At 40.5% G+C, this 250,588-nt stretch overlaps 3 protein-coding genes, 1 long non-coding RNA gene, 1 other non-coding gene and 3 pseudogenes across 12 annotated transcripts; 7 read left to right on the top strand and 1 right to left on the bottom strand.

Moving 5' to 3' along the window:
• The first annotated feature begins 8,846 nt into the window (after positions 1 to 8,846).
• On the top strand, positions 8,847 to 8,944 carry LOC118154412 (small nucleolar RNA U13; annotated as a pseudogene).
• A 27,181-nt stretch (positions 8,945 to 36,125) lies between these two features.
• KBTBD6 (kelch repeat and BTB domain containing 6) lies at positions 36,126 to 41,337 on the top strand. Its single transcript, XM_035302556.3, has one exon. The coding sequence runs from the start codon at positions 36,436 to 36,438 to the stop codon at positions 38,473 to 38,475; it is 2,040 nt and encodes a 679-aa protein (XP_035158447.1). The 5' UTR covers positions 36,126 to 36,435; the 3' UTR covers positions 38,476 to 41,337.
• Positions 40,927 to 47,020, top strand: LOC100399205 (eukaryotic translation initiation factor 3 subunit E pseudogene; annotated as a pseudogene). Its single transcript, XR_013536227.1, has one exon. The product of XR_013536227.1 is annotated as a eukaryotic translation initiation factor 3 subunit E pseudogene (transcript).
• Positions 47,021 to 78,791: 31,771 nt separating this feature from the next.
• On the bottom strand, positions 78,792 to 99,061 carry WBP4 (WW domain binding protein 4). 2 transcript variants are annotated; one of them, XM_002748999.7, is made up of 10 exons: positions 98,895 to 99,061; positions 97,889 to 97,961; positions 95,576 to 95,638; positions 95,367 to 95,490; positions 91,032 to 91,208; positions 88,255 to 88,301; positions 86,973 to 87,048; positions 84,213 to 84,406; positions 81,614 to 81,777; positions 78,792 to 80,052 (listed from the first exon to the last, which is right to left on the bottom strand). In XM_002748999.7, coding segments are annotated over exons 1-10 (1,131 nt in total). In that variant the 5' UTR covers positions 98,897 to 99,061; the 3' UTR covers positions 78,792 to 79,841. The 2 variants fall into 2 exon arrangements, with proteins under 2 accessions (XP_002749045.4, XP_008996430.3); XM_008998182.5 differs by lacking the exon at positions 98,895 to 99,061 and adding an exon at positions 98,101 to 98,550.
• A 122-nt stretch (positions 99,062 to 99,183) lies between these two features.
• On the top strand, positions 99,184 to 203,632 carry ELF1 (E74 like ETS transcription factor 1). Of its 6 annotated transcripts, none has more exons than XM_054256821.2 (9): positions 99,184 to 99,741; positions 157,692 to 157,988; positions 180,919 to 181,099; positions 187,144 to 187,251; positions 188,646 to 188,741; positions 195,226 to 195,309; positions 196,041 to 196,233; positions 197,808 to 198,257; positions 201,663 to 203,632. In XM_054256821.2, the coding sequence occupies exons 2-9, from the start codon at positions 157,917 to 157,919 to the stop codon at positions 202,264 to 202,266; spliced, it is 1,788 nt and encodes a 595-aa protein (XP_054112796.1). In that variant the 5' UTR covers positions 99,184 to 99,741; positions 157,692 to 157,916; the 3' UTR covers positions 202,267 to 203,632. The 6 variants fall into 6 exon arrangements, with proteins under 6 accessions (XP_054112796.1, XP_054112795.1, XP_078231464.1 ...); XM_054256820.2 differs by having other exon boundaries at positions 188,574 to 188,741; XM_078375338.1 differs by lacking the exon at positions 99,184 to 99,741 and adding an exon at positions 123,530 to 123,624.
• On the top strand, positions 99,772 to 99,843 carry TRNAE-UUC (transfer RNA glutamic acid (anticodon UUC)). The gene has a single exon. It is a non-coding gene; the product is annotated as a tRNA-Glu (tRNA).
• Positions 151,847 to 152,693, top strand: LOC144582785 (regulator of G-protein signaling 17 pseudogene; annotated as a pseudogene).
• Positions 203,633 to 214,887: 11,255 nt separating the features above from the next.
• LOC128932234 (uncharacterized) lies at positions 214,888 to 231,701 on the top strand. Its single transcript, XR_008481822.2, has 3 exons — positions 214,888 to 215,157; positions 221,940 to 222,979; positions 223,067 to 231,701. It is a non-coding gene; the product is annotated as an uncharacterized LOC128932234 (long non-coding RNA).
• The last annotated feature ends 18,887 nt before the right edge of the window (positions 231,702 to 250,588 follow it).

Genomic DNA, 250,588 nt, shown 5'->3' with positions numbered 1-250,588 from the left:
TAGTAAAAAATAGAATCAATTTGTTACCCCCCTGCTCATTAAACCAGGAACCAGTAATTTGCCTGATGTCATTTTTACCATTTGTGCTGAAGTGAAAAACTATGAAACACAACTAATGAGTTGTAAAACAAAAATTATTCTATTAAACTTGTTTTATTGTTCATAAATTGGAAATGTAAACAATTTTCAGCCTTACATCTGTCTGCTAAAAACTAAAAAAAAGTTGACTGGTCTTTGAAATACAAAAATCTGATAGCCAGGATGTAAATATCCTTTCATCAAATTTCTGCTTCCCTATCTATTTGAAACTTCAAAACTGTTTCCTCTTTATAACTAATTTTAAAAGAAAATTTGTTATAGCAGATATAACAAGCAATCCCAAGAGAATGAGTTGATAATGTATTTGAGAACCGTAGAGTGAATTAAGTATATACAAACCAATTTTTAAGTGAAAAACAACAACAAAAAGGTACTGTGGGAGAACTTGCCAGATTTTAGAGGAGTACCTTATAGGCAATAGATTTTAAGCCGTTTTCTTAACTCTGGGCTATTTTGTCACCTAGACCTTTGCCAACGGCCTCTGTTTCTCACTTTACCCTTGTGGACTCAACATGGTCCAAAGGCACAGAGCCAGGTAGGGAACAGATAGTGTTGCATATTTTTCCCTCCATATCTGAGACCTTTTCTCCTACTCTGCGGGGAGTCTCTCCAATGGAGTTCTTTTACACCGTCACTGCCAAAGCAGTTTTGGCTACTTGGACCCACCATACCTTAATCAAGAATATTCTTTTAGGGACAAATTATTTGTTAATTTTGGGGAACCTAGCAAATAGCAATGGTTGTCACTTCAAGGCACAGCCTTATCCAGAGTGTCAGTGTCTTCAACGCTTTCTTAGTACAGAGACTATATCATAAGACGAGGTTCTCTCACTTTATGCATTAGTTAGCACATAAGTTGGTTGTATGTCAGAGAGACCTCATAGATCTTTAAATGGGTTTCTCATGTAGAAGTCCAGTCTTTTATGCGGGTCCTGATCTACAAACTCATCTGAGACCCAGGCTTGTTTTTCTTCCTATTCTACTGCCCTTGGGGTGTTACCCTGTTTCACGTGGTCCAAGGTGGTTTACCCTCATGTCCACATTCCAGCCATCAGGATGGGAGGGATGGCAGGGCACGAGCCTGTCCTATAAGGGGAATTGTTCATGTCACTTCTAGTCACATGACTTGGGCCAGATCTTAACTACATGGCCACACCTAGCTACAAGGAAGAGGTATTCTTTATTCTGTCAACATATATCCAGTTCAAATTCAGTGGTTCCTTCTTGAAGAATGCTGAGAAAGAACATTTGGATATAAACAGGAATCTCTACTACATCATCTGTCAGGCTAGATTTTTATCACCTGACAGCTAAAATGACTGCCAGGAATCCCAAGACCTGAAGTGTACCAACTTAGAAACCCCTCTGGTATGCTTCTCTATATTAATAATTTGAATATTAATTATTTTAAAAACCCAGTGGAAAGTGGCAGTATTTTATGAGATCTCTGGCAGAAAATTCCCTGTGGGTTCTAGGACTCTGAATAGCGAAGTCTGATCACTTGTAATAGATAAAGTTGGAAAATGTTGAGGAAGACCAATAGGTAAGCAAATAACCTCAATAAAGGTTACAGTTCCTATTGTGGCAGATTCTACAGAGGCAGTAGAGCTGCAGAGGTGGGACTGTTGAGAGTACAGCATCTATGTTGATGTAACCTGATCCTACGATGGAAGGGGAAGCTTGACATAAGAGCAAGCTGGAAAAGTTGGTAGGCATCAGCTCTTGAAGGTCTTACGTGACGTTAAAGAGTTTGACTTTTTGATTTTTTTGCATACAATGTGAATTCATTGAGAATTTTAAAATAGGGATTTGACAAAATTGGATTTGTTTTATTGAGACCCTTCTGAATGTATTAACAGTGCGAGACTGTGCCAGGAGGAAGACATTTAAAGGGATGTTGTTGTAGTCCAGACACTGACATACTGTGGTTCTCAACAGGGGCAATTCATGAGGACAAAACAGATAAGTTAGTTAAATTGATCTGAACCTACAGTTGTATGTTTGGAGATACAGGAAGAGCAGAGGGCTTTAAGGAGTATAAGAAAGGAAGGCCTATACGTGGTTTCCCGAGTTTCTCACTTGGATGTTGTGTTAGCGTATAGGCGGAACTTCCATATTCAAAGGGGCCCTGGAATGTAAGGTAGGAACTTTTTTGTATACACAGTCTGCCCCACGGGGTTGTTCACGGGCCCAGATTCTTTTCTCGTTTATTCTCCCACCTCCCATTGAGTTGTCTGTCCTCACAGACAAAGCACATTCACTGGACCTGTATCTGTTTCCAGCCTGTGAAAAAGGGGAAAGAGGAAATGGAAGGCAAAAAATCTTTTCATTTTAAAGGGCTTTTATATCACTTTTGCTATTTTTTTATTGGGAGAACTTTAATCATATCACCATGCTCAGTTGCAATATGAACTGGGAAATACTGTCGCTAAATGGACAGGGAGCTGTATTAATCAACAGGTATTAATAAACTAATAGATTTTAATAGAAACAGGTCCAGTTTTCTGTATTCAAATGCAGGTAGCTCACAACGTCCCGCAGGCGTTATTGTTATCATGGCCATTTCAGATCTCCCTACAATTCTTCCAGATTAAATTCACAGCCAAAAGTTAAATTTCATTTCATGCCAAATAATGATTTTATAATAAACAAATGTGCCCCTGCATAACTTTAACACACCGAGAGACATGAACACTCCTTCTATCTTTGCTATTAAGTTATATTTCAGTCTAGTGTTCCTAGGAGTAGCAGAAATTAAGCCTCCAGGGTGCCCAGGGTTTTCTCCCTTTTTCCAATTTTTTTTCCAATCCCCTTGCCTTCTCCTCTGGTAACCTTCTAGCTTAGCCTTCTCACTTATCCCATGTCCCAGAAGCTCTATTACTAAAACAGAGGAGAATGGATGAGGGTACAATTAGCAATTTCCGTCACAGTTGACTAAACAGGTGGTGCTGCTGTTTAATGGATTTGGGAACACAGGAATCTAGATTTGGAGATATTAGTAGATGTATTTGCTGTCCCATATCACAGGCCTTTGGCCCACCTCTGATTTAAGCTGCAGCTATGACAGAAGGGAAGGGTTGGTATCGACGGAGATGAGTTCCTGGGTACGGCTTTGGATTTCAGGTAGCTTATACCTCTAATGTTTTCTTTCTTTGAATTAGAATGCAAGATTTTCTGCTGAAAGGGGATCCCCATGGGCAAGGGTGCTTGAGGAGAGGGTGAACCTACTAATTGGTAAGCTTCCTGAGATCAGGAAATAGGGTCTACTTCATCTTAATAGCTCTCATAACACCAATCAAAGAACCCTGAACAGAGCTGAAAAACGATTTAGACTAGAAGTGTTACTATAAAATAGAACTGCTCATATTTTAGATCTTAACAATATAAGATACATATAATATAAATTTATGTTTTTACATAATCCTTAAGTGGCTTGGATTTCTGTATATTGCACTTCATCATAAGTTGATCTTGATTTTTTGTCAGTTAGAATCACAGCGTATTAGAGCCCAGCTTTCTTTCTTTCTTTTTTTCTTTTTTAATTGAGACGGGGTCTCGCTCTTGCCCAGGCTGGTGTCTAGTGGTGTGATCACAGCTTACTGCAGCCTCAACCTCCCTGGTAGAGCCCAGTTTTCTTATATAAACCCAAAGAACTTTAATTTACCAAGACTTATACTGCTAGTTGATAAAACTGGAATTAGAATTGTGTTTCCTATCTCTTAAATGAAGGCACTTTCTAGTACACACTCTTGCCTGCTGAGTAGCACTACCTTCAACTTAGGACTCAGAAAGTAAAAATCACTTTTGTGTGTGTGTGTGTATTTTTTGTAGAGACAGGATTTCACCATGTTGCCCAGTCTGGTCTCAAACTCCTAAGCTCAAGGGATCAGCCTGCCTCAGCCTCCCAGAGTGCTGGAATTACAGGCATGAGCCTCCAAGCATTGCCTATTGTTCTGCTTGAGGTTTATTTGGTCTTCTAATCTAGTCTTGATGCAATTTACGGCACGTGGTCTGGAATTTCTGGACTCCTCATTGAGAACTCTGAATCAAGAGAGGGCCCAACTAAAAGTCATCTTAAAACAATGGAGAAAAAGTATTAAAAATTGGCTTTAATTGAACATAAAACCCAACCAAACCCTTCAGTGGTACGTTTTTAAATATTAAAACACAGTATTAATTTTAGTATAATATTATGCTTGTATTTTAGTATTCTATTTTCACCATGTCGGTTCAGATACAGTGATCTCAATGAGAGCATTTAGCTAATTTACTAAATATTGAATTATTTTTATATTTAAATTCACAGTTATGATATAAACGTGTCAAGGTGTACTTTCCCAAATACTACCTATGTTCTGCGTATTCACTGAATAAGAACTGAATAAATGCTTAAGGAGCGATAAAATCATTTCTAAATCTGAACAATTTGTACAGGACTACAGTAAAAATGTAAAGATATCAAGTCATATTTATTTCAAAATGCAATCTAAATTTTTCAAAAGCCTTAGTACGTTTACTATCATAAGATATTTAATTACAGCTGGAATCAACCTTAAAGTCACCATGCTGGTAATAATGCTTGAGATCTGTGAAATATCAAAGACTTAATATCTGTGTAGCCAGTTTATAATTTTCTAAGAACTCAGGTCCTTTCTTTTTCCCATGTCAGCTCTGTTTGCCAATGTTAAAGAAGGGAGAAATGTTGGGAGGCTGAAATGGTTGGATTGCCTGAGGTCAGGAGTTTCAGACCAGCCTGGGCAACAGGTGAAACCCTATCTCTACTAAAATACAAAAAGTTAGCTGGGTGTGGCAGCATGGCTACACAAGAGGCTGAGGCAGGAGAACTGTTTGAACCCTGCCTCAACAGGAGGCGGAGGTTGCAGTGAGTTGAGATCATGCCACTGCACTCCAGCCTGGGTGACAGAGAGACTCCGTCTCAAAAAAAAAAAAGAAGGGAGAAATGACAGAAAACTAGAATCAGCCAAGTGAACAGCTTGTTAGGAAACCCAGAAGATTTGGAGAAAGGGGAGGCATACCTTATATTTAAAATGAGATCTGTGGAAGTCAGGCTTTAATGGATTTCACATCTTTTTGATGAACACATAATGATAATATATCTAAAATAAGAATTCCTCTAAATACACGAAATCCTCAAATCTTACCATAAGATAAAACGTTTTATCAACATAGAAGGTTTTCATTTTGCCTTGAAAGTAAATATGACAAAATTAAGTTGAAGTCTTTGGAATAGCATGCTGGGACACATTTTATGAGCAATGCCTTGAAATTTCTTCAGATGAAATAAGATATTAGAAACCAGAATATGCCATTTGTAGTGTATGGTGGCTTATGCCTGTAATCCCAGCACTTTGGGAGGCCTAGGCAGGATTGCTTGAGGCCAGGCGTTCAAGGTAAGCCTCGGTAACATAGTGAGACCCTACCTCTACAAAATTTTAAAAACAAAAAAAATTTTTTTTTTTTTTTTTTTGAGACGGAGACTCGCTCTATCCCCAGGCTGGAGTGCAGTGGCACGATCCTGGCTCATTCCAACTTCCGTTTTCTGGTTTCAAGGAATTCTCCCGCCTCAGCCTCCCGAGTAGTTGGGACTGCAGGCACGCGCTACCGTGCCCAGCTAATTTTTTTGTATTTTTAGTAGAGACGGGGTTTCACCATGTTGGCCACGATGGTCTCGATCTCTGGACCTCGTGATCTGACCGCCTCGGCCTCCCAAAGTGCTGGGATTACAGGCGTGAGCCACCGCGCCTGGGCAATAAAAAATTTTTTTAAAAATTAGGTGTGGTTGTGTGCGCCTGTTGTCCTAGCTACTTGGGAGGCTGAAGAGAGAAGATCACTTGGGCCCATGAGTTTGAGGCTGCAATGAGCTTTGATCATGCCACTGCACTCCTGCCTGAGCAACAGAGTGAGACCCTGCCTCTAAATTGTACCTATATGATGTTTTATTTTTAGTTATGTGAGAGATGAGAAATACACCATATTCAGTTTTAACTGGGTTCTACCAGGGTCCAAGCATCTTGGTGGAGCTCTGTCTTGTTTCGCTTATTGCAGAGGAATTCACGCCTATGCTTGTTGAAACACCCAGGGTTCTGCAATTCTTAATGAATCACATGTATGAAATTTCATGTTTTAGGAAGGGGTACCTCACAGAACGCTACACAGCGTTTTCTGTGCCTGAATCATTTTTGCAGTGGTATACTAAGTAATCTACTTATCTGCCCCTCTATTGAATCCCAGCTCATTAGCCATAATAATCTATTCAGAACTTAGTTGCTTTCCCAGTTCTTGTGCTGTCTTTATCTTAATCAGAGTATCCTAGTATTAATATATTCAAGATATATTTACCCTATCATTTTGGGCATTTGTAAAAACCTCAAAACAGCTGCCAGAGAATATTTTGAATAATTGCTTCTATCAACTATGTAATATAATTTTCCTTATATAATTTCCATTATGATATTCCTTTTCTGTTTTTTTAAAAAAAAATGAGATTACTTTAAGTTCACATGTAGTTGCAAGAAGTAATAAAGAGAGATTCCCATATATCCATCACTTGTTTTTCCCAAAGGTAACATCTTGCACACCTATAGTAAAATATCTCAACCAAGAAAATGACATTGATACAAATCATTAAAATTCACATTTTACCACTTATACATACATGCATTTGGTGTTTGCATATTTAATTCTATGAAGTTAACGTGTAGATTCATGAGACCATCAACACAGTCAAGATATAGAAATAGTTCTATCACAAATATCCCTTGTGCCATGCTTCTTTTTTCTTAGACAGAGTTTCGCTCTTGTTGCCCAGGCCGGAGTGCAATGGTACAATCTCGGCTCACCGCAACCTCCGCCTCCAGGATTCAAGCAATTTTCCTGTCTCAGCCTCCCGGATAGCTGGGATTACAGGCATGTGCCACCACACCTGGCTAATTGTGTACTTTTAATAGAGACAAGGTTTCTCCATGTTGGTCAGGCTGATCTCAAATTCCTGACCTCAGGTGACCCACCCACCTCAGCCTCCCAAAGTGCTGTAATTACAGGCCTCAGCCACCACACCCAGTCAGTGCCATGCTTTTATTGTCAAGGGCTTTTCTCTCCTCATCTTCCTGGTCAACCGCTAATCTGTAATTCATCTCTATTTTTGTCACTTTAAATTTGTTAAACAGGCTGGCCATAGTGACTCATGCCTGTAATCCCAGTGCTTTGGAAGGTTGAGGTGGGAGGATCATATATTTGGAACCAGGAGTTCCAAATCAGCCTGGACAACATAGCAAGATTCCATCTCTACAAAAAATTTTAAAAATTAGCCAGGTATGGCCAGGTGCAGTGGCTCATTCCTGTAATCCCAGCACTTTGGAAGGCCAAGGCAGGCAGATCACGAGGTCAAGAGTTCAAGACCATCCTGGCCAACATGGTGAAACCCCATCTCTACTAAAAATACAAAAATTAGCTGGGCATGGTGGTACGTGCCTGTAGTTCCAACTACTCGGGAGGCTGAGGCAGGAGAATCACTTGAACCCAGGAGACGGAGGTTGCAGTGAGCTGTGATTACACCACTGCACTCCAGCCTAGTGACAGAGACTCCATCTCAAAAAAAAAAAAAAAAAATAGCCAGGTGTGGTGGCATGTGCCTGTAGGTCTAGCTACTTGGGAGGTTGAGGCAGGAGGACCGCTTGAGCCCAGGAGTTTGAGGTTAAGTGAGCTATGATTGCACTGCTGCACTCCACCCTGGGTGACAGAGCAAGACCCTGTCTCAAAGACAAAAAGTCATATTAATGGAATCATACTGTATGTAACCTTTTGGGGTCATGTTTTCACTCAGCATAATTCTTCTGAGATTTATCCACGTTATCAGTATATCAGTAGACATTCCGAATGGTAGAGTAATGTCCCACCAAAAATCTGCTCCTCCATACAAGCAATGAGGACGTTAGCAAAAACTGTTGACATAAACTCATTAGAATTGTGGAAATTAATTAAAGGCTTGCCACATTCCAAGGAATGTTTATCTAAGACGAACAGCTGAATCTCAGTAAGAACAGAAAGTCTGTGGTGGTTTAACTTGCGCTCATCCTATACACCTCTCCCCAGCTCCAAGGAAGCCTTGAAATTCAACAGCTTCACATCTGTAGCAGCTGTGGAACCCAGAGCCTAGCAGCCACCGAAGAGAAAAGAACAGATTTGAAGCCCAAAAAGGCCCATTCCCAGAGAATTATCACCAGTTGACCTAACAGTTCACTGAAAATTCCCATCATCAGGACGTTTTTTAATCTGAGCTATGTCAGAGTACACACTATGTAAACAGCTTGATGTATAGGGCATTTATTTTTTAAACAACAATCACTAGTACAACAAAAGAAAAAAATAGATAAATTAGACTTAACCAAAATTAAACTTTTGTACTTCAAATGATAACAACAACCTACATAATGTGAGTGAAAAAAAGTAAAAAAGCAATTCACACACTGGGAGGAAATATTTGTAGATCACATAGCTGATAAGCGACATGTCTAGAATATGTAAAGAACTGATACAATTCAACAATAAAAAGACAACCCAACTGAAAAACTGAGAAACGATCTGAACAGACATTCTTTCAAACAGGATAGACAAATGACCAACAAGCACATGAAAAGATACTCCACACATTAGGGAAATGCAAATGAAACCACAGTGAGATAACCACTCTATACCTTCTTGGATGCTACAGTAAAAAACAAAAGCAGATCCTTTTGTAGTTCATAAGCATGATGACTGGGGTTTCACGCAGTAGTGCCTTCCTCAAGCCTTGTTACCACCTCATTGGAACATTACCCCTTTGACATGAAAATTCAAAAAAGGCAAAAGCAAGGATGCCAATGATACAGAAAAACTGAAATTCTCATACCTGCTGGTAGGAGTGTAAAATGGTACAGCTGCGCTGGAATGTTTTTTTTTTCCTTTTTTTAGACAGACTTTCACTCTTGTTGCGCAGGCTGAAGTGCGATGGCATGATCTCCGCTCACCACAGTCTCTGCCTCCAGGGTTCAAGCAATTCTCCTGCCTCAGCCTCCAGAGTAGCTGGGATTACAGGCATGCGCCACCACAACGGAGTAATTTTGTATTTTATTAGAGACGGGGTTTCTCCATGCTGATCAGGCTGATCTTGAACTCCTGACCTCAGGTGATCCACCTGCCGCAGCCTCCCAAAGTGCTGGAATGACAGGCATAAGCCGCCGCACCTGACAAGAAAACAGTTTTGTGTTCCTCAGTAAGTTAACAGAGATACCATATGCCCCAGCAGTTCCACTCTAGGTATATAACCAGGAGAAGTGGAAACATATGTGCAGAAAAACCTGGTATACCAATGTTCACAGAAGCATTATTCATAACCGACAAAAGGGAGAAAAAAACCGAATGCTCATCAACTGACAAATAGAATGAGTCAACGGTCAAAATCAATGCAATGGAATCCTATTTGTCCATAAAAAAAATAGAGTTCTGATGCACGCTATAACACAGATGATTCTTGGGCATATTATGTTAAGTGAAAGAAGCCAGAAACAGAAGGAAACATATTGTATGATTCCCTTTCTATGAAAGACCCAGAATCAGCAAATCCATAGAGACAGAGAATAGATTAGGGATTGCTGAGGTCCGGGGCGCAAACATATGGACGATAAGGTGGAAATGGGGAGTAACTGCTAATAGATATGGAGTTTCTTTTGGGGGTGATGACAGTGTTTTAGAATTACTGGTGATTTTTGCACAACTATCTAAATAGTGTTTGTATTGTCAGTGTTCAAAAACAACTGAACTGTAAACTTTAAAAAGATGAACTTTATGGTATGTGAATTATATCTCAATAAAGCTGTTTTTTTAAGTTCATTTCCTTTTATTGCCAGAGTATTCCATAGTATGTATATAACACAGTTTGTTTAATCATTCATCCACTGAAGGGCATGTAGTTTTATTTGCTTGTTTCCAGTTTTTTACTATTATGAATAAAGTTGAAATAAAACACTACTATTTTTTTTGGGACAGGGTCTTGCTCTGTCACCCAAAGCTGGAGTGCAGTAGTGCAATCTCAGCTACTGCAACTCTGCCTCCCAGGTTCAAGCAATTCTCCTGCCTCAGCCTCCCAAGTAGTTGGGACTACAAGCATGCGCCACCACACTCGACGAATTTTTGTATTTTTAGTAGAGATGGGGTTTTGCCATGTTGGGCAGGCTGGCTCAAACTCCTAACCTCAGGTGATCCATCTGCCTTGGCCTCCCAAAATGCTGGGATTACAGATGTGAACCCACTGCACCCAGCCCAAAACTATTTTTAAAACACACAAACAACTCTTATTTCCCTCCGAATTCAAGAATTCTGGGAATTTACATGTTAAACTCTTCTAGTGAAAAATGATCATGCTTCAGTTAGAAGTTTCTTCCCTTAAATTATTTTTACTAATAAAGACTATAAGACTCCATTCTTTATTTTCTTCACATTACTAGAACTCATATAGCCTTAAAGGCAAGATTTATGATATGACCACATCCCATACTGGGCCAACCCGTCTCTGCTTGTCAAGTATCAGAGACCATTGCTTTCTCCCCCGAAGGGGCTTTCTCACATGCTGAAATTATCTTTTTTTTAACTCCATTAGATCGTTCACTCCATCACATAAGGGACCACATCTGTTTCACCTAGCATAGTCCCAGGCATGGGGATGGTGCTCATGAAAGAAATAAATGAATGTATTTGGTTCTTATTTGAATTCATATGACAAACACTTGCATCTATGGCTCTCATCATTCAGTGAGTTATCCAGCTTTCTGGGAGAGCTGTTATTACACTATTGTTTTTCTGGTTGTTATAGCAACCCGCTGGCCTCCACAACTACAAGTTAATTCTGATGTGTTCATTTTTTCAGACAACAAAACAGTATTTTCAATTATGAAATAATACTGTTATAAATCACATTTCTCACACTTTAGAGGGACATCAAGAGGTTTTCTCCTTATCTTTTATGAAGATGGCAAAGAATTAGTAAAGCAACAAATCTATTTGAACCAATAAATGCTAGGGAACAAAACCAACGCAGAAGGACACACATATTCACTCTCAACTCTGTTTTCTTTTGAATTCTCTAAACTTTCCATAAGCACCTGTAAATTTGACTGGGTTTTTCTGTCCAAGTTCTTAGGGAAGTTTTGAAAGGTGATTGTTGCAACACAAAGAACTCCGAAGAGCTCCGTTACAGTCTAAGTATTTCCTCTATTTTTCCTCACTGTCGGTTGCTTAAATTTCATGTCAAATTAGCAAATGATAATAGTACAAAAATTGAGATTTCTACAGAAAATGTCCAGTACAAGGTACTTTCCCGACTTTTCCCATGTCCTATCGCATCACATTACAGAAACTGAGAATTTTATCCAACTGGATTATTATTCTAAGGGTTACTTGTAGATTACACTGCATTTTCTCTTCCGTAGGTTTTGGTCACAAGCACTATTAAGAGTCCTGTTCCATGTCCTATCTTGGAATATGCCAGCTCCAAGATATACCCTATACTAAGTATTTCACTATACCATCCCCTATGCAGTTCTGAATTCGTTTCTCATAAACAGGGGTGTCATACCTGCCAGTTAACAGTCCCATAACCTAATCTAAAAAAAGGTTATGTGCGATTGGCTTTGACATCATAAAAGCAGTATAGACTTCAGTACATTCAGCCATCTTCACAAATATACAGTGAGGATGCTGTCAAAAGAACATTAAGGAAGGGTAGAGTGTAGTGTCCATATTGCAGATTTTCAGATGGGCATGGTGGTGTACACCTGGTGTAATTCCCGCTACTTGAGAGGCTGAGGTGGGAGGATCACGTAAGCCCAGAAGTTCAAGTCCAGCCTGGGCAACATAGTGAGACCCTGTTTCCAAATATAAGATTGCAGATTTCAGGCCGGGCGCGGTGGCTCAAGCCTGTAATCCCAGCACTTTGGGAGGCCAAGGTGGGTGGATCACAAGGTCAAGAGATCGAGACCATCCAGGTCAACATGGTGAAACCCTGTCTCTTCTAAATATATAAGAAAAATTAGCTGGGCCTGGTGGCCTGTGCCTGTAATCCCAGCTACTCGGGAAGCTGAGGCAGGAGAATTGCCTGAACCCAGGAGGCGGAGGTTGCGGTGAGCCGAGATCGCGCCATTGCACTCCAGCCTGGGTAACAAGAGCGAAACTCCGTCTCAAAAAAAAAAAAAAAAAAGATTGCAGATTTTAGTGTTAAACTCCTGCTGTACTTTAATTTATGCATTTGTAAGAACTTCATTTTACTCTTCTAAAAGTCCCCAGCCTATTTATTTATGTATATATGTATGTATTTTTGCTTATTGTGAACCTGTCTTAGGACGTTTCTTTTAAATAAATGACGCATGCTGTGCAACACTACGTCATATATCAAACCTTTGAGGCAGTTAAAGCTAGGTATCTGCCTATTGTTAGAAATTCAAAATGAAAAAAAAATACACATTGATTATGTCCCAATGAAATGGAAGATTTGCCGGGAGAGAATCAGGTGTCCAGCCACACGGGTCTGGTAACAATTTCTTGGTAGAGTTACCATGGTCCAGGTTTAGTTCTCTGCTTTAGAAGTTTGGATATTCAGTTGTTGCTATACCTTGATGACGTCTGGGAACTGAAGCAGATTAAACGAATCAGTAAGACTCAAATATACAAGGCCAGTCACGGTGGCAAGAGAGAAGCAACTCATCACAGAAAAGGGATTTTTCAATGCAATTAACAGCCAATTTGTCATTAAAAACCATACAGGCCAGAAGGCAGTAGAGTACGTTAAGACTGAAAGAAAAAAATCCTGTCACCCAAAAATTTTACTTCTCAAAAACTTTCCTTCAAAAGTAGGGAGAAATTAAGACATTCCCAGACAAAAATGGAAGGGGTGTGTTGCTAGTAGACTTGCCCTATAAGAAGTGTTAGCCAGAAGCAGTGGCTCACGCCTGTAATCGCAGAACTTTGGAAGACCACGGCGGGTGGATCACAAGGTTAAGAGATCGAGACCATCCTGGCCAACAGCGGGAAACCCTGTCTCTACTAAAAATACAAAAATTAGCTGGGCACGGTGGTGCGTGCCTGTAATCCCAGCTACTCAGGAGGCTGAGGCAGGAAAATTGCCTGAACCCAGGAGGCAGAGGTTGCGGTGAGCCAAGATTGCGCCAATTCATTCTAGTCTGGCAACAGAACAAGACTCCATCTCAAAAAATAAAAATAAGAATCAGATATACAAAAAATATGATACTAATACATTAACTTACAATTATAAAATATAACCTTGGTATCAATTAGCTAGATACTGGTGATCCCTGATTAGCACGTTTTGTGATCTAATTTTCATGACAGAGATGAATTACTGTCAGAAGCTTGCTTGGTGGACATGGACTCAGAGTTCACAGAGCAAGTTGGATGATCTTAATGACCACTGTCAAGGTGGTGTGAGAGGCAGGTTCATTTGGCTTCACTAAGGGGGAGACCCAAATGGACAGTTTTTCTGAACAGAGCCAGATCTAAATGTCCATAATTGCACGGTCAAGTCTTTCCTAGGCTTCAATGCTGGAGCTCTTCCTGCTCTCCTCTGGTTGCTACACGCTTTCTTTTACCTTTTTTTTTTCTTTGCATTATTTCTGTGGTTACATAATTTCTTCAATTAGATTTATATAAAGTTATAAAGTAGAGCCCATTTTGCCTTTTCAAGATTACATATCCCAGGTAGGCACAGTGGCTCTTGAATCCCAGTATTTTAGGAGGCCAAGGCAGGATTATTACATGAGGCCAGGAGTACAAGACCAGCCTGGGCAACACAGCAGACCCCATGTCTACAACAAAACTTAAAATTAGCTGGACGTGTTGATGCATGCCTATAGCCCCAATTACTCTGGAGGTTCGGGTGGAAGGATCTCTTGATCCCAGGAGGTAGAAGTGACAGTGAGCTATGACTGTACTACTGTACTCCAGTCTGGGCAACAGAGCAAGACTCTGTCTCTAGAAGAAAAAAAAAAAGATTACATATCTGCTCTGACTTGTATTTATTTTCTTCTTAAATTAATTATTTAAGGGTTGTCATATATATTCCAATATTTAGTTTTGTGTGTGTATGTGGTGGGGATCTGCATGTGCCTCTGGCCTCCATGTACTACTGTATCTTTAAACTGTCAGCATATCATGATATAATTATGTATCACGATGTGTACTGTTCATTTTTAATGAAATGACAATGTACAGAGAGCACAGGAAAAGATATTTATGACGTGTTATGGTGAATGTCATAAATTTGAGGATGATCAGCTGTTATTTTTGTTATAAATGCAATGAAATATTGAACATAATCTCTACCATAATATCATATATTACTTTGCAGATTTCATCTTGTTCTGTATTTCTCAAAGGCTCTTAAGTTTCAGATGAGGATATTTTATTTAGAAAAAGAACTCAAGGAAAACAGGTATGTGAGGCATTGTACAAACTTGAACAATTCAGTAATGGATTCTGTCCTGTGCCTCCCATAATTGAAACATGTAATTATTGAATGATTAACTAATATACTCAGCTCTGTATTAAATGGAAATCCTAAAACACACTGTTGGTAGAAAAGTATAAACCAAAATTACTATTTGTGTAGAAATGCAGTAATTGTGCAAATTTCAGCAAAATATATTTTCAGAGATCTTAGTTTCATTAAAATAATGTAAGATAGCACATAATACAATGTTTAGCATAAACTAAATGATCAAAAATATTAGTGTCTCTTAATATTACAAAAAATGTCCAACATATAATAAAAAGTATCAGTCATACCAAGCACCAACAAAGTCACAACTTGAATGAGAAAAGATAATCAACCGATACCAGTACAGATGAGTCAGGTACTGGAATTATTTGACAGGCACTTCAAAACAGCCTTCACAAAAATGCTTCAATAGCCTATTAAAAATTTTCTGGAAATGATGGGAAAAAAGTGAAAAATCCTAGCAAATAAATTGAAGTAATAAAAAAGAACTAAGTGGAAACTACAAAGCTGAAAAATAGAGCTGGGTGTGGTGGCATGCACCTGTAGTCCTGGCTACTTAGGAGGCTGATGCAGGAGGATCATTTTAACCCAGGAGTTTGAAGCTATAATGCACTATAATCATGCCTGTGAGTAGCCACTGCACTCCAGCCTGGACAACATAGTGAGACCTCAACTCTAAAACCAAAACAGAACTAAAAAACAGAAATAAAATAGCAATAGTAGAATGGACAAAACAGAGGATAGCATCAAGTCCTTCAGGACAGATCAGTGGAATTCACTCAAATTGAACAACAGAGAGAAAAACAGACCGAGGAAAAAATGAACAGAGGCTCAGGGACTTGCAGGATAATAACAAAATAGCCAACGTTTACATCACCTAAGTTCCATGAGAGTTGTCGTGGCAGAGAGTGAAACTAAAAGAGTACTTGAAAAATCACTGCTGAAAGGCTGGGCGCGGTGGCTCACGCCTGTAATCCCAGCACTTTGGGAGGCTGAGGTGGGTGGATCACCTGAGGTCAGGAGTTCAAGACCAGCCTGGCCATCATGGAGAAACCCCATCTTTAAAAAAAAAGAAAAATCATTGCTGAAACTTCCTAAATTTATTGAAAAACACAAAACTGCAGATTCAAGAATCTGAGCAAATCCCAACAGGTTAAATCTAAAGAAATCCATTCCAAGACACACCAAAATTAACTTCTTAAAAACTAAGTGCAAATTTAATCAGTTAAACTTCTTAAAGCAAAGAAAAAAAACTTTAAAAGCAGCCAGAGAAAAATGACAGATTATTTGTAAGATAACACCTATTTGAATGACAGTCAATTTCTCATCTGTAACCATAGAGAACAAAAGGAAGTGGCACAGCATCTTTTTTTTTTTTAGGAAGGGAGGAAGGGAGGAAGGCAGGAAGGGAGGAAAGGAGGAAGGGAGGGAGGGAGGAAGGGAGGGAGGGAGGGAGGGAGGGAGGGAGAGAAGGGAAGGAAGGAAATCAAGCAATGAGAGAGACATTGCCGAACTGGATCTAGAGGTCTACAAGTTGATTTCTTTTTTTTCTTTTTTTGAGAGAAGGAAAAAAAAAAAAGGAGTGAAGGAGAGGAAGAAAGAGGAAAAAAAAGGGAGAGAGAACAGAAATGTTGCTTTATTCTAAAAATAAAATGGGTATTAATAATGGCCAATCAATGTTTCATTTAAACCTATGAGTAGGTGTGATGTGGTATTGAAAAGAATGCATATTTTGTGTATTTGAAGTGGAGAGCTCTATAAATATTTATTGTTTACTTGTTCCGGATCTGAGTTCAAGTCCTGGATATCCTTATTAATTTTCTGTCTCATTGAGTCTAAGTTTCTATGTATCTGGGTGTTAGGATCGTTAGCTCTTGTTGTTGCATTGATCCTTTTACCACTATATCTTTGTTGCTTTAAAATCTATTTTATCAGATATGAGAATTGCAACTCCTGCTTTTTATTTATTTATCTATTTTTGCTCTCCATTTGGTTGGTAAATCTTTCTCCATTCCTTTGTTTTGAGTCTTTGTGTATCCTTGCATGTGAAATGTGTCTGGATGTAACATGCCGTTGGGTTTTGGCTGTATCTTTTGATTGGGGGATTTAGTCAATTTAAATTTAGGATTACTGCCATTTGATGTTAACTGGCTGTTTTATTCATTCGTTGATGTAAATTCTTCTTTATGTTGATGCTCTTTACTTTTTGGTGTATTTTTAGAAAGGCTAATACTGGTTGTTTCTTTCTGTGTGTAATGCTTCTTTCAGAAGCTCTTGTAAAGCAGGCCTGGTGGTAATAAAATCTCTGAGTACTTGCTTGTTCATAAAAGATTTTATTTTTCCTTCAATTGTGAAGCTTAGTTTGGCAGGATATGAAATTCTGGGCTGAAGGTTCTGTTCTTTAAGGATGTTGAATATCGGCCCCCACTCTCTTCTGGCTTGTAGAGTTTCTGCTGAGAGATCTGCTGTAAGTCTGATAGGCTTGCCTTTGTGGGTAACATGACCTTTCTCTCTGGCTGCCCTTAGTATTTTCTCCTTCGTTTCAACCCTGGTGAATCTAACGATTATGTGCCTTGGGGTTGCTCTTCTTGAGGAATATCTTTGTGGTGTTCTCTGTATTACCTGGGGTTGAATATTGTGCTGCTTTGCTAGATTCAGAAAGTTTTCCTGAATAATATCCTGAAGAGTATTTTCCAGCTTGGATTCATTCTCTTTGTCGTATTCAGGTACACCTATCAAACGTAAATTAGGTCTTTTCACATAGTCCCATATTTCTTGGAGACTTTGCTCATTCCTTTTTATCCTTTTTTCTCTATTCTTGTCTTCTCATTTTATTTGATTAAGTAGGTCTTCGACCTCTGATATCCTTTCTTCTGCTTGAACAATTCGAGTGTTTAAACCTGTGCATATTTCTTGGCGTTCCCATATTGTATTCTTCTGTTCCATTAATTCACTTATATTCCTCTCTAAATTGTCTATTCTCATTAGGATTTCGTCAAACCTTTTTTCAAAGTTCTTAGTTTCTTTACATTGGGCTACAACATGTTCTTTTAACTCACAGAAGTTTCTTATTATCCATGTTCTGAAGCCTGATTCTGTTAATGGGATGTGCTCGTTCTCCATCAAGCCTTGTTCCCTTGTTGATGAGGAACTGTGATCATCTTTAGAGGAAGAGGCATTCTGACTTTGAGTATTCTCAGCCTTTTTACGCTGTTTTCTTCCCATCATTGTAAATTTATCCACCCGTCGTCTTTGTAATTACCAACTTTCAAATTAGGTCTCTGAGTGGACGTCCAAGTTGCTAATTCCCAGGGCTGAAATCTGAGCAACCCACTGCGCCGGCCAAAACAGAGGCGTTAAGACTGATAGTGCTTTTCTGCCCAGGAATCTCCAGTCTGGCTTCCTTCTTGAGTCCGTGGTAGGCGACGCTGCCTTCCCAGAGCTCCAAACGTCGGTCAGAAGGGGAACCAGTCCCGTTTACTCTGCACCAAGAGCTGCCACGCCGAGGTGCCGGCAAAACCACTGTGCCGGCCACAAGAGTCCCGCTGGCAACCCGTGCGGCTCCTCCACTGGGAATCTTCTGGTCCGTGAGTGACAAAAATTTGTCTGAAAGTGTGGCGTCCTCTCATTCTCTGCGCTTTCACTAGGAGCTGCAATCCCGAGATGTTAGCGATCAGCCCGAGAACCCTTTTTAAAAAATATTGTTCATTAGAGGATTCATCAAGAAAGACCATGTCCTGAACCATATAACAATCTCAACAAATGTAAAGTAAATGAAAGTATATGTAGCATATTTTCTGACAATATTGGAATCAAACTGGTAATCAATAACAAAGACAATAGGAAACTCTCTAAACACAGAAATTGAACAACACACATTTTAAATCATTACTGGGACAGAGAGAAAAATCTCAAGTTAAAAACAGAACTGAAGGAATATGAAAATACCACACACCAAAATATGTTGGATACAGCTAAAGGATTTTTGAGAGCAAAACTGTAGCACTAACTGTTTATATTAAACACGAAAGAAGGACTTAAGTCAATCTAAGCTCCTACCATCGGGCGCTAGAGAAAGCAGAGGAAAATGAACCCAAAGCAATCAAAAAGAGGAAGTCAGGCATGGCGGCTCGTAACTGTGATCCCAGCACTTTGGAAAGCCCAGGCAAGGAGGATCACTTGAGCCAGGATTTCAAGACCAGCGTGGGCAACATAGTGAGACCTCATCCTACAAAACATTTCAAAATTAGTCAGGCATGGTGGCAGGTCCTGTAGTCCCAGCTACTCTGAGGCAGGAGAATTGCTTGAGCCCAGGAGTTTGAGACAACAGTGAGCTGTGACCGCACCACTGCACTCCAGCCTGGGTGACAGAGTGAGCGTCTCTCGTTCTCAAAAAAAAAAAAAAAAAAGAAAAAAGAAAAAGAAAAAGAAGGAAATAATATAGAGATCAGAACAATAATTAATGAAATTAGAAATAAGAAATAGCAGAGGAGAAAAACTTAATAAGACTTTCTTTTTCAAATTAATAAAATTTATAAACTTCTTTCAAGAATCACAAAAATTAACAGAAAATAGATATCACCAATATGAGGAATAAAACAGGGGATGTCACTTCATATTCTGTAGCCACTAAGATAATAAGAAAATGTTACACAAACTTTTACAGTTTTTTACTGAAAACTTAGAAGTAATGAATGCTTTAGAGGAACCATAAACACAACCAAGATGAAACAGAAAAGGTGGATGGCCCTATATTAACCAGTAAATAACAATTTGTTTTTAAACAGCTCCTAAAAAAGAAATCTCAGGCCCAGATGGTTTCACTGGAGAATTCTACCAAACATTTAAAGAGATAACAACACATTTTCAACATCTTTTTCCAGAAGAAGAGAGAATACTCCCCAATTCATTTTGTGAGACTAGTATCACCCAAATATCAAAACTAGTACAAAAAAATAAAAACAACAACAAAGAAACAAAAAAACTACATGCCAATAGCTTTCATGAACATAGATGCAAAAGTCCTCCACAACATATTAGCAAACTGAATACAATAATAAATAATTATGCACTTTGACTATTTTAATTCAGGCTGCTATAAAGGAGTATCAAATGCTAGGTGACATAAAGAACAAACAAACATTTATTTCCATTAGTTCTGGAGGTTGGGAAGTTCAAGGACAAAGTGTTACAAGTTCGTGTCTGGGGAAGGCACTCTTCCAGGTTTACAGGTCACCCTCTTCACATTGTATCCTCACATGGAAGAAACATGAGAGAGATATAATCTCTCTTTTAAGGGCCCTATAATCTCTCTTATAAGGGCTTTGTTCCCATTGATGAGGGCCCCACTCTCGTGACCTCCCAAAGGTCCTGCCTCCTAACACTGGGGAGTTAGAATTTCAGCATATGAATTTTGAGGGGACACAAACATGCACTTCATAGCGTTGCCCAGTAGGGATTTATGCCAGGTATCCAAGGCTAGTTCATTTAAAAAATCAATGTAATCCATCCAATCAACAGCTAAAAAAAGTCATATGATCCTATCAATTGACACAGATAAAGCATGTGACAAATTCCAACACAGATTCATGTTTGTTTTTTTTTTTAGATGGAGTCTCACTCTGTCGCCCAGGCTGGAGTGCAGTGGTGCAATCTTGGCTCACTGCAACCTCCACCTCCCCGGTTCAAGCGATTCTCCTGCCTCAGCCTCCAGAGTAGCTGGGATCACAGGTGCCTGCCACCACACCCAGATAATTTTCGTATTTTAAGTAGAGAAGGGGTTTCAACATATTGGTCAGGCTAATCTTGAACTCCTGACCTCATGATCCACCTGCCTCAGCCTCCCACAGTGCTGGTATTACAGGCATGAGCCACCGTGACCGGGCCCATTCATGTTTTTTTTTTAAGGGTGAGGTGCTGGCCAGGTACAGTAGCTCACACCTGTAATCCCAGCACTTTGGGAGGCCAAAACGGGTGGATCACTTGAGGTCAGGAGTTTGAGACCAGCCTGCCAAACATGATGAAAAACCAACTTTACTAAAAATACAAAAATTAGCCAGGTGTGGTGGCATGCCTGTAGTTCCAGCTACTCAGGAGGCTGAGGTAGGTAATTGCTTGAACCCGGGAGGCAGATGTTACAGTGAGCCAAGATCACACCACTGCACGCCAACCTGAGAAACAGAGTGAGACTCTGTCAAAAAAAAAATTTTTTTAAAAGGTGGGAAGGGGGGTGGGCCTGGTGGCTCATGTCTGCAATCCCAATAATTTGAGAGGCCAAGACAGGAGGATCACTTGAGGCCAGTAGTTTATGACAAGCCTGAACAATATAGTGAGGCTCTGTCTCAATATTTAAACAAATTTTTTCAATCTCTAAGAGTTACATTATTAAAAATAGTAGAGTAGGAAGATCTAAGAATCAGTCCCTCCACGGAAGCAACCGTTAAGCTGAGGAAGAAAATGACAGAACAAACTTTAGAACTCTGTAATCTCATCACAATCTTATCACATTGAGGGGAGTGCTTAATAAAGAATGAGCCTGCTAAATTTTGTTAAGAAAATGTTGTTTGGGTTCTTGTTTACCCACCTACCATTTCCATTCCCAGCTTGGCAGTGGCTAGGGGTGGCAGTCTGAAATCCTGGTGCACGTTGCTGATGTTACAGAGCCAATACAAACCTCGTTCTTAAAAAAATTGCGCTATGCAATTTGACATGCCTGGAAGCTCCTTGAGCCATCGGTATAAAGGCTGACCTTTGTTTTCCCCCTATTAGGCCGTAGCACCTTTCCGGGAGGAATGTGAAAAAAGCCTTTCACTGTTTATGTCTCCTATGTCCTCCTGTGACAAGAGAGGGCAAATAGGGCAAAGCCTGGGAAGAGCCAAAGGCTGGTAATGATGAAAGATTCTTGAGGTAATAAGAGCTTTGAAACACTACCGCGTGTACCAGCAAAAACAGAATTTAACGCACATGCCTAGGACCAGCTGCTTGTTCAGAAAAGACCAGAGACAACTCTGGGCTTGCACTGTTGGCTGATATTTAGGCTCCATGCAAGCAGGAGGTGAAGGCTAAGGCATAGTTAGGGGACAACTTTGCCTAGTGTTGAAGGAGTACTCACACTTACAGACGACCTGCAAGAGACTATTTTTTTTTCTTTTTCTTTGGTTCCAGGCAATTAGGGAAATCTCTCAGGACGCTTGGTTAACAACTGAAATGACAAAATACAGACTTCAATGAGCACACATTATAAAGAATACGGTCTTTGTTAAAACAGTTTGGAAAAGTCACTAAACAAGAAGATGACTGCAGGCTTCAACAATTAACAATGACAAACTACGGGGAAGGTGAAAATTCTGATTTCCAGAGTTAACACATTATACTATTCAAAATGTCCCATTTTCAACAAAAAAATTATAAGACATACAAGAAACAAGAAAGTATGGTCCACTCACATGTGGACTACTGACATAAACCATTTCTGAGGACTTTAAATCAGTTGTCTTAATTATGCTCAGAGTTAAAGGAAGCCATAGGCAAAGATTTAAAGGAGACTGGGAAAACAACATATTAACAAAACAAGAATATTAATAAAGATAGAGAAAATTTTAAAATGGAACCAAATAAAAATTCTGAAGCTGAAAAGTACAATAACTGAGGCTGGGCATGGAGGCTCATGTCTGTAATCTCAGCACTTTGGGAGGCTGAGGCAGGCAGATCAACCTGAGGTCAGGAGTTCAAGACCAGCCTGGCCAACATGGCAAGACCCCATCTCTACTAAAAATACAAAAAAAAGTATCTGGGTATGGTGGCATGTGCTTGTGATCCCAGTTACTCAGGAGGCTGAGGCAGGAGAATCGTTTGAACCAGGAGGCAGAGGTTGCAGTGAGCCAAGATGGTGCCACAGCACTCCAAAGCACTCCAACCTGGGTGTCAGAGTGAGACTCTGTCTCAAAAAAAAAGGGGGTAATAGCCAAAATTAAACTATCACTAGAGACTTTCAGTGGCAGATTTGAGAAAAAAACTCAGCAAACCAAAGATAGCACTATTGAAATGACCTATTCTGAGGATCAGAAAGCAAAAGAATGAATAAAAAATTAACTGAGTCAAAGAGATCTCATGGAATACCAACATCCTCTTTATGGGCGTTTCAGAAGGAGAAGACAGAGAGAGAAAAGGAGAGAAAGAATAATTGATGAAATAATGACCAGAAACTCCCCAATGTTGATGAAATACACAAATGTATGCATCCAAGAAGTTTAACACACTTCAAGTAGGACAAACTCAAAAAGTCTCACACTGAGACACTCTCAAACTATTGAAAATAAAAAACGAAGTGAATCTTTTGTTGTTGTTGTTGAAATCAAGTCTTGCTCTATTGACCAGGCTGAAGTACAGTGGAGCAATCTCAGCTCCCTGCAACCTCTGCCTCCCGGGTTCAAGCGATTCTCCTGACTCAGCCTCTCAAGTAGCTGGGACTACAGGCATCTGCCACCACACTCAGTTAATTTTTGTGTTTTTAGTAGAGATAGGATTTCACTATGTTGGCCAGGCTGGTCTCGAATTCCTGACCTTGTGATCCGTCCACCTCGGCCTCCTAAAGTGCTGGGATTACAGGCACGAGCCACCACGCCCGGTCGACAAAGTGAATCTTGAAAGTAGCAAGAGAGAAGCAACTCATCACATACAAGGGATTTTTCAATACAATTAACAGCCAATTTGTCATTAAAAACCATATAGGCCAGAAGGCAGTAGAATAAGTACTGAAAGAAAAAAATCCTGTGACCCAAAAATTTTATTTCTCAAAAACTTTCCTTCAAAAAGTAAGGAGAAGTTAAGACATTCCCAGACAAAAAATGGAAGGAGTTTGTTGCTAGTAGAATTGACCTGTAAGAAATGTTAAAGGGAGTCCTATAGGCTGAAATGAAAGAATGCTAAGCAGTAACATGAAAACATATGACAAAATCAAGAATGCCAATGTCAGTAGCTACATAGGTCAGTATTATTGTATTTTTGGTATACAGTCTTCATTCTGTTTTCTATATATGTATATTTTTTAATTTCTTTCTTTCTTTTTCTTTTTTGAGACAGGTTCTCAATCTGTCAGCCAGGCTGGAGTGCAGTGGCATGATGACAGCTCGCTGCAGCCTCGAACACCTGATCTCAAGTGATCCTCTGACCTCAGCCTCCCAAGGAGCTAGGACTACAGGTACACATCACCACATCCTGCTAATTTTTAAAATTTTTTGTAGAAATGGGGATCTTGCTATATTGCCCAGGCTGGACTTGAACTCCTGGCCTCAAGTGATTCGCCTGCTTTGGCCTCCCAAATTACTGAGATTGCAGGTGTGAGCCTCTGAACTCAGGCCTATTGTTTCCTATGTTATTTAAGAGACAAATGTAGAAAACAATAATTATAAAGTAAGCTAAAGGGCACACAAAGTGTAAAAGATGCCATGTGTGGTGGGGCACAGCAGCTCATGCCTGTAATTCCAGCACTTTGGGAAGCTGAGGTGGGTGGATCACCTGAGGTTGGGAGTTTGAGACCAGCCTGGCCAACATGGTGAAACCACATCTCTACTAAAAATACAAAAATTAGCTGGGCGTGGTGGCTCACACCTGTAATCTCAGCTACCTGGGAGGCTGAGGCAGAAGAATCACTTAAACCTGGGAGGTGGAGGTTGCAGTGAGCCAAGATCATACCACTGCACTCTAGCCTGGGCAACAAGAGCAAAACTCCATCTCAAAAATAAAAAAAAGTCAAGTGTCAGCATAAACAATATACGGATTATATACATAATTATATATAATAAACATAAAGTATTATATCAATATATTAATACATTGTATATCAGTTTTATATAATTCTATTTATATTATATGTAATACACATAATTATATTCTTATAAATTTATAGTTTATATTTTACATATTATATACTATATAGTTATAATAGTCTATTGCACAATATTATATATTATATATACAAGGTAGTCACATGATAGATTGGTCATGCTGTAATTAAATACATAACACTGAGTGATACACGAAGGATCTGGTATTAAGAGTTGAGAGGTTTACTGTTTAGTCAGGTTTTTTGAGAGCCTCCTGTGTACTATGTATTACAGGAACTATCATTTCTACTTTGAGTTTATAGTCAAGTTGGAATTCTACCAGGTTTGGATAATCACACTACAAAAAAAACTGACTTAAAAAACAGACTGCTAATCAATTTAAGAAAGAGTATGATTGGGTCAGATGCGGTGGCTCACGCCTATAATCCCAGCACTTGGGGAGGCCGAGGAGGGTGGATCACGAGGTCAAGAGACCGAGACCATCCTGGTCAACAAGGTGAAACCCCATCTCTACTAAAAATACAAAAATTAGCTGGGCATGGTGGTGCACGCCTGTAGTCCCAGCTACTCAGGAGGCTGACACAGGAGAATTGCTTGAACCCAGGAGGCGGAGGCTGCGGTGAGCCGAGATGGTGCCATTGCACTCCAGCCAGGGTAACAAGAGCGAAACTCCGTCTCAAAAAAAAAAAAAATGAAAGGATATGATTTCATGTTCTTTTTGACCTTTTTATTTTGTATAAAGAAGCTCTACAAACAGAATCCTTCCCAAATTAACAGTTGTGTTCATTATATTAAAAATCCACATTATTAGTATTCCTTTGTGGCTATTAAGCAGTAATAAACAAATGAAATAAATAACACTTATTTTTATAATAGCTCTTTTACCAGGAATTTTTGTGTGTGTGGTGAGAAGCCACAAGGATCTTCTTTTTCAGAGACCTCTTCAATCAGCAGACAAAAAAAGTCATCGGTGAACTTCTAGATGACAACCTTAAATCCATGAACCAAAGCAAAGGAAATGGGCCTGTACTAAGAAGACTAAAGCGTGGAAATCTTTACGAATTTTGATAAAACGCAGCTAAAAGTAATAGGACTAACAGATATATATTTTTGATGAATTAAATCACATTTCTTGACCTGAACAGTTTGTGTTAGGTTCCCGTAAAGGGCAGTTCAACTCTCGAAACAGAAAATAAGCACATCCCATTGGAAGGAGAAATCCAGTACTGACATTGAATCAGGACTGGTCACTTGATCTTTCTATGAGCCTTTTTAAACAATCATATACAAATTAAGTTAAACACTTTTTTAATCTACTACTCCAGAAAAATTGTAGTAAAATTGAGCGATATAAGACTTATAAGTGGCTTTAATCGCCCTTGTTTAAAGACAAAGTGTTATTAACCATGTGACAGTGAGGACTGCAGGTGCTACTTTTATTTTTAAGCAAATGTGAATATTAAACTTTGTGCAAAACAGCAAAAAATGATGTTAGTCTATTTCTCATAGTATGTCAAGTATAAGAACATATGTCATTTAAACCATTTTACCTTTCAAAAAGAAAGGTAGATCAAAAATCTCAAAAAGCAAGACAGTCTTGTTCTCAACCTTTAGTACACATACGAATCACCTGGATCTTTTTAAAATGCGGATTTTGACTCAGTATTTCTGGGGCCACTTTGATTTAGCTAGCTCCTAGGCAATGTCAGATGCTGCTGATCCAAGAATCTCAGACATCTATTATTCAACTAATTAAGTGAATTAATTTGTTATACTCTTTATTTTGATACAGTAAGATTCAATGAAACTATGTCATTCAGCTAGACCTATTAGTCTCCCAAAGCACGAACATAAATTTGACAGCTTTTTTTTTTTTTTTTGAGACGGAGTTTCGCTCTTGTTACCCAGGCTGGAGTGCAATGGCGCGATCTCGGCTCACCGCAACCTCCGCCTCCTGGGTTCAGGCAATTCTCCTGCCTCAGCCTCCTGAGTAGCTGGGATTACAGGCACGCGCCACCATGCCCAGCTAATTTTTTTGTGTTTTTAGTAGAGACGGGGTTTCACAATGTTGACCAGGATGGTCTCGATCTTTTGACCTCGTGATCCACCTGCCTCGGCCTCCCAAAGTGCTGGGATTACAGGCCTGAGCCACCACGCCCAGCCAGATTTGACAGCTTTTAAATGTTAATGGAAAAATCTTAATAAATGGACATATAAGCTGAAAATATCTCAGGGTTTTTATAAAACTTATGGAAAACCCAAGTTTATTATCTCATATACGCAAAGTCTTTAAAATAACAAAGAAAAAACTTTATTTCAAAAATATAGATTTTAAAAATTAAATTGAAATTTTGTGAGAGCACCATAGGATCAATAAAGTACTAAGTCAGAAACAATTCAAAGGAATCATAAAAACAAATTATTTTCAAAACTATGCCAGGTTTTAAACAGGTGAGCGTCCACTAAATAATATGGAGAAGCTGTCATTCAGCAGGCAGACTCACTCACTAGGCACTCCAGCTGATGGACAGTGCATCTATAAAAACCCTGTGGCAGCCAATAAGTAAGGTAATGTGAAGAATCTTTGGTGGGGACATTCACTTTGGGTATACAGAAAGAGGACTGCCCAGTTTCAAGACTTGATTTAAAAATCAGATTATTTTAATTAATACAGCTTTCATACTTTGAAGGCTTCAGATGCTCATACTCATATGAGGTGTTTAGTACACTTAGTTATATGGTTTGGATGTTTGTCTCCTCCAAATCTCATGTTGAAATGTGATTTCCAATGCTGAAGGTGGGGCCTGGTGGGAGGTGACTGGATCACAGGGGTGGATCCCTCATGAAAGGCTCAGCACCATCTCCTTGGTGATGAGTGAGTTCTTGCTCAGTTAGTTCACAAGAGAGCTGGTTGTTTAAGAGTTGGGATCTTCCCATCATTCTCTTGCTCCCACTGCAGCCATATGACATGCTGGTTACCCTTCACCTTCCACCATACTTTTAAGCTACCTGAGCCCCTCATTGGGAGCCGAGCAGATGTTGGCACAGTGCTTCTCATACAGACTGCAGAAGTGTGCACAAATTAAAACTATTTTCTCTATAAATCACCCGGCCTCCGGTCTTCCTTTATAGTGGTGCAAAAATGGCCTAACACACGTTTTCATGTCTCTAGTTGACATGTTGATTGCTCCAAACCAATGGTCTCATGTATATCCATTATTGTACCACCAATGAATAGTTTTATCATCAATTTAGAATTTTGTAAATTGACATTTTTCATTTTTTCAGATATGTTCCTAACATATAAAATCATATTTTTAGTCATCTATGTTGTCTAAAATAGAATGCTGAAAGGAGAAAAACTTTACTAACCCTCTTTAAAAAGGTATGGTTTCCATTTTAATACCACTAACTGCGGTATAGGATTTAATTTACAGTGTGTGTAGGTCTGGGGAGGTACAAAGGACTCCACATCAGATAATCAGAATATTCCATTTAGATGGGACTCTGTGTACCACCTCTAGATTATATACAGCCCTTGTTCTAAAACATACCAGGACAGAATGACATGCTTATTTCTATTCCTAGACCGGAGTTTCATTTTTAAATGCAGAAAAGAAGAGGGAATTCAGAGTTTAAAAATCTGAGAGGTAGAGGGTAAGATCTAAACCGAAGTTCTCAAATAGCCTAGGCAGCAGATCAGCCAATAAGGCTTCCTGGTTGCATTTGGTTATTTCACAGAAAATCGAACAGGGTAGTATAAATAGCTAATTTCGACTGTATGTGTAATCATAAAGGAAATAACTTACTAAAAACTTATTGTATGCCAGGCACGGCTCTAAATAATTTCAATTGATTATTTCATTTAACCCTTTAATCACTCTGTGCACTAGGAATTGCTGTCATTTGCTATATGAAGAGCAATATTGGCTTTAAATTCCTAATTGCCTGAACAATATATATACTATAAACTATTAAGAAAAATAATGAAATTTACAATAAGAACAATTTTTGTAAATTGATGTTGTATTCTATTGAGGTACAATCTATAGTAAATAAAATGCACAGATATTAAGAATACATTTCAGTGGGTTTGGCAATTACAGTATACACTACGTAACTGCCAGTCCAACTAAGAAACATTCCCATCACTCCTGAAAGTTTCTTCATGTTCCCTTCCCATGGATCCAGCGATCTATCCCCCTACTCGCCACCCCAACAGGGACAGTGAATTATTTTTATTCACCGTACCTCGTTTTCCCTGTTTTGAAATTTCACATATGTACAGTAAGTAGTCTTGTATATCTGGCTTCTTTTGCTCAGCATAAAATGTTTGACACTCATCTACATTTCTGCATAGGTCAAAGGTTTTTTCTTTTTCTTTCTTAATAGTATAGTACTGTGCGAATATACCACAATTTATTCATTCCTCTGTTTATGGGTATTTCAGTTTCCAATTTCTGCTTATCATGAATAAAGCTACTGTAAACATTCTTGTATGAGTCATTTTATGGACATACATTTTTATTTTCTTTGGGCAAATACCTAAGGTTGAAATTGTTGACTAATTAAAAGAACTGCCAGGTCATTTTCTATTGTGAACGTATACCGACTATTAATGGATGAGAATTCCAGTTGCTTCACATAATCACCAACCTGTAGTCCTGTCCATCTTTTAAATGTTGCCCGTTCTAGTGAACACGAAATGGTATTTCATTGTGGTTTGAATTAGCTTTCCCCTGATGACTAACAACATTGAGACCTTTTCAGGTTTTTCTGGCAGTGCAACTATGTCCTTTGAGGAAATGTCTTTTCAAGTCTTTTGCCCATTTTACATGACAAATGGCTATCTGGAATACATATTTCAAAGTGTATTTAAAATATATATTGTATTCTTTGATTGAGGTAAAATATTTCAAAATATATATTCCAGATAGTCACCTGTCATGTGCATATATACAGTAAAAATTTCTCCCTGTCTGTCACTTATGTTTTCCTTTTGTATCAGTGTCTTTTGACGAGAAGATTTTAGTTCTGATGAAATTCAGTTTATCAGTTTTTTTCCTCTTATGATTAATGGTTTATTGGTTTGTCTCCTACAGAATCTTTGCTTACCCTAAAGTCACAGACATCGTTTTCTTGGTATCTTTTAGAAGCTTCATAGTTTTAGCTTTTCTGTTCAGTAGCTGTTTGGGTTTCAAGCCATGTTTTTCCTCTGCTCACATACCACAACAATCATCAACACAGAAGAAAACTTCTGTGACCAAATATGTGGAGATTTTTCCCACACACCAAGCAGCACACACCAGCTAGGTGTCCTCCAATTCAATTCTGACTCTGTTCTACCCGGAGATAGTGTCACATCCCACACATTGAGGCAGTCCTCAAGACTGCCCACTGCTCGTCCCCATCCACCCACCTCTGGTCACAAGTTCAGGCCTCTGAACTTCTTATTTATTATTTTTGAGACAGAGTCTTGCTCTGTTGACAGGCTGGAGTGCAGTGGCATGAACTTGGCTCACTGCAACCTTCGCCTCCCTGGTTCAAGTGATTCTCCTGCCTCAGCCTCCCGAGTAGCTGGAACTATAGGTGTGCACCACTACACACGGCTAATTTTTGTATTTTTTAGTAGAGACGGGTTTCACCGCGTTGGCCAGGATGGTCTTGATCTCTTGACCTCATGACTCACCCTCCTTAGCCTCCCGAAGTGCTGGGATTAAGGTGTGAGCCACCGCGCCCGGCCCTTATTTATTTAGTTATTTATTGGAGACAGAGTCTTACTCTGTCGCCCAGGCTGGAGTACAGTGGTGCGATCTTGGCTCACTGCAACCCCCACCTCCCAGGTTCCAGTGATTCTCATGCCTCAGCCTGGGATTACTCAGGAACTGGGATTACTGGCCTGCATTACCACGCCCAGCTAATTTTTTATATTTGTAGCAGAAACGGGGTTTCGCTCTGTTGGCCAGGCTGGTCTTAAACTCCTGACCTCAAGTGACCTGCCCACCTCAGCCTCCCAAAGTGCTGGGATTACAGGTGTGAGCCACTGTGCCCAGCCTGGAACAGATCAGCTGCAAGCTGAGGTTCCCACGACCCCCACTTTGGGTTTGGCTGATTTGCTGGAGCAGTACACAAAACTAATATAAATACATTTACGGGTTCATTATAAATCGTATCACAAAGGAGACATGTGAAGAGACACACAGAGCAAGGTGTACAAGGGAAGGAGCGTGGAGCTTCCAGGCCCTCTCTAGGTAGGACACCCTCTAGGAACTTCCGGAAGCTCTCTGAACCCAATCCTCTTGGGTGTTTATGGAAGCCTCATGACATCACCATTTCTTCCCCCAGACAACAGGGCAAGATTCTCTCTGGAATGAAGGTCTTACGACCTACAACCAGAAAGGTGATGGAAAATGAGAGTCCTGCCTTGGGGCAGGTGAAAGGAGAGTAAGACAAAGTCAGAGAGATTGTTTCCTGAGGCCTGCCCCTGAGGCCTTACACACCGAAGATTGTAACAAAAACTGTAACAAGGGCTATGGAAGTTATGAACCAGGACCGTGGATGAAAACGTACATATGTATAATAACCCCACAGTACTAGTGTTTACCTTGAATTAATTTTTGCATATGGTATAAGGCAGGTATTATCAATCAAACAAGCAAATAAATTGATTTTATTCAGGCTATTGCAAGAGGGAGAGCACCCCACATTCAAAGATTAGGGTGCTTGGCAAAATGCTTTTACCTTATACTTTATAGGGAGGAGTAGACTTGTTTTAAATGGAATGATTTATAGTTGGGATTGTTTTTGTAAACAGAGGACATCTCAGTCAGCTGCACAAAAAATATATATCTTTCTGTCTAGTTAGTTTGGGGTTAAGGGGGGCATGTGGTGGACTAATAGCTCTAGTTTCAGCTAGTGATTCATGAGATAAAGAACAGGAAGTGGGAGATTCGTGTCTGGTCTTGCCAGCAGGTTCAGGCAAAAATGGAAAGGCTGTGTTTGACCTTTTCACAGGCAAACAAGGTAGGGAGGTCATCAGTGAGTCTTATGGTAGGCATGAGAAAAAAAAGACAGAAAGTCCTCTACATCATATGGGTAGGATGGTTCATTGTATAAGCCATTTCCCAGAGCACAAAAGAGTAGGGAGATTTAGGTAAACACAACTTTGTCTAATTTCTTAACACCATGATCTTGATCTCCATGGGTAAAGTCAGTTCAGATTGAAATTCTGTCTAGGAAGTCAGTTGGAAGCAGAGTTACCCTTTGGTCTACCAGATCATGATACACTGTTGAAAAATGTGTGAAGAAAAATGCCTGTGCAGCAGCTAAGACTGGGCATAATATACTGCCGAACTGCAAGGTGTAAGACTACAAACAGGAAAATAATTCATGTACCTGATGAATTATTTTCCAAATGGCCTGCTTGTTTCATTTTTCCAGAGGACTGGTAAGGAGACTGCCGTTTTTATAAAGGTGGAAGTACTTGTTGAAGATCCTGAATAACCTTACTACTGAAGTGAGTTCCTCTGCTGTAGATAGAGATCCCCAAGAGGGGAATCTACATTATTAGCAATTACTGGGATTAACAACTGGATGGATCTGTCAGAAGAGCAGAGTCTTTGTGTGGAACTGAACACAGTTTCTAAGGCTGGTTAGGGTGGTGGAAGAGAAAATGGTGGTTATTAGGGATAAAAGTGCTCCTACATTTTTTCCTACACTTGATCCTGAGAAAGTGGAGTCATTGAGTTTGGAGATTTCAATGAACTATCTTTCATTGCTATAAAGAAGTACCTGAGAATGGGTAATTTATAAAGAAAAGAGGCTAAATTGGCTCACAGTCTGCAGGCTTTACGGGAAGCACAGCACTAGTATCCACTCAGTTTCTGGGGGGGCCTCAGGAAGCTTACAATCATGATGGAGGGTGAAGTGGGAGCAGGCACGTCACATGGTGAAAGCAAAGGCGATAGAGACGATGGGTGGGGGAGGTACCACATAATTTTAAACAATCAGATCTTGTGGGAACTCAAACTGGGAGCTCACTTATCACCAAGGGGACAGACAGCACAGGTCATTCAAGAGGGATTCGCCCCCACGATCCAAACACCTCACACGAGGCCCCACCTCCAACACTGGGGATCACACTGCAACATGAGATTTAGGTGAGGACAAATAACCAAATTATGTCAATTAGTAATGTTTGTAATACAGCTCAAAACCAGGATCTTCTATTTCTAAATCTTGCGTAGGAGAACATGTCTCAAGCTCTTTGACTCTACCTCAGAAAGCCAACTAGCCTTTTCCTTGAGTTCAGTAACTGAGCATTCACTTATCCTGTTGTGTTTATTTGAGTGCAACAAGAGATTTTGGCTATGGCACAGATATCTCCCTGTCTAGCTAGAAGGAAGTGGAAAGTTGTAGGATCGGGCATAACAACTTGAGCCTGTGCGTTTAAGCTTATTTGCTGTGCTTCCAGGGCCAACGTGGTATAATTTTCTTCTTCTACAAGGTAAAGGAGAGGCTTGAACTATCTTTTTTTTTTTTAACTACCCTTTTTAAATGTCTTAGTGCCACAGTGGGTGTGAAGGGCCCTCATGGTGCACATGAAAAGAGGATCATTGATATCCCTAGAAAGTTTTCCCCAATTCCCTGCAGTTGCCTCAATTTGGAGGTAATTCCAGAAGGACATACCATTGCCAGATGGGATAGTGGTTTTAAATATTTTGAAGTCCCAGACAATCAGTCCAAATGCCCTTGGGGAAGGCATGAAAAGTGGTATAGGGGAACAGGTGGAGTTTGAGGTATAGTAATTATTAGCAATTACTGGGATTAACAACTGGATGGATCTGTCAGAAGAGCAGAGTCTTTGTGTGGAACTGAACACAGTTTCTAAGGCTGGTTAGGGTGGTGGAAGAGAAAATGGTGGTTATTAGGGATAAAAGTGCTCCTACGTTTTTTCCTACACTTGATCCTGAGAAAGTGGAGTCATTGAGTTTGGAGATTTCAAGAAACTCATTAATCGTGTTAGGAATTAAGTTTCATTTAGTACATGCTGAGAAACTGGGGATAATAGAAGAGTTAAGCACCAAGAGGCCTGAGACTCTGGGCAGGCTGAGTTCCCTAGAGAGTCTGGCTAGTTTGAATTTAAGAGTACCAAATGGCCTGCTTGTTTCATTTTTCCAGAGGACTGGTAAGGAGACTGCCGTTTTTATAAAGGTGGAAGTACTTGTTGAAGATCCTGAATAACCTTACTACTGAAGTGAGTTCCTCTGCTGTAGATAGAGATCCCCAAGAGGGGAACATTCTTTCCAGTATCAGCTTAACTTCAGCGGTGACAGTAGCTTGTTTACAGAGAAACGCTTTTAACCACGCTGAAAACATGCCAACTATGGTTGGAACGTATTTGTACCCATGAGACTTTGAGAGCTGAACATGTTTTCCAATGAAAACTAGGGCCACAGAGTTGGCTCTCATCCCTACCCCACTTTACATGTTGACTAGGATTGTGTTTCTGGCAGATGGGGCAAGTTGAAGTTACCTGCTCAATATTAGGGCATCCCTAACAATATTTGTAGAGGAGATCGGTAAGATTTTCTTTGCCATAATGTGTAATCTCATGGAGACTGCAGAATAAATTCTGCATAAAGGACCAAGAGATATCAAACAGTTGTCTGGGTGTCTCCAAGACCCACCTAAGTAGATAAAACAATCAGCTTGTTTCTTTTCGACTTTTTCAGCCCCAGGTGCTGGCAGCTGTTATATCTTGTTTCCTAAGAGTTTTTGTCTTAGAATAGGTTGAGCAAGGGGAAGTATACAAGTGATTCAGGAGGTGTTTTCTTGAGAAGTAGCAACCTTAGCATATTTTCAGCCAGTTAAGTTTCCTTTAGCTTTGTCAGTCCAGCCACTAGTGTGAGATTTGATTTTTGAGAATAGCCAATTCCTTGGATAGCTATAAAGACTTAAATACATTAGTGACTTGGGTTCCGATGGGTACTTATCAGTTGTCATGAAACTTTCTTTCCACAGCATACCAAAATCATGTACAATTCCAAAAGTAAACTGGCTGTCTGTATAAATGTTAGTTCCCTTATCTTGTGCTAACATGCAAGTTTGAGTGAGCGCTTAAGAGTTCAATGATTTGGGCCGAATTAACTTAGGTGGAGATTTCATCTTAATAGGCTGTTGAAAATCTGCAATAGTGTATCCTGCTTAAAATTCCCCATTTGTACTCCTGGGGCAAGAACCATCTACAAAGAAGGTGATATCAAGTTCTGAGAGGAGTTCTGGTGATGTGAGGATGAGGAAATGTGAGAGACTGTGTGACGGTGACACAGTCACAAGGTTGTCCTTCAGAGGGAATGGGAAGAAGAGAGGTTTGTTTTGACTATGGTGGGCAGTGATGTGAGAGGAAGACAGTGGCAGGGTTTCACAGGAAGTGGGTCGGAAGTGGAAACGTGTTTGGTGTTCTCAGTGACTTTTAACATCTGAACTGCATGGGGTGTGTAAAGGTTGAGGGAATGACTCAAAATGAAGCCCGCTCTGATGGAACAGCAACTTCATACAAGCAAGGGGAGAAATGCTTGCACCACTGGGTCTCAAAGGATGCTAAGTTACTCACCAGGCCTCTGGCTTCCATTGTATTTTAGAGTGAGGACTCTCTAAAATATGTCTTTTCTTTTGGGTAAAAAGGGGAAAGGGGAAACTGAATATTGGAGAGTGGGAGAAGACGCTGGAGAGGACTTCAGGTTTTGAAATGCAGATATGGAAGGAAAGTCTCAAAGTCAGGTGATTGGAGGTGATTTCCTTTTAGTCATGGCAAGTAAGGACAGGCAATGGTGGAAAAGCCAGGGATCTAATTCAGCAGCAACAGCCAACCAATCCTACAAACTGAGTTATCTTTTGGTATCAGGGAGAGGCACAGCATGTACAAAAAAAAAAAAAATCACTTCTAACGGATGCATACACTAATACAAAATGTTAATAATAAGGGAATTGCGAAGGGGGAAGAGATATAGGAAGCTCCCGGTCCCTTCTGCTCAATTTTTCTGTAAACGTAAGATTCAAACCTACTAATTAAAACACACACACACACCCCTAAAAGGGATTCTCTGCTGCAAGGTTTTCTGATTTTGGGGGTTGTTTTTTGTTTTCCTACAGGCTCATAATTTCAAATTAGTGGTGCTTCATTTTTTTTTAAATAAATGCTGGAAGAAAAGTTAAAACTTATAGAACCTTTACAACCTAAGAAGCGAATAATTATTCTACAAACCAACAAATATTAAGAGCGTCCTATAACCAACTCATTTAATCTTCACACAATCCTATGAAATACTCCTGTTCACATTTCACAAAAGAAGAAGAAACAGTTCAGAGACAAGTCAAACAATATATACTAGAACGAGGCGACTACTTTGGATACCAAAACCACATTTCCGAACCACAAAATCCAACCTAGGAAAATTGGCGCTCTCGAGTGTCGTCATTAAAATAAGGAACACAGAGAAGGATCGCGATATTACACGAACTACTACTCCCAACATGCAAAGCGGTCTCTTTCAGTCTCGGCCCGGGGGTCCGAGAGCCCCAGTAGCCCTTGGGGCGCAAAAGGCATCGTGGGAGCTGTAGTTCTCCTGGGCGCCTAGTGTTGTCGCCCACGCGGTGGCAGCGGCGTCTGAGGCTCCCAGCCAGCGGGTCCTGTGAACGCGAGCAGAGGCGGAGAAGGGACGCGGGTGTGAGAGCGGGTGAGTCAGCCACTGTCTAAACGATAAAGGGAGGCGGCTCCTTGGGGTTGGGCTGAATTCAGTAAATGGGCTCGTGCTCCGGCTTCTTCGGACACGCTGCTGCCTTAGCGTCAGCGAGGGAAGGGTGAGGAGGAGCCAGAGCCGGGTCCTGCAGCCGTTCTCGCCTTCAGCGCCCGTCGCCATCTCCATCATGCAGTCCCGGGAGGACGCCCCGCGCTCTCGCCGCCTCGCCAGTCCCCGCGGTGGGAAGCGGCCCAAGAAGATTCACATACCCACAGTTTCGGCCTTTTTCACGGGCCCAGAGGAATTAAAGGACACGGCCCATTCTGCAGCCCTCCTGGCCCAGCTCAAGTCCTTCTACGACGCGCGGCTGCTGTGCGATGTGACCATCGAGGTGGTAACGCCCGGCAGCGGGCCCGGCACGGGTCGCCTGTTCCCCTGCAACCGCAACGTGCTGGCAGCTGCGTGTCCCTACTTCAAGAGCATGTTCACAGGTGGCATGTACGAGAGCCAGCAGGCCAGCGTGACCATGCACGACGTGGACGCCGAGTCCTTCGAGGTGCTGGTGGACTATTGCTACACGGGTCGTGTGTCGCTCAGTGAGGCCAACGTGGAGCGCCTGTACGCGGCCTCGGACATGCTGCAGCTGGAGTACGTGCGGGAAGCCTGTGCCTCCTTCTTAGCCCGACGCCTGGAGCTCACCAACTGCACCGCCATCCTCAAGTTTGCAGACGCCTTTGACCATCGCAAGCTGCGATCTCAGGCCCAGTCCTATATAGCTCACAACTTCAAGCAGCTCAGCCACATGGGTTCGATTCGGGAGGAGACTCTAGCAGATCTGACCCTGGCCCAGCTGCTGGCTGTTCTGCGCCTGGATAGTCTGGACGTGGAGAGTGAGCGGACAGTGTGCCACGTAGCAGTGCAGTGGCTGGAGGCTGCTCCCAAAGAGCGGGGTCCCAGTGCTGCAGAAGTCTTCAAGTGCGTGCGCTGGACGCACTTCACTGAGGAAGATCAGGACTACTTAGAAGGGCTGCTGAGCAAGCCCTTAGTGAAGAAGTACTGCCTGGGCGTTGTTGAAGGGGCCCTGCAGATGCGCTATGGCGACCTGCTGTACAAGTCTCTGGTGCCAGTGCCAAACAGCAGCAGCAGCGGCGGCAGCAGCAGCAGCAGCAGCAGCAACTCTGTTGTACCTGCAGCAGAAAATCCACCTCAGAGGCTGGGTATGTGTGCCAAGGAGATGCTGATCTTCTTTGGACACCCCAGAGATCCCTTTCTTTGCTGTGATCCGTACTCTGGGGACCTTTACAAAGTGCCCTCACCTTTGACCTGTCTTGCTCACACTAGGACTGTCACTACCTTAGCTGTCTGTATCTCTCCAGAGCACGACATCTACCTAGCTGCCCAGCCCAGGACAGACCTCTGGGTGTATAAACCAGGTCAGAATAGTTGGCACCAACTTGCAGATCGCATGCTGTGTCGTGAGGGCATGGATGTGGCATACCTCAATGGCTACATTTACATTTTGGGGGGGCGAGACCCTATTACTGGAGTTAAATTGAAGGAAGTAGAATGCTACAATGTTAAGAGAAACCAGTGGGCGTTGGTGGCTCCACTGCCCCATTCTTTTTTATCCTTTGACCTGTTGGTAATTCGGGACTATCTCTATGCTCTCAACAGTAAGCGCATGTTCTGTTATGATCCTAGCCACAACATGTGGCTGAAGTGCGTTTCTCTGAAGCGCAATGACTTTCAGGAAGCGTGTGTCTTCAATGAGGAGATCTATTGTATCTGTGACATCCCAGTCATGAAGGTCTACAACCCAGTTAGGGCAGAATGGAGGCAAATGAATAATATTCCCTTGGTGTCAGAGACCAATAACTACCGGATTATCAAGCATGGCCAAAAATTGTTGCTCGTCACCTCTCGCACCCCACAGTGGAAAAAGAACCGGGTGACTGTGTATGAATATGATATTAGGGGAGACCAATGGATTAATATAGGTACCACATTAGGCCTCTTGCAGTTTGATTCCAACTTTTTTTGCCTCTCTGCTCGTGTTTATCCTTCCTGCCTTGAACCTGGTCAGAGTTTCCTCACTGAAGAAGAAGAAATACCAAGTGAATCTAGCACTGAATGGGACTTAGGTGGATTCAGTGAGCCAGAGTCTGAGTCAGGAAGTTCAAGTTCTATTTCTGATGATGATTTTTGGGTGCGTGTGGCACCTCAGTGAAATGCACAGGATCAGCAGGGTTTGTTGTAACTGAATTCAAACACTAAGTTGTTTTTGCTGTTTTGGAATATATCTTAAATATCCTTTTTGTTCCCAAAGGGGAGGAAAAGTTGATTAACTGGTTTGGTTTAGAAAAAGTAATGTTTGAAATATGAAGGTAATTTAATATTACAAATTTTAACACTCAAAGCAACCTTTTAATAATTTTTTGTGCTAAGAATCCAGTATTTATTTATTTAGTATGTTTATGTTTCATAAAACTAATTTAGTCTTTTGATAAATTTTACATTTTGTTTATTGCCACAAGCACCGTGGCAGTAACTTTTTAATTTTAATTTTTATAACAGAAAAAGGATTAGGAATTGCTAGGCAGTGTTTTGAAAGCATATCTTTTTCTTCAGAACAATGTAGATTTCCAAAATGGTTAACCTAAGGGGTCTTTATAAAATATATTATAAGTTAAACATAGTTTGGGAAGTTTTAGTTTTGTTTTCTTCTATGAAGAAAAAAGTACAGGCTGGGCGCAGTGGCTCATGCCTGCAATCCAAGCACTTTGGGAGGCCGAGGCGGGTGGATCACTTGAGGTCAGGAGTTCAAAACCAGCCTGGTTAATATGTTGAAACCCCGTCTCTACTAAAAATACAAAAAAAAAGAATTAGCCAGGCGTGGTGGCGTGTGCCTGTAATCCTAGCTACTTGGGAGGCTGAGACAGGAGAATTTCTGGAAACTGGGAGGTGAAGGCTGCAGTGAGCCAAGACTGGGCCACTGCACTCCAGCCTGGGTGACAGAGCAAACTCTGTCTCAAAAAAAAAAAAAAGCATATGTGTATTAGGGTGACTAAATGGTGACTTCATTTATAATAATACAGAGAATAACTATAAGCTCACTGACAGTAAAGACAACAAACCAGGATTCCACTGTTTGAAAAGAAGTTTCATTGTAATTTTGGCATTTAGAATGTATATTTGCAAAGTGACCGATTTTCATCTAAAAAATTAGATTCTAGTTGTGTCACCCAATCATCTAAAAACTTGAAAAAAGAAGTAACTTTCTTTGTAGGTTTGTATTGTTGCTCTAAACCTGATACATGCTTCATTGAATCAGAGGAATAATCCTCTTTTCCACTGAACATGTATAAGTTTCACTGGATTGTATAAATTTTTATCTGTTGCCTTAAAAAATTATGTGATTCTCAATATGTTTTAGCTGCACAGCTTTGGTGTTCATCTTAGAGAATTCTACAGCAGAAGTGATATTTCTTTACTGTTTTGTGAAGTAATACTGATTTTGAAACTATATATAAGCTAAAAACAGTACTTTGTTGATATCAGTAGTCATTGTGTTAACTATAAAGTCAAGTGCCAGCAAAGACCTTTAAAACTGTAAAGTTGTATATAGAACTGTTTTGTGTAGCATGGAAATATTCTGTCAGCTTTCTAAAGTCACTAAGTGTTCTTGATTATCAGCTTGAAGGTATTTTTGTATTACAAGTTGACAGTTGCTGGGTATAGTGGCTCATCTCTATAATCCTAGCAGTTCAGGGGGCTGAAGTGGGAGGATTGCTTCAGCCCAGGAGTTTGAGACCAGCCTGGGCAACATAGCAGGACCTCATCTCTACAAAAGCAAAAAACTATACCTGGCCGTGGTGGCCCAAGTCTGTAGTCTCAGCTACTTGGAAGGGTCACTTGAGTCTAGGAATTCGGGGCTGCAGTGAGCTATGATCTGCAGCTATGATCATGCCTCTGCACTCCAGCCTGGGCAGCAGAAGGAGACCACATCTTTTAGAAAAACAAAGTTGATAGTTTTAGAAAAACGTAAGTGGATGATGGCATTTGAGGCCACTAGTGAAAGTATGTTTTCTCTAAAATAGTTCTCTAATAGTGATATAAATGGCTATTTTATTATGATGTTTGTATGTGTTTTGTATTTCTCCGTAAACCATGCTCCAGTGTTTGTTTTTCTGTGACCGTATTGTAAGAGAAAGTCCAGGAACAGAGACTAAATCCCACGAAACTGACATTGTTAAACATACTTAAACAAAAGTACTCAATCTCTTGAAGATTTAATATATAACGGTTGACATGATACATGTACATGATAAATGAGATGCTTGTGGTCTATGTTTTCCCTTATGCTGTTGGTATTACCTTCCTTAGTCTTTGTTCATTAACATGCTAATTCCTCTTCGGTGTTTATTTTCTACTGACAGAATGCTGACATTTCTTACACCCTGGCAGAAGGGAGAGAAATGTGCTTTGGGGTGGGTAACTAAATTTTTGAGTGAAATATCATAAGATGAAAATGGAAAGAGGGAGACACAAAAAAAGTCATAACAAAAAAATTGGTTTTTTTTAGGCATTTTAACTGGCTCTTTAAATAGTCTGCAAGACATTCATGTTTAACATTACTTTTAGTGAAATGAAATGTGCTATACTAGTATATGGTTTAAAGGGGAAATGTGCTTTAGTGGCTTAAGGCTAAATTTTGGTCATTTGACACCAGGGATGTTATAAGTATTGCACTTAATACATACCTATTTCTCATCAGTGTTATTTTTCGGGCCAGCATTTTCTTCACCATTATTTTGTTGATTGCTTTTTGTTCTCTGAGGTTGAAACATGACAGAGCTTATCTCAGCCAGATTACCCACCTGCAGAACTAAGGAAAGCAATTTATGTATGAAAGAAATTCTCCAATTTGTCATTCTCAACCTTTGAATTAAAGCTTAGACTAAATAATAATATATCGTGGGAAGGATTTTGGTTTTGTGATATTTTTGTGAATTAAGGAATAGATGTTAACCATTATTTTATAGAAAAGTGATTTGTATGTGGTTAATTACAAATAAAACTGGTACCAGAACTTATGCTTCCTGATTATTTACTTCAGTGATTCCACTAAATGTATAAAACTTTTGCATGTGCAGTGAATCAGGGGCCCCAGCCCTGAGGCTGTGGACCCGTACCTGTCTGTAAACCTTCGAGGAAATGGGCTCACACAGGGAGCTGCAGGCAAGTGAGCGGTAGCTCTCCCTCGTATTAGATCAGCAGTGGCATTAGATTCTCATAGGATCGTGAATTCTATTGTGAACTGTGTGTGTAGAGGATCTATGTTGCATGTTCCTAATGAGAATCTAATTAATGCCTGATGACCCGAGGTGGACCGGTTTCATCCTGAAACTATCCCCATACCCCTAGTTTGTGGAACCTCGTCCCTGGTGCCAAAAAGGTTGGGGATCACTGCAGTGAATGATACAACTAGCAGTGCTGAAATCCCTTCTTGACAGGAAAACATCCTTGTCTAGTTTTCTGATTAATCCACACATCTTTTAGCAATTCTTAATACAATGTCATTTGTAGGACTACCATCTGTAAGATTTAGAATGACATTAATTCTCTTTTGTATTTATGTCCCTGTAGTCTGAAAAGCTGAGAACCCATATTAGGGTTTTCAAAAGGATAACATAGAAACAAATTTAGCCACTAACTTGTCTAAATATGGATTAAAGATTAAAATTAAGTTATAATTGCTTTTTCATTTTTAATTGAGCAGGGATTTCTTTTTTAATTTTTGTATCTTGCTGAGAATCTGAGGAAAGCTTTTGATCCATTCCCAAGCAAAAGGCACATAATTTATAATTTCAAGGATGTTTCACATTTCTGAAGCTTACCAGACCCAAGGTAAGAGCACTTGTAATAGGATCTCGCTTGCCATACCTGCTTAAAAACTGCAACACCGCTTTCATTATTCTAGATAATCTGGGGTTTTGTTGTTGTTGTTGTTTTTCATAGAGATAGGGTCTTTATTAGTCTGTTCTCACGGTGCTAATAAAAGCATACGCAAGACTGGGTAATTTATAAGGAAAAGCAGGTTTAATGGACTCACAGCTCCAGGTGGCTGGGGAGGCCTCACAATCATGGTGGAAGGCAAAAGAGGAGCAAAGTCACATCTTACAGGCCAGGAAAGGTGACTCACACCTGTAATCCCAGCACTTTGGGCGGCCAAGGTAGGCGGATCACCTGAGATCAGGAGTTTGAGATCAGCCTGGCCAACATGGCAAAACCCTGTTTCTACTTGAAAAATACAAAAATTAGCTAGGCATGGTGACCGGCACCTGTAGTCCCAGCTACTCTGAAGGCTGAGGCAGGAGAATCACTTGAATCCAGGAGGCAGAGGTTGCAGTGAGTTGAGATCATGCACTGCACTCCAGCCTGGGTGACAGTGAGACTCCATCTCAAAAAAAAAAAGGTCACATCTTTCATGGCAGCAGGCAAGAGAAAGCATGTGCAGTGGAACTCCCCTTTATAAAACCATCAGATCTCATGAGACTTATTCACTCATGATTCAGTTACCTCCCACTGAACCCCTCCTGTGACATGTGGGAATTATGGGATCTACAATTCGAGATTTGGGACACAGACAAACCATATTAGAGTCTCATTATGTAGCCTAGGCTAGAGTGCAGTGGCACAATCATAGCTCACTGTAAACACGAACTCCTGGGCTCAAGCCATCCTCCCACCTTAGCCTCCTGAGTAGCTAGGACCACAGGCACATACCACCATGACCAGCTCATTTTTTGTTGTTGTTTAAATAATAAACTCCTGGCCTCAAGTTTTATTCTCCTGCCTCAGCCTCCCAAAGTGCTGGGATTACATGTATAAGTCACCATGTCCAGCCTTAGCCCAACTAAGGCTTTATTATTTAGTTATTTATTTTATTTTTATTGAGACAGAATCTCACTCTCTTTCCCAGGCTGGAATGCGGTGGTGCGATCTCGGCTCACTGTACACTCCAACTCCCAGGTTCAGGTGATTCTCCTGCTTCAGCCTCTTGAGTAGCTGGGATTACAGGTGCCTGCCACTACACCCAGCTAATTTTTGTATTTTTAGTAGAGGTGGGGTTTCACCATGTTGGCCAGGCTGGTCTCTTTTAACCATGTGAGGTCTTCCACAGCTACATCCCAAGACTGCATAAAGATTTCAGAGGCCAGCTTTCCCCAGAGTAAACTTAAAGCATTTCTCAGGCAGAAACAGAACCAACTGTGAAGATGTATGAAGACCCAGCAACTACAAGGCAAATCCAGTCCATCAGGGATGGTAGGATGCTTTTTGACTACCTGGAGGAGCAGCATGGCTTTAGGCAGGGATATTTAGATACGCTGTGCAGATAGGCAAAATTCCAATATGAATGTGAGAATTACTTAGGAGCAGTAGAATATATTTTCTTAGAATGTTGATGAATTATAACTTACAGATTAGCTGTGTTTCGCTTCACTTGCAAGTGCACTGAAGGTTCCAGCAACAGATAGATGATAATTCTGTGAGTTCTCCACTCCCGTCTCTTCAGCAGAGAACATGGCTCATTCACTGGTCTCTGTTTTCTTCAGTCACCCCAAAGGTCACGATAATATTGTTGATCTCTTCCTTTACCAACCACAGTATCTTAATGCAGTTCAGGCAGTGTGTCCACACATTCCTCACTATTCGACTCCAGCAATTATAACAAACAAGGCTGTTCGAAGACTTCAGCAGGCGCGCTGAGAGATCTAGTCGGTATTCAACAGGAGTTTCACACATGTAAAGACCCAGTCACCGAATTTGTGGAATGCTTATGTGTTAACTTTGCCTTCGATGGGGCTCAGAAAAAGCTGAGGGAATGTGAATCGGTGTTTGTGAGTGACGTCTTGGTGGCTTGCCTTGAGGATTTCACTGAAAATACCCATTTCTTCATATTTGAGACTTTCTGTTTCAGCTTCCAGTACATCAGCGTTAACATATTGGCAGATAAACTGAACGTGACTCCAGAAGAAACTGAAAGGTGGGCTGTAAAGTTGATTAGACATGCAAGACTGGATGCCTAGATTGATTCTAAATTAGGTCATGTGGTTATGGGTAATAATGCAGTCTCACCCTACCAGCAAGTGATTGAAAAGACCAAAAACTTTCTTTTAGAAGCCAGATGTTGGCCATGAATATTGAGAAGAAAATCAGAATAGCAGGTCACAGGCTTCTAACTGGGCAACTCAAGAGTCTGCCTTCTCCTGAAGAACTGTAAAGATGAAAACGCTATAGGCCAGGCACAGTGGCTCACGCCTGTAATCCCAGCACTTTGGGAGACCAAGGCAGATGGATCACCTGAGGTCAGGAGTTCAAGACCAGCCTGGCCAACATGGTGAAACCCCGTCTCTACTAAAAATACAAAAATTAGCTGGGCATGGTGGTGGGTGCCTGTAATCTCAGCTGCTCAGGAGGCAGAGGCAGAGGCAGAGGCAGAAGAATTGTTTGAACCCAGGAGGCGGAGGTTGTAGTGAGCTGAAATCATGCCATTGCACTCACTCCAGCCTAGGTGATGAGAGCAAGACTCCATCTTAAAACATAAATAAGTGAAAGAAAAAATCTATAAAACTATTATATAAAGGGTGATATACATTTTAGAAACAAGATACTGAGTATACATTTTGAAGAGCTGGAACAAATTGGCTATGATTGATTTGAAAAAAAAAATTAGCCAGGTGTGGTGACACATGCCTATGGTCCCAGCTTCTTGGAAGGCTGTGGTGGGAGGATTGCTGGAACCCTGGAGGTCAAAGCTACAGTGAGCTGCTATCATGCCACTGCACTCCAGCCCGGGTGACAGCAAGACCCTGTGTCATAAAAAACAACAGAAAAAAACCCTAGTCAGTATGGAGTCATCTCTCTCCAGTGAAGTGAAACTTTTACATTCTTAACTCCAAAGCTAAAATTGCTGCTTGGAACTGCTATGTCTCAATCAGGAATATTCTTTGGGGGCAAACTAATCCTTAATTCTTGGAAAATTAACCAAATCAGATTTGTGTAAGTAGGGCAAAAATGTTCTTCCAAAACAAATATGCCTTAAAGAAAGAGAAGAGCCAGGAATCTCAATTATAAGCAACAGAACCTTAATTTATATAATCTCAAGAAAACAAAATAGGATTTTTTTTGCCTATCATAACAAGAAAATCTAGCAATGGCACTCATTTCAAACAGCCTAATCCAGAGTCTCAATGTTTACAGGGCTTTCTTTATACAGAGAATACGTCATGGGACAATGTTTTCTCTCACTTTATGCATTAGTTAGCACATAGGTTGGTCATATGTAATAGAGATCCTATAATTCTTTTCTTTTCTCTTTTTTTAGAGACAGGGTCTCTTTCTGTCACCCAGGTTGGAGTGCAGTGGCATGATCAATAGCTCACTGCAGCCTCCATCGCTTGGACCCAAGTGATCCTCCCAACTCAGCCTTCCGAGTAGCTGGGCCCATAGGCAACATAGGCATGCACCACCATGCCCAGCTAATTTTTTTTTTTTTTTTGTAAAGACAAGGTCTCACTATGTTTCCCAGGCTGAGACTCCCTAGTTCTTTAAATAAGTTCCTTATGTAAAAGTCCAAGCTGTTATGTGGATCCTAATCCACAAAGTCATCTGAGACCCAGGCATTTCTGTCTTCCTGTTCTGCTCTCCTTACTTAGGGTGTTGCCCTGACCCACATGGTCCAAGGTAGTTCATCCTCATGTCCACATTCCAGCCATCAACAAAGAAAGGGAAGGGGAGGGCACGACTCTCCCTGTGAGGGAAATTGTGCATATTGCTTCTGGTGCATGGAATTGGCCAGATCTTAAGTACATGGCCACATCTAGCTGCAGGGATGCCTGGCAGAGGTAGCCTCTATTCTGGATCAACATGTATCTAGGTAGAATTTAGCCATTCCTTCTTGTAGGATAGGAGAGAAAGGCTATTCCTTTTTTAAACTTTTTATCTTTTATTTTTTATAGAGATAAGGTCTCTGTGTATTGCCTAGGCTCATCTCAAACTCCTGGGCACAAATGATCCTCTCACCTCAGCCTGTCAAAGTGCTGGGACTATAGGTGTGAGCAACCATGCCTGGCCTAAAGGCTATTAGTTTAAATAGCTGTCTGTACTGCACCATCTATCAGGCTACATTTTATCCCATGACAGCCAAAATGATTGCCAGGACTCTCAAGACCCTATCACACCAGCTTAGAAACCCTAGTGGGGAAAGAAACTATTTTGTGTTAGTGAGTTCTCAACCTTGGAAAAGATGGCCAGGCCAAGGACACGCTTTTTCATAAGCAGCTCTGGCCCCTGAGACTGTGGGGGACATCAGCTTGTGTGCAATGAAAAGCACTCATTGGAGATGCAGGTCCTGTGTGGCTGGAGTGGCGAAAGCAGCGCTTGACCTTGGGCCTCCAAAGGCACCCTTGGTTCTAGGAGGGACTGGGTCAGCCAGGGTGCTTGTAGTTGGCTATCCAAGCCTGGAGGTGGGTGTGTGGTGCACCAGAGGAAGCGTTGAGCTCCTCCAGACCGTGGTGGCAAGAGGAGCATGAGAGTGAAGGGTCAGTCAAGGGTGAGGAAACGGAGGCTCTCCACCAGGCCTAAGCTTGAGTGATTGGAGAACACCCATCCCAGGGATTTCTGCAACCCACATAACATGGTTAGCCCTCACACCCCAGAAACACTCAAGGAGCTCCCTGGCTCCTGCTGCTGCTTGGTACAGAAAAGGAAAGGGCATATCATCTTGGTTTCTTTTTCGTGTGTCCTTTCTTTTTCTTTTTTCTTTTTTTTTTAGACACATCTCGCTCTGTCGCCCAGGCTGGGGTGCAGTGACACAATCTTGGCTCGTTGCAACCTCTGCCTCCCAGGCTCAGGCGATCCTCCCACCTCAGCCTCCTGAGTAGCTGGGACTACAGACATGCACCACCATGCCTGGCTAATTTTTGGATTTTTAGTAGAGGCCAAGTTTTGCCATACTGCCCAGGCTGGCCTCAAACTCCTGGGTTCAAGCAATCTACCTGCTTCAGCCTCCCAACATGCTGGGATTATAGGCGTGAGCTACCATGTCCGGCTCCAACTTGTGATTAAATAAAGCTTCATATTCTGAATTCTGGTACCGTAGACCCTGAGCCAAATTCATGTCTTGGCATTGTATCATGGAATGTTCCAACTTCCTGAGTGGAAAGAAAAAAGCACTGAGAAATAACTGTGTAATCAATGGCAGTATTAATTATCTTAGCAAATGTTGCTTCTGTTAAGAAAATAGATATCAGAATTTTAGGTTAATATTGAAAACTGGAAATTTCTTAGCACTTACTAGGCTATCTAGCAACATTCCAGCATTTTCTGTGCCTGAATAATCTTTGTAGTGCTGTATGAATATCTCCCCCTTTGCTGAAGTTCAGACCAGTAGCCACAATAGCTTATTCAAAACTTAGCGTCTTGCTCATTTCTTGTATTAATTTCAGGTTAATTGTGGTTTAGTCAATATATACATACAGTATCATTTTTTGTGTTTGTGAAAACTTCAAAACACCTTTCAGGAAACCTTTGGATAGTTACTTCTGTCAAGTATGTGATTCCATTCTATATTTCATTTTTACTAATCTCTCATAAACTTAAAGATGCTGGGCCCAGTGGCTCATGCCTGTAATCCCAGGACTATGGGAGGCCGAGGTAGGTGAATGGCTTGAGCCCAGGAGTTTGAGACCAACCTGGACAACTTGGTAAAACCCTGTCTCTACAAAAAATAGGAAAATTAACCAGGTATTGTGGCACGTGCCTTTGGTCCCAGCTACTTGGGAGGCTGAGGTGGGAGGATCACTTAAGCCTAGAAGGTCAAGGCTCCAATGAGAACCGTGATTACACCACTGCACTCCAGCCTGGGTGACAGAGTGAGACCCTTTCCCAAAAAAAAAAGAGTAGGGCCAGGCGCTATGGCTCATGCCTGTAATCCCAGCACTTTGGGAGGCTGAAGTGGATGGATCACCTGAGGTCAGGAGGTCAAGACCAGCCTGACCAACATGGTGAAACTCTGTCTTAACTAAAAATACAAAAATTAGCTGGGTGTGGTGTGTACACACCTGTAGTCCCAGTTTCGTTTAGTTTAAACTTAAAATTTTTAATTTAAACTTAAAAGTTTCTAACAAAGTTAAAAACTTAAAGACTTTTTTTTTTTTTTTAATGGAGTTTTGCTGTTGTCATCCAGGCTAGAGTACGGTGTCGTGATCTCAGCTCACTGCAACCTCCGCCTCCCAGGTTCAAGCAGTTCTCCTGCCTCAGCCTTCCAGGTAGCTGAGATTCCAGATTGCCCACCACCACGCCTGGCTAATTTTTATATTTTTAGTACAGACGGGGTTTCACCATCATGGCCAGGCTGGTCTCAGACTCCTGACTTCAGGTGATCACCTTGACCTCTGAAAGTGTTGGGATTACAGGTGTGAGCCACCATGAAGACAGGATTTTTTCTATATGCCGTGAACAGACTCTTCGCCATATTTTACACTAGTTAGTACTTGTTTGGTATCATATCTCATTGCTTGCTCTACAGTAGGTTCTTCTCACACACTGCAAGTATTCAGTTTATTGATCTATTCATTCTTTATTATGTGTCTCCTCCATTGGAATATGTACGAGGCTGGGTGCAGTGGCTCACACCTGTAATCCCAGCACTTTGGGAGGCTGAGACAGTGGATGGCTTGAGTCCAGGAGTTCAAGACCAGCCTGGCCAAGATGGCAAAACCCTGTCTCGACTAGAAATCCAAAAATTAGCCAGGATGTGCATCTGTAGTCCCCAAAAAAAGAAGAATGTATATGCCGTCATAGCAGACACCATTTCTATCTTTTTCAAAGTTCCTAGCAATAGTACCAGGTGTGGCATTGGCACTCAATGAGTATTTGTTGAAGAAATAAATGTGTTTGGTGCTTGTTCACATTTATATGACAAACACCTGCGTTTATAGCTCTCATCTTCTTGTCAGTTTTCCAGCTTTGCAGTAGAGCTATTATTAAACTGCTTTCTCTGGTTGTTATAGCAACCCAGAGGCTTCCAGAACCACAGGTTGTTTCTGATGTGCATATTCTACCAGAAAACCAAAAACACACAGTTTTTAATCACAGAATAATGATGTTATTATAAATCACACTTCTCACACTATCTGTTTTTCTCTTTTATGAACATGGTGGAGAATTAGAATGGAAACACAAATCTGTTTAAAGCAATAAAAGCTGGGGGTGGGGGGGGTGGGCGGAACAAAGCAATATGACACACACCTCCGCTCCCAACAGTTCTTTCCTGCAAGTTTCTCCACCTTTCCACAAGCACTCATAAATTTAGCCAGGTCTTCAGTCCAAGTTGTTAAAGAAATTTTGAAAGGTAATTGCTGCAAAACAAATTCTGAAAAGCTCTGTTACAGCCTAAACATTTCCTCTTTTTCTCTTAGTTGCCCATTGCTTAAATTTCATGTTAAATTCGCAAAATGGTAATAGTTTTCTAAAATTGAGACTTGCTCTGAAAAAGACCCGAAATCAGGTATTTGCCCACCCCTATCCCTCCACTCACATTTTAGGGCAGGAACTAAGAAGAGTTTTTAAGAAATGTTTTTTAAATTAATTTTAAAAATTATTTAGTATCACTCTGTTGCCCAGGCTGGAGTGCAATGGCACAATCATAGCTTACTGAAGGCTTGAACTCCTGGGCTCAGAGGATCTTCTCACCTCAGCCTCCCAAATAGCTGGAACTACAGGTGTAGGCCACCATAGTCAGCTGATTTTTGTTTTTGTTTTGGTAGAGGCGGGGTCTCACTATGTTGCCCAGGCAGATCCCAAACTATTGTCTCAGCTTCCCAGAGTACTGGAATCGCATGTATGAGCTATCAGGCTGAGCCTAATTGTTTTTAATTATTTTTTTTTAAGAGATGGGGTCTCGTGTTGCCTGGGCTGGAGTGCAGTGGCTATTCACAGGTGCAATTCCACTACTCATCAGCATGGGAGGTTTGACTTGCTTCCTTTCCGAGCTGGGCCAGTTCACTCCTCCTTAGGCAACCCGGTAGTCTCCTGCTCTTGAAAGATCACAGTACTGATGCCACACTTAGTGCAGACAACCAATCAGCATAGTGCACTACCTCCTGGACTCAAGGGAGCCTCTTGCCTCAGCCTCCCAAGTAGCTGGGACTTCAGGTACTTGCCACCACACTTGGCTAGAAGGGTTTTATTAAACTGGGTTAGGTCATCATAGAACACTCATCATTATTTCAGTTAACAGGGTTTATCTGAGCCAATCCATCAGCCATGTATATAGTTTTTAAAAGGCAGAGTTTATTTTGTAATGGTAGATACCTAAGGGGAATTTGTGGAGTTTACATGATTTTTTAATGATCGCCATTCTAACTGTCATGAGATGGTATCCCAATGTAGTTTTGATTTGCATTTCTCTAATGACCAGTGATGATGAGCATTTTTTCTTATGTTTGTTGGCCTCATATATGTCTTCTTTTGTAAAGTGTCCGTTCATATCCTTCGCCCACTTTTGAATGGGCTTATTTATTTTTTTCTTGTTAATCTGTTTTAGTTCTTTGTAGATGCTGGATATTAGCCCTTTGTCAGATGGGTAGATTGCAAAATTTTTTCCCATTCTGTTGGTTGCCGATTCACTCTAATGATTGTTTCTTTTGCTGTGCAGAAGCTGTGGAGTTTGATTAGGTCCCATTTGTCTATTTTGGCTTTTGTTGTCAATGTTTTGGTGTTTTGGTCATGAAGTCCTTGCCTATGCCTATGTCCTGAATGGTTTTGCCTAGATTTTCTTCTAGGGTTTTTATGGTGTTAGGTCTTATGTTTAAGTCTTTAATCCATCTGGAGTTAGTTTTAGTGTAAGGTGTCAGGAAGGGGTCCAGTTTCAGCTTTCTGCACATGGCTAGCCAGTTTTCCCAACACCATTTATTAAACAGAATCCTTTCCCCGTTGCTTATTTTTGTCAGGTTTGCATGACAATTAATTAAACAGTTTTTTCATCACTCCCAAAAGAAACCCTGTACCCATTAGCAGTCACTTCCCATTTCTATTCAGCTTCATGCCTCTCCCTCAAACCAAGGCAACCACTAATCTACACTTTGTAGAAGTGAAGCCCTAACCCCCAGTATGTATGTGACTATATTAGGAGATACCTTTAAGGAGGTAATTAAGTTAAAATGAAGCCATAAGGGTGCCACGGTTGCTCAGGATAGTTGTCCTGGCTCTTGAGGAGGTGAGGCTACATGTTCGAGATATCCTGGGCAACAGAGAAAGCTCTCCTCCATTGAAAAAAAAAAAAAAAAAAAGAGGAGGAGGAGGAGGCCGGGTGCAGTGGTTCATGCCTACCTGTAATCCCAGCACTTTGGGAGGCCAAGGCAGGTGGATCACCTGAGGTCAGCAGTTCAAGACCAACCTGGCCAACATGATGAAACCCCATCTCTACTAAAAATACAAAAATTAGCCAGGCATGGTGGCAGGCACCTGTAATCCCAGCTACTCAGAAGGCTGAGGCAGGAGAATTCCTTGAACCCAGCAGGCAGGGGATGCAGTGAGCCAAGATCATGCCACTTCACTCCAGCCTGGGCGAAAGAGCGAGACTCCATTTCAAAACAGAATAAAAGAAGAGATTAGGACACACAAAGAAACACCAGGAATGCACTGGTACAGAGAGAAAGGCCTCAGAAGAAACCACACCTGCTGGTACCTTGATCTTGGGCTTCCAGCCTCCAGAACTCTGAGGAAATAACTTTCTGTTATTTAGGCCATCCAGTAGTGATATTTTATTATGGCAGGCCCAGCAGACTAATACACTGTGCATTTTTACTTTCGTTATTGTGTTCTTTGAGGCACAAACGTTTTTTATTTTGATGAAGTCCAGTATATTTTGCTTTCATTGTTCGTGCTTTTGGTGTTGTGCCTCTCCTTTTTTAACTTTTTTTTTTTTTTTTTTTTTTTTATGAAACAGTATCTTGCTCTGTCACCCAGGCTAGAGTGCAGTGGCACAATCATAGATCACTGTAACTCCAAACTCCTGGGCTAATGTGATCCTGTCTCAGCCTCCTGAGGGTGGGGCCTTACTGGGTACCTCACCCCCTTCTGCCCAGGACTCTGCCTCCTGCTGCCATTCATTATCCTGGGGCTTGGTTCCAACCCTGCTCTGAGATCGGAGCAGGTGTGGGGAGTGGAGAGAGGCCAGGCAGTGGAAGCAGATGCCGCTGAGCCTGCAGGGATGGGCATCGGGGGCTGGGGTGGGGTGGGGGTAGGGGTTGGAAGGTGGGGGTGGGGTGGGGAATGGGGGGTCGGGATAAGGATGTGTGGGATGGGGTGGAGATCCTGCTTATCCTCGGCTCCTGGCTGCTTTCTGAATCCAGAGGCCCAGGTCTGCAGCCACGGCTGCAGCTGCCATGGCTGCAGCTACACCTGGGAGGGCAGATACCCGTTCCCTGTTGCCAGCCACTCCAAGAATAAAGGGAGGTTCCATTCACTGGTGCATTTTGGGCGGCTTTAGCCCCGCCCTAGAGGGTGGGGATCCTGCCTGCTCCATAGAGCAGGAGGCCTGGGTCTGCAACTGTGGTTTAAGCAGCTACAGCTGCACAGGGAGCGCCCACCCCAACTCAGAGTGGATGGGGCTCCCACTTGTTCCAAGGAACAAGTTTAGGTTTACCTTCTGTTACTTGTGGAATTTCAGACTATGCTCTAATCCACCTACCTTTTCGTGATTTGTTTTCCACGAGGGATACTGATCCTGAGGCAGTCAGAATGTAACTTCATCTACGGCCGTGCGTGGTGGCTAACGCCTGTAATCTCAGCATTATAGGAGGCCTAAGGAGGCAGATCACTGGAGGTCAGGAATTCAAGAACGTAACTTTGTTTTATACAAAAGTTACAGGCAAAACCATAAATCAATACATGAAGGTTATACACTAGCCCAAAAATGTGGGATATCTTGAAGTGGGGGCCTACAGGTCATAGTGGGTTCAGAGATTTTTTAAAATTTGCAATTAGTTAAAGGAACAAAGCTTTGTCTAAAAACTTAGCAGAAAGAAACACTGATATTAAGATAAGGATGCTGTGCCAGCATCCGGTGGTGACAGCCAGCCTCAATATACTGGGTCAAAACGACCTGCTTAGCAAGACTGATGGCCTGCAGCTGTGACTAACCCTTGCCTTGCATGGCTTTAGGTCCTGTTTAAAACTTGGTATTTTATTGCCACAGAGTTTGTTCTGTCAGTCTTTTGATCTCTGTTGTAACATTATTGCTAGTCAGTTGTGTCTAAATTCCAAAAGGGAGGAGATGTAATGAGGCCTGTCTGACTTCCTTTTCTGTCATGCCCAGGAACTCATTTTTAAGGTTTCTCTGGTGTCTCCTTGGCCAAGAGGGGGTCCCTTTAGTCAGTTGAGGGCTTATAATTTTATTTGAAATATACATATGTGTAATTTTGTACATATATAAAATACATATATATTTTACATATATAAACTGCTTTAATGCTATATAGCATGTGCCATATCAGTACAAGGACCTGCTCACTTTTTTTTTTTAATCTTCAGAATAGACATTGTACAAATGTACATAATCCAGTCAATTTCCATTGGTGGACATTTAGGTGACTTACAATCTTTTGCCATTACAAACAGTGCTGTTGTGAATATTCTTGTACTTATATTATTTTACATCTATGTCAAAATACATTTCTCAAAAGGTGTGTACATTTGGCATTTGGAACTTTGACAAGGTATACAAAAGTGCTTTCTGGAGCAGTTCTGCCCATTTGTGCTACCACCAGCAATCTATAAGTCACCTGTTCCTCCTAGAAATGAGTTACTGATATTTGCTCCAACTTGAGTTTTGCTTTAGTTCTGGCTGCCGAAGAAATGTTCGTTCTTTCACATTTTCTGAGGTGGTTGTTTGCCCTTCCAATCAATTTTGCATGTGGCTGCCTTTCAACAAATTCATTTTTTTTTTTTTTGAAACAGGGTCTCACACACACAAACACACATGCAAACTAATGTGTCATCTTCCCTTCATTTCTTCCTGAATCTGTCTTATGTTTTTGTTCCCCTTATTGATGATAAAATGATGGAATAATGCTTAAAGATCATGGGTTCTAGAGTCTACAGGCTGAGTTGGAGGTTCATCTGTACCTCTTGCTGTGTGACACTGGGCCAGTGACTTAACTTCTCTATGCCATTATCTGCAAAATGAGGTTAATACAAGTATCTGTCTCATAGGGTTGTTGTAAATTGCTTATTCGTTGCTATATGAATATTCATGGAAAAATTTATAATTGGTTCATATTTCTTTAAAAAAATTTTTGTTTTGCTTTTCCTCATCTGGTAGACGAAGGTAATGGTTCATATTTCTTTCAGGAGACAGTTTTTAACATGGACATATGTTCTCATGGTCCTCATATTATTTATGTACATGTAATGTAGTCTTGTGAATTAAGCAGATGTTTCTCAAGGGATACCATAATACTTAGAGGCTCTATCATTTGAATAAATTTGAGCCCCACCAATGTAAAACATCCAGAAAATCTCGAGTCCTGAAATATATGTTCACTCTCTATTCTGTATCTTGACAGCTTTTTGGCCTCAAGCAAGTCACCTAATATTTCACTCTCAAATTTTTAATCTGTAAAATGAGAATACTTATATTTTTGTAACTTCTAGAACTTTTCAATGCTCAAATAAAATATTACAAAATATGAAGCCAAAAAAAAGAGGGAAACAGGGTCTGTCTCATTCTGTCACTGAGGCTGATCATATCTCACTGCAGTCTCCAACACCTCGGGTCAAGCAGTCCTCCTGCCTCACCCTTCAAGTAGCCAGGACCACAAGCACACGCTGCCACACCTAGCTAATTTTTTTTTTTTTTTTTTGTAGTGACAAACTATAGATATTTTTCCCAGGATGGCCTCAAGCAGTCCTCCTATTAGGGAAGCAGGAGCCTAGGAGAGCCAATGACACCATTTAAAAGTCAACCCCATCTTCAAACTAGCAAGGCACATTCTGTGCCAGTGATGACCCATGGTCTTGAGATGTTTACAGCTAAGAAAGCAGCTTGCTAATGCCTGTAAGGACAAACTCCTACAACAGAAAGTCCAGATGTCCCAAGTCCCAATCCTTAAAACAATATATTCTTTCACAATAATTATAGTTATGCTTTAATGTACTTACACACTAAAAGGTCAAGAATAGTTTTCATTAAATCAATAAAATGAATCTTGCCCTGCCGTCTGCCTGTCTGCACGTAGACACAAGTTAGCTTAGTCTCTACATGGACAAGAACCCTATATAAGAAAAACTTGGCTGGATGACCAGGCACAGTGGCTGATGACTGTAATCCCAGCACTTTGGGTGGACAAAGTGGGTGGATAACCAGAGGTCAGGGGTTCCAGACCACCCTGGCCAACATGGTGAAACCCCTTCTCTACTAAGAAAATACAAAAAAATTAGCTGGGTGTTGTGGTGCATTCCCGTAGTCCCAGCTTATCAGAAGGCTGAGGCAAGAGAATTGCTTGAACCTGGGAGGTGGAGGTTACAGTGAACCAAGATTATGCCACTGCACTCCAGCCTGGGTAACATGGGAAGACTCTGTCTCAAAAATAAAACAAAACAAACAAAAAACTGGGCTAGATGCAATGCAATCGTTCATGCCCGTGATCCCATCACTTTGGTAGGCCTCCGCCCACCTCACAGTTGTTTGGGACACCCAACAGTTCTGGATTCACTTCACTTATCCAATATGCTAATTCTGGCAACGGCATTTCTGGGTACAAAATTGGCCACCCAAAAGACTAAAACACGACCTCACTGGAAAAATTAAAGCTAGGCTAGGTATACTGGGGTAAGCTGAGTTTGTGGCTAATGAAGAGAGGCATTCCTTAGAGAAAAATTCCCTGTAGAAAATAGGCCACATAAAAGGAATGCTATTCCAAGACAAGTGTGGGTAACACCCACCATGGGCACCGAGGAAGGAGAACTGTGCAGACCCCAGGCACAATTAGTGCCTGAAGTATAACTCACTGCTTGCTTATATCTAGCTTATATAATCACACTTAATGCTCACATCTATCACACTTAGTTCTATATAATCTTTCTCTATAATCATAGAGGTATTGCAGTCGGAGCTGTGTCGACACATTTAGTGCTGATTTATATAATCCTTCCATATAACCATATAGTAGTTTGTAGTAGGAGGAATGCCTAGAGCAGTCACAGAACAGAAGCAGTACATGGGAAAACAGCCAGACCAGGACAAGAACCAAAGACCCAGGCAGTGGCGTCCCTGCCTGAAAGGGCATACACTGTATGGCAGGCGTGGAGCAAGAGCCTCTCCTCCTGATAAAGGAGTTGTAGAACCTTGCATCCAGTCCTGTGGAAAGTAGGCCTCAGGCCTGAGATCCTGGAAGTAACCGAGGGAGAAGAACCCTCTGGTGTGACCAGTCACGGTGGGTCAGTCTTTTCGTACTTCAGTGCTAGCTCAAATCATCCTCCCATAAATATTTTAAGAGCACAAGTCTGTCAGCTCCCACTGCATTGGCTTACAGTATCATTCTATTAGAAATCCTTTGAAGTCTCCAGTCCCCAGATAAGAAGTGTTGGGCACGACACCTGTTGCACACAGCCCACCTCCTTGCCTCAGTGACCTAATGGGGGTGGACCCCTTTTCTGTACATGACCCTCTACTACTGCACACGGCCCACCTCTCTGCCCAGGTGACATAATGGGGTGGCCCCCTCGCTTGAGACTCATGTGATTATGTATGCCCTATCACTAAACCTCTAGATGATGACCTCATAACCCTTCCCCCTGCCTGTACCTAATAATACAGACCCTTCTGTGCATTCAGGGCTTCGCCTATCTCCGCTCATAGGTGGTGTGGCCCCCAAGTCCAGATGCTCTTCACCAGTTCTTCAGTGTCCTGTCTCTTTACTTCTCGGATCCTGCACCTCAGCACAGCATAAGGGACACCCCAGACCCTGTGGGGCCCCTACAGACAAGAAAAAAGGATGGGAAGCTGCCTTAAAAGATAATCTAGCACTCATCAAATGGATAGAAGAAACCAGACCAAACATGAAAACATACTCCCAAACGCAAAGGCGGAAACAATCCTGTACTCTAACCCAATAAGGGCGCATGTCTGTTTTTACAAATGGAATCTTAGGTACTACGAAGCGGTGGCCTACAATCCTCAATGCTGAGGCATACTCCAAACACCTATAGAGAGTATGTGGTCCCTCAAATTTATGGAAATTTTTGGATGGTAAATGTGACCTCAAATACTACATTCTCAAAGCACAGGCACCAAAGCTGAATGAGGCTCAAAAGTATTCTGTTGTCAAGTGGCAGGCATTGGGACTCCTGTTGTCAGTTATACAAGAATACTCTCCATGGGAACTAGGTGGACTCTCTTAGCTAATGATAGTGTTGCTCGTTGGTGTCTGAGTTACAGCAGCAAATGCATACACGGCTGCAGCAACCTCAGTCTTGCCTCCTCAGAAGAAATAATTTGACGGAGGGCATAAAGCAGAAAAAGAGACTGAGGCAAGTTTCAGAGCAGCAGTGGAAGTTTATTTTAAAAGGCTTTAGAAGCCGGAAGCAGTCCCCTTGAAAACTGGCACAAGACAAGAATACCCTCTCTCACCACTCCTATCCAACACAGTATTGGAAGTCCTGGCCAAGGCAATAATGCAAGAGGGTATTCAAATAGGAAGAGAGGAAGCCAAATTATCTTTGTTTGCAGATGACATGATCTTATAACTAGAAAACCCCACAGTCCCAGCCAAAAAGCTTTTTAAACTGATAAACAACTTCAGCAAACTCTCAGCATATAAAATTAATGTGCAAAATCGCTAGCATTGCTGGACGTGGTGGCTAACACCTGTAATCCCAGCACTTTGGGAGGCTGAGGTGGGCGGATCATCTGAAGCCAAGAGTTCGAGACCAACCTGACAAACATGGAGAAACCCGGTCTTTACTAAAAATACAAAAAAAAAAAAATAGCCAGGTTTGGTGGCCCACCCCTATAATCCCAGCTACTCGAGAGGCTGAGGCAGGAGAATCTCTTGAACCCAGGAGGCAGAGATTTCAGTGAGCCGAGATCATGCTGTTGCACTGTAGGCCAACAAGAGTAAAACTCTGTCTCAAAGAAAAAAAATAGCTTCCTTGACATGTACAAGTAAAAAGGTGGAAAATATCGCTAGCATTCCTATACACCAACAACATGAGCCAAATCATGAATGAACTCCCATTCGCAATTGCTATAAAAAGAATAAAATACTTAGGAATACAGCTAACAAAGAAGTGAAGAACCTCTTCAAGGACAACTACAAGCCACTGGTCAGATAAATCAGAGGGGATAAAAACAAATGGAGAAACCGTCCATGTTCATGGATAGGAAGAATCAATATGAAAATAGGCATACTGCTCAAAGTAATTTATAGAGTCAATGCTATTCCCATTAAATTACCATTGCCATTCTTCACAGAATTAGAAAAAAAAAACATTTTAAAATTCATATGGAACCAAAAAACAGCTTGAATAACCATGTCAATCCTAAGCAAAATGAACAAAGCTGGAGCATCATGCTACCTGACTTCAAACTATACAGCAAGACTACAGTAACCAAAACAGCATGGTACTGGTACAAGAACAGACAGACCAATGGAACAAAATAGAGAACCTAGAAATAAGACTGCACACCTACAAAAATCTGATCTTCAACAAACCTGACCAAAACAAGCAATGGGAAAGGATTCCTTATTTGATAAATGGTGCTGGAAGAACTGGCTAAGTCATAAGCAGAAAATTGAAACTGAAACCCTTCCTTACACCATATACAAAAACTAACTCAAGATGGATTAAAGACTTAAATCTAAAACCCAAAACTAGAAAAAAAATCTAGGCACTGTCATTCAGGATATAGGCATGGGCAAAGATTTTATTACAAAAATGCCAAAAATAATTGCAACTAAAGCAAAAATTGACAAATGAGATCTAATTAAACTAAAGAGCTTCTGCATAGCAAAAGAAAGGATCACCAGAGTGAACAGGCAATCTACAGAATGGGAGAAATTTGTTGCAATCTATCCATCTAATATCTAATATCCAGAGTCTACAAGGGACTTAAACAAATTTACAAGAAAAAAATACCATTAAAAAGTGGGCAAAAGGTCAGGCATGGTGGCTTATGCCTCTAATCCCAGCACTTTGGGTTGCCAAAGTGGGCAGATCACCTGAGGTCAGGAGTTTGAGACCACCCTGGCCAACATGGTGAAACCCTGTCCCTACTAAAAATACAAAAATTAGTTTGGCATGGTGGAACATGCCTGTAATCCCAGCTACTTGGGAGGCTGAGGCAGGAGAATTGCTTGAATCTAGGAGGTGGAGACTGCAGTGAGCCGAGATTGTGCCACTGCACTCCAGCCTGGTAACAGATTGATATTTCATCTCAAAAAAAAAAAAAAAAAAAAAGGTGGGCAAAGGGCATGAATGGACATTTCTCAAAAGAAGACATCCATGCAGCCAACAAACATGAAAAAAAGCTCAACATCACTGATCATTAGAGAAATGCAAATCAAAACCACAGTGAGATACCACCTCACAGCAGTCAGAATGGTGATTAAAAAGCCAAGAAATGACCAGGCGCAGTGGCTCACACCTGTAATCCCGGCACTTTGGGAAGCCAAGGCAGATGGATCAGGAGGTCAGGAGTTCAAGACGAGCCTGGCCAACATGGTGAAACCCTGTCTCCACTAAAAATACAAAAAAAAAAAAAAAAAATTAGCTGGGCACAGTGGCGGGCACCTGTAATCCCAGCTACTCAAGAGACTGAGGCAGGAGAATTGCTTGAATCCAGTGGTGAAGGTTGCAGTGAGCTAAGATCATGCCACTGCACCCCAGCTTGGGCAACAAAGCAAGACTCCATCTTAGGGAAAAAAAAGTCAAGAAACAACAGATGCTGACAAGGCTGTAGAGAAATAGGAACACTTTGACGCTGTTGGTGGGAATTAAAATTAATTCAACAATGTGGAAGACAGTGTGGTAATTCCTCAAAGACCTAGAGGCAGAAATACCATTTGACCCAGCAATCCCATTACTGGGTATATACCAATGAACATAAATTATTCTATTACAAAGATACATGCACACATATGTTCATTGCAGCACTATTTACAATAGCCAAGTCATGGAATACACCTCAATGCCTATCAATGATGGATGGGCTAAAGAAAATGTGGTACATATACACCATGGAATACTATGCAGCTATAAAAAGGAGTAAGATCATGTTCTTTGCAGGGACATGAATGGAGTTGGAAGCCATTATTCTCATCAAACTAATGAAGGAACAGAAAACCAAACACTGTATATTCTCGCTTATAAGTAAGAGCTGATTGATGAGAACGCATGGACACATGGGGGGAACAACACACTAGGCACCTGTTGGGGAGGATTGTAGGGAGGGAGAACATCAGGAAGAACAGCTAATGGATGTTGGGCTTAATAACCTGTGTTATGTGTTGATCTGTGCAGTAAATCACCATGGCACATATTTACCTATGTAACAAAACTTCACATCCTCCACATATACCCCAAAACTTAAAATAAAAGTTGAAAGAAAAAAGAGAGGAAAAAAAGAGAAAGGCTTTAGAACAGGAAAGAAAGGAAGGAAAGTACACACAGAAGAGACCCAAGCAGGCAGCCTGAAGGTCAAGTGTGGCGTTTAACCATGATCCTAGGATGGTACAGCGTGGCCCATTTCCCATGATTCTTCCCTTAGGGTGGGCGGCACACATGCACAGTGCCCTTCTTAGCCTAGGGCAGTGAGCATGTGCAGTGTATTTAGGAAGTTGTACGCATGTCCATGGGAGCCTGCCTTCCCTTTTCCGGTGGAGGGTCCCTGACGGTCATAACTCCGCCATTTTGTTTCTTAATGTGCATGAATGGGAAGTTGCCTCTGCCTCGTATCTGCATTTAATTGACACTTTACCATGGCAGCTGTGGAACATTAGGAGATTGTCTCTCCCCGGTGCCAGCTGCCAAATTATCATTTTAGAGAGGCAATGGGATAATTTTCCAGCCATCACTGATGATTGCCTGACATTCCTGGGGAATGGGGAAGAGCCCTCTCCTGCCCCACTCATGCCTAACTACCTGTAACAATAACACATGACATCCCACCTCCCTGTCAGTTGTGAGAACTGAAAAGAAGAATGCCTTCAAACCACTTGAAACCCTGATTTTTCCCAAACTTCACTGCTAATATCCATCTCCATGGGACATAACATTTGGTAGATGGAAAGAGCCATTTTTGTTGGGAGGGGCAACAAAATGACACAATAGAGTTACATGACTTCTGTAACAAAACCTCCTTTTGTATCCCAAATGCCAGAGGGACAATACAAAAGCAGTGGGAGAAATCCATTTGTCTATTAACAAGTCTTATGACAATTTAGACATTAATGACCGGATGTTTCTCTAATTGGATTTATACTCTCCTCAGGATGTGATACCAATGGAGACTACTAGTCCATCCTCACACTGCTGTAAAGAAATAACTGGCTGGGCACGGTGGCTCATGTCTGTCACCCCAGCACTTTGGGAGGCCAAGGAGGGTGGATTACTTGAGCTCAGGAGTTTGAGACGAGCCTGACCAATATGGTGAAATCCTGTCTCTACTAAAAATACAAAAATTAGCTGGGTATGGTGGTGGTGCCTGTAATCTCAGCTACTCAGGAGGCTGAGGCAGGAGAATCGCTTGAATCCAGGAGGCAGAGCTTCAGTGAGCTGAGATTGTGCCACTGCACTCCAGTCTGAGCAACAGAGCAAAACTCTGTCTCTAAATACATACATACATACATACATACATACATACATACCTGAGACTGGGTAGTTTATAAAGAAGGAGGTTTAGGCCAGGCTCAGCGGCTCACACCTGTAATCCCAGCACTACGGGAGACTGAGGCAGGTGGATCACCTGAGGTCAGGAGTTCGATATCAGCCTTGCCAACATGGTAAAACCTGTCTCTAGTAAAAAATACAAAAATTATCCAGGCTCGGTGTCACGCACCTGTAGTCTCAGCTGCTCAGGAGGTTGAGGCGGGAGAATCGCTTGAACCCAGAAGGAGGAGGTTGCAGTGAGCTGAGGTTGTGCCATTGCACTCCAGCCTGGTCAACAAGAGTGAAACTCTGTCTCAAAATAAATAAATAACATTTAAAAAATAAAGAAAGGAGGTTTAATTGGCTCACTGTTCCACAGGCTGTACAGAAAGCATGGCCGGGGAAGCCTTGGGAAATTTACAATCATTGTGGAAGGCGAAGGGGAAACAAGCACATCTTACATGGCCAGAGCAGGAGGAAGAGAGAGAAGAGGAGGTGCTACACACTTTAAACAAGCAGATCTTGTGATCACTCACTCACTATCACAAGAATAGCACCAAAGGGGAAATCCGCCCCCATTACCCAATCAACTCCCAGCATGCCCCACCTTCAACAATTTTTTGGGTGGACACAGACCCTACACCATATCAGAGACCAATTGGCCAGAAGAGAAATTAAATCTATTGGATTCTGATTTGATGTCGGTCCTATGATCCTCAAATAAGATTTTTCGTAAGGTTTAAGTGGCCCTTGATAAGGAGGGTAAAAACATTGTCAGTCTGATGAAAAAGTCTGATGATGCCTGCTGGAGACCTTTTGGCTGGTTAAGTTGTTTACAGCACTCTGATTCTATCTGTAACTCTCTTGGATGATTAATCTTCACCATTTTTATGATGATAACTATATTATCATTGTATATCTCTTCTAAATGTTATACCAGTTGCAGGAAAAGAAAACACACACACACACACACACACACACACAATTGAAGACCCGGATCATGATACCTCACAAAATAGATCTGATCTGGAATGTTTATTCAGACTGAACCCTAGGGCCTGACTCTGTCTTGCCTCTTAAACAGTCAGGTATTATTTATATCAGGTCAGACTGTATCCTTCCCCCATGATCCAGATAGCTAATATTGAAACCACTGTCCCCAAGTAGATGACTAGGAATGAGTCTTCTGCCGTGGAACCTCCTGCTGGATGCTGGCCTGTACACGCAGTCCACAAAATGATTTTACCCAAGAGATGGGACTGAGGACTAAACTCTGACCTGATTGTTTTTCTTTCTTCTTCTTTCTTTTTCTTTCTTTTTCTTTCCTTCCTTCCCTCTTTCCTTCCCTTCTTTTTCCTTCATTTCCTTTCCTCCCTCCCTCCCTCCCTCCCTCCCTCCCTCCCTCCCTCCCTCCTTCCTTCCTTCCTTCCTTCCTTCCTTCCTTCCTTCCTTCCTTCCTTCCTTCCTTCTCTTTTTCTTTTTTTGAGACTGAGTCTTGCACTGTCACCCAGGCTGGAGTGCAGTGGCACGATCTTGGCTCACTCACTGCAACCTTTGCCTCCCAGACAGAAGCAATTCTGTCTCAGCCTCCCAAGTAGCTGGGATTACAGGTGCACGCACCACACCTGGTTACTTTTTGTATTTTTAGTAGAGAGGAGGTTTCGCCATGTTGGTCAGGTTGGTCTCAAACTCCTGACCTCAAATAATCTACCCACTGTGGGCTTCCAAAGTGCTGGATGACAGGCATGAGCCACCATGCCTGGCCTGACCTTTTTCTTCTCTTGCCCAAATTCCCAAGAAGTCAGGGAAGTCACGCTACAAACCATAAAGTCTCATCCCAGGGGGTTTAATTAATCCTATACAACATGGCTGACTTTCCAACCTGATTCTGGCATAACATCACATGACAGATGAAGAAGGAAATCAGAATATTTTAACCCCAAATATGTTTCTTTGCCATATCTTGAAATAGCCCTGCAGAGCTGTCTCCTGTAAGGAGAACTACACTTTCTGGAGCACCCCCTTTCCTTTCCAGGCGTTTTTCTTGATCCAGAAAAGAATCAACTAAGAGTCTGGCTGGTTTTTTGTTTTGTTTTGTGTTTTTGAGACAGAGTCTGGCTCTGTCATCAGGCTGGAGTGAAACAGCGCGATCTCCGCTCACTGCAACCTCTAACTCCTGGGCTCAAGCGATTCTTCTGCCTCAGCCTCCTGAGTAGCTGGTACTATAGGCACACACCACCATGCCCGGCTAATTTTTTGTATGTTTTAGTAGAAGTGTTCTTTTTTCACCACATTGTTTTTTTTTTTTGAGATGGAGTCTTGCCCTGTCTCCCAAACTGGAGTGCAATAGCATGATCTCAGCACACTGCAGCCTCTGCCTCCCATGTTCAAATGATTCTCCTGCCTCAGCCTCCTGAGTAGCTGAATTGCAGGTGCCTGCCACCATGCCCAGCTAATTTTTGTATTTTTCATAAAGACAGGGTTTCACCATGTTGGCCAGGCTGGTCTTGAACCCCTGACCTTGTGATCCACCCACCTTGGCCTCCCAAAGTGCTGAGACCTGCATCCGGTCCACACTGATTTTTTAAATTATGGCCATTCTTGCAGAAGTAAGGTGGTATCACATTGTGGTTTTGATTTGCATTTCCCGGATCATTAGTGACTTGAGCACTTTTTGATGTTTATTGACCATGTGTATATCTTCTTTTGAGAATTGTCTATTCATGTCCTTAGCTCACTTTTTGATGGGATTGTTTGTTTATTTCTTGCTGATTTGTTCCTTGTAGATTCTGGATATTAGTCCTTTGTCAGATGCGTAGTTTGTGAAGACTTTCTCCCACCCTGCAGGTTGTTTACTCTGCTGATTATTTCTTCTTCTGTGCAGAGCTTTCTAGTTTAATTAAGTCTACTATTTAGTTTTGTTTTTGTATTTTTAGTAGAGACGAGGTTTCACCATGTTGGTCAGGCTGGACTCAAACTCCTGACCTCAGGTGATCCACTGCCTCAGCCTCCCAAAGTGACAGGATTTCAGGTGTGAGCCACTACACCCACCCCCCTTTAAATATTGAAGCCCTGGAAATCATCTTTGGAGAAAGGCATAGACCACAAACTGTTTCTGTGGTCCCGAGTTTATTTCTTCCGGGGACGTTCTTAACCTTGACAAAATAAACTTCTAAACTAATTGAGACCTGTCTCAGAGACTTTTTGGTTTACAGTATCTTGTAGAATTATCCTTCAAAAGTGAAGAAGAGGCCAGGCACAGTGGCTTAGTCCTATAATCCCAGCACTTGGGGAGGCCGAGGTGGGGGGATTACTTGAACCCTGGAGTTTAAGACCTTGTCTCTACTGAAAATCAAAAAGATCACCTGGGCATGGTGGTATGGACCTGTAGTGCCAACTACTTTGGAAGCTGAGGTGGGAGGATCGTGAGAGCCATGATGGCACCTCTGCATTCCAGCCTTGGTGACAGAGTGACTTAATCTCTAAAATAAATAAAGTGCAGGAGCAGTATTTTCTTAGACAAGCACTGAGGGATTTGTCACAGTAGACCTGACTTGCAAGAAATGTTTAAAAGAAGTTATTCAGAGAGAGGAAAAATGATATAGTTCAGGAACTTGGATGTACATAAAGATAGAAAGAATATCAGAGAGGAATAAATGTAAAATACGTGTTTTAATGATATTTTTTTTCTCACGAGTTTTTTTTTTTGGGAACAGGTGGTGTTTGGTTACATGGACAGTTCTTCGGTGGTGATTTCGGAGATTTTGGTGCACCTATCACCCAAGCAGTGCTGTACCCAATGCGTCGTCTCTTACCCCTCATCCCCCCTACCCTTCCCCACTGAATCCCCAAAGTCCGTTATATCATTGTTATGCCTTTAAGTCCTCATAGCTTAGTTCCCACTGTTCTAAAGCCTTTTAAAATAAACTTCCACTCTTGTTCTGAAACTTGCCTCGGTCTCTTTTTCTGCCTTATACCCACCCCTCAGTCAAATTGTTTCTTCTGAGGAGGCAAAAACTGAGGTTGCTGCAGACCCTTATGGATTCGCCATTGGTTGTAGGAGTTCAGTTAGGGTGGTGGGAGCAATTGTAGGAAAAGGACACAAACCTGAATTAAGATTCAGGACGGCTGATCGCTAACACTTCGGGATTGTAGCTCCCAGTGAAAGCGCAGAGAACGAGAGGACGCCACTCTTTCAGATGAATTTTCGTCACTCACGGACCAGAAGATTCCCAGTGGAGGGGCCCCATGGGTCGCCAGCGTGACTCTTGTGGCCGGCGCTGGCGCCTCGGCGCGGCAGCTCTTCATGCAGAGTAAACGGGAGGAGATTCCCGGGCAGAAGAGCACCATCAGTCTTATCGCTGCTGTTTTGGCCGGTGCAGTGGGTTGCTCAGATTCCAGCGCTGGGAATCAATAAACTGGGCATCCACTCAGAAACCCAACTAAAAAGGTGGTAATCATAAAGACGACAGATGGATAAATTTATAACAGGGAAGAAACCAGCCTAAAAAGGCTGAGAATACCCAGAATCAGAACCCCTCTCGCTCTACAGGGGATTACAGTTCCTCATCAGAAACAGAACAAGCCCTGATGGAAAAGGACTGTGTGCCATTATCAGAAGTAGGCTTCAGAAGGTGGATGATAAGAAACTTCTGTGAGTTAAAAGAACTTATTCTAACCCAATGTAAAGAAACTAAGAACTTTGAAAAAAGGTTTGATGAAATGCTAACAAGAATAGACGATATAGAGAGGAATATAAATGAACTAACAGAGTTGAAAAACACAACACAAAAACTTAGCGAAATATGCACAAGTTTGAATAGCCGAATTGATCAAGAAGAAGAAAGGATATCAGAGGTCGAAGACCTACTTAATGAAATAAAACGAGAAGACAATAGAGAAAAAAGGATAAAAAGAAATGAGGAAAGTCTCCAAGAAATATGGGACTATGTGAAAAAACCTAATTTATGTTTGATAGGTGTACCTGAATACGACAAAGAGAATGAATCCAAGCTGGAAAATACTCTTCAGGATATTATTCAGGAAAACTTTCTGAATCTAGCAAAGCAGCACAATATTCAACCCCAGGTAATACAGAGAACACCACAAAGATATTCCTCAAGAAGAGCAACCCCAAGGCACATAATCGTTAGATTCAACAGGGTTGAAATGAAGGAGAAAATACTATGGGCAGCCAGAGAGAAAGGTCAGGTTACCCACAAAGGGAAGCCTATCGGACTTACAGCAGATCTCTCAGCAGAAACCCTACAAGCCAGAAGAGAGTGGGGGCCGATATTCAACATCCTTAAAGAACAGAACTTTCAGCCCAGAATTTCATATCCTGCCAAACTAAGCTTCACAATTGAAGGAAAAATAAAATCTTTTATGAACAAGCAAGAACTCAGAGATTTTATTACCACCAGGCCTGCTTTACAAGAGCTTCTGAAAGAAGCATTATACATAGAAAGGAACAACCAGTATTAGCCTTTCTAAAAATATACCAAAAAGTAAAGAGCATCAACATAAAGAAGAATTTACATCAACGAATGAATAAAACAGCCAGTTAACATCAAATGGCAGTAATCCTAAATTTAAATTGACTAAATCCCCCAATCAAAAGATACAGCCAAAACCTAACGATATGCTACATCCAGACCCATTTCACATCCAAAGATACACAAAGACTCAAAACAAAGGGATGGAGAAAGATTTACCAACCAAATGGAGAGCAAAAATAAATAAATAAATAAATAAAAAGCAGGAGTTGCAATTCTCGCATCTGATAAAATAGATTTGTTTGTTTGTTTGTTTGTTTGTTTTTTGAGATGGAGTTTCACGCTTGTTACCCAGGCTGGAGTGCAATGGAGTGATCTCGGCTCACGGCAACCTCCACCTCCTGGGTTCAGGCAATTCTCCTGCCTCTGCCTCCTGAGTAGCTGGGATTACAGGCGCCACCATGCCCAGCTAACTTTTTGTATATTTTTTAGTAGAGACGGGGTTTCACCATGTTGACCAGGATGGTCTCAATCTCTTGACCTTGTGATCCACCCACCTTGGCCTCCCAAAGTGCTGGGATTACAGGCTTGAGCCACCATGCCCGGCCAATAAAATAGATTTCAAAGCAACAAAGATATAGTGGTAAAAGGATCAGTGCAACAATAAGAGCTAACGATCCTAACACCCAGATACGTAAGACTCATAAAGAGATTTAGACTCAACGAGACAGAAAATTAATAAGGATATCCAGGACTTGAACTCAGATCTGGAACAAGTAAACTCAATAAATATTTATAGAGCTCTCCATTTTAAATACACAAAATATACATTCTCCACCTTAAATATACAAAGTATTGATCGGCCATTATTAATACCCATTTTTAGAATAAAGTTACATTCCCGTTCTCTCTCCCTCTTTTTCTTCCTCTCCTTCACTCCTTTTTTTCTAAAAAAAAAAAAAAATTCTTCTTCCTCTACATCTCTTTTTCCATTCCTATTGGCATAATCTTATTCTAAAACCGTTTAAAAAAAAAAAAGGACACAAACCTTCTTGGAAGGCTGGGAGGTTTTTGCAAAAGCCTTGGGAGGAGTTTATGACTGAAGGCAGCCTGATCGCCTTACCTTGGGCTAATAGCATAACAGATAACAAGGGAATGTAGGGCCGGGCATGGTAGCCCACGCCTGTAATCCTAGCTTTTTGGGAGGCCAAGGCAGGTGGATCACGAGATCAACAGATCGAGACCCCGTCTCTACTAAAAATACAAAAAATTAGCTGGGCATGGTGGCGCGCACCTGTAATCCTGGCTACTTGGGAGGCTGTGACAGGAGACTCGTTTGAACCCAGGAGGTGGAGGTTGCGGTGAGCCAAGAATGTGCCATTGCACTCCAGCCTGAGCAACAAGAGCGAAACTCCGTCTCAAAAAATAAAAATAAAAAACAAAAAACAAAAAAACAAGGGAATGTAGGAGAATTTATCTAAAGAGCTTGCTTCTCATGTGGTCCTAAGACCAACATTTGAACATCCATGGGAGCAAGACTGCCCTCACTCTGCTGGGGCAGGAGGTCGGCAAAGTTAATTACCCGCAAATAGAGTTTGCTTTTGGCCTTTGTCATTCAATGTGTATTAAATAAAGGCCCGTGGGGCTGGCTGGTGGGGGCCCAGCTGGTGGGGGCCCAGCTGCTGACTCTTTACAGCACCCTCCTTGGTGACTGTGAGTGGCCTGGACCCCCAGCCCATTCTTTCACTGGATATCAGTGTCTGAGTGCATTTGTCTATCCATTGCTGGGCCCAGGTCTATGGGTCGGACCCTACAATTGGTAACTCAACCAGCAACGTAATTGGTGCCATGAGACTCCCATATTTGTCACTGGTAACATATTTGGTTCTGTGAGACTTGGCTATGTGCCACCAGTAACACTTGATTGTAGTTTAGTGCACTGTTTTTTTTTCAAATATTGGTTGTGTTGGCAGTGCAGCTGTCATGTGGCCAGACTTGGGACCTCTGGTTAGCCAGAATGTTACAGGTAATGAAATTAGCTGTTGTTTTCTCCTTTCTTGGGGTAGGGTTGTTCATTTATGAGTTGCTGTAATGATTGAGATAGTTGGCCTCCAGCGAGGGGGTGGTGCTTTCAAGACAGCATCAGCTACAGTAGTATAGGGAGGCTACAAGTTTGTCCTAATATCACCTGGATAAGTTCTCGGGTTTCTCAGGCAATAGGCATAGGCATAGCTCCCAAGAGATTATGTCTTCTGTTTTTGGCTACTAGCATGGGAAGAGAAAAACCATCAGGTGGGGACAGGATTAGGCATGTCTGAGCTCAGACTGTCCTCGGGCAGGGCTTGCTGCAGCCCCGGTAGGGGACTGGAGTGTGGTTATCAGGCCAATGGAGTTATGTTCCCAGGGGGATTATGGCTGCCTCTGCTGTGTCATATAGGTCTCCAGGAAAGGGGGGAAACCCAGCAGTGACAGGCCTCACCCAGCTCCATGCAATCAGAAAAGCCAGTCTCACTTCCATTGTGGCCCACCAACAGCACTGAATGTATATCCAGGGAGCTTGTGAGCAGGGCTAAGATTTTGCCCCAGGCTACAAGCCTCCCTGCTGATAAAGCATCAGGGCTTTTAGGCTTTGCCCCTCCCGAGGCACTTCCCGTTTGCCCCCTTCCCCAGATTCTGCTCAGTCAAAATTATTACAAAGTTCAGGTGGACGTTTCCTTCTCCTTGTGGTCTTTCCACAATTTCACTGGCAGCCCCCTCCAGGGACCCGTATGAGATAAAGTTAGAAATGGCTTCCCTGGGCTTCCTTGGGATTTGAGAGTGCCTACAGGGCTCTTCCTGCTGCTGCTTCTACTTTTGTTGCTGGTGGAAGTTATCTGAGTTACCAGTGGCAAATCCGTACGGGTCTGCAGCAACCTGTATTCTTGCCTCCTCAGAAGAAACAATTTGACAGGGGCATAAGGCAGAAAATGAGACCAAGGCCAGTTTCAGAATAGGAGTGGAAGTTTATCTTAAAAGGCTTTAGAGCAGGAAAGAAAGGAAAGTATGTTTGGAAGAAACCCAAGCAAGCACATGAAGGTCAAGTGCAGACATATGAAGGTCAAGTGCAATGTTTAACCTTGATCCTAGGACTTCATAGGCTGGCCCCTTTCCCATGATTCTTCCTTTGGGGTGGGCTGTCCACGTGCACAGTGCGCTCCTTACCCTTGGGAGGTGAGCATGCACAGTGTGTTTAGAAGTTGTACACATGCCCATCTGAAGTCTTCTTCCCTTTTCTGGTGCTATCCCCCTGGAAGGTCATACTCTGCCATTATGTCTCTTAATGCACATGCCTGGGAAGTTGTGTCTTCCTGGCTTCTGCATTGAATTAACACATTAGTGCAACAAGTGAGGCCCATCAGGAAATGGCCTCTTGCCCTGGCCCTGGCTGCCAATTTATCACTTTTAGAGAGGCAATGTGATAATTGCCAAACCACCACCTGACCTGCCTAGTGGGTGGGGGAAAGCTGTCTCTTGCCCTGCTCATGCTTATCTAACCACCTGTAACACTTTCGTATTTTGCTTGACTCTAAATTTGTGTTAGCTCTGCGTAAGGTTAAATCGTTCTCCTGTCATCAGGATTTTCGGGTTCTCCAGTGAGGATGTGTGTTTGGAGGCGAACATTCCCCCTCTCACACTTTGGGCACTCGCAGCTTTTCAGCTGTCTCACGGAGCGTGCAGTGGTAAGCCGCTTCTTTCAAAGGATCTGTGAATTATTTTGGTTTTCCTGGTATGTTCCTGTGGTAGTTCTTGGAGGAAAAGTTCACAATGTGAGACGCCACACACTGTTCTGTTCATCCAAGTGGGGGCTGCAAGTTAGCCCTGCCTCCTACCTGCCATTTTCTCCTTGGCCCTAAAATATGTGTTTTGTTTTTTTTTTAATTTAAAACTTTTTTTAGATATGGACTTTCACTCTGTTGCCCAGGTTGTTGTTGATCTTTTGGGCTGAAGCAATACTTCTGCCTTAGCCTCCCAAGTAATGGGGACTACAGGTGGGGACCAGTGCACCTGGCAAACTATTTTATTTTTATTATTCTTAATTGATCTAGTAGACAAGTGTTCACAGTAATAATTGCACCAATGTAATGGGTGATTTTAGCATATGGATAAGTAAAATCAATGGCAACAATGTTCAAAGAGATGAGAGGAATTGTGAAGTGGTATAGGTATTTGGAAAAGGATTTAGATTTGCTCTAAGTACATATTGCAAACTCTATGGTAACCACTAAATACCTTTAAAAATGAGGCATAATTTATATGCTAAGAGAGGAGAGAAAATGGAATCATGTAAATGCACTTCATTACCCTATATCAGTAGTTGACAGATCCAGCAGGCAGAAAATCAGTTAAGAACACAGTTAAACCGAATAGCACCATCAGTTAACGGGGTCTAATTGGCACTTTAAAGTACTTCACGTAACAACAGCAGAATACTCATTCTTCTCACGTCAACATTGGACATTCATCAAAATATGCCACATTCCGGGCTACAAAACACCCCTTACAAATTTCAAAGAATAGAAATCAAGTAAACCGTGCCCTCAGATCACAATGGAATTACATTAGAAACCCTTACAGAAAGCTGAAAATTCCCAAATATCTGGGAACCTCTAAATAACACATGGGTAAAAAAAGGAGTCTCAAGAAATATTAAAATGTTCTGGATCAAACAAAAATGAAAATACAACTTAAGACTTGTGTGATGCAGAGAAAGCAGTCCTTAAAGGGAAATTGAAAGGACTGAATGAATGTGCTAGAAAAAAAAAGAAGGAGGGCCGGGTGCGGTGGCTCAAGCCTGTAATCCCAGCACTTTGGGAGGCCGAGGTGGGTGGATCACGAGGTCAAGAGATTGAGACCATCCTGGTCAACATGGTGAAACCCCGTCTCTGCTAAAAATACAAAAAAATTAGCTGGGCATAGTGGCGCGTGCCTGTAATCCCAGCTACTCAGGAGGCTGAGGCAGGAGAATTGCCTGAACCCAGGAGGCGGAGGTTGCGGTGAGCCGAGATCGCACCATTGCACTCCAGCCTGGGTAACAAGAGCGAAACTCCGTCTCAAAAAAAAAAAAAAAGGACCTAAAATCAATCATTTAAACTTCTAACTTAGGAACTAGAGAAACAATAACCTAAAACAAGCAGAAGAACAGAAAAAAATTAGAGCAGAAATCAATGAAATTAAAAATAGAAAATCAACAGCATATCTACAAAACCAAAGCTCGTTCTTTGTAAAGTTCAATCAAATTGATAAATCTCAGGCTAACCATGAAAAAGGAAACAAATTACTAATATTTTATTAGAAATAAAAGAGAGGGCCGGGCGCGGTGGCTCACGCCTATAATCCCAGCACTTTGGGAGACCAAGGCGGGCAGATCATGAGGTCAAGAGATTGAGACCATCCTGGCCAACATGATGAAACCCTGTCTCTACTAAAAAATACAAAAATTAGCTGGGCATGGTGGTGCGGACCTGTAGTCCCAGCTACTCGGGAGGCTGAGGCAGGAGAATTGCTTGAACCTGGGAGGCAGAGGTTGCAGTGAGACGAGATCGTGCCATTGCACTCCAGCCTGGCGCCTGGTGACAGAGCGAGATTCTGAGTAAGTATTTTCTGTTTAAACTATAAAAAACAAAATAAAATAAAAAAGAAATAAAAGTAGAGGTCGTCACTACTATCCATGGACATTAAAAGGACAATAAAGGAGTATTATGAACAACTCTATGCACACAAACTTGATAACTTAGATGAAACGAACCAATTCTTTGAGGCACAATTACCAAAACTTATATGAGAAATAGATCCTCTGAATAGGCCTATATCTATTAAAGAAATTGAATCAATAATTAGTAGTCTTCAAAAAAAAAAAAAAAGTACCAGACCATATGGTCCCCTGATGAATTTTACCAGTTAATGGGGATATATGATTCCCATTTATGTCTTCCTTCTTTAAAAAAATATTTTATTAATTTGCTATAGTTAGAATGTAATGTTTTCAGAGGTCTTTGAGACCAGCCTGGCCAACATGGTGAAACCCTGTTTCTACTAAAATTATAAAAATTAGCCAGGCATGATGGTGCATGCCTGTAGTCTCAGCTATTTGGGAGGCTGGGGCAGGAGAATTGCTCGAACCCGGGAGGCTGAGGTTGCAGTGAGCTGAGATGGTGCCACTGCACTCCAGCCTGGACAACAGAATGAGACTCCCCCCCCGCAAAAAATGTAATGTTTTCAACATAGATAAGTAGACTGTTTTGAGAAATTAGATGGAATTCTTAAATACTAATAGATTTGAGATATTGAGATTTGTGGAGGAGGGAAATTTGCAGAGGTTTGGAGTTTATTCTGTTGGTTCTGTGAAGATGGACTAGAACAGAAAAAGGAGTGCAGTAGTATTCTAGGCTCTAAGTAAAGACAATTTAAACTAGGCTAGTGAGTTTACTATTAAAAAAAAAAAAGTACTAGGCTGGGCATGATGGCTCATGCATATAATCCCAGCATTTTTGGAGGCTGAGGCAGGAGGATTGCTTTAGCTCAGAAGTTCAGGACCAGCCTGGGCAACATAGTGAGACATTCATCTCTACAGAAAAAAAAGAAAGAAACCCAGCCAGGAGTGGTGGCATGCCTGCAGTTCCAGATACTTGGGAGGTGGAGATTAGAAAATCACTTGAGCCCAGTAGGTGCAGGTTGCAGTGAGCCATGATCATGCCACTATACTCAGGCCTGGGTGAGAGTGAGATCTTATCTCAAAAACAAATGAACAAAAAATATTGAATAAATACAGGAGGTCGGCAGAAAGTAGCTTCTACAAGCTCCTCTATGATTTAGTAAGGCAGAAGTGATGTTTACAATTCAATTTGCAAATTGAATGCTGTTTTTCTTTTTTGGTGGTAAAATATATATCAAATTAACTACTTTATATATATGCATGCACATACATGCATACAGATACATATATATATATTTGTTTTGATGTTGCCCAGGCCAGTTGTGAACTCCTAAGCTAAAGCCTTCCCAAAGGCTGAGATTACGGCGTGAGCCACTGTGCCTGGCCTTAACAATTTTTGAGTGCCCTGCCGAGCAACATTAAGTACATTCACACTGTTGTATAAACCATCACATCATCCATCTCTAGTGAATTAATTTTAAGCAATTTTAGCCTGACAGTAAAAAATCAAGAGCTTTGTTTGGTTATAAAAGAAATCACACAGTATATATCGAGCAATTTAGAGAAATCTAAATTGCAATAAGTGGACTTTGGAGTTGTATAGGATGAGAGTATTGGGAAGATAGGAATGAGTCACGGTGCTAATGGCTAGAAATTAGACACTCTTTAGTGTTTTCATTTTACGTTTTGTCTATGTATTTTTTTACATAAATGGCACCAAGATTTTGAGTTGTTGCTAGGTGACAGTTTTCTAGCTAATGGCTAGAAATTAGATGCTCTTTAATGTTTTCATTTTACGTTTTGTCTATGTATTTTTTTTTACATAAATGGCACCAAGATTTTGAGTTGTTGCTAGGTGACCGTGTTCTAGCTAATGGCTAGAAATTAGATGCTCTTTAGAGTTATTTTATGTTTTGTCTATTTTTTTTTTACTTAAATGATACCAAGACTTTGAGCTGTTGCTACGTGACGATGCCTGGGTCACAGCTCAGACAATGCCTCAGCTGCGTGATACTAGCTAAGATTTGAGTTGCTGCTATGTTAGAGGTATTGCCAGTGCTTTAAATACACATTAAGTTTTTCACTGCTTAAAACAAAGCTGGGAGGTAGGTACACTTACTGTTTTACAAATAAGAAAAGGAAGACATACAGAGATGGAAAAACTTGCCCAATCTTACGAGCTGCTAGGCAGCAGAAGAGGGAACGGCAGTGATTGGTACTAGAACTTCTGTTTTAGCCAATGCACTATTTTTCCTTTTCTGGATTTTGCTTTTTTTGACCTAATAATGTATCTTAGAGATCAATCCATGTAAGTACATATAAGTTCCTTTCACACTGTACACCAGTGCACTGACTAGGTGTAGCATAATTAATTTAATCAGTTTTGAATTGACAGACCTTAAGGTTGTTTCCAATTTGATTTAGAAATAACGTCACATTTGTTAGTCTTGCATATCATCTCTTACATGTGTGAGACTGTCTATTGGAAATATTTCTGCAAGTGGTAAGGCAAGGTCAACAGACAGGTGCTTTTAAGTGTTGATCTATTGAAAAATTGCTCTCTAAAGAGGTTATATCAATTTATACAATTCTAAGAATGAACATATTGGATATGGTATGGCAAAGTCAGTTTGGCCACAGAAGGAAATGACATTGAGGCTTGGAGGGATGTTTATTATACTCACAGATTCTAAAGAAGGGGTCATCATGTGTCATGCAGAGCCTCAGAGGAAGCACTGAGTTTTGGTTATGTAAGGTAAGACAGAATAAAGGGGAAAGTCTAGGCCAGAGCCTTCACTGCGGTTTCCACGGGAAAGTCAAAGCAGGGCAAAGTAAACTGTTTAGGGGCCGGGTGCGGTGGCTCACGCCTGTAATCCCAGCACTTTGGGAGGCCGAGGCGGGTGGATCACGAGATCGAGAGATCGAAACCAACCTGGTCAACCTGGTGAAACCCCGTCTCTACTAAAAATACAAAAAATTAGCTGGGCATGGTGGCCCGTGCCTGTAATCACAGCTACTCAGGAGGCTGAGGCGGGAGAATTGCCTGAACCCAGGAGGCGGAGGTTGTGGTGAGCCGAGATCGCGCCATTGCACTCCAGCCTGGGCAACAAGAGCGAAACTCCGTCTCAAAAAAATAAAAAAAGTAAACTGTTTAGGACTGGCTAATATAATCCAGGTAGGCTTTGGGCTGGCTATAGGGGTGGTCTCTAGTTGCCTGGTATCTGGTCCTGGGATGATTCAGGGCAGGGGAAATACTGGCCTGATGTGTGAATTAGATCAAGTGGGTGGGGCTATAGATTAGGGATTAGTTGGTTTGTATATGAAAGAGCACTCTAGGGAGCCCTCAGTTATCTCTCAGGGGCTGGCCCTGGGACGGGCACCCACTTCCTGGCCAACAAGCTTTTTAAGATGTCAAAGTATCGTAAGTATAGGAAATTAAAAAATACATATTAATACTAGCAGTGTATGAGATGACCAATTTTCCCGTATCTTCACCAGTATTATCAAATTATTTGACTTTTGCTGATCTGATAGGTGAATGACATCTGTGTAAGAAATATTAAGTGCTTATGATGTTCCAGGTACTGTTCTATATGCTATGTGCCAAATAGTGAAGAAAAGAAAGCTCTTGCCCTCAGAAGCTTACATGTCTATTTTTTCGCTGCTGTTGTGTTTTTTTTGGAGACAGTCTCACTCTGTTGCCCAGGCTGGAGTCAGTGGTACAATCTCAGCTCACTCCAACCTCCACCTCCCGGGTTCAAGCAATTTTCCTGCCTCAGCCTCCCAAGTAGCTTGGACTGCAGGTGCACACCACCACACCTGGCTGATTTTTTTTTTTAGTAGAGAAGGGGTTTCACCATATTGGCCAGGCTAGTCTCAAACTCCTGACCTTGTGATCTGTCTGCCTCAGCCTCCCAAAGTGCCTGGATTACAGGTATGAGCCACTGTGCCTGGCCCTGGGAGCTTACATTTCAAGAAATGTGCAGTGTCCCTATGGAGGAAACTACGTAACTTCAGAAAGACATAAAAGAACTGACTAAATGAAAAGACACACGTTGACAGATGGGGAGAATGTCAGAAAGACGGCAATTATTATCAACTCAGTAAGTGTAGCATGAAATTACAAGTTCTTTTGAGGGGAGTACGGAAGACAACTTGACAAAAAGTTATCTGATATCATGAGTAGATATTTACTATGAACACCTTGAAAAAGTAGTTCAACTATGAATACAAGGATATGTGCTCCACCAGAAGTTAAAGCAGACTATAAAAACAGTGATTAAATCAGTGTGAAAAGAAATCCAGAAATAAACTCGTTTATATATAATGTGCCTAAACATGAGCAAGTATTTTATCCTTAAAACAGTCTCATTTGCTGCCCAGGCTGGAGTGCAGTGGCATGATTATGACTCACAGGTAGCCTTGACTTCCTGGGACCATGTGATTCTCCCATCTCAGCTTCCTGAGTAGCTGAGACCACAGACGCATGCCACCATGTCAAGCTAATTTTTCGTTTCTTTTCTTTTAGTAAAGATGGGGTTTTGCCATATTGCCCAGGCTGGTCTCAAGCAATCTCACTGCCTTGGCCTCCCAAAGTTCTGGGATTGCAGGCATGAGCCACCATTCCCTGTCTTGATTGTATCTTACAGATTTTTAATACATAAATATCTGGTAGGGTTGATTACCCTAATTCAGTTCTTAGAATGTATAAAAACTGCATTTAAAAACAAACAAACACACAAAAAACTACTTTTGGTTGTCTGGATCATGTTTCTTTGAATATGGTTTCATCCAGAGAGTGGACCTCATAGGTCCAGTTGTCATGAGGGTTACCCATATACCCACAGCGTTAACACGTTGAAAAAAATGGAAAATCCCACAGTGGTCATGAAGGGGGGGATAAGAGATTACTGAGATTTTTAAAAACTTATTTCTCTATTATTTGGATTTTTATATTTATTTTTAAAATTACTTTCATGATCTACATATATATATATATGTAATAGTAGAAATATCAAATACTTATAAAGTTGAAAGCCAGTATGCTCTCTATTCCTCCAATGCAGACAGAATATTACTATTTTTCATGACTTGATTTACTAAAATATAGGTTTGTTATTATCAAGTCTCTTCTGAGCAATCCTTAAAACCAGATTAAGTGTGGGTAAAGTATAGGAGCATTCCATTTACAGTCCATTATTTCTTCCAACTGAGAAGAGTGAAGTCCCAAAATGCACTGCTCAGCTAGATGATGAATGGGCTACCAAGAATTATAAAATATCTCTTCCTAATGAAAGGGAAAGTTTAGCCTTTCACGTTCATAAAATACTCAAAAAATGCGAAGACAAATCTCCAAATGCTATTTCACTAATGCTAAGATGACTCTGACTGGAATCAGAATAAAAACAAAACTTATTCTTTGACAAAGTTTTTAATAAGCTACTATTTTTTACATGTACACTAGTAATCTTAAAAAGACAAGTATTAACTACCAAAAGTTAAATACTATACAGTTTATGACAAATATAATTTTATGAATTTGAAAAGTAAAAGACGTAACTACTAAGTGGATTAAATAAGAAAATTTTACTTTTTAAGAAATTTTAACCAGGCAGAAAGTGAGAAATTACTAATTTAAAACTAAAAACTTTTACTGAAGGCAGAGACCTTACATAAACCTTAAAAAATCTTTTCTAGTACATATAAGGCTGTTAGAAAGAGCGCATGACTGGGGGAAAGAAGGAATATGCTAGAATGTGAACTCCTGAAGAATAGAAATAAATTTCATTCATCTTTATCCCTGGATTCCTAACACAATGCCTGGTTCAAAGCTTTTTGTGAACTTTGCTTAAACGTTTGCTGCTTTGAAGTGAACTGGGGCAAATACACATTTCCATCTCTGGCCCAGTTTTCACTCCATATTAAGCACATCCGAAGTACCTGAGCTCTCCTGGTTGTTGGCCTTTGACCTTAAATTGAGTAAGGTAAGCCAATATGCACACACTTCTTACGTCAGCCTTCTAACATCAGCCTCAGAACCAAATCATCGCTGGGCTGTGACTCTCCTCATGCACTGATACTTATTTGCTGGACAACAGTTAACATCAATGTGCAAAAGTAATGCATTTTTAATGCAGTTGATAAGTATGTTCATATGAATATAAATGCAATAAAGGCCTGTTTCTCCATGTTTTAAATAACAGATACATAGCATCTTAAATTATGACATAATTAGCAGTTTTCAGACACTGAACATAATACACTGTATTACAATGCAATGTGATAGGCTTCCATTTTAGGAACCAAAATGAATTTCACATGAAAAAAGATTTATTTTAATTCACATAAAATACATTTAGAATAAATCTAAATTTTTAGCATCAAAGTACTTACAAACACACACAGATAAACTTTAGAGGTATAAATCTCCATTCTGTCCTAAAGCATATACAAAAAGCTCTCTTGCAACTATTGATCATCACCTCGTTGCCTTAAATTTCTAGATTTTCCATTTTCAGTTCTTCTCTTTTTGAAGACTGGGGCCACTCCATCTGCCACAACTCCAAGAGAAGTGACTGTTTTTTCTTTAAATACCACTTTGGGTTGTCCACCACCATCAGCTTCTGAAGTTGATACATACTCATTTTCAGTGCTTGGAAGTTCCAAATCTACCTCCTCACTGGAACGCAGAATTAATATAAAACCAGTAATTGACAGGGTAAGACAAACGTTCTCATAGAACCAATGCCCCAAGATCACCTTTCTAATGATAATATGTTAGCAGTTGCTCATTTTGAAGTGGGAACTATTTTAAAATACTGACTTTACAATATTATTTAAGACACTGAGCACTTATTCAGGTGGATACATGCCAGAAGTTCTATCTATTAATTTGTTCCTGGTGCATCAAGGATGCATTAGCTAAGAAAATGCTTGGGCTTATATACAAGCAGTACAAGTAAAGGGATAAGAGGGCTGGGTGTGGTGGCCCATGCTTATAATCCCAGCACTTTGGAGGCCGAGGCAGGAGGATCACTTGAGCTCAGGAGTTTGAGATGTGCCTGGGCAACATGGTGAAAACCCATTGCTACAAAAAAAAATTATCTGGGCATGGTGGCATATGCCTATAGTCCCAGCTACTCAAGAGGCTGAGGTGAGAGGATCACCTCAGCCTGGGAGACAGAGGTTGCAGTGAGTCAAGATCTCATTTTCCTTGTGTAGAAGACTGAATGGAGCTGTATGCCTAGTACTCCTTTTCTAAGAACTAGCCCTTCAAGCATCTACATGATTAGTTATACACATAATCAGTTGAGTGGTCCTGAGATCAGCACCTGATTAAAAAGAGCCTATCGCAGCACTGTACTCCCCAGACAGTCAACTGGTCCATCAAAGAGCAAGTTAGTCACATCACACCCATCAGTCCCCTCTGTGACATTTTGGAACATGGACCAGAAAGATGGTTAGGTTTAGGTAGCTGAGAGCATAAAAACTGTTGAAAACCACATGTCATCCTATTTGGAGAATCGTGTTCTGCACAAGGGATCTTCTTTTTCTTTTTAAGACAGGGTCTTGCTGTGTCTCCCAATCCAGAGTGCAGTGGTGCCATCATAGTTCACAGCAGCCTCCAACTCCTGGGCTCAAGTGAACCTCTTGCCTCAGCCTCCTAAGGTACTGGGATTATAGGCGTGGGCCACTGCACTTGCCTGACTAGCATGGACCTTCTTTGCTATTAGTTATCATAGGCTGTTTTAAATTATAAAACTAAATAGCAACACTGAATCCTATAGAAACGTACTTTGCTTAGTAATACTTAAAGAGTTGCTGCAACATTGCTTACCAAGTTTTTACAGAAAAAAAACATTTTTATTTTATTTATTTTTTTTTTGAGACAAGGTCCCACTCTGTTGCCCAGGCTAAAATGTAGTGGTGTGAACATGGCTCACTGCAGTCTCAGCCTCCTGGGCTCAAGTGATCCTCCCTGCTCAGCCTCTCTAGTAGCTGGGACCATGGTGTGTGCCACCATTCCCTGCTAAGTATTTTTTTTTTTTTTAGTAGAGAGGAAGTTTTGCCATTTTGCCCAGGCTGGTCTCGAACTCCTGACTTCAGGTGATCCACCTCACCCAGTCAAGCTATACTTTGAATAAGCACAGCTTCCTTGAAATTACTTACTACAATTTACGGAAGGACTGGGACGCAAAATCACTTGTAATAACAGTGGGATTAAAGTTCCAGGTACTTACTGAGACTCAACCTCTTGTTTAATTTCTTGCCATTCTCCATATGGGTTTGATTTTTTAAGAGTTTTGGGTTTTTCTTCATTTGAACCTAATAAATTCTGTTTCTGAATAGTTTTTCCTTTTTCTGTTTCTGGGTCACTTCCTCCATCATCATTTTTATTTTTTTCCTGAAATGTAAAAGCCAAGAAATAATACAGTTCAACCAAAACTATCAGGAGGAAAATAAAATTTAACTAAGGCTTTTAATGGTATTGCTATAGATTAATTAACAGTAATTCACTAACTCAATTTAAATCTGCACATAACACAATAAATATACATAGAAGAACTTTAATGCTTGATTATGTTTTCCAAGACACCTGAAATGTTGATACACCAGGGAAAGGCTCCCTAAATTATCATGTCAATGTCTTAAGTTCTACAATTAAGGACATATAAACAGGGCTCTCTTAACTTCTTGCTTTCTTATTTTACTTGCATATCCAATAGTGACTCTCTTTATAATTGTGCCTCTCTTCAATTTTTCTGGGAGGTGGCAAGATTATAGGTAGTTTGTCCTTGTTTATTTTGTAAAATAATTTTGTAATTTTTTTAATGAACACATTAATTTTTTTCCCTTTCCTACTTTATCATTTAAAAAATAATTTAGGGGGTACAAGTGCAGATTTCTTACATGTATACACTATGTCATGGTGAAGTCTGGGCTTTTAGTGTACCTATCACCCGAATAGTGAACAAACCAAACAGATAATTTTTCAACTCACCTCCCTCCCACCCTCCCACCTTTTATGACCTCCACCATCTATTAGTCCATTCTGTATGTCCATATGTGCTCACTGTTTAGCTCCCACTTGTGAGAACATGTAGTTTTTGACTTTCTATTTCAATTAGGTTAATGGCCTCCAGTTCCATTTACTTAGCTGCAAAAGATATGATTTCATTTTTTATGGCTGAGCAGTTTTCCATGGTGTGTACATATACTGCATTTTCTGTATCAAATCCTCCACTGATGGACACTTAGGTTGATTTCAAGTTTTTGCAATTGTGAACACTGCAATAAATGTAAAAGTACAGGTGTCTCTTTTATGTAATGATTTCTTTTCCTTTGGGTACTCACAAGTGGGACTACTGAATTGAGTAACAGTTCTGCTTTTAGTTAACTGAGAAAAGTTCTCTATAAAGGTTATACTAATATACATTCCCAGTAACAGTGTGTAAGTGTTTCCTTTTCTCTGTATCCTTGCTGGTATCTGTTGTTTTCTGACATTTTTTTTTTTTTTTGAGACAGAGTCTCACTCTGTCACCAGGCTGAAGTGTAGCAGTATGATCTTGGCTCACTGCAATCTCTGCCTCTCGGGTTCTAGCAATTCTCCTGCCTCAGCCTCCTGAGTAGCTGGGACTACAGGCACGTGCCACCACGCCCAACTAATTTTTGCTTTTTTAGTAAAGACAGGGTTTTACCACATTGGCCAGGCTCATCTAAAACTCCTGACTTCATGTGATCCGCCCACCTCAGCCTCCCAAAGTGCTGGAATTACAGGCATGAGCCACCGTGCCTGGCCCCATATATGGTTTTTATTATTTTATTATTGTGAGGTATCTTCCTTCTGTGCCTAGTTTGCTGAAGGTATTTATCATGAAAGGATGCTGGATTTTATCAGATGCTTTTTAGCTATTGAGCTGATCATATGATTTGTTTTTAATTCTGTTCATGTGGTTAATCGCATTTATTGATTTGCATATTTTGAATAATCCTTGCATCCCTGGAATAAAGCATCCTTTGATCATAGTGTTTTAATCTTTCTGATGTACTGCTGGATTCAGTTTGCCAGTATTTTGTTGTAGATTTTTGCATCTATGTTTGGCATGGATACTGGCATGTAGTTTTCTTTTTTGTGTTGGAACACATTCATTTTGATAGAATAAACTAATTATTTCTATCCTAAATTGGATACTGGATTACCTAGCTCTGGCTGGCTATAATCACTGTGAAATGGCAACTACGATGAAGGCTTTGCTGCTGCTTCTCTGTAAACTGGACGTATCTCTTACGCGAAGTTCCATCAACATTTATAAAGTTGGTAGAGAAACTGCAGGCAATGACAGGATCCTAAGTGTACCCTAGGTATGGAGGAAATCTTTGATTTTCCTTCATTTCTCAGGCCAACAATCTCAACCATTGCTCAATGCTATACTGTGTTTTCTCTATTTGACTCATGGACTCCTCAGTGTTCCTGATTTTATTTATCCAGTTGCCAAAATATGTCTTAACTTTATATCTATGTTCTACCAGAAGAATTAAGGTCTGCAGAGCTTTTCAAAAGTTGGTATCGGCCGGGCAATGTGGCTCATGCCTGTAATCCCAGCACTCTGGGAGGCTGAGGCAGGCGGATCACAAGGTCAGGAAATCAAGACCATCGTGGCTAACATGGTGAAACCCCATCTCTACTAAAAATACAAAAAGTTAGCTAGGCATGGTGAATTGCTTGAACTAGGAAGGTGGAGATTGCAGTGAGCTGAGATCGCACCACTGCACACTTGCGACAGAACAAGACTATTTAAAAAAAAAAAACTGATGTGAAGATAAATTTTAAAAACCTACCTTAAACTTTATTTTTAGCTTTTTTGTCTCTGTAGAGACCTCTCCTTCTTCTGCTTCCTGTTCCCCATCGGAATCACTATGCGACTCTGCTGATTTGGATTCATCTAGGGTGCCAGGAGCCTTTTCATTGACCTTAGAAGAAGGCGGATCACTAGTGTGTGGAATGAAATCATCAGGTTTTTCCCATCTCGATTCTGCTCAACACATTTTAAATCATGTTGTTTAGTTATCAATTCTATTCAGATGTAATTTCAATGTAACACTTCTTATCACTTACAGTTATTAAATAATACTGTATGTATTTCATACTACCACTTGATCAAGAAGATAATAAAGAAAAGTTCCCAAATCTCTTGCTCTTATATCTTTCAGAAACTGATTTCAAACAGACTGGATTACCTAGATGTATAAACTGTAACTTCAATGGAATGAGAGACCAAAGAACTAGGTGATATTTCTAACAGTTCACAATTTACCTGACACCAATTTCTGGAAACATATTGATAATGAGCATACAAGAGATTTCCTGAAACTTACTTATCACAAAGATTTCCTGGCCTGGTATGATGGCTCATGCCTATAATCCCAACACTCTGAAAGGCCAAGGTAGGAGGATTGCTTGAACCCAGGAGTTTGAGACCAGCCTGGGCAACATAGCAAGACCCTGTGTCTACAAAAAATTTAAAAATTAGTGAGCATCATGGCATGTTCCTATAGTCCCAGCTACTCAGGAGGCTGAGGTAGGAAGACTGCTTGAGCCCAGGAAATACAGGCCACAGTGAATCATTTTCATGCCACTGCACTCGAGTCTGGGTGACAGAGCAAGACCCTGTCCCAGTTGTAAAAAAAAAAAAAATCCTAAGACTGTCATAGAGTGAAATTATATTGTGAAGCACTAAGTGACTATTAAATTATCATTTTTATACGGTGGTTTGGTGGGGAGGGCGGGGAATGGGAATCTCAATCGACTGAACTTTACTGCCATCCAGTGGTTCATTTGGCTTTTAGTAAAACAATAATATTTCTAATTACTTTGTAGTTAATTCCCTATTTTTAGTTTAATAAAAAAGAGTGAACAATTGTTCAACTGGGAGAGTATTAAGAGTGAAAGGGGCTGCTATTAATAATTATTCTGGTTGAGGAATAAACCAAAATCATTCAAGGCAAATCAATATATAAAGCACCTTAATTAATACAGAGTTCTCGGCAGGGTTAAGAAAAACATTACTTTTCCTTATCCACATTTCACACAAGTAACAATAGAACTTTAAAGAAATTATTTTATTTATTTATTTGGCGTAATGTCAACTCACTGCAACCTCCCCCTCCTGGGTTCGAGTGAGTTTTCCCACCTCAGCCTCCCAGTTGCACCATGCCCGGCTAATTTCTGTATTTTTAGTAGAGATGGGGTTTCACCATGTTGCCCAGGCCCATCATAAGTTCCTGACCTCAAGTGATCTGCCCCCTGCCTTGACTTCCCAAAGTGCTGGGACTACAGGCGTCAGCCACTGCACCTAGCTCAAGAAATAATTATTAAGCACCTACTATGTGCCAAGCACTGTTACTGGAACTTCATAGACATATGGCATTCATGACCTTACAGAACACACGTTTATTCTATTTCACTGAAGAGTGACTATCGGCTCAGTAACTTGCCCACAGTCATATCATTGGTAAAGAAAGCTGTGCACTAGACTCAGATCTGTCTAGCTGTAAAGCTATATTATATCACTATACTATTTTATATATATAAAAATCCTAAACTTTATTGTACTGGAATATAAACACTGCTGTAACTGGGCAGGCTAGGTATCTAGTTGGAGGTTAGAAGGGATTTTTCTTCTTAAAAGTTTAATGCTATGCAAAGAGCTAAAGATAACAGGAATTAAAAAACCAAAAACAAACCTCTCCTAAAGTTAATGTTCTAGATGTTCTGATACATTTAACTGCAGTTTATGATGTTAAATTAGATGAAATATTAATTTGAAAGTCTTAGATAACAATTAGACAAGATTATGCATACTTCACAAGTATTTATGCAACTAAAACATCGTTTTCACTTTTACTAATTTTTACCTACTGCTAAAAAGTGTCAGTTTTATTTTGTTGAGATGGAGTTTCCCTCTTGTTGCCCAGGCTGGAGTGCAATAGCACAATATTAGCACACTGCGACCTCTGCCTCCCGAGCACAAGGAATTCTCCTGTCTCAGACTCTCAAGTAGCTCAGATTACAGACACACGCCGCCACACCTGGCTAATTTCTTTCTATTTAGTAGAGATGGGATGTCATCATTTTAGTCAGGCTGGTCACAAACTCCTGACCTCAGGTGATCCACCTGTCTCGGCCTCCCAAAGTGCTAGGATTACCGGTGTATGCCACTGCGCCCAGCCACAGTTTTATTTTTTAAAAGGAAAAGGAAAGTTGAACTAGATGATCTCTAAGCTACCTTCCAAGGTAATAATTATATTTCTAAAATAATTATGATAAAAATAGTAATGTCAGAAAAAGCTAAAGGGATTCTATTTTTAAGTTTGTGAATGCGATATCAACTGAGAACATTGGTGAACAGCACAATATAATACGAATTGAAATCTTTTTGCTTTTCCACTGTATTGTTTTTAAATTACAAAAAATAATTCATGCTTGCTATGCAAATATGTTTATCATATACTAAAATCTCCAAGTTCAGATGATTTATCAGCAGGCCAATAAGCAGCTTCAGGTACAATGTTAAATAGTTAATAAAAGGTAATACTTACCTCCTGTTTCTGTATTATAATAATAGGTAAAACCGTCTTCACTTAATCCTTCTACCCAAACGGTCTTCACTGCTGTCTAATAGGAGGAAAAAATCCAGCATAAACTGAGGATAACCATGATGAGCTTCTATTGAATAACTCAGGCAGAGTCAGCCACCCTTTCCTCTCCTTTAGACACCTGGTGATATGATCTCAAGCTGCATCCCCAACCAAATCTCACGTAGAATCGTAATCCCCCCATCTTGGAGATGGGGCCTAGTGGGAGGTGACTGGATCACAGAGGCAGTTTCTCATGGTTTTAACACCCTCCACCCTTGGTGCTATTGTCGAAATAGTGAGCAAGTTCCCCTGAGATCTGGTCATTGAAAAGTATGTGGCACCTCCCTGTTAACCCCTTGTTCCTGGTCTGGCTATGTAAGACGTGACTGTTTTCCCTTGGCTTCTGCCATGATTTTAAGTTTCCTGAAGCCTCCCTAGAAGCTGATGCCACCATGCTTCCTGTATAGCCTGCAAAACTGTGAGCCAATTAAACTTCTTTTATCAATTACCTAGTTTCAGATGTATTTCTTTATAGCAATGCAAGAACTGACTAATACACCTGGGTATTAGGGATGGTAGTACTAATCATGACCAGGAAGTTTGGTTTTTGCTAATCCTGAGCCAACTTTCAAGGGAAGAATGCCTCACCTTTGAAAGCCAGAAACAATTATTTCCAAATGGACCAGGGACATGTGAATGGCAACAGACTGCAAACCAACTAATATTTCCCCTGATTACAGTTTTTGGACAGGTGTAACTCTTTCTTTCTTTTTTGAGACACAGTCTTACTCTGTTGTCCAGACTGGAGTGCAATGGCATGATCTCGGCTCACTGCATCCTATGCTGCCTGGGTTCAAGTGATTTTCCTGCCTCAGCCCCCCAAGTAGCTGGGATTATAGGCACCTGCCACCACACCTGGCTAATTTTTCTGTAGTTTTTAGTAGACATAGGGTTTTACCATCTTGGTCAGGTTGGTCTTGAACTCCTGACCTCATGATCCGCCCACCTCAGCCTCCCAAAGTGCTGGGATTACAGGCGTGAGCCACTGCTCCTGGCCAGATATCACTATTTCATCTCTACCCAGCTTTCCAACAAATGCATTATAGGAGAAAAAGGACACAGTTTGGGGGTGCAGGGAGTGCAGTATTTGTAAGTAAAGTTGTTTAACAAAACTCTACAAAAACCCAAGAAACCAATCATTTTAAAGAATAAAGCAAAAACACCATTAATGTGCTTCAGTTACCTTTTTTAAGTTTCCTTGAAATCCTTCAGGTTTCTCCCACTGAGATGCTTAAAGCAAAATATATTGCATTTATAAAATCTTTTTGCTTTAAAAAAATATTTTCCGAAAATTAACCTTGGACAAAATTTAAAAGACAGTCATTATGTACAAAACACTACAAGCCTACAGTTTAAAACATATTTGAAAAATTAAAAAAAAATACATCCCAACACTGTGCAGAGAATATATGTGAATGCTGTGTAATAAAGAAGAAAGGACAGAATGAGGGATCAGAAGTTACTGGAACTTTCACAGGAATTTTAGAGCCAGGCAGGGCTACTCTTAAAGGTTTCATAAAATTCAGGTTTGATAAGTTTCAAAGGAAGGGGACTGGCTTTGATATCTTGGGGCAAGGGAGATTGAGACATGAATTGAATAAGGACTCCAGAGGAACAACTAGCATGCAGAAATTTAAACCAAGTATCATGGAGAGGAAGAGTATATATAGCAGGAGGTTGAACAAAGGAAGCAAGCAATAAACACTGGAAGGGAGAAAAATAATAGTTTCTAAGTAAATCTGAGAAAGACTTGTAATTACTAGTACATAATCACTTATGGTATCTTCATTGCTAAAGTACGATATGCGTGTCACTTAAAGCTTAGTGCAAACTCTAAGAGATTACTATTTCTAGGCAGTCCAAAGCTAATTATGAACCTAATCATAATAGACATTACAATAACACTGTAACCCAAGGTTTTCTTCATGATTAACTCTCTGATCTTATTTCCTACCTTCCTAGCATTATTAACCTTCTTTTGCAGGCTTTCCTTCTATCCATTCCTTTAATACATGTATCACTCACCTTTACTTCTAGCTCTATTCTCCCTGCTTGTGATCTCATATACTCCTAAAGGTTATCATATTATCTACATCCCAGACTCAATTTTGTTCAGCTCCAGACTGTAACTATCAATTAGCTATCAAGAACTGTCATGAATATTCTGTAGGTACCTCAAATTCAACATATCCAACATATCTAATTCATTACTGTCCCCATTAAACTTATTTTTCCTGTATCTCATATCTAAGTCAATGGCACCATCACTCTCGCAGCCCTACCTACCTTTCAGTGTTACTCTGCTAAGACATCTTCAAAGAAGTGCATGTTTTACCTCCACCATGTGACTATTTCACAATACTTTCAAACCTTTTTCTGGTTCATATTTTCTGTCTAGGTTCTGTACCTATTAATAATCTACTGGCCTTTTTTAATCAAAACATGAATTAAAGAAGTCTGCACCGTGCTAGGCACTATGTTGGTGCTAGGGATACAATAGTGTGTAAGGCATCATTCCTGATGTCCTTATCTTAATTTAGAGATCAGCTCAAAAGTAATTCCTGTGATAATCTCTCAAAACTACATAATCACAATGAATTTCACATTATTTTGAGTTCCCATATAATCTTAATTACACTTTTTTTTTTTCTTTTTTTCTGAGATGGAGTTTAGCTGTTGTTACCCAGACTGGAGTGCAATGGCACGATCTCGGCTCACCGCAACCTCTGCCTTCTGGGTTCAAGCAATTTTCCTGCCTCAGCCTCCCGAGTAGCGGGGACTACAGGCGCATGCCACCATGCCCAGTTAATTTTTGTATTTTTAGTAGAGACGGGGTTTCACCTCGTTGACCAGGATGGTCTCGATCTCTTGACCTCGTGATCCACCCGCCTCAGCCTCCCAAAGTGCTGGGATTACAGGCGTGAGCCACCATGCCCGGCAATTACACTTCTATTATAGCACTTTAAAATTCTTTCTTATGTCAAGCTTATTTACATCTGTTGCTAAATTTTATGACTCCGGAGAGTAAGATGCTACATAAATGTAGAATAAATGCACTGATTCATTCTAAAATGTATATGGAGTAAAGAACCCAAATACATTTAGTTTTTAGGAAAAACAAGATGTTTTTGATATTGTTACTGTAAAATGACACTGTATTTTTCTTTTTTCCTGAGATGGACTTTGCTCTTGTTGTCCAGGCAGGAGTGCAATGGCGCGATCTTGGCTCACTGCAACCTGCACCTCCTGGCTTCAATCGATTCTCCTGCCTCAGTCTCCCAAGTAGCTGGAAGTACAGGTGTGTGCCACCACTCCTGGCTAATTTTGTATTTTTAGTACAGATGCAGTTTCACCATGTTGGTCAGGCTGTTCTCGAACTCCTGACCTCAAGTGATCCTCTCCTGCCCTGGCCTCCCAAAGTGCTGGGATTACAGGCATGAGCCACTGTCTGGCCATCGCACTGAATATTTTTCTGTTGGATATTAGTTTCCAATAAAATACTCAATGCCATTTTTCAGTAAACTATATCAAATCTATCTAGACAGCTACAGAAAAACAAACCAGTTATTGGCTCCCAGAAGAAAATCTCTACTGTAAAATATTTTATTTCAAGTACCCCAGAATTTGTTTAGTGGATTTGAAATTCCTTATTTCTATGCAAAATTCTTTATTTCCATGTAGTTCATACTTTTATAAGGTTCTATTGAGAAAATATAAAGCTATAATTTATTAGTAAGAAAGCCATTATTAAAGGCTTTGACTAAATATGACACTTAGTCACTATGAGAAGGGTACCTTTCTAAAGGGCACATAGTTTTCTCACTTTTGTGGCAAAAATAAAAAACTGGTCTTTCACTATTTAAAATGTTCCAATATTACATAAAAACCCTAACATAAAACAAATCGTACTATTCTACTAGTGGCACTGCTCTTTACCAGTCTTATGCCTGAATGACTTACCTCCGGAGATGAGATCGTAATAGTAATGGTAACCCTCAGAGGTTATGCCCTCTACCCATCTGCCCTTTGGAGGATCTTTTTTTCTTTTCTTCTTTTCTTTCTTTTCTTTCTGTTGATTTGATATAGAGGTGGGTGGGATAGTGCTGGTTACTGGTGTCATGCTTGGCTCTGAAATTTCTAGAGAAGAGAGAAGGGTAAAGCAGCCATAGTAACTTTATTATTTTTTTGTTGCTGGCATAAAACATTAATGTTCTTCCAATCAAAAACCTGGTAAGATTCATTTGAGAACTTGGCACACTACTATAAAGTATGTGGAAAACCAAACATGCAAGGATAGGAAAATTGTAATAAAAAGAGTAAGGAGAATTTAGTTCTACCAGGTATTAAAACTTATTCTCAAATACGGTTAAAAAAATATCCAGCAGTGTGAAACTGACTTAGAAATAGGCAAACATCCGAATGAAACAGAATAGCACAGATACAGACCCAAATGGTTGGCTGGTATTTCGTATCAGTGGAGAAAAGATAGACCATTTAAAAAAGGAGGTTTTCAAATTACCTATTGGGCATCATGTTCACTATTCAGGCGATGGGTATACTAAAAGTCCAGATTGCATCACTACGCAATATATGCATATGAGAAATCTGCACTTTTACTCCCTAAATCTATAAAAATAAAAAATGTATTAAAAAAATGGAAACAAAGCATGTTTCAAAAGAAAGTTTTTAGAATAACTGGTTAATTATATGGAAAAAAGTAAAGCTGTTGCCCACTCCCGGCTTCCTTTCCCGTTTTTTATACCAATACAAAAACCATCTCAAAGATAGTTATAATAAAAACACAAAGTAAAATAATGTTAAATTTGACTACATAAAAATTAAAATATTCTGTATGACAAAATAAAAAGAAAAAATACGAGAAATCAAAAAATATTTACAATAAATATGGCAAAAAGCTAATATTCCAAACAAAGATCCTTTACGAATCAAACATTCTAATAGAAAAAATGGACAAAAATTACAAAGAAAATTCAGAGAATTAACATTTACTTTTTTTTTCTTATCTTGTCCAAGCTGGAGTACAGTAGTGCAATCATGGCTCACAGTAGGAGCCTTGAACTCTTCAGCTCAAGCAATCCTCCCACCTTAAACTCCCAAGTAGCAGCCGGGCATGGTGGCTCACTCCTGTAATCCCAGTACTTTGGGAGGCTGAGGTGGGCAGATCATGAGGTCCAGGGTTTGAGACTAGCCTGACCAACATGGTAAAACCCAGTTACTACATAAAAATACAAAAATTAGCCAGGCATGGTGACGGACACCTGTAATCCCAGCTACCCGGGAGGCTGAGGCAGGAGAATTGCTTGAACCCAGGAGGCGGATGTTGTGGTTAGCTGAGAGCACACCATTGCACTCCAGCCTGGGCGACAGAGTGAGACTCAGTCTCAAATTAAAATAAAATAAACTCACAAGTAGCTGGGACTACAGGCCTGCACCACCATGCCCAGTTAATTTTTTGTTTTTATTTTGTAGGAGAAGTGGGGTCTCACTATGTTGCCCAGGTTGGTCTTGAACTCCTGGCTCAAGCAATCCTCCCACTACGACCTCCCAAACTGCTGGGATTACAGGCATGAGCCATGACACCTATTTACTTTTGCTAATATTCAAAGAAATGTTTTTTTGTTTTGTTTTGCAAAAGATCAGTAAGTACTGGAAAGAATGACCAAATCCAGTATTAGTCTGATAGATCAGGTATTTACAATGGTTTGGAAAAAAATGGGTTGTTTTGATCAGGGGCAGTGGCTCGCAGTTGTAATCCCAGCACTTTTGGAGGCCCAGGTGGGTGGACTGCTTGAGCCCAGGAGTTCCAGACCAGCCTGGGCAACATGGCAAGACCCTGTTTCTACCAAAAAATAGCTGGGACTTGTGGTGAGCTGAGGTGCAAGACCACTGGAGCCCAGGAGGTCGAGGCTACAGTGAGCCATGATTGTCCCACTGTACTCCAGCCAGGTGACAGAGTAAGACCTGTCTCAAAAAAAAAAAAAAAAGAAAAAAAAATAGTTTTTATGGCTTTACTTCCCAATGGATTGGGTAATTACTTGTAACACAAGTTAATAATCTCATTTTTGTTCTAGTGAAAATGTGAATCCGTCCATTTCTGGAGACAATGTGGTATTCGCTACCAATATAAAATATATTCACACTTTGATATTGTAATATCACTTTTAGAAACTGAACCTACAGAGACAAATTAGTGTAAAAAGGATACATGCATAAAGATGCTTAATGCTACCCTCTTTATGACACTGAAAAATTCTAAGCAAATCAAATGTTAACCAGGAAAAAATTAAATAAATTATAGTATAAAGACAAAATAACAGTGGCTACTGTTCATTAAACATTTGTTATGTGTGGTCACTTAAGCAATTTATACCATAATGCTACTTAGTTTTAATCTAAAATCATAACTAGCAAGAACAAATTCTGTTTAACTCCAAAGTCCGTGTTCTTAACAACCATATAAAAATGATATATCTCCCTAATTATTTAAAAGATACATTTGACATATGGTTGAGGGAAAAAATAAAACAACCTGCAAGTAGACCACAGCACAAAATATGTAATTTAAAAGGAGATCTAGAAAAGAGGTCTGCAAAAAACCTTAACAGTTAGTGAGTTTTTAAAAACTGTTTTCTTTGTACTGCATTGTTGTACATTTAAAGGAATATATATCCTATCTGAAAAAACAAGGCTCTGATATGTAATAGGAAAGGCTGGGTGTGGTGGCTCACACCTGTAATCTCAGCACTTTGAGAGGTTGAGGCAGGAAGATCACAAGATCACGAGGTCAGGAGATGGAGACCATCCTGGCCAACATGGTGAAACCCTGTCTCTACTAAAACATGAAAAACTAGCCAGGTGTGGTGGCATGCACCTGTAGTCCCAGCTACTTGGAAGGCTGAGGCAGGGGAATTGCTCGAACCTGGGAGGCGGAGGTTGCAGTGAGCTGACACCATGCCACTGCACTCCAGCCCGGCGACAGAACAAGATTCCATCTTAAAAAAAAAAAAAAAGGCCAGGATGATGGCTCATGCCTGTAATCCCAGCATTTTGGAAGGCCAAGGTTAGACAGATCATGAAATCAGGAGATCAAGATCATCCTGGCTAACACAGTGAAACCCCGTATCTACCAAAAACACACAAAATTAGCTGGGCATGGTGGCGGGTGCCTGTAGTCCCAACTACTCTGTAGGCTGATGCAGGAGAATCACTTTAACCCAGAGGCAGAGGCTGCAGTGAGCCAAGATCATGCCACTGCATTCCAGCCTGAGTGACAGAGTGAGACTCCAGCTCCAAAATATATATATATATGCATATATACATATATACATATTTTTAAACAGGAAAATCCATTTAAATATAAAATGGTAAAATTTATTTGCTCAAAGGGCAGCCTAATGGACTCTCTCAATACATGTAATTGACAACAGCTGAACTTTCACCTGCTGGTACTTCTCCAGGAATGCATAAATCCCTTTTCCTCTCAAAAGGAACATATGGCTTCATCTTCAAAGAACCAAACAACTTTTACCTACCAATGTCTCAGGATAACATTTTAAAGTCTTGCTACAACTGTTCTCATTTAATGAAGACAATGCCAATTAACTTAACTGGTACTCTGCTTAATACCTTAATTGAAAGCCATTTTTATTAGAAAAATACCATTACAGGCTGACCATTGCAACCACTACGCAAGATGAACTGAGATCTGCTATCGCTTGGATTAAGGAAAATGAATTTGATATGAAAGAATTACTCATAAAACCTTCCCAGTTTAAAGCCTAAATTCAATGACAAGATAGTCTAGTTAAATAATGTCTTTCATCTGCAACTTCCTTCTAGTAGTAAAATCTGCTAATTGTCCACAAAAGGCTAATTCACTATATTCACCCATATAAATATACAAGACTCACAATTTTGACCATATGGACACAGTGAACTGCAATTATAACGAAAGATCTATTTTTAAATGCATAGCATCTTTTAGCCAAATAACCGGAATACCTAAAAAACTCAGTGTCTCTGAAATGAACCACTTACCTAGGATAAAGCTAGGATTAGGTGATCACAAAATTAGTATGGCTGGTATGAAAACATGAAAAGTACAACAGAAGTGCATGAGCAAACTTCCATAAACAGGACTACGTCTGATGCATAATAAAAACACTAAGAGTATACTCTGAGTTTATAACCTCTTTATGGAAACAATCAAAGCTTACTTAGCATGACCTCTGATGTTACTTTTAAAACATGCTGGCTGCTTTTTTTTTTTTTTACCTGACTCTAAGCCAAGCCTTTTCAAATCCTCTTGGTATGCTTTCAGGGCAGCTGCCTCCATTGCAGCAAACTCCTTTGATGCCTTTTCTTCTTCCTTTGCCTTATCCAGGCTTTTCTGTTTAATCTATGTAAGACAAACATAACAGTAAAAGTGAGAGAAAGGACTGATATTTGCATAGAAAAATTAGCAAAGAAACAATCTAAATTACCTCACTGATCCTTTTTGCCACATTTTCCTTATGATTCTTCCCTCTTTCATGAAATTCAACACTCTTGGAAAGGAAAAAAGAGAAAACACAAAAGAAAACTATATAAACATAAAATTCATAAACATCATAAACAATTTTCTCATAAACACAAAAAAATTAAAATGACAGAAAAGATGAAAATGTTAATTTAATGCAAATTGGCCTTTTAATCAAATGATGGTAGGGAACTACATTGTTTATTTTTATGTCCTCTGACTAGGTTTCCTTTGGTTCTTAAAATAAACCATGATGACCTTACTAATGGAGAAAAATACAAGGTACCCCTGATGACTAATCTAGTGACTATGATTGTAATGAGGACTCAAACAGGACATGAAGCTGAAAGGCTTGGGAAAAAAATCTTAAACAAGTTTCGACATCAAAAGCCTTTTGAATTTTATAGCTCCATTTGCCACAAGGAAGGACACAGAGAACAATGATTTTATTGCTTTATTCCTCAAAATTGGGAAAAAAGTACGTATTTTAAGATTGCTCATAAATCATAAGCAAACACTTTTATACAATATGGTAATGGTTCAAAATGTACTTCTACGGAGAACAATTCGGCAACGTCTATCAAGGCTACGAATCTGTTTACTCTTTGACATAGCAGTCTCATTTCTGGTAATTTATTCTATAGATACAACTGCACATATGCAAAACGATGACATATACAGGCTTACTGACTACAGCACTGTTTGCCGTAACAATACGGTATCCATCTATAGGGGACTGACTGGTTAAACTTTGGTTCATTCTCATAGGCTACTGTAATAGAGAAAAAGAAGCTCTTTATGTATAGATACAAAGAGAGCTCCAGTTACATACTGTTTTATTTTTTAAAACTATAGTACAGAACAATATATACAGTATATTACCTTTTATGTATGCTGGAATAAGAAATTGTGTCTACATGCATATAGAAACAATGGAAGGATAGACAAGAAAATGAAAAGAAAAGATAACCTATGGAGAGTGATGGCAACTGGATGACTGGGGACAGGGCAGGTAAGCCCAATTATCTATTTAAACAATCAGAAATGCTCCCTAAATTACAAGTTTCTGGTTAAATGCAATAAGAAATTCCTGGTAAGCTCTGCAAAATAAGTTCCGTCAATCAAATCTCACAAGATGCATTAACTGAGCTATTCCAAAAGACCACTGTGAATACATCTTTAAAGTATGACTTTGTAAAGCAGATAATCCTCCTCTATTTTTCATATATTGAGTTTCCTACAGTTGATTACACAAAGAATATTAAAGGACCATTCAAAATTAATTTTGTTTCTAATTAAAGGTTAAGTCAATGTGTATTAGTGGTTCAAAAAGATAAAGACACTACACTAGAAGGGATTACTTACTCTGGATAACTCACAAAATTCATTTTACAGCCTGGGTACCAACAAGAAAGAGAGACTTTAAGTGATCTGTGTGGTTTATAAAATTCATGGTATTTATTCATAAGTAAATAGGTAAATAAGTAAAAACAAGACAGTCAAGAACTTTACCAACTATCAAAAAGATCGAAACATTTAAAAAAAAAATCCAAATCCCAAACACCTTGCAGGTTACAGTAAATAAACCTCTACAGAAATCCAAGCATTGTTTAAACTTGAGATTACTATCCTTTGTGCATCCAACTCTGCCAAATAAAGAGATCAATATGAAATATATTTAACAGATACCCTAGTGTTTGTGTGGTACGTACGCAGTATTCTGACATGCAAGAGACGGGAGAAAAATCAGTGGTGAGCTTTTTCCTTGACACCTTCAACACTGGATGTCAACTATGAGATGGCCTAATATCACATATAACAGTCGTTACTTTCTGTTTCATGAGAAAGGGAACATGGTGTTCTTTCAGAATTTAAGAATCTAAAGATATACAGCTCTGCATTAAATACGTTTGATTATTTCTAGAGCAGAAAATATGCAAGAAAAACTAGGTCTTTCCACAATTCTTCTGTATGACAGTACTATGAACACCACCATTATAATGTAGGTTCTTCATAAAAATGAATGAGACGACCTACTCATTCTCCATTTCCCGAAAGGCCACAGAGAAATAATTTCACTTAATATGTAATCAAAGTTAGGGTGATGAAAAGGAAGAAGGCTCACAGCTTTCATAAGGGACTGAGAAGGCAGAAATCTTTTCATGTTTTGAAAAAGCAAGAGCAATGTACATAAAAGTGCTTTGTAAAGTGAGTTTACATCAGAAAAGACACTTCAACACAATTATTATTCGCATCTCTAATAGCAGAATTATCGTACAGGCCTATTGTCTGCTATCCAGCACTTGCAGTAATCACAGAATTTCTTTGGCTGTGACTTCCAGTAGTCCGCCCTGAAAAAGGAGAAAACAAGTCTAAGCTCATGTAAAACTTAAAAAGTAAAATTCTGCATGCTTTACATTTTTTTAAAGCTTGAAATATATGTGCCTGCTGCTGAATCTTGTCTTGTTACCTAATTGTTTTATTATTTACCTGGTTGGAACAGTCAATGGAAATTCTGTTGCCAGCAGCGTTAAGAAAATCTGTATCTGATTCATTACAAAACTCCCTTAAGTAAGATGGCTTTCAAAAATTCCTCACTTGTTAACGGTCATCGTTATGAAAAACTAAGGAACATCTTACAGAACATTTATCCTTTCTGGTCGTTTCTGACTTTGGGGGAGGTTGCTGTAAAAAAACCTGACGAAACTCAAGTTTGCCTTAAACCAAGTTATTCCCACCAAAAGAACAACGCACAAGACTACTCGGCGGGAAGACCGCAGGTCCTCCGAGACTATCGCTTAAAACAAATTGTTCTTGAGCCTCAAGGCAAGAGAGAATTGGAGAAGCCACGGGACCTCGCAGACCGCCGACCAAAAAGAAAAAAAAATCGTTACTATCCAGGGCTGGCCGCTTCCAGGAGGCGCGGGAGGCCGCGGCCCCACCCTAGTTTCACAATACTCCAGGGTTCAGACGCTTCGGCACCCAAAGGGGCGCGTGCGACCGCCGACAGCACCGTGGAGGGAGCTTCGCCCGCGGTCGTGCAGCCAGCCCCCGGAGCCCGTCCCCCGTCCCCCGTCCCCTAGGGCGCTCGGCGGGGAAACATTTGTACCCCGCCCAGAGAACCGGCCCTGCAGGTCTGGGGCCGGTGCCGAGCGAGTTAAGAAGGCGTGCGTCACGCCCCCGGCCGAAGGGCGGGAGGAGAGGAGAGGACGCGAAGACCCGGGTGAGAAAGCACCGCCTAGAGAAACAACGCCTCGTTGTTCAGGGCCTGAGACCCAACTCACATGACTGCGCCAGCGGCTCTGCACGTCGTCCGGGGTTCCGCTCAGACTCGCGCTCTTCCAACGGGACAAGTCGGGCTCCGCCAGCCGCGCGAGGCCCACCCGAACCTCCCTCTTACCCGGACACCTTCCACCGTCCCTGGGACCAGCGTTGCGCTGCTCCCAACTACGGGTGCTCAGACGACCCAATCCGCGTTCGAAATCTCCTCCTCTCCCCTCCCCCTACAGGGGCGGTACTCCCGGCTCCAAAGAGGTGGGGTCGCTATAAAGGGGTTGAGGTCATCGGGAAGGGGCAAAAGCGCGACGGGACCTGAGCTGAAGGACGGGGTCTCAAGCCTCAAGTCGCTGCGCCATCTCGCTGCGTCTGTGTCCTCCCCTGGGACCCAGAACCTCCACCCTCCGTCTAGGGTCGCTGGCTCGAGGCCAGGGAGCTCGCGCGCCGCCTCCGCCCCGAACGCAAACAGCTGTTCCCAGAGACGTCGCCGCGCTCAACTTTGCCAAGAAGTCCTCACGCACTTTGACCAGCGGAGCAACTGGGACCTGTGGGTCGGGGGCCTCTGGCGGAGTTAAAAAAAAAAAAAAAAAAAAAAAGAGGTGAAACAGCGGGGGCCGGGACTGCAAATCGCCAGGTTTCGCCTCTAACTTTGCTGCCCCGGCGGAGCGGCCCCGCTCCTTCTCTCCCCTCCCCCGCGACGTCCGCGCGCTCGGACGGAGCTGGTTTCCTAACTCGGGAGCGCGTGGGCAGCGGCGGCGGCGGCGGCGGCGGCGGCTCCAGTGGCGCAGAGGCGGCGGTGGGAGCGGCAGTGTCGAGCCGCGCGGCGAAGGCGACAGAGGCGCTTACGCTTGTCAGGTGGGTCACGGCGATTCTTCCAGCAGCACTTCCCATATGGTCTAGCGGTTAGGATTCCTGGTTTTCACCCAGGCGGCCCGGGTTCGACTCCCGGTATGGGAACGCTGCGCTGGTATTTTGTATTATTTTTAAACTATTGGTTTGGAGGGCTGACTTTTAAAATCTCTGGTCTGGCTCCTCTCTTGTCCCCCTATCCGGGTAAGTTTGTAGAAAACGAGCATTCCTGTAGTTGTTAGTGGCGCCGCTAGCTTAGCTGGGCTGCGGCTTTTGGAGCCTCGAATCCCGGGCTGTGCGTGCTGAAGAAGAGTTTGCGCCCCGGGTCCGTCTCCCTCCCACCTCCGGCTCGCGGGGCTGGTGGGCCCGGAGGGAGTTTCACTTTCCCCGTGGCTGTTCCCCCGCCCCTCCGGCCCGTAGTTTTCCAGACGCTCGGGAGGTGATGATTAACTCCGGCCTCGCGTTATCTCCTCCCTGCGCACCCCTCGGGCCCACACCCTCCTCGGCTGCCCTGGCGACTCTTCCCAAGGCGGGGCTGGCTGGTCCCCTGCGCTGGGCACCCCAGAGCCAGCGCCCCGGCCCGTAGCTCTAGTGGGCTCTGTCCACCCGGTGTTTACGAGGCCCCCCGGAACACAGCGTGCCTTCTGCGGCCTCCTGGGGGGCGCGCTTTCCCGGCCGCGCAGCTGCCCGGCACCCCTTTCCGCCGCGTGTGCGCCCGCGTGTCCACCCACTGCGCCGGAGCAAGCCCGAGGCCGGCCCGAGAGGTCGTCCCAACTTGACATTCCGGGCGCTGGTCGCGGTTACGGAAAGTACCCTCGAAAAAAGGCCTTTGGGAACGAGAATCTTTTCTTTCCCTTTAAAAACACACACACCACGAGCTATGGAGAAGGAAAACATCACTATGATGAAATAGTTTTAAATAAGTAAATCGACTTTCCAAAGGGTTTACGTTTTGAGCGCCGTTGATTAAAAAAAAAATCCTGGGGTGGAGGTGGGGCTTGGGAAAGAAAATTGGCCAGAGACTGGGGAGGGGACCTTAAAACAAAGTTTCACTGTATTTTTAAATATAGAAGCCCTGTGTTTATTACAAAAGGGGCAGCTGTGTCAGCAGCATGTGAGCTGTAAATGAAACAAAAGTTATCTTAAATGCAAGCTGAAACTAGAAAATAGGGTTAGCTATAATGTGTAGTCTATGGGCCTCTGGGAACAAACGAAGAAGGCAAAGTGACTCTTGCAGATGGGTTTCTGGTCAGTGCCATTACTGAGAGCAGATGTTTTGGTTGTTAGTATGTGTGTTCCCAGACCATTTTGTGGCTTAACTGCACAATAAATTTGTTAATGTGATCTTCGTGGTTAAGGATTAATTAGGCTTATCTTGTTAAAAAACGAAAAAGCCTAAGTATTTTAAATCATCTTCATTAATTCAATATTTATGTTTGTGTGTTTGCTGCACACCAAGCACTACCAGATGCTTTTGGAGTTACTGATGTTCGGGTTCTTCATGTTAACTAGTGAATAGAACACTGAATGGAATAATGTTTTGGTCTCTGATTAGCTGTGTGATGAGACCAGACTTTCCATCTTCTCTATTCTCTGGCTTTAGAGCCACACAGTTTTGATCACACATATAACTCACAAATTTTAAATAGAGTTGCAAGAATTGTTGAGCGATTCTTGAATAGATCATGAAAGTGGAAGTTTCATTTAAATAAGTAATAAAAACGTAAGTAATAGCATGTCATTAAGAAGCAGTTAAAGAATTACAGTAGTTACAAATTTGGAAAGAAGGAAAGATAACTCTGCCTTAATTGTCCCCAGAGAGGGCTTAACTTTTGACCTTGCCTTTTTTTTTTTGAGACCGACTCTTGCTCTGTATGTAACCGAGGCTGGAGCGCAGGATCTCCGCTCACTGCAACCTCTGCCTCCCCGGTTCAAGCTAGTCTCGCGGCTCCGCCTCCCAAGTAGCTGGGATTACAGGCATCCGCCACCATGCCCAGCTAATTTTTGTATTTTGAGTAGAGACAGTGTTTCACCATGTTGGTCAGGCTGGTCTCGAACCCCTAACCTCAGGTGATCCACATGACTTGGCCTCCCAAAGTGCTGGGATTACCGGTGTGAGCCACTACGCCTCGCCTTGACTTTGCGTTTTGTAATGAGTTTATCACACTGAACCAAATGGTGCTAAAATGAATGTTATTTTTAACTGTGTGCTCAGTAATTGCATATAGTTGTACTATATACCTGGCGGTGACAACAAAGGAAGAAGTTGGGTTGTCTTTGTGTAAAACACAGATTAATCTTTTGTGTAGTCGTGTATCACATAGATATGTTAAGGGAACATCTGAGTTGTAGAAGTGCTGCTGGGGTAACAGAACTGAGGATCAGTTCTGCTCAAGGGAGAGGACTGGAGAGACCTGGATGGGGGAAGAGTTTGCCCTGGACCTTGAAGAACTGGTTGGATTTCTCCTGGTGGGGAATGTGAATCAAAGCTGAGGTAGGGGGAACAGGTATGAGGCTGGCAAGTAGCTGATTTGGCAGGAACACAGAGTGCCTGCAGGGAGGGCCATGGGCCATCAAGCTGGGAATGTAGAAAGGAATTTTAACTTGATAAAACTGGACTAGGTAACAGCTTCTTTTATCAAGGAGTGGCATTTTATGTCACAAAAATTTTAAACCATTTCTGTCTCTTGAAAAACCCAAAGATAGCAGTGACATGTGAAAATTCTTGTTTTAAGAGCGTCAAACAAGAAACATTTAGAATGTTTTATGTTTGTAGATTTTTATATTTAGGAGTTGAATATTAATTTGTAATTAATGGAGAAAAGCAATCAGTTCATTAGAATTGACTTTACAGGAATGAAATCTAGGCTTAACGTATGAGCATGATTTGTCTTGCTTTATTGAAAGTGACCATGGTATTTGAAGACAGAGCTGCTCATTACTGTCAGTAAGGCGTATACTGTAAATTGATTAAGGCTAGGTGATCAATTTGTGAGGATTCATTCTTGTGCTCGTGCTGTTGGCAGTCATATTTTAGGTGTTCTCTCTTGTGCCACAAATGAGGGACACTGAGTGCTGTGGATTTACCCAAATAACCTCTGTGATATTTGCTACTGTTAGGTGTAATCAGAAGATATGTGAAAGAGGCAGGGTGTGGTGGCTCACATCTGTAATCCCAGCACTTTGGGAGGCTGAGACGGGGGTGCAACATGGCAAAATCCCATCTCTACCAAAAATACATAAAATTAGCCAGCTGTGGTGGCATGTGCTGCACCTGTGTCAGCTATTCAGGAGGCTGAGGTGGGAGGATTGCTTGAGCCAGGGAGGCAGAGTCTCAGAATCGTGCCACTGCTCTCCAGCCTTGGACATAAGAGTGAGACAGCATCTTGAGTAAACAAACAAACAAAAAAAATGAAAGAGCCTGGACAACATAACAAGAGCCTGTCTCTAAAAATAAAATTAAAAAGTTAGCCAGATGTGATGCCACATGCCTATAGTCCTAACTTCGTAGTATCTGAAATTAACCTGTTTATTGGTTTCTGTTTATTTCTTGTCTTTTTCTATCAGTGTAAGTTCCATAAGGGCAAGATGTCACATAATGAGATCGTTCTTGTTTGATAATAAAGATTCAAACAATAGTAAATAAATTGGCACTCTCATACACTGCTGCTGGAAATGTCGAACGGTGCAGTTGCTTTGAAAACAGTTTGGCAGTTCCTCAAAATGTTAAACAGTTACCACGTGACCCAGTATTTCCACTCCTAGGTGTGTACCCAGTAGAAATGAAAACATGCCTACACCAAACCTTGTACACTAATGTTTACAGCAGCATTATTTATAAGAAAAAAGGAGAACACTAAATGTCCCTCACTTGATGACTGAATCAGTAAAATGTATCCACACAATGGAATATTTGGCAATACAAAGGACGAGGTCCTAAATCATAGGAACGTTATGCTAAGTAAAGGAGCCAGGCATGAAAAACCGTATCTTTATTCCATTTATATAAACATCCAAAATAGGCACATCTATAGAGAAAGAGGGTAGATTAGTGGTTGCCTTGGATTAGAGGCAATAGGGAAGTTTGGGGTGAGGTGACTGCCAATGTGGACAGTAAATTTAGGGAGATTAAAAGTCCTAAAATAGATTACAGCAATAGTTTTATAACTTTATAAATGCACTAAATGACATTGAATTATATACTTTAAATAAATGTATACTTTAAATGGGTAAACTTAATGATATGTAAGTTATATCTCAACCAAACTCTTAAAAATGATTGAAGCAATAAAACATATATAGAATATCTTATCTCTAGATTTTACATTTATCATTTGGATATTACATATTTTAAAATAACAGCAGCCTGGGCAACATGGTGAAACTTCATCTCTACCAAAAAAAAAAAAAAAAAAAAAATACAAAAATGAGCTGGTGTGGTGGTGCATCCCTGTAGTCCCATATCCTTGGGAGGCTGAAGTGGTAGGATTGCTTGAACCCAGGTGGTCGAGGCTACAGTGCACTGTGACTGCACCACTGAACTCCAGCCTGGGCAACAGGGCAAGACTCTCTCTAGAAAATAAAAATAATAATAGAATAATTTAACAGGGAAACTTCAGCTCCTGGATAGTTCCAGTAATGTGGCAGGTGCTCAGTAAATAACTGATGGAGGAGGGTGGATAAGTATACAGATAATTATATACAATACATAGTATAATAAATGCTCAGAGGGGACTAAGCCAAGGGTCATAAGTGTTTGATGGTACTTGAGTTTGTGTGAGGGGAATGAGGAAAGGCCGCCTGTAGGAGGCAGCATTCGAGATAAGTTTTGACGGCTGGTAAGGCTTCTGCTGGTAGAGATGGGGATGGGGACAAGGCATTGAGAGGAAACAGGCAGGAGCAGAGGCACGCCTACAGTTACTAGCACATTTTAACGGAGCTGGGGGTACAAGTAGGATAGGAATGGGAAATAAGGCTGCGAAAATAGATTAGGGTCTGTAGTGGACAGTGTCTTTTTACTGTCCTCCCGACGCCTAGTGTGCTTCCAATGGCTCATACTTAGGAAGAACCATATCTCTTGCCTACAGAGAGCTGGAAGTATCTGGGGACATATCCTCCTCCCACTCACAAACCATACTGTCAGGAGTGTGACTTTGGAGCAGGGGGTTTGACATGTTTCCCTCTGTATCATCAGACTTGAAGCAGGGCTTGGCACCTGGCAAACATTCAGAAAACATTTGAACTAATGAGTGAAAAAAGAAGTGACAAACAAGGTCTATTTAAAGCAAAGCAGTTTATTTTACCAAGCCCCTTGACAAGGAGATTTTGGAAGCCCCTTGGATTTGGAGTTAAGGAGTTTATTTAGTTAGGAAAAGGGATCTCTGGTAATACGAGGAATGTTTTAATGAAACAAATTTGGTTGTAATATGCAGGTTGAACTGGAGGATGGAAGGATTACGTCTGTGGTCTCCATCCCCACTCTCCCTTTCCTGTTCCCGCTCCGTTAGGCCTTTAAAAGTCAAGGACTTCCTGCAGTCCAATGATAATCTCCTAACAGCTCTCCTTGCTTCTACTCTCTCCTTAAATAGAATAGTGGCTGCGGAATAGAAAGGATCAGATGTAAGAAATAACGCTGAAGGAAAAATCTATGCCTTCAGAAAGTACATACTTCTAAAAAAAGTAGAGAAATTATGAAGCACAGATTTTATTGGAGGGGACTGGCAGTTTTTACTCTTAGGGTCTGTAGTGGACAATGGCAGGTAGTAAATTTTTTTTTTTTAAGTACCAAATTAAAACCCTGGTTTTTAATGGTGGTTTATAGCAGAGCAAGTTATTTTACACAATATTTTAAAACTACACAATTTCTCCTTTTAGGTGAGTTCCCTTGTGCAAGCTGTTCAAATGTACAGCAGCAAGGCAGTGGGCATCTGTAGGTGGCTCTGCTCTGTTCTGGGGTTGGTCCAAAGTCAGATGGAGTTCCAGTGTCCAGGTAGTAAATTTATTGCATACCTGAATGTGTCTGTGGCTTTTTGAACACTGAAATTGTGCATTTAATCCTTGAACAAGTTAGTACTGTGTGACTGCCACCCTGTGGACAAAATATCAGGACGAAAACCATCAAGAATTTTAGAAAAGTTTCATTCACTTGTGATTTACTGTTTTAGAACTGGCTTTGGTTCTTCCACGTTGGTGCATGCAGTGATGCTCCTTAAATAGAAAGCTTGAAATGAGTTTGTTTTCTGAACTTTTCTGAGGTTTTTAAATAAAGGGAATCTAAAATGCAATCAATAGTTTAAAAAAGCTGCAATGATTCAAGAATGCTTTTTAGATGATTCTTCGTTTCAGAAATGTCATATAAAAGGATTGGTTTTTAAAATACTGTGGCACGTAGGCGTGTTGTGAAATGGGTCTTTTATCCCTTCAGTTGTACTGATTTTTTTCCCATTGTACTGATTTTTTTCCCATCCCATTTTATAATATGTATGGTATTATCCTTGAGAGTTATATTTATTGAGAAATATATCAAATGTCTCCCCACATCCTTTTTTGGCAAAGACAAAGTGGCTTTCTTACCTCATTTTTTGGGGATTTGGTTTTACTTGTTAAAAATTCTATTTGTTTTGGATGGATTGCCTTAATTGTATTTATACAGATGAGTTGGGGTTATATGACGCTACTTATTTAGGACACTCTGCTCACAAATTATGCTAGTTTGGTAGTTGCATAAACTAGCTTAAATCAAAATGAAATGATGATTGTGATACTTACATGCTCACTGCAGCTCAGGAAATGGTTCAGTTTTGGACTCATGACCAAATAAAACTTTCCCAAGAGATGAGCTGTTTCCAGTCAATGATGTTATAAACGTCTTACACACTTGAATTCCCAGAGGTGTCAGAAGGGGTGGGGTAGCCATTTAGGGCTTGAAATTTGTGTCACCAGTAAAGCAGAAGTGGGCTGAAGCAGCTTTCTGAGGTCAGCAATCGTGCCTTTTTTAAGAAGGTGATATCCACACTGTGGAGAACAGATGAATTTGACTGACCCCTTTGCCACTGATACTTCACCATAGAGACCTGATACTTCACCATAAGGACCTTACGTTTTGGTAATGTACTAATTGTGAAGTATAATGTTAATTATTTTAATTTCTTTTTTTTTTTTTTGGAGATGGAGTCTCACTCTGTTGCCCCAGGTTGGAGTGCAGTAGCACTATCTCGTCTCACTGCAACCTCTGTCACTTGGGTTCAAGCGATTCTCATGCCTCAGCTTCTCAAGTAGCCGGGATTAGAGGCGTACACCATGCCTGGCTAATTTTTGTATTTTTAGTAGAGACAGAGTTTTACTATACTGGCCAGGTTGGTCTCAAACTCCTGACCTCAAGTGATCCGCCTGCCTCAGCCTCCCAAAGTGCTGGGATTACAGGTGTGAGCCACCGTGCCTGATGATTTTAATTATTTAAATATTTCTCTGAGTCACTGATTTTGAAAAATATAGTGTGACAAATGCAATAAACTTCAAGTGTTTGGTTTTATTTAACTTTTTCAAGGTAAACATATGGAATTGTGGATAACTTTTCAAAATTATTTTTTTGCTGACATGTATATCTTATATTCTACAAACAATACCGTAATTGTAAGTGAAGTAAACCATGATGAAAGTGCACGTGTTTGTGCAGGTACACTGACATATGACCTAGATTATTTACATTACGGTAGTATTATTTAGATACAGTTTAATAAAAGTAACTTTCTTAAATTTTATTTTTAAGTATTTATTTATTTATCGAGACAGGGTCTTCCTCTGTCTTCCAGGCTGGAGTGCTGTGTCATGATCATGGCTCACTGCAACCTCTAAATGCTGGGCTCAAGCGATCCTCCCGCCTTGGCCTTCTAAAGTGCTGGGATTACAGGCGTGAGCCACTATGCCCGGCCAAGGAAAGTAACTTTCAAAACACTTGGTAGTCTGTTTACTCTTTGCCTAGGTATTTGAAGAGTCAATAAAGTTATATTTGTTTTCTAACCTTCTGTAATGGTTTTGCTATGATATCCTTTTTAAAACTGTAAATGACAGTGAACTTAGATAAATAAATTTTTAGTTTAAAACATTTAACCAACACTTAAGGAACTTTATCATGAAATATCTGTCTAGATTTTTGTGCTATAATTATGACTATTTTAGGATTAACAGAAATGTTCACGCCTGGGTTCATTTTCACAAGTGTAAGTACTGAAACATTTTGTTCTTTGGAAAGTAATTCTGTCCAGGTGCAGTGTCTCACACCTGTAATCCCAGCACTTGGGGAGGCCGAGGTGGGCAGATCACTTGAGGTCAGGAGTTCGAGACCAATCTGGCCAACATGGTGAAACCCTGTCTCTTCTAAAAATACAAAAATTAGCTGGGCATGGTGGTGCACACCTGTAATCCCAGCTACTTGGAGAATGAGTCAGGAGAATCACTTGAACCTGGAAAGTGTAGGTTGCAGTGAGTCGGGATTACACCATTGCACTCTAGCCTGGGCGACAGACTGAGTTAGACTCCGTCTCATAAAAAGTAATTCTAACATAGATAACTTGAACTTTGAAAAAGCGATGACAACTATTCTGTAAATTTTGTGTGTATGCAAACTTTAAAATATCTTTTATTTTTGAATGCAGACTAATCACTATTAAATATATACCGTTGATTTAAAACATGTTTGTGCTTTATTTTAACTTTCTGGGAAGGTGCCTAGCCTAGTGACTTTTTGATCCAGAGTCATTCTAGATTGTCTTAAATCTTTATTTTTAGTTTAAATTTTATTAAAGTCTTTTGAATTCAGAGTTCAGAGACCAGGATACCCTTCCGATTTAGGATGTGTTGCTATGTTGCTCTATGTGAAGCTTTTTAAATGTTTTCAGGTGTGTGTGTGTGTGTTTCATTTTCAGTTTTAATCAAACATGTAATTCAACTTTTCAAGGTTGTAATGGGATTCATTTACCCCAGCTGGCCAAACATCTGTGTTTATCATTGATACCCTCTAATGCTGAGGTGCACAGAGCTGAAATAGAAAGGAAGGGTACAACCACAGGCAAGGAGAGTAGGAGAAGGTTTCCCAGTGCATGAGTGGGAAGTGGGGGGTGGTTAGTGAAGAGGAGTATCCTGAAGGGAAGCAAAACATAAGCTTAAGAAATTCAGAGCTCTAAGCAGGCAGGAGGCATCAGAGAACTTCGGATATGAGTGAAAATGCCTTTCTTTTGTTTTCCTTTGTTTTTGTGCCATTTCACATGAACTACAGTTTTACTGTTCCTTAAAATGCTGCTTTGAAAGACGGTTATTTTCTTTTGCATTGCCAATATCTTCTAGAATGTTGTTTGTTTATGGAACATATTTTTAGATGGCTTTTTACCACAAATTTGTAGGAAAATGAAGGCACATAAAGTTTATATGAAAGAAGTCACAGCTTGATATTTATTCGAATGGGTTCTATCAAAACAAAACAATATAACAACAGGTATTGGCAAGGATGTGAAGAAATTGAAACTCTTGTGTATAAGAATTCTTGTGTTGGTGGGGTGTAAAATGGTCCGGCCACAATGGAAAAGAAGATGGGCACAGTGGCTCATGCCTGTAATCCCAGCATTTTGGGAGGCCGAGGCGGTCGGCTCATGAGGTCAGGAGTTTGAGACCAGCCTGGCTAATACGGTGAAACCCGGTCTCTACTAAAAAATACAAAAAATATCTGGACATGTTGTCGGGGTGCTTGTAGTCCCAGCTACTTGGGAGGCTAAGCAGAAGAATCACTTGAATCTGGGACACGGAGGTTGCAGTGAGCTGAGATGGTGCCACTGCGCTAACAACTATTCTGTAAATTTTGGGCAACAGAGCGAGACTCTGTCTCAAAAGAAAAATTTTGGAAGATAATTATCATATGATCATATAATACCATATGATCCAGCAAGTATATTCAATATCAAGTATATTCTTGATATATATACTCAAAATAGTTGAAAGCAGGATCTCAGAGATATTCGTACACCCTTGTTCTTAGCATCATTACAATAATAAATAGTTATGTCACCAAAAGGTGGAAGCAACCCAAAGATCAATCAATGGATGAATGGATGAATAAAATGTGGTGTGGACATACTTAAGAAGGAGGGAAATTCAGACACGTGCGACATGATGAACCTTGAGGGCATTATGCTAAGTGAAATAAGCCAGTCACAAAGAAGACATACTGTGTGATTCACTTTGTATAAAGGACCTAGAATAGTCTCACAGAGACTTGGGTAGCATGGTGGTTGCCAGAAACAGATGGTAAGGGAGAATGGGAGATTATTTTTTGTTGTATTTTTTTTTTTTTTTTAAGAGACAGGATCTTGCTATGTTGCCCAGATGTGTCTTGAACTTCTGGGCTCAAGCCATCTGCTTGCCTTGGCCTCCCACAGTGCTGGGATTACAGGTGTGAGCCACCATGCCTGGCCTAGTTTCTAATTTTGTTTTTTTTTTTTTTTTTAAAGACTGGGTTTCACCCTGTTGGCCAGTCTGGTCTTGAACTCCTGACCTGGTGATCCACCTGCCTTGGCCTCCCAAAGTGCTGGGATTACAGGCGTAAGCTACTGTGCCCAGCCGGGAGGTTATTGTTTAATGGATATAGAGTTTTAGCTTTGCAAGATGAGAGTTTTGTTGCACCACAGCATGAATGTACTTAAGACTACTGAACTGTATACTTAAAAATGCTTAGGATGATACATTTTGTTCTACTTTATGCCAATTAATTTTTTTTTTTTTTTTTTGAGATGGAGTTTCACTCTTGTTACCCAGGCTGGAGTGCAATGGCGCAATCTCGGCTCACCGCAACCTCCGCCTCCTGAGCTCAGTCAATTCTCCTGCCTCAGCCTCCTGAGTAGCTGGGATTACAGGCACGCGCCACTATGCCCAGCTAATTTTTGTATTTTTAGTAGAGATGGGGTTTCACCATGTTGACCAGGATGGTCTCAATCTCGACCTCGTGATCCACCCGCCTCAGCCTCCCAAAGTGCTGGGCCTTTACTAAAAATACAAAAATTAGCTGGGCATGGTGGCATGCACCTGTAGTCCCAGCTACTCAGGAGGCCAAGGCAGGAGAATTGCTTGAACCCAGGAGGCGGAGGTTGCCGTGAGCTGAGATTGCGCCATTGCACTCCAGCCTGGGTAACAAGAGCAAAATTCTGTCTCAAAAAAAAAGAAAAAAAAATCAGTTTGCATTTGGATACTGTGTGCACATTATTTGTGAGTGTAAAGAGCATCTATAATGATAAGTTTCTTATTTCACCAATATGTGAGTGTTAGGTGCTGGGATAAAACAATAATAAAAGCTGACAAGATCCTCATGAAGTTTACAGTTCAGTGGGAGAGACAGACATTGATCGAGCAAGTGAAAAGTACCTTCCGTGTACCTGTATGGCAGGAAGACCCCTAACAAGATGTGGGGGAGGGCTGGGTTGAGAAGGCTTCTCTAAGGACAGGATGTTTCAGTAAAGACCCAAAGGATGAGTAAGCCTTCACCAGGAGAAAACGGAAACGGGAAGCGAGAGTAGACCGAGGGAGTGCATTTTGCGAATGCTCTGCAGGAAAGAAAGGGTGTGCTTTGGGAAAGGAAAGGCCCGGAGGGCGGCGATGCAGAAAGTGAGACGTGGTGGGCGATGAGGCTGCCAGGTGTCAATCATCTAAGACATTCTAGGCTAGGCCATGCATGTTACATATTTTAAATTTTATCTTTAGCAGAGTGAGCAGATATTGATGGGTTATAGTGGGGGAGTGTGGAGGTGCAATGGCATAGGAGCAAGAAAAATGATGAACTTACTTGTACAGTGGGCCTTTAACTATAAACTGCCTGTTTAGTATGGTGCTTGAAGGTTGGAGGGGATTGTGTATTGGCCGCCAGGTGGCCTGTTCACGTGGTAAAGTGCACATAAAGGGCGAATTTCAAGGAATTGTCAAGGGTAATTAAGGATAAGTGATTTTCAAGCCTGTAACCCCAACACTTTGGGAGGCCGAGGCGGGTGGATCACGAGGTCAGCAGATCGGGACCATCCTGGTCAACATGGTGAAACCCCGTCTCTACTAAAAATACAAAAAATTAGCTGGGCGTGGTGGCACGTGCCTGTAATCCCAGCTACTCAGGAGGCTGAGGCAGGAGAATTGCCTGAACCCAGGAGGTGGAGGTTGCGGTGAGCCGAGATCGCGCCATTGCACTCCAGCCTGGGTAACAAGAGCGAAACTCCGTCTCAAAAAAAAAAAAAAAAAAAAAAGGATAAGTGATTTTCACCTTGATACTCTTACCTGGTAGTTTGAAGCCCTAGAAATTGATACTTGCCTTGGGAGAGTCTGGAGTAAGAAGAGGACTTTGAGCTTTTAGGACCTCCAGTGGTAAGTGGTGAGGAGGTGGGGCAGAGAAAACTGAGAAAGAGTAGTCCGGAACTGGGGCACAGTCAGAAGAGCGTGTTTCAAATGGTAGGCCTGACAAAACAAGTTCGGAAAGTGTTGATTGGATTTAGCCCTGGGAGGTCATTGACTTAATTGATTTAGTGGTATAATAGGGGCAGGATGAAGTTGGATTAGGCTGGGTTGAAGAATGAGTGGGAGGTGAAGAAATGGAGTCCGTGTGCACACAGCTTTGAGGAAGTCTGAAAAGCAGGGCCTGAGAATGAAGAGTAGTTGGGGTCGCAGTGTGTGACGGGGTGCCAGTTTGGGTTCTTTTTTTTAAAGGTAAAACTTGAATTAAAATATCTTCAGCTGGGCGTGGTGGCTCATACCTGTAATCCCAGCGTGTTAGCAGGTTGAGGTGGGAGAATTGCTTGAGGCCAGAATCTCAAATTCTGAGTAACAAGGCCTGAGGAACATAGTGTGATCCTTTTACCTCAGTGCTGGGATTATAGGCATGAGCCGCTGTGTCAGGCCCTGTTTTTTCTTAATCTCCTTGTAAATGGAATCTTTGTTTTACAGATAACTAATAAATATCCAATAAAAAGAGAGAGGCAGTCCAAATCAGCCTAATTTAAAATAAGAGGATTGCCTTCTATGATAATTGCTTTAAATTTTAGTAATGACCAAGATAGTTGTCTTTGTGTATTTAAGATGACCCTTTTTGAACTTGTGTGCTAACAGCCCATTTGCTGAAATATTCTAGTGCTATAAGATTAAAAGAATGTTCCTAGAATGTTAGTGTAGTATTTCTACCTTTTGTTAGTGAGTATAATATATATATTTAAATTTTCATGGAGTTTATAAAACTTTGATGTTATTCTGGTGTCCGGTAACTTTATGTGTTAACAAATTATATAACAATTTGATGAGGAGACTTGTTTTAAATGTAGGCCTAGTTTGGTTTTTGTGCTCTGTTCTGAGAACTTGGAGAGGCTATAAAACCAAATGTCATAACTGGAATGGATCTTTACAATGATCAGTTCTCTAGATTGTCCCGATATTTTATAAAGAAAGGCAACTGCAGTCCCATAGTAGTGTGAAATAACTGTCCACAGTTTTAGTTAGCTGTAGAAGCTGCGTGATAATAGTCCCTGCTCTCAGATAGGCTACCGGTTTATCAGTGTAGAAACAGACTTGTATAAAATTGACAGTAATGCAAAATGAAGTGTTCCAGAGAGTAAAGATACCGCTTTTCTTTTTTCTTTTTCTTTTTTTTCCTCAGTCTTTCAGCCAGGCTGGAGAACAATGTTGCCATCATTGCTCACTGCAGCCTCAACCTCTTGGCTTCAAGATCCTCCTACCTTAGCCACCCGAGTAGCTGGGAGCACAGGCACACACCACCATTCCTGGCTCATTTCTTTTATTTTTTGTAGAAATGGGGTTTCATCATGTTGCCCAGGCTAGCGTTGAACTCCTGGGCTCAAGTGATTCACCTGCCTCAGCCCCCCCAAAGTGATAGAATTATAGGCATGAGCCACCATGCCTGGCCAGAGACAACATTTCTTAAACAGGCTCCTCCCCTCCCCACCTCCCTCCCCAGCAAAAAAAAAACAAACAAACAAAAAACCCAAATCAAAAGCTTTCTCTTGAGCCTCTTGCAACAAAATTACTTTCTTTTAATGTGTGTGAGACAGAGTCTTACCCCTACCCAGGCCGCAGTAGGGTGGCATGATCATGGTTCACTGCAGCCTCAATCTCCTGGGCTCAAGCAATCTTCCCACCTCAGCAGCTGGGACCACAGGTACATGCCACCAAGCCTAGCTACTTTTTATTTATTTTTATTTTTCGTAGAGACAGGTTCTCACTATGTTGCCCAGGCTGGTCTTAAACTTGTGAGCTCAAGTGATCTTCCTACCTTAGACTCCCAAAATGTTGGGTTTACAGACATGAGCCACCACACCTGACCCAAAATTACTTTCTGTTTTCAGTTTATCACCCCTTATTCTCTCTTAAACTTTAATCCGTTTTTTAATTGTTTTTATTTTGCTGTACCATGAAAACTTTTCCTTCAAAACCAACAGTGACCTCCGTGTTGACAAGTTCAACGGTCATTTTTTTCTCAGACCTTATCTAACTTAACCTGCCATCAGCATGTGGCACAGTTGCTCATTCCTTATTCTTGGAAACACACATGTCTTGTTTTCTTCCTACATTTCTGAGTACTCCTCTTTAGCCTTCTCTGTTCGTTATGCCTCATCTTTTCTACTTCTAAATGATGGAGTGTCCTGAGTCTGTCATTGTTATTTTTCTAACCTATAGCTTTAATATCGTGTGTGTGTGTGTGTGTGTGTGTGTGTGTGTATATATATATATACGTGTGTGTGTATGTATGTATACATTTGTGTATATATGTATGTGTATATGTGTGTATATATGTATGTATACGTGTGTGTATATATATGTATATGTGTGTGTATATGTGTATATTAATGATTCCCAACTTTATTATCTGTAGACCACACCTCTAATCCAAGACTGTGTATCCAACTTGCTGTCTCTAGTCTGATAACTAATGAGCATCTGAAACTTAGTATGTTCAGAACTAAACTCTGATATTCCTCTACCTCAAACCATTGCCGTTTATCCTCTTTCCTGTCTCAGTTTGGTAACTACAGTCTTTCTAGTTGCTGGAGAAGAAGGGTGCCCAGCTCCAAGAAAGAGAGAATTTGCCTTTCCTCTGCTTCAATGTTCTGTCTAGGCCCTTAGCCAATTGATGGTGCCCACCCACATTGGATGAGGGCAGATTTTTCCTATGGAGTCCACTGATTGAAATGCTCATGTTCCTGAGCATGGTGGCTCACGCCTGTAATCCTTGGACTTTGGGAGGCTGAGGCAGGTAGATCACTTGAGCCCAGGAGTTCAAGACCAGCCTGGGCAACATGATGAAACCTCATCTCTACAGAAAATAGAAAAATTAGCCAGGCATGGTGGTGTGTGCCTGTAGTCCCAGCTACTCCGGAGGCTAAGGTGGGTGGATCAATCACCTGAGCCTGGGAGGCTGAGGCTATAGTGAGCTGTGATCAGGCCACTGCACTCAGGCCTGGGCAACAGAGCGAGACTCTGTTTTAAAAAAATACAAAAGAAATGCCAGTCTTTCTGGAAACACCCTCACCCTCACAGACATGCCCAGAAATAATACTCTACCAGTCATCCAGGTATTCCTTGATTCAGTCAAGTTGACACCTGAAATTAACCATCACAAGTCCACCCCTTGTCAACTTGGCACCTGTATGGCACCCATGTGCATCTCCTTAAATCATGCTTAATTGCCAAATAGAGACAATTACCAGATCGTAGTTCTGCCTAAAATGATAAAACTACCCTGCATACAGCTGAAAATGCACTAATTTCTCCCCAGAAGAGGAGGTTAAGTTCTTGAATGTTCTCTTCATTAATTCCACAATTTAATTCTGTGATGTAAAATTAACAATCAGTACTGACATAAAGTAAATACATCTTATTTTACATAATAAAGGAATAAGAGAAAAGAGCACAGAGGTATTTGCTTCGTTATATCTAGGTATATATATATACACAGATGTATTCTGAACAAAACAGGGAGAACATAGTCATGACAGTTAAAATCCTCATTTCCGGCCGGGCGCGGTGGCTCACGCCTGTAATCCCAGCACTTTGGGAGGCCGAGGCGGGTGGATCATGAGGTCAAGAAATTGAGACCATCCTGGTCAACATGGTAAAACCCCGTCTCTACTAAAAATATAAAAATTAGCTGGGCATAGTGGCACGTGCCTGTAATCCCAGCTACTCAGGAGCCTGAGGCAGGAGAATTGCCTGAACCCAGGAGGCGGAGGTTGCGGTGAGCCGAGATGGCGCCATTGCACTCCAGCCTGGGTAACAAGAGCGAAACTCCATCTCAAAAAAAAAAAATCCTCATTTCCCTTACTGGTCACGTGGGTATAGCTGGCATTGATAACTACCTTCTTGTACATCCGCATTCTGTCTTCTCTTTGCCTTCAGCAAACACCTTAGCTGGTCGTGATTCTTTATTTGGTTGAGTGACCCAACGATTCATTCTTAAAGGGTCTGGGCTATTAGTAGACCTTCCTGGATTGGGTGTTATAGTTTCCCATTGACCTTAATTATAGGGCATGATAATACTAAGAGATGCCCCAAGGTATCTCCTGTATTCCAGACATACTCTTTACCTGCACTGTGAGCTAGTAGTCTACCTTCCCATTACTAGTGTGGATTAATCACCCCCAGCCGTGTTGACTCAGAGGGATGAGGAGCCCAAAGTGGCTGCATGGTAGATTTGACTCCAGTTCCATGGAAATAGTGTTGTGTTTCCTGGTAGAAGCGTTTTTCTCTCTGAAACTAAGATGTCTAGGCCAACAGAGCATAAAGCTGTGGGAACAGGAAGCAAAAATTTTGCTAGTGGGTCACTAGGGGTAATGGTGAGTAGGTTCCATTCCTATTTGTATTCCTTGTTTCCTGAACCTGTGCAACCCGTCTGTGGGAAAAACAGTACCACGTAGTGGATGCTAACTCAGAATGTACACAGCCTTCTGGAGAACGTAGCCCTTGACCTGCAGGGTATTGTCACCTAGCTGGCACTGTAACTGCATCTTCTAAGGACCATTTTACCATCCTGTAAAGCTAGCTGCTTCAGGGTGGTAGGGAACATGGTAAGACCAATGAATTCTGTGAGCTTGAGCCCATTACTACCCTTTTTTGGCTCTGAGATAGGTTCCATGGTCAGAAGCAATGCTGTGTAGAATGCCATGATGGTAGATAAGGCATTCTGTGAGTCCATGGATGGTAATTTTGGAAGAAGCACTGCATGCAGGGAAGGCAAATTTGTATCTAGAGTATCTGTTGCAGTAAGAACAAACTGCTGCCCCTTCTGTGATGGAAGCAGCCTAACGTAGTCAACCGGCCACCAGGTAGCTCCCTGATCACCTGATCACCCCAGGGAATGGTGCCATACTGGGGGCTCAATGCTGGTCTCTGTTGCTGGCAGATTGGGCACTCAGCAGTAGTCATATCTAGGTGAGCTGAAGTGAGCAGAAGTCCGTGTTGCTAAGCTAGTGAATAACCTCCATCCCTGCCACCGTGTCCAGGATAATCCCCCTGGGCAATGACATGTGGCTGGGGAAAATGGCTGACTAGTATCCAAAAAACAGGTCGTGCTATCCACTTGATTATTAAAGCCCTCCTCTGCTGAGCATTCACATGAGACAAATATCTTCACATTCTTTGCTCAGTTAGGAGAGATCTGTTCTTCCCCCAAATTTGTCACCAATTTTCCAGTTATTTCCTTCCAAGTCCTCGAGCATCCTGCCAAACTATTGTCGACAGCCCATGCGTTGATGTATAATCACATGTCTGACTGTTTTCTCCTTCACTGCAAAGTGCACAACTGGCTGTGCTGCCCTAAGTTCTGCCTACTGGGAAGATTTCATGACTGGATGTTCCAGAGAAGGGGCTGTTGCACTGCAGTTGTCTGATTTGGGTCGTGCTCACGTATCATGCAGAACCATCTGTAAATAAGGCTCTGTCAGCTGATCGTAGACTATTCCTCTTGAGGCCATAGGTACAATCCGGGCGAGAAAAGACAATGTAGTACCAGGAACCGTGGGCATTTGGGCCATGTCATGTAATTGTGCCTTTAGGGTATGCACAGGCCCAATCACATATATGTTACCCATTTGATGATGGATTGCTGCTGTGCTGGCTTGGAGTGGGTCAGGTAACACCCACTTCATGATAGGCAAGTAGATTGCATAGTAACTTGATGGCCCATGGTCAATGTTGAGTTTCTACTGAAGGTCCAGTAGCAGGCCAAGCGCCGTCTCTCAAAAGGGAAGTACTGTCTGCAGATGATGGCAAGGTCTTGCTCCAAAATCCTGCAGGCCTGTGCTGTGATTCTCCTCTAGAGGGGAGGCTGCCAACCACTGATACCTCAAGGACCGTTGGTCTGCTGGGTCGTATGGCCCAAGTGTCAGAGCAGCTTGCACAGCAGATTTGCTACAGAGCCTTCTATTCTGAGCCCCACTCTAAACTAGCAGCTTTTCTGATCACTTGGTAATTAGCTGGAGTAACACACTTAGATGAGGAAATGTGTTGCCTCCAAAATCTGAATAAGCGAATTTACTGTTGTACCTTTTTCTTGGTAGTAGGAGAGGCCAGATGCAACGATTTATCCTTTACCCTGGAAGAGCTATCATGGCATGCATGCCTCATACCAACAGACCCCTAGACATTACACTGAAGTGGAAGTCCCTTGAATTTTAGTCAGGTTTGTTTCCTACCCTCTGACATGCGATGTGTTGTCACTAAGCCTAGAGTAGTCGCTGCTCGTTGCTCATTAGGTCCAGTGCGCGTCATGTCATCGATATAATGGATCCTTATGGTATCTTGAGGAGAAAGGCGATCAAGTCACAGGGCCAGTCATGCCTTTAAAGATATTTCAGTGTGTACTAAAATCCTGATAATATATTTTTCCCCTCATGAGCAGTTTCAGGAAAGTTGCTCATTCGTGTCTCCGAGTTTCTGCTGAGTTTTGGACCCTGTCCTAGGTGATGAAAATATAGTGCAGACAGAAGCCATGGCCCCTTTTGCCTTTGATAAGACCCTGAAAATACATAGACTCTTGTCTAAGAGGCCTGCTTTTTATGAATGGTAAAAGGTACCACGTAGTTACCTGTCTGTGCAGAAGCGGGAAGGAGGATTTGGTTTAAAAAAGCTAGTGATAGAAAATAGAAAATATGTTTTACATTTAAGCTCACATTTAGAAATTCTACACAATTCTTGGAACCTGGGATTGCACTTTTTCGAGGCATTACCATCAACAAAATGAATTCTTTGTGATTGAAAGATTTGCAACAATCTCAGTCTTTTAAATTTTATTTTTATATTTAAATAATGGAGAACGTTGATTTTGGTCATTTGTCATTTTAATGGTGTGATCTTTTTTCCCCCATCTCTGATAGTGATAGCGTGTTAGCTCCCAGCCTATGGGATGGATTCAAATGAAGCTCTTGTAGCCCAAGTTTCCTAGATATGGAAATTAGAATATTTTGTATTTTTGTACTAGAAGTTTTCAGATTTGAGTTCAAAGAAAAGAGGTAACAATAAAAAGGAAAAATGAGCCCCAGCTTACACAATAAATTCTTTTCATAAATTATGTTTTAGTGGAGGAAATAAATAATATCTGAAATTTAGTTGGCATTTAAAAAATTCAGTTGACTCAGTCTCTCTCAGCTAGTAGTTCACATATACATGTTGACAGTTCCACACACATGAAAGCTTTATACTAAGGTATATACTGACTTGATCCATATCTAATTTTAGAAATAAACATACCCACAGTACGTAAGTGTATTTCATATACCTGAACTAGATTGACTCCCTCCCTCCCTCCTTCCTTCCTTTCTTTTTCTTTCTCTCTTCTTTCTCTTTCTCTCTCTCTTTCTTGCCTACTCCCTCCCTTCCTTTCCTTTCCTTTCTTTCTTTCTTTTTTTTTTTAATGGAGTCTTCTCAGTCACCCAAGCTGGAGTGCAGTAGCACAATCTTGGCTCAGTGCATCCTCTGCCTCCCATGTTCAAGCGGTTCTCCTGCCTCCGCCTCCCAAGTAGCTGAGATTACATGTGTCTACAATCACATCCAGCTAATTTCTGTATTTTTAGTAGAGACAGGGTTTCACCATGTTGGCCAGCTTGGTCTCAAACTCCTGGCCTTCAGTGATCCACCCACCTCAGCCTCCCAAAGTGCTGGGATTACAGGCATGAGCCACAGCTCCTGGCCTGGATTTCTTTTTTTTAAAGTCAGGTTTATTGAGGTATGGTTTATATACAGTACAATTCGCCCTATTTAGTTTTATAGCTCCATGAATTTTGACAACTTAGGTAAGTCATATACCAGTACCACAATCAAGATACGGAATGTTTCTGTCACCCTGAACAGTTCCTTGTCTTCTTTGTAGTCAGCCCCCTCCCCTCAGAACTGATAGGATTTCTGTGCCTTTTGTTTTGCCTTTTCCATTATGTCACATAAATGGAATCATATGAAGTCACAGAGTCTCTCTTATTTTGTTCAGCTAATGCTTTTAGGCTCATCCATGTTGTCATATATATCAGAAGTTCAGACCTTTTTTGTTGCTGAGTAGCATTCCATTATATGAATATGCCATAGCATTCCATTATATGGATTTATCCATGCACCCATTGGTAGACATTACTTGGGTTTTCAATGTTTGGTGAATGAATAAAACTATATATATTTGCATAGAAGTTTTAAAATAGTCATGTATCTTCATTGCTCTTGGGTAAATGCCTGGGAACGGGATTACTGGATCATGTGATAAGTGTATGTTTATAGAAACTGCTAAACTATCTTCTAAAGTGGCTAAACTTTGACATTCCCACCAGTAATGTGTGAGAGTTGTAGTTGCTCTGTGTCCTCATCAACACTTGGTATTATTGGTGTTTTTTATTTGTTTGTTTCACTATATTATTGTCACATTAATTTGCATTTCCCTATTGAGTATTGATGTTGATGTCTTTTCATGTACTTTTTTTGCCATCTGTATTACTTCTTTTGTGAAGTGTCTATTCGGATTTGACCGTTTAAAAAACTGGTTGTTTTCCTATTTTTGAGTTGTGAAAGTGCTTTTTGTAGTCTGGATAGCAGTATGTGGACTTATTTTAATCCTCATAATCTGTGTGGTAAATTCTATTAGGTTAAACTATAGATAAATAAGTTACAATGCAGGGTTGTTAAGTAATTGCCCATGATTATGAAGTTAATAGGTAGCAGAGCTGGGATTTGAACCCAAGTAGATTGATTAGAACCTGTGCCAAACTGTTTGCTTTTTTTTTTTTTTTTTTTTTTTGCTTTTGATACTCTCATATGCAGAGATTGACTTCTGAGGGCTGTGAATGGAAGAGGTTCCAGTTCCTGTAGGTGATAGAATAATGCTAATGGGGACACCCCTGAGCAAAGGGATAATATATTGTAATGACAACTCTGGAGTCATCTCCTTAGGAATAGCTAAGATATTTGTTTCTTTTGAAGAGGTGTAATTATTTCCCGTTTAAATCTTTTCACATTACTGGTGACCGGAGTACTTCGTTTAAATTATGTTTGGAATACTTGCCATTATTAAGTAATGAGGTGCTTTATATAAATGGATTTTCTGAATAGCAGAAGCTTATCCTTTTAGGTATCTGTTCTTCATAAAACATCTCACACATTTAATGTTACTCACTTTGTCTTTTGAAGTCCTGTCTTACACTAATGCTGACTTGGAGACACTTAGTGTATGGTGATATACTTAAGCAATATATTGCAACTTACTGACCTTACATAATGGCTGCAGATCTGAGTACTTTTAAAGTTGTATTTATTTTTAGGTTTTTTTTTTTTGGACACCGAGTTTTGCTCTTGGTACTCAGGCTGGAGTGCAATGGCGCCATCTCGGCTCACCGCAACCTTTGCCTCCTGGGTTCAGGCAATTCTCCTGCCTCAGCCTCCTGAGTAGCTGGAATTATAGGCACGCACCACCATGCCCAGCTAATTTTTTTTTTTTTTTGTACTTTTAGTAGAGACGGGGTTTCACCATGTTGAGCAGGATGGTCTCGATCTCTTGACCTCGTGATTCATCCGCCTCAGCCTCCTAAAGTGCTGGGATTACAGGCTTGAGCCACTGCGCCCGGCTATTTTTAGTTTTGTAAGGTGTTTTTTTTTTTTGTCATGTCATCAGCTCTTTCACCTTTTATAATACTGTTGCCCTCTTTTACCTGTCACAATTTTTATTTCTAATTAGCCAAAAGAAGGTAAATTATTAGGTTTACATTAATATTTTCTAAAGTAAATTTCAGATATGGAAAATTACTTGGGGGGAACTTTCCAGTGAACAAGTGAATGTCCCATGACTGCTGAGAGGACCTGTTTCTTGGTGCATGGGCTCGGAATAGTCATTTTTTGTAAATGAGCTAAAGTAAGCTAAATATGACATCTGACAGGAGAAAACGTAATCTGTATTTCTTTTTAACAAATTTTTAATTAACTGTTTGTAAAACCATGGAGATTATTTTTCAGTAAAAAGATAAACCAAGCAATGTTCAGCGTAAGGAATAAATAGACACTGAATGGGCAGAAAGTCATTTCACAATCATTGCTGTTTTGCGGTAGTTTGTAAAGTTCCTAAGTCAGTGACAGCTTGTGCTCTCATCCATGCCTCTGGTAAGCCAGAATAAACACCCAACTAATTAACTAAAGGGAGAAAACCTGGCTAAATCCTGTGTACTTTTTGTAAGATACTAGGATGAAGGCTGTGTATTAAGTCGCATTCATCATTTCAAGCGCTTTGGAATACTTAGTGCTTTCAAACCATTTTGATTAAGCTCTTAGAATAAATTAGTAAGTATTCATCCAGAGACCAGGATAAGTAGGTATAGTACTACATAGTAATATTTCAGTGGCTCGGGCTCTTTGTCTGATGTATTGTGACTTGGAAGGCAGAGCTTCACTGGACACAGTTGTTGGCCCCTTAGACTGGCCTTGTGCAAGTGCAGTGGAGCTGTAGCAGGTTGCCTGGCACAAGAGAGGCTTGAAAGACACATGGAAAATTTGGCTTGAAAGGTAAATCAAACTGGCTCTCATTTGGAAGTAATAGAGTTACGAACTGTGACCATACTGATAATTTTTTTAAAGGGCTTTATCAAGCTTGCAGTTTATTTAGAATCATTTTGCTTTGTCGGACTTTAAATTCCTGTCTAACATTGGGGTTTTAAAAAATGCTGTAAACCAGTTTAATTCACACTTACTTTTCCACTGAACTTTGAATTTTCTAGTGGATTTTATCTGTTTGGTAAACTTACAGATTTGCATCTGACTTTGTAGTTTGCTGAGCCTTTCCAGATTACATAGCAATATATCTCTTTCCTATAAGGGTTAATGAGTAGCCAGATTACACTCACTAGTCCATTGTTACATTAAGAATCACAGTTTGCCATCTCCCTTCCATCCCCTCTCATACTTTTTTCCTTTCACAGTTTTATTTGATATAGCAAAATAACTTTTAAAAATTGAGATTTTTATATTTTAAAACAGTATATGGTTTTTAATTTTGCTCCCTTGTAGATTCTTACTCTGTTTTATTGTTAGTTTTAAATTATCACAATTAATACGAGCTTAGTAATGGTGTAATCAAGGTAGATCTGGCTCCTTCAGTCTTCCCCACTTTCCTATACCGTTTTTACCTACAGATTTGCATGTTTGACCTAGCAGAATAATTGGGTCCACAGCAACATGGGCGTGCCTCCCTTCGAAACACTTGGTTTCATGTATGACTCATAAGCTGAAGCACAGACACCACTTCCCCAATCTACAGGAGCCATTTTAACAACTAAAACTTGTCGGGTTGCTTTTTATTCTCAAGCCCAAAAGGTGATATCTACAGAGAAAGAATACTTGAAGGTAACTTGTTATGATTTTGTATGTTTGCTTCTGGCTGTTTCTTCTGATAAACAGAGGGTCGTTCTTACCTGTGAAAGAACATGGCTGAATGTGTTGTTTAACTCTCTGATAAAATGTGTGCAGTCAGTCACATGCCTGATTGAACTTAATTACTAGGGGGAAACAAAGCACTGAAATTCTGGAAAGTTTTAGATCTTCTTGTTAAAGCATTTTGTATGCCTTGTTTGATTTTTTCTTTTCTGTGTAATTTAAGAATAAAAGAGGTGTTTTTTTGTTTTGTTTTATTTTTTTAATACCACATAGCAGACTAAGGTCAAATTTTAATTTTAAAAAATCTAATTGTATTTTTGGGGGTAGTTGAAGTTACAATGAAGTAAACCGTATTATCTCTGTGTGATATGGATGTTAAAAGTCTGGGGGCAGTGGCTTTGTTTTGGCATTTTAGCTCAGGGTGAAGTTTTGGGACAACTCAGTCATAGCTGTTGCTCATTGGCTATTCGGTTGGTTTTTCTCTCTCTCTCGGTTTTTTAAAGTTAATGAAATTGTATTAAACATTTCATTTTGGAAACCAAATAGAAGTTTAAGTAAAATGAATGGTGATTTAGATAATAAGGAAAAGTGAATGTTAGATTATTTAGATAACAAGTAAAAGTGCATATTAAATAGAAAGGAAGAAAGACTAGAATGATTCATTATAATTCACACTAGAAACTTGTTCTGAGTAACAACCTTAGAAGTAAAGCTGTCTTGTAAGGAAACATAGTTATTTCAATTTTGTGTAAAAAGAAAAAGTGAAGAGTATTGGCCTTCCTTCTGTATTACTGTTCTTAAAATTTGCTTGCTTTGATTAAAAACCTTCTGTAAATGAAAAGATTGCTCAGTCTTTACCTGAAGTACTTGTCATTGTAGTTATGAGATTTTGGCTGGCGAGTATACATCCTGGTGTGCCTTAAAGTTCTAGGCTTTCTGTAAAGCTGAGTGCAGTAGTATTTTACTTCTGAAACATATTTATGAAGATAAAATTAGAATCTGCAATGATTCCAAAAAATAAGGTTTTTGGATATAAAACTTGCCATATCATTTCTTGCTGATCAAAATAATATTTAGCTAGTTTTTTGAGAATTTGCTGTACACTTTCTAATTGCTTGAAGGTCTGTCATATTAAAGGGAAGATAGGCAATCAGTTATTATTTCTGACTCTTTTGTAAGGATTGTTGATATTAACAGATCTCAATTTTGCGGTCTCAGGAGAAGGGCACAGCGGACATTTTACCAATTCAGCTGAGCCATTTGCTATCATCTTTGTTTGCATATTGCTGGTTTAGTCAGCCTTTGAGTAAGCAAAGGCTGTATTTACTTGTAGTCTGGTCTGTGTGAAAAATCTAATGAAGACTTTTCTATTTTTTTTTTTTTTTAATTTTTAAAGGTGGTGATCCGTAAGAGAAAAATTAAGAGGCACTCAAATAAGCGGCATAATTAAGATCTTATTTAATAAAGAGAAGTAGAGGAATTCGGTTTCTTAAAATTAAGAAGCTGGTGCACTTTAAATAAAATAGATATTGTTTATATATTTTCTTATGTGATAAAGAGTGAAGTGGGGCTTCAAGGGAAGGGAAAAGGGGGGAAAAAAGGAGAGAAGCAAGAAAAGACCAGAAAAACTTATTAAGTCATTGCCTCCCCACTTTTTTCCTTCTCTAAGGTTGAATGTAAGTTTGAACTGAGTCATCAGAATTAAATTTAGGATTACCGATTTATAGAATTTTAACGCTGAAAGTGACTGAAGATTGTCCAACTACCTTACTTTTATAGGTGAAGGAACAGTGGCCCACAGAGGTCCTGATTTTCTCTAGGTCACACAGTACCTCCATGACTGGGCTTCCCAGTCTGGAACTGCTTGTGCCAGTCCACAAGTGTTGCTTTGTTTGAAATGCTCTGTATTTCCTTAAGGGTAAATAAAACCTTAATTAAGATGTTTGGTGATAATCTTGGTGATAAGTTGCAACCAAATGGATCAACCCATGATTTTGAAAATGTAGTTAGTTTTCTTTTTCATCAGAAAGATGAGGCATTCATTTTATTTCTACAACTTTTTGTTTTTCACTGTTAGAATTTTTTTGTTCACGACATTGCTTATTTAAGATGGCTTTAGATGGAGTTGGGAATTTAATTTGAGCTTCTAGATACAAAGACAGTTTTATTTCTGCTTTAGTTTTTCCTCATTATTTTAGGAGGGCAAATACTGTTTAATGTGATACCTTGTTGTACTAAAGTATGTGTATGTAAAACTTTGCATGTGAATTTACAAAATCCAGAGGTATCTAAGCTTTAACATTATTACCTTAAATTTGACCTTACTAGAAGGTAATAATCTCATTTTATTTGTCTTTGTCATATCTTTTCCTCCTCCTTTCAGAGAAGAGAATTGTTGGTATATACAAAATTTTTTGTCTGTTAAATTTTTGGTGTATTTTACTGGCATGGTTGGAAATTTTCTAGGTCTGATATTTGGATTTTTTTTTTTTTTTGAAACTGAGTTTTGCTCTTGTTACCCAGGCTGGAGTGCAATGGCGCGATCTCGGCTCACCGCAACCTCCGTCTCCTGGGTTCAGGCAATTCTCCTGCCTCAGCCTCCTGCGTAGCTGGGATTACAGGCACGCGCCACCATGCCCAGCTAATTTTTGTATTTTTAGTAGAGATGGGGTTTCACCATGTTGACCAGGATGGTCTCCATCTCTTGACCTTGTGATCCACCCTCCTCGGCCTCCCAAAGTGCTGGGATTATAGGCGTGAGCCACCGCACCCGGCCTTGATATTTGGATTTTTTAAATTACTTTATGCATAACTGCTGAATCTCCAAAATTTCTGAGTGCCCTAACTTGGTTCAATATAAAATCCTCCACAGTGTGGCCATCATTGTCCTAAGCAACAAAAAGCAATAAAGGCTAGAAACATGGGCTTTATCCTCATAAACTTAAATTCTTGTTGGGAAAACAGAGCTTGTTATCAAGTGAAGTAAGTAAAAAATAGAACCAATCACTGACTAAGTAAATTCAGGTTCAGATTGCCTAGAGATAAAAGATGGCAGAAACTTACAATATTCAGGAGAGTTTATCTTGAAGGAGTGATGAATGTTGAAGGTTGAATAGCATTAATCTATGTTAAGAAGAGTGTCTTCATCAATAAGAAATAAGAATATAAACTGTTTGAGAGAAGAGAGGTTTTGTTCTGTTTTTCTGTCTTTTTCAACCTTTGACAAAGTACCAAGCACATATAAGTAGACAGGTATTATTTTCTGTATTAAACCTTTGGCTATTCTTTTTAGCCATCTTATATGACAAATTCAGTTAGCCATATTTCTGAAGTTAAAGATGCACATCTTTTTTTTTTCTGAGATGGAGTTTTGCCCCTGTTGCCCAGGCTGGAGTGCAATGGCATGATCTCAGCTCACTGCAATCTCTGCCTCCCAGGTCCTAGCAATTCTCCTGCCTTAGCCTCCCAAGTAGTTGGGATTACAGGCGTGTGCCACCACACCCAACTAATTTTGTATTTTTACAAAATTACAAAACCAACATGGGGTTTCTTCATGTTGGTCAGGCTGGTCTTGAACTCCTGACCTCATGATCCACCCACTTCAGCCTCCCAAAGTGCTGGGATTACAGGCATGAGCCACTGCACCCAGCCAAAGATCACACATCTTTGAAAAGTGTGTGGCTTTCAGCTTAATCTCTGACTGGTGTCTGCGTGTTGTAGCCATTCAAAGAAAAAAATAACATTTATGTGATAGTATTACCTTTAAAGCTGTAGTCGTCAGCCTTTGGTTTCACAAAGGGTCATCCAGTTTTAACTCAGAAATTCCGATTCATTAGGTCTAGGGTTTGCTTAAACAATCAGCATTTTTTTACTGTGTACCCTAGATGATTAGGAAGCAGGTGCTTAGACGCCACACTTTGAGAAAGAGAGTTTACAGGTTTAAGGCTATGAAGAGAAATTTGTTATTTTGCATTTAAATATTGGGAAGTTTTAGGCATCAATGCTCTTTTGAAGCCCATAGCCACTAGTAAGGAAGGAAAGCAACTAGGGTACTTTATTCTCAGTATTAGAACCCAGTTGGGCCCCTTTCCCATCCCAGTTATCCCTTTCTCTAGTCCATTTTTTTGTGTGCTATGTGTTGTTCAGCTCTAGGGCTGGCCTGCTTGCTTTTTCTCTGATCCACTCCCCAACGTACTGCTGTATTGACCACAATAAAGTAATTTTTGTTTTTTAATGTAATTAACCCATTTTTATTTCTCAGCGAACTCTTTCAATGTTGTTTTGCTTCCATTTGTTGCTTCTTGGCTTCCCTCTTCATCCCCTTATTCCTGGGGCTCTAGGAAAAACATCCCCTTACCGATTTAGGGTGGCATTTACAGTCTTTTGAAAGCTCTTCTCTCTTGAGACATACACTATTTATTATTTGTAATATTTTTCTTTTGTTTTTTTTTTTTTTGTTGGCGGGGGGCAGGGACTTAAAGACCAGTGTGATAGTATATACTTGTTTAAGTCAGGGAGGACGTAACTTTTTTAACCATATAATGCTTGGATATGATTTTTAAAGCTTCTTCAGATATGTAACTGCATCATTGATTGCATATTTGTAAGTTTTGCCTAATATTACATCTCATCTAATGGGACATCGTTAGGTATTCACTGACTTGTATAAATGGGAAGAGAAGTCCCCTCAGTTGAACGGTTTGAAGATAATCACTGCTTCCATCAGTTAGCTGGAATAGGCCAGGCACGGTGGTTCATGCCTGTAATCCCAGCACTTTGGGAGGCCAAGGTGGGCTGATCACGTGAGATCAGGAGTTCCAGACCAGCCTAACCAACATGGAGAAATTCTGTCTCTATTTTAAAAAAATACAAAAATTAGCTAGGCATGGTGGTGCATGCCTGTATCCCAGCTACTCAGGAGACTGAGGCAGGAGAATTGCTTGAACCCAGGAGGTGGGGGTTGCAGTTAGCTGAGATCTCGCCACTGCACTCCAACCTGGGCAACAAGAGCGAGACTCCATCTCCAAAAAAAAAAAATTAGCCAGAATATTTTGTTCCTTTACTTAGGAGCTGCTTCATATAAATGGTTGAAATTAAATTAGTAAGATTATTGAGTCAGCTACAGTGATTAGGACAGTTTTCAACTATCTGAACAATCTTTTTTCCATTAGTGTGGAGAACCTACAAAAGAGTATTTTGTGTCTTGTCAAATGAGCTGTATACTATAATAAAAATGGCTGTTGAGCAGTACTACAAATGTCTTTTCTGGTCGTGGTTCTGAGCACCCTAAGTTATTATATGAGAAAAAATAACTCATTGTGTGCTATTTGCTTTGGATGTATATTTTCTATGCAGAAACGTTTTGATTCCTTCACTTCCAGGTATTAATATTCTTATAGTCAGAGCTCTCTTGCTTTTTATAGTTTATATGAAGATTGGTTTAACAATTTTTATATTAAAAAGTTATCAGGGGGCCGGGCGCGGTGGCTCAAGCCTGTAATCCCAGCACTTTGGGAGGCCAAGGCGGGTGGATCACAAGGTCAAGAGATCGGGACCATCCTGGTCACCATGGTGAAACCCCCTGTCTACTAAAAAATACAAAATATTATCTGGGCATGGTGGCACACGCCTCTAATCCCAGCTACTCGGGAGGCTGAGTCTGGAGAATTGCCTGAACCCAGGAGGCGGAGGTTGCGGTGAGCTGAGATCGCGCCATTGCACTCCAGCCTGGGTAACAAGAGCGAAACTCCGTCTCAAAAAAAAAAAAAAAAAATAATAATAATAATAAAAAGTTATCAAAGTGGTATATGCACACCATTCAAAATTAATTGATAGGTCTATAAGGAAAAGCAGCCTCCCTCCTCTACCTCTTCTCACTCTCAGTCCTTCTGCCCAAAGGTAACCACTTAGAGAAGTAGTTTTTATTTTTTGTGTTTTCATGTGATTTGTCCTTGTCCTGTGTTCTACTCTGTATATTAGAAGCTCTTCAAAGTAGCAGGCACCAGTATGACTTTACACACTGCAATATTAATAGATGCCCTGTCATAGAGTGATCGTTATGTTTGCTGTTACATGGTGCAATCTTAAAAATCTAAATATAATTGAAGAAAATTAGTTTCTGGGTTTAGAAAACATCCTATAAATAGAAAAACTATAAATTTGATAATTAAAAGAGGTATTGATTTAATAATTTATGTACATCTTATTTTCATTTTTATTTTTATTTTTTATTTTACTTTAGGTTCTGGGGTACATGTACAGGTCATGCAGGGTTGTTGCATAGGTGCATACCTAACCAGGTGGTTTGCTGCCTCTATTTCCCCTTTGACTATATCTGGCATTTCTCCCCATTTTATCCCTCCCCACCCCCCACTGTCCCCCTCAGCCCCCACAATTGCCCCCAGTGTGTGATGCTTCTTTCCCTGAACCCATGTGTTTTCATTGTTCAACACCTACCTATGAGTGAGAACATGCAGTGTTTAGTTTTCTGTTCTTGTATCAGTTAGCTGAGAATGATGGTTTCCAGATTCATCCAAGTCCCTACAAAGGACACGAACTCAGCATTTTTTATGGCTGCACAGTATTCCATGGTGTGTGTGTGTCACATTTTTTTTTTTTTGTCCAGTCTGTCATTGATGGGCATTTGGGTTGGTTCCAGGTCTTTGCTATTGTACACAGGGAACACGGGGCTGCAGTGAACATATGTGTACATGTGTCTTTATAGTAGAACAGTTTATAGTCCTTTGGATATATACCCAGTAATGGGATTGCTGGTTCAAATGGAATTTCTATTTCTAGATCCTTGAGAAATCGCCATACTGTCTTCCACAATGGTTTAACTAATTTACACTCCCACCAATTGTGTAAGAGTGCTCCTATTTCTCTACATCCTCTCCAGCATCTGTCTCTAGATTTTTTAATGATCGCCATTCTAACTGGCATGGGATGGTATCTCAATGTGGTTTTGAATTGCATTTCTCTAATGACCAGTGATGATGAGCATTTTTTCATATTTTTGTTGGCCTCATATATGTCTTCTTTTGAAAAGTGTCTGTTAATAATTTATGTACATCTTATTTTTTATATCAAAATACCGAATGGAAGTTTAGTATTGTAATGGGGCAATTCATTCTTTTTTTCTTTAAAAATGAAATGTGCATGTAGGAGAATATATAAAACATATAGAGCTTAAATAAAATTATAAAGTGTTACAATGGATAAACATTTTATAATTTTATTTAAACTGTGTTGCCCCACATTTATAAGTATCTTGAGAAACAACCCAGGTTAAGAAATATAGAGTATGTCTATTACTCTAGAAAGCCCCCACTCCTATTCATATTTGTTTCCTTTAAAAAATAACTACTATCCTGACTTTCGTGATAATCTTTTCTTTATAGTTTTACCTCTTTGAACTTTAAACACATGAATCACACCATATAGTCTGTAGTGACTTTTCTTCTTTCATTCAGCTCCATGGTTTATCTTACTTTTCCTTGCAATATAGTATTCCGTTGTTTGTCTATACCATAATGTATTTATTCTCTCTCGTTGATGGCATTAGATTATTTTCAGCTTGAGAACATTTGTGCATGGTTCCCTGGAACCTAAATTTAGAAGTTCTCTAGGGCCAGTATCTTCACAGAGAGGGATGTGAAGGCCTTGCAGTGAGAATGGAGAGGATGGATAGTTTAATGTAATTTAGAGTTCCTCATTATCTTTCCTAGGAACAGACAGCTGCCAGTGATGACTTTTACCCATTCATAATCTTTCTGTGGTGTATTCTCTTGGGGTGTAAATCCTCCAGGACCCTAAACAGATAGGCAGTTGATGCATTTCAGAGTAAGCTATAGTCATCAATATATTTGACCCCGAAAGCAGTTCAGTATGCTTGTCATTTATTAACTAGAGTTCAGTTATTTCAAACATAATTTTCAATAAAAAAAATTTAATAGAATAAATACCTGTTCCCAATTATGCATATAAAAGCAATCCTGCCATATTGATACATATGTAGTAAAGTTGTAAATATATGTAACAGGGAAGAAATCAATTTTAGAATAGTTGAGGAGTGGGTACTGTAACTTATGCCTATAATTTGAGCACTTTGGAGAGCCTAAGTGGGAGGATCACTTGAGGCCAGGAATTTGAGACCAGCCTGGGTAACACAGCAAGACCTTGTCTCTACAAGTAGAAAAAAATTTTTTTTTAAAATTTTCCAGGCGTGGTATCATCATATTCCTGTAATTCAGCTACTCGATAAGCTGAGGCAGGAGGATTGCTTGAGCCCAGGAGTTAAGGCTGCAGTGAAATATGATTGTACAACTGTACTTCAGCCTGGGTAACAGAACAAGAATCTGTCTCTTAAAAAAAAAAAAAAAAAAAAAACAGAAGAAAAGAAAAGCAAACTTAGAACAGTCAAACAAGGGATAAAACGAGACTGGAGAGGGATATTGGAGATTTTAACTGTAGATGACCTTTTTTTCTTTAAAAAAAATGTAAACAAACTATGGCAAAATATTAATGTAAAGCTAGGTGGTATATAGACGAATGTATTCTCTTTTTCCTCTTTGGTGGAACTGTTTAATAATACTTTTTTTATTTTGAGATGGAGTCTTGCTCTGTCACCCAGGCTGAGTGCAGTGGCACAATCTCGCCTCACTGCAACCTCCGGCTCCCAGGTTCAAGCAATTCTCCTGCCTCAGCCTCCTCAGTAGCTGGGATTATAGGTGCCCACTATTGCCCCCAGCTAATTTATTTTTGTATTTTTTTAGTAGAGATGGTTTTGCCTTGTTGGCCGGGCCGGTCTTGAACTCCTGACCTCAAGTGATCTGCCCACCTCGGCCTCCCAAAGTGCTGGGGTTACAAGTGTGAGCTACACGCCCAGCCTCATAATACATTATTATCTGTAAGCCATAGTTTATTTTTACCCCACATTTATAGGTATCTTGAGAAATAATGTTTAATTTGGTAGTAAAAGTTGACTTTTAAAAAAAGTTGTAAATAAACTTTGCATCTGAACCAGGGGCACTGACATGCACCTGTAGTCCCAGCTACTTGGGAACTTGAGGTGGAAAGAATGCATGAGCCCAGAAGTTTGAGATCTGGGCAACACAGTGAGACCCTCCTATCTCAAAAAAACAAAAACTCTGCATCAGTTAAAAATGTGGCCAAGCACGGTGGCTCAAGCCTGTAACCCCAGCACTTTGGGAGGCCAAGGCAGGTGGATCAATTGAGCCCAGGAGTTTGAGACCAGTCTGCAAAATATGGTGAAATCCCCGTCTCTGCTAAAAATACAAAACTAAGCCCTGCATGGTGGTGCGTGACTGTAGTTCCAGCTACTTGGGGAGCTTGAGCCCAGGAGGTCAAGACTTTAGTGAGCCATGTTTGTGCCACTGCGCTCCAGCCTGGGCAACAAAGTAAGACCCTGTATCAAAAAAAAAAAAGTTAAGTGCCTTTTTCAGTGAAGGGGATTAGAGATGTAAGTGTTAGAAAACTGTGCGTCTGTCCCAGGTAACTAAGATCTAGGCATACTTCTGGATGGATAAATGGTAATTTCCAATTGAGATCCATGAACAATTTGAACAAATTGGAGCTCTAGTTACCCAGAAGTAATTTAGTTAGGTTTCATCTTTAGAATTATCCCCCATTCAAATATTTTTTGAAAACATTTCAATATGAAAATATTCATAAAATAATATAGTATTAACACCCATGAACTTTTAAGTAGCTAATAAATTGTTGCATCTAACAAGATTTATTGGTATAGTCAACGTTTCATGTTGCTTCCTGACCAGTGTTTCATGTAGCTTCCTTAGAATTCTTACTGTAATAATAGCAATTCCTGCATCTTTAGTGATTTTTGTTGTTGTTGTTATAAACTAGATATATACTCTTCAGGTTAAGCTTTCAAAATTTAACAATGTAAATGCAGGAATTGCTATAAAAAGTGAAAACATAGATCTTAACCCAGGTTTTTAATTTCATTATCCCTTGGCTCTCTTTCCTGAAATATTTCCCACAGTGTATGTATAAGCAGTGGCATGGGCAAAGAACAAGTGGAAATAGAAGTTTAAGATTTCCTTGTCTGAGGGTTCCTTTAAAGTCATGTAGTTCAGGGGTCTCTTAAATTTTTATTATGTATCTTTCGATCTGTTTTATTATTGATTCATTCAACAGTTATTTTCTGTTACATATTATTCTTGATGTTGGGATATAACAATGAACAAAATATAAAAACTTCATAAATTATATGCATATATTCCACTACTTAGCTTCCATTTAAACATTTATTATCATGTATATAACTATTAGAGAAAATTATAGATAAAATAGTGGTTTTCAGTGTGCTGCATGTGATCTACTAAGGCAAGGAAAGTGTACCTTGGTAGGTCACATGTATCACACACCTCACACACATACACCCCACACCTATATGTATGCTTTTTTTTTTTAAAGATAGGGGTGTAGCTCTCTCGCCTAGGCTGGAATACAATGGTAGAGTCGTAGCTCACTATAGCCTCAAACTCCTGGGCTCAAGCAATCCTCTGCCTCAGCCTCCTATGTAGAATTACAGGTGCATATCGCTATGCCACACAAGTTTCTTCCTTTCTGTTCTTTCTTTCTTTCTTTCCTTTTCTTTCTTTTATTTCTTTCGATAGATAGATAGATAGATAGATAGATAGATAGATAGATAGATACAAGGTCTGGTTCTGTTGCCCAGGCTGGTCTCAAACTCCTGGGCTCAATCAATCCTCTTACCTTGGCTTCCCAAAGTGTTGGGATTACAGGTATGAGCCCCCATGCTCGGCCCAAAACATAGGTATTTAACAGCATTATTTTTTACCAAGGAAAAAACAATTATCTCATAGAGTTTTTTTTCAATATGCTATTCTGAGAAAAGACTCCTTTAAAGGGCATATAATAAATAACAATAGCCTATAAGTAAAAATTTATGTATTGATAAATATGACCTATGAAAACAGAAGCTTTTTGTGGTCTCAATAAATTTTAAGAATACAAAGGGCTTTGGGAGGCCGAGGTGGGTGGATCACAAGGTCAAGAGATTGCGACCATCCTGGTCAACATGGTGAAATCACGTCTCTACTAAAAATATTAAAAAAATTAGCTGGGCATGGTGGCATGTGCCTGTAATCCCAGCTACTCAGGAGGCTGAGGCAGGAGAATTGCCTGAACCCAGGAGGTGGAGCTTGCAGTGAGCCGAGATCTCGCCGTTGCACTCCAGTCTGGGTAACAAGAGCGAAACTCCATCTCAAAAAAAAAAAAAAAAAGAATATAAAGGGATCTTAACACCAAAAAGTTTGAGAACTGCGCTATGGCAACCAGTAACGTAAATATTATTCTTAAATAGAGTTTTACATTATTAAATTGAAGTGAAAAAAAAAAGAGCTTTCTAAACCAGAATAACTAACGTAAGAACATTAAATTGAAGTTCCTTCTTCCCAATGAGAAAAATCATAGACCATCATGTTTGCCATTAATTTACTTGTATCTCCTAGCCCTTTCCACAAAGAATAACCAGTTCTTTAAAATTGGGAAGAATATTAAATTATTACATATAAAATTAAAATATTAAACCTTCTAGCAAAGGAATGAAAATTAAAATGAAATAGCCCCCTTTGTTTGACAGTAGCTCAAGTATTGTGGGTTGTTGCAAATGACATTGAATGTCTATGCAGGTATTCTGTTGCTAACAGTAGAAACTGGAAAAATCTTCTGCAGGGCAGATGGCATTGTTATATGAAATGCTTTGAAAATCTACGTGCCTTTTGATAGAATTCAGTTCTTCATAGGTATCCTGAAGAAAATTTAAGGATGGAACCAAAGATTGAGTTAAAAGGATATTTGAATCATTGGTTGTGATTGTGCAGCAGTTCTCAAACCTTATACTTTTTTTTCAAACTTTATGCTCTTTATATTGTCTTTATACTATTAAAATTGAGGCTCCCAAAGAGCTTTGATTCATGTTAACTATTAGAAATTAAAAAAGAAACTTGAATGAATTAATATATTTATTTAAAAATAATAAGCCCATTACATATTAGCATAATTATTTTTATAAAAGATAAGTTTGAGCCAGGTATGGTGACCCAAGCCCATAGTCCAGCTACTTGAGAAGGTGAGGGAGGAAGATTGCTTGAGCCCAGGAGTTCAAGTCCAACCTGGGCAACATAGCAGGACCCTGTTTAAAAAAACAAAACAAAACACAGTACAAAAAAGACAAATATGTTTTCCAAAACAAAAGCTGAACGGAGAAGGGTGCAAATCTTTTATTTTTGACTTCACAGAAGACAGCTATATTCTCATATCTACTTCTGCATGAAATATGTTGGAATATGTTACTTTTATTGAAGAATATGAAGAACATTCAGCCTCACACAAATGTCTAGTTGCAAAAAGTAGATGTATTTTAATGGCCAATTGAGATAATTCTGGATATTCTTCGATACTACACCAAAGCTCATCAACAAATGCTAGTTTTTTTTAAAGGTCAGTACAATGAGATTTTGAAAACCTATAAATGAACTTTCTGTCCCCTGGAACATTAAAATCCTTGTGGTCTGTCTTGTACTTTGAATGGATTGATTTTTTTAACCTAAGCAAGATTTTGTAACATCTTGTGTGAGTTATTTGGGTATTCCAAATGTTGACATAATATCAAAATCACACCAGACTCATCAGAAAAGCCTTTTAAGTGTTTTGAGAAGCCAGTGGAGTCAAAGTGGCAGATACATACAAGTTTTCCAAAATTCTGATTTTCAGTTAAAAGCTTTCATTTTATAATTGGTGACAAATGTTTTTGGTTGTTTACCTTGAAGTCATGGGCTTGCTGTATTCATTTTTGGAAAAATTGCTGCCAGATATCCAATTCTGAATAATAATTAGTTCTTTTAAGTAAAAATATTTCATGAAAGCAGCATCTAGTTTACCTCACAGATCAAAGAATACTAGCATAAATGCTTTTTCTCAAGACAACAATGCTATTTCTATTTATGCCAGAAGTCGTGCTTCACTCATACTTCCCATTTTGTCAATCAGAATATTAAAAAGATACGTATTTAATGGTTGAGATTCAAGAACATAAATCATCTTTACTCTTCTTCAAAGACATTCTTAAGTGAAGCTGCCTTTCTAAAATGTGAGTGCCCAGTGACAAGGAGTAGACTTGAGTGGCCTGAGGGACAGCTTTGGTCAGGGCTGAGGCACTCACAGTTTCATCTGTCTTTGCTTTTGCATCATTGGTGCAATTGTCAACACAGTGGGAAAGCCAGATAATACCTCGGCGTTGTTATGATCTTGTGATCAAAGAGTTGTGATCTTGGGAGCCCCCTGAAAGGGTCTCTGGGTCCTTTGTGGGTCTGGGGATGACATTTTGTGAATTACTGTTAATAGTGCAACATTAGAAATACAAATGTCTCAAAATGAGTGGTCGATTAAGTAAATGATGGTATAGCCACACAATTACATGGCAGAAATATAATTTTATTAAAGTTCATGTTAAATATAAGCTTATAGCACAGTATTTTCCTGTTTGGGGCACCTCTCATGAGGAACTCATCATTCTTCCAAGAAAGTGAGGGTGTTGGTTCTGAGCCTCAGTGCTTCCATTTAGTGGACGCCTTTGTCATTAAGAAAAGGGAAGTTGAAAGGCAGAAGGCGGCAGTTACTCTTCTCCAGTAGGCTAAGGGGTGTTTGTACGGCAGCTTTATTTTTAAATAATAGTAAAAGGAATTGGCAGTGGTATCAATCATTTTTAGATGCTTTATAATTATAATAATAATAATATGTGGAATCAAATGAAGTTCCTCCAGTAGACTCAATTCCTCTTCAGGCATTTTCTGGTTTACTTTTTCCTGTTGTGTTCCTAATTGAAAGAGCTTTCAGTTACTCCATATTATTTAGCTTCAGCCTGAATTTTAAAAGTGAGTTATAAGTAGGTTAGAAGGAGACTGTTGAGTTGAGCCCCTCGGGCTTCCTGCTAAGACCTCCTCCACACAGGGTGTTCCTGAGCTGTATTATCTGTAGTCTGCAGCAGGGAGGAACACTTGGTAAGCGGCATCATTGAAGACAGGCTGCTTTGTGCATCTGAGATATTTCTCTTTGTTATAATGGATGCCTAGTAATAATCATGGCTTGTCTTGAGTAAGGTTTAACATTTTTCTAAGCACCAATTTCTAGGGAGAGTTTGATGTTTAATATTCCTTTCCAGATAGCCATTGTGTTTATTCAGAATCTTATGTCTTAGATAAACTTGTTAAAGTATGCTGGAAGAATATATACTATATGCTATGTATATAAAGTTTTAAAAAATACTACACAAAATGTACGTATATACTAAATTATAAGGAAAAATAACATGAAGATTTTATATTTAAGTTTGATTAATTAATTCAAATTAATGTTATGTGTGTTTTAGTTTGAAGGCCAACTTAAAAACTGTGTATTTAGACACAAGATTGTGTAAATCATTTTATTCAGAATGTTTTCATGGTGCGAACATTGCAAACTGGACATTGTGTCTGATCTTTTGATCTAATAGATCAGAGAAAAACTTGCATATTGTTATAGGATAATTTACAACATGTTAGTCTTAAGAATAAACTGAAAGGAAGATGTAACACTTATCTGACCTTGGTAGAACAGAACAGTTAGACATCGTTAACTGTGTTTGATTGTTGGGTAGGTGATGGACGCTAGGTTCTCTGCAGCTGCTCTGAGACTCCTCCACTCCCTCCACTCCCTCCTGACCCTGTCCCCATTTAGGGTTATTTCACTATGCATCAGAGCCAGAGGATAGGGCAGGGGAGCCAATGTATAAGGAAATGGATGATTTCCTTCATTCTTGCTTCATGGTGTAGGGAACGCTTACTCCTTATTCCCTAGATAGTGGGGACAATATATCTAATATATTTACAAGTGAGAGCAGAGATGTACTAAAGAAATGCTAGGAAGGTACTAATAACTCTTAGACTCCTATAAAGAATGAGCTAGATCCTTCTGGTTGAAAAATACTGGGTAAAAATGAAATCGTTTTTTCCAAGCCACTCATTTAATAAATGTTATTTCAGGAGCCTACTACCATGCTTACAGCTGATTATTAGGTTTATGTTCAGTTCTGTTTAGGAAGGAGAGGTCACAGGAAGCTCAAGATGGACTTATGTATAGTAAAATATGAAGAGTCGTTTTGGACATTGACCTAGAATGGAATAGCACTATCCCCTGGTGGAATTGTGATTGTGGCAGCTTGCGCTTGTTATAGCTTAGGTAAATATTGACCAATATGAATGGATAAGATAGCTGCATTTTGCCCAAGTTTATGATACAGAATATGAATCATGTGAGTAATGAATTGAATTTATTCTTAAGGATTATTAGTTTGGGAGGCGGCTTGGCATGATGAAAAGTGAACACCCCTTAGTTATAATTAACTGGAAGTTTGCTTAACATGACTTAAGGAGGCAGGACTGACCTATGGAGAACAGAGTTCTATTTGGTTTGTGTATAGTTGAATATATACGAGTAAATAACATAAGCCAAGTTTGGGATATAGGAAATGAGAAGGGAGTAGAGCTAGTTTGGCTGGGGGGGTGCAAATTTTAATCCAGGAGGGTGCTGATAAGAAGCCATAGTAAAAATGACCAAAGATCAAAGGTGCAAGTTACCAGTCCTGCTTTGCTGATAGTTGCTTAAAGGTTTTTTGTGTTTTGGTTTCTTTCTTTTTTTTTTTTTTGTGGTAGTTTTTTTTAAATATAGGTATAGCAGGAGTGTGGGGCACCTTATATCAAGGTGGACAAGTGTTACTTATGTGAACAGTTGGATAAAATAGTTTGAGGCTTGTCCTGTTGTTTAGACACTTGGTTTTTTACTCAGTCATGTGGTTTTCAAATCTTAATTTGTGTGGTGTTTGCTCCTAAGAATACTTCTTCAAAAGACTATAAATGAGTCTTTGTATGCATATTGAATCTTAGATCCCAACACTGGAATCCTTTCCTGTGGGCTCTGTTTTCATAAACACTCCTCACCATTTATATGTTTCTGCTACTGTACTTCGATATATTTTCATACAAACTATTGAACTATTTATAAAACAAGACATAAAGATGTAGCAGAGAAGGCAGGAAATGCTTGACATTTGTGTGCCATATCTTACTCTCTGCTTCCTGTCAGTTAAACCACGATGAGAGGAACAGAGACACAGATGTACAATTGCTGCTTTAATTTGCCACTGGGGAGACCAGTTAGGTAAAAAGCTTGTTTCATTAAACTTGTGTCACTTGTTGATTCGAAGGGCATTGTAGGCTTGTTTGGTGTTATATGGATTGTATGCATCATGTGGCAATTAGACGGTTGCCATAGCACCTAATAGGTACATACATCTTTTACATATTTAAAAGGTATAGCAGGAGTGTGGGGCACCTTATATCAAGGTTGCCATAGCACCTAATAGGTACATACATCTTTTACATATTTAAAAGGTATTTACTTTTGTGACATTTTTTAGGCAATAAAAATTGGCATTTGAATTTGTGTGTATTTGTATAAATTCACTGTAAAATGTTAGGTTAATATTTTGATCTTAAAATTTTAGTATCTAATTATAACTTTTATATATTAGCATTTCAGGATTCTGTAAAACTTTCAAAGCATTTTGTAGTTTACAAAGTAAATTCTTGGTACAACTTCAAAATGAAAGATGAATGGAAAGTTATAGAGGTTGACTTCTCTCTGTAACTAAATACAGTTGGTAAATACAGTTAGTAAATGACAAAACTACAACTTGAATGCAGGGGTTCTGATGCTAGATCCTGTATTCCTAATGTTAGGGAAAGGTTTGTTTTCATTAAATAGCTATTCTACCTGTTTCTCAGTGATTTGAACTTTTAGGGTCACCTCTGCTTATTCTTCCTAGAATATCCCCTACTCCTTTTCCTATCATGTTCTCTCTCCTTAGAAAAAATAGATGTTACTTATTTCTAAACAAATAGCCCACGTGTCACTTCCTTATGAAGTTTTTTCAGGTTCTCACAGGGATTTATCCTTTTCTGTTCCATTATCTTTTGGTTGACTTGTTTATTTACATTGTTTTGTAGTTATCTGTTTGCATTTTTTCTTTTTAGGCATTGAACCATTTGGGGTCAAGGATCATATCTTATTTATCTTTATTTTTATATACCCAGTACATAGCATATAGATTTCATTAATACTTGTTGGAGGAATAAATACATGCCTGATATTTATTTTCTTTTTTCTAGAATCACAAGCTGGCTAAAGAACTCTAACGTGGATCTTTTCTACAAGTAGCCTTTATGGTTTATTTCTAAGAAATAATTTTATTATAAAAGTTATTTCCTGCTTCAGCCCTATCCACCCCCAGTTTGTTTTTGCTGTTTATGGAAATGAGATATCTTAGTGAAATTATTAGTGTTTTCATCCTAGTCAAAAGTGGAGATAATATATTGGTCCATTTAAAAGTGTAGCTAAAGAGCTTAATTATTTTAGATTGCTAAGCATCAAAAATCTCTCACTTTTGGCTTTAATCTGGAAAAAAATGTCTAGACTTGCATTCTAGTCTTGATATCTACACTGAATAAATGGAAACAATAATTCTCTTTACTACTTTTTGTCACCAAATTTTTGTGTGTTGGTGATTGGAGGGTCTCGTTTGGAGACCACCAATTGCAGTGGTCTCGTCAGCAGAGCAGTGATTTTTACAAGTAGGACTTCAGCTTAGATCTGCCCATTCTAGGAATGTCTTATAAAGTTTCCATATTAACAGTTTTTCCAGCTGAAAATTGATAGAAGTTACTATATTTTTAAAACAAATCTAAATGATCAAAGTGAAATCTAAGGATTTGATTTTTAAAGATTGAAGGAAAAATTATGAAGCTATATGAGTTTAATTTTTAAGGAGTTTTAGAAGCACCAAATAGTTATTTTGTTTATTAAAACTTAGATAGACATGTGAAAAATCGTTTCCAGGGTTTTTGAGTGTCCTTTTACATGTGAGACCTCCCTTTATTGTGCTGTGGGGGGGTGCTGATGTATTTATAAGTCTGAATCAGAAAAATACATGTATATATGTCACTTTGAGGATAGTCAGTGAAGCTTAGCTCACCACCAGTTGGTTCTGAGAAGCAAGTGCATCCTGTGAAATTCAATAGAATGCTAAAACAAACATAGAAGACACTTAAATTTTACCATCTTAATGAAGAATTTTAATAAGCAAAAATTTTTAAGAAAATAAAATGTCCTTTGATCTTGACCTAGTGACTTTCTAACACATACTGTACTTAATCTTTTAAATTGTGTTTATTAGTAACATATGGAAACATTTATTATGTCTTTTTTTTCAAGCTTAGAATCTTAGAGATAGGATATAGTAAGTAATTACTGAATGACACGGGAGAATGAACTTTGTGCCCATTTCTGGTATAGCATACATATTACTGTGACTTGCATTTGCCTTAGCTGATAGACTGTGACCGCCTGTAGGGAAAGTCTTCTTAGCCACTTGTTGCTTTCCTACCCTTCTCCAGCAGGTAGGTCCCTAAAGAGTATTGTTCAAAAGAATATAGACAAAACTGATTTCTTTCTTTTTTTTGAAATGGGGCTTGCAATTTTTGTTTTGTTTTTCGAGATAAGGTCTTGCTCTGTCACCCAGGGTGGAGGGCAGTGGCACCATCATGTCTCTCACCTCAGCCTCCCAAGTAGCTGGGACAACCAGCCCATCCCACCATGCCCAGCTGATTTTTAATTTTTGTAGAAATGGGATCTCGCCATGTTGCTCAGGTTGGTCTCAAACTCCTGGCCTCAAATGATCCTCCCACTTTTGCCTCCCAAAGTACTGGGATTATAGGCAGCACCTGGCCCAGATAAGATTTCTGAAGGCTATCTACTACTAATATATAGGAAAAGACAATATAGAAAGAATTATTTCTTCTCCTCGAGGTATTTCTCTTTCTAAAGAGGATGTTTTATAAAATCTCAGTACACTTTTATTTGTTGTCACATTTCAGTTGGCTCAAAATAAAATTAAATCAAAATGAAGGCTTTGAGGTTACCCTCAAGTAAATCAGCTTTACCTGGAACAATCCGCTTTTGGATTTATCTGTATCTATTTCCTCCCAAGATTTTGCCTTCCCCTCACCTTATATACTCACAGATTGTCTCTGAAAGGTCAAAACAAAACAAAACAAACTTCTCCCCACAACTTTTCTTCCCCTCCTTAGTGCAGGAGAGGTCACGTGTTCTGTGTCCAGTTGTCAGGGCTTGGAGTGTGACTGGGAGTTAGGTATCAAAGGAGAGAGGCAGAAGTTTCTCTTCATGGGTTTTATGATAACAGCCTACATTGCCTGACAATCTCACCCCAACTTTTTTTTTTTTTGAAACAAGGTCTTGCTGTTTTACCCTGGCTGGAGTGAGTGGCTTTGTGATCTCAGTGCATGGTGTTGGGCTTGAACTGTTGGGGCTGAAGTGGGCTTCCTGCTTCATCCCCCTGCTACAGGAGCGTGCCACTGCACCTGGCTTCACATTTTTAAAGCAGAATATTTTGAGGGGGAACAGAATGTTGTGATTAAAATCACTAGATTCTAAGCTCTAAAAGGGCAGAAATTTTGGTTGGTTGGTTCACTGCTGTATTCCAGTACTCAGAACAGGGTCTCACACATTATATCTATGTTCTTACGCCAACCGTGCTGTTTTGGTTATAACAGCTTTGTAGTATATTTTGAAGTCTTGTAGTGTGGTGCTTCCAGCTTTGTTATTTGCTATTTGAAATCTTTTGTGGTTTCATAAAACTTTTTCAAATTTTTAAAAATTTATCATATTAAAAAAAAGAGAGAGATGGGAGTCTCATGTTGCCTGCGTTGGTCTCAAATTCCTGGGCTCAAGTGATCCTCCCATCTTGGCATCTCAAAGTGCTGGGATTACAGGCATGAGCCACCATGCCCGGTCTCCCTATAAATTTAAAAACAATTGTTTTTCCTATTTCTGTGAAGAGTGTCTTTGATATTTTAATACAGATTGCATTGAATCTGTAGATTGCTTTGAGTAGTATCTAATTATTTATTCTATGACTTATTATTATCATCTCTTTCCTCATCTCCTCGAGGAGGTGTCAGATTTTTATATCTATGCAGCGACATCGGTAGTTTATTAGAGATGTTTAAGGATGAAATAAAAAGCAGCATACCATATATGCTTTACTTTGTAAACCATAAAGAACTTATTAGACATTAGATGTCACTAACAAATAATAATATAAATAAGCCTTATTGTGATACTGTACAATTCCCGATGTGTCTTTATAGTATTTTTTTAAATCTAGTAAGCGCCCGTTAAATCTACTGAGACAACTTTGAATTTTTGAACTTTCCAAGAGTACAACAAAGCCGTAAAGCAGAAAACACCTCTAATAAAGAGCCAGGTTTGACCAGCACTTTGGGAGGTCTAGGCAAGTGGATCACTTGAGGTCAGGAGTTCAAGACCAGCCTGGCCAACATAGTGAAACCCTGTCTCTATTAAAAATACAAAAATTAGCCAGGCATTGCACCTGTAGTCCCAGCTACTCGGGAGCGTGAGGCAGGAGAATCGCTGGAGCCTAGGAGGCAGAGGTTACAGTGAGCCGAGCTGGTGACATTGTGCTTAGCCTGGCAAACAGAGTAAGACTCTGTCTCAAAACAAAACAAAGCCAGGTTCAGTGCAGCCTCATTTGGTCAGCTAAATATTTTCCCAGAAGCATCTTCTGAATGTCACCTTGTAAGAAAATGAAGATTTTGTGAATGCTGGCGATAGTCTCTATTTCGGTGACAAAGAAAGAAAGGTGGATCTGTTATTTATATCACATCTTTCTTCATTGAATAACTAAGTCAGCATCATCTATTCAAAATATTTAATACTAACTGACAAGATACAGTCATCCAAAAATGCAACCGTTCATATATTTCAAAGTTACACTGGTGTTCAAGTGAATCATAGATAGTTTTGATGTTCAGTAGAATAATTTGTAAGAAGGATTGTGTGGTATTTAGTCTACATTTTTGAAAATCTTATTTTCCTATTTTTCCCCTCTTCCAATTCTTAGGTGAAGAGCAAAAACATGACATAAATTAAGTGGTTTAAAGAATTTTAGGACAGGTGCAGTGGCTCATGCCTGTAATCCCAGCTACTTGGCGGGCTGAGGCAGGAGAATGGCTTGAACCCGGGAGGCAGAGGTTGCGGTGAGCCAAGATCGCACCATTGCACTCCAGCCTGGGCAACAAGAGTGGAACTCCGTCTTAAAAAAAAAAAAAAGAATTTTCCCACACCCTGAGCAGAATAAAAACCACTGTTGAGAATGTCTATTTTAGGTAATTAATGAAGAATGTAGGAGGGCAGTATACACATTGGTGATGGGAAGTTTTCATGTAGCAGCCAAGCTGTGGAATGTTTGTTTAAACTGTCTTCGTTTTTGGATGCTGGTTGCCATAGCTTGCTTACGTGACTTGCGTTGGGCTTTGTAGTCATAGATTACAGGCTGTTGTTGCGACCCGGTTTGATAACCTCCAGGAACTGTTTTACTTCTCAAATCATGCCTCAATTCTGCCTGCCTTTTTATTTCCTATTGTGAAAAGAGTGAACAGCTCTTCATCAGGCTGTTAACGATCTCTAAACTTGGGTCATTTTTGAGTCTCTGCATTCTTTTGTGTCGGCATTCACGTACCACAGTGTATTTTACTAACTTTGGCATTCACGTACCACAGTGTATTTTACTAACTTTGGCATTCACGTACCACAGTGTATTTTACTAACTTTGGCATTCACGTACCACAGTGTATTTTACTATCTTTTCCTTTCCCCTTTAGTCTTTCCAACTCCTACCTTCCTTGTGCAGTTCCCACATTATCTGTGAAGTGTTTCCTTTACCTGTTTGGCCATGTCCTCTTCTGAAATACTGCAATACTGTCCAGCTTTTTTAGCACTTAATACAAGCTTGGGGCATTTAGTTGCTTCTCTTGGTCTTGTTTTCTGCACTAGATTGTAAATTTCATGGGAACAAGAACCCTGTGTTATCTTTACATTTTCCACAGTGCTGAGCCTAGGGGAAAGTCAATAAATATTTAACTTTTTACTGCAAAGTTAATCAGCAATGGCAGAAGTGCCTCTAAAATTAGGTATTTAGGATCTTTTCATTAGTTCTAGATAAGCCTCAAATAAGCATAACTAAACTATTCCTTTTTTTTTTTTTGAGATGGAGGCTTGCTCTGTCTCCTAGGCTAAAGTACCTCAGCTTTCTGAGAGTACGTGGGACTACGGGTGTGCACCACTCTGTATGGCTAATTTTTGTATTTTTTAGTAGAGACGGGGTTTTGCCATGTTGGCCAGCTGATCTTGAACTCCTGGCCTCAAGTGATCTGCCTGCCTTGGCCTCCATAAAGCTGTTTTCTTTCTTTCTTTTCTTTTCTTTCTTTCTTTCTTTCTTTCTTTCTTTCTTTCTTTCTTTCTTTTTTTTTTAAGACTAGTCAAGTGCAGTAGTGAGAAGGGGGGAAAAACTGTTTTATATTAGAGAAAACCTAATGCTAGGGTATTTGATGCACTGTAGTTAACAGTAACTGAAATGGATTCAAATGATGGAAAAATTTATTGAGAAATTTTATTATGGAAGATGAAAGTCTAAATCTTTATTCTGTATATGTTTTACTCATTAATGGTAAAGTTTGCTTCTATCTAAGATTGGTACAATAGTAAAATATAAAAGTAAGTATAATTTATAAATATTAAGTACAGACATACATCAGTTAATGACTGGGATACATTCTGAGAAATGGATCATTAGGTGATTTTGTCCTTTTGCAAAAAAAATCACAGAAGGTACCTACACAAACCTAGATGGTGTAGCCTACTATACATCTAGGCTATGTGGTGTAGCCTGCTGCTTCTAGGCTGCAAACCTGTACCGCACGTTACGGTACTGAATATAATAGGTAAGTTTAACACAATGGCAAGTATTTGTGTATTTAAACACTCATAGAAAAGGTGCAGTAAAAACATGGTATTATCATCTTCTTTCCCTATCTGCTCCACTGTTCACCAGAATGTTGTTATGTGGTAAATGACTGTATATATCTCACAGTACTAAGCCCATGCCCTTCCACATTTTTATTTCTCATCTTATGGTTTTGCTGCTTCGTTTTGGGTTTTTTTTTTTTTTTGAGATGGGTCTCTCTGTCTCTCAGGCTGGAGTGCAGTGATGCTATCTTGGCTCATTGCAACCTCTACCTCCTGGGCTGAAGTGATCCTCCCGCCTTGATCTCCAGAGTAGGTGGGACTGCAGCAGGCTCACACCACCACACCCAGCCAATTTTGTATTTTTGTAGAGATGAGGTTTCACCTTTTTGCTCAGGCTGGTCTTGAACTCCGAGGCTCAAGTGTTCTGCCCACCTTGGCTTCCCAAAGTGCTGAGATTACAGGCATGAGCCACTGTGCCCCGCCTGCTTCTTGGTTTTTTTTGGTTTCATTTTAGTTCAGAAGCTTAGGTAATTGCCAGACAGTTATAAAGATGGTTATAGGAAGAATCCCATTTTAAAGATCCTGACATGAAACATCAGAACTCTTTGATGATATCCAAGCTGATTTAAAATAGTTTTATATAATTTAAAGGAAATTGAGCATGGTGGCTCACACCTGTAATCCTAGCACTTTAGGAGGCCAAGGTAGGAGGAACATTTGGGCCTGGGAGTTAGAGACCAGCCTGGGCAACAGATCAAGACCCCATCTCAAAAAAAAAAAAAAAAAGATTAAAATAATAAAGAAGAAAAGGGGTAGACCGTCAAAAGAGATCAGTCAGGGTTTTTTTTTTTCACAAATGGGGAGCAGGAAGTTTTGTGCACAAGGAATCTTAAAGTCTTTCAAATGTGTTGGTAACTTGGGAAAAGATGGAAATGTTTATTTCCCTTAAGATAATGTCCTTATATGTGGTTGCACTGTGACTTGAAAAAGGATCCTAAGATGTCACAGGAACAAAAGGTTGTGATTGTCAGAGAATAGTCAGAAAGGTCTGATTCTGTGGCAGTGAGTACGGACAGAAAGTCTAGGAAAAGGTAGTATTTACTGAGTTCTTGGTGGGATTAAGTCAGGGCCGACTTTGGCTTCTTTAATAATGGAATGGGGAAGTGGGGGAACTATAAAATGCAGAAATGCTAGAACATTGTTTTTGAGATGATAGGGAAGAGTAATAAAACTGTGTTGAAGCTATACTTTTTTTTTTTTTTTTTTTTTTTTTGAGAAGGAGTTTCGCTCTTGTTACCCAGGCCGGAGTGCAATGGCGCGATCTCGGCTCACCGCAACGTCCGCCTCCTGGGTTCAGGCAGTTCTCCTGCCTCAGCCTCCTAAGTAGCTGGGATTACAGTCACGCGCCACCATGCCCAGCTAATTTTTTGTATTTTCAGTACAGATGGGGTTTCACCATGTTGACCAGGATGGTCTCGATCTGTTGACCTCGTGATCCACCCGCCTCGGCCTCCCAAAGTGCTGGGATTACAGGCTTGAGCCACCGCGCCCGGCCGGTGAAGCTATACTTTAAAAAAAAAAAAAAACTTTTTTTTAGAGCCATTTTAGATTCACAGTAAAATTGAGAGGAAAGTAAAAGATTTCCCATATATCTCCTGCCCCTGCACATGCATAACCTCTGGTACCAGCCTCCTGCTAATCAGTGTCTACACCAAAGCAGTGCACTTGTTACAGCTGATGAGCCTACACTGGCACGTTGTCACTCGATGTTCATGGTTTACATTAGGGTTCACTTGTGGTGGTGTACATTTTGTGGATTTGGGCAAATGTCACTTAGTAACAAGCATTTAGGTTTCCACATGTCTTTTTGTGGCTTGACAGCTTATTTCTCTTTAGTGCTGAGTAGTATTTCATTATGTGGATGCACCACAGTTTATTAATTCACCTACTGAAGGACATCTTGGTTGCTTTCAAGCTTTGTCAGTTATGAATAAAGCTGCTATAAACATCCATGTGCAGGTTTTGTGTGGACATAAGTTTTTACTTCGTTTGGGTAAATACCAAGGAGCACAGCTCTATGGTGTAAGAGTATCTTTAGTTTTGTAAGAAACTGCCAAACTGTCTTCCGAAGTGTACCATTTTGCTTTCCCACCAGCAGTGAATGAGAATTCCTGTTGTTCTACGTCCTTGTCAGCTCTTGGTGTTGTCGGTGTTCTGGATTTTGGCCATTCTAATAGGTTTGTAGTGGCACCTCGTTGTCATTTTAGTTTGTATTTCTCCAGTGACAGATGATGTGGAGCATCTTTTCATACGCTAATCTGTGTATCTTCTTTGCTGAGGTGTCTGTTAAGGTCTTTGGCCCATTTTATTTTTTTTATTTATTTTTGAGATGGAGTTTCACTCTTGCTGCCCAGGCTGGAGTGCAGTGGCGCTCACCGCAACCTCCGCCTCCCAGGTTCAAGCAGTCCTCCTGCCTTGGCCTCCCGAGTAGCTTGGATTACAGGCATGGCCACCACGCCTGGCTAATTTTGTATTTTTAGTAGAGACAGGGTTTCTCCATGTTGGTCAGGCTGGTCTTGAACTCCCGACCTCAGGTGACCCACCCACCTCAGCCTCCCAAAGTGCTGGGTGGGATTACAGGCATGAGCTGCTGCACCCGGCTCGCCCATTTTAAAATCAGGCTATTTTCTCTGAGTTTTGAGAGATCCTTGTACATTTTAGATAACAGTCCTTTCATCTGCGGTTTGTAAAGAGCAAAAATTTTTAATTTTGATCAAGTCCAGCTTATCAATTCCTTCTTTCATGCATCCTGCATTTGGTATCTGAAAAGGCCATTAACAAACCCACGTTCCTCTAGATTGTTCTCCTGTGCCATATTCTAGGAATTGTATTGTTTTCCATTTTCCCGTTAGGTTTACGATCCATTTTGAGTTCATACTTGTGAAGGGTATAAGAGCTGTGTCTAGATTCTTTTTGTTTTTTTCATGTGGATATCCAGTTTTTCTGCCACTGTTGGTTGAAAAGACTGTCTTTTCTCCATTGTGTTGCTTTTGTCTTTTGACAAAGATGGTTGACTGTATTTATGTGGTGCCATTATCTATGCTCCCTATTCTGTTCCATTGATCTCTTTTGTTCTTTCATCAGTACCTGACTGTCTTGATTCCTGTAGGTTATAGGTGTACTTTTAAGCTTCATGCATAGAATATTTCCATTCGCTCCTCCAGTTCAGGTGCTCAGACATCCTGTCTTAAAAATCTACCATTTCCTCACACTTTTGCCGCATCACGAGGAGCTTTTTTAGCCTTGTTAATAGATTTGGAGTTTTTGCCTGTAGGTGATGGAAGCCATTAATTAGTTGTCAGAGAAGTAAGTTGATCATCTTTTCACTGTTTAGGTAAATAACTTCTACTCCAGGCTGAAGAGCCACAGGAGTGGGGCTAGAATAGAGGTAGGAAGAGCCCATCCGATAAATCAGTGAAAGAGCAAATCACCTAATAATGCAGTACATGAGCGTGAAGTGATTTAGATGGCCTTTTGATGTGCCTCCATGTAAGAGTGAAACTTCTTATTACAGAATACAGTTTCTACCAGAAGAGAGCTATGCTGTGTGGGAATTGGAGGTGGGGGAGGCGGGTCATGTGGCACACTCTGCTGAGGAACTTTGAAACAGCATATCCCTGGCTTTTCACCCTCAACTAGTGCCAGCATGAAACACTGTTACTCATGGCAATCTGCTGTATTCTCAGATGGGGAACCATTGCACTAGAGCATGTCTTTTCTAAGAAAATGGAAATATTAACCAGGAGAATAAAGGACCACAGAAATGAAACAGAATTTCCTTGCAAGTTAAGTCTTGTTGGTTGGAGAGAGAAATTTTTTTAACTGCCTGAACAGGTTTTGCTGAGAGACATTTTAGCATGTTTGTGTTTACTTTTTAATGAACAGAATTGAAACAGTATCTGACAACTGTTAAGATATTTCTCGTTTGTTTATTTCGGAGACTGAGTCTCACTTTGGCGCCCAGGCTGGAGTGCAGTGGCATAATCTCAGCTCACTGCAATCTCCACCTCCTGGGTTCAAGTGATTCTCGTGCTTCAGCCTCTGAGTAGCTGGGATTGCAGGTGCCCTACCACACCCGGGTAATTTTTGTATTTTTAGTAGAGGTGAGGTTTCACCATGCAGGCCAGGCTGGTTCTGAACTCCTGACCTCAAGTGATCTGCCTTCCCAAAGTCTTGGGATTACAGACGTGAGCCACCGTACCTGGCCAATATTTCTCTTTTGATTTTGAATTCTGTTGTTTTCAGAACATGCTCAAAAAAAGAGTTAAACTTGAGACCACAGGTATGGACAGGTCTAGGTATTCAGTCTGTGTGGCTGTTTTGCCAGGTGCTATAAATGCTGCCTGAGTGTATTCTGATACCAGGCTAGCCCAAGTGGCCAATGATAGGAAATGAAGAACTATGTGAAAGAACTGGAATTTCAGGTTTGGGTAGTGAGTAATTGTGGCCCTGCCTTCAGAGTCCTGGAACTCTTCACCTGGGTGTCAGCAAAAAGGCAAATACATAGAGCAGTCAGTCTGCTTAGTTGGGTCATGTTGATTTGTATTATCAGCATGGTTGAAGCTAAGGTGAGCTTGAACAAGTAGCCAAGACCTGTTTCAGGTTTGCTTAAGTCACCAGAAGCCTGACTGAGACACTCTAAAAATCATCAGTCTGTACTTTATTTACATGAAAATAAAACTATACTTTTGATAAAGTCCTCAGTACTTCCCTCTGCTTACTCCCCCTCAATTAAAAAACACCTAAGTTAAACTAAAGAACCTGGCCAGATGCAATGGCTCATGCCCATATAATCCCGGCACTTTGGGAGGCCAAGGTGGGAGGATTGCTTGAGCTCTTAAGTTTGAGATCAGCCTGGATGAGTTGGGAGACCCCTTCTCTACAAAGGAAATTATGAAAAATTAGCCAGGTATGGTAGTGTCCACCTTCAGCCCCAGCTACTCAGGAGCCTGCAGTGGGAGGACCGCTTGAGGCCAGGAGGTTGAGGCCATAGTGAGCAAGGATCAGGCCACTGCACTGCAGCCTGGGCAACAACGAGACTCTGTCCCTAAAAAATAAGTAAAAATTAGCTCCTTGCTCGCTCAGTGCTGGCTCCTTGCCCACTGGGTGCTGAAGTTGGGCAAATGCCACAAACCAGCTCCACTAGAGGACTGAGCTGCGGAGCCCCGCTCCCCTGGGCCCATTGGTGTGCTGCCCACACCTTCAGGTGACAGGCCCATTGGTGTGCTGCCCACACCTCCAGGTGCCAGGCCAGTTGGGTACTGAAGTAGCCGAAATGCGGAAAAGGCAGCAGTTCCAAAATGAAGGAACCCCTGCTGTGTCTCAAGCGCCTGGAAACCAGAGGCCCAACAACACCTGTTGCTTTTGTTGGTGCTGTTGTTGCAGCTGCTCCTGCCTCTCTGTTAGGGATGAAGAGGGGAAAATGCGGGAAGACCCACATGCACTACAGAAATGGGGAGCCTCACGTCCTAGAGGAATGCCAAAGCCCCACTGCAGAGGAAGTCTTGTCCTGGTCTCAACATTCTGACAAGATGATGAAGGCCCCAGAAGGAAGAAACCTTTTCAGAGACTTCCTCCGAACAGAATACAGCGAAGAGAACCTACTTTTCTGGCTTGCCTGTAAAGACTTAAAGAGCAGAACAAAAAAGTAATTGAAGAAAAGGCGAGAATGATATATGAAGATGACATTTCTATGTTATCACCAAAAGAGGTCAGTCTTGATTCTAGAGTTAGAGAGGTGATCAGTAGACATCTGTTGGATTCAGATCCTCACCTATATAGCCCTCTCCAGACCCAAGTGACATATTTTCCGATGAATTCAAGGGGGTGTTCAAGACTTTGACTCTAATGAAAACACTTTAAAAGGCAAAATGTTGCCCTGATAGAAGGTCGCAGTTGGGAACTGATTTGATTCCTATGACAAAAGCTCCAAGATGAGTAAGGAAAAGGAACACGATCAAGCATTGATGACACTAACCAAATGTATTTTTTATATGTCATATATGCAATGTGAAATTCATTCCCCCCTCATTATTTCTCTTGAACTCCTTACCTCAGATGCTCCACCCACCTCGGCCTCCCAAAGTGCTAGGATTACAGGCATGAGCCACCGCGCCTGGCCCTCATTATTTCTCATATTAATGTCACAAGGCAACAAACCATTTCATTGCATTCAATGTTCTCATAATTGAAAAGGAAAACGTTTCATTTAAAATTTTCATTTAAATTTTTTCAAATATTCAATAAATTGAAGAAGGTTGAGAAAAAGTTTAAAACTGTGTTTCTGCAATCTAAACAGGTACCATATATTTACTATATTTTAGGTAGCTATGCAAGATAGCTACTTAAAATTAAGCATTCTTTTATTTTTAATTACTTTTTTTGATTGTTGAATTCTTTATTAATTCAAAACATTTTAAGAAACGTTCTCAATCTAAAAAGTGTGAAATCACAGGATCTTAGAGCTGAAAAAGGTCTCAGGATTACCTTGGACAACATATTCGCTGAAAAGATAAAGAATTTAGGACTAGAGCATTCTGATTTCACCATAAACAACTGGTACCACAGTAACCTGAAAGGAGAGTGACGATTCTTTAAAAATACATTTACGAATTCCTGAGTTTAATATCCTTGTGTCTAAAAACCGCTTTAAAGGAATCTTAAATTTACATTCAATCAGCGATCAGTTTTGACTATCCTATTTTTTTAGTGCCTGAAATCTTTTATAATAAATTAAACAAAAGGAACCATTTGAACTGGTTATGGTAGCTAGTAATGTGGCTGAGGGTTTTGTGTTTACAGTCAATGAGGTCATTTTGTTTGGAACGGGGCATAATGGGACTCCACGTTAGGGAAGCTGGCCAGAATGAAGTCCTGGCCTTGAAGAAACAGATTTATTAAAAACACGCCTAACTTTTAAGCACTGGAATGGAATTATACTATTGTTGATAATGGGTTATGATGTTCTTTTTTTTTTGGAGTCTAGCAAATAGCTGTGGTAATGGAGACTTCCAAGGAGTACAGAAATGAGACTTAAGGAATAATTAGTTACCTGGCATGCACCTGTTACGTATCTCTTGCATATACTTGGAGCGTTAAAGAAGCTAATGTTAATTCAGTGCACGTTATGTGTCAAGTATTCTGCACATGCATTTTTGCATCTAATCTTCACAATAGCTCTGCGTTTTGGTATTATTTACTTTACCCATTTTACAGAAGGAGGAAACTTGAGACTGATACTACCTATATTATGGAATGAGGACACTGAGACACCAAGTAAGTAACGTGTCCAAGGTCACACTGCAGAAGATGGGCACCCAAGCAGTCTGACTCCAGAGCCTGTTCTCTGAACTGCTTTGTGTTACTATTTTACCTTAACTACAAAGCTTGTTTTGGGGATGAGAGGTTAGGAACCTTGTTGATAAGTATACCTGTGGCATGTCTCCTTGGAGAATAAAATGAGCCAGCCTGAGATTTTTTTATCTGATAGATGCCTGCCTGGATGCCCTCTTTCTAATCCGAGTGCCCATTTTTTTTTCCCCATCTAAGAGCATATTTGAGGAATTAGATGATGTATTTAGTTTTGGACATGTTTTTTACACACTGTCTTCAAGAGGCGCTGATATAGACTTGTCTGATAGACAATTTGGTGACTGGATTTGGAGCTCAGAACCTGAACCTGGAGTTGGAGATTTAAATTGTTTTTTATATATGTATTTACTTAATCTATATAATAAACTGTTATAGCAGAAAGGACGTTGGTGGATTTAGAGGCCTGGCTGCATGGTTTTAGAGACAGTCCTGATTTAGGAAACAAGAATTCCAATTTTAGTTCTGTTTTTCTTGTAGACTGTAAGAACTTGGCCACCCCAATTTACTGATGAAAAATGGAATCATTAATTTAGATCTTCAGTCTTGTCTATAACTGAAAAGAATTGTAAGATACCTGAACTTTGTAATTTAAGTATCTTTGATATCTACAGGTGCTCCCTCTGGATCAGGTATCAGAAAATGTATTCTCAAGAACCTCCTTGATGCTGTAGGGTATATAAGTACACGAGGGAGAGGAGGAGGAGCAGGAAAGATGTCAGAGCGTCAAAGACATGACTAAACCAATAAAATGCTTTTCTTTATGTACACATTTTCAGTTTATGGACCTCTCCATAGAAATGAGCAAAAGCTACATGCCAGCAAAGGTGTCTTCTGCCTCAATAAGTGGCTTGTGATTGTGGGGAGCCATTTTCAGTTTTGATTTATTACTGTTGGTTTTTAGTATGTACTATAAGGTGTGGGTATATTGATTGCTTATTCTGACTTTTGAGATTTCTGAAAGACAACTGTTAAAGCACAGTAGCAGTGTGGAAGTGCTGATAGAAAACAGCACACGATAGCAGTCAAAAAGAAAGTAAAACTTAAATTTCCGTAGATGTATTCACCTTGGCCCTTGGGACAATGTCATTTTGCATTTGTGAACAAATGCGTTTTGAAATAGCCTTTTGGAACCTAATCTTTTACAGAGAAACGTCTGTATCAGCAAACATCCCTTGATTCTGGTTATATTTTCTTACTGTGGCTTTTCAAACTTACGATAATAGTTTCCTCTTTACCAGGAATATGTCAGTCATTCTTTTTTTAAATAAAGGATATTAGTAGAAATAGTTTAAATATCTAGTGATACTTATTTATTAAACACAGACTCTCACTATGTAAGGCAAGCTGGAGTGCAGTGGCAGTCGTGGCTCACTACAGCCTTGAACTCCTGGGCTCACGCGAGCCTCCTGCCTCAGCCTCCTGAGTATCTAGGATCACAAGTGCACACACACCAACACAGCCAGCTAATTTTTTTTTTTTTTTTTTTTTTTTGTAGAGGTGAGGTCTTGGTATGTTGCCCTGGCTGGTCTCAAACTCCTAGTCTCAAGTGACTTCTTCCCTACCAGCCTCCCAAAATCCTGGTGTTACAGCTTTAAGCCACCATGCCTGACCTGATAAGATATTTAAAACAGTATCTGTTATCAGTGTAATCCTTTTTGTAATCACTGTGGGCACACAGGTTTGGGAAATACAGAAGAAATTTTAGACAAAGGTTATTTCCCCAGAAGAGGTTTTGCTTCAGTTGTCTTGGTGCTTGGCACATTGCCTTGCAAATAATTGGCACTCAAACATGTATTCACTTGAATTCAGGGGACGCAGTTTTCGAATTTGAGACAGTGTACTACAATGAATCCTAGATTGGTTGTACGGGCAGTAATTGCTGTGTTTTTGAAGGGAGCACCCTTACAGTTTGAGGCAGAGATGTTGGGAGGCTTTGTGAAATAAATGGGGCTTGAGTATTGAGTGGAAAAGATGGGATTGAATGCTGGCAAGTAGAAGTGGGCGGGTACTGCAGGCATGGGAAATAACAGAAGTTGAGAAAAGAGGCAAGATTGAATAGTTTGTGTGGAGGAGCATTAGGCAGGCCTGGTGTAGAGGAATTGGGTTGGATAATAATCTAAGGAAAAAGGTATTGTCAGTAATACCTGCACAAGGCCAAATACGTCCATCTGTGATCTGTTTGGATCAAAACACTTTTTCCTCTTCTAGATATGGTACATGGCTCAAAAATCACCTGAATGTGCTAGGAATACATTTGGAGTTGAACTTGCTGTTAAAAGGGAGTGGATGAGAGTGGGAAATGTGCTGGGTTGGAATTTGGTGTAGTAACTGGAAATATCATCTGACTTGGAGTCTTAATTCTTACTTTATTTTGAGTTCCTACTGGGAAAATCACAATCACCCATGATGGCCGTGAAAGCCCAGAACACATAGGGACTTGTCTCTGCAGAAATTAGGAAATGCTTAAGTGATTTGGCACATACTAGCTGGATTTACGTTTTCAAGGAAACTGATTCACCAGGTCAGCTTTGTCTCCAAACTTGTCTCTTTAAATTATTAGGAAATTACTGGCCATCCTTTCCTTGGAGTCAACTAAAGTGTTTGTATTAAAATTATAAATGGTCATTCAAAGAACTAGATGCTACTTAATGTGATTATTTTTCTGTCTTTGTCTTTTCATACCACGTTTATGGCCATAATCATTTGATGAAAATTTAATAAGATTGTGATTAAAAACCTAAAGAATTTTTTCCTTTTCCTTCTGTTAGTATCTATAACTTTTTAAAACAATAGGCAGACATCTTTGGCCAATATTTTAAAAGCCTTTCTTTCTTCGTTGTGAAATTGTTTTCACTGCTCAGTTGCGTTTCTGTTTTTCTACTATTGTAAAGTGCAGTTCTTTGCATGTTCTAATTTGCCATGACGTGGTCAAGTGCTGTTTCCTTCCTGTTGCTTGCAAGCCTATGCTCGAGATAAGAATACATTTCAGTGCATTAAAAAAGAAGCCACTGAAGACAGACTTAAGCATGGTAATTTTAAAAACATTCTACTTACCAAAAGCCTTTTAAAAGAACAGAAAGAGTGGGCTTTAATTTCTGCTTATTTTTAAAAGATTTAAAAATAGTTCTTACTAAACTTTAAATGTATTAGATTTTAAATTCTTATATAATTAAAGGTGAAAATATATATATACGTTATGAAATTACTCGTGGGGTAGCAGTTTCTGTGTATGTGCTCTGCTGAGTTGGTAAAAAGAAGGAAATTGTTTATATATCCTTTATTTCGATGACAACCCTCATTATTGTTGGGGTTTTTTGGTATGTTTTAAAAAAACATTGAGTATTTTAACAGTAGTTTAACTGGGGATTGGGGGAGAGAGGCATAATTTTCAGTAGTGAGAGATGATCTTAGCAGGAGCAAAGTCTTCAAAGAAAATATGTAACTTTTTAAAAAGAGCATTATGTTCATTAGTCATGTTGATTTTATTTAAAAATATTAATAACAAAAAACTGCTTTGACGATACTGCCCTCTGTCTCAGTTATTATATTCTAAGTGGGGATTGCTTTTTTGTAACTAACGTAAGCTTTTGTTTTTTTAGGCCGAGAAGCTTGAGAGAAGAAAAATTTCAGAAAAATTGTCAGAATTTGACTAGAACCTCAATGAACAGGAAAACTGAAGCACCTTCCCTAAAGAAAACCTGAGTGTGCAGTAACTTCTCAGACAGAGCGGAGGGTTTCACCCAAATCAGTCCCTGGGTTTTGCCGCCTGACACATGAACCTGTTTGGAATTTTTCTCATGTGGATCTAAGGGGAATGCTGTATTATGGCTGCTGTTGTCCAACAGAACGAACTAGTATTTGAATTTGCCAGTAACGTCATGGAGGATGAACGGCAGGTATGAGATCCAGAGACAATTTTACTTTAATGAATTTATTATGATTTTTAACTTTTTTAAAAAGACAATAAGAGAAACTTTAAGTAAAAATTTAGAAATGAAGTATTTGGAGGAAGATGATACTGTGTCTTAAGTACCAGTTAATTCTTTAAGAATAAATCTTATCCTTAACTTTGATATAGTAACAAGGAAGGAATACTTTTAGGATTTGGCTTGTTTTTCTGTAAAATGAGGCTTAACACTAAATGCCTTAAGTAATTATTTTTAAGTACTTTGAAAAGTTCTAGGAAACATGCCACCATTTAATGTATATGGTTAATTAATGTTCGTAATCGCGGGCCACTTCTTCAAGTAGATGAGACAGTGTTAGCGGTCACATAATCATACATTTCAGTACAAAGCATGTGACTCTGAGGAAGTTACTTAACTTCTCTAGATCTAGATTTCATCATCTGTAGAATGAGGGAATTGAACTGAAGAATTTCTAAATTGGCTTTCAGTGAATTTATACAAGATGTGCAAATTACTGTTTTCAGTATATAAAAAAGATCTAGGAGATACTGCGTAAAAGATCTAAGATTAATTTTAGTCTCCTTCGCCCCTCCCCCAACACACACGCGCGCGCGAACGGGAACAAAGCTAGAGGTTCATGGGACTTCACAATTCACTTCTTTTTTAAACAAGTTATATGGGGAATAGCAGACATGATACGGGAGAAATAGTGTATGTGTCGGAGAGACTCAGGCAGGGTACTAGGAAAAATATTTTGAGAACCAGCCTAAAGTTGATTTATTACTGAAATAAGCGTAATACTAAACACCTAATTTTATTAGGCCAGTTATAATATGTAATGCCTTTATTCTGGAAATGTAGCTACTACGAATAATAAAATTCTTACTTTTGGCAGAGTGAATTTAATGATTCGTATAAAATTAAAAGTTTTTTTTAGCTGTGTTGTCCATTGAAGTGACAGAACAAAAAGTTTATAAACAAACCTACAAACAGTGAGGATTTAGATTAAGTTGCCTTAACATCAGGATGTGCTTTGACTAGGGAGGAAAAAAGTTTCAGGGAGAGTATTGCTTTATGATCTGTGTTAAAAATATATTAATAGTGATATGAATTTAATCTAGAGACAATAGAAAAGACACTTAGGAAGAAAGGTGTTTCGAATTTGTTCTAAGACAGGATGTTTGTGCATATATTAAGGTTTGAACAGCGTGTTTACTTTGCAGCCCTCTTAAATGAAAGATGCTGTTGTAGATGCCAGGCTTGATGTGGTGAGGTTTGATCTTGGGATGTAGCAGCAGAGGACAGAGCCCTACGCCACTCACCGACATGCTGTAGTTATAGTGGATTTGATATTCTTTGGACCATGAGAAGTGAATTTTACATTATAGTACCATATTCATACATGTGTCTGCGTAGCCTAAAAAAAGTTTTGCCAGGCCAGGCGCAGTGGCTCACGCCTGTAATCCCAGCACTTTGGGAGGTCGAGGAGGGTGGATCACATGTTCAGGAGATTGAGACCATCCTGGCCAACATGGTAAAACCCCATCTCTACTAAAATTTATAAAAATTAGCCAGGCATGGTGGTGTGCACCTGTAGTCACAGCTACTCAGGTGACTGAGGCAGGAGAATCACTTGAACCCGGGAGGCGGAGGCTGCAGTAAGCCAAGATCATGTCACTGCACTCTAGCCTGGGCAACAGAGCAAGACTCAGTCTCAAAAAAAAAAAAAAACAAAAGTTTTGCAAAACAACACTTATACACTTACTGTGCGTGATACATTTAGTTTGTTTTGCAGAGGTTATTTATGTCTTTGGAAAGGGAGGTGGTACTGTTAGCGTAACATCAGCATGTATATATATGCATTTTCTTACGTTATTTTTGTCTAACAAAATGAATCTATATTTTGTGCAGGTAATAAGGATTTTACAAGTATTAACCATATAAGGTAATTACTAATATCTCCATTTTATAATGAGGAAATTGAGATATCAAGAGGTTAAGTCACTTCCCTGGAATCATACAACTATTAAATAGTAGAGCCACAATTTGAACTCACCCAGTTGATTTCTCACTAATGATGTTTTATATATTCTTGCAATAATGTGTGACAATCTTACTGTGTTCTAATCAGCATCACAATGTTTAAAATTCTTGTTACCATTTAGCTCTTCAGTCTGGGCCATCAGCATCACAAATGTGATTGCTTTGGAAGAGGTTAGATCGTTGCTGTTGATGATATTAGCATCTTATCTCACCTGGGGCTCTACCTCCATGTTTGCTTATTAGCTTAATTTGTTTTTAATAGAAAAGCAATAACTTGCCATTTATATTAATAAAAGAAGTCACCTAATACAAAGATACATAAATAACCAGTGAAAAACCTCTCTTCATCCTTACGCCCTAATCCTGTTCTCCTTCCCAGAAGAAACTAGTATTAAGTATTAATATTTTTGTGTAATTTTTAAACAGTTGTCTGAACAAATGAATAGACACACATACAAAACTGCACACAGAGGTTGCTTTTAAGACACGAATGAAGTTACACTACATCTTTGTGCCTCATTTGTTTTCACATAATGTGTTATAAATATTTGTGTGTGTTGATTATACATCATTTACTATTTTGCATGATGAGCAGCCGATTATGTATTTTACAGTTGCTGATCGTGGCTGTTACCAGCATTTTGCTATGATGTACAGTATTGCAGTGAACATCCTTGTTTAGAACGCAGTAGATCTGCCTAGTGGTGATGATGGTTAAGAGCTCAGGTTCTGAAGTTGAAATGCCTCGGTTGAATCCTGACTCCGATGCCTACTCTCTCTCTGACTTTGGGCAAGTTACTCAAACTTTCTGTGCCTTGGTTTCCTCATCTGCAAAATGGGGATGAAAATTATGGAACCTAAATTATAGGATTGCTGTGAGAATTAAGTGAGTTGATATTTCTAAAGCTCTTAGAAACATCTCTGGCTAATAGCTAATATTTACTGAGCACTATCATTTTGTCATTGTGTGTGTGCATGTGTGTGTGTGTATCTTCGTACACTTATTTGATTGTTTCTGTAGGGTTACTAAAAACAGAATTACTGAGCTTACTAAAAATATAAACACAGATAATTGTTTTAAAAGGCTGTGTTACGTGGCCATAAAGATGGAAACGGTAGCCACTGGGGATTACTAGCTGGAGGAAGGAGGGAAGCAGGCAAGGGCTGAAAAACTAACTATTGGGTACTGTGCTCATTGCTTGGGTGGTGGGGTCAATCATACCTCAAATCTCGTGTAACAAGCAGTTTGCCCGTATAACAAACTTGCACATATACCCTCTGAATCTAAAATAAAAGTTAGTGGGGAAGAGAGGGACTGCGTTATTTCCTCCTACCACTAATAGTGTATTTCCCAAACTGTTATCAACATAAATCTTTTTTTTTTTTTTTTTTTGACCAGTCTTTAGGGTGGAAGTGACATTTTACTGTTTTGATTTGCATTTCCTTGTCTACTAGTGGTGAGGTAATTTATTATTTGTAAATTTTATTTATTGTCAATTAGAGTTTTCTTTGATTTACTTACTAATATATCGTTTTGCCGAGTGGGAGTTCTTTAAATATTATGGTTATTTCATTAGAATCATTGATATTTTCTCCCAGTGTAGTGCTATCTTTTAACAATATGGTATCTTATGCTGTATAGAAATTTTAAATGTTTTTAATAAAATATATCAATATTATAAATAATAATATTACTTTTGGGGGCTTTTTTGCCTGCTGCTTAGGAAAGCTTTCCTCACTTCTAAAATTAGTATATGTTCTCTTTACATTTTCTTCTAATATCTTTCATATTTTTAGCTCCTCAGTCCATCTGAAGTTTATTTTGTATGATGTGAGGTATTCATGATCTGAAGATTCCTTCCGCACCCCCCCAATAGTGGTGTTAGCTCTTCACCATTTATTGCATGTTTCTTCACACTTAAACTGCCACCCTTGTTAATACTAAGTTACCCTGTGTACAGGCTTCAGTTTTGGACTTCCTAGTGTATCCTCCTTCCTTGAACTGGTTTTATATTGTGCCAGTATCACATTGTTTTCATTAGAATCAGTTTATAGATTTGATATCCGATAGGATATCCCCCTCCCTCCAAACTGGAATAGGATTTTGAGTGAATTTTAGAGTTAGCTTGTTAAGCTAAATTAAAATCTTGGTGGGATTTTAACTTTTTAAAGTTAAAAAGTATTTATGACTTTTAAAATAATATATTCCGTTTGGCTGTTTATAAAATCACTGTTTGAAGGCACCAGATTAGAATGTATTTTTGTTTTCACTTACGGCCTAAGTTATGTTAGTCTAAAGAAACGGACACTGTTAACATGGTTGCCAGCATTTTGATCATTTTCCCATATTCGGTTCATATTCTTTTTCGGAATTGCTTGGCACTCTTGAGTGGAGATGGCAGGGGTCATGGGGGGGTGTTGGAAAGGAAATATCAATGCTGTTGATGCTGACAATTTAAAACTCTGTTGTTGCTGTCTCTTCTAAACTGGGAATATTTGCAGCTGAGAATGAGGCGCTTCTGTGGGAGACCAATACCATCAGCACTGGGTACCATCTCCGTTTATGCAGTGGTGCCCTGGTTTGACCTTCACAAGCGTGTTAGCATGGCGAATCTGTGAGAATAAGAAGCAACAGAAGTCTGTGGGTACAAGGTTCTAAAGAAAGGAAACCTGACTGTTTACTCACATGTTCCAGGAGTTTATTTAATAATTTTGATACGTTACATGAAAAAACATGGATTTTTTTTTTTTTGTCATTGGTTTTAAAAGTAGAATTGCTGGCAAATTATTTATGCTTAATAGACTTAAGTCTAGAGAGAAGTTTGGTAACAAGGAAAAAATGAACACGTGGAACAACACATTTTTATAGGCTCTCATCACAATAGAAGATTGTCCACATTCTCATTGGATGCGGGGACAGTGTAGCCGTGTTACTGCAGTTCTACGACCTGTAGTAGTATTAGCACTTCCCTTTCTAGGGTGTAAATTGGCTTCCTCTGACTGCTAATTCCTGAAGGTTAAAGAGTAATAGTGCTGGCCAGGCGCCGTGGCTCATGCCTGTAATTCCAACACTTTGGGAGGCCACAATGGGAGGCCGAGGTGGGAAGATCACCTGAGGTTGGGAGTTTGAGACCAGCCTGACCAATATGGAGAAACCCCGTCTCTACTAAAAATACAAAATTAGCCGGCGTATTAGCGTATGCCTGTAATCCTAGCTACTCGGGAGGTTGAGGCAAAAGAATCGAATGAACCGTGGAGACGGAGATTGCGGTGAGCCTAGATTGCGCCATTGCATTCCAACGTGTGCAACAAGAGTGAAACTCCATCTCAAAAAAAGAAAACAACGAAACAAAAAGAGTAACAGTGCCTTGCTGTCTCTTATACAAGCTGCCCAGTGATTTTTTTCATGCAGTGTTTGGGAAGCACTATTCAGTGTAACAGAGAGAAATGCAAAGTGCTGTGGATACTGAGAATGGAGCCATTGAGTGCATTGTAACTTTGGGAATGCGTCACCACGGAGGTTGAGCTGCATCTCAAGGTTTATCTGACAAAGAAGAAGAGGTGTTCCAGAGCAGCAGAGCGTACCGAAACTTTTAACGGATTCTCTCGACTTCATTATCTGTCCAAACGTCTTAACTCACGGGGAGAAGCTTTTCACAGTGTGCCTGACTGTTTCACACTATAGAATTTTCCAAAATGCTTTCCTGCTTCCCCACATTCATACCTGTCGCATGTTCAAGTCTAATAATCTTTCACGATTTTAGAACAAAACATCCTTTTTCCAGGAACTCATCCTGAAATCATTCCTTCAAGAATTAATAACTTTATCCTTTATTTCTATGCTGCTTATTATCAGTCTCACATTTGCCATGTTAAATTTTCATATATACATTGCTAATTTTCCCAAATAAGTGCTAAATTGTTTGAAGAAAGAGATTGTCCTTTTTTCCCCTTAATATTACCAAAGCATTTAATATCATTGAGTTCTCTCAAATATTTTTTTTTCCTTTTTAAAATCTATGGAATAAGTGATCTCTTCTATAAAATAGATATAACTTACCTGTTGGTAGATGATATGGGAAATATATGTGTTCACTTATGGTCCTTATCATATCAGAAGATCTCTGAATGATAAGCGGTAATAGATTTTCCCAGGACCTGTTGACCACATTCACATTGGGTACAGGGACAGTGTAGCCATGTCGCTACAGTTCTAAGACCAGAAACAGATGTTCATAGAATCGTTTTTCTGAAGTATCTGGAACTGTTCTGTTGTACCTTTAGTGGAAGACACGTCAAATAACTTTTGAAGTTTGTCATTGAAATTGTACATAAATAAAATCCATTAAATGAGAGTTGTTCACATTAAATCTGGTTGTGGGTCTGTGGATGCTTTTGTTTTTCTGTCTACTCTGTTGTATATTGAAATCGTTTTTCTAAAACAAAATCAGAGAAACTAACATTCGTATAGAGCTTTCCTCTTTCCTTATGTACTATTTCCTGTACCTAAGAGGATAAGTCACACCAACCTGCCATTTTTCAACTATAATGGTAGGATTCTGTTGGGTCAGAGATTAGGTATACCTCATAAAGTAAGGTAAAAGGAATGAGTTGATAGTGTTTAATGTGTAACTTACTCAGCACCAGTGATGTGAAGGGCATGAAGCTGCAGTGTCTCTATTGATTGGTGTGTGGACTCAGTGGATCCTCTCTTATTTGCCTAAAATTTCAGGTTCTGTCTGCTTTGGTTGCCTTCTTTTTAGATCTTGTCATATCAGACTTAAGAAATCCATTATAAGCTTGGCCGTTTGTGAAACTAACATACAGAGGTTGCTTGTTTCTTTTCAGTGCACTTGGAAAAGCCTTTATCAAAGGAGTTATGTCTTAGAGCCCCCAGGTACAAGCCTGATTGCCTTCTGGGGGAGATCTGACTTTGCTAAGGGCTGAGGCCCACTTCAAGTTAAGTGAAGGGACAGCCCTGCCTGTGGTCTAACATTTGGCTTATCTCCTCACCCATTCTTGGCAGCAAGGAAACTGATAGTTCTTATGAAAGAGGAGTCAGTGTGGAGAGTAGGAACTTACTACTCTTTTTTTGCAAAATCTTCCTTTAACTGCTCCCCAGCCATTCCACAGAGGCCCAGGGATAAAGTCCTTAAATGAATGAGATGAGATCGTTGTATAGGGTAGGACATGGAGCAGGTGGGCTCCAGAAACTTTCAGTGATGAATTTTAGTAGCTACTGTTTACTGAGCATCTTGCCCCATGCACTGTGCTCTACGGGGATTATCCTATTTAATTCTTTACAACAATCTTAAGAAGTAGGTGCTCCTAATTCTTACTACAAAAGAGTCAAGTGAGGCTCAGAGAAGGGAGGTAACTTGCCTGTAATTTCATAGCTACTAAGTGATAAAGCTAAGAAATGTAACCCAGCCTGTGCCTTCGACCACTAATTGAATAATGCTAGCCACTGCAACATGTAAGTGGCGAAGAGTAGTTTAAAATGTGGAAGAATTACTATATTCTGCATTTATGATTTTGGCAAAACTGTGTTACTAATTGTAGATAATTTGTTAGTATAATTACAGGTAGTGGTTCTTATGCCTGGCATACCTTTAAAAAAAAAAAACAGCTTTATTGCAATGTAGTTCCCGTACCATATAATCCATCTACTTAAAGTGTAAAAAATCAATGGTTTTTAGTTTGTACAGAATTGCACGTCTGTCTCCATAATCAATTTTAGGGCATGTTTATCACACTGTCAGCAGTCATGACCTGTTCTTCCCCACTCTTCCCAGCCCCTGGGAGCTACTAATCCACTTTGTGTCTCTGTATGTTTGCCTGTTCTGGACAATTCAGATACAGTAAGTGGAATCAGAACATGTTCTCTCCTGTGACTGGTTTCTTCTACTTTGGCATGCTGTTATCGAGGTTCTGTGGTGGGCCATGTATCACTACTCCGTTCTTTTTATTACTGTAAAGAATATTTTATCATAAGGATGTACCACATTTTATCCATTCTGCACACATTTTCAAAGAACACTGTTTTTTTTAATGAGGTTTGTGTTGATCCGTTTCTTGTTGGAAATAGAGTTGGCAACTTCTTTCAGAAAATAATCACCTAACCTTGCTGGGTTAAAAAAGTAGAATAGCCTTGCTGAGTTGAAAAAGGAAAGTAGTACTCCGTTGCTTCTAAATATAACTTTAAAAAAAAATCTCTCCCTAACATTTGACACCTTTGATGTGTCTTAGTTTTGTTGTGTGACCTTGAAAATTTTTGTCTTTCCATTTCAGTTAACACATAGCACATAAAAGATAGGCGGTTGTATAAACAGGTAGTGTTACTGGTCTTTGTTTTAAAAAAAGGATCATTTTCAACATAGAGTACTGATGAAAAGTGTGTGTGTGTGTGTGTGTGTGTGTGTGTGTGTGTGTGTGTGTATGTTTTAGAAATACTAACCAAAATTGTCAATTGTCAATATTAGAGCAATTCTTCTTTTGGAAAATTGCTAAGGAATTGTTATTAGAAATGCTACGTTATAATATTTTGCCTGGTAAAACATTTGTAAGCTGATCTGTTTAACCTGCTTCTACTAATACAATATTGAGAGAAAGTACTGAAGACAGGAGATCAGGAAACTTCTTAGCAGAATGATACGAAGATTAGTTAGGAAAAAACTTTGGTCTTCTAAAAGGTGATCTTTTAGGTGACAGTTTAACAGTTTATTATATTTTATAGTTTTACATGATTTCTGCATTTTTCCTATTCTGCTTTTTTATTTCATGGCATGTGCAAAATAAAAACAAGAACATTTAGAACAAACTTCCATTGTTCCATGGAGCTACTGGGAGGCCCAACTAACTGTAATCTCCTCCCTCCCCTTCCGTATCTCAATAATTTATTATTTAAACAGTGACTGATTAGTATGTATTCAGTCCACTGCCTGCAACTTTGACATGATATTGAATCATGAAAATTGATGTTTGTCAGTCAAGAGTCTGTGTGAAATGGCATTAAAAAAACATCAATTTGGGAACCTTGCTGTAGCTGTGTGACTTTAGACAAGTTTTGAAATGTCACTGAGCTTTATTTCTTTCACCAAAAATGACAGAATGACTTCCCAAGGTTATGAACATTAAATGTTTATGCAATGTGTTTACCTGTAGCATGGCACGTGGAAGTAGTCAAGAGTTAGAGCAGTTGCTGTTGGTTCCACAGTCCTCATATTCATGACCCGAGAAAAATCAAGAAAAACTTTGATAGCTCTTGTCTTCCACTGGATAATCTCTGTTACCCAATTGGGTAAGTGAGATGATGAAAATGATTTTGGTGACTTGCATACCAATTACACAGATTCATTCAGATTGTTTTGTTCTGTTGTCACATTTTTCCTTTGATAATCTACAATGGCTGGCTTGATTCTAGAGTAAGCCAATAAACTTGTAACTTGGGATTTTAAAAATCTGGTAGACTTACACTATAAGGGAGAATTTTCCCTTAACATTTGTTTTGACATAGTTTGCCCTGGCATTGTTCAGTTTTGTTGGAGTACCACTAATTTCTCTCATACCTGTGAGCAGGTAGCATGAATTTTCAATTCTGGGAGAGGCTCTGTTGTAGCTAAACTGCCTTTATTCAAGGATGCCTTGCCTCATTTTATTCTTTGCTGTGTACATACCATGTAAGAGTCTTGTCAAAGTCCATCTTCTAGTAGCAGAAATTCCCCCTTTATGATTTTATTTAAAATCTTTGAGTTATACAGAATCTGCATGTTTAAAACACTTATCAAACTGGTAGTGACTACTGTGATGTTTATTAATCTACTTAGTTTGTAAGTGAACATTTATACCTGGTTAAAATTTACTGCACCTCCCCCCAAATCTACCTGTTTCTTTACCTTGTAACTAATTCTGTTCACATATAGCTGCACACAGACAACCTACCAGTAATATTAAGCTTTTAAAGTGGACATTCCCATAAAAAAACAGACTCTTCTCATTGACTCTTACTTTTTGATATGCATGGACAAATTGTAACTTATCCTGGCTGCAAAAAGAGAAATATAGGCAAAGACTAAGGAAAGCCAATTTTCATGACACAGTTACACTAGGATTAGACTTCATTAAAAACAACTCCACAGGGGTTTTTAATGGAACCTCAAACATTATCTTGGGGAATTCTGGAGAAAAGACCATTTTACTTAGACGTTTAGGTTTTTGATGGTACTGTGCAAGAGAGAAGCCGGGATTTTTCAGAAACACTCCTTCTGATGGGAGCCAACAGAAGTGGCCAGGCGCAATGGCTCATGCCTGTAATCCCAACACTTTGGGAAGCCAAGGCAGTAAGATCGCTTGAGCCCAGGAGTTTGAGACAAGCCTGGGCGACATAGGGAGAACCCATTTCTATTTAAAAAAAATATAATATATATATATATATATATCCCCAGGTGTTGTGGTGCCTGCCTGTGGTCCCATCTACTCAGGAGGCTGAGGTGGGAAGATCAGTTGCGCCTGGGAGGTGGAGCTGCAGTGAGTTGTGATCCTGCCACTGCACTGTAGCCAGGGTGATAGATGAGACCCTGTCTCAAAAAGAAGAAAAGTAAAACAAACTTATTTCAGCTGTAGGTCTGTAGACAGTGTTCATTTAGAAGAGAACTATCAATTTATATATGTATTTTTGATTCAAGCATTAATTTAGATGAGACTTTCATTATGACTTAGTAATACATTCTAAGTGGTTTATCTGTAGGATCCTGTACTGATAGTGGTTAAACTTGTGAACTCTGGAGTCAGATTTCAGGTCTTCCTGGCTGGTTCACTAGAAAGTTTTAATAATATATAGCCTAGCGTTGTGGGAATTAAGTAGATAAAGCCATATGATGCCTTTAACACAGCAGCTGCTTCCATCATCATCACCACATTAGGAGAACCACTTTATTCTATTTTATAGTTTATTATATTGAAGAACTCCCAAAGACAGAGACTAGAGAACACTTTTTACACAGTGCGGTAGTGAGTTTTTTTAGTTCAAAGTACTGTGTCAATGACCAGACACATGAATCCTTTTTTCCCCTTAATTAAGCCACATGTTTATCTATGTGACATTTGTAGTGGGTACATAATCAAAAATTAGAATATTGGATGTTCAAGACCAGCATGGCCAAGATAGTGAAACCTTGTCTCTATTAAAAATACAAAAACGATTAGCAGGACGTGGTGGCAGGCACCTGTTATTTCAGCTACTCGGGAGGCTGAGGCAGGAGAATTGCTTAAACCCAGGAAGCAGAGGTTCCAATTAGCCGAGATTGCGCCATCGCACTCTAGCATGGGCAACAGCGGGAGACTCTGTCTGAAAAAAAAAATAGGATATTGGAGAATGAACGCCACTGGGAAATGAGGAGGCTGATACAGACATGTATGTGTTCTCGGCACAGAGGTTAACATCCAAAGATGCTGCTTTGGATGTTAACCTCGGTGCCGAGAACACATGACTTGCCTTAGTCTTGAATACAGTGTGACGATAAGACTGCCTAATATCTCATACAGGTCTTTGTAGTTTACAGTCTCTCTGCATGTAATTGGATTCTTATAAGTCACTGTATGATGGATGACGTATTCTCCCCATTTTCTAAAATATAATGTTATCTTGAATTTATTTCTAACGGGAAGACCTGTGTTAGTATCTTTCACCTATGATAGACTTGTAGGGCAGGGTTACAGAGGCATCCAGATAATCACTGTTCAAGGTGACCTAGCTGAATTACTAAATAAGTCTGGGTTCCAGTTCTGACTTACTGGCAGTCTCTTAGAGGATTAACTAGAGGACAGTTTGTCTCTTAGCTGTTCATTAATTCCTCCTTAATCTTGACAATATTTGATTTGTTCCTTTATATTTTAAGGGATGGTGGGATAATGCAGAAGAGTATAGGGATTTGATTTTGAGCTTATTTGAGCTCATGCATTGTAATATTTTATGTTTTTGGAATGGTAATAATGTAGATTTTTTTTTCTTTGCATGAAAATTTGCCAGTAACAATGAAAGAAACTGAGGCAATTGCCAGGAAACAATACCCACGTGCACAAAACCTATAGGCCCAAATAGTTTCATGGGTGAGTTATTTTCAACTTTACCAGCCCTGGCAACATAGTAAGACCCTATCTCTACAAAAAATAAATTAAAAATTAGTGTGATGTGATAGTGTGTATCTCTGGTCTCAGCTACTTGGAAAGCAGAAGTGGGAGGATTTCAAGCCTAGGAGGTAGAGGCTGCAGTGAACCATTGTTGCGACACTGCACTCTGGCCTGGAGTCTCACTGACAGAGACCTTGTCTTAAAAATTTAATGAACTAATTTAAACAGTTTGAGTTCAGAGAGAGTTTCCCAATCATTTTTTATAAAGCTGACATAACACTGATACCAAAACCTGGCAGAATGTGCGTACACACATATAAACACTAGGCTAGTCTAAAAATGAATATGTTGTTTAATAATGAATGAGCATTTATTGTGTCTAACCCTTGCCAGGCCCTGCCCATGATAAGCATTTTATATTATTATCTCTATAAGCCTGTATGGTGTGACAACTCTCGTTATCCCCATTTTACAAGTAAGGAAAACACGTATAATGAGAAATCAAAGAGGTCGAAGGAATGCATGTTACCCAGAAACACACACTGTAAGTGACACTTGCGTTGAAATTGACTCTCTGACTTGAGTGAGCCCAAACTCTTAACCATGATGCTAGGGTATAAGAGAGAAAAAGAACCATAAAGGAAGAAGAGAATACGGAAGACTATTAAGTAAATTGTCTTTTATATTGATTATATCTAGGATTAGTGCAATTTTTTTTTACCTTTTCCCAAATACATTTATGTATTACATTTTTAAGAACGACATTCATGTACTACACCTGTAGTCAGTAAAACTATGATGTTCTTATAATTTATACCAATGTGTTGAGCAGTGGGTACTGCAACTAGATGGACTTTTCTACCTGGTTGCTAAAACTACTTTTTATTTTATGATAAAAAATAAAAAGCCTGGGTGTGGTGGCTCACATCTGTAATCCCAGCATTTTGGGAGGCTGAGGCGGACAGATTGCTTAAGCCCCAGAGTTCAAGACCAGCCCGGACAACATGACAAAACCCCATCTCTACAAAGAACACAAAAATTAGCTGGGTGTGGTGGCACACACCTGAGGTGGGAGGATTGCTTGAGCCCCAGAGGTCAAGGCTACGGTGAGCTGTGATTGTGCCACTGCACCCCAGCCTGGGCAACAGAGCAAGACCCTATCTTGAAAGAAAAAAAAGAATAGAAAGTGTGTATAGGGAGCTTGAGTTAATCAACAGAAATACTTGGAACTGTTTTAGTGGCAGATTTTTAAAAGTATGCGGAGAATTTGGCTGTGAAGAATTCTTCACAGAAAACTTTGTACTGGGCCTTGGAGATCTATTGCACAATCCTAGCTGGTTTTGTGTAATACATCAATTCTTGAAATCATTTAAAATACACTTTGGAAAGCAGTAACAGTGGAAACCATTGAGGAGGGGCACTATGTGGAAAGGAAGCAGCGATGTTTCATACTCTTGGAATATGAGTATGTTCCATATTATGTATTCCCAAAGGTAATTATTAAAAATGTGCCATGGGGATTTTTTGAAAGGATTTCAACTTTTCATTTTGTTTACCAATCACCCTAGTTTTTTTGTGTGTTTATCTATGTAGACGCACTGTGTGCAGAGATTTTCTTTAATTTTATCATGGTTTATGTGAGACAATGACGGAATACCATCATAGTATTGTGAAGATGTTTTGAAGTTTTGTTTCTCACATCAGGTGGACCTCTTCTTTTTAAACTTCTATTTGAAATGTGGCATAAATACAAAAATAGTCATGGGTAATAAGTGTACAGTTCATGGATTTCCCCAAAGTGAACACATGTATGTATCAACATTTGCTTTTAGTTGAAGCTAAATGTTGTTGCTAAGTGTAGGTGGTTAAGGTTTGTTCACCAATGTTCCGAAAAGACTATTCTCATTAAAAACAAAACAAAATCGGGCCAGGCATGGTGGCTCACGCCTGTAATCCCAGCACTTTGGGAGGCCAACGTGAGAGAGGATTGCTTGAGCCTAGGAGTTCAAGACCAGCCTGGGCAGCATAGAGAGACCTCATCTCTACCAGAATTAAAAAATTAGCCAGACATGGTGCCATGTGCCTATAGTCCCAGCTACTTGGGAGGCTGAGGCAGGAGTATTGCATGAGCCCAGGAGTACATGCCTGCAGTGAGTTACGATCACACCACTGCACTCTAGCCTAGGCAACAGAGCAAGACCCTGCCTCAAAAAAATAAAAACGGAACCATGCCTGTCCATGTGAGATTGTAGTAAGTCAGTTTTTGAGAGTGTTTATTTCTGTCCATATCAAATGTTGAAGGGCTTTAATCATCAAAACATTTTATTTGTTGCTTACTGTATGCCATGTGTTACAACAGGTGATTTATTTTCATGTTATTCTTACCACTCCAGAAGATATTATTATTTTGGATAGACGTAGAAACTAAAGCTTAGAGAGGCTGGGTAACTTGCCTGAGTTCCAATACCAAGGCCATGGTGGAGTCCTACCTTAAATAAGAACCTGAGTTTTTACTGTTACACCCTGTTCGTCATGTATATGTGTAGTGAATTTGCTACATGGTATTGTCAGGTCATGTGGTAATAGAACGAGATGCTGGGTTTTTGTTTTTTAAACCAAATGTAAAAGGAAATCATTTCAAGAATAATTCAGAAGTCCTCAAAGCAGTGTCTTCACAGGATGAGGCCTTGGGGCTTCAGTCCGATTCAAAGGCAGGGCACAGGAATGTGTCTCAAAGATGTGTTTTCATAGCAAGTACAGTGTTTAATTTGTATGTTTATTGGAGAGGCTTTGGAGCCGGGGGGGCCATTGAAGACTGTGGGAGGAGTAAGGCTCCAGACCCCTCTCCGTGTTTTCTTGCCTCAATGCAAAGACACTGCATGAACTACTTGAAGGTGTGCTCATTATGTATCTGCCTTTAAAAAGTGGTGTCTGCTTTTGGAGAAATGCTGAAGACTAAATTTAACTTGCTTTTTGTTTTGGGCAAATATTTTATAGATATTTCATTTTAAGCTGTTCTAGAGAGGATTTTGACAGGATGTTTCACAATCAGCAACCACCAGATTGAGTGCTGCTGTTAGAGAAACTTGGCAAACAAGTTATATGAAAGTTCCTGTGCTTTCTGATACCCAAAACCCTGATGAACAAAATTATTAATAAAGTTGGAAGAATGATTAATAATTTCTGAAATATCCACGTAGGACCTTGGGTTGTGGTATATTCAAGGAACAAGCAAGCCCAGTTAGGGGAGTCACATATTGTACTGCTTACATTGGTCACTTCCCTTCTTTTTTTAACTTGATGGTATTGCCACATATGTGATCGACTGCAATAAGTGGAAACTGTATCGTAGACAGTGTTGAAATTTGGGGAACCGCGACTCTCTTCTGCTAAAACTGGTTTGAATATTGCTGAAAAAATGTTTGCTAAAATTTTGCTTTCAATATATACCCTAAGTTTATCTATAATTAATAGAAAGGGGAAATCACTTTGGAGCTATTAAGACCTTCCAGAAAGTTCCAAAACAATTGAAAATCACTTTATCGATAGAGTTTAATTTGCTTCTATATATTGAAGCTTTGGAAACTCTGATCTTAGATTTTAATTCCAGGAGATCTTCCCTCTCTTCTCCCCACAGTTTGTGGTTTATTTTGGTTCTATCCCAAAGCGAAAGGGGAAAATAATCTGCACGTGACAAACAGCAAAAGATCTAATAATATAAAAATATAATTGTTTGGATTACTAATATCCCAGATCTTGGGAAGAATAATTAGAGCTGACTCAGCTGAGAGAATGCAGTTTTGAATGTTGTCATTCTTTAGAGCAGTGGTCCTGAAGCCTGGATGCAAATTGGACCCACCTGGGGAGCTTTAATGTCAGGCTCTGGTTATACCCGCAAATAGTCTGATTTATTTTATCCTATGTGGGGTCAAATATTGATACTCTTAAATGTTTACCCATGTGTACAGTGAAAATTGATAAGCACTGGCAGAATTTAATTAGATTTCCTGATTCAAATAAAAGATAGGAAAGATACTTAATCTAATTATTTAAATGATGAGAGCTTTTAGAAGTGTTTGGGAGGTCATTTTTTACAGTCAAGTGGAATGTAATGTTTTTGCTAAGGCGTCAAAGAAGCATTGAAACCTTCGTTTCTTTTTTTTTTTGTTTTCCTTGAGACGAAGTCTCGCTCTGTCATTCAGGCTGGGGTGCAGTGGCATAATCTCAGCTCACTGTAACCTCTGCCTACCAGGTTCAAGCTTCTCATGCCTCAGTCTCCTGAGTAGCTAGGATTGGAGGCGCACACCACCATGCCTAGCTAATTTTCATATTTTTTAGTAGAGATGGGGTTTCTCCATGTTGGCCAGGGTGGTCTCAAACTCCAGACCTCAGGTGATCTACCTGCCTCAGCCTCCCAAAGTGCTGGGATTACAGTTGTGAGCCACTGCGCCCAGCCGACACCTTCATTTCTTAAAAGTAGGTAATATCGTATTGCTAACTGTTAGGATTGTGGCTATTTTATGAGTATTTGTGATCTTCCTGAAGCCTGTTTTTGTTGTTGTTGTTGTTTTGTTTTTTGAGATGGAGTCTCGCTCTGTCGCTCAGGCTGGAGTACAATGGCACGATCTCAGCTCACTGCAACCTCCGCCTCCCAGGTTCAAGCAATTGTCCTGCCTCAGCCTCCCGAGTAGCTGGGACTACAAGTGTGTGCCACCACACCCGGCCATTTTTTTCGTATTTTTAGCAGAGACAGGGTTTCACCGTGTTAGCCAGGATGGTCTCGATCTCCTGACGTTGTGATCTGCCCTCCTCAGCTCCCAAAATGCTGGGATTACGGGTGTGAGCTACAATCCCTGGCCAGTGAAGCCATTTTAGAAATAAATCTTGGGAAACAGTCTGTTTGAAGTGGTGTAGAAATAACTGAGGTGGGTAAGATTTTATGATCTTCAGCAAAGAAGCCTGAAGAATAATATCCAATCTCAATTTAGAAACAATGAAGAGACTAGTTTATAGAAGTTACTTCGGGCAGAGGGAACAAATTCTCAGGTGATAGACTTAAAACAAATTAAGTTCTATTATTGGTTGAGTTGCGCATGCACACACACCCCCAATTCACATACTGAATTTTCAGCCTCTGGTACCTCAGCGTAACCTATTTGGAAATAGGATCGTGGCAGATGTAATTAGTAAAGCAGTTATACTGCAGTAGAGAGAAGCCCTTACTCCACTTCCTGGTGTCCTTATAAAAAGGTGAAATTTGGGCTGGGTGCCGTGGCTCACACCTGTAATCCCAGCACTTTAGGAGGACGAGTTGGGTGGATTGCTTGAACTCAGGAGTTTGAGACCAGTCTGGGCAATATGGAGAAACCCCATCTGTACAAAAGATCTAAAACTTAGCCAGGCATGATAGCGCGTGCCTGTAGTCACAGCTACTCGGGAGGCTGAAGTGGAAGGATCCCTTGAGCCCAGGAGGCTAAGCTGAGATTGGTGGTGGTGAGATTGCACCACTGTACTCCAGCCTGGGCGACAGAGGGAGAGGTGAGATCACACCACTGCACTCCACACTGTCTCAATTTAAAAAAAGGTTGAGGGCGGGGGTGGAATTGGATTTGGACATAGAACCCATGTAAACCTGAAGACCAGCCATCTACAAGCCAGAGACAGAGGCCTGGAACAGATTCTTCCCCCAGAGTCTGCAAAAGGAGCCAGCCCTGCCAATACCTTGATTTCAGACGTACAGCCTCCAGAACTGTGAGACAATAAATTTCTGCTAAGGGACCCGGTTTGTGGTACTTTATTGCAGCAGCCATAGCAAACTAATACAAGTCCCAATATTGTACTTATTTTAAAAATATAAACCTAGAAAAATTCAGCATTTGAAATTTTATTATTTCTTTATTTAAGAGGTTGGGAACCAGTTCTCTGGAAGGAATCGTAGAATGTGTGGTTATAGAATCTTAGGTTCTTGGTGACTCATACTTTAGCCGGTTACTAGTCAGTCCAGTTTACAAAGCAGTTTATCATGAGCCCAGATCAGCAGCTGGAGTTTCAAGAGTGTGCATTTTCCTTCTATTTATGGTAGTAGAGGGGGAAGAGTCTTTCTAGTCACCTGAGAGGTGTTTCCTAGATGTATTTTGTGTAAACAGATTCAAGCCTTTTACCTAATGCACACATTAGCACACTCTTCCCAAGCTGCAGGAGCCAAATAGATTTGGATAGGGAAGAATATTTTGGTTTCATTTGGGTAAGAACTGCTCCTCTGAATTGCATTTTACATACCTGTCTCTGACTTGGTAGGCGACCTTACAGTCGGTGGATGAAGTGATGTGCCCTGCTCCTACCTTGTACATAGGGTTTTTGCAGCATGAAAGTGCTTAACTCTGGGCTAAGCCTTGTTAAAAGACCAGAAGCTTAACTGAGCTCTTAGAAGAGAAGAAAAGGAAAAGTGTTTGAACAAGTGCATGTTCATGCTAGGTTGGATTACATCTCTACAATTTACCTGTCAAAAAAAGGGAAAGGGAGGGCTATACTTTGGATATTTTATGTATTTTCTCTATTGTGTGTGAAGTGTATTTGTGTGAGTTACAGTATAATTTTTTTTCTTGTTTTTTTTAGTGACAGGGTTTTGCTCTGTTGCCCAGGCTGAAGTACAGTAGCTATTCACAGATGTGATTATGGCACACTACAGCCTTGAACTCTTAGGCTCAAGCCATCTGTCTATTTCAGCCTTCCAGGTAGCTGGGACTAAAGGCACATGCCACCCGTGCCTGAGTTCTAGAGTATAATTTTGAGCCTCCTCCCAGTTTCTGTTTTAAAATCTGTTTTACTGTTTGAAGAGCCAGTTACTTTTCTTTCTAGCTAGCTTCCTCTTTTCTGAAACAGGAAGAAAGATTTTGAAATAAAACGATCCAAATGTGTTTTAGGGTTATTAACCATAAATTTCAGAATGTAGCATTCTTGAAGGCAAGGATATTTAGTATCTATGATACATATTTAATTTAGGTAATTAAAATCCTTATGATAGAGGGAATATCTAACCTCAGTGTGTAGTTCTGTAAACATTAATTTTAAAAGACCGAGGCTGCTTAGTTATAATGAAACCATCAGTAATATTTTTAATATAGGAGGCTTATTTAAGGAAAACAGCAAGGTGCCTGGCATTATTATCTATGAGCAGGAACTTTTTCTTACATTTAAGAAGATAGCTTGAACCTGGGAGGCGGAGATTGCTGTGAGCCGAGATTAATAGAGAAACCTGGTAGACACTACCTTAACTAAGTGAGCAAAATTAAGCCAGCCACAGAGACATGCACCTGCATTCCCAGCTATTTGGGAGGCAGATGCTGGAGGATCACTTGAGCTCAGGAGTTTGAGTCTAGCCTAGGCAGCAGAGCAAGAACCTGTCTCAATAAATAATATGAATGTAAATATATATTAAAAATTAATATCCCTAGCAGTGGGGGGGAAAATAGATATTTTAGACCCCCCCAACATATTTGAAAGGACATAACATTATTTCTTTAGTATTTCTACCAAAAATGCAAACTGAATCTAATTATAAGGAAATACACAAACCCAAATGGGTGGACATTCTACAAAACAGATGACCTGTACTCTTCAAAAGTGTCAAGATTGTGAAAGACAAAGATCAAAGAACTTCTTAAAGGAGAAGAAATTGTTCCAAGTCAAAGGATTTATTAAGAAACATAAAACCTACAACCAAAACAATTTTTTTTTTACTTTTTAAAAGGACATTAGTCAGGTTTGTCAAAGATCAGATGGTTATAGTTGTGTGGCATTCCTTATAAGGCCTCTGTTCTGTTCCATTGGTCTATAGCTCTGTTTTGGTACCAGTACCATGCTGTTTTGATTATAGTAGCCTTATAATATAGTTTGAAGTCAGGTAGCATGATGCCTCCAGGTTTTTTGTTTTTTTGTTTTTTTGGGTTTTTTTTGCTTAGGATTGCCTTGGTTATGTGGGCTTTCTTTTGGTTCCATATGAAGTTTAAGGTGGTTTTTTCCAGTTCTGTGAAGAAAGTCATTGGTAGCTTGATGGGGATAGCATTGAATCTATAAATTACTTTGCACAGTGTGGCCATTTTTATGATATTGATTCTTCCTATCCATGAGTGTGGAATGTTTCTGCATCTGTTTGTGTCGTCTCTTATTTCCTTGAGCAGTGGTTTGTATTCTCCTTGAAGAGGTCCTTCACATCTCTTGTTAGTTGTATTCCTAGGTATTTTATTCTCTTTGCAGTAATTGTGAATGGAAGTTCACTTATGATTTGGCCGTTTGTCTATTATTGGTATATAAGAATACTTGCGATTTTACAGGGACCTGGATGAAACTGGACTTTCATCCTCAGACTGCTGAAGTTGCTTATCAGCTTAAGGAGATTTTGGGTTGAGATGATGGGGCTTTCTAAATATATAATCATGTCATCTGCAGACAGGAACAATTTAACATCCTCTCTTCCTATTCAAATACGCTTTATACTGGAAAGCATTCCCTAGTTAATAAATGGTGTTGGGAAAACTGGCTAGCCATATGCAGAAAGCTGAAACTGGATCCCTTCCTTACACCTTATATAAAAATTAACTCTAGATGGATTAAAGATTTAAACATGAGGTCTAACACCATTAAACTCCAGAAGAAAACCTAGGCAGTACCATCCAGGGCATAGGCATGGGCAAGGACTTCATATTAAAACACCAAAAGCAATGGCAACAAAAGCCAAAATAGACAAATGGGATCTAATTAAACTGAAGAGCTTCTGCACAGCAAAAGAAACTATTAATAGAGTGAACCGGCAACCAACATAATGGGAAAAAATTTTTGCAATCTACCCATCTGACAAAGGGCTAATATCCAGAATCTACAAAGAACTTAAACAAATTTACAAGAAAAAAAAAGTGGGCGAAGGATATGAACAGACACTTCTCAAAAGAAGACATTTATGCAGCCAACAAACATATGAAAAAAAGCTTGTCATCACTGGTCGTTAGAGAAATGCAAATCAAAACCACATTGAGATATAACCTCATGCCAGTTAGAATGGCGATCATTAATAAATTAGAAGACAACAGAGGCTGGAGAGGATGTGGAGGAATAGGAATCCTTTTACACTGTTGGTGGGAGTGTAAATTAGTTCAACCATGTGGAAGACAGTGTGGAGATTCCTCAAGGATCTAGAAATAGAAATACCATTTGATCCCTCAATCCCATTACTGGATATATACCCAAAGGATTATAAATCATTCTATTACAAAGACACATGCACATGTATGTTTATTGCAGCACTGTTCACAATAGCAAAGACCTGGAACCAACCCAAATGCCCATCAATGATAGACCGGATAAAGAAAATGTGGCACATATACACCATGGAATACTATGCAGATATAAAAAAAGATGAGTTCATGTCCTTTGCAGGGACATGGATGAATCTGGAAACCATCATTCTCAGCAAACGGACACAAGAACAGAAAACCAAATACCGCATGTTCTCACTCATAGGTGGGTGTTGAACAATGAGAACACATGGACACAGAGAGGGGAACATCACACACTGGGGTCTGGAGGGTGGGGAGCTAGGGGAGGAATAGCAGGGGGTTGGGGGGATTGTGGAGGGATAGCATTAGGAGAAATACCTAATGTAGATGACAGGGGTGATGGATGCAGCAAACCACTACCGTGGCACGTGTATACCTATGTAACAAACCTGCATGATCTGCACAGTGTACCCCAGAACTAAATAAATAAATAAATGGACAATAGTGGGACAATTGGAAATTTGAATAATGTCTAAAGATTAGATAATAATACTATATTAATGTTATTTTCCTAGTTTTGATAATTATGCTCTCTTTGTATTAGATAGCATTTTTATATTTAGGAAATTAACACAAAATATTTAGGGTTAAAGAAGCAATATGTCTAGTGCTTTGAAACACTAGAACATAATCATATAGGAAGAAAATGATAAATAGATGTGATTAAATGTTAGAACTGAGGGAATATGGGTGAAGGTTATATGGGAATTCTTTGTGCTGTTTTTGCAACTTTTATAAGTCTGAGTATTTCAGAATGGTAAAGGAGATAGTAGTTTAATGAGGTTTCCCATTAATTGACTGATTTTTGAGTAGGTTGGTAACCCTCACTGGGTCACTTTCCTCCTCTAGAAAATGAGGTCGCTGACTTACATTAAATTGTATGGGTCCTTTCTAAAATTCTGTGATGTTATAACTAGTCATTAGTAGTAATAATTTATACTCTTGATATAGCCATACTTGAACAATAATGGAAAATGAGCGTTAATTTTCACACTTAAGTCAAAAGCTGTTATTAAAACATGGCCTTTGTACCAAGTGACAATGTCATATTAAGCTCATGTATTTTTTTTTTATTTTGCCAAAGAAACTTTTACTGAGATTTTATTTAACATTTTATTTGTATGTTACGTCTTGGCTCATGCTTATGCATTAATGATATCTTACTCATTTTTAAATTTTAATGTCATTAAAAGTACTTTTACAGGATTACCCAATGAAAACTTGGTGGTTAAGACACAGTATTGGTAATGAAGGCTTATTTGGTTGCAATAGACACAATTACCTAAAGCCTAGAAGGATGTAAAAATTAAATTGAAGGCTAGTATAATAGTATAAAATAGTTTTGAGCAGTATTTAACAAAAATGAAACGGTTTTAATCTTTTGTTTTCATTTACCTCTCCCTCACGCCTCCTAGCTTGGCGATCCAGCTATTTTTCCTGCCGTGATTGTGGAGCATGTTCCTGGTGCTGATATTCTCAATAGTTACGCTGGTCTAGCCTGCGTGGAAGAGCCCAATGACATGATTACTGAGAGCTCGCTGGATGTTGCTGAAGAAGAAATCATAGACGACGACGACGACGACATCACCCTTACAGGTGCGTGTGTCTCCACCCAGTAGGACCTTGCAGCACGGTTTAGGCAGTGTCCTCATCCTCAGGTTGTGGGGCATAAAACACCCCTAACTTGGTTTTGAACTTTATTACCTGCAGAAGCTAGAGCCCTACATGGGGAAGAAAATTACATTTTCTGTTTCATCTGCTGGACTTTGTTGTCTCCTATTTCTTCTTTCCTAAATATGCTGAGATGAATGTGACAAAACAGGAGGCGTGTACAAGGAACCAACTCTACTCAATTCATCAGGTCTTCACTGAGCACTTTTTTTTTTTTTTTAAAGAGATAGGGATCTTACTGTATTGCCCAGGTAAGATGCGGGGAAATCATTGAACCCAGACTTGAACTCCTGGCTCAAATGATTCCCCTGCATCAGCCTCCCGAGTAACTGAGACAACAGTCACGCACTACCCCACTCAGCTCGCTGAATACTTTCTTATGTGCCTTCCTCCATATTCCGGTGAACAAAATGAGTTGTTTGTAGGGAAAGAGAGAGGAATATTCTTTTCTTACCACTTCCACAGGAAGCAAGATAACGGGCCATGACCCAAATGTAGATTTCTTTTCTGGTTCAGTCAGAACGAGTAAGACATTTTAAACTTGAAGAGTAGGCTACACAAATGTGAGATTATGGCATTGATACTTCCATCACTTAGAAATTTGTACATGCTTCCTCTTTTTGTGCATTTACGTTCATATATCTTGGCCAGGGATGTTGTGAATATTTGAGAAAACTATTTGGAAGCAAATATTTGCATCTTTATTCATAAAAGAAAGTTTATCAGAAATAGGTATGATGAGGTATATCTGTAAATTTCATGGTGACACGTACTGGGGCTGCCTTGTTCTCAGCTTTACCTTAGCATGTAACACAATGCCTTATAACTAAATAGTAAGTCTTAAGGCAAGTTCTGGTCTATTTAGGAAGTTAACGTATGATATAGTAACGTTTTAAATCAAGGGAAAGGAAGAATGACTGTATCCATCTGGTGGGGGAGAGAAAAGGTTAGATTCCTGCCTTAATCATGCTCCAGAATATCAGATTGATTTAAAATTTTAATATAACAAGTAAAGCCATCTTTTAAAACTTTAGAAGACTGAACATTTGATTTTTAAAGTAACAAAGGATTTTCTAAGGATAAAAATTAAGAGAAAAATGCAAAGGGAAAAGGATGGATTGACTTGGATAACAAATATTGAAAACTTGATCAATTTATGTTGAAAACCAATATAACTGAAATAAACAGGCACATGACAAATAGATCAAACTGTTTACATCTTATATGGTAGATGAAGTGTTAATATCCTTAATGTGTATCGAGTTCTTACCAATTAGTAATAACCTTAAATGAGCAAAGAATGTCAACAGTCTGCTTATTAAGTGAACAAATATAACTGTCCAGTAAGTATGACCAAAAGAGTTGCTTTCTTTAGTAAGAAAATAAATGCAGTATGAAAAAAATTAATAACCATTTTCACCAATCATATGGAAAAGATAACAAAAGATAATACACAAAAAGATAACTTTATGGCACAGACATAGGACCAAAGGAATAGAAGTTGGGCTGACATTTTTGTCATAGCACCAAAGAGTTCTGGATTTGGTTATATTTGTGAGAGGTATATAGACTCTTTTAGATGGCCAGGGACACGTAAATATAGAGACTGGAAAGGGGATAAAGAATGGTGAGTTTCTGTTTTCCATCATTGGGAAAAGCTGGACCAGAAACATTGTTTTAGGAAATCATGATAGAAGTTAGCTGTACCTGGGAAGAGGAACACAAGGTCGATATGAAACGGAATAAAATTGCAGTTAAGGTACAAGTAGTACAGAGAATTTCCTCATATTCCTCTTTCTGCATCCCCTAATGTTAACTTGTTATGTAACCATTATATATATTATCAAGAACCAGAAATTAACATTCGTCACAATATTATTAACAAAACCTAGACCTTACTTGTGTTTCACCAGTTTCATACCAGTGTTCTTTTTCTGTTCCAGCATCTCGTAGAATCTCACATTTAGTAGTTATTTCTACTAGTTAGTAGAAGTTAGTCCCTTCCAGTCTATAATAGTTTGTTTTTTCTTGTCTCTGATAACTGACTCTTGAAGAGTACTGGTTGGGTATTTTGTAGAATGTCCCTCAATTTTAGCTGTGTGATATTTTCTCATGACTGGGATGAGATAATAGATTCTTTTCAAGAGTAGCATAAAAATGGTATTGTCTCCTTCCCACTAATAATAGGTTTTTAAAAAGGCATACGTTATCTTATTTATTTGATGCTCATAATAGAAAAGGAAAACTGAAGTGAAGAGAGATTAGATGACTTGCCTAAGGCCACATACCAAGTGACTAAGCCCCGGCTGATAACTTTGGTTGTCAGCGCCTCATATTTGTGTTGTCCTCTGTTTTAGTCACTTCTCACATTGCTATAAACAACTACCTAAGACTGGGTAATAGTTATAAAGAAAAGAGGTTTAATTGGTTCATGGTTCTGCACACCGTACAAGAAGCATGGCTGGGGAGGCCTCAGGAAACTTACAATCACGGTGGCAGGCGAAGGGGAAGTAGGCACATCCTACATGGCTGGAGCAAGAGGAAAAGAAAGCAGGGTGGTGAGGGTGCTACACACTTTCAAACAACCAGATCTTATGAGAACTCATTTACTATCACAGCAAGGGGAAAATCTGCCCGCATGATCCAGTCACCTCCCACCAGGCCCCTCCTCCAACCGTGGGGATTACAATTCAACATGAGATTTGGACAGGGACACAAATCCAAGCCATATCGTTGTCTCTTTTTTTACAAAGCATTTTTTGCATATATTCATATTTTTTGTTGAGAACAAACCAATAAAAGCTTTTTGTTGAATCTAGAGTTACTTCTCCCTTACCAGTAAGGGAATTAGACTAATCAGATGAGAAGTTTCTATTCATTGCTGACTGATCTGTTTTGTGTAAGAGAATGAACACCACTATGCATGTATCTGGCTTGTAGTTAGTGGGAGTTTTGCAGTATATTCTGATGTAACTTTTAAAGCCTTAGGGTAAGGCTATAGTGTTTATAAGTTAGGGACCAATGTCTCTTTGGAAAGAGTGCTTCTTCCTGGTTCTAGTCATCAGAGAAGGCATTGGCCCTCAGAGAGGGAATTAAACCTAGGAAAGCAGGTATTGGATCTTTAGGAGAAAGAATTGTTTCTTCCCCTCAGTGCTTCACTCTCTTGCATTTAGACCGAAGACAGCATTTGACAGATACAGAAAGGCTCTTCCCTAGAAAATAAACTTGCAGAATGGGTCTAGAAAGCAAGCCAGATCTTGAAAACCAGGTTCTCTCTTTGTTTTTTTTCTTCCCCTTCCCTTACCTCCCAACTTACCAAAGCTTTGTTTAACTCTTCCATCCTTTTCTGAGCAATGTCATGAAAAAGGGAAGAACCTCTTTCTTATTCCACAATGGGGACGTCGGGGAGCCTTTGAGAAGCTCTAGGGGAAGAAAAAGATAAGGATAGGACAGTTTGGTTCTTATGAGTGTTAGGTGACACTTCTGATGTGTTAGTTTGCTAGGGCTGCCGTAAGAAATTAACCACAGACTGGGTGGCTTAAATTAGAAATTATTTTCTCCCAGTTCTGGAAGCTAGAAGTCTGAGATAAAGGCATTGCTGGGGTTAGTTCCTTCCGAGGACTCTTTCTGGACTTACAGGTGACTGTCTTCCAGCGTCTTCACATGGTCTTCTCTTTGTACCTGCCTGTGTTCATATTTCATCTTAGAGGGACACTAACTCTATTGGATTGGAGCCTACATTAATGATCTCATTTTAACTCAGTTATCTCTTTAAGAACATCCTGAGACACTGGGCGTTAGCATGTCAACAGAGAATTTCGGGGGACATCATTCAGCCCATAATAGATGATATTAAATAGTTATTGTTAGTATTTTTAAGATATGATAGTAGCATTGTGTTAGACATCTTTTAGATACACATGCTAAAGTATTTAGAGATAAAGTATGGTATCTTACATCCCTTAAATAATCCCGTAGAGAGGGTGAGGATTTGGGGGCAGTGAGTGCGATGTGGATGAAAGAAGACTGGCCATCTGGTGATAATGATTGAAGCTGAGAATGGGCCCATGGGGATTCATTGGACTGTAATTCGCAATTTTTATTCTGTTTAGCATTTTCATAATAAGCATATTTGTCCAGATGCAGTGGCTCACACCTGTAATCCCAGAACTTTGGGAGGCCGAGGCAGGAGGATCACTTGAGGCCAGGAATTCAAGACCAGTATGAGCAACATAGCAGGACCCTGTCTCTACAAAAAATTTTTAAAATTAGCGGGGCTTAGTGGCCTGAGCCTGCAGTCCTAGCTACTCGGGAGGCTGAGTTGGCAGGATTGCTTGAGCCTAGGAGTTTATGGTTGCAGTGAGCTAAAACTGAGCCACTGCACTCGAGCCTGGGAGACCGGGTAAGACCTTGTCTCAAAAAAAAGCAAAAGCAGGCTGGGTGCCGTGGCTCATGCCTATAACCCCAGCATTTTGGGAGGCCAAGGCGGGTGGATCACGAGGTCAAGAGATCGAGACCATCCTGGTCAACATGGTGAAACCCTGTCTCTACTAAAAATACAAAAAAATAGCTGGGCATGGTGGCGCGTGCCTGTAATCCCGGCTACTCAGGAGGCTGGGGCAGGAGAATTGCCTGAACCCAGGAGGCGGAGGTTGCAGTGAGCCGAGATCGCACCATTGCACTCCAGCCTGGGTAACAAGAGCGAAACTCCGTCTCAAAAAAAAAAAAAGCCAACCCAAAAAGATTTAATGGTTTTATGAAATTTTGAGTCATATTAGATTGTATTTTGAGCTGTCATCAGAATACGTAATTTTTTTTTAGTCTTGCCAAAAAAAATTAAACTTGAATTTCATCAAGCTTCTAGATATGACTACTCAAATAGAGGGAATGTAGAAAAGCATGTTAACCTACACGAAAGGAATACACTTGGCAAAATCCAAACTATGGAAAACTCTAAATGAAGACACAGCCTGATTTCTTCAATAAATAAATTGCACAGTAAAAACTAGGGAGATGAATGGCAATTCAGAAGTGAAAAGAAAGTTAAGAAATGTTGTGGGCCGGGCGCGGTGGCTCAAGCCTGTAATCCCAGCACTTTGGGAGGCCGAGGCGGGTGGATCACGAGGTTAAGAGATCAAGACCATCCTGGTCAACGAGGTGAAACCCCATCTCTACTAAAAATACAAAAAAATTAGCTGGGCATGGTGACGCGTGTCTGTAATCCCAGCTACCCGGAGGCTGAGGCAGGAGAATTGCCTGAACCCAGGAGGCGGAGGTTGCAGTGAGCCGAGATCGCGCCATTGCACTCCAGCCTGGGTAACAAGAGCAAAACTCCGTCTCAAAAAAAAAAAGAAAGAAATGTTGTCAGTCAATTGCAATATGCAGACTTAATTTGATTTAAACAAAAAACTGTCTTGTTTGTCCTTGTACCACCCCATTTATGATTTTTTTTAGGGACAATTGGAAATTTGTATGCTGGTTGGCTATTTAATATTAAGGAAATATTGATTTTTTTTTAGTGTAATTATTTTTTTTATTTTGAGACGGAGTCTTGCTGTCACCTAAGCTGGAGTGCGGTGGCATGATCTCGGCTTATTGCAACCTCCACCTTCCAGGTCCAAGCAATTCTCCTGTTTCAGCCTGTAGCTGGGACCATAGGTGTGTGCCACCTATGCCCAGCTAATTTTTTTGTATTTTTAGTAGAGACGCAGTTTCGCTATGTCGACCAGACTGGTCTCAAACTTCTGACCTCAAGCAATCCATTTGTCTCGACCTCCCAAAATGTGGGATTACAGGCATGAGCTACTGCACCTGGCCAGGTTTAGTATAATTTTATATGTTTATAGTTTATAGGTATATAAGCTAAAATATTAAATAATATATTCTGGTTCTAGAGATAAGCAGTGTATGAAATTCAGAGTAACAGATGTCTTGTGGCTCATTTAATTTTCTCTTTAAATGTGTTGCAGTTGAAGCTTCTTGTCATGATGGAGATGAAACAATGGAAACTATTGAGGCTGCTGAGGCACTCCTCAATATGGATTCTCCTGGCCCCATGCTGGATGAAAAACGAATCCGTGAGTGGTCACGATTGTTCATGTTTATGTGCTGTGTAAAGTTACTCTTGCCCTCTTTCTCTGTTAGTAAAATCAAAAGAATAGAAATGATGTTATATATATTTTTTGTTACAAGCACAGTTTTGAGGTATAGTAGGAATTTAGGTACCTTTGCAAAAACATATAGAGTTAAAGGTGACATTTTACTTTGAGAATGAAGACTTTAGGAACAACAAAAAAGTAGTTTATTGGTTATCAAATAGTAGATCATGCAAAATTTATTCTCTTAACATGTTGATGAAAGTATTAGAGTATGAAGAGCCCAAATACAATTTTACTAACACGTCATGGCGTAAAATCCACCGCCACGTTATTGATCTGCTTTAAAATCCATGTTCTCCTTCGGACTTTTCTGACAAGGAAGCAAGCAGATTCATAAATGATTACTAAATCAGTCCAAAATATTGAATTTTTGCTATGTTTACGGCGGCAATAACTAGGCGGTAACATGAGATACAAGTGAGCAGATATTGTTTCTTTCCTCAAGCTTACAGTTTAGTTTTGAAGACGGGTACTTGTGTAAATAGCTACAAAGCCAAAACTGAAGGCCGCAAGAGTGAAAGCAAATTGCCCTAGGAGCAGTGGGTGTTATCGCTGAGAATCTCAGAGACCGGCTTCATTGAAGGAGTATTCTGACCTGGGCTGTAAATGACAAATAAGCTTTTACTAGGTAGAAGAGACAGGAAGGGCATTCAGGCTGGAAGGAACCGAGCCAAAGATACAAGACACAAATCTGTTTAAAAAAATAAAATGAATGAAATACTTGAGATTAGAATGTTTTGGTGTGGTTGAAGTGTAAGCTTTATGGTGGGTAGGAAATGAGATTGGAAAGGTAGGTTTGGAGCTAAGTTACAGAAACTTTGTAAGGCATGCTACAGAGATCAGCTGTGCTTATGGGTTTTTTTCCCCCTATGAACTATGGAAAGATATGTCAATTTTTTTTTTGGCCTAATTTTCAGGGTGTAAAGTTTTTGCGTAGAGGAGTATGGTCAGGTCAGACTTAGGTTTCACAAAATAATTCTCACAGCTGTATGAATAATGAAGAGGAGACATAAGACAGGCTGGTAATCGGAGTCAAGTAAGAAAGACGTTGAAATCGCTCAGCCATGCCTGGACTGGTTTAGGGTACTTGATTTAGGGAGGAGAAAATAAAAAGCAAGAATAGATTTCAAGATTTTATTTCTGCTTCAATCTTCCAGCCATAATAGAAACAAGAAATTTTATCAGTCATTGGTTACTCGTAATACACAGTGGGTTACAATTAGTTGATTTTCTTTCATTAGATAATAATATATTTAGTTCACCTGAAGATGACATGGTTGTTGCCCCAGTCACACATGTATCCGTCACATTAGATGGGATTCCTGAAGTGATGGAAACACAGCAGGTACAAGAAAAATACGCGGACTCACCAGGAGCCTCATCGCCAGAACAGCCTAAGAGAAAGAAAGGTAGGTGGTTACTTCATTTAGGGCACACGGTCAAGTCTTGGTGTGAAGTCTAGGTACCATTTTTATTCTACATAGTTCTCTTCTGCAGCAGTTAGAACTTACATAAGAAAAACACTGAAGGCCCAAAATGGAAATTACAGGGTATTTCTTGGCCACGCATAGAGATTCATGCCTGTAATCTCAGCACTTTAGGAGGCCAAGGTGGGAAGATTGCTCGAGGCCAGGAGTTTGAGACCTGCCTGGGCAGCAAAGCAAGACCTCATCTCTACAAAAAATGTAAAAAATTAGCTGGGCACAGTGGGTACCTGTAGTCCTAGATATTTGGGAGGCCAAGGTGGGAGGATATCCCTTGAGCTCAGGAATTCCAGGTTTCAGGCAGCTAAGATCATGCCACTGCATTCCAGCCTGGGCAACAGGGTGAGACCCTGTCTCTAAGAAATAAAAATAAATAAATGAATAAACAAACAAGAAAAAGAGTGTTTCTTCATAGTAGAGTCATTTCTTTGAAAAAATTATTGGGCCAGGCGTGGTGGCTCACACCTGTAATCCCAGCACTTTGAGAGGCAAAGGTGAGTGGATTACTTGAGGTCAGGAGTTTGAGACCAGTCTGGCCAACATGGTGAAACCCCATCTCTACTAAAAATACAAAAAATAGCTGGGCACAGTGGTATATGCCTGTAATTCCAGCTACTTGGGAAGCTAAGGCAGGAGAATCACTTGAACCCAGGAGGCAGAGGTTGCAGTGAGCTGGGACCACACCATTGCACTTTAGCCTGGGCAACAAGAGTGAAACTCTGTCTCAAAAAAAATTGTTTTTAATTAAATTATTTTATACTTTTTAAATATTTGGTCTATCTTACATAAAAGGGATTTTCCAACCTTTTAAAGCCTCAAATTTTTATCCAAATCTTTTTATCCAAGCTCATAAAGAGCTTGAGGGTAAGGGCTAGCTAGCTTCCTCCCAGGGGGTATAGTTTAGTCTGTACTGGTGATTCTGGTAAAAGACTCCAGTTGGAAACATACAATAGGTTGGAAATCAGCTGGTAAGTAATTGAAGAGGAATATGTTAGGATGTATTGAATGGGAATTTTTAACTTTTTGCCAGTTTAGGACCACACTTGCATTCTAAAGTCTGACACCTTTTCCATTTTATTGCCTTCTGATTCTATTCATGCTTGTTTAGTATTTTGAGTATAATGTCTTGGTTAGTAGCATCACCACCCACCCAGAAACCTAGGTTCCTGTGAGAGTCAGGGAAATTCCAAGAGCCGAAAATGAAGAGGAAAATAAAAATAGTAAACAGAAGCCGACACTGCAGCAGCTCAGAAGGGCTGAGAAGGATATGCCAAGGGGCTTGGTTTTATTGCCAATGTTGAGGCAGAAGCTTAGGTCTTGGGCTATGCAAGGTGGAGTATTGGACAGAGAGACCTCAGCATGTAACTGGGACCCTTGGAGGGATATACCCTCTTAAGAGAAAAAGTCCACCCATTGGCACAGACGGATGTCAAGGAAGCTTGGGTCCCATTCAGCCAGTGCTCTGAGTGGAGAAATTCTGGTTTAATTTCCTTTGTGTAAATGCTTAGTAGTGGAATGGCTGGATCACATGTTAAGTGTACGTTAAGTGTTTTTCAGAAACTGACTGCTTTCCAAATTTTCTTTTCTCCATGTATTAAGGTGGGGCAATCATAGGACGTGCCTCATTTATTTCCTGTCTCTCAGGGATGGCTGACTTTTGTTGACGGATGTCCAATTTCTCCAGTACCATTGTTTCATAATTTTTCTGTGTTTTCAGTTGTTTCAGGTGGGAGGATAAATCTGTGTTCTGTTGTTCTATCTTACTAGAAGAGGAAGTTCCCACCTAGTCTTTTTTTAATAGCCTTATTCTTTGACCATGTTTTTTGTTCTTCTGCTTTAAAAACTCTAATACTCACGTAAAGTTTATATTTAATAATTCTGTTATATTTGATTCTTAGAGAATACTATGGTTTCCAATGTCTGCTGCTTCTCACTCAGAAAGTGTCTTCCTCATGTATTCTGTGATAGCAAAATGGGAGTTCACCCTCAACATGGCTTTATCTGAGGAAATCAGATAAAGGCCTAGGTTGAATATATAACCCACCCGAGCAATTCTGTAACAGCTTCTGTCTGGTGCCCCATAGTGATTACAATCCTGGGGCTACGTCTATGTTCATTACTTGGCTGGCAATTCCTAATGTCAGTGGTAGTTTAAAATCTAGTTGTAAACCCAGGTTAAGATAGACCCAGGATTAACCATGTTCATAGAAAAATTTGTACATAAATGGCCGATCTCGGCTTACTGCATCCTCCACCTTTTGGGTTCAGGTGATTATCCTGCCTCTGCCTTTTAAGTATCTGGGATTACAGGCATGCACCACTATGTCTGGCTAATTTTCGTATTTTTAGTAGAGACAGGGTTTCAAGATGTTGGCCAGGCTGGTCTGGAACTCCTGACCTCAAGTGATCTGCCTCAGCCTCCCAGACTTCTGGGATTACAGGTATAAGGCACCCTGCCTGGCCATTTGTGTACAAATTCTTCTTAAATATGTAGTATTTGTTTACCCAATCAGCAGTTAACGAGCATTTGGGTTGTTTCCAACGTAGCAGCATTATTTGCAGTTGCCCTAAGAACATTTGTGTACCTTTTTTTTTTTTTTTTTGAGATCGAGTCTTGCTCTGTTGTCACCCAGGCAGGAGTGCAGTGGCGCTTTTAGCAACACAATAAAAATACCACTCAGCAATAAAACAGTATATGATTGGTATAAACAAGAAAAAAACTCTCAACATAATTGGGCTAAGGGAAGAAAAAGAAGAAAAAATATGCTTCTATAGTTGACCCCCAAACAATATTGGGGTTAGGGCTGCCAACCTCCTATAGCCAAAAATCCATGTAAAACTTTTGACTCCCCGTAAAACTTAACTACCAATAACCAACTGTTAACTGGAAACTGGAAGACTTACTGATAACATAAACAGTTAACATTTATTTTGTATGTTATATGTATTAAATACTGTATTTTTACAATTAAGTTAGAGAAAAGAAAATGTTAATAAGAAAATCATAAAGAAGAGAAAATATATTTACTATTTATTAAGCAGATGTGGATCAATAAAGGTCTTTTTTTTTTTAAGAGCCTGGTTCTTGCTCTGTCACCCAGGCTGGAATGCAATGGCAAGATCATAGCTCAGTGCAACCTGGAACTCCTGGGCTTAAGCAATCCTCCTGCCTCGGCCTCCTGAGTAGCTAGCTGCGAATACGGGCGAGCCCCACCCACACCCAGCTAGTTTTTTATTTTTATTTTTGTAGAGGTGGGTCTCACTATGTTTAGCCTGGTCTTAAACTTCTAGGCTCAAGCATTCCTCCTGCTTTGGCCTTCCAAAATGCTGGGATTACAGGCATGAGCCACCATGCCCGGCCAGAGGTCTTCATGCTTGTTGTGTTTATGTTGGCAAGGCTGAGGCGGGGTTAGTCTTGCTGTCTCAGGAATAGCAGAGGCAAAAGAAATTGAGGAAGTAGAAGGGGAGGCAGGGGACACAGGTACACTTGATGTAACTTTTTTATTGAAAAAAGATCCCTATATAAGTGGGCCTATGCAGTTCAAACCTGTGTTTTGTTTGAGGGTCAATTTTATATTAATATAAAGCTATAGAAACTGCAAACTAATCTATAATGACAGGAAACAGATGTGTGGTTGCCTGTGGATTGGACGGGGTGAGGAAGGGTGAGATGTAAGGATTACAGAAGGGCACAAAGTACTTTTGGGGTGATGAATATGTTCATCATTTTGAATGTAGTGGTGGTTTTGGTACACATAGTAGAAACTTGTCAAATTGTACACTTGAAACATACATAGTTTATTATGTGTCAGTTTACCTCAGTAAAACTGCTTTTTAAAAAAGGCTAATATCCTACTTATTGTTGAAAAACTATTGATATGGTAAAGAACCAATTGGAGTTTATAGAAATAAGAAATGAAATTGGGCCATGTGCAGTTGCTCATGCCTGTAATCCCAGCACGTTGGGAGGCCGAGGCAGGCAGACAACATGAGGTCAGGGGTTTGAGTGCAACATGGTGAAACCCCATCTCTACTAAAAATACAAAAAAAAAAAGCTGGGCGTGGTGGTTTGGGAGGCTGAAGCCCGAGAATTGCTTGAACCCAGGAGGTGGAGGTTGCAGTGAGCCAAGATCGCACCACTGCATTCCAGTCTGGGCGACAGAGCAAGACTCTGTCTCAAAAAAAAAAAAGAAAGAAAAGAAATTGAAAACATAATGTGTAGGTTAGAAAACAGAGTAGTCAGGCCGGGTACAGTGGCTCATGCCTGTAATCCCAGCACTTCGGGAGGCCGAGACGGGCGGATCACGAGATCAGGAGTTCGAGACCAGCCTAACCAACATGGTGAAATCCTGTCTCTACTGAAAATACAAAAATTAGCAAGGCGTGGTGACACACACCTGTAATCCCAGCTACTCAGGAGGCTGAGGCAGGAGAATTGCTTGAACTCGGGAGGTGGAGGTTGCAGTGAGCCAAAATCGTGCCACCGCACTCCAGCCTGTGCGACAGAGTGAGACTCTGTCTCCAAAAGAAAAACAAAACAAAACAAAAACACCAGACTAGTCACTGCTTAAGAAAGAATTAGTAAACTCCAATAGAGATTTGGTGTGGATTTAAAAATATGAAAGAGTTACGGACATGTAGAATTAAATGAAATGTTCTACATCAAAGTTCCAGAAACAGAGAACATAAAACTTGAGGAAGAGGCAGTATGTAAGAGATAGTCACTAAGCATGTTTCAGAGTCACATTAATCCTCAGCATTGTGAATCCTGAGTAGTTCAGCTACAATAAATCTAGGCCTAAATGCATTGTGGGTAAAAATTAGAACACCAAAGATCTCTCTTCAAGTTCTCCTCCACTCCAAAAACAGAAGAAACAAACCAGGAGAAACTACATTACTTCAGGAGGATTGATTTTTAGATTGGCCATTTAGAAGCTCCCAGAAGAAGCTGAAAGAATCAGACATCTTCAAAGGGCTGAGAAGAAATCACTGTGAACCAAAAATTCTACATCTAACCAAGATATAATTCGCCTGAAGCTTTGTACATTGCCGCCTTGAATGATCGGGAATGTTAGAGAAGATGGATACTGGGTGGGAGCTTTTAATGGCAGTGTCTGTTGTGACTAAAGCCAGTGGAGGAAAGTAGTGGAAATAAAGATGATATTTATTTTTTTAAAAAGCTGGTATATATTAATAGCATAAAATAAGATGGAGGTTACTGAAGTCTTGGCTTCTAATACTTGTTATCATGAACAGAACCAGAAGAATCTGTCTCATGAAGGGTTCTTTGCAGTGTCTGCAGTGATGAAAGTCGAGATACCTGGCTGACCAGCATACATTTGGAGTCTTAGAGACCGAAGAGGGGGCTTTTCGACATTTTCCCCCTTCCTCTCATTCACCCGAAGGACTTCAGAAACATTTTCCTATTCCGTTTCTGGGGATAAATTCTTAATCTTGTGATTTTTTTTTCAGCTGTAAAATTCTGCTTTTCTAAGTTATTGCCCTTATATTCTAAGTAAATATAAGTTATTTATAAATAAATATAAGTTATTATATTTACTTAGAATATAATAATCTAAATCAGACTGGCGGTCTCAAGAATGTTGGGGTAGGAGGTAGTAACTATTGATTGTTTCTCGCATATAGAATGGTAGTATGTTCAGATCTAAATGAACATAATGGTAGCATGATCATGATCTAAACCTAAATATAAGACAGCAGTGCTACCAGGCTGTGGTTCTAGATACATGGCAAAAGAAGATCACAAACCGGACTTTAGGATAGTATATCGACCCCACTCTAAGGCTATTGGGATGGAGTTATTTAGAAATTCATGGCGGGTAAGGTAACTATGAAGTTTGTTGTGAATTGAATGATACAGAGAAATGAGATGTTTTTAGAAATACGAGGACAGCAATTTTGCCTCACATATTTTCTGAAGTTTGGGAAGTTTGTTACACTTGAGAACTAACTGTATACAGAAATTATTTAATAGAGAAAAAAGCGAAAAATCCACGTCTCCTACCTTAAGACGCTTGTATAATCAATAGGCCTACAAAGCTATATGGCTTACTTTTGGAGCCCAAGTTCTACCAATGTCAAGAGCATTCTTCAAAAGTTTAAGAAAGCGCTGTCCGTGTGGATACTGCAAAGTCAAGCTGTTACGTTTTACATTAGCTTCATCTTTACAGATAGAAACTGAGGGGTCAGAGGTATCATTTCTTACATTAATGTCCACGTTTTATTAAAGTTGTTTTCCTTGTAGTAAACAGCATTTTCAGAAACCAGTATATGTGACCCATGTATAACATTTGGCACTTGAAATTTAGGATAAATGACAAAATAGCTAAATTGTCCATTTGTCTCACTTATGAAGGCAAATATTTATGCAGAGCTGTTTTTATTTCAGGGAGAAAAACCAAACCACCACGACCAGATTCCCCAGCCACTACGCCAAATATATCTGTAAAGAAGAAAAGCAAAGATGGAAAGGGTAAGGGCGATTGTAATTTCTGTGTAATTTAGGTCAAATAACAGATTGCTTTGTAGTGTCTGCCTATTATAACTAGAAACCACACGCTTTCTTGATATACTGAAATGGATCTTATGGCTGCCACATGCTTATTAGATACATTTGCCAAATTCTGGAAAGAAACTGATAATAAAATAGACCAAAAAGCTCATTTGAGTGATTTTCACTTACCTGTCAAAATAATCTATTCATTTAATAATGAGACTCTTGGAAGAGTTTAACCAGGTTAGATTTTTAGTGTAGAGACCCTTTAATATGTTGTCTTGAAATTCGAGCATTTTTGTAACTGTTGCCCAGATTTGAAGAAAACTTATGGCTGACCTGCTGGCTCTAGCGGAAAGAGAGCAACTTGTTGAAAGGTTTCATACAAACTCATGTTTCTTTTATATGATGGTTTGCAAAGAGACAAAAAAATTATCTCAGAATACTTTCTCCTAAATCATCACAAATCTTGTGACAAGATTGCTTTGTCCACACATTTTATATGGGACTAATAAAAAGATCTTTATTAGATGCTAAAAATTATGACCATTGTGTCGCCCATGCTAACTAAATTATGTCACCAATACTAACTGAAATATGTAATATTTTTGTATAAATATGAATGGTACTTCTAAGAATTTTAGTTGTCTTTTATTGTGTTCTTTTAAATGAAGGTTTGGTCATTTAGAAAGAAATTGTTTTTGTTTCAGGAAACACAATTTATCTTTGGGAGTTTTTACTGGCGCTGCTCCAGGACAAGGCTACTTGTCCTAAATACATCAAGTGGACCCAGCGTGAGAAAGGCATTTTTAAATTGGTGGATTCTAAAGCAGTGTCCAGGTTGTGGGGGAAGCACAAAAACAAACCTGATATGAATTATGAGACCATGGGAAGAGCACTCAGGTATGTGAAGTTTTGGTATTTTATTGTGTTAAGAATATAATTTCCTAAATACTAGAAAAATATATTAAGCTTCAAGTCTACGAGTACCAATAGTGGTAATGTGCAAGGACTTAATAAGAGGATACATTTTCAGCCAGGCACGGTGGCTCACACCTGTAATGCCAGCACTTTGGGAGGCTGAGTGGATTGCTTGAGTCCAGGAGTTTAAGACCAGCCTGGGCAACGTGGCAAAACCCTGTCTCTACTAAAAATACAAAAAATTAGCCAGGCATGATGGTGTGCACCTGTGGTCCCAGCTACTCGGCCTGCTGAGGTGGGAGAATTACCTGAGCTCGGGAGGTTTGAGGCTGCAATGATTGAGATTTCGCCACTGAACTCCAGCTTGGGCAACCAGAGCGAGACCCTGTTTCAAAAAAAAAAAAAGAGGTTGCATTTTCAAACATGAACTTCAGGTATGATATGTTAGTTATTATGTAGAATAAATTAGTGTGTCAAGAGTACTACTAGACATCATGAAAATTTGGGGCAAGGGGACCGTGAGGACCGTTTTATTCTTAAGCTCACTTTTAGTTTGTTTTTTGGTGACTCTGTCATTTATTGTTCAAGATATGCATGTATTTCAGAAAGACTTATTAAAATTAAGAGTGATCTGAGTGACTTTTAGGGTGTGTGTGTATATATATAAAAATTGATAGATATAGATATAAAATTTCGCAGTCTTAAACTAGAACTCTTTACAGCTTTTGTTTTTTTAGCATGCTTTTTTAGGTTACTGATTTTATTAAACTGGGCGACAAAAGATGGGTCAGTTCTGTTGCACATCATTAAATTTTACACTCAAGTCAATTAAATTTACTGAATCAAATTTAAACTGATACGATTTGCCCAGTAGGAACATTTCTAGGAAGCTGTGGAGGAGAAACCATTTCTTGAGGTTTGTCATAGTTGGATTATCCTGGCAAGTCAGCAGATAGCAGCCGACTGTGATGGCTTGCCTTCTATAATCCCAGCATTTTGGGAGGCTGAGAAGGGAGGATTGTTTGAGCCTAGAAGTTCCAGACCAGCCTGGGCAACATGCGAAAATCCAGTCTCTCAAAAAAAAATGCAAAAATTAGCCACATGTGGTAGCATGCGCCTGTGGTCCCAGCTACTCAGGAGGCTGAGGTGGAAAGATCACTTAAGACTAGGAATCCAAGGCTTCAGTGAGCCATGATCATACCTCTGCACTCCAGCCTGGGTAGCAGAGCCAGACTCTGTCTCTAAATAAATAAGTAAATAAGTTAGCAGAAAGATAGAGGAAGAAAAGTGAAAGACCAGAAGTTTCCACGTACTCTATCAGCAGTCCCCAATCAGCATTAGTTTTAGATTTAGTTGGTAATAAGGACTTATCTCTGTTCATAAATGTATGTGTATCTTATGTGAAATAACTACCCTTTATTTAGAAATTCTTTTCTCATTAGTTTGATTCCAACTTTAAAGTTTTGTTTATGATTAGGGAAATTTGATTTTGTTGAATATTATTTTAATTGACATTGATTGAATAAAATATTGACGAAATTGTCTGCTTTGAATAGGTACTATTACCAAAGGGGTATCCTGGCAAAAGTGGAAGGTCAGCGCTTGGTGTATCAGTTTAAAGAAATGCCAAAAGATCTCATATATATAAATGATGAGGATCCAAGTTCCAGCATAGAGTCTTCAGATCCATCACTATCTTCAACAACCACTTCAAGCAGGAGTCAAGCCAGCCGGTCGAGGGTATCTTCAAGTCCAGGGGTAAAAGGAGGAGCCACTACAGTTCTAAAACCAGGGAATTCTAAAGCTGCAAAACCCAAAGATCCTGTGGAAGCTGCACCGCCATCAGAAGTTTTGAGGACAGTGCAGCCCACACAGTCTCCATATCCTACCCAGCTCTTCCGGACTGTTCATGTAGTACAGCCAGTACAGGCTGTCCCAGAGGGAGAAGCAGCTAGAACCAGTAACGTGCAGGACGAAACATTAAATTCTCCCGTTCAGAGTATTAGGTGAGAAAACCAAACTACTAATGCTTATCCCTTCAATATGTTTCTGACCAGAGGCATTATTTGTTAAGCGGATCAAGATTCAGAAATGAAAACAGAAGTATATAGATTTCAAGATAGAGCTCTTGGTTCCCAGATTTTTTAGGAGCAGTATATATTATGTCAGTCCTCTGATTATGCCACTGGTCCCTGATATTTACATTTTGACATTATTCTGTCAGTTTAAGTTCACTATACCTTTGTATAACTGGATCGATCCCTATAAGAAATTATCTAGATGTGAGAAAATCCAGGGAACGGTTTCAGATCTTTAATCAAGCCAAGTCAGAAGCACCAAAAATTCAACATAAATTGACATATTAGGACATTCAGAGTACATAGAGTTCCAAGCTATAAACCTTTTTCCTTGGAAGATCCTATCTTGGAACAATTCTATAATTCAAACAGAAGGGGAGGCCAAGAATCTAAGGTCCTCTTTTTCAGGCTTTTAGAGTGGCAATGGCAGAAGTTGGAAAAGTAGTTTATAGTTTTCCTTCTTTCTTTCTTTCTTTCTTTCTTTCTTTCTTTCTTTCTTTCTTTCTTTCTTTCTTTCTTTCTTTCTTTTTCTTTCTTTCTTTCTTTCTTTTTCTTTCTTTCTTTTTTAGTTAAATCAGATTTGCTTCAGCAAAAGATGCTAAACAGCAAGCAAATTGAGAGACCCTGTCTTCCTTAGACTGATCATCTGAAAAAATTTAGGACTAGTCTCAGCTGCTTTAGAATGGGGGTGTGGGAGGAAGGCAGAAAATTATATGGATATTTGTAGCATTTTTCTGTTTATACTGTCATGAATTAAAATAAAATCGAGCAGCCCTTTCAAAGCCAAGAAAAATGATTTGATTACTTTTATTAGCAAACTTCGGTCTTACATTTTTATATTCCAGAATATAAATGTGGAGGTGTTGTTCAATTGATCTTGAAGTAAGGTAACATTACCTAGAATCAAGGCAGACTTACATGATTCAGTCTTCTTTGTATAGTGAATTTAAAATGTGTGACCTTGGGAAAATATAATTCTCTTAAATCTTCAGTTGGTCTGCAAGGAGTGCAAAGATAACTTCGATTTTTAATTGGATGCTACATCTTTAACTGCTATTAAAGGACTATATCTTGAGTAGCCCTTATCCAAAATACCTGGGACCAGGAATATTTTGGATTTCGAATACTTTCAGATTTTAAATCGTTGCATTATACTTACCTGGCACAGCATCTCAATCCAAAAATCTGAGATCCAAAATGCTCCAGTGAGCATTTCCTTTGAGCATCAAATTGGCGCTCAAAAAGTTCCGTATTTTGGAACATCTTGGATTTCAGATTTTCGGATTTGGGATACTCAGTGGGTGCTTATTTAATTCTCCCTGGCTGTATTCTCCCCTTACTGTTTTATATTCCTCTAGGCCCTGTGGGTTACATGTGATGACTGAGTGTCTAGTTGGGAGTGTGTGGTTTCTCCCTTTGGTTTCTAGGCTGTTTGCTGTTTGTATTTGAGTTGATAGGAGACCTACAATGACCACAGCTGATTCCATGGAATGTTTTAGCATCTGTATTCAAAATATTCTTTTTAGACTGTGAGAATAAAACAAAAACAAAAAACCTCTAGCTTTGAAAGATACTGAATTGTAGATATTGTATTAGATACCGTATTGCTCTGAATATCAGTTACCTGCATACTACCCTACATAAGCCTTGGGCGGTGATCTGAGTTTGGTTATCCATATCCTGCATGAATGGCCGGCTCTCGTCATCCTGTAGCTTTATTCCCACTGCTTTTGAACCTCTCCTGAATTGCACTGGGTCTTTGTTTCATCTTTCCATCAAGCCAATTTGTTCTTCTCCTCTACAATTTTATTTCTCACATGTGAGAAATATAACTAACTTTCAAAATGTAGCTTTAATAATCTAGTGGTAATATTTAATGCTTGGTTTATGGAGACTAATTTAGCTGTTAGCTGTTTGAAATAGCAAGTATCTTTCATTAAATAACTTTACAGAATTCAGAGGAAACAGCTGCCATTCAGATGCTGAGATTTTTCAGTGGCATTTTTTATACTATATTAACAATAACCGTAACTATAAATTTCAGACCTGTGAACTTTTAAAATTAGATTGACTCATAGTATCATTTACGTAACTTTCTCTTTCTTCAATGAGTGGGATTAACAACCTACATTAACTAGATTTTGCATTAAAGCATTTTATATTAAACTGTAGCTTTATAACCAAATTTGTGAAAATTATTTGAACCTGCAAAACTGCTAAAACATGTTTTTTCTATTTATTTTTCCAAAACTTAGCCATGCCAGCCCAAGAACCCTCACAGGTTAATTATAATCATGGCTTGTTTCATATAAATATGACATGAGGCCGGGCATGGTGGCTCATGCCTGTAATCCAAGTACTTTGGAGGCCAAGGCGGGCAGATTACTTGAGGTTGGGAGTTCAAGACCAGCCTGACCAACATGGTGAAACCCCTTTATAAAAAAAAAATAAATAAAATATGACATGAAATGTGAGCTAGTAAAATTCTAAGAATTCTGTCACATGTTTAAGACTGAAGTGGGTTTTTTGTTTTCATTAATTAAGGATTTCCCCCCTTTATATGTAAAAACAGGTTGAAAACAATTATGAAGTTTGGGAATTAGTGTGGATGAGCATGACGATAACATTATCTCTCAAATATTAAAATAGTAGGCTGGGCACAGTGGCTCATGCCTATAATCTCAGCACTTGGGAGGCCGAGGTGGGTGGATCACCTGAGGTCAGGACTTTGAGACCAGCCTGACCAACATGGCAAAACCCCATCTCAATTAAAAATACGAAAATCAACCAGGCATGGTGGCACATGCCTGTAGTCTCAGCTACTTGGGAGGCCAGCAGGAGAATGAATGGCTTGAACCCGGGAGGTGGAGGTTGCAGTTAGCTGAGATCACACCACTGCACTCTAGCCTGGGCAACAAGAGTAAAACTCCATCTCAAAAAAAAAAATTGGAATGAATCAAACAGATTTGCTTTCAAATTCCTAATTTTAAGAAGCTTATGCAAACTTCCTTGCCGACCATTTTAACACCCTCCTCCTTCCCCAACAAAATGGGCTCCTCGTTTGTGTTAATGTGGCACTATGCACAGACCTTTCTTCCATAGCACTCAGCAGATGGTACCGTAGTTGATGGCCTGAGAGTTTCGTGTCAGGCATCTCTGTGTGTAATGTTTAATGCAGAGTCTGGCACGACGTTGGTCATGCTGTGTTGAAAATATAGGAAGTAGCATTTTGAAACGTGTAACTGGTGTTTTGTAAAATGACTTGTCAAGTGTAAAGTTTTAAATGACGTAGAATATGCTAATTGTCTCACTTTAATTTCATAATCTCAATAGGACTATACAGGCTCCGACCCAAGTTCCAGTGGTTGTGTCTCCTAGAAACCAGCAGTTGCATACAGTGACACTGCAGACAGTGCCGCTGACGACAGTGATAGCCAGCACAGACCCATCAGCAGGTACCGGCTCTCAGAAGTTTATTTTACAAGCCATTCCGTCATCACAGCCCGTGACAGTACTGAAAGAGAATGTCGTGCTGCAGTCACAGAAGGCGGGCTCTCCTCCTTCGATTGTCCTGGGCCCTGCCCAGGTGCAGCAGGTCCTTACTAGCAATGTTCAGACCATTTGCAACGGAACCGTCAGTATGGCCTCATCTCCATCCTTCAGTGCCACTGCACCTGTGGTGACCTTTTCTCCGCGCAGTTCACAGCTGGTTGCTCACCCACCTGGCACTGTAATCACTTCAGTTATCAAAACTCAAGAAACAAAAACTCTTACACAGGAAGTAGAGAAAAAGGAGTCTGAAGATCATTTGAAAGAGGACACTGAGAAAACAGAGCAGCAGCCACAGCCTTACGTGATGGTTGTGTCCAGTTCTAATGGATTTACTTCTCAGGTAGCTATGAAACAAAATGAACTGCTGGACCCCAACTCTTTTTAGTTAATCTACCAAAGCTTATGAATAATTGGTTTTTAATTGAACATTTCAATTGTATGCAAACTGATTGATTCTAAGATAAATTCTACTGAGGTTCCTACTTTTGTAATTGTTAAAAATAGAGTTAATTTTGACTTTAATAGATGAGGGAGGAAAACTCAAGTGTTAATCTTTGTTCTCTAAATGTTTCAGAATTCAATTGTGAAGGAACAGGCATTTTACACTATGAAGACATTCTTTTGAGATCTCTTTTTCAGTTGCTATATCATAAGCATTTTCGAAGTTTCTTTTCTAATTTTACATTGTATTAGGTTTTCTGATTCTTTTGTAAATACAGAACTTAAATATGAGGCAACAGGAAATTTATATAGGAACTATTTTCATTCCATTTGTATAAGTAAAGTCTTGACTCTTTCAAATAGAAAAAACCTATTTTATGCTTTGTTAAAATTGTGATGTCACTTAGACTGACTTTAGTTGGCTGCACTATATGAACTATGAATATGTAAAATGACGTGAAAAATTGGAGGTGCCGCTGGTGTGGCTGACCGGTTGCAGAAGCAGGGCAGTATGGAAGCGTCTGCCTAAGAATGGCACTCCCACTAACCAGCTGTGTCCCCTTGACCTTTTGGGGCCTTAGTTCTTCTCATAAAAGGAGGCAATGTATTGGACTAGACTAGACGATCTCCACTTTCTCTTCTAGTTCTAATTTTTTTAATTCTAATAGCTATATTTTCAAGTTATGTCAATTAAAACATCAGGTTATTTTCTAATGTAAAAATAGCTAAAATGTTGCAGAAAAATGAGTGGCTTAACAAAATTTCTTCATCTGCTATGGGTAAATCAGCCGTAAATTCTTCCGAAGTAGTTGGTTTAGTAACCCTAGACCACCGTGCCATTTGCGGTCCATTAGCAAACTCACATTGCTAAGTGCTAAGCAGAATACTGCTATTTTGAGAGAGTCAGGACTCTGAAGGGCCAAGAAAGCAACTCGAGCCTTAGGCTAATCAGGCTGAGTAGTCAGTTATAAAAGCACAATTGCTTTATATTTTGGATTGTTTTTTACTGGGGGTAGACTTGGGGGGTTGCATACAGAGATAACATATATCCAAGTTTCTGAAATGAAATGTTTTTACATTACTTTTTCAACTGTAGATAATGTACATTTAATGTCACAAGAAAAATGGTCTTCTGCAAATTTTCTAAGTATAACAGAAATTTTTGTAGATGAAAAAAAATTATCTTTAGAGGTCTAATGTTATGTTTTCATATTACAGAGTGAATTTGTATTTAAACAAAAATTTAAATTTTGGAATCTAAACATTTTTGTATCTTTAATTGGTTTATTATTAAATAAATCATGTAAAAATTCTCAGTGTTTCTGTTTTCAGGCAAAAGTTTCTTGAAAGAATAGGTGTATAGAGCACACCGCTAGTATTTATAGCATTACTGAATGTTTATAAATAAACTCCATTAGTCAGAATTGCAGAATATCATCCTTTCACTTTTCCTTTCTGCCTGACCAAATGGCAGTTTCTAATAATCAAACAATGGATTACCAAGTTGCGGAAATTAGAAAGAGAAAACAATAAAATATTCCCAGCAATATATTAAACACACTTTTGTTTTTATTTATTATTTTTGTGTATGTGTGACGGAGTCTCAGTTCTGTCGCCCAGGCTGGAGTGCAGGGCTCCATCTTGGCTCACTGCAACCTCCGCCTCCCCGGTTCAAGCTTCTCCTGCCTCACCCTCCCTAGTAGCTGGGATTACAGACACCCACCACCATGCCCAGCTAGTTTTTTGTCTTTTTAGTAGAGATGGGCTTTCACCATGTTGGCCAGGCCGGTCTCGACTTCTTGATTACAGGCGTGAGCCACTGCGTCCTGCCTAAACAGACTTTTGAAAACAAGGTTTCTAGTTAGAAACTAGGTCAGTAAATAGTTAAACTTGGGAAACTATAAAAATATAGGAAAATTGAAATATCTGTAATCCAGTAGCCCTATATCCAGAAGTAACTTGTACTTACTCATTTTTTCATATTTGTGAATATTCTTCCAAAATGCGATTTTAAAGGCCATATAACATTATATTAGTATAGCAAAATCCAGTTAAATAAAACCTTGTTAACTAGGTAAGTTAGTTCTGTGGTTTTTCACCACATAGTGACTATCAGTGTCTCATTTCCTTTTCTTAGTTGCTGCTGTAACAATACCTGAGACTGGGTCATTTTTGTTTGTTTGTTTGAGACGGAGTCTCGCTCTGTCACCCAGGCTCACTGCAACCTCCGCCTCCCGGGTTCAAGTGATTCTCATGCCTCAGGCTCCTGAGTAGCCAGAATTACTGGCGCCTGCCACCACACCCAGCTAATTTTTTGTATTTTAGTAGAGACAAGTTTTCACCATATTGGCCAGGCTGGTCTCAAACTCCTGATGTTGTGATCTGCCCACCTCTGCCTCCCAAAGTGCTGGGATTACAGGTGTGAGCCACCTCGCCCAGCCAAGACTGGGTAATTTGTAATGAACAGAAATTTAGTTGCCAACAGATCTGGAGTCTGTGAAGTCAATAGCAATGCACCAGCAGGTTTGGCGATTTTCATTCCAAACAGGGCTTGAACACTGTGTCCTCTGGAGGGAAAGAACGCTTTGTCTTCAAAGGCAAAGACAGAAAAGCAAAGCGAGCCCCCTCCACCCCCTCCACTTCCAAAAGCCTTTCTATTTACTTATTTAATTTATTTTCGAGATGGAGTTTCACTCTTGTTGTCCAGGCTAGAGCGCACTGGCTCGATCTCAACTCACCGCAACCTCTGCCTCCAGAGTTCCAGTGGTTTTCCTGCCTCAGCCTATTGAGTAGCTGGGATTATAGGAATGCACCACCACACCTGGCTGATTTTGCATTTTTAGTAGACATGGGGTTTCCCCATGTTGGTCATTCTGGTCTTGAACTCCCAACCTCAGGTGCTCCACCTGCCTCAGCCTCCCAAAGTGCTAGGATTGCAGGCATGAGCCTTTTTATTAAGTAAGGCATTAAACCAATCCATGTAGGTGGAGCCCTCCTGGCCTAATCACCTCTTAGAGGACCACCTCCCGATACCTTTACTTTGGCAATTAAATTTCAACATGAGTTTTGGAGGGAACAAACATTCCAGCCATAGCATACGGCACATAATGGTTTTTAAAAATTAAGGATCTTGCACTATTTTTGAATCAGTTATCCTTATCATAGGGGATACCAGATAAACTCTTTTTATTTATAACAATTAGTAGCACCATTTAAATTGTATGTAGTTTTTTTTGTTTTTGTTTTTTTACTTTAAAAGGTATAGCATAAGAATTTTTAGGCTGGGAATGGTAGCTCACGCCTGTAATCCCAGTACTTTGGGAGGCCAAGGTGGGTGAATCACAAGGTCAGGAGTTCAAGACCAGCCTGGCCAACATAGTGAAACCGCATCTCTACTAAAAATACAAAAAATTAGCCAGGCATGGTGGCAGGTGCCTGTAATTCCAGCTACTTGGGAGGCTGAGGCAGGAGAATCACTTGAACCAGAGAGGCAGAGGTTGCAGTGAGCCAAGACCACACCACTGCACTCCAGCCTGGGCAACAGAGTGAGACTCCATCTCAAAAATAATAATAAAGACTTTTTAGAGACACTGTTATTTAAGGTTATTGGAATAGTGTACAGTTACCATGAACACTGAAATTTTAAAGAGCGAAAAGAAGTCTGGGTGCCTTGGCTGTCACCTGTCATCTCAGCAATTTGGGAGGCCGAGGTGGGAGGATCACTTGAGCCCACAAGTTTAAGACCAGCCTGGGCAACATAGTGAGATGTCATCTCTACAAAAATTTTAAAAATTAGCCAAGTGTGGTGATGCACTCCTGTGATCTCAGCTACTTGGGAGGCTGAGGCAGAGAGATGGAGGCTGCAGTGAGCCATGATTGTGCCACCACACTCCAGTCTAGTTGACAGAGTGAGATGCTATGTCCAAAAAAAAAGAAAAGAATAAAGTCATGTAGTAAGAACTTTAAAACTTCAAAGGCTTAATTAGCCGTTTGGTCCAGAATCACTGGAACTAAGTACCAGCTACTAAGGAACCTATTTTTCCCCATTAGAATGTCTGTGTGTCCGTATATTCCTTTTTTATATCTAGAGCTGCCATCCTAGTTTCAGTCTTTGCTGTGTTATTCATGCCTCAGTTGATTCACTTAAACAATATCTGAGTGCATATTCTAGGCCAGGCAGCATTCTCTGTGCTGGAGATAGGTCAGTGAACAAAACAGACAGTAGCCTCTCAAGTGACTTCCTGCTTGTGAATGCTTAGTTTAATCAATATCAACTGTTTTTTTTTTTTTTTTTTATTGAGACAGAGTTTCGCTCTTGTTACCCAGGCTGGAGTGCAATGGCGCGATCTCGGCTCACCGCAACCTCCGCCTCCTGGGTTCAGGCAATTCTCCTGCCTCAGCCTCCCGAGTAGCTGGGATTACAGGCACGCACCACCATGCCCGGCTAATTTTTTGTATTTTTAGTAGAGACGGGGTTTCACCATGTTGACCAGGATGGTCTCGATCTGTTGACCTCGTGATCCACCCGCCTCGGCCTCCCAAAGTGCTGGGATTACAGGCTTGAGCCACCGCGGCCGGCCCAACTGTTTTTACTGACACTTCTGACACCAAAAGTGTGGGATTTTTTTCCGCACCCACACCCAGTTCTGACACCAACCGGGTGTCCTTGTCCTGCAATTCAGTTCAATTCTGACCCTAACCACTTGGAGTTAGCACAGACCACCCCACAGGTTTAAGGGGCTTAGTCTCAAAACTGTCCCTCCTTCAGATGTCACTTGCAAGTCCCAGCTTTCCACTTGTACTTTTGACCAACTGGCTATAAACCAGGGTTCCCCTGAACCCCATCTGCTCAGGTTGGATAATTCGCTAGAAGAGCAAACAAAACTCAGGGAACCAGTTTACTGGATTACATTCTTGTCAGTTTATTATAAAAAACACAACTCATGAACAACCAAATGAAAGAGATGCATAAAGTAAAGCGGTGAATGAGAGGAAGTGAACAGAGCTGCTCTCCGCTGTCATGGTGTGCCACCCTCCGAGCACCTCAGTGTTTACCAATCCAGATGGTCTCCAAACACCATTTAAGAGTTTTTTAATTCAGCTTTTATTACATAGGCATGCCTGATGAAATCATTGGCCACTGGTGATTGAACTCAATCTCCACACCCTCTCCACTCCCTCGGGGTGGGACTGACAGTTCCAACTCTAATTACGTGGTTGGTTCCTCTGGAAATCATTTCCCATCCTGAGACTATCTGGGGACCCATGAAGTGTCCACCTTATTAGCATAAACTCAGGTATGGTTGAAAGGGCCTTGTTATGTAACAAAAGATGCTCCTATCATCCCTTCTAAATGCCAAGGGTTTTATTTAGAAGCTGTGTCAGGAGTGAGGGATAAAAAGCGAAACAAAAATGTCTTTATCGTATCACACTCATGCACCTATTTACAGAATAGTCTTTCTAAAGTATCACTTGGCAGCTTGGGCAACATAGCGAGACCCCACCTCCAGAAAAAGTAAAAATATTTGCAGTGCATGGTGGCAAGAGCCTGTAGTCCCAGCTATTCGGGAGGCTGAAGTGGGAGATCGCCTGAGCCTGGGAGGTTGAGGTTGAAGTGAGCTGTGATTACACCACTGCACTCCAGCCTGGGTAACAGAATGAGACCCTATCTCAGAAAAATCAAATAAAAATATCCCTTGGGAATATATAATGTTCGCATATGGAACATTATAAATTCCATATGATATTCCAAAGAAAGATATTCCTTGATACCTTTCTACCTGTAGGATAAAATCCAAAATGCTTAACATTAAAATTCCTCCATCAAACTGGGTTCCTAAGCCAACTATTTCAGAGTTAATATCATTCTTTTTTTTTTTTCTTTGAGATAGGGCCTCGCTCTGTCACCCAGGTTGGAGTGCAGTGGCACAATCTTGGCTCACTGCAATCACCGCCTCCTGGGGCTCAAGCGATCCTCTCACTTTAGCCTCCCGAGTAGCTGGGACCACAGCATGAACCATGCCCAGCTAACTTTTTTTTTTTTTTTTGTATTTTTGTAGAAAGAGGTTTTTGCCATGTTGCCCAGCCTGGTCTCCAACTCCTGGGCTCAAGGGATCCACCCTCCTTAGCCTCCCAAAATGCTGAGATTACAGGTGTGAGCCCTTGCACCCTGCTGATGTTTTTCTTAAAATGCAAATTCTTTGGTTCCACCCCATACCTACTGAATTGGCGTCTCATGGGAAACCTATACAATTTGCATTTTCAACTAGTATTGTGTATTTCTTGCTACTCAGAGTAGTCCTAAATTAGCATCAGCCTCATCTGGAAACATTTTAGAAATACAGAACTCAGACCCTGCTCCAGACATAATAAATCAAGTTTGAAAAGCACTAGGTAATCTTAATGTACACTTTGAAGTTTAAGAATCGATTGCCGGGCACGGTGGCTCAAGCCTGTAATCCCAGCACTTTGGGAGGCCGAGGCGGGTGGATCACGAGGTCAAGAGATCGAGACCATCCTGGTCAACATGGTGAAACCCCATCTCTACTAAAAATACAAAAAATTAGCTGGGCATGGTGGCGCGTGCCTGTAATCCCAGCTACTCAGGAGGCTGAGGCAGGAGAATTGCCTGAACCCAGGAGGTGGAGGTTGCGGTGAGCCGAGATCGCGCCATTGCACTCCAGCCTGGGTAACAAGAGCGAAACTCCGTCTCAAAAAAAAAAAAAAAGAATCATTGATCTAGCCCCAACCTGTCCTGTTTAGCTTATCCCTCAGTGTTGCTCTACATTTATTCATTCAACCAACACCTACTGAGTAGGGTATCAAGTATGGCTTCACATAGTCATGAAACTCATACAGAGTTGAAAGGGTACAATGTCTACCCTCTGGAGACACGCTGGAATGAATGAATGAAGCTGCTTACTGCTGCACATGACCCGCCAGTGGCCCTCACCATCCATTCCGAATAAAGGGATCAATATTTTGGGCACACCCATAACCCATTCATGCTATATTAGTTGGGGAGCTCTGCCTCGTGTGCTGGTATTTCTGAAGATTTCATTCTTGGCTCTCTTCCCGCTGCACGTGCTCCTTTGACAAGACCGTCCACTTCCATGGCTCAGTCACTACATTATGTCTCGACTCTCTCTAGCCCTAACAAAACCGAGTCACCAACTCCTGAACAGAACATGGCTGTCCCTACTAGGTCTCTCCACACCAAATCATTGACTCAAACTTGTTTATTAAGGAAGGACCTGTGACGCTACTGTCACTATCCCTAACCTATCCACCTGCTGCCTTCCTCGCTTTCCATTTATGCCTTCACCCTCTGTAGTATTGCATTTGCCTTATTACCCTCAAATCATTATTACAAAGGTCACTAAGAGTAACCAGTCTCTATTTTGCCAAATTCCATCCTTCCTTCCGTTCCTGGTCCTCTCCAGCAATTGATAACCTTTCATAACTCACTTTTCCTTTAAACTCTTCTGTTGCCTTCAGTTTTGCCCAATCCGAAGGACCCAACTCCCATCCTCCTGCTTCTATAATATTTCCCCCTTTTATCATGTGAAGAATAATTTTCTAATGTTCCCCATGGGTTGCTCCAGAGACTTTTTAAAGATTGGAGTTCCCCCACATTTTATCTAAAGGTCACTTTTCTTATTCTCTGTTTTCACTTTGTCCACTTCTAATCTGTTCTCCGCAGTGCAATAGGAGTATCAATCTACTATGTCAAGCCTTCAGTGGTTCTTGACATAATCTCGATGGAGTTGAGGCCCTGTGTGGCCTCACCTCTTCTCTGTCTCACCAGCCTGATCATCAAATTCTACTCTCCAAGACATAATATCGATTAGAATAAGGATGCTTTCAATTACAAGAAACAAACAGAAAAACCCAACTCAAAATTATTAAATTATACAAAACAAAAAGTGTGGAGTTCGGAGGCTTCTGGGTTGGTTAATTCGGGGGCTCACTGGTAACACTGAGGAACCAGGTTTCCCCATCCTTCCGCTTTCACTTTCCTTGGGATACCGGTTTGGTTTTCCAGGACGGCTCTTGCTAAAGGCAGCTGCAGTAATTTATTCTGTGTTTCTGCTTATCAGTAAGGAGACCTTTCCCGGAAGCCCTGAGCAGACAGCTCAGGCATGGCTCATTGGGTAGATCAGTCATAATTAGTCACCCCCTCCTAAACCATATTGCTGGCTGATCAGGTGGGATTACCACAAATCACCTAGTTATGTGCTGGAGAATCAAAACTGGGGCTCCTCAGCAAGGAAGAAGGGAGGAATGCATTATCCTTTACATATGTAAGTCCATCTTCCTATACATACACTTCAAAATGCTCGTGTCCATATGAAAAATGTATTTCCCAAAGAGAATCAGCCAGAGTCTCATCTGGATACTCTATCCAGCTTCATGACTAAGATCTCCGGTATGATATGCAGTCTTCTTCAACTGGTGGCTGTGACTCTCTGGTGTCTTGTCCTCTACAGCCACATCTGATATGAGCACTAGGAAGAATACTCTAAAGCCTACTCCCTCCCTCCCTCCCTCCCTCCCTCCCTCCCTTCCTTCCTTCCTTCTTCCTCCCTCCCTCCCTCCCTCCCTCCTTCTCTCCCTTCCTCTCTCCCTTTCTCTCTCTCTCTCTTTTCTTTCTTCCTTTCTCTCTCTCTCTCCCTTTCTTCTTTCTTTTTTTTTAAGACAGAGTCTTGCCCAGGCTGGAGTGCAGTGGCACAATCTTGACTCACTGCAACCTCCACCTCCTGGGTTCAAGAGATTCTCCTACCTCAGCCTGCCAAATAGCTGGGACAACACACACACACCATCATGCCTGGCTAATCTTTGTATTTTTAGTAGGGACAGGGGTTTCACCATATTGGCCAGGCTGGTTTCAAACTCCTGACCTCGGTCTACCCACCTCAGCCTCCCAAAGTGCTGGGATTAAAGGTCTGAGCCACAGTGCCCGGCCTTAGAGTATATTTCTTTATTTTGTTCTATTTTGTTTTTTGAGACAGAGTCTCGCACTATCTCCCAGGCTTGAGTGCAATGGCACGATCTCAGCTTGCTGCAAACTCCGCCTCCCAAGTTCAAGTGATTCTCCTGCCTCAGCTTCCCAAGTAGCTGGAATTACAGGCGCCCATCACTATGCCCAGCATTTTTTTTTTTTGTTTATATTTTTAATAGAGATGAGGTTTCACCATTTTGGCCAGCCTGGTCTGGAACTCCAGATCTAGGTGATCCACCCACCTCAGCGTCCCAAAATGCTGGGATTACAGGCGTGAGCCACCGTACCAGGCCTAGAGTACATTTCTTGATGGTGCAAGCTTGATGTCCTGTCTCAGAGTCACTATTTTCCAGCCTGAAACACTTGTGTCTCAATGCCCTCCATCCTGCCTTTCCCACCTGGCCCGTTACACACCATTCTGGGTCCGCTGTGGGCATTTCACTTCTAAATACTCTATTGTCCATCAGCTTGGAGTCTTTTTTTTTTTTTTTTTTGAGACGGAGTTTCGCTCTTGTTACCAAGGCTGAAGTGCAATGGCGCGATCTCGGCTCACCACAACCTCTGCCTCCTGGGTTCAAGCAATTCTCCTGCCTCAGCCTCCTGAGTAGCTGGGATTACAGGCGCCACCATACCCAGCTAATTTTTTGTATCTTTAGTAGAGACGGGATTTCATCATGTTGGCCTGGATGATCTCGATCTCTTGACCTCGTGATCCACCCGCCTCAGCCTCCCAAAGTGCTGGGATTACAGGCTTGAGCCACCGCGCCCGGCCCAGTTTGGATTCTTAATCATAAGCAACAGAGATGGATTCTGCTTTTCGGCATAAGATAAATCGTATTCGAAGAATATTGTGCCGCTCGCGGTATGGCCAAAAGGTACTAGAAAATCAGCATCAATCTGAGCCACCCAGCTAGGAATAAGTCCCAGAACTCTACTGCATAACTGGTTGGGTGAGGAAATTGTAGCCACGGTTGCCAACCACTGACACACTCTGTAACACTGTCTGCTGTTTTGGGAACTGGATCTTGACACATGGGCTACTGCACGTGGAGAGGATACACTAAGGTCCTGCCTTGATTTGTTGCTGTTAACTAGCTACCAATTTTAAAGTACGTGATTGGCAGAGCCTAGGTACGTGATTGGCAGAGCCTAGGTTAAGTGCCCATGCCTTTTACTCCAAGGGAAGATGAAAAAGCAAGTTCAGCTTAAGTTGTTTGGCATTTTCAGCCTTCATAGAGAGAGACTGTTTCCGTGGGAAGACTCAAGGAATTCCCCAAACATAAGAAGGGGATAAATTCTAAGTAGCCCAAAAAGAAAGATCTACTTAAGGGCAAATCCAGTTTTTGTGTGGCCAAAACTTACACAGTTTGGTGGAGTTGTGGAAGTGGGGAAGGGATTTATTTAGGGAAAATACATTCAAAATTCAAATAACAAATTAGAAGTTTTGAAGGAGCTTTTCCAAATGAACAGCCCTGAAGCTCTACCTCCGAAATCACTATGTTAGCTCTGCTTTCCAGCCCCCTCTGCTTTGCACAGTTTATCTCATGCTGGTTACTTCCTGCATGTTCTTCAGGCTTCAACTGAGACATTGCTTCCTCTTTAATCTCTCCCATTGGGACATATATAACATTATAATTATGCCTGTTGATATGCATGACTCCAACACTAGATTATTAAGCACCAAGATTGCAGCCATTTGAGGATCCCCAGTCCCTAGCATAATATCTATACACAGTAGGTACTTGATATTTATTAATGAGAAAACTACATATTCTCCTTGCCTTTTTCTTCTTCATTTCTTTTTGAGACAAGAATCTCGCTCTATCGCCAGGCTGGAGTGCAGTGGCGCGATCTCAGCTCATTGCAATATCTGCCTCCTGGATTCCATTCTCCTGCCTCAGCCTCCCAAGTAGCTGGGGATACCGGCACATGCCACCATAACCAGCTAATTCTTTTGTATTTTTAGTAGAGATGGGGTTTCACCATGTTGGCCAGGATGGTCTCAAACTCCTGTCCCTCAGGTGATCCGGCCGCCTCAGCCTCCCAAAGTGCTGGGATTACAGGCATGAGCCAACACGCCCAGTCTCCTTTTTTTGTTTTAAAGACAGGGTCTTGCTCTGTTGCCAAGGTTGGGCACAATAACAGCTCACTGCCAGGCTCAACCTCCTAGGCTCAAGCAATCCTCCCATCTCAGCCTCAGGAATAGCTAGGATTACAGGCATGTATCACCACCACCAGCAACTAATTTTTTCTTGTAGAGACAGTGTTTTACCATGTTGCCCAGGCTGGTCTCAAACTCCTAGTCTCAAGGACTGCTTCTGTCTTAGCCTCCCAAAGTGCTGATTACAAGTGTGAGCCACTGCGCCAAGCCTCCCGGTCTGGTTTCATGCTCACATTCTTATGTTGCTTACCACTATCCATATGCTGATGACCATCATCAATTCTTATCTATAGCCCTAAACTAGTTTTTAAAAAATAGCTTTATAGAGCTCTAATGGACATACAGCAAACCACACATATTTAAAGCGTACTTTGAAGTTTTATATATGTCTACACTCATAAAATCATCACTGTAATCAAGATGGTGAACATACCTTGTACCCCAAAATGTTTCCTTGCGCCTTTTATACTTGAAATTCCTCCTTGCTTTCCAATCTCTGGACCCCCACGCAGTAAACCACTGATCTGTTGTCTGTCATACAGATGTTTTAAAATTTTTCCAGGATTTTATGTAAATGAAATTATACAATATGTATTATTTTGTCTGATTTCTTTCACTTAGTGTGAGGTTTATTGCCGAGTTTAAAATGAGGAAACTGAGGCCGGTATAAGAAAATGAAAATCCAATTTATTCAGCTCCCCGGCGAGGTTCCATGGTCCCGGGGAAAGGGGCCAAATTCCTGGGGCGTGGGGTTTTGATGGCTAGAAGGAACGAGCAACAGCTGGGTGCTCTGATTAACTCCAGGGGAGCGAGATTAAGACGGGGCAGGTCGCTATTGGTTAGCGGGTTGTTGGGCGGGTTTTCCGGTGGGAGAGCCGGCCAGGAGCCTTGCATCAGCTGGAGCCTTCCAGGGGAGCCATGCGGCAGACCTAGGTGCCGAGTGCAGAGCCGGGTGCCGGGTGCAGAGGTGGGTGTGTCCAACCCCCATACTTAGCATAATAATTTTGAGATTCATCCATGTCGTAGTGTGTGGCAATGCTTCATTCCTTTTATTGCTGACTAGTATTCCATTGCGTGGCTGCAGTACTGTTTATCCATTCACATATTGATGTACATTGGGGTTGTTTCCAGTTTTCAAGTATCATTATTATTATTATTAATTTATTTTTTGAGACAGAGTCTCTCTCCATCTCCCAGGCTGGAGTGCAATGGCGCAATCTCTGCTCACTGCAACCTCTGCCTCCCAGGTTCAAGCGATTCACCTGCCTCAGCCTCCTGAGTAGCTAGGATTATAGGTGCCCACCACCATGACCAGCGATGTTTTTTAGTAGAGACATGGTTTTGCCATGTTGGCCAGGCTGGTCTCAAACTCCTGACACTCAGGTGATCTGCCTGCCTTGGCCTCCCAAGGTGCTGGGATTACAGGTGTGAGCCACTGCGCCCGGCCTCTGGTTTTCGATTCCTAACCATTGAAACTGCTATAAACAGTCATTCCTGTGCAAACATTGCATGAACATGGTATTTCCTGTCTCTTAGGTGCTGATTGGGTAGCAGTGGTCTGGCCAAGTCATTCTACGGTTGTGCCTTTTTACGTTCCTTGGTGTATGAGTCTTCCAGTTGCTCTATATCCTTGCCATCATGGTCGGTCTTTCTCATTTTAGCCATTTAAATGGGTATGTAGTGCTATATGGTTTTGGTTTTAATTTCTAGTTCCCTAATGACTTATAATTGCTGAGTTTTGAGAGCTCTTCATATATTCTGGATACGAGCGCTTCATCAGATACATGATTACAAATATTTTCATAATGTAGAATCTTTTAAATTTTGGTGAAGTCTAATTTATTAATTTCTTATTTTATGGATCATGCTTTCGGTGTGGTATCTAAGAAATCTTTGCCTAACCTGAAGTCACAAAGATTTTCTTTCTTCTAGAAGTTCTATTTTTTTTTTTTTTTTTGAGACGGAGTCTGACTCTGTTGCCTAGGCTGGAGAGCAATGGCACCATCTCGGCTCCCTGCAACCTCCACCTCCCAGGTTCAAGACATTATCCTGGCCTCAGCCTCCCAAGTAGCTGGGACTACAGGAATACATCACCACACCCAGCTTCTTTTTGTGTTTTTAGTAGAGACAGGTTTCCCCATGTTGGCCAGGCTGGTCTTGAACTCCTGACCTCAGTTGATCTGTCTGCCTCGGCCTCCCAAAGAGCTATGATTACAGGCGTGAGCCATCCTGCCCAGCCTCTTCTAGAAGTTTTATAGTTGTAGGTCCATAACTCATTTCGAGTTAATTTTTGCATATGGTACAAGATATGCATTGAAGCTTACTTTTTGGCATATGTGTATCCAATTTGTTGAAAAGTCTATCCCTTTCAACTATATTCTCCCCACTGAATAACCTTTGGACCTTTGTTAAAAATCATTTGTCCACATATGGTAGGGATCCATTTATGGATTCTCTGTTCCATCAATTAGTCTATCTTTGTGCCAATACCGCAGGGTTGACAGGTCTTGAAATCAGTAGTGTAATCTCTCTAACTCTGTTATTTTCCAAAGCTGATTTGGCTATTCTAAGTCCTTTGCATTTCCATTTGAATTTTTTCCCCCATTTGAATTTTAGAATCAGTTTGTCAACTTCCAAAAGGGAAAAGCCTCTGGGATTTTTAGTTTTATTTTATTTCAGAGATGGAGTCTTGTTATATTGCCTAGGTTGGTCTCAAACTCCTGGCCTCCTGCCTCAGCTTCCCAGTAGCTGAGATTACAGGCATGACCATACCCGATTCGGGATTTTGATTGGAATCATGTTGAGTCTACAGGTCAATCTTGGAAGAACTGAGATTTCAACAATATTGAGTCTTCTTGACTCATGAATTTGTAAGAGCTCTCCATCTTTTAGTCTTCTTAAATTTCTCTCAGCAATGTTTTATAGTTTTCAGTGAACATGTCTTACATATCTTTTGTCAGATTTATTTTTCAGTATTTAATATTTTTGATGTTACTGTAAATATCATGGCTTTTTGCATTTTAAATTTTGATTATTAGTGTTTTTGTTTTAAATCTTTTTTTTTTTGAGACGGAGTTTCGCTCTTGTTACCAGGCTGGAGTGCAATGGTGCGATCTCGGCTCACCGCAACCTCTGCCTCCTGAGTTCAGGCAATTCTCCTGCCTCAGCCTCCTGAGTAGCTGAGATTACAGGCACGCGCCACCATGCCCAGCTAATTCTTTGTATTTTGAGTAGAGATGGGGTTTCAACATGTTGACCAGGATGGTCTCGATCTCTTGACCTCGTGATCCACCCGCCTCGGCCTCCCAAAGTGCTGGGATTACAGGCTTGAGTCACCGTGCCCGGGCAAATCTTTTTTCTATTTTATTGATGTATTACTCTGTAAAGTGCACAATCCATATATATATATATATGGTTTATGTATATATATAAACCTCTCTTTGGGAAAACTTTATTGTGAAAAAGATACAAATAAGATATTCTTATTAGATTCAGTTTGAAAGGAAATTATCAAGTGTGATACACTTACTTAAGGATGGCCTCAACATTAGATTGGGAAGCTTTTCTCTTTCAAATGAATGAAAATGATCCGTTTCATAGGAAGATGTTAGGTAATACAGTGTACGTGACTAAATATTTTCACTCTTCAAGTTGAAGACCATTATCCTTCAAGAAATGCCCCTAATCCAGCATGGTTACTCTTCACCTTCTTTAAACGACCAAAGCGAAGTACATTGGCATATTCAGTTGTGTCATTTGCATATGAAAATGTATTTTATCAATGATTTCTTAAGCATTTGTCTCTCCTTCCTCCCACGATTTCAATAAACTGATGCCAATAATTTATGGAAGAAATTATAAAAGTTTACTAAAAGACAGATATAAAAAACTGAATGAATGAAGCAGACAATTGTGTTCATGGAGAGGAAAAGGCAAAGCAAGGGAAATATATCATTTTTCCCCAATGTAGTCTGCAAAATCAACAATTTGTTGTTGTTGTTGGTGGTGGTGCTGTTATTTTTTTAAAGAGAAAGAGCCTCTCACTGTTGCCCAGGCTGGAGTGCAGTGGCACCATCATAGCCCCAACTTCATGGGCTCAAGTGATCCTCCTGCCTCAGCCTCCCAAATAGCTGAGGCAAATGCCACCATGCTTGGCTAATGCTATTTACGCATGTATTTATATATTTATTGTAGAGACAAGGTCTTACCATCTTGCCCAGGCTGGTCTTGAACTCGTGGGCTCAAGCAGTTTTTCCACCTTGGCCTCCCAAAGTGCTGAGATTACAGGCATGAGCCACTGCACCCAGACTGCACAAATCTTGTATATAAGTTGAAAAAAGTTTGTGTCTGAATATACTGCTGTGATTACCAGTCAGATCAAGATGTGTAACATTTTGTGCATCCAAGAAGGTTTCTTCATGCCCCTGCTCCCCACCCTCCCCGACAACCAGGAGATTCCCTTATGATCCCTCTCACTATAGTTTTTATCTTCATATAAATGGAATTAATCATGATATACTCTGTCTGGCTTCTTCAACTTATGTACATAAGGTTCATCTATATTGTTGTGTGTAGTGGACGTTCATTCTTATTCATTGCTATGTAATATTTTGTCTCCAATTTAAGGACATTTAGATTATTTCCAGTTTTTGGTACTGTGGATGATGCTGCAATGAATATTCTTGTATATGATCATAAATACTCGGGTACATGCCCAGTGGTAGAATTATTGGGTAGTATGGTATATGTGTAACTAGCTTTAGTAGATAGTGTCTGACATAGTTTGGGTATGTGTCCCCACCCAAATCTCATGTCAAATTGTAATCCCCAATGTTGGAGGTTGGGCCTGATGGGAGGTAACTGGATCTCAGGGGTAGGTTTCTCACTAATGATTATGTACCATCCCCGTTGGTACTGTCCTCTCAACAGTGAGTGAGTTCTTGGGAGGTCTGGTTGTTTAAAAGTGTGTGACACCTCCCTCCACCCCACTTGCTCCTGCTCCTGCCATGTAAGATGCCTGCTCTACCTTTGCTTCTACTATGACTGGAAGCTTCCTGCGGCCTCCGCACAAGCAGAAGCTGCTATGCTTCTTGTACAGCCCGCAGAACCATGAGCCAATTAAACATTTTTTTCTTTATAAATTACTTAGTCTCAGGTATTTCTTTATAGCAATGCAAGAACAGACTAATACAGTGTCACACAGTTTTCCAAAATGATTAACCAATTTAAAGTCTCACCAACAATATATGAAACATAGTTGCTCCATATCCTTATCAATGCTTGGTATTGGAAGTCCTATTAATTTAAGCCATTCTGGTGATAGTTTTGGTATCTCATTATAATTTCAATGTCCATGATACAGATTTTTTTTTTTTTTGAGACGGAGTCTCACTGTGTCGTCCAGGCTGGAGTACAGTGGTGCGATCTCAACTCACTGTAACCTCTGCCTCCTGGGTTCAAGTAATTCTCCTGCCTCAGCCTCCCAAGTAGCTGGGATTACAGGTGCCCACCATCATGCCCAGCTCATTTTTGTATTTTTAGTAGAGACAGGATTTCACCATGTTGGTCAGTCTGGTCTCAAACTCCTGATCTCATGATCCACCCACCTCAGCCACCCAAAGTGCTGGGATTACAGGTGTGAGCCACCGCGCTCAGCCACAGCTATATATTTTTTTTTTGAGACAGTCTGCTTCTGTTGCCCAGGCTGGAGTGCTGTGGTGCCATCTCACTCACTGCAACCTCTGCCTCCCAGGTTCGGGTGATTCTTGTGCCTCAACCTCCCTAGTAGCTGGGATTATAGGTGCGCACCACCATGCCCGGTTAATTTTTGCATTTTTAGTAGATACAGGGTTTTGGAGATCCCTTAAGGCCAGGCTGGTCTCCAACTCCTGGCCTCAAGGGATCCTCCCACTTCGACCTCTCAAAGTGCTGGGATTACAGGCTTGAGCCACTGCACCCAGCCATGATATGGCTATTAATATAGAACTTCTTTTCATGTTGGGCCTATAGGTCAGTCTTGAAATTTGCCCTTTCATAGGGTATCCATATTTATTTATTTTTGAGACAGAGTTTTGCTCTGTTGCCAGGCGCCAGTCTGGAGTACAGGGGTCCGATCTTGGCTCACTGCAACCTCCGCCTCCTGGGTTCAAGCAATTCTCCTGCCTCAGTCTCCCTGGTAGCTGGGACTATAGGCGCATGGCACCACGCCCAGCTAATTATTTTTGTATTTTTAGTAGAGATGGGGTTTCACCATGTTGACCAGGATGGTCTCGATCTCTTGACCTCGTGATCCTCCCGCCTCGGCCTCCCAAAAGGGTATCCATATTTATATGCATATTGGTGCATGGCAGAGACTGGTGTACTCACCTTGGTGTATGAGTGACATACAGTGCAGTGAAGACAAACTGGAGCATACCCGAGAATAACCCTATTCTAAGTGAGTTTGGAGTCCCAGGCTAAGGAATCCAGGTGTAGCCAACACTGAAGTTCACTCCTTATCTAGGAAGGACATCCACACCCCTGCCCCATCCCTTGGAACACAGGCTGTACAGGGGATCAAGGCCCTTTGTTTTGGATTAAAGGGAGGTTGCTAGAAGGAAGGTGCAAGTGATACGGGGTTTTGGAGTGAAATGCTATATAGACTACACACTTTTTACAAATGGTAGCGGTTCTCCAGGCCAGCCACCACCACTGGACCACCCCTGTATGTGGGTCCTGAATAAACCTTACGTTTCCTTCACTGGCTCTGCCTCTGTTATAGTGCCATCCCAACTGGGAACAATGGGGATCGAGAAGGACAACTGGCCCTTTATATAACATTTGAAAATTAACCAGTGTAGGCCAGGTGCAGTGGCTCACGCCTGTAATCCTAGCACTTTGGGAGGCCGAGGCGGGTGGATCACGAGATCAGGAGATCGAGACCATCCTGGTCAACATGGTGAAACCCCGTCTCTACTAAAAATACAAAAAATTAGCTGGGCATGGTGGTGCGTGCCTGTAATCCCAGCTACTCAGGAGGCTGAGGCAGGAGAATTGCCTGAACCCAGGAGGCGGAGGTTGCGGTGAGCCGAGATCGCGCCATGGCACTCCAGCCTGGGTAACGAGCGAAACTCCGTCTCAAAAAAAAAAAAAAAAAGAAAAAAGAAAATTAACCAGTGTAATTCACAGTAACATATTATTATTTAAAAAAAATACATATGAGGCCGGGTGAGATGGCTCACGCCTGTAATCCCAGCACTTTGGGAGGCCGAGGCGGGCGGATCACCTGAAGTTGGGAGTTTGAGACCAGCCTGACCAACATGGAGAAACCCCATCTGTACTAAAAATACAAAATTACCTGGGTGTAGTGACTCATGCCTGTAATCCCAGCTACTCCAGAGGCTGAGGCAGGAGAATTGCTTGAGCCTGGGAGGCGGAGGTTGCGGTGAGCCAAGTTTGTGCCATTTCACTCCAGCCTGGGCCACAAGAGTGAACTCTGTCTCCAAAAAAAAAAAAAAGAATGTGTCAATAAAGGCAGAAAAAAGCACTTGACATTGAATGCTTTTCTCTTGATGTTACAACCAAGATAGGGAAATCCATTATCACTATTTTTATTCAATAGTGGACACACTAGCCAGCAACAAAACTAAAAGGTATAAAGATTACAGAGAAGTTAGACCATCTTTATTCCCAGATTGCAAGGTTATGATCACATACATTCCAAAAGAATCCAGAGTATTATAAATGATAAGGGGACTTAGCAAGATGCTTGAATATAACATCAGCATGTAAAAATCAATAGTGTTTCTATATCCTTACAACAAACGAGTATATAAAGAAAAATGCTATTCAATGTTGCATTCAAAACACTACTCAAGAACAAATCTAATGAAAGATACGTATGATCTCTATACTGCAGTCTATCCAAGCACAGCTGCCTTAAACTATAAATATGTGTACAATCTACAAAACACTGCCAGGAGAAATTAGAGGCCACTTAAATAAATAGTGGGAAAGAATGACATTCATGGATTAAGGGACTTAATATCGTTCATATACTAGTTTTCCCCAAACAGATCTATAGATCCAATGCAAGCCCAGTACAAATCCCAGCAGCTGTTTTTTATTTTAAACTGACAAGCTAATTCCAAAATTCACCTAGAATTCAACGGCCTTGGAATAAGCCAAAGCAGTCTTGGGAGAATAAAGCCACGGGACTTCGATACTTACTACAAAGCTACATTAATTCATACAGTTTGGTAGTGGCATAAAGTTAGATAAAGACCACTCCCTCCCGCTCCGCAATCTGCCCCCATCCTTGGAACGTCCCGGCAGCTTTCCCCGTCTGCTTGGGTCGAAGGGGCAGAGGGCGGGCCTGACCGATAGGGGTGGGAAACAAAGCGACACTGAGATCGCTTCAGGCCACCTTCCTCCCCTCAGTGCCTTTGGATTAAAAAGGTTTTCCTTCTTGGTCTAGGATGACCACTAAGAAGAAAGCCTGGGCTGTGGAGTTATGAGGAAGCCGGCGCCTCTGTCTCCCAGGAACCAGAAGGCTTTTAGCTGCGATGAGCTCAGAAGCACTTCCAGCGAGCCAGCCCTTTTTGATTCCCAGCGCAACGGTCGCGGGAATCCGGGCGCCATCCAGGCCTCTGTTCCCGGAAAAGACCATGCAGCCGCCGGTGACATCACGGAGGGGAAAGGGCCTGGCTACCCGTGGCAGCCATGATAAAACGCAGGGAAAACGGAGCTCCAAGTAGCTGGTGTTATTAACGGACATGCAAACGCTCCTAACCGCTGCACGTTCCTGAGGGATATCAGTTGTTATAAAAGTGCTTCTGGCCGGGCGCGGTGGCTCACACCTGTAATCCCAGCACTCTGGGAGGCCGAGGCGGGTGGATCACGAGGTCAACAGATCGAGACCATCCTAGTCAACATAGTGAAACCCCGTCTCTACTAAAAACATTAAAAAAATTAGCTGGGCATGGTGGCGCGTGCCTGTAATCCCAGCTACTCGGGAGGCTGAGGCAGGAGAATTGCCTGAACCCAGGAGGCGGAGGTTGCGGTGAGCCGAGATCGCGCCATTGCACTCCAGCCTGGGTAACAAGAGCGAAACTCCGTCTCAAAAAAAAAATAAATAAAATAAAAGAAAAGTGCTTCTGAGCTACGCTCCGGGAGACTCTGTGGGAGTGCCCGCGGGCGTGGGCGCGGTGGAAGAGAGGGAGAAAGCGTAGCCCAGGCCTCCGTAACCATGGCTGCGAGGGGCGGGGTGCGGGCGGGAAGGACTCGGTCCTCCACGGTCCCAGCAGGCCCCGCGCCTGCGTGTCCCTCCCTTCCCGCTGGCGCACGCTGCGTGGCTGCTCGTTGGTACTTAGGAGGGAAAGTCGGTTGGTGTTTCTACAGGACTTTCCCCCTTGGGCGGTGGCGGAGCTGATAAACGCGGTCGTAGCAGCTCTGGTGGCAACAGCGGTGACTACAAGGGCTGGCGACGGCTGCAGCAGGACCTGCAACATCCCAGAGGTGCGTGTTTTGCTTTCCCTTTGCTATTTATTTTATCTCCCTTTCCTTGGCTAGTGGAGTCTGCTCAAGTCGTTGTTTCCCTGACAGGTTTTTCCAGAACTTCTCGGATGCGCTAGTCTACGAGGACCCCCCGAGGCGGCGTTAGAGATGAGAGAGCCTGTTTCTGCTTCCTCCACTCCCGGCTGAGCCGCCTCCTTCCGGCACCGCCTGATTGGGACCCAGGCCCCTGTTGATGCTGCGTCTCAGCCCCAGTATTGAGATTCTCGGTCTCCGTTCTCTGTCCCACGGTAGCCGCGTTACCCCAGGCTCCTTCCTGTCTTGCCCTTTCCACTTCCAGACTCTTGCATTCCTACAGCTCCTGAGAAAAACCTTCTCTATTTCTTGGGAGTATGGTTGGCACCTGTAGTTGGGCTGAAAGGATTTTTTTTTTTTTATTGCATTTTAGGTTTTGGGGTACATGTGCAGAACTTGCAAGATAGTTGCATAGGTACACACGTGGCAGTGTGTTTTGCTGCCTTCCTCCCCTTCACCCACATTTGGCATTTCTCCCCAGCCTGTCCCTCCCCTATTCCCCCCAATAGATGACTAGCGGAGAAAAGGGACTCTGGGCTCTGTGAAATTAATTTTTTCGTTTGACAATCATTCTTGCCATTCTTATGTAATATGTCGGCCTGAAGTCAGTGTACTGGAACAAAAATCTTTTCCCTCATGTCCCTGAAACTTTCCAGATGTCTTGTCACAGTTCATTATTCACTCATTTGTTGATTCATCAAAATTTTTTTTTTAGGAGTTGCTGTGCGCAAAGGCGCTGATTGCTATGGCTTAGTCTTAGTTACATACTTAGCTATCTCAGAAATCGTTTCTTGTAGGTGTGCAGTGAAGACAAACTGAAGCTGTAAAGGAACGTAAAAGAGCAAGAGTTAAGTAGTAAGAGTTAAAGAAGAGCCTAAAGATAAATGATGCTGTGGGTCACGGAATTTAACCAGGGTTTTTGTTGTTGTTTTTTGCTTTATTTAAAGCACAGAAACAAGGACACCCTGTTTTGTTGTTATAATCTAACCTAAGTAAGGTTAACAATTTGAGGCAAGACAGCATCTTTTCTAGTTATGACTTTTATAAGGAATGTACCACATGGTACTAGATCCCCCGTTGAGGTGATCTTTGAACGGAGACCTGAAGAAACAAGAGAATTAGCTTGGAAGCTCTAGGGAAAGACCATTCCAGGCAGGACCGAGAGCCAGTACAGAGATGAAGTTGGCCTGTATATGGAGCAGCAAAAGGCTCTTTTTATTCGAGGGGCCGTTTGATTAGGAGATAAGCTTGCACAGGAGACTGGGAGCCAGGTCCTGTAAGGTCTTTTAGGGTCCAGGTATGCTTTTTTAATCTAAATATATAGACCTTTAGATACCAGCAATAAGATTTCCTGGGATCAGTTTTGAGATAATGTTACAAGAAGCAGTGAGAATTTTTCTTTATAATTCCTTATAGTAGATATCGATTACTTTGAATTTACTTTCTTAATTGCCATGTTAGGCCTAGTGCTTCCTTTGGAAATCCAGTTTATATAAAAGTTGCTTTTAGGCTGGGCATGGTGGCTCATGTCTGTAATCCCAGCACTTTGGGAGGCCGAGGAGGGTGGATCCCTTGAGGTTAGGAGTTTGAGACCAGCCTGGCCAACATGGTGAAACCCTGTCTCTACTAAAAATACAAAAAAAGAAAGCCAGCAACTTAAAAAAGTTGGTTTTAAAAAATATTAATATAATGAACTTCATTGTCACTTTCCATCTTCTTAATTTTTTTTTTTTTTTTTTGAGATGGAATCTCACTCTGTTGCCCAGGCTGGAGTGCAATGGCACGATCTTGGCTCACAGCAACCTCCACCTACCAGGTTCAAGCGATTCTCCTCTCTCAACCTCCCAAGTAGCTGGGATTACAGGCACACACCACCACACCCAGCTAGTTGTTGTACTTTTTAGTAGAGACAGGGTTTCGCCATGTTGGTCAGGCTAGTCTCAAACTCCTGATCTCAGGTGATCTGCTGCCTCAGCCTGCCAGTGTGCTCGGATTACAGGCATGACCATGCTCAGCCTTAATTTTTGTATTGAGATGTGTATGATACATGTAAATAACACAAATTCTAAGTCTCCACTTTGATAAGTTTCAGGTATGTATACACCATCCAGATCAAGATACAGAGCATCTCCATTCGTAAGGCTCCTTCATGCTCCTTTCCAGCCAACCGTTCTTACTGTTCCGCTGACTCACCATCAGTTCGTTTTGCTTGTTCTTTACTCATAAACAGAATCATATAGTAGGTGCTTTGTTCAGTGGAGGCAATCTGTTTTTGCTTTAATCATTACATGAGTATACGTCCATATTGTGTGAGGGAGTAGTTCTTTTGCATTGCTGTGTAGTATTCCATTGTATAATTGTATGAATATATGTTGTATAAATGTAAATATGGTGCGATTTATTCCAACAGGACATCTGGCTTATTTCTAGTTATTAGCTAGCATAAGTAAAGCTTCTGTGAGTGCTCTTGTGTGTATTTTGGTGAACACATGCATTTCTTTTTTTTGATAGTATATACCTAGGAGTAGAGTTGCATAGAATAGACATGTGGTTAACACTAGTACCTTGGTTTTTAATGTATGGCTCTTGGACCAGCAGTATCAGCATCGCCTGGCAATTCATTAGAAGTGCAAATTCTTATTAAAAGTTCTTATGGACCAGGCGTGGTGGCCCATGCCTGTAATCCCAGCACTTTGGGAGGCCAAGGTGGATGGATCATCTGAGATCAGGAGTTTGAGACCAGCCTGGCCAACATAGTAAAACCCCATCTCTATTAAAAATACACAAAATTAGTTGGGTGTGGAGGCAGGTGGCTGTAATCCCACCTACTTGGGAGGCTGAGGCTGAGGCTGGAGAATCACTTGAACCCAGGAGGCAGAGGTTGCGGTGAGCCAAGATCACACCATTGCACTACAGCCTTGGTAAGAGAACGAGACTCAATCTAAAAAAAAAAAAAAAAGTCCTTATGACTCATGTAGTCCAGGACTAATTACCCTTCCGTTTCACAGTGTCCATAAGAAAGCAGACCTGGCGGGGCATGGTGGCTCACGCCTGTAATCCTACCACTTTAGGAGGCTGACGTGGGAGGATCACTTGAGACCAAGAGTTTGCGACCAGCAGTTCAAGACCAGCCTAGGCAACAAAAAGAGACCCTGTTTCTTTTCTTTTTTTTTTTTTTTTTTTGAGATGGAGTTTCACTCTTGTTACCCAGGCTAGACTGCAATGGCGTGATCTCGGCTCACTGCAACCTCCGCCTCCTGGGTTCAGGCAATTCTCCTGCCTCAGCCTCCCGAGTAGCTGGGCTTACAGGCATGCGCCACCCTGCCCAGCTAATTTTTTGTATTTTTAGTAGAGACGGGGTTTCACCATGTTGACCAGGATGGTCTCGATCTGTTGACCTCGTGATCCACCCGCCTTGGCCTCCCAAAGTGCTGGGATTAAGGCATGAGCCACTGCGCCCAGCCCGAGACCCTGTTTCTTAAAAAGAAAACTGAGACCCAAGTAAATCCAAATGATTGATCATAGAGACACACCAGTTACAGGCAGAAGCGGGGCCTCAGGACACAGGTCTTCCACATTTTAGTCCAGTGCTATAGAACAGTGGTCCTCAACGGTGTGGTCTCCAGATGAGCTGCAGCATCAACATGTTAGAAATGCAAATACTTATGTATTTATTTCTTTATTTGAGACTGACTCTCACTCTGTCACCCAGGCTGGAGTGCAGTGGCACAATCTCAGCTCACTCCAATGTCTGCCTCCCAGGTTCGAGTGATTCTCCTGCCTCAGCCTCCCAATTAGCTGGGATTACAGGCATGTGCCATCACACCCAGCTCATTTTTATATTTTTAGTAGAGATAGGGTTTCACCATGTTGGTCAGGCTGGTTGCAAACTCCTGGCCTCAAATGATCCACTCACCTCATCCTCACAAAGTGCTGGGATTAGAAGCGCGAGCCACCATGCCTGCCCCTAGAAAATTCTCAGGACCCACCACAGACCCAGAATCAGAAACCCTGGGTGTGGGAAGGATGGTCAGCATAACAATCAGCTGTGTTAAGAAGAAATGTTCTTTTTAAACTGTGAGATGACCTCACGAAGATGAACAGGTCAATGTAAATTTTTAAATTGGTAATGAGAAGTGAGGCTAAAACGTTGATGGTGAATGTGAGTGTATTTCTCCTGGATTCTCCCAAGGGCTACTTTAACAGCCATTTGGGATTTAGGTCACTTGGTATTATGTGAGTTAAAATGTATACATTTTATATGAAGTTATCCACTTAGGAGTAAAGGGGAAGTATTATCACATATGCTGTTTGACATTTTTCGTTCAACGACAAAAAATGGACATTAGTAGTGACTGGAAATCATGGCGCGGTGGCTCACGCCTGTAATCCCAGCACTTTGGGAGGCCTAGGTGGGTGGATCACGACGTCAAGAGATCGAGACCATCCTAGTCAACATGGTGAAACCCCGTCTCTACTAAAAATACAAAAAATTAGCTGGGCATGGTGGTGCGTGCCTGTAATCCCAGCTACTCAGGAGGCTGAGGCAGGAGAATTGCCTGATCCCAGGAGGCGGAGGTTGCGGTGAGCCGAGATCGCGCCATTGCACTCCAACCTGGGTAACAAGAGCGAAACTCCCTCTCAAAAAAAGAAAAAACTGCAATGAGTGAGTTTTCAGTCTACTGGAAAGACAAGTCAACAGATGGTTAAAATATAAAGTAATTACCGTAATGGAGTTGTATATAAAAGAGCGTGACAGAATAGAATCTGACTGAGGGAGTTAAAAGCTTTACAGAGGAGGTTGCAATTCAGTATGGAGAGAACATGTGTGAATTTTGAGAATCGTTCAAGGCCCAGTATGTGTGGCGGTTAAGAGCCCAGGCTCTGGAGTCAGAGACTCTTGGGTCAAAATTCTGGTTTCGTGGTAACTGTGTAGCTTCAGTAAGCTTCATGTTACCACTCCAGAGCAGATTTCTCATCTGTCCAATGGGAACAAATAGGACCTACCTGAAAGGGTTATTATGGAGATAAGTGAGGTACCCTGTATTACATGCTTAGTACAGTGCTGGGCACATGGTAAAGACTACCTAACTGTTCTATTTGGGAAGAATACAAGTTGTTCAGTAGTATTAGAACATAAAATGTGAGGAGGAAAGTGCGAGGAGATAAGGGCTAAACAAATGGAGAGAGGCCAGGCCTTCAAAGGCATTAAATCTCAGCAGACTGTTTTCGGTATTATCATGTGATCACGGAGGTCTGTGAAGAATTTGGGGGAAGGAAATGAAATTTTCTGAATTACAAAACCTACTTTAAAAGCAGAGTAGATAATGAATTGGATGAGGCACGAGAGATAGTGGATAGCAGGAAGATTATGGTGCAGAGCAGGTCAAAGATGAATATCATCATGTAGGGCAGTGATTGAGGGCATGGAGGGGAGTTGTTTCATGTAAAATGCGCTGGATTTGGTGATTATTGGAAGATAAGGGATGACTCCCGAGTTTCTGGCTGGGGGTACGCAGTAGGAATTGGTGCCATTCACTTATATAGCACCCAGGATGATAGCACTTTGCAGACTGCGTTCAGCATGGGGGAATAGATTTGAAGAGAGGAAGTAATGTTAGATTTTGAATATTTGTACATGAATTGCCTCTGGGACATTTCGGGTGAAGTCTAGAGAAAACCATGCAGTTGTTGCTCATAAGCTCTGTCTAGGCACCCAAGATAGACTTGAGTCATCAGCATGATTCAAGATGTGTGTGGGCCAGGTACAGTGGTGCACACCTGTCATCCCAGCACTTTGGGAGACTGAGGCTGGTGGATCATCTGAGGTCAGGAGTTCGAGACCAGCCTGACCAACATGGTGAAATTCCATCTCTACTAAATATAAAAAATTAGCCGGATGTGGTGGCACATGTCTGTAATCCCAGCTACTTGGGAGGCTGAGGCCGGAGAATCGCTTCAACCTGGGAGGTGGAGGTTGTGGTGAGCCAAGATGGCACCACTGCACTCCAGCCTGGGCAACAAGAGGGAAATTTTGTCTTAAAAAAAAAAACACAAGATGTGGCCGGGTGCGGTGGCTCACGCCTGTAATCCCACCACTTTGAGAGGCTGAGGTGGGTGGATCACGAGGTCAAGAGATCAAGACCATCCTGGTCAACAAGGTGAAACCCCGTCTCTACTAAAAATACAAAAATTAGCTGGGCATGGTGGTGCGCACCTGTAGTCCCAGCTACTTGGGAGGCTGAGGCAGGAGAATTGCTTGAACCCAGGAGGCGGAGGTTGCGGTGAGCCAAGATCGTGCCATTGCACCCCAGTCTGAGTAACAAGAGCAAAAATCCATCTCAAAAAAAAAAAAAAAATAATACAAGATGTATGTGAAGCCCCTGACACCACTTAGAGTCAAAGAATGTTTCTAAAAGGGGAGGAAGTCTAAGTACTGAACCCATGGAAAACATTATTATTATTTTTTGAGATGGAGTTTTGCTCTTGTTACCCAGGATAGAGTGCAGTGGCATGATCTCGACTCACTGCAACCTCCACCTCCCGGGTTCAAGCGATTCTCCTGCCTCAGCCTCCCGAGTAGCTGTGATTACAGGCATTGACTACCATGCCCTGCTAATTTTTGTATTTTTAGTAGAGACAGAGTTTTGCCATGTTGGCCAGGCTAGTCTCAAACTCCTGGCCTCAGGTGATCCACCTGCCTTGGCCTCCCAAAGTGCTGGGATTACAGGCGTGAGCCACTGCACCGGGCCAGGAAAACATTAGTTTTTAAGAGGCAACAGAATGGTAAGCTGAAAGGCCTGGTTTTTATTGTCAGGGACCACAGAGAGATCAAGTCAGACAGGATCAGTCGGATTTGATAAGGCATTACTAGTGGCTTTAAGATTAAGACTAGAGAGGCACATGTTTTTATATTTTGTGGCAAAGGAGATGCAGTCGAAGTAGCACATGTCTGTAATATGTAGAGATATGGAAAATATAATAAGTAGAGATATGGAAAAGGCTGAAAAAAGTCTGCGAGGAGAGAAATCAGTACTTTTGATTGATGCTTACTAGACGCCAGGTATGTATCTAAGTAAGCCCAAAACCCTGGCGTGATCTTCAGCTTCTCTTATCCCACGTTCAACCCATTAGCAAGTCTTGCTGGTTCTAATATATTCCAGCTCATGGTATTTCTCTTCCTCACCTCTGTGGCTAACATCCTTTTCTAGCCTAGACTTAATGTAGTAGTTTCCTAAGAAGTCTCTGTTTCCAGCCCTGATTTGTTATAATGTATTCACCATGCAGCAACCAGAACGACCTTTTAAATAAGTAGATTGGACCATATCTCCCTCCTACTAACCATGAACTTCCCATGGCTTTCCGTTACACCCTAGGTCCAAATTCCTTATAACAGCCTGCAGGGTACACAGGGAGGCCCTTGGAGTCGCATCTTACAGCTTCTTTGCTCACTTAGTTGGAGTCCCACTTTCTTTCTGTTGGTTGAAGTGACCCCATGTGAGTTGAGGGGGCATCTGTATTCATTGCTTTGTCAGAGTATGCTACTAGGTTAAAGCAAAGTCAGTGACACATGTGGCTATTGAAATAATTGTCCTGTTTAAGAAAAGTACCAAATCCCTAGAGTTTGTAGGCAGTTGGCAGAAAATAAAAGTGCTCCTGGACTTGGCCTCGATTTCCCTAATTGTGTAATCTCTTACATCATTATTTTTCCAGCTACCACACCTATAGGTTGTGACTGTACCGACTGAAAAAGTTTTAATCTCTCTAATGTTAACTCCCGATCAGTTGATGTAGCTATCTATTACATTGTATTTGGGCTTTGAACAGAATGTTTAATTGCATTTTACTAGCGTCGTGTGCTGTTGATAGAGGATAAGGAAGGGCCAGGTAAGCTTGATGGCGTACGTATCGATTGTCTTAACCTCCCTGTGCTCTAGATTTAGCTTTTAGTCTTTATTTATAGGACAGCTTCACATTTTCTAGGAATCTCAAATCTATATGGTATTTGAATCTTCTCCAAATTAGGAGGAAATAATCTGTAATGGTGAATGTTTATCAGTTAAACTCTTCGGAATATGTGAGGTGGTAATAATTGCCACTTACTGAGTTCTGTAGTCCAGGAGCGAAATGCTTTACAGTACAGAGATACTACGTTAGAGTTTCTGCTTTTGGGAAGAGGGGCAGGAGAAGGGAAGATCCTCTTAGGAAAAGCTCCAAGGTTATATCCCTGTTATCTTTCCTCCAAATAGTTTCTGATAATAAGTTATTTGTTTAAAAATTATGTTTTAATTAGAATTTGATGGTTTTTTAAAAGCTTTTACTGGCCCTCAACATGTTTGTTTTTATAGGAGCTGACTAAGGCTTTGGAGCAGAAACCAGACGACGCACAGTATTATTGTCAGAGAGCTTAGTGCTTGCCACATTCTTCTTGGAAATTACCGTGCTAGTTTTTCTTACAAAGTATATTGTCCCTTTTTAATAAGCTACTTCTACATTTTACTCATGATAAATTAATCAAATAAAGGTTGTCTTCGGGGATTTTTAAATTGGCCTTTCAGGTAAGGTAAAGTAGCTCAAAGTGTGACATATATGTTGAGCTATTTAACATATATCTATTAAATGTTAAATAAATAGAGCATATCTATTTAAATGTTATGGATGTCTCTTTTTCCTTTATTTAATGGCACCAATTCCTACGACATTCACCCATGTACATTACCTATTTAAATGTTATGGATGTCTCTCTTTTTCCTTCATTATATAGATTTCATTCATACTTATTGGGTAGGATGATAAAGAATGGTGTCATATTTACTATTTGACAGAGTATTAAAATGAAATGCTCTTGTTTGTATTTTTTTATTAAAAAGAATGTGGCCAGGCATGGTGGCTCACACCTGCAATCCCAGCACTTTGGGAGGCCAAAGCAGGAGGATCACATGAGCTCAGGAGTTTGAGTCCAGCCTGGACAACATAGCAAGACCCTATTAATCTATATTAAGAAATACTGTATTTCTGTATTGTGTCACTGTAAAAAATTATTCTGATAAAGTATCTAGAGAGGGAAAAACTGAATATCTTTTTTTTTTTTTTAGACAGAATTTTGCTCTTGTTGCCTAGGCTGGAGAGCAGTGGCACAATCTCAGCTCACTGCAGCCTCTGCCTCCCAGGTTCAAGCAATTCTCCTGCCTCAGCCTCCTGGTAGCTGGGACTATAGGCACGTGCCATGATGCCCGGCTAAATTTGTATTTTTAGCAGAGATGGGGATTCACCATATTGGCCAGGCTGGTCTCAAACTCCTGACCATAGGTGATCCTCTCACCTCAGACTCCCAAAGTACTAGGATTATAGGCATGAGCCACTGCACCCAATCAAATTACATAGATGATGCTAATGAGAAAAAGAGATGAATTTTGTGACACAGCTTTGTTCATTGCCTGAAGAGCTTTAAGAAGGAAGCTAAATGTTAAGCCAAAAGGAAGGTACAAGGGTAATATTTCTTTGAATTCTGTCTTGGATTGGCTTTTCCTAATTAAAAACCATTTGGTGTTTCTACCAACTCAAAAAGTTAGAAATCTAAAACTGATTCGTATTCTGTGTGTATTTGTTAGGATCTGTAAATAACTGATGAAAACCCATCTTTAATCCCAGCACTTTGAGAGGTCAAGTCAGGCAGATCACAAGGTCAGGAGATCGAGAGCATCCTGGACAATATGGTGAAACCCCGTACCTACTACAAAAATACAAAAATTAGCTGGGTGTGGTCGCACACGCCTGTAGTCCCACTTAGGAGGCTGAGGCAGGAGAATTGCTTGAACCTGGGAGGTAGAGGTTGTAGTGACCTGAGATTATGCCACTGCACTGCAGCCTGGCCACAGAACAGGACTCTGTCTCAAAAAAGAAAGAAATTACAAAGGAGTCTAAAATGAATTCAATTCAATAGGCAAAATGAAGCCACTTTTCTTTAGTTGAAAGGTATGGAGAATTGGCTTGATTTCTATTGCACAAACATATTAATCAGTATGTTTGTGCAATAGAAATCGTATACATAAGGCCAGGCGCAGTGTCTCATGCCTGTAATCCCAGCACTTTGGGAGGCCGATGCAGGAGGATCACCTGAGGTCAGGAGTTTGAGACCAGCCTGGCCAACTTGGTGAAACCCCGTCACTACTAAAAATACAAAATTAGCTGGGCATTGTGATGCATGCTGGTAATCCCAGCTACTCAGGAGGCTGAGGCAGGAGAATCACTTGAACTGAGGAGGCAGAGGTTGCAGTGAGCCGAGATCGTGCCACTGCACTCCAGCCTGGGCAACAGAGGGAGACTCTGCCTCAAAAAAAAAAAAAAAAAAAAGAAATCATATAAATAACTTTGCCTATAAATGTACTGTTACCTGAAAACACTTTCTTTTTATGTTTTAATAGGCTCAGAATCTGAGGTGGTAAGTCTAGAGTTTTCATTCTTCATGTTTTTATGTACTTATATTAAATTTCAAGTAACAAATATATTTGAGACAGGACTCAGATTGAGCTGTCAGTTATATATTAAGCAATTCCATTTAAGTACTGGTTCCTCTAGGAACTGAAATAAAATCATTTTTTGATACATACAGAAGTTTCTAGTCATGAAAATTATTAGGCTATTTCAATGAATTTAATGTGTGGTGAAAACTGATTTGGTGGTCAAGATGGTTATTTATCTGTACCTTAAAACCTATCACATTGATTTAGGTCCAACAGTTGGAGTCACTTGAAGGGCTTTTTATGATAAGCTAAGACAAAAGTTAAGGAAAATTGGAAATGTTTATCCCTAATTGTAATTCAATGTAATGTTTATTGTTTTGGACATGAAGACCTTCAAGTCTTTTTCAGTTAATAAAAATTTTGGTGGAGTTGAATAGAAGCAACTTTTTTTTTTTTTTTTTTTTTTTTTTGAGACAGAGAGTCTCGCTCTGTCGCCAGGTGCCAGTGGTGCGATCTCGGCTCACTGCAACCTCTGCCTCCCGGGTTCAAGCAGTTCTCCTGGAATAGAAGTAACTTTGAATTTTTTTTTTAAAGACAGGCCTTGTTCTGTTACACAGGCTGGAGTGGAGTAGTGCCATCATAGCTTACTGCAGCCTCAAACTCCTGGGCTCAAGCAGTCTTGCTACCTCAGGTTCCCAAGTAGTTGGGACTGTAGGCGCATACCACCCCACCAAGCCTGCTAATATATTCTATTTCTTTAAAACGCTTTTTAGGCTGGGCCCGGTGGCTCACACCTGTAATCTCAGCACTTTGGAAGGCTGAGGCTGGGCGGATTAGTTGAGGTCAGGAGTTTGAGACTAGCCTGGCCAACATAGTGAAATCCTGTCTCTCTAAAATATACAAAAATTCACCAGGCCTGGTGGTAGGTGCCTGTAATCCCAGCTACTCAGGAGGCTGAAGCAGGAGGATCCCTGGAGCCTGGGAGGCAGAGGTTGCAGTGAGCCGAGATCATGAGACTGCACTCCAGTCTGGGCAACAAAGCAAGACTCGTCCGAAAAACAAACAAAAGCAGTAAAACAATTTTTACTTATTTATTTTAATCTAATTTTTGAGTTGCTGAATCTTAGAACTGGCCATTTTATATAAGTAACATTTTGTAATCACACTTTTAGAAGTTTTCTGTTATTTAAAGTTCTGTTATTTTAGAGGAAAAAAAATCTCTTTTTTAATTGAAACCAATACAATTTTTAAATGCTGACTGTTCTAATTGTTTTGCAAAGACTAGTTGCATTTAACAATTAGAGTTGCCATGCTTTGTCTTAGGAGAGATTTCATGTAGTTATTTCATATCAAAATCACTGCAGTGTTGGGAAAATTAATAACACATGCATTTTAATACATAATTGCTAAACTGACTAAGTATTTTTCTCTTTCAACTTGACAAAATCAGTCTGCATCCCAATGGATTCATCAGTCAAAACTCAAGTGTTTCTTTTTCATAAGACAAAGAATGATAAATGCGTCTAAAGGGGGGAAAACCCTGTAGTTTAAACAAATCCTTGCCATGTGATTTTAAGTGCTTCTTTGTTTTCTAAAATTGTGTTGCAGCCTTATGTAAAACTAATTTTAAGGCTGTTTAAGGATTAGTATTTATACTTAAGTTAAATTCAAATCATTTCTAATCTTTAAAGTTGCTTCACTTGGTTTCATATCACGTTAGCTAAGGAGTCTCTTCCAGTGAGACTGATGTTACTCCGTAGGTAATAAATTAGGAGTGGGCTTAACGGAATTGTAACTTGCCCTGCCTTTAACATTTGGAGTAAATTTTTCATAGGAACATTCTTCATGAGCTGGAAGTTAATACTGCTGAGTGTAGCAGTTACAATAATGAAGAAGCAACTAGCAAGTCGTTGACTTTATTTTTACTTATTCAATAGCCTGTGTACAGCTTATATTCTCAGAACTGTAACAGAAAGAAACACAAGCCATTGATTTGGAGCTTTGCATCCTTACTGAATTGCAAAGGGAGACTGAGACTCTTAAAGTTCATTTCTTTAATCAAGGTGCTTTTTGATATAATTACCTAAAATGGCTTCGAAATGTTAAAAAATAATGTATTCGTGATCATCGTGGGGAGATATAGGATGAAACTCCAAGTACCCAATAGATAAGGAACTTTGACTTGCCCTGGTAGCAGCAGCAGAGCTAGGGCACATAACCATCAAATAATAATTAAGGTGTTTGGGACATAAAAAAATCTGGCCAGACACAGTGGCTCACTCCTCTGTAATCCTAGCATTTTGGGAGGCTGAGGTGGGTGGATCACCTGAGGTCAGAAGTTTGAGACCAGCCTGGCTAACATGGTGAAAGCCTGTCTCTATGAAAAATACAGAAATTAGCCAGGCATGGTGGTGCACATCTCCCAGCTATTTGGGAGGCTGAGGCAGGAGAATGGCGTGAACCTGGGAAGCAGTGGTGGCAGTGAGTAGAGGCTGCATCACTGCACTCCAACCTGGGTGACAGAGTGAGACTGTCTGAAACAGAAAACAAAACAAAAATCCAACATCCAACTTACTATATATGTGCCAAGCACTGTGCTTGGTCCTGGGAACGTAATAGTGGTAGGACAGATAAATAGCTCTGCTCTCAGGGAGCTTTCAATCTAGTCTAATTTGAAAGTGAGAATTCCTACATTTCTAGAACTTTCAGTGCAAAAGATGCACATGGCTCACTCCTCTGTAATGCTCGCACTTTGGGAGGTTGAGGTGGACGGATCACCTGAGGTCATCTAGATCCATTCGTCTTCTCATGTGTCTAAAGACTGAAGGAAGGTATTAGATATAATGTTGTGCCTGACACAAGTAGTTAAACTTTATATAATTTTAATTCTATCTGGCTAATTGCTTCACCTTTCTGTGCTTAAGTGTTCTCATCTGTAAAACAGGAATTTAAGTGTTTATTTTATCTTTAGTATTTGGATGAAAGGAGAGTGTAAAACTCTGTTGATGGCATATAAATGTTAGCTGTTTAAAGTAAATGACGTCTTTAATATTTAATATTAGAGTAACCGCAACAGTGCTACAGACACGAGTCAGAACCCAGAAAATCATGTAAGTATTTAAGTCCACTGGAAAGGTTTGAGCATCATCTGCCCTAATGTTTTTTTCCCCCCATTAGTACAGATTATAAAAAACTGTACTATATAAAGTTGTTTCTGTGAATCAATAGCTGTTTTATTGTTTCGTTTCTCAAGGTGGAGCTCTTGTTGTTTATCAGACAAGTTTTTGTTTTGACAACAGCTTTAAGAAAATCTGCCCAGCATGGTGACCCATGCCTGTAATCCCAGCTACTTGGGAGGCTGAGGCAGGAGAATCGCTTGAACCCGGGAGGAGGAGGTTGCAGTGAGTGGAGATCGTGCCATTGCACTCTAGCCTGGGTGATAGGGTGAGACTCTCATCTCAAACAAACAAACAAACAAACAACAGCAACAAAAACTAAACAAAAGGAAAATTAGGAGTGGGCGGGCACGGTGGCTTATGCCTGTCATCCCAGCACTTTTGGAGGCTAAGGCGGGCAAATCAGAAGGTCAGAAGATTGAAATCATCCTGGCTCACATGGTGAAATCCCGTCTCTACTAAAAATATGAAAAAAGGACAGGCGCAGTGGCTCAAGCCTGTAATCCCAGCACTTTGGGAGGCCGAGGCGGGTGGATCACGAGGTCAAGAGATCGAGACCATCCTGGTCAACATGGTGAAACCCCGTCTCTACTAAAAATACAAAAAATTAGCTGGGCATGGTGGCGCGTGCCTGTAATCCCAGCTACTAGGGAGGCTGAGGCAGGAGAATTGCCTGAACCCAGGAGACGGAGGTTGCGGTGAGCCGAGATCGTGCCATTGCACTTCAGCCTGGGTAACAAGAGCGAAACTCCGTCTCAAAAAAAAAAAAAAGAAAGAAAGAAAAAAAGAAAAGAAAACAAAATAAATTAGCCAGGCGTGATGGCACGAGCCTGTAGCCCCAGCTACTTGGCAGGCTGAGGCAGGAGAATTGCTTGAACCTGGGAGTCGGAGGTAGCAGCGGGGGGGGGGGGGGGGGGGGGGGGGGAAGGAAAGGAAAGGGAAGGAAGGAAATTAGAAGTGTTAACTTTCTTTAAAAAAAAAAAGATATGACAGGAAGGAAGGAAGGAGGGAGGGAGGGAGGGAGGGAAGGAAGGAAGGAAGGAAGGAAGAAGGGTTAACTTTTTAAAACAGGTATGACTGGTATCAAACAGAATCTCAAGTAGTGATTACACTTATGAAGAATTTTCAGAAGAATGATATAAATATGGAATTTTCAGAAAAAGAGGTCATTAGTCTTTGAATCATTTTTAATGTTGATTACTATTATTTGCAAATTAATCATATTACAGAATAATCTATAACAGTTTATCAGGTAACTGCCATTTCTTCCTGAGATGATGTAGAAAATGCTGAGTCAAATCTGAAGCCATTGCTTTGAGATAAGAAAATGTATGCTGTCGGTTATAGGGGGATGGGCGTTTTTTCTTTTGATTTCAGATTCAAAGCAGAACTTGGTTATATTTGTAAGATAATGTGATTTGATTATTCTTGTGTAATATACTTCATGAAAATGGTCTGGGTGCTTTTGTGATCACACGTTTTAGAATTGACTAACCATGTTAAATGAACATGACGTTTTTTTTTCTTTTGAGACAGTCTTGCTCTGTTGCCCAGGCTGGAGTGTAGTGGTGCCTTCTCAGCTCACTGCACCCTCCACCTCCTGGGTTGATGCAGCGCTCCTGCCTCAGCCTCCCGAATAACTGGAACTAGAGGCACACACAACCAGGCTTGGCTAATTTTTGTATTTTTGTAGAGATGGGCTTTTGCCATATTGGCCAGGGGGTCTCAAACTCCTGAGCTCAAGTCATCTGCCTGTCTCGGCCTCCCAAAGTGCTGGGATTACAGGTGTGAACCATGGCACCTAGCCCCATGAGTATGACTTTTAATAACCTGCTTTCTTACCGTTTAGTAGAGAAACTTACGATAGATAGTTTTGAAGAGGTAGTGATAGGACTGTATGTTTTGCACATGAATAGCTTTTTGTTATATATTATATCATTTTTGCTTGTATATTTTGTTTTCTTGAGATCTAAATGTTAAATAGACGTGATTAAATGTAGGATAAATATTATAAAATGTATTCTTTTCTGCTATTTAATGATGTATATAAGAATTCATGTGAAGGATACCAGATGGAAAAAAAGGTTCTTAAATCTTTCAAAACCTGATGAGGATCTTAAATCTAATATTCCATAAATAGTGTTTAAAATAATTTGTAACATTATTGAAATTCTGTAATTATTTTGTGTAACTTGTTTACCCTTAATTATATAAATTTACAAAATGTGATGTTAATTTTGTGTTCATTATTTGTCTGCTTGGTTAAACTCCTTTGGAGAGGATTACAATTTGAAACTGAAACTCCTTCATTCTGTAATACCGGAACAAAGCACATTGAAAGTACTTTCAACAAAGATAAGACAATTGAAAAGAGTTGTTACTAGTAATATTTTCAAAATTATAGAAATACTCATGAACTAATAATCCATACGTATATAAGATTGTAGATCCTTTGAACCACATATATTATAAATTAAAAGGGACAAGAAATTAAGAATGAGAATTTTTTGCTTTCAGGGTTATTTTACCTCTCAAATTCTTACACAGTAAAGTATAATAATTCGCTTAGCTTGTGTGGTATTTGTGCACTTATTAATACAGATATAATGCTTTTAATAAAGAGTTTTTTTTTTTAAAAAAGATAGATATAATAATCAGACTGTCTTTAAGATTTGATACTGACAATGTCTCTTCTCTTGAACCTGTCAGTTTGGTCTGTTTTGACGTACAAGTACTTTTCCCATCTTGCCTCATACAGTTGAAAATACAAACTACTATAAAGATGAATCTGCTTTTTTGTTGTGTTTTTTAATTAAGCTGAATTTTAGGTTACTTTATTATGAGGGAACAATAAATAATTTAAATTTTAGTTTAAGTTTAGATGCCTTTATATTTTCAAAAACAATTAAAGATATACAATAGAATTAATATTCAGAGAATATTTAACTATATCACTCAAAATATGTAGACAGAATTACAGGTGGCTCATGCCTGTAATCCCAGCACTTTGGGAGGCCAAGGCAGGCGGATCGCCTGAGGTCAGGAGTTCAAGACCAACCTGGCCAACATAGTGAAACCCTGTCTCTACTAAAAATACAGAAATTAGCCGGGTGTGGTGGTGTGTGCATGTAATCTCAACTACTTGGGAGGCTGAGGCAGGAGAATCACTTGAGCCCAGGAGGTGGAGGTTGCTGTGAGCTAGATCACACCACTGCACTCTAGCCTGGGTGACAGAGAGAGACTGCCTCAATTTAAAAAAAAAAAAAGGTAGACAATAGTGTAATTTAGTAAGCAGAGTACTGAACTGATAATCAAGAAATCTGACTCCGGATCTTTGCTTGCCCTGTGAATTTAGTCTAGGCACAAAATGACTATGACAATTTTCAGTACCTTTGAAAGGAGGGCTGTGAACCAAATGAGCTCTGGAGTCCTTCTAGCTGTAAAATTGTGTGAGGTATAGTGATAAATTAGCTAAGGGGAATAAATGATAAGGTAGACTTCTTCCATGACTACTGCTTTATTTACTTACTTACTTTTGAGACAGAGCCTTGTTGTGTTGCCCAGGCTAGAGTGCAGTGGTGCAATCCCAGCTCACTGCAACCTCCACCTCCTGGGTTCAAGTGATTCTCCTGCCGCAGTTTCTTTCTTTTTTTTTTGAGATGGAGTTTCGCTCTTGTTACCCAGGCTGGAGTGCAATGGCGCGATCTTGGCTCACCGCAACCTCCGCCTCCTGGGTTCAGGCAATTCTCCTGCCTCAGCCTCCTGAGTAGCTGGGATTACAGGCGCGCGCCACCATGCCCAGCTCCACCTCCTGGGTTCAAGTGATTCTCCTGCCGCAGTTTCTCAAGTAGCTGGGACTACAGGTACCCACCACTATGACTGGTTGATTTTTATATTTTTAGCAGAGATGGGATTTCACCATTGTTGGCCAGACTGGTCTCGAATTCCTGACCTTAAGTGATCTGCCCAACTCGTCCTCCCAAAGTACTGGGAATACAGGTGTGGGCCACAGCGCCCGGCCACTACTACTTTTTTATACAAAAGTCCTGCAGCCTACTGTGTTACTATTTATTAAGTTGAAGTTCTAAGGACATGTGAAGTTTCTGATTGTGGAATAGGATCAGGATTGACCTGTGTCATGAAGAATGGTGACTGGGCCTGCAGAAAGGAGACATCTTCAGAGGATTGGAGCAGGAAGTGCAAAGTGAAGTCGTTTTTTGCATTAGATCCTAGTTAACAAGGATCTGCAGATTTATTTATTTAAAGATTGTCAAAAACAGAGCTGGTTAATTATGAGGCAGATTTATGAAAGAGCTGCTTGGGACAATAGAAAGTGAGAAAACGGATGAAATCTTATCAGGATTTTTTTCTTTTCTGAGACGGAGTATCACTCTTATTTCCTTGAACCTGGAGTGCAGCAGCGTGATCTCAGCTCACTGCAATCTCCACCTCCAGGTTCAAGCGATTCTCCTGCCTCAGCCACCTGAGTATCTGGGGTTATAATAGGTGTGTGCCACCATGCCTGGGTAATTTTTGTGTTTTTAGTAGAGACAGGGTTTCACCATGTTGGCCAGGCTAGTCTCGAAATCCTGACCTCAAATCCACCCACCTCAGCCTCCAAAAATGCTGAGATTACAGGTGTGAGCCACCATGCCTGGCCCTTTTCAGGATTTTGGTCTGTCTGTGGTCCTATTTACATAGTGTAGAATTTGTTTAATAAAATAATTTTCAGTAATCAAGCACAAAACTCCAGGTAGGTTTGAGAGATAGTTCCAAAAATTATGAATTTGATTTTTTTTTTTTTGTATATATCTATCAAGAGCTTGCTAATGCATGTCCATTTGAAGTAATTTAAATTGAGTGTGAATGAATGATAAATGACTTAAGAACTTGTATTACTGAGCCATTTCATATACTGGTGGAAGAATACCGTGTGGTGAATACACAGATCTGCGTGGCTAGAGTTGAGAATGTAGTTAAGCACTCTCGTCTCTCGTTCTTTTTTCTGTTTTGAACCTTGCATTTGTTGATTTTAACCATTCTTCCACCCTACTTACTCTGTTCTCAATTTGCCTTTTCTTCCCCTTTCCTCTTTAAATGCTAAGTAACTACTTTGCTTCATTGTATACTAGTTCATTTATATATGCATTTTATATGCCTCATTCCTGTGTAAGTCTTTGACGATATGAGGCATGTCTTATTTGGATTTTTGTGTATGCCCCAGTTAGCGGTCCCAGATAAAGTTCAGCATGCTCAATTAAGTTTGTATTTCTGATAAACAAGGAATAATTTTTTTTTTTTTTTTGAGACAGAGTCTCACTCTGTCACCCAGGCTGGACTGCAGTGGCCCAATCTTGGCTCACTGCAACCTCTGCCACCCTGGTTCAAGCGATTCTCCTGTCTCAGCATCCTGAGTAGCTGGGATTATAGGCATGTGCCACCACACGCAACTAATTTTTATATTTTTAGTAGAGATGGGGTTTCACCACGTTGGCCAGGCTGGACTCAAATTTCTGACCTCAAGTGATCCGCCCACCTCAGCCTCCCAAAGTGCTGGGATTGCTACCACCGTACCTGGCCTAATTTTTTATTATTCTGTACCGTATTTTTATTTGCTAAACTTGGCAGCCCTTGCCGTGTGCATTGCACGGTGGGTGCTTAGTTCAGTGAATGAATCAAAATTGGGTTCTGTTTTAGTCCTGTGACATTGGCAGAGTATTTTTATTCTTAGTTTTGCAAGTGGAAAGAAAAAATCTGAGGTTAATGGGCTCCAAATCTTTCCCTAAATGTACCTAGTTAACTAAATTGCTCAGCCTGGCCCAGGAGACATACATACACTTCTGACTCCCAACCAAACTAGTGCATCTTTGCTTAGTTTTTTCTAAGTTTTGAATTGAAGAACTTAGATTCTAAGGATTTCTTCTCAAGGATGATTATTTTTCTTGTCCCTACCCTAGAATCTCCATATTTTATATATTACACACACACACACACACACACACACACACACACACACACACAATCTCGTTAGACTACTAACTCTAAAAACTATTTGGGGATGGGCGCCGTGGCTCACGCCTGTAATCCCAGCACTTTGGGAGGCTGAGCTGGGCTGATCACAAGGTCAGGAGTTTGTAGACCAGCCTGGCCAACATAGTGAAACCCCGTCTCTACTAAAAAAATACAAACATTAGCTGGGTGTGGTGGTGGGAGCCTGTAATCCCAGCTACTCGGGAGGCTGAGGCAGGAGAATCTCTTCAACCTGGAAGGCAGAGGCTGCAGTGAGCGGAGATCACACCACTGCACTCTAGCCTGGATGACAGTGTGAGACTCCATCTCAAAAAAAAAAAAAAAATTATCTGGGGAAAACAAATTAAAAGAAGTTTTCTTAATTATGTCTTAAGGGAAATAAATATAAAATCTTTAGATTTCCTTTATACAGTAGAGGGAGACAATATTAGAATACTGAAAATAAAATCTGTGGGTTACTGAGGCGTTGTGGACACTGAGAGAGAACAGTGCTAGAATAATTTGCTTTTCATGTATTCAGATATCTTGGACCTTTGTAAATTGAGAAAAGATTCACTTTGCTGGGGAGAATCTGCTTAGTATTAGAGATTCTGTAAAATTTGTACATTAAAAAGGTGTTTTCTATGTTTTTGAGAATTCTCTTTTCTTTCCCACCTTCAAGGTTGAATGCATGTTGCACACCCTTGTATAGTCAATGCTTAACTGTTATTAATTTGAGTGATACATAATTTGCAATGAAAGTAGGAAAAAAGGTAAAACCCTGAAATTAACAAAATAGCATTTCTTAACTATTTTACATTGTAATATCGAATATGTTTTTCCAAGCCAGGATTCATATTTTTTTCAGTATCTCTGATAGTTATTTCTACCTTTTACTGAATATCATCTTTCATGTGAGCCTATTAATTTTTTAGAAATTAAGAAACTATAATTTTTTTTTTTTTTTTTTTTTTGAGACGGAGTTTCGCTCTTGTTACCCAGGCTGGAGTGCAATGGCGCGATCTCGGCTCACCGCAACCTCCGCCTCCTGGGTTCAGGCAATTCTCCTGCCTCAGCCTCCTGAGTAGCTGGGGTTACAGGCACGCACCACCGTGCCCAGCTAATTTTTTGTATTTTTAGTAGAGACGGGGTTTCACCTTGTTGACCAGGATGGTCTCGATCTCTTGACCTCGTGATCCACCCGCCTCAGCCTCCCAAAGTGCTGGGATTACAGGCTTGAGCCACCGCACCCGGCCTATAATTTTTTATATATAAACTATAATTAACTTTTTAGAAATTAAGAAACACTATTCTCTGGTCACAGTCTCAGAACTGTTACTTTAGTGTTACCTGTATTGTGAAATCCTCATTTTAAAAATTAATTTTTTTTTTGAAACGAAGTCTTGTTCTGTCACCCAGGCTGGAGTGCAGTGGCACGGAACTGGCTCACTGCAAACTCTGCCTGCTGGGTTCAAGCAATTCTTCTGCCTCAGTCTCCCCAAGTAGCTGGGACTACAGGCACACGCCACCATGTCTGGTTAATTTTTTGTATTTTTAGTAGAGACGAGGTTTCACCATTCTGACCAGGCTAGTCTTGAACTCCTGACCTCATGGTCCACCTGCCTTGGCATCCTAAAGTGTTGGGAGTACAGGTGTGAGCCACCACATCTGGCATTAATTTTTATTCTCTTTAAGAATTAGAATTCTCGTGGATCACGAGGTCAAGAGATCGAGACCATCCTGGTCAACATGGTGAAACCCTGTCTCTACTAAAAATACAAAAAAGTAGCTGCGCATGGTGGCGCGTGCCTGTAATCCCAGCTACTCAGGAGGCTGAGGCAGGAGAATTGCCTGAACCCAGGAGGTGGAGGTTGCGGTGAGCCAAGATAGCGCCATTGCACTCCAGCCTGGGTAACAAGAGTGAATCTTTGTCTCAAAAAAAAAAAAAAAGAATTAGAATTCTCAGTGTTTTGGGGTGAATTTGCCCTTGTGGAAATGTTGTATTCCTATTTTTAGTCAGAGTAATTTTTCTATATTATACAATATAAAATGTGAAAGCCTGGAATTGTGAGAAATAAAAATATATGTCTTAGGAACAAAATAGCCTCCTTTTCTCTTCACCTACTAAAATTTGAGAAGTTTTAAAGTGAATCCTCCCCCTCTTTTTTTTAAAGATGGAGTCTCCCTCTGTCACCCAGACTGGAGTACAGCGGTACAATATTGGCCCATTGCAACCTCCGCCTCCCAGGTTTTTCTGCCTCCCTCTCCCGAGTAGCTGGGATTACAGGCTACCACACCTGGCTAATTTTTGTATTTTTAGTAGAGACAGGGTTTCACCATATTGACTAGGCTGGTCTGGAACTCCTGATCTTGTGATCTGCCTGCCTCAGCCTCCCAAAATGCTGGGATTACAGGTGTAAGCCACCATGCCTGGCCGTGAATCCCTTTTTTTAATGTTCAGAGAAGAATGTACATATGTTAAAGAATCCTGGTGATAATGGAATGGAATGGGGTATCTGGGCATGATGCTCCTGCTTGTCTTAATACATAGAAATGCTTTTGTGATACACTGGTGGTGATAATAGTAAGAACTGTTTAATTTTTTTTAACAAACTCAGTTAAATTTTTTTACATATTTAAAGTTTTTTTTTAAAGATTGCATTCCTATATACCAGAAATCAGAAAACATAATTTCAAAAAACACTATTAAAAATAACAACATAATCGTTATGGAATCATAAAGATGTCAATTTTCCCAAAATTAATCCGTAAACTTGATGCAATTCCAACAAAAATTCAAGAGGATTTTTTTTTTTTTACCATACTGAACAAGCTAATCTTACAATTAATGAGGAGAAGCATGTTTAAAAACAAAGCACCAAAGTGGGAAACTTCTACCAGATTTAAAGAATTATTAAAAAGTTAAACAGTGTTATTCGTGCAGAGATAGATGTAAAAGCTAATGAAATGGAAGAGAGCCTAGGAAGTGCCCAAATAATATATGAAAATATAAATGACAGACATGGCATCAGAACTCAGTGGTGAAAGATGAGAGTATTCAATGAAGGGTGTTGACATTTTTGGCTATTAATATTATTACATAACAAATAAATATTTGGTCCTTGTCCTTAATTCCTGACACACAGCTCCTAAAGTCTTTGGAATTTCCAGAGAGACGATTGAGTTAATCACCAGTGGTGAATGGCAGTGATTATCAGTGAGCCCTAACCTGAGACCGCAGGCTTAGGGCAGGGGCCCAGACAATGAGAGGGGCTCTTCTCTTTCAGGCTTGTCATCTAGAACTCATTGTCACTGGAAGCCAGAGCCTAAATGAGCCTATCAGTTGCCTTGGATTACAAGAACAAGTTTTTATTTGTATTCAGTTAATTATTTTTTTTGAGAGAGTCTTGAAACATCCCCAGGCTGGAATACAATGGCATGATCTCTGCTCACTGCAACCTCCATCTCCCAGGTTCAAGCAGTTCTCCTGCTTCAGCCTCCTGAGTAGCTGGGACTGTAGCCATGTGCCACCGCACCGGGCTAATTTTTGTATTTTTAGTAGAGATGGAGTTTCACTATGTTGGCCAGGCTGGTCTCAAACTCCTGACCTCAGGTGATCTGCCTGCCTCAGCCTCCCAAAGTGCTGGGATTACAGCCACCGCTCCTGGCCAAGTTTGAGTTTTTATTGGGGAAGCCAAGTAGCAGTTCAGGGACTTGTGATCACTGTCTCTGAGATTCAAGGTCTGTACTTTCTACTGGGGACTGAGAGTGGCAGACAATCATGAAAACTTAAGGAGGAGCCATAATGGTAATTTAGCGTGGGAGGAAGTCTGAGCTAGCAAGAACTGGAGGAAGAATTTCTCTCATAGGTATTCCTGCTCTATCTACTTACTATAGGAGTAAAGTAGTCATGATTTAAACAGTCTTTGTTTATAGCTGTTAGAAGGAAGAGTTCATGCCCCGTCTGCTAAGTGAGTTGTTCTTTTTTTTTGAGACAGAGTTTCACTGTTGTTACCCAGGCTGGAGTGCAACGGGGAGATCTCGGCTCACCACAACCTCCCCCTCCTGGGTTCAGGCAATTCTCCTGCCTCAGCCTCCTGAGTAGCTGGGATTACAGGGATGCGCCACCATGCCCAGCTAATTTTTTGTATTTTTAGTAGAGACGGGGTTTCACCATGTTGACCAGGATGGTCTGGAGCTCTTGACCTCGTGATCCACCCACCTCGGCCTCCCAAAGTGCTGGGATTACAGGCGTGAGCCACCACACCCGGCAAGTTGTTCTTATAAATAAAATAAAAATTAGTAAATTTATACACACACTATTTGTTATGCAAATCCCAAGAGTGACATTGCCAAAAACACAAGTTTTAGAAGTAAACAAGTACTTAAATTGGCAATTTGTGTTTTGTTTTGTTTTTTTGAGACAGAGTTTCACTCTTGTTGCCCAGGCTGCAGTGCAGAGGCACAATCTCGGCTCACTGCAACCTCCACCTCCCAGGTTCAAGCAATTCTCCTGCCTCAGCCTCTTGAATGGCTGGGATTACAGGTGTCTGCCACTACGCCCAGCTAAATTTTGGTATTTTTTTTCAGTAGAGATGGGATTTCACCCTGTAGCCCAGGCTGGTCTTGAACTCCTGACCTCAAGTGATCCACCTTCCTCGGCCTCCCAAAGTGCTGGGATTACAGGCGTGAGCCACTGCACCTGGCCTTACATAGGCAATTCTGACAGATGATTTCATGAATGCTGTTCACTCAATTATTTATTGTTTAAATATTTATTATAAGCCACAGTTATTTTATTTCGAGACAGTCTCACTCTGTTGCTCAGGCTACAGTGCAATGGCACAACCTTGGCTTACTGCAACCTCTGCCTCCCAGGTTCAAGCAATTCTCTTGCTTCAGCCTTTTGAGTAGCTGAGATTACAGGTGCCCACCACCACACCTGGCTAATTTTTTTGTATTTTTAGTAGAGACAGGGTTTCACCATGTTGGCCAGGCTGGTCTTGAACTCCTGGCCTTAGGTGATCCGCCCACCTCAGCCTCCCAAAGTGCTGGGATTAGAAGCGTGAGCCACCACACCCAGCCCAGAGTTATTTTTGAATTCTTACTAAGTTTAACATTTCTTATTTTATTAAAAATATACAAACAAAATGTCATAAAAGTATAGAACAATTTATGATTTCAGGAATTCCTAACTCAGATTCTCATTCCTGAATTCAGGAAATTACTATATTTAAAATTTTTTAAATTTAAATTTATTTCTTTTTGTAGAGCTGAGGGTCTTACTATGTTGCTTAGGCTAGTTTTGAACTGCTGGGCTCAAGCGATCCAGCCACCTTGGCCTCCCACAGTGAGGGGATTATAGGTGTGAGTCACTGTACCCGGCCAAGGAAATTACTATATTTTGTGAATTTGGAAACTTTGGGGTCAACTATAATGAACTGAAGACTAGAGGCTCTTTCCTCAATCTTTTTGGAAAAGGTATACCATGCTAAAGAGGGAAAAATGTCTCCAGTAATGACTGATACACGATGTCTGCCCACCCTCATCACCAAGGGCAAAAGCCAGATTTGATTAGAAAGATGAATGTGAAGTTTCTTTTGCCTCAATATGATAGAGCAGATTCATATTTTAAAATTTATTAACCAGTTAATCTTACAAGTCTATATATGGTTCAACCCCTTTGACAGAAAGAAAAACTGAGGTACAGGGAAATTAACACACATTTAGTGAGCTAGCTCAGAAGCAGAAGCCAGGAATAGAGAACCCCTCTAGTACTGTGAGGAATAATTTGGATTTAGTGATGTAGAATGCAATTCAACTTAGCTAAACACAAAAAGGAACATATTGACTCATGTAACGGAAAAGTCTCTATACAGACTGGCTTTAGGCAGCAAGATTAATACAGGGTGCAACTGACATCATCAGGATTCAGTATGTCTCCATTTCTTGGCTCTCTGTCTTCTGTGCTGGTTTCATTCTCAGCTGCCTGCAAGTTCAGGGCAGTATCTTCCCAGCTTCAAATGCAGCTGAAAACGTGATGCCTCACTCCAGAGTCCATGGAGAAGTCTTTATTGTGCCTCACCAGCTCCAGCTGAGTCACATGCCCATTTCTCAGCCAAGCACTGGGGGTAGAGAAACAGAAGGTTCCCTTTGCCAGGCCTGAGTCACATAGCTACCCATGGTGTAGGAACATAATAAGAAAGATTGTAAGTCTAAGTCTGCACACAGACTGAGACTAACGAAGAGGAGTAATTCTCACTGTACTAATTCCTGGAGGACAATAGAGATACCATTTCCAGAAGGGAGACTAAAAGCTGGGTGTCAAAATAAAAATAGAGCAGATGTCCACTGCATTCTTCTCTCACTGCCCTGCTCCTGTCTTCTGGCCCAGAGTCACACCATTGCCCCTTCAGGCTCTGGAGCTTAGATTGAAGTGTGAATGCAAATCCTGTGTAGGTCCTGTAAGGGGAGTAGGGCTGGGGTATGTCCCAGGGATGGGGTCTTGAAGAGAATGAAACTTTCTCAGATATCCCAACAGCCATGTGATCGGACCATCCAATCACTTTGCCTTTCAATGAATAGACCTTCTCATCTCAGAATACTTAAATCCATTCCAACTCAGTTATGGATGCTCTTAGACCTTATTACCTGCAACGGCTTTGTCTTCTCAAATGATGGTCTGACATCTCATCCTTCAATCTCAACCCCCAGTCTTTCCAGCCTATCTTCTTAACGTGCCAATTCTCAAACAAGGTCAGAATCTCCAGCCTGTCCTTCGCATTTACTCTCTGCTCATCAGCAGTCACTTGTCTTCATTTTCTCCCCAACTGTGGAAGATTTTATGACCTGCCACCTAACTTACATCTTTTTTTTTTTAGACGGAGTTTTGCTCTTGTTGCCCAGGCTGTAGTGCCCTGGCATGATCTCAGATCACTGCAACCTCCGTCTCCCAGGTTCAAACGATTGTCCTGCCTCAGCCTCCTGAGTAGCTGGGCTACAGGCATGTGCCAACATGCTGGGCTAATTTTGTATTTTTAGTACAGACAGACAGGTTTTCTCCATGTTGGTCAGGTTGGTCTTGAACTCCTGACCTCAGGTGATCCACGCCTCGGCCTCCCAAAGTGCTGGGATTACAGGCATGAGCCACCAGCCCGGCCCTAACTTACATCTTAAATATCTCCACCCCATTCCCTTTTCATAATTCCCGTCCGGCAAAATCCCAACTCTGCCTCTTCCAGACCTACCCCTTAGGAAATGAATGGTACAGCCATTTTTGGTCAAAGAACACATAAAGTTACCAATGCTACCACAGTAAACTCATGGTCAACACTAACGATCAGCTCTGTGGCCATGTGGAAATTATTTATTCATTCACTTCATTCATTCAATATGTATTAAGTACCTGCCATGTGTTAGACACCATACTTAAGACAAAGAAAGCTACTTGCCTCACAGAGACTTCCTTAGTCAACCTTCTCTTTGATCCTACTGAAGGCTATTTCAAACCTTCTCAATTATCCTCAAAATTTTGCCCTGCTTCACAGAGGAACTAGAAACCATTAGATGAGGCCTTTATAGCATCACAGCTTCAATGAAGTTTGTATTTCACCTTTTCTCTTTTTTATTTTATCTTATTTTATTTGAAACTGAGTTTCACTCTTGTCGCCCAGGCTGGAGTGCAATGGCGCCATCTCGGCTCACTGCAACCTCCGCCTCCCGGGTTCAAGTGATTCTCCTGCCTCAGCCTCCCTAGTAGCTGGGACCACAGGTGTCGCCACCACACCCAGCTAATTTTGGTATTTTTAGTAGGGAGGGTTGGCCTGGCTGGCCTCGAACTCCTGACCTCAAGTGATCCACCCTCCTCGGCTACCCAAAGTGCTGGGATT

This window comes from Callithrix jacchus, chromosome 5 (genome assembly GCF_049354715.1).
Source record: "Callithrix jacchus isolate 240 chromosome 5, calJac240_pri, whole genome shotgun sequence".
Taxonomy (NCBI): domain Eukaryota; kingdom Metazoa; phylum Chordata; class Mammalia; order Primates; family Cebidae; genus Callithrix; species Callithrix jacchus.
Note: the sequence above shows the minus strand (reverse complement) of the source record. Positions and strands in the feature narration are given on the sequence as shown.

Excerpts from the sequence above, each read along its gene's own strand:
- ELF1 (XM_054256820.2), top strand. The coding sequence starts at position 157,917 with ATGGCTGCTGTTGTCCAACAGAACGAACTAGTATTTGAATTTGCCAGT. Across the intron at positions 157,989-180,918 it reads TCATGGAGGATGAACGGCAG|CTTGGCGATCCAGCTATTTT; the intron begins GTATGAGATCCA and ends CACGCCTCCTAG. Across the intron at positions 195,310-196,040 it reads GAAAAGCAAAGATGGAAAGG|GAAACACAATTTATCTTTGG; the intron begins GTAAGGGCGATT and ends TTTTTGTTTCAG.
- WBP4 (XM_008998182.5), bottom strand. The coding sequence starts at position 98,165 with ATGAATCAGATACAGATTTTCTTAACGCTGCTGGCAACAGAATTTCCA. Across the intron at positions 95,491-95,575 it reads TGGCAAAAAGGATCAGTGAG|ATTAAACAGAAAAGCCTGGA; the intron begins GTAATTTAGATT and ends TGTCTTACATAG. Across the intron at positions 91,209-95,366 it reads AAGGCTTGGCTTAGAGTCAG|AAATTTCAGAGCCAAGCATG; the intron begins GTAAAAAAAAAA and ends TCTCTTCTCTAG.
- KBTBD6 (XM_035302556.3), top strand. The coding sequence starts at position 36,436 with ATGCAGTCCCGGGAGGACGCCCCGCGCTCTCGCCGCCTCGCCAGTCCC.